The sequence below is a fragment of the Nelumbo nucifera genome, chromosome 2, assembly GCF_055504915.1.
Source record: "Nelumbo nucifera cultivar China Antique chromosome 2, China Antique-T2T, whole genome shotgun sequence".
Classification (NCBI taxonomy): domain Eukaryota; kingdom Viridiplantae; phylum Streptophyta; class Magnoliopsida; order Proteales; family Nelumbonaceae; genus Nelumbo; species Nelumbo nucifera.
The window spans coordinates 38,345,655-38,634,012 of record NC_142650.1 but is presented as its reverse complement, the minus strand read 5'-3'; the positions used below and the strand labels follow the sequence as shown (position 1 = coordinate 38,634,012).

Below are 288,358 nucleotides of genomic sequence, written 5' to 3'. Positions count from 1 at the left end.
TTGAATGGCCACCCGTCAGTGAGTTGGGAACAGCCACCCCTCAGGATTCCAAACAACAAAGTATTGCCTCTTCCAAGCCGACACCTTGTTCGGGCTACCGAGTAGAATCTTGTACCCGGGGCGAGGTGAGATGTAGTAATTGTGTTGGGTGTCACCAAGGAGGCAGGGGGAATTATTCTTAATAGAACAAATAGAACTAAAGACATCGAGAGAGAGATCGGTCGTACGCGTGGAAGAGCGAGATGGTACAAACAATGGTACGGATAGAGTTCGGGTAAAGCTGATTGATGGTGATGTTAAAAACCTTAATAATTTCTACGATAAAAGGGTGGAGGGGGAAGCGCATCCCGGCCACAAGCTGCTCCTTGAAAATTGCGACCTCATGATGATCGTGATCCCAAGGATACCGGCCTGGGGGAATACTAAAGTCAAGGTCATCGGGAAGCCGGTAGCGAGCTATTAAAGAAAGAAGTCTATCCGAAGTCATCGTGGAAAGACCGAAGTTGTCTGGGTCCCAACCTCTGTAAGAGGTAGAGACCCCCTCCCCGGAGGTTTGCCGCTCCTCCTGAGGTTCGAGCTCCTCAAATCGAGCTGGCACCTCTTTGGGTAAGGGCATTCCCTTAGAATGGTTTTACAAAAGAACTTTCCGACGAGGAGCTGGCCTCGCCAATGGGTGCTAAGGTTCGTACCTCGGCACCCACAGACTTGCTAGACCCACTAAGGAGCCCATCTAAATTAAGGCTAGACATGCTGGGAAAAGAAAAAGAGGACAACAAAGCAAGGGAAGACAAACTCACTAAAGAAGGAGGGACGACCTCGAACACAAAGGAAGAAAACACCGAGGTGAAAGACTTGAACGTGATCTCAAAGGGCTCAATCACTTGGTTTATGGCGAGGAAAATGGGTCCTTCAGCCCCTATTTATAAGCCACTGCATTCGACGATCAATAGTTGTGATCCACGCAATCTAACGGCTCCCATGAAAAATGGATGCATGCTACCCGATGATGAAATCGATTGAGCGTGTTTTTTGACATCCGCGGAGTTTATAAACAGCGTGACGTCTACGCGTAACCATAACGCGATCTGAGTCGTTTCTTGGTCGAGCCGAGCGGTCCTGCAGAATGAACCGAAGTACCGCCCTCCGTACCATTTGGTCATTGTGCCAAATCCACCTGGGCTTGTCGTGAACTCCCTGCACCGGGTCGAGACCCCTGGCACGGGGAGGGGGCAATTGATGAAGGGTGATTTGGCCCGACCTAATAAGGAAGTAACACGTGGATGCGACCTGCCAACAGGATGACAACTCAGCAAGGAGAGCCTTGTTAGCAGATCGAGAGCTCGGGTGGTCATTCAGCTCGGAACCGAGAGCCACTTCGTCACCCATGTACCAGGGTGACACGTGTTCGATTCTAGACGCTTCCCAATAGAGTCTGAACCCCTCGGGATCATGCCGCAAAATCGAAGGCCTTATCCTCATCCCACCCGGAAGGTAGTGATAGACTTCATTGACTAGTACGTTACCTCCCTTCCAGGGCAGACGGATCCTAACCACACGAGCCAAGGATCCCGGAGTTGTTTCATGAGTCCCACGACAGCTCAGCTATATAAGGACTTCAAACCCCAAGATCAAGGTACACGCAATTATTTACTCACTAGTACACTTATCATTCAACTTTCAGCTCACAATACTAACTTAAGCATTAGAGCAAGCTCAGTGGGTTAGCCACCCCAGGCTCTCTGAGCTTCACTGTTTTGCAAACCGAACCAACTCACCACGCAGCTAAATTCCAGATCATCCTCCAACTAAAAACATCCAGATCGTGCTCCATCAATAATATTGCTCACTACTTACGTGACAGAAGCATTTTTTATGAAAAACGGGTTTTAAAAGCATAGAAATTTTTTCTTAAAAATCAGTCCCAAAAAGCGCCCACGCTTCCGAACACCATGTAGTTTAATATAATTTCAACACTTTGCCTTGGTTATCTTTCAAAGTGTGAGTAGGGTGTAGGGTGCATGAATAAATACTTGTCACATGCTAAATCTCATATCTACCAATTTATATAAAGGCTTCACAGATCTATCAAATTAGAAGGTACAATTATATGAAAACTGAGGAATTTCACTTAAACACCCTTAAAAAAAAGTTCAATATTCTTTGAAAGAAAAAATAAAAGAATATTTACTATGTATTCTTCGTGGTTCTTGGGAGTTGAAATATTTTGCCAACAAAACAGCGTTCCGGCCCTCTACCGACTTCATCTAACGCCACATATCTCACCACAAGACGGGAGATGTGCGGTGTAAGATGATGTTGGTAGAGCTGTCTCATTTGGCCTGGTGGAGACAAAATCATGCACACGGCATTGGGAAATCAATCATGCAGTGATGTGGAAGTTGCTACCAACAAAATGCTCCCAAAACCATCCCAACAATCCAATGCAGTCGTGCATTGGTTCAAACGGTTGGGACAGTGTTGGGAGCAGAAGGTTCTATTGCAAATTGATTGGCAATTGTTCTGGTAATTTACCTTACCTATAAGAACCGAAGTTTTTTAAAACTATGGAAACTAATATGCCTGGAAAATTAGGGAAAAAAATTCATTTTAATTAAGACCCAATGACCAGATTCTAAAATTGAATTCAGTTAAGAAATTAAACCTAAGAAGTCTGATTAATTTTCTTAATTACCTGTCCAAACTTTGTATTTGGAAGCTTAGCTCTGAGAGATGCTTCAAGTTCCTTCCCCATGGGTGCTCCGCCTGTAATCACCAACCGGATCGACGACAGATTGAAATTATCGAAATCTGGGCTCTTGATGAGCTGCAAAATGATCGGAGGCACTAACGATGCAACCGACACTTTATATTTCTGAACCAGTTCCATGAATGCCACAACCTCAAATTTTTGCATGATCAGAACTGCAGCGCCGACTCGTAGTCCAGCGAGCAACACCGAGACGAGCGAGAAGATGTGAAACATAGGCAACACACATAACGTAACGTCGTCCCCTCTGTGGTAATACGAGTGAGGATTCTCTCCGTCAACCTGTTGAGCAATGCATGTGGTGATGCTTCTGTGAGTCAGCATCACTCCTTTGGGCAACCCGGTTGTTCCCGACGAGTAGAGCAGTGCCACCACATCATCCGGGCAGACTTCTGTAACTGGTAAAGCAGACTCGTCGGACTCAGTCAACTGGGTGAAATGCAGACAACCATCATGCGGCGAGTCGATTGTCATGATCTTAATGTCGTTCTCCGGGGCGAAGGTCCTCACTTTGTCAACGTAACAAGCTTGTGTAATTATAAGCCTTGTTTTGGAGTCTCTAGCTTGCTTTAAGATCTCCGCCGGTGTATAAAAAGGGTTGGCGGTGGTGGTGGTAGCGCCGCGATGTACGGCGCCGAGGAAGGCAAAAACGAACTCCGGCGAGTTGCGCAGGAGGACCATGATTACTTGACCTTGTTGAATACCGAGTCTGTGAAGACCAGCTGCAACTTTTCTTGAAATGAGCTCGACTTCTGCGTAACTGTAAATTTCGCCGGTGGTGCCGTTTATCAGACATGGCAGCGAGCTGAATTCCGATATGTTCTGGAAGCAATAGGTGAGTAGAGGGAGATGGTTGTGGATGTGAATGTCAGGAAGCTTTGATCTGTAAATGAAATCTTGTTGCACTGTTCCCATATCTGAGAGTGAGAATGAAAGATAGAATGAATGAATATTGATTTTTATTTTGAGGCACCTATTGCCAATATATATCATGTTGTTTGGCAGAAGGAAGCTCTCCACCTACCCCCGAATGCGATTGACAACACTTAGCATTTTTCACCAAGAAAGGCTAAATGCCTTAATAATGTCTTAAGCAATTAATAATTGATGCTGCTGGCACGCACTCTGTAGGTGTAGGTACTGGATGATCTGCATATCCCTAAAAAGAGACATGAAAGGAATCTACTTACAACCATAATCATGTCAAAAAGTTAAAGAGAGATGATTGTAATTAGAGGAGATTTCAGACTTTCAGCAATCTACCACAAAACATGTCCAAAAAAAAGTCAACGGTAACATGAAGGCAATTTCAATTTCTATAAATGGAAACGTAGAAATTAAATAAACAATAAGTATTACAAGATATATTATAAATCAGCCAATGGGGTTGCTTTTCTAAGGGATTATGCCCCTACTTTATAACTTTATTTTAGTCCAACTGTTTGCCTTAGGGCTTTAAGAAAAGAAAAATGGCAAATTAATTTATATATTCACATTTGACAGATTATAAAAGAAGTAATTGAAAAGGAAAAAAAAAAAAATTAAGTGAATGAAATGAAATACATATTGATTGAAATGACAATGTGCCAGCTGGCTCAGTTGGTAAAGTGCAACCAATATGCCATTGAAATGACAGCCTGACCGTGACGTTATTATCATCAGTTGGCAATTGAGGGTCCTACAAACGCCCCATATGAACATTTCACCCTGCAACCATTGCATTGGGAATATCTCCGAGAGATGTTTTCGATATACGGGTCACAGGAGGCGGTGTGGTAGGTGAGCGTTTTTTCGTAAAGGGTATAATATAAAAACCTTTCTTTTAGTTTAATTTTAGTAAAATTTTTCCTTCTATTTTCTAAAAAATCGACAAAAACCTTTCTTCCAACGTTAAATCGATGATATTTTTTTAAAATGTCTATTTTACCCCTCCGGTGCGACGCATGGCACATCTACGAGTTCTCTCACTGCGGCAGTGATCCTTTCGTTTCTAGTTCCAGTCGGTTCAATCATTTCTCCGGCAAAATCCCGGCATCACTTGAGAGAATGCCGGTGACTGTAAACTTCGATCGAGGCATAACAACCTCACCAGAGAAATCTCTCAGACTGCAACTTTTGCAAATCAAGGCCCGACCGCATTCCTCGACAATCCCTCCTGTGGATTTCCTCGACAAATCAACGCCACCACTGGTTTTCTGTTGCAACTGCGTCGGCGCTAGAGGCTGTGTTGGTCTTCGGAAGCCACTGGGACTTCCATGATCTGATCTCTTGTCGTCGGAGACAATCCGATTCTAGTATTCGCCAACAACAACTGTAGAATTATTGTAGACAGTTGATGGAATTGTTGTAGCAGTAATAGTCGTCGGAAGAGGAGGGGGAGACGACAAAGCAGCAAAGCCCTCATCTTGCTTCTGCATATTGATGGTCATTTGTGAGAAATGATCCTCTAATCCAACCTTCTGGTCCTGGAATGGAGCCCCATAATCCTCCACATATACCCGAATTGGAGGCAAATTTAACACAGAAGGAGAAGAGGACATCGACCCAAAAGACGAATTCGTCTCTAACATCGGTGAATCAGGAACGGATTGAACACCTTGCCCAGGTTTAACCTGTTTGTTACCACCCAATGCTTATATTGGAGCCTCCACATCAACAGAAGAATCGACATGAGCACCATCCAGACCGAGCAAGCAATTAACCGAAGTAGAATCGGATGAAAGTCCGATCGGAAGAATCCCAGCACCATTGAGGGCTTCGATGAACCAGTTCTCCGAATTAGAGTCATTGAGTAGTGACCCAATCGATGAAGCCGAATCGGGCTTCGAAGGGAAAAGAAACAACGCAGGCGAGAGGGCTCCAGGGATGAAGCTGAAGTGAGATCGTACTCTTCGATCATATTCTCGACATCTTCATCGGTAGTGACGGAGATGAGGGAGTCGAGGTCCTCGTTGGGGAGTTGTACTTGAGGGTGAAGGAGCAGCCATTGAGGAGACTGCGAGAGAGGCTAGCAGAGAAGTCGGCGAGAGAAGAGTGGCGGTCCACGACGACAATACGGGTATCTCCACCGAGGTAGCAAAGAGACTTGTCGTGAGGGCGTGGAACAATGTGACCACCGTTGCTGCACATGAGGCGCAGTTTAGCATTGGGAACCTGTGGGATAGGCTCATCCCAGCTGTCTGCGTTGCTGGAACGAGGAGAGGAGTCGACAGAGTCAGAGTAACTGATGGTGCCGAGGAAATCCACGCAAGGAGGAATATCTCCAAAGAGGCGGTTGTTTGAAAGGTTGAAACGATTAAGCTTCAAGTTCTGCAATTCAAGTGGGATTTCAGCAGAGAAAAGATTACCCCCGGTGATGTCCCAAGTTCCTCTAGAATTTCACCGGCTAGTCTATTGGAGAGGTTCAGTTCATTGAGCTTCTTCATTGACCGGATTCCTAATGGAAGCTGACCTGAGAACTGGTTATTGTAAAGATCAAGTGTGGTGAGTTCAGTAAGATGCATCAGTGTTGCAGGTAGCGGACTGTTCAGCTGGTTATCACTAGAACTCAATGAGATTATTCAACGATCCAACTTCTTCTGGATTATTGACGGAAGAGAGGTTTTTGTCCATTATTTTGAAAATAGAAGGGAGGATCTTGCTAAAGTTAAACTATAGGGGAGGTTTTTACTATTATTAGAAACTTCAAGAAAGGTTTTTATATTTTGCCCTTTCATAAAAAAAGGTAGATAGAATACAAGTAGAAAAAAAGAAAAAAGTATATTACAGTTCATCGTAGAATTCTTAATTATATTGTAGACCTACAAAAATTTAGAATGTCAAATACTTTCACCTTATACACTAATGCCCGCCCATGAATTGGTATCAATTCTGAGCTGGTACCTACCCCAACTATACATTGGACCTAAAAAATCTGATGCGGGACTGACCTATCATTATCCAAAAAAAAAACAGACAATTTTGAGGAAGCATTTGGAAAAAGAAGGGAATGTATTCGAAGGGGCTCAAACTGATTCCATTTCGATTGTGTTTGGTTTGAAGGAAAAAGTAGAGAAAGGAAGGGAAATGCAGAAAAACCTATACAAGATTTGTAAAGGTTCTCCTTTTTCTTTCAAACTAATCATAGCCGTGTAGGATGGAATTGCCACCTAAGTTATAACATAGTAAATCTGACATTTTTCAAGTAATTCGTAGGTTAATAGGGGACATAGATTGTTTGTGGATTCGGGGATTAAGGTAAGATTAAGGATTAAAATATTGAAATGGTCATCACATGAGTATCGATGTATTCAGATACATTGGAATACATTGATTTGTTTAGAAGGTTTAAACCATCTCATCGTCTTTTCCAACCCCATGATCATTATAATATAAAAAATTAAAAAAAATGAATTGAGTATCCACTATTGATATACACCAATATCCTTGTGTTTGGTATCAAGTGTATCAATATTTTAATCCTTATGTAAGATATGTGAAAGGATTAGGCACCTCATACCCTAAAAATAGCAATCTAACATGCCCCTACTGAACTACGACTCGCCTTACCTTAGATATGTTTTTTTTTTTCAATTCTTTTCTTTTTTGTTCTGTTCTTTTACTTTTGAATAAGTTTGGAGTGGGTTTAGGGGAAACCTAAAACTTTGGTGACAAGGAACAGGCCCCAAACCCACCCCAATAGATAATATCTTATGGTATGTGTATAATATAATATTTTATATATTTTTTTTAATTTTATATATAAATATTATAATATGACACTTATAAGACATATTATATATAACATTTTATACTATATAATGTATAAAATATATTTTATTCACATTATATAACATATTATAATGTGTATAATATGTTTTTTTCTTTTTTTTTAAAGGTTTTTAAGTAGGATGGGCCTGGCAGGGCGGAGCAAATTCAAGGATCCTTGTTCCCCATGGGGATTGGGATGGGGCTAAGATTTTTAGCCCTATTGCGGTACAGGGAAGGGATGGGGGTGGTATGTGTTAAGGGTCAAGGACGGGAATGAAGAGTGACCTAGGTGAAGTACAAAACATGCTTATCACGAGCAGGGGTATAATTTAGTCAAATCGGGCTAAGTATCAAGCTGATCGAGCTCAAACTTGACTCAAAAACGCAAAGCTCAAAACTCAATTGTAGCTCAATCGAGTTTCATGTATTTGGCTTGAACTTGATTCGAGTTGATACTCATGAACTATTTGAGTTCAACTTAAGCCTAAATAAATATTAAAAATTATAATTAAATTAATATATTTAAAATAAAAATATAAAAAAAATTAAAGACAAATTATTAAATTAAATATTATAAATACTATAAATAATAATATATTTATGAAAATCAGTATTTAATAAATTTATTTATATTAGAAATAAGTTTATGTAAAATTAATATTTAATTATACTATAAATACAAAACGTATTTAAAAATATTATATTAATATGAACTCGATTAAGTATTGCAAAGTTCAAATTCGGTTCAACCAACTATTCAATTCGAATCAAACTCAACTCAAACTTTGAGCAAGTTTAAGTATTCAGTGAGCCAAGCCCAAATAACTTATGAATAGGTTCGGCTTGCTTACACCCTAGGTTCACGAATATAAATAAGAGACACTTGCATGTTTGGGGGCACTCGAAATCTTCTACCCGCATCCATACTTGGGAATCACCATCGCCATGTATTGGGAACATCTCCCATGAATGATAAAAGGAAGATATTCCCATCCGAGCCCGTTTGGGGGAGTGAGACAGAACTATGACCTATTTAAACATATTAAAAGATGTACATGACGATTGAAGAATGTTGAAAACTGGGTCTGATTAAAATACCATATAACTGATTCACTGAACTAACCACTCATATCATCCATCATATGACTAGGCAATGAAAAGAGAGAAATAAATATGCGAATTAATGTATCAAATGTTTACTCTATTTGATTACAAATGAGAAGGCCAAGATAAAGGATGACGTTGGAGAAAGAAAACAATGATGCCATAGAAAAAGAAAAAAGTCGGGATCTATTTAACTAACAAAGGGCCTGCCACTTATATATAAAAGGATCTACCACACTCCCATGAAGTGTGGCTCTCTTTTATAAAATAAAAGGGTAAAATGCAAAAACATTATGTTGATGCATCAGTTTTTTTCAAATACTCATTCTTCTCTTTTATAAATTATTTTACACAAAATTATTGAAATAACATTATTTTAATTTGATAAAAACATTCTTTAACAGTCATTTTCTGACATTTTTGTAGAGTTAAAATAGGGTTATTTCGGTACTTTTATACATAAAATAATTCGTAAAAGGGTAGAATGGGTATTTGGAAAAAACTAATGTATCAGTCTAACTTTTTTCCTCTTGAAAGGTGATGGAATGGGAGATTTTTGTAGAGTTTCCCAAAAGTTTAAGGTGGGTATTTGTTAAAATTAAACTATAGGAGAGGTTTTTATGATTGTCAAAAACTTCAGGAGAGGTTTTTGTATTTTATCCAATAAAAAAAGAATAAAGAAGACTCGGGATCTACTACCCACAAATTGTACCCACATTCATATTTACAGAGCACCACCACTATGTATTGGTAACATCTAACCATGAATGACAAGGGAGATATTCACAATGCACCGTTGTCATGTCTAGTGGGTAGAGATGTGTGAACAACTCGTTGGTAGCAGATTTGAGCTCAAAAAAGAAGCGTGGCTCTCTAATTAAGTAGGTGTTTGGAATTGGTGCTACTTTATCATAAAATGGTGCAGGGCATGTCTATTGTAAGCACCTATTTTTTGTTTGGAAGTGGTGTTGCCACATAGGCTGTCAGTACTGTATAACCATTTTCAGCAATGGTCATATTATTCCAAGATAAATGCCACGTTATTGATAGAATGGGCTGTTTTTCGAGAAAATATTGAATTTGGTGTTTCTTCATATCACACTTTTGATTTCAAAAATATGGTCTGAAGCAACAATTTTTTTTTTTTTTTTTTTGATAATGATACCAAATAAAAGGTTGTTTTCTAAAGCACTGCTTTTTTTATATGATGCTTAGATGGCACCATTTTTTAAGAAAGTGGGATAGATGCCAAACACCGCCTAAATATGCAAGTAAAGAAAAAGGCATTATGACTGTTAAAAGACCAATCCCACTTATTAAACAAAGCACAAATTAATCTAAGAAATGTATTTAACAAACTACTAAGAAATGAAAGTGCAATCAAGAGATTGATATCAATAAACGAGTTTCTTTGAAAATTTTACTTTTTTGAGATTAGAAAATAAAGCTGCTGACGTTGTATCTCAGTTTTGCACATTTCTGGACTTCAAAGCCTTGTGCACGATCGTCAAGGGACTCTCGGACCTCTCTCTGAACGTTTTGTGTATGGGAAACTATGAATGGCCGAATGGGACCTTTGTGTATGGGAATGGGACCTCTGCGTGGCTGAGTGTCTGAAATCAATGGTTGGGCACGATAGATGTTTTCGAGGGAGATTTCGTGTGGGATGTGTTGGGAATCCAACCAGGCAACAATACAAGAGGATTTGCCAAATAAAACCTACCTAAATTCTTTTTTTTTTTTTTTTTTTCTTAAGTATGCTTGATTGTTTAGTTGATCACTTGATTGGGACGCGTGCCAACCGCGTTACAAAGTCCTTGGGTGCCTAAATTTGGATTTAAGGAATGTTATTAGTGGGAACCGTGTGATGTAGGGATTTTGTTAAATCAAGAATGAAATAATTATGAATTATAAACAAATTAAAAAAATCAAAAGAATGGTTTTAATTTATAAAATAAATATAATAAGAATGGTCAAAACAAAGTCAATTGCATAGTTTATAGAAATAATGTAGTTTATTGATGTTCACATAAAAGATAAAGTCAATTAAGCTCAAAATTATTAAGATAGTGTTAATCATTATAACTGTCTTATCACTGTTGTGAGCCTATAAGAAAAAATATTGTAATCACTATTTTAAAAATATAAATTAAAATAATTAATTAATTAATTTATAAATATAAATTAAAATATTATGTACATAGATATAATTAAAATCTAGTGACCATGATCGAAGATCATATTCTTGTGTAATGAAAGGATTGGAAACAACTTTATGTTCTTAATAGAAATAGCAATAAATTGCTTTTTTATTGTTGTTGTTATTGGACCCGTGCTATATATGGGTTGGGTCAGTTGGACTCCTCTCTTCACATTCAGGCGTGCCAAAATGGGTAGCCATTGACCTGTTTTGATCGTCCTCTTCGCCCTCATAGGGGTCCTACACTGACTTGATTACTTACTAGGTCATTTTTTATGTTTTACTTATGTCTTTAATTCCAATTTTTTTCAATAATTTATGCATCTCTTCACAATAAAAGAAGAGGTTTGACCTCCTACTTCGAAAGCTAGATGAAAATCTGAACCGCTGAAACATTTGCAACTAGAGGAGTTGAAACGTCTGCTCAACCCAAAAAGAGTTTGGGAGAAAGCCTGTTTAAAAAAACTAAAAAGTGAGATGAGAAGAGAATGCAAGGAAGCTGTGTAAAATTTGAGATGGTTTAATGATTTCAAACCTACAATGGCTGAGACAATTCAACCTGCACATGGTGTGCAGTGGTGTCTTCGATCTCCTGAAGGTGTGAAAATTGAGAGGGTGTGACAGATGGATTTTGGACGTTTGAATGAAAGAATGAATATGAAATTCGGTTAGATAATGCAAAGGCTTGAGAGGAGAGACATTTGGTTTCCCAATGGTGTTTTGGGAACCAAAACGTCATTAAGTGTGATGTTTAATTACATATTTGGAAAAAAATAAGAAAAAAATTATCAAAATTCCCAGAACACAACACAGATAAATGCGTTCTCAAACAAAGAAGTCATAGCAATGTGCCAGCATAGATAAAGATAGGGGCTTGAAGGGTTTTATCATGTGGGGCTCATATTTGGGTTTTTGATGCAAAAGGTTCACCTACATTTAGTTGCCTAAATTGGATTAGAGAGATTTGAAGCTTAGAAAGTTTCAATTTTGGTATCACTAGTCATGACCCGTGTGATGTACGGGTTTTATTTGTAATTACTGAGGCAATTTCGCCCTCTAGACTCTAGTAATAGCATGCCATGTGACAAGTCCAAACCATTTTCTAACACCATACATGGCTGGACTTCGTTCGATTAGGCCGGCCTAAACCAGCCTTTATGAATCGGACCTCGACTAAGGACAGGCTTATAGAATGCTCAACAGCAACCCAAAGCATGCCACCTTGAAGGTTTAAGTTGATGACTCAAGCAACCGACTTGGGCAATTAACGACCTGCGTAGTTATCCAACCTCCAGGGTACTGACCTACGTGGCACATTCAACCTCATCCGCTCAATTCGCGCCTATCGGTTTCAAACCACACGGCGACACATCACCTACCTAGCAGTGATGAGCCTGGTTTCGTTTACTTTGGGAGGAATCATATGAGGATCATCACAATGCTGGTACAACGTGCCCCGAAGATAACAGGTATGTAAGGCTTTCCATTCCCAGATATCTTGGACATGCCACTCAAGCCCTAATGTCTATATAAAGGGATCTCCAAACCCTTACAAGATAGGCGTGATCTCATGTAAAAAACTCGCTCTCATTCTCTTTCTCTACTTTCTGCTCTTTTAGCAACATCCCTTAGCTCGGCTAACTTAAGCATCAGAGTGCCCAACCCAGGTCAACCACCCTAGGTACTTTGATTGTTTATTGTTTTGCAGATTTGGTTTGTCAACCTCAACATCCTCTCTTCCAAGCTGCCTTCCAACAGTCTTCTGAGCCACAAAATTGAGAATGGAGCTCTATCAAAGTTCAAAGTATTGGAAATGCTAAGTGAATTAGAAAGACAATTTTAAGAGATGTTTCGGGATGCACCTTGGATACATGCAAGTGTATTGGAGAAAAACTAAGATACGCATATATACGTTTGAAAATACTATAAATACTTTAATAAATCGTAAAAATACATAAACAACACTAAGTATAAGACCTCAATGAGGTGTAAATATATTCAATTAATATATTTTAATGGTTTTATGAAGAAATATATTGTAGTTAATTATAATTTTATTAAAAATCCTATGCTTAACTATAATTTAAAAATTATAATTCTTAAGTTTTAATGTTTAATGGGATGGGAAAACCCAACCCTCCTATCCAATCACAAAATATGCATTGGCACAACTTCTATGTGAAAATATAATTAATAATTATTTATCATTCAAATAATTATTATTTATTATTTATTTCCAAAAATTATAAAAAATAAATAAACATTATATAATATATTCAAAAAATAGTTATTAAAGAAGAAATTTCAATTGCTTTGTGGATAATGATAGATCATCCGTAGAATTATAATATATTCAATCATTGTGTTCAAGTGATAAAATATAATTATTTATTTATTTATTCTAAATATAAAAATAAAAAATAATTATTAAAGAAGAAATTTCAATTGCTCTATGGATATGATAGATAAATCCATACATCTAAAACATATTTAGTCTTTATAGGTAGAGAAAAAAATTACATTTTCAAATTTTTTGTTAATTTATATTTTCCCCAAATATCTTCATTAAATTTCCATAAATCTACTGATAACACAAAAAAAAATGTATTTTGAATGTAAGAAATGTAGATCAACATAAATTTAAACATTCAAGAAAAAAAATAAATCACAAAATATTATAAAAATTTGAAAAAAAAATACCTATTTTTACCATATTTTTCAAATTTTGAAAAATCTTAAAAAAATTAACGATACACACTTGTTTCTTGCAAACTTTTGCAAATATAACACTCTAGGAAAGAAATTTGGAGTTTCAGAGTTTTAGAGTCAAGTTTAGCGCCTTCCCGCGAACTTGATTCTAAGCCTTCTTCAAGATTCAAGATAAATGATGTAGAAAAAAAAGGCTTAGTCAAAATGTTTTGTAGTTAATCAGATAATTGATTCATATAATCAACTTTATTGCCAAATAATAAGTTATAACATCAAACAAGTAAACAATTTAATCACAATAGCTACAGGGGTTAGTAGTTAAACATGAGATGGAACAATGAGCACAAGTAACTATTAGAAAGTAAATAGTAGCTAAAAGTAATTGGAACAATCAAATATAAAAACTATTGTAAGTATTAGTGGAGTTGTAGTTAAGGTAAAGAATAAACAATAAATTCAAATAATTGTAGAAATGTAAAGGTGGTTGAAAATAAATGAACTTAAAAAGTAAATGGCAGTTGCACAAGATGCGCGTGCTGATTTTGCGACTAGAGATTTAGGTCTAACTAGTTGTGAATAGTATCAACTACTAGAGCATAATCAACTTGATGTTCAAGCACTTGAAGAATTGCTACTAGAATCTCATCAACAATTTAACTATTAAAAATAAATAGTACAATTGAATAATAAATAAAGCAATAAATGTAAATGACTACAAAGCAATTAAGTGTTAGAAGATAGTAAAAAAGAAGTTAGTAAGAAATGAAGTTAAATGTAATGCTATTGCAGTTAGTAGGGTTAGTAAAGTTAGTAGCACAATAACTTCACTCAAATATCTTTATGTTGCAATTTGAAAGAAAATGAACAAATAAAGTGAAATAACAACAAGATCTTTAGAAATTCAAGTTTAAGTAGTTAGTTGAAAAATTAATGAATGTCAAAAGCAAAACAATTGTAAAAACAAGAAAAGCACAAAAAGAGGCACACAAGATTTTTATAGAGATTTAACAAAAACCCCTATTCACATCCTATACCTCAAACACCTCTTGAGGATTTCCACTAACCAAACTAGCTGGACCTTTTGGGTGCCAACAAAGCTTTAAAACCATAGGTTTCTTAAGGCTCTTATAACCTTGGATAGACTTTTGAATGCTACCCAAACTCATCAGAACTTCATGGATACCAGCCAAACCTAACCTAGTAGATCTTTAAGGTCTCCACTAAACCCTAAATGGCCTTTAAGGTCCCAACCAAGCCCTTAATGGTGTTCAACCTAGAAGACCTCTTGCACTCAAAAAATATCACAAATGAAATATAGTTATAATGGGACTCAAGGTCTCTCAATAAGTAGATACAACATAATACAACACAAAACTACTCAGTTGCAAGATTAAAACTTGATATGCTCAACTCAAAGAAGAGACTCTCAATAGATGGGTGAGATTTTATGAGCTCAATGGTTTCTCATCATTACTCACCTCTAAAAGCTATTAAAGTTTAGAAATCTCTTTAAAGAAGACAAAGACAAAAACAACTAAAGATTATGTATGTTAATATCTCAACTTGTTTCTTTATCTTTGCTTGGTTGCTTTGAATCAAGCTATGGATTCTATTTATGAGCAAGTGATAGTTTTTTAGACATCGATGGTCTCTTACTATACATGGTAATAATTAAAAACATCTCCAGAAGGCTTACCCAAAGATGGTAATAGTCATTTAAACCTTCAAACAATCAAATTTTATCAAAGTAGTCAACTACGATATTTTGGTAATTGTCTATTAGATGAATGGGGGAATGTTTTTCCTCTCTTGGTCGATTGAGTGTTCTTATTCAGTTGATTGATACTTATTCTAACTCATCATGTCAGAGTTAGTTGACTATGATTTTTTGGATAGTCGATTACTTCATTTAGTTTGGGCATTTCTATGCCTCGACTGCCACAAGTAGTCAACCACTATTAGCCTCAACTGTCACAAATAGTCAACTATGAATTTTGCCATACACTACTAGAATTCCTGCATTTAAAGGCACCTAGCTAGAGGCAATAAAAAAAAGCTGCCTTTATACCATATTAAAGAAGGCAAAGTTGTTTGGTTAATATAGAGGCACTTTTTAATGCCCCCATAATTATAATTTTTCCCTTCTATGTATTTGGCAAACCAAAAACTTATATTTTCTAGATTTGCTTCACTTTTTTGCATTTGGTCAAAGCTAGATCATCAAATAAAACTAGAGAAGGCTCCCAAAAGCAAGTAAATCGGATCCTAGGTGTAATGGAATAGGAAAAGAATTTTTCAAACCCATCATTTATGCAAAAGGGTCCACACATTAATCTTTTTTATGGTTATGACCACCCTAACTCTTATTGTAGTTTTCTTAATTATACTTATCCTTGTATCTTTTATTATGCATTTTCAAAATTAATTATGTTTTCTTATCTAGTAATTAAGTTGGAGAGAAATATATTTATTTTCTTATGTTACTTTGATGGCTTAGATTTAATTAAAAAAAAATTGATTGTAGGATATGATTAAAGCTTTTTTGAAGAGTTTAAGGAAGCAATAAATTGTGGCCAAAGAGGTTGTTGTAAACAAAGACCCATGCGAAAAAAAAGTAGGAGATTCTAATTTGGGTCAATATTTTTTGGAGGTATATGTTGAGGTACCGATAATGCATGAAGACCTTTAATAAGATCCCATGGATGTTATTAGACAATTGGTACATCTATTGGGATACGATCGCATGGCTTTCATTTTTGGTAGTATTACAGACTTACATATAATTATATTTCATTTCATACTTGTCGCTAAATAGATAGCCAAAAGCTATTAATTTACAAAAATTATACCTATTTAGTTTGTTTTTTCTTTTTGTTATGTTACTTTTCCTTACAGGTTGTAGAGGAAGAGATGACTATATGAAGACTACAAAGAGCACTTTTTTCTTTAATTTACTTTGAACTCTATATTTAATTTGTAGGCTGTCAAAAAAGAAGTCATCTATTAAAAAGGAAGAAGGAAAATAATGAGGGTTGATTATAGTGTCTTTTGTTTTTCTTTTCTTTTGGTTCTTAAAATGATGATGGAAGTCAATTGGAATTTTTATAGAACAATATTCACAACTTTTGTTAAGGTGTTTCTTTCTAGATGAAGTATATATATTATTTCATACAAGTTTTATACCTCAATGTTATATACAGGTGTAAAAGGCTCGACGTAAATAGCAACACGGATCCATGACCACGACAAGACCATCTAAGCCCGAGTCAATTGGGGTCATTAAATATAAGTGTTGAGTATTTCAGTACAATTAATGAATATTCTAGACCCTAAATGAGCATTTTTTAATAAGAAATAAACATGGGAACATTCTAAAAATAGATCAAAGAAATAAACATGTGACAAAAGGGTAAAACTAGAAATAACAATTAATATTGTACCATTTCCGTCCATCACCATCACTTGGATAACAACCCATTCCCATTTTCTCATTCATCCCTCCATTTCAACCATCCACCACTTCCTTCCTTTTCTCACCGGAATTCCAATGTTGGCGAGTTACAATGGCCTGATCCCTCGCCGGAGAGTATGTAGGCAACTCCTTTGGAATCAATTCCTTAGACCTCGGAGTAAAGACCATTTCACATCCACAACCTTACAATAGAATCTTTGGTTCTGCTCCCATTTCTAAGGAAGTGGCTCAGAACATGCAAGATCAAATTTCGCGGTGTATATTAGAAGTTATTGTGGTTTTCAACTCAATCGCAGCGATCTCTAACTCAATCATTGTAATCACTAACTCAGTTGCCAAGATTCCCAACTCGGTCACTATGATCTCCAACACAATCCATGCTTTACTTGGCTTGGCTTTTGCAATCTCCATTACCCTCTTTTCCCAAACAATGTGGGACAAGTTGTCTCCACAGCCAAAATGAAGACAAAATATAAAAGAAAAAGCCAAATACGTACACAATGACAAGAACCCAGTAAAGAGAGGGAGTTTAAACCTTTTAAATTCTTAAACTCTCCCTCCAAAATACATGAACCTTCCTCTAAAATAGCCTCAAAATTATTAAAATAATATTCTTCTAGAACCCTTTTACAACTCACCCCATCACACCTTTTTCACAACCAAGAATAATCTCAACCCTTCCATAGCAAACTTACAAACTTACACTATAAAGAGATTTGATTCCTGTAATAATAATAACAACAACAATAATAATAATCTATATATATATATATTAAAATAAAACGGTCAAGAAATTTTCTCCTTTTTTTGAATTTTTTATTTTTTTATTCCATGTCATTTTTGAAACAACCAATGAAATGCACTTTCCCATCACCTAAATAATCTCTTCTCCTAAAATTTCTACTAAACTACCTCCTCAACTTTCTCCAAAATTATCTCTAATTCCTATTTATATTCTAAATTATATCTAATTTCTGTTTATCTCTAAAATTATCTCTAATTTAGTAAAGAGTTTCTCTCATAAATTATCTCTAATTCCTATTTATACTCTCCCTTACATTTTATCTATATCTATCGAAAGAAATTTTAGATTAAAAAGTTTAAGAACTATTTAAATATTCCAACAAAATTATATAATAACTTTAAAATATTTATTAAAAACACAAAAAATAATTTTATATATTTACAAAATATATCACGAAATTATGTACTAACAATTTAAATTATGTTTATCTAGATTATCAATTTAAATCTTTTTCAAATATTTAATAATATGTAATAGCTTTAAATAAATAAAACTCAAATAACAAAAAGTTTAGATATTTTATAGATTATTTAAATATTTAAATATATCACAAACGAAATTAACTAATCAATAATTTTATAATCTTATAAAATATATCACAAAATTATGTACTAACAATTTAAATTACGTTTTTCTAGATAATAAATTTAAATGTTTTTTGAGCATTTAATAATATGTAATAGCTTTAAATAAATAAAATTAAAATAACAAAAAATTTTAAATATTTTATAGATTATTTTTATATTTAAGTAACTAGATATTTATCATAACTAGATTTTAAATCGTTAAAATAACGAAATAATGTAATAAATTTAAAATTTTCTTCAAAGGAGAGAAATAATTATAACATAATATTGAAAACAACAATAATTTAATATATTACAAAATTAATAACGAAAATATGTAATAATAGTATAAATTATGATTTTATGGATAATTAAATTCCATAAATAACTAATGTTTTAAAATTTAAATATTTTGCATATTATTTAAGTATTTAAATAAATGGGTATTTTAAATAACAAAATATTTAACATAACTAGATTTTAAATAGTTAAAGTAAAGAAAATATGTAATAAATTTAAATTTTTTTTATAAAGTAGAAAAATAATTACAACACAATATTGAAATTAATAATAATTTAATATTTTTACATAATATTGTAAATAACTAATTTCACTTTTATCAAGTAATAATTCGAGAAAATAACTTTCAAAAAAATTAATACTTATTAATAATAATTTTAAACTCTTAATTTATATTTATCATATAATTATATATACTAAAATTAATATTTACTGTATTTTAGTAATTATTTATTGGTTTTGTGATAAATGTATTTTCAATGATTATGTATAAATGTATTTTCAATAATTATTGGAGATTAAATTAAATTTAATTTGTTGTACTTATTGTATTTATTGTGTTTTTTTATAAGTTAGTAATTAATATTTATTAGAGATTAAACTATTATTTGAAATTATACTATTTATTGACTAAGTTAATATATTTTTAGTAATTATTGTATTTTTTTAATTATTGTATTTATTGTATTTTTGTTATAACTTATTGTTTAATATTTATTAGAGATTAAACTATTATTTGAAATTATACTATTTACTGACTAAGTTAATATATGTTTAGTACTTATTGTATTTTTGTAATTATTGTATTTTTCATTATGAATATATTTTTAATAATTGTGTATTTTTGCTATAAATTTTTAATAATTATTGGAGACTAAACTATTATTATTTATCAGAGATGAGGCTATTAATTTAGTTGCAATTATGAGTGTTCATGAGTTGGTTCGGCTCAGTCATAGGCTATTTGGCCAACCAAATTGGCATGGTCAGGTTGGGGGATTGGTTAGCTGAAATCGACTAACATTTTTGTGAAAACCGACCCACTCAGGTTGTATCTGTTTGGGTCGATTTTTTGGTTTGATCAATCAATTCAAAAGATTTAAACTTAAAAATTAATTTTAATTTTAAAAATTATAGTGCAATTATTAAAAAAATAAATTTAAAAATTAGATTTATGATATAAAATATTTTAGACTAAGAAATATGGGAAATTTCCCACTTTTTCATATCAAAATTTATATGTAAAATATAAAATGTTAATATATATCCATGGTTTACAAATGGTCAAAGTGAAATTGATCCAACTTGGTGAATTGGGAAATTTTTGAACCATAGCTAACCTAAAATACTAGAAAACCGACCAACTTGGGATCAGGTTGGGCAGTTTCATCAATTTGATGAATAAACCTAATTGAAATTATTTATTGTTATTTTTGTATTATAGAAAATTATTAAAAGTAGTATATAAAATATGAATAATTATTAATTTTTATTTAAAAAGTTAAAAATATAAAACAATTGTATACACTTATGTGCTTCTATTAGGGTCATTTACTAGAACACATCTTATAGTTTTACATATTTACTTAAACATACCTTATAGTTTTTATTTTATTAAAACATCCCATATATTTTACAACTTATTTACTTAATCAACCTTTCATTAAGGAGTGTTTGTTTTGCCATTAGGCCCATATTTTTTAGTCCAAAAATACCTTAACATGTTTTTTTTTGTACAGAAAACAAAATTAACCAAATATAGCCAATAGAATTGTTGCTCATGTCTTATAAAGGGAAAAAATGGTGTTTTTTTTTTATTTTTATTTTCTTTTGATTAAATTTATTTAAATGAACATTAGGGTCAACACTGTCATTTTTCACTGTCATCTAATGGAAGATTGATTAAATCCATTGCAAATTATAAGTGATGTTTTAGTAAAATTTTAACTATATGGTAGATTTTAGTAAATCCATGAAACTATAAGGGGTATTTTAGTAAATGACCATTTCTATTATTTAGCTTTCGCTTAATAAATCTCGTGCATCACATGGGTTCCCGCTAGTAATAATAATAATAATAATAATGCAAACTTTACGGTAGACAAATAAGTTTAAACTAAGTCAAAATCTGGGTAGCTGAACTCTTTAGGCACCTTATGCGTAACTGTTTTTTTTTATTTCAATAAGCTTGTTTAATTATTTTAAAACCTTCTGTATTGACTGATAAAAAATGAAAATGACTGACTGGATCCAACCAAAAGCAAAGTCGATTGGAAGAATGACGGTTCAACGCAGAGTCAGAATTTTTAGGCCCAAAGTACATTTAGGGTAAGTGCCAGTTAGAAATTGAATATGTATAGATCTGCAATGGAAATCAGAAATATGCAATGGGCCTATCCGTACTTTTCTATAAAAATAAACAAAAGAAAAATTCAAAAATCAAATATCATCATGGCCGAATGAAGTTTCAGACAAATTGAATATTTTGTGGGAAAGAGATCCGGAGTCCAGTTAATGTGTTATGTGTTCAGCTTACTTCGTTGAACACGGATAATTAGGATAATTGTTAAAGTTGAGATTGCTAATCTGACACAAAAGTTTCTCTTTACCATTATTAAATAAATAATTAAATAAGCTGAAAAACAATAAATAATTATTTTGCATCTCTTACCATAATAAAGCAGGATTCCTCTTCCGCAAGCAAACTAGTAAAAAATTAAAGTATCCGTTTACCTCTTCTTTCAAGTTCCTTGTTATTTATGTTCAATGTAGTCTTCAGCATTCTCTTGAGGCTGCATAACCGATTCTTTGGTTGGTTTAGATGTTTTTCACTTCATTAAAATAATTCCTTGTTACATAGGTTATAGGTTTGTTTTCAGCTTTACTTCTCGAAAGCCAATTTAACATTTGACCAAAACTCTTCCTTTAGAAAATGTTTTAGACCAAAAAAAAAAAAAAACTAAAGTTTTCTGGATTCAAATCAATCTATCCCCCACTGGTAATTGGTTTAATTGTTAATGGCCCTTGTTGTGGGTTGAGAACCCACGTTGTCTCCTTGGAGACTGAGGTTTGTTGCTGCGTGTCCAAGATCGGTTGAAGCTAGCTTGTTCTTGCCTTCTTGGTGTAGATTATGAAAAAACCCTTGGGTGTAAGTATGGAACACCCCGTCAACCCAGTCAAGGGTCTGGTTTTGTTGGGTTGAACGGTTTGATTGTTCGAATTAAATGTTCGGCCTGTTCTGACAAAAAAATAAAAAACGGTCAAAACTGTTCGAACGGTTAACCACCCGGGTCAACAGTTTATTGACCAAAATCAATGGTTTTTGAAGAAAATTTGGTTTTGGGGAAAACCAAAACCAGTCACCTGACCGGTTCCTAGTTTTTCCAGTCTGACCATCCGGTTCGATCTGGTTTTGAAAACCATGATTGTCTTGTGTCAGTCAAACTGATGATGCAAAACAAATCTAGTGGTTGGGAGTAATACAAAATGGGTCAGTCTTCTTTAGTTGCCACGAATTAGAGAGTCAAGATTGTCATTGAAGCTCATGGTTTTCAAAATTGGATCAGACTGGACGGTCGGACCAGAAAAACTGGGAACCAGTCAGGGGATTGGTTCCGGTTTTCTCCAAAACCGAATTTTTGCCAAAAAAATATTAATTTGATCAGCAAACCATTGACCCAGGTGATTAAACTGTTCGAACTATTCGAATTATTTAATGGTTTTGACTTTATCAAAAGGGGCTGTCCAGTCGATTTGAATGATCGGACCATTCAACCCAGGGACCAGACCCTAACCGGTTCGGGTTGGTTTTAAAAACCTTGTTGAAGCATGAAGGGACTGGTCAGAGTTATGAAGTACTCTTCCAATTTAAATATGCTTGAGTTGTGCCTATTCGCGTATAAGCATATATGCTCAAACGAGTCACTACTCTACTGGGTGGGTCAAGGGCCAATTCATCACATTTGAGTTAGTGTTAGATCTGCTTTGTGAAAGCTCTGGACCTTTCGGCTCAATTTGGAAGGAGTAGAACTTAATACAAATATGTACAGTAGAAATACAGGTCTTAAAAATATAAAATACAAAACTTTGCACCGTAGATATTTGTATTTGCACTCTTTTCAAGTTGAGCCTGAATTGCATGCCTCCTGTCATTTGGGCACTGAAGCAAAATTTCAGCTGCTACTCACTGGGCTTGGTCAACCCAAAGCCTAGGTGTTTCGAACCTAACAGCTGAAGATTTAATTAGATAAGGACCAGCCTGGGCCTGATTTTAGCAGCTCAAATGCTCAACACAACTATGGAGGATAATGGGCCAACTATGGTGAATTCTGTCAGGCAAATATGTGGCACTCATATGTCTTGAGCTGACATGTTGCACAATGAATGGGCCCAGAATTACAAACCTGTGTCCATTTGGGAATTGGGAGGGCCTTCTCATGGTTGGTTTAGGGTTTGCGAGATGGGCCTAAATTGTAGCCTATAAACACTCTTTGTGAAAAACACGGAAAACACAAATTAGCTGCCCATCAGCCAAAAAATGTCTTTCCATTGAAGTTTCTTTCAGGACCTTTTTCAAAGCATCTCGGTGAAAGTTGCTCAATCAAAACTTCAACCCTCGCAAAAGGGCGTAGCTCAGTTAAGATTTATCCAAAGCTCAGTTTTGATTTTTTTTTTTTTTTTATTTCATATCATTTTTACAAACAACCAACTGATACTCCAATTTCCCTATACTCTTTAATAAGATTTGGTTTAGCAGCTAACACGAGGGTCAACCCAACTAATTAATACAATTATTTATAATTCTATACATTATTTCTACTTTTGATTAACATTTACTTGTTTAAAGACAAATAAGGGTCAAACCAATCACCCGTACAAATGACCTTTTTGACTATTTTCAAAGTATTAAACTAGTTTGTTAATTAATGATAACATAATTAAGTCACTAATTACATAATTCTTCAATTAGTTAACTTCAAAAATAAATAAGTTTTAACTTAATATACTTCACTGAATTTCTTCAAATTATTACCTTAATGAATTAACTTCGTTACCTTAATTAAGTTAAATTAATTAACTAAGATTAATTAAATAATTATAACTTATCTACTAAATATTATTTAATTAATTAACTAATTAAGTGAACAACACAATAAAAAATACAGATAAAAATAATATGAATTAATAAAAGTCATTTTAATATTTTTTATTAATACATGTTTTCAATTAAAAATAAAGTTAATAAAATTAATATATGTTTATTAATAACACAACAAAAAAAGTAAGAAAGTTTTAGTTTCAAAAGTAAATCTTACAATTTGATATCCATTAAAATTTCATTTGAAAATATAATAATACTATAAATGTGTTGATAAAATTAAAAGATTAACAAAATTATTAGTTTTGAACTTAATTATTATTAGTTTAAAACCCTCTAATCCAATTGAAAATAACAAAAAATAATACTAAATAAAAATATAGTAAAGGTTAAAATAATTTAATAAAATGATAATAACCAATATACAATTAAGAATGTCACAATGCTCCTTTTTGTGGTGCAACTCGGGTGGATTGGGTTAGGTTAAGGATCAACTCAAGCCCAACCCTACGTCCCAAGTCTGAAATTTAGGATTGGCCCAACTCTAGATTAAGCTTGAATTAACCAACCCAGGCCCAACATGAGCTTAACCTAACATCGGGTTGGGCATGGGCTTAAGCGTGCCGCACATCTAGCCCAATTTCTAGATAAAATAAATTGATAATATATAGATATTTATACCATAAAAGGTTGGGTGGGATTATATTTGATCAGGTTGGGCTTGGGCTACCAGAGGGCTCAACCCAAACTAAACCTGATTTTAATTTAAGCTTGAATTTTTTGGCCCAAGCTTAACTTGAAGTTCGAAAACTCAAGCCCAACTTGTTTAAATGTTTCCGTTGAGCCGGATTAGGCTTGGGTTGTGAAGTTCTGACGGGCTAGATTTGAGTAGAGTTATGCACTTGGTCAAGTGACTCAAGTCTATATATCTCAAATTTGAAGGATTTTAAGGATTCGGATACCAACTTCAACTTCTTCTTCTTCTTTTTGTTCACCAATATTTTAAGAATTCAGATACCAACAAACCAGACATAAATTATTAACATTTTAAATTTCTAAATTTAAATTTTATTATGAATTAAAAAATTAGAATTACAGCTAAGAATGGCATGAACCATGAACTCTACATACAAACTGCTTTTGCCACGCCTGCGCAAACAAACAAAGAACTTTGAACCCATCATTCATTGCCTGCACTTGCGCGACATAACTAATTAATGTTGTTAAAGAACATATTGTAACTAGAAGTTTCGGAGTATAAGTAATTCCTAACCAATTATGTCCTGCCATGTAGATTTTGATGCATTATTATAAGTAAAGGTTTTAATTATCACGTCAGAAAATTCTAATACATTGATATATACTTTCTTTCCATAGATATTACAAATGGTTTGACTCTGCTCAGCAAAGTAAGGGGTGGGTCAACTCAGAGGGAATGAAAATGACTCGGGAGTCCTGTTACAATTTATATACAATTTTATAAATCAAAATACTTATTCGATATTGCATCTACATTCATTGTACGTTTTACATTACAGTCTTATAATCACATAAATTTATAATATAGGTTTTAATATCAAGATTCTTTAAGCTGTATTTGGGAACGATGCAAATAAGTGTGAATGCAAATATGTAGAGTGTAAAATGGTTCATATCAATAGTAAAGTTGGATTAATTTTGCATTGAGAAATTTACCTTCTTATCAAACAGACTTTTAGTTATAATGGATGCAAATACGAATTCCAATAAAGCATGTCTTTTTTTATTAAAAGCCCAATTGAATGCAAAATTACTTCTTTTTTATTGATATACTTTTACATCTTATTATCAATATAAATATACATTGAAAAATGTATTTTTTGTTATTTGTCAATGCATAAATGTAATGTTACCAAACACAAACAAAAATTAACTGAAGTACAAATTTACTCTGAACCAAGATCTACCCTCCATTAATTTGCATCATTTCCAACCGCAGCGTTAAGTACAAAATATACCAATTTTTGCATTATTTTCATTTGAAACATTCAGGAATTAATCAAGTGCATAACTCGGCAGGAATCAATGGAACCAGTACTTAATAAAACTATCATTTGCTAGGATGACTGATACTTATAAAATCGCCAGTACTATGACTCGGCTCCCCATTCTTGGGAGTGGAGTTAACTCGTCATGTCTAGAGTCAGGAAGCAAATTGGCAGAAGAAATAAGCCAAATCCCACATCCAAAGATGGGACCAGACTGGTTTGGCTGCTGGACACAAACCTGCACTAAATACCCACTGGTCCTGTGGTTCTCATCAGCAGCTGCCCTTAAAAAGACACCACAAAAAACACAGTTGTTGTTTCATCCGCACATTCCCACAAAGACAGGATAAAAGTCTCCCAATCCCAAAATGTTTCACATGCTGGAACTTCATTGCCACAACTTGGACCTTTCATAATCCAGTCAATTGATAACATGTTTGTGATCAATCACCAGAGAGAGACCCCACAACTTCAAGAGTGAGAACACCTTGACAGATAGATAGATAGAGAGAGAGAAAGAACTCACAACTTCAAGAGTGAAAACACCTTGAGAGAGAAAGAGAGAGAGCCCACAACTTTAAGAGTGGTGGGAACACCTTGATAGAGAGAGAGAGACAATGAATTCAAAGGTGAGTGGGGAACAGAGGGAGGGAGAGCCCACAACTTGAAAAGTGAGTGGGTAGTGGGAACACCTCAGCTTCCAATATGGCCAACGTGTCTACTTCTAAAGGTCAACTTGTGTTGCCTCTCTTGTCTGCCACTGATCATTATATCCATCTATCATTTTCCCATGTAAGAGACCTCCCACCAGTTATTTGTTTCCACAATAACCCCATCCTTCCCAGTTCAAAGAGCAGAAAATCTCGGCTCTCAGAAGTCAGAAGTCACACACACACACATGAGCATGAGCATGAGCAGAACACTAACTAATAAACAGATGGTCCAGACTTATCTGGTCCTACGTTTAATTTTCTCAGTAACAGCCAAAATGTACAGCATGTTTGAAAAGGAACTTACAGGTCCACCACACCTGAAAGCAAGAGATATCTTGATTGGGTTTTATTTAAGAGTAATAGTTAGATTTAAAGTTGGAACTAATTATGTTTCAACTTACAAAGGAATAAAGTCGGTGATAGCAAGTTCAGAATAGACTTGACGCGGTTTAAGCTTAACATTTAGTTTTGATTTGGGGTCCCATTTGATTAGATTTGTGTAGATGCATGTGATTGACAGTCCAACTGACATTTATTGTAATATCAAGACATAGCCACCTACTTTTGTAGACCATATTTACAAATTAATTGGCTAATCCATTTATGTCCAAATATACCACATTATGGTATAAATTCACTTGGACATGGTTTGTTAAAATGAATGAAACTGAAATTACTGAATTAAAGCAACTGATCCCAGCCACAGTTGATAAGAGGAAAATTAAGAGTCCCACCAGCTTTTAATTTGAGATATAGGAAGGGTTAGAGCAGGAATGCTGCTGCAAGCAGAATAGACCGTGTTTGGAAGAAGTTCACATCTCCGCCCCACAGTTCATTCCTGTTGTGTATTAGGAACATTTTCTGATGATAGTATTAGTTTTGGAACATCTTCTGATGATAATATCAGTTTTGATAATGTCATTATCAGAAGATATTCCTAATACACGGCAGGGATGTATTGTGGGGCATTGTGGGGCGGAGATGTAATCTCATTTGGAAGTGCTACTTCAATGGGCTTAACCAGCATCTTTTTACATCTTAAAAGTCCTATATATATAAACCATCCGATTGCATAATAATAATAATAATAATAATAATACATTTTGTTAACTGCTAGTTTTTTGCATAGAGCTTTTCCTTTTCAAAACCCTTAGACTAGAGAGCTTCTTAATTTTCAAACAAGTAGCATTCTATATTTCAAGAAAAAATTTCTAAAATTAGATTATTCCCACTCTCAAACAAAGTCTACCCACTTTCAAATTAAAGTTTCTTTTTTCTCTAGATATGTGTCTAACCCATGAGAGTAGTTAATTTTATTTTCAAAAGTAAAACAAAAAAGTGTTAACTTCTTAAAGCATGTATCTACTTATTAAAAAAAACCTTAAATGTATGTAAGCACCATTCTTCTAGATGAAATAGGTTGTCAATTACGAAAATTAAATCTGATTTATTTTTTTAAATAAAGAACTTAAATTAAATATAATATAAAAAAAGTAAAACTCGAACTCAAGATGATATATAGGTGTAGTTGCCCCGTACTTCTTAAGGGCTCATTATCTAGCTTAGATGGAAATTAAAAGTCTCTCAAACTAATAGCAATCTACCACATCATTTTTTTTAAAAAAAAAAAGAACACTTTAATTTTAATTTTGAAATGAGGAAAACACTGGTCCCAATGGGGCATATAACACTTTGTTTTCCAATTAATCACAACTAAACCACTTAACATGAACACTGACTAACCCGCACAACTACCACAACTGGTCTTGTTTTTCTTTCTTTGGATGAGATTCGAATTCAAAAGTGTAAATAAGTATGTAGATGTAGTGTGTGTAAGTTTACCAATTTTTGTAAGGGATAAGGTATAAAAGTTTATTTATACTCAATTATATATCCTAAACAAAATTTTAATTCAGGTGAATATATTAACATCTACCTGAGGTAATTTCTGGAATTAGATATATGATATAAATGTTAACGCTTATCTTATTCGAATACATTTACTAATTAAATGCCCGTTTAGTGTGTTTTTTTGGGAAGATCTTTTGATAGCTCTGACAGTTAAAACACGCATTGAACTTTTGCATGAAGATCTGAGCAGCTTGAAGCACTTTTGATAAATGCACGTCTTTTTGCGCGAGACTAAAACACGAAAGATGCAAAAAACTTTATTTGGAACTTCCCAAAAGTAGCCTAAAATGGACTTTTCGCGTCTTTTCGGTGTTCCATCTTTTGATGGCTAGATCTTCGGTATACCAAATAGAAATAGACCGGAAATCAGTCTTCCCGACTTGTAAATAGCCAAAAGACCGCGCAAAAAGATACAAGAAACGGGCCCTAAGTTTGTCAGAGAGTACTTAAAAGTTAAAACGAACATGAAAATCTTTTACATCACCTAAAAATGGTCTTTTCTTTTTCTTTCTTTTCTCATTTTTAATTCCACCTAAAAACGTACAGTCTATTCATTGGGAAAATTTCAGCATAGAAACCTCCCCCTATAACGGGCAAATTTCATCCACTCTGAAAGCTCCATGATGATCCACGTCAGCCCTATATCCCACGGTGCACTTCAATAATTTTCTTCATATATAGAGACATTTTTTGTTAAACTTCCCACCTTTTCTATCTTTAAAAGAAAGCTATAAAGGAGCATTGTTTGGACAAGTTGCAGGGTCTCTTCAGCTTAAAGTTTACCTTATGATCAGTAACAGGTGGAGAGAAGAATAAATAGAAACCATTTTCCGCCCTAAAACATGTTTCCACATGGAAGATTCCTCTCTGCTGGTTTAGACATTTAATTCCAAACGACCCAAAAACAGACTCAACCCCTATCCTCAAAGTTGATAGTCCAATCATCTTGAATGCTTGGTTATGGGCTTTGGCTCAAAATAATAGCTAGATATATGCATATATGGCAATAGTGAGATGTGCTATATTACCCATTTTTCTCTGGTGACATGACAGAAACCCAGATTGGAAACCCTTGGAAATTAAGAGGGTGACGAATCAGAAACACTTTGTATGAAGAGGCGGCCAACCACTGAATGTTCCCCATTTTAAGAATACTTGTATGACAAGTCAACAACATGGTTCGGTTTTGTACATATGGAGGAATTAAACATTAAATCTTTTGAACCACTTTACTAGTGATTTGATTCATCTAACACTGTAGTCAAGTTTGTTGACGTTAGCAATCATAAAACTTGTGGAGGTTGACCTCAGTACTTGATCGATCCATGTCCATGATGCTTAATTAATGGGACCCATTCCTGAAGATAATTAATTGAACTCCCATTATTTTCAATGACCCAGGGATAGTGCAGAGAGCTTTGTAAAACGATTTGATTGGAATCTTTATCTCAAAAGCAAAAATGAAATCTAGTTGTGATATAATAAACAATGGCTTGAATGGCTTTTAAAAGGATCAATCCGCATGATATGAGAATCAATTTATTTGGGTTTTGCACAGGATCCATTTCATCATCACTTCCTTTCTACTATGTTGGGAGGTTCTAGTTGGAAACTTAAAAGAGTCAATCGACTTATGAATAATTGACTAGTGTTATTGATGTTGAGTGATATGATCGCATTGAGAATGCCACTACTGCTTGAGGCCACACGTTAATGAGTTCTTGGCTTAATGAACTAATTAAGCTAGCTAGATAACACAAAAAGCAGATATGCTTTTGTTTTCTTTCTATGCCAATGGATTAATTGCAACTTGGGTTTGGGTTGAAAATTGGGTTGTTAGGATTAGAATTGGAAAAGATCAAAGCCGATATAGACTCAGATTGGGTTAGTCTTGATTCCCTAGACAACTTCACCTAACCCAATCCGAAACTAATGCATTACACTTGTAATTATATATTTGATTTTGTACATTACTTAGTGTGGAGAGGGGATTAGAGAAGATCTCGGTGAAGGACAGTTAATATGATGATATATTTGTTTCATTTTCGTATGTAATATGAATGGTTGAATCCAATTCAACCAACCCAATCTCATAGATGGGAGAGGTTAGGTTTCAAAAACAAAAAATTTCTGAGGCTGTGTTTGGAAATAATATAAATAAGTGTGAATGTAAATATGTAGAATGTAAAACTGTTTATATAAATTGTAAAGTTGGGTTAGCTATGTATTGACAAATTTACCTTCCTACCAAATAGAATTTTAGATGCAACAACGAATTCCAACAAAGCATGTCTTTTTTTTATCAAAAGCCCACTTCTATAAAAATTTACTTCTTTTTTATTGATATATTTTTATTTGTCAATATATAAATGTAATGTTGTCAAATACAGACAAAAATAAATTAGAGTATAAATTTACCCTGAACCGGGATTTATACTCCATTTGCATTGTTTCCAAACACAGCCTAAAGGGAAGATTGGGCCGGGGAATAATTTCCTAGGAGGCTCCCATCTGACACCTTCCAAATACAGATGTTTTCAAGAGTTTTCACCCTTTCCATACAATGTATGATGAACAAGAGACTCGCATCTCCACACTTATCTGCTGTTCAAGTGTTACTGGATCCTCAATAAGAGCACTCCTTTAGTGGATACATGCAAATTGCAAAGCATGGGAAGTGTTAAGATGCTGCAAAATCAGACAATCCATGGTCTCCCTGTGTCCCACACCGCTACAGAAGATTAATTAAGGATCGAATTAGGTCCTGTTTGGCATGTTTTTCTGTAAGGTCTGTCAGCTGTTTAGAAGCTCGGCAGTCCGTATTTTCATCTTTTCTCATTTAGTTGGGATAGCCGCTAAAAAATGTTGTTCCAAAAAGACATGTAAAGTCTGTTTTGGACTATTTTCGGGAAGCTTCAAATGGTGTTTTTGATTTTTTTCTTTATTACGTCTTTGTGCGGAAGGACATATAAGAAGATACACCTTAACCAAATAATCTTCAGATTACCATGAGCTTAATGCAAAAACTCACATCATCTTTTGACTATCAAATTTATCAGAAAATCTTTTAGAAATATCTTAATCTTTACAAATGGAATATAAGAAATAGTTAACAAAGAATGTATGACCCAAAGTTCTTCCAACTTTTTTAAGTCATCTTTTGTATGAAAATATGACTAGTTCCAAATCTTGTGCTTCAATACTCAGATATATATAGTGGAATCAGAAACCTGGAGAATTGAGGATAGTGAATTAATTCCATGTTCAACTCAAATTCCATTGACCCAAGAGTAGCTTGATATTTCCCACTTGTTCTCGCAACAATAGTTATGGTGCATTACTCATTTCATGTTTCCTTTTTTGGAAATATCTGTTACTGAAAAATGAAATGTGTGCCCAAACAAATAGTAATTTTAGTAGAAAATCAATTTCCTAATTGTGGATAAAACGACTAACCGTTGTGTTAAAGAAATTAATCAATATGGGTGCGTTGGATTTTAAAATTCACGTGGAAATTCAGATGCGTATGAATTATAAATTAAAGAAACTTCTGTACACATTAGAATTTTTTTAGTTGGATGGCATATGGAAAATGGTTCGCGTGGTCAAGAATAGTCCAAACTATTTATTAAACTATTTCAGCTGATCAATATTGATTCTTCATGCTTCTTAATAAAATAATTTTTGTAGAAAATAATTTCAGCTGTCGTTTTTCTTTCATATTTTAATTTGATTATATAGTGCAAAAAATAATCTTGTTAGTTAATAAAGTTTTCAAATGTTCTTTGTTGTTTTAACTTTTCCTGTACTTTCTGTTATGTTAATATTGTTTCATTTATATATATATATATGCTGTTTATTATTATTATTATTATTATTTAATAATATTAGGTTCTACTATTGGAAAAATTCCGATGATCATAGAAATTGCAAAAAGCACTCCTAGTGTGAAGATTCAAATTCCCATAAAACTTGTGATTGGAATTCGAATATATGGATATTTTAATTGAAAATCCAGTTCAAGAATTTGGGCACATCCAAATGCCCAAAATTGGAATTCCAACCTATAGTTCTAAATCTTACCCCTAAATGAAGCCTTGTGGAATTGGAGGAAGCCAATTCTATATCTAGCCCTAAATCTAACCATAGTCTTAAGTCTTATTTATGCAATGTTTTTGACATGTCTCATTTCATATTTCCAATAATAGGAAATTGCATCTTTCCCAAAAATTAGACGTGTTTCATAAGAACCAGTAACTGGGGTGGAAAATTAGCTTCCTGCTTACAAACTATGAACTATTGAATGGTATATAATTTTTTCATGGAGAAATCAACTTCATGGGTTGCTTAATTTTGAGGTGAAAAGTAAATAGCTTATGAAGTTGCCTTGATATATATATATATATATTTAGCACCATGAAAAAAAAATACATGAAATGATAAGAAAATAGGTTCTCTCTTTTTGCTTTTTTTGGGTCATTTACTAAAATATGCCCTATAATTTCATGAATTTAGTAAAACCTACCTATAATTTATGTTTTACTAAAACATCCCCTACACTTTGCAAGCAATTTACTTAATCAACCTTCTATTAGATGAAAGTGGAAAAATGACAGTTTTAATACTAATATTCATTCAACTAAATTTAATCAAAAGAAACTAAAAATAAGAATGCCATTTTTGCCCCTAGTAAAACATGGACAACCACTCTATTTTTCTCTAGTTGGTCAATTTTGTTTTCTATTCAAAACGGTATTAGGGGGGGTACTTTTGGAATAAAAAAACGTGGATCTATACCCTTGAACAATTTCCACTCAGTTTAGGGGTAGTTTTGGAGTAAACAACCATGGGTCCATGCCCTTAAATATTTTCCACTTAGTTTAGGTGATCATGTTACTATTTTTATATGACAAAACAAATAGTTCCCAATGAAAGTTCAATTAAGTAAATGGGTTGCAAATTATAAAGGATGTTTTAGTAAAATATGAACTATAGGATAGGTTTAAGTAAATCTGTGAAACAAGGGGTGTTCTAGTGTTCTAGTAAATGACTCTTTTTTGGGGAGGGGGCGGGGGTTGTAGAAAATCTAACTGGACAGATGAAGAAAGCATTGGAACACCATGGTTAAACTTGGCTCGCCTTATATAATTGTTGTTTTGTTCTATCAACCCTGCACAATGTTCAAATATGCAATTATAAGGCATGCATCCAAGGATAAATTTCAAGGCTTTAGTGAAAGGAAGCATATAATATACAAAGGGAAAAACATAGAACAAATTGAGTAAATCTTATTTAAATTAATTCCTACTAAACACTTATATTATTTCTCTTTCATCACTTTCATAACACAGTTTTCTGTTTTCCTAAATCTGGATAAGTGAAAATGAGATTTTGGACAGTGAAGCCTTGATAATTAAATACTTTAACCTTTCCTTTTCTATAGTTTATGCATATTTCATTTATGCAAATTCATTGGAAATATAGATGCTTCTTTTTGGCCTTAATCCGTTACATCTGAAGAGAAAGCTTGAAATGTGTAGAAGAATATAAGCTAATTTTGAAGCCCAAAATCATTGATCACCAATAATATATAACTTCATTGGTCAAAACATTGATCATCAAGAGATCACTCAAAGGTTAAAGTTCAACTTTGTAAACGGAAAGTAGTGAAGTGGCATTTTAAGAAATTAGAAATGTAATGTCGGATTACTTAATTTATACCAGTCAGCATCATTATATCTTTCGGTAGAACTAGTCAGCGTCATAGACAAATAATAATAATTTCAATTTCTGTCTTTCTGCAATGAAGGAGATAGAACTATTTAGCTTGATTAAATCCCAATTGCAGATTGGGCATGCCTTCCGCACGAAATTTGGAAGGCTTCAATTTACAATTTACCTTCAGCGAGCGTCAAAAGACAATGATCCAAATCGATTAGAGAGACAAATATTTAGTTAATGAAAACGTTAATTTAAAATTTTACTTTGTTGTAGTACATTATTGTAACAACTTAACATTTTATCCTCAGAGTTTTCCTTTTTCTATTGGTTAATTAATTACAATTAGTGGGGGATGAAGGCTAACTACAACACGCAAACAACTGCGACCCATTCTTTCCATTTGAAAGTTTTGGGCAGGTATTTAAAAGATTTCTGATCTCCTGGTCATTTAGTCAGCACTCATAGTTTTTTTTTTTTTTTTGGTAGAAGAAGTAATTAAACCGGCAAACAATCACCTAAGCCAGTACGTAATAGTAATTAAAAGTGGAAATATGTCAATTTCACATTGTACAAATCTAAAGCGTCCTACATTTTTTCCCCTTATAGAGGATCCAGATTTCAATGGTGTGACAGGATAATTGTAGAGCAAGAATTCTTCTCTCTAGAATTACTTTTTCTCCAAAATAAAAATTATAAATTGCCTTTCAAAGGAAAAAAAAAGACTACTACTATATTTTTGAATATGTGATTCTATTATTTGGCAAAGAATGCCCTTATCTCCGATCAAATTGATGTATATTAAATTTTATGTATTAATAAAATCAGTTCATTATTGTTTGACAAAGAATGCCCTTAAACTATGAAACTTATGTTAGTTTAAAAGGTTCTCAGCCATTGATGTACTACCAAAATGATGGAGTAGCTTATCTCAGTTGTTGGGACTAAACCCTAAGTAAAGTCAGTGGGTATTTTGAAAAAACACTAAATATAAATCAATTTTCAATTATGCTCTAGACCTCAGAGATAGATGGACAAAACTAGAAAATTAAATTTAACCATGGACTTGATAATGATACTACACTAGGTCTTGGACTGAATTACTTTTAATATGCCAACAAGTGAGATCCTCATAGGGTCAATATCTGGTTATGTTGGAACAATTCAAAATATTGCTAAGTGAGTGATCATTGCGATAAGATCAACCCTTTTGTTAGACAAAGAGAATATCAAAATTTACACTCTCTAATGGAAACTTAAAACTGTTGGCAATAGATTTCAAATGTTTATGAAATATATTTATATTTATGATATATTATTTTATAAAAAAATTTTGCAAAATGTTTTTAATCCCGGGATCCATCTAAGCAGAGAAAGTGACACTGCAGTTAGCAATCAAGGAAGAGATCCTTCCCTTTATGCAATGTTTGATCATTTAGCGTTGAGAGGTTAAGATCAAAAGACCATTATAGGGCTGAAACTTGATGAGCTTCACCTTATACCAATCCATAATCCTCGGGCTTTATAAGGTGATTGAAACCAATGATCACTTAGACTTGAGTGTTGGGCCCAGACTGAGCCTAGTTCGATTGACTCAAGGGTTCATTAACTTTGTTCAATGAATTCAGCCCATGTGTTTCTTGACATGGGCTAAACCCATATCGATTGATATTAGACCTTTGTGGGTCGCATTCCATACATTATTCAAGCCCAATAGACCTTAGCCCATTAACTAGTAAGATTAGTTAGACTAGTCACATGACAACTTTGTCATGCACTTTAGATCGAATATGGGTATGGATATGGGTAGGTTCTACCTGAAATTGGATGGAACTGACCTCGAACCGGCCTTGAATTAACCCCACCCAAACCATATGGGTATGGGTAGGTTCTTGGAACCGACTCTCACCCAAGTCAATTCTAGGGTCTAGGAGTTTACCCTAGCTAAACCAACCCGATGAACTGGCCCTAGTGGAACCAGCCTTGTTACCAAACTTGCCTTGAAATAAACCCTAATATATTTTTAAGGATGTGATGATTTGAACCGAAACACTCATGATTGCAAAAACCATGGTCTCACTTGACCATTGAGTTACTTAAGTGATTTGATCATTTGTTTTCATTTTAATATTTGAATGTGTATAATAAATAATGTAAAAGGGAATATTTACAAAATTTAAATTATAATGACAAATTTTAAAGTATAGATTAGTACATTGTGATAATCTACATATTAAATTACTCAACATAATTAATAAATACAAATAATGTAAGTTTTAAACTATATATTATCATTATTGAAATTCAAGTTTTTAAAGTACTTGTTTCAGTTTTTTGAAGGGAGAGAGTAGAGAAAGAACATGTTCCACAAATAGATCCTAGAACCAACCCTGGAATTGCCAAGGCCAGAATTAACCCTAGAACCAACCTTCACGGGGTAGGTTTCAATTCCAAAAACCTAGAATTGACCCCTTACAAGGTAGGTTATTCTAGGTTCTACCATGAAACCGAACTAAACCGACCCATGCTCACCCCTAAATATGGGTATAGATCTCCATATTAAATAATGTAATTAGACACCTACCCAAATCTAGTTTGGATAAATCCTAACTACACAAGGATTGAAGTTTATTTAAAAAGACAAGAGGGAAAGCTCGACCACTACTAGCCTAGCAACTCTCTTGCACTCTTTCTCTTCTCTCTTGCTTCCCATAAACCCTAATTTTGAACTAGTCTAGAGAGTTGTTCTCTCATTGTTTCTTCTATGATTTTTAGTGCAGCACATTAGATTTGATGTAGTTTCATAGTTGCACATATCCAAGGTTGTTAGACCAATTTGGTTGAAGAGTTGTTGTAGAATGGACCTCCAACATCAACAATGCCATCTTTAATTGCAAAGATGATTTGTGTTTGAGTTTTCTGTGTCAACCACCACTATGAGAGCTTCAATCTGTAAACTCTATATTAGGTACTTTCAGTTTACTTTTGGAATTTAAATCTAGTTCAATCCCATCCTAGATCGATCATAGGAGAATATAGTTCTCCAAATTCAGAGAATCTAGTTCTCGGGTTCAGACTGGAAATTTTTGAAACTTTGCCATAAACCCTGGTTCTAGCACTGGAGTGGAATATATTTGAATCTTGAGTCAAATCAGCCAAAACTAGTCTAGTCAATTTGACCTAGAATTACTTGTACTAAGAATTTGGTTCTCAGATTTGTGCCAATGAACCAAATATTTTATCTTTCTATTTTCTACCATTATTTAGTATATTTTCATGGTGGAATATTGGATTTTTTGGCTAGAGTGTGGTGGAGAATGAAATCTTTATTATTTGCAATATTTATTCATATCATATGCTTTCAACTATTATATGTAATTTGTATTTAATTTTTATTTTCTTAGACAATACGTATTAAGTTTTTTCAAGGTATGCACTAGAAAAATTAGGGCTTTTCTTTTCACTTACACAATGGAGAAAAAAAAATCTAGAGATCACAAAATTTGAAGGTGTTCAAGAATAATGTGCAAATAGCAAATTTGATGGCCATTTGCAATTTTCTCATATCGGATTCTGCTGTTTGGATTCTAAACTGATAATATTCAGATCATAAACCCTAATGTGGGTGCACGTTTTGGAACACCAAATCCTAGGCCGAATTGACCTAGGATTGGTCTAAATCATTAGGTCGATCCTATGTTTGTTTGGGGACTATTAACAGCCCTCAAAGATCTATGTTAAATGACCAATTTCTGATCTAGGTCAAGGATTTGATGGTCCATTACATGGACCAATTTGGCCCATGCTTGAAAAACCCAGATTTGATTAGATTAAATCAAGACAAGCCCATATGGTTTTGGACTAGTATATGGGATGTTTTTTTTTTTTTTTTTTTTTGTAGTTGATCCCATATACCAAGTCATATTTTCTTAATAAACACATTTAACAAATGGTTGATAATGTGTTAATCTAAATGGGCTTAGGTTTTACAAGTTTTGATTGAAATTATTTGAATATATGAGATGTTTTCTACTATGTGAATGTAATTCCGTGCATGGGTCATATGGCATGGCCCATGTTAAGATTTTAGTGGATTTTTATGCCCATCATGATTGAATGCACATCATTATCATGATTATTTATAGATCATTGAATGATCCCCTTAATTATGGGTCCATCCCTTGTTTCCTCTCCAAAGAGGGGAACAACGTAATAACCCTAGCCCATGGGGTGCATATGAATTTTGACTTTATGAAAGTCAATGGGAGCCATTCTGGTGAGATCTAAAATGAACTAGGGACTGTTGTTTTTGTTCCCTCGTGAACAACATAAGTGCATGTTGAAAAGGATTAACATCAGATGACATCTTTAAAGGCCTTTCGTTATTAGTGTCAAAATAGGCTGAAGCGATGAGCATAATGGATTCGAATGGACTAAGGTATGGAAAGTGTTAAGCACCCCTTTGTCCAAGATGTTATGGTATCTCAATATGAGAGTTGTTTAGGCTTAAACTTTAAGAAACATCTTTAAGCAATAAAGAGTAAAGCATCAAAACCTTAGGAGAAGATTCCAAACTTCCTTTAGACTTGTATTAAGTTGATGTTCTTAGGAGTTGGGTACTAGTTTCCCCAAATCACTCACCATTCTACCTCATTCTTCAGGCCTAACCGAAATATATGACTTTTTGGTGTCTCAGGTTGGGATAAATGAAGGGGCAATTTAATTTGTAGCATCGGAATGAAATCTTTCTAGGTTAATGATCAAACGAGTGAACTTGGTCACAAAATTTAATGTATTGGGAATTTTTTGGGTCTCTAAACATGGTGGTGATGTCTAATTGGTCAAATTTCTTTCAAAGATTCCCTCATTTAATTCACTATCCATACCTCATGTTGGTGATGTCTAACTGGGATTTTTTGGGATTTAATGTACTGGGATTTTTGTGGGTCTCTAAACATGTAACCAATGAGATTTGTTAAAATATATTGTTGGCTTGATAGTGAATTAAATGAGGGAATCTTGGAAAGAAATTTGGTGGATAGGCATTTTTAAATGTCATGAATCAAATGGAAGAGAAAGATCATTGATCAGAGTGTGGATTCAAAGAATTGAATCAAATCAAGATTTTAGCTTATGAATCATTGGTGAGAATGCTTGAAGTGCAATTTTATTTATTTAATGATCAAATAAAGGAATGGGCAAATTTCTCAAAGTACCCCTATGGTTTAGGAAATTGACTAACTCTACCCTTACTATTTACATATTGTCTTAAAGTACCCTTAAGTTTTCTGACAATTGTCTAAAACCCCCTTACTATTAACTTTCCGTCACATTCCATTCACATGTGACCACTATATTTTTAAATATTTCTAAAATACGCTAGTTTTCGTTTGATTCAGTGTGGACAAGGGTTTCATCTGATTCCACAGGATGCAAGGAGCTTGTCTTTGTATTTGCAAATGAACGGGAAGAAATCAAGTGCAATGAACTCCAGCGTATAGCTCACATGCTATGTTCATAACCGTTAGTACTCTTCATACAGCTCCAGCGCTATGAACTCCAATATCTCCAACACCGAGTGTGCTATGTGGCTCCTTCCCACTATTATCAACAACCCAAAATCCTCTATCTTCACCTGCTCAATGTTCTCATTGATGAAGACATTGCTATCAGGTGCAATGAACTCCAGCGTATAGCTCACACGCTATGTTCATAACCATTGGTACTCTTCGTACAACTCCAACGCTATGAACTCCGATGTCCCCAACACCGAGTGTGCTACGTGGCTCCTTCCCACTATTGTCAACAACCCCAGATCCCCTATCTTCACCTGCCCAATGTTCTCATTGATGAAGATATTGCTGCAATTAAGATCTCTATGAATGATACAGGGGTCATGAGTGTGGAGATATTCCAAGCCCTTAAGGATTTGTTTCAACCATTTCTTCAAGGCCTTGATGCTTTTGTTCTTCAATGTCCAGTGCAACCTAACCTCGAAGAAGAGATGATTGATGACTGACTCATCCTTGATGATGTTCCTCAGTTGGACTTGGTTCCACGAACCTCTATCCCCTCCTCCTAATTGAACTCGCAATACACCATCTTCATTGCACCTACACCAAGAAAATTGTTGTACCAGCCATAATGTCCCCTCATATCCACCCCACAAATGGCTCAGCATCCTTATCGAATAGCTCTGAACTTGCATAGGGCATCTTCAGATGTTGTTGATAATCCTGAAAATTCTAATTCAAGACAAGGGTTTCATCTGATTCCACAGGATGCAAAGGAAGCATTACATGGGCCACTCAAACCCCCATTGTGTGCATGGTATTAAGGGTGTCCGGTCGCCAAATCTCATCGGTCTTTTATGAAAGATCGGGCACAGAGAGCTAAGATGAGAGAGAGAGAGTTCTAGACTGGAAAGTATATGAATGACTTTTAAGGAAGACATCTCTTTTTTGCAGGCGGGGAATTGATGACCAGACTCTACACTCTTCCCTCTTATCATCTTCTCTTCTAAAGGAAAAGAAAAGTTGAAAGCAGAACCAAGGAAAAATAAAATACAGCCTTCACCGCCGACTGTGTTGTTGCTACTAGTGGTGGATCTGCCTCCCCGACTATCTCAATGTAAAGTTTTTTCTTGTTTTTTATCATCTTAGAAAACTTCGTCACTCTTAGAGAAAGCCAAGAGTAAATTCTAGCAAATTTAGGAGGCTTATTTGGGTGGGTTACTCATTTTCTTTAATGTAAATTATCTTTAATAAATTCTTCCCTGCCGCTATCTATTTATGAGAGTGCAGTGTTATCATATTAGGGAAAGAGAACATTGTATGATTCCAATCTGTATGCCCATTTGCCCTGTTGCCTACTATTCTAGTCCCAACATTTCATGAAAGACAAAATTGACCATTTAATCATCTCATAGATTTTGGATTTGTGGATCTTGTATGTGGAAGATCTTTAACAGGAAACCTTCCAAATTCTTCTCAATTCCAACTTCAACCGGATTTGCAACCACAATCACTATTCTATCAACTCCGCCCTTGAAGTATCCCGTATAAAACCCCAAAGAATGAACTAGAGGAAGATCGATAAAAACACTTTCCCTATTCTTCTAGGAATTTCCACGTCTCCTCTGCCCGGAAAATGAGTTAGTCATTAGTTGGGTTTTATTTTGAAAATTTGAGAAATAATGAAAGATAAATTTGACATTTTGGTTTTTTCCATCAATATTTAATGATGATGATAATTGTTAGAAAACTTGGGGCTACTTTAAGACAATATATAAATAGTAAGGGTAGAGTTAGTCAATTTCCTAAACCATATGGGTACTTTAAGAAATTTGCCCTAAAGGAATCGGGTTAAATTTGACATACTAGGGTTTTTGGGTATTTTAATATGGTGGTGAGGTTTGATTGGTCGGATGAGGTTTATATGTTGGAGATCTATGACTGATAAACTCTAATCAATGTAATTTATTGAAATAGAATCTTGTCTTAATAGTAGGTCAAATAAGGGAATCATGGGATAAAATTTAGTGGGTAGGAATTTTTAAAGGTTCTAAATCTAATGAAGGTGGGGATCTCTGATTGGTGATGTGGATTGACAGGTTTGGTTTAGGTCAAGTTTTTAGCTTATGGCTTATTAACCAACGAAAAGGCTTAAAATGGAATCTTAATTATTTTGAAACGTAATAAAGGAATTTAAGACTTAATGAGATGAAATTTAGTTACTTGGGTAAAAATTTCTTATGTGATTTAATCATAAACATCAAATTAGAATTTTTGTTGATCAGACGGTAAAACAAGGGAATTTTAAGCTAAAATTTGGCATATCAGCATGGATTAAGATGAGGAGTCAAGTGAAATGTTCAAATCTGAGGAAGAGTTTGGTTGCCTAGCTTTATTCATCTAAGGCTGTTGAAATGGAATCTTGGCATTTTTATGGTTGATCATTGTAGATTCGAGATGGGATTTTGGAGTTAATTGTATCTTAGTATCCTTCTTTTTAAACCCAAACTTTACTCCCAATGGAGGAGTGGCCACCATAAAATTTTATTAATGTTTTCCAAACAAATAATAGCCTAAGAGGGGGAAGTAAAAATCTTTACCCCTCGAGAAAAGCTATATACAAAGAGATCATCAAAACAATAAACATTAATTACAAATGAATCCAAATGATCTCTAAAATAAGCAAACAAAAATCTAACCAAATCGCAAAGAAGGAATACCAAGACCATCATTCTTTAGCAGATTGAGCTTTACATGGAAGATCAACCAAGGAGTTATAGATTAAGCTGTTAAGAGAATCACTACCTGGCCCTCTTCGATAGCCTATCAAAAACATTATTCCCTTCTCTCTAGATCTGAACAATGTGCAAGTGCATAACCACCTTAAAGTTCTCAATAAGGGCCATAGGGGTATTACATTTTCCCATCACTATGTCATGAAGGGTTTTAGAGTTTGTCTCAACCAATAACTTCATAATTCCCATTTCTTGAGCAAATTCATTTCCTTCAGTCAAAGCTAATGCTTCTGCATGCTAATTGTTTATCATTCTATCAACTATATATGAAATGTAATCAAAAAGAGTTGTTACCACCATCATGAATTATTCCCCCTTCCCCATTCAGACCCGGATCTCCTCTAGAAGAGCCATCAACATTCAATTTGTAGAAACCATCTGAGATAGACGAGAGGTGTATCACTTTGAGCTTAGCACCCCTAGCTAATTGGTCGTATTTTAATTCACACTAATTAGAAAGAAATATATTTTGAGTGGGGGATAATATTGGTAGTCTCCTTACTCAAGCTGACTATTTCCTAGATCCACTTCTCTATTCTAAAAATCTCATGTTGGGAGCAATGGAAATATCCTTCCATATATCCTTATCCAACACTGTTCTTTCAAATCTCCAAAGGGATAAAACAGGCTAAGGCCTTTGCAGTTCTAGCCATTGATTTTGAGAATTCTCATCCACCAATAACCATTTGTTTGAATAACCACCATCATGGGTTCATGATAATAAAATTCTATCCCCAAAAATAAACTGAAGTGAGACCAAATTTTCCTTGCCAAGCTATTGTACTAAAACAAGTGATCTGTGTCTTCGAATTTAGAATCCTTACAACAGCAACATTTCGACACTAGAGGGATTCCTATGGATTGATAACCCGAGTCCACCCCAACTCTACTTCTTAAGAACCACAGGGTGAAAAAGCTGACTTTCGTAGGGATCACTTGGTTCAAAACAACTTATTGCCACCATCTTACTTCCTCCTATATAGTGACTTCTCACCTAATTCCAAGCCAATTTGGTAGTAAACATACCATCACTGCTAGCCATCCATATCACTTCATCATGTTGGTCAGGTAGACTAATCTTCGAGCTGAGAATTTTGTTAACTATATCATCATTCAACCTGAGATGCAAATGCCATTCTCCTCTTTCATCTACAACATCTTGAACTCTAAGTTGAATATCAATCCCTTCCATATTGTTGATCATGTCTAGTAACAGGCCTGAGTCCAACCAGAAATTTACCATGCCTATTCCTCTAAGCCATTTTGAGGCCTTCACCAAGTCTTTTATGAGGCTAAAATTTATCATCTAGGTTCGTGTTGTCTTCGTGTTTGGTTGAAGTGTAAATTTATTTGCACTAGTACAAATGCATGGGAGTGTAAATGAAAAAAAATACAAATTCTCATTTAATTTTGTTTTGGGTTTCACTTTATTCTACTCCATGTCTTAATTTACTTCATTTATACTGCAATCAAACAAAATAAATTAAGATTTGAAACAAAAATAGGTCAGAATTTACACTGCCATAGTTTTGCAGCAGTGCAAATTTATTTGCATTGCAACCAAACACAGTCCAACAGCCAAGAAGAGATGCAAAAAATGTTGGTGCTTCAAATATTTGGCTTTAAAGTAGGAGGCTCAAAGTGATTTCTAACATAAGGTTCTCCAAAGTGCTTTTATCATAAGAGAATATCCGCAGCTTAATTTAATCCCCCCCTTCTCTGAATAGAAAAGACATTTTTTCCACGCTATCCAAGCATGCCACTTATTTTGTTTCCCATCCTACCAAAGAAAGTCTGAAAAGATCTTCTCTACTTATTTGAGAATTCCCACTTATTTTGTTTCCCTCATGTGATTATCAAACCTTGTATAAGCTAGGTTCTCTGCCTTTCCCTATCTTTTCCTTCAAACCAAACATAGCCTTAATGAAATTGTTCTAAAGACGCCAACTTAGTAAAACTTCTGGCAATTATCTTGTAACGGAAGTTCCTAATACTGACGGTACGAAAATCTAAAAACTTTTCAGGAGATGATCATTTGGGAATTAAAGAACGAAACAAAAGAGAAAGTATAGCTTATCGGCAGGTTCCCCCCATCGAAGAAAAACTAGACTGCATGGATGATGTCTAGACCAATAATATCCTAATGCTATGCATGGTTTTCGGGATTTACTAGAAATAATATCCTAACAGCTTTTGTGGATCTAATTAATGAGGCTGTAAGAGCGTTGACCCAAGTAGCAACGCAGATCGATGATCACAACAAGACTAAGACCGGATCAATTGGGTTCATTATATTAAATACAAGTTTGAGTATTTCGGCACAATTAATGAATATTCTAGAAACTTATAGAGCGTTCTTGTATAAGAAGTAAACATGGGAACTTTGTAGAAATAAATCAAAGTAAATAAACATATAACAAAAAGGGAAAATTGGAAATAACAATTCAAAAGATAATTTAGAAAGACAATTAATACCATGTTTTAAATGTGTAAATAGAGCATTCTAGAATGTAAGGGTAAAATGGAAAAAAACACAAATCTAAGAAACTTCTGCACTGTCCACCCAAAAACAATAAATAGGGGCCTTGGAATCATTCTTGCCCCATCATCACTTTGATATCAGATATCAATCCACCCTTTCTCTCTCATTTCAAGTATCTACCATTTCCTCCTTTTCTTGTCGGAATTCTAATACCAACAAACTACAGTTAGGGATGGTAATAAGTCGAGTTTTTCACGAGTTGTTCGAGTTTGGCTTATGAAAAGTTCAATTCGTTCAGTTTCAGCCGAGTTCGAGCCCAATTCAGTAGCTCGATTATTAAACGAGCCAAGCTCGAGCCCAACTCAGTAGCTCGATTATTAAACGAGCCAAGCTCGAGCCTATTAGAGCTTGGCCTGCGAGCCGGCTCGAATATATATATACAATAAAATTATAGAAAATAATATATATAATAAAAATATATTTTTTTTATTTTTATAAAATATTTTTTATAATAAAATATAAAACGAGCCAAAACAAGCCAAGCTCGAGCTTATGAACTCTTGACTCGAGCCAAACTCAAGCTCAAGGTTCTGACTCAAACCGAGCTCGAGCCTAGTACTATTCAGCTCGGCTCGGCTCGAATCCACCCCTAACTACAGTGGCTTGATCCCTCACCGGAGGGTATGTAGGCAGCCCCTTATTCGGGGTCTAGCCATTTGTTAATTTCCCATTTCTTTCCATTTTTGGTCCATCCAATTCCTCAGACCTTGGAGTAAAGACCACTTCACATCCCTGGCCTAAGATCCTCATCTGTAGTAACTGGCTCCTCAGTCAACATTTTTAAAGTACTCTTCCATCTGTTGTTTCAACAAATTTTCCTCTTCCATTCAGCATCATTCTTTGATTTAGCCCGACAGATTTTATTCTGGCATCTTTGCATTTTTAAGTGTAGTGTTAAAAAATTTTGTGTTTCTATACCCTTCAGCTAGCCATCTGATGTGAGACTTTTCCACCAGAAAATTTCTTCCACTTTGAGGATTTAATGAAGCTCTTTTCTCTTATCTGCCAATTCACCTTTAGTGAAGTGAAAGTTCTTTATATTCAATTGTAAATGCTTGAACTCCACATCTTGGATTGCATCCTCTGCCTCCCTCACTTTATGAATATTTCAAACACCTCAGCATTCCACCATTTGAGAGTAGCCTGTACTCTATACATTTCCAATAAAAGAATCATCAAAGGGTCAGCCGCAAATAGCTCCTTCCAATGTTATGACATATCCACATCTGCTGAAATCTAGAAGGCCTAGAACCTATACTGCTAGCCTCTTCTATAGTATAAACCAGTGAGCTATGATCAAAGCAAGTTTTGTTCAAATGTGCAACATGTTTGGATAGAAATACCTGGATCCATTTACTATTGACAAGAATATGATCTAGACCATTGCAGTTATTACACCAAGTGTAGTTATTTCCAGTAAATCCAATATCAAAATATCCAGCCTCATTTATTAGATCCACAAAACCATGCATAGCATCAAGATTCAGACCCCTGCCTCCTAACTTATTTCCAGTAAACCCAATATCAAATAATGCAGACTTCAAGATGAAGTCTCATGAGAGCATCACTAACATGTTCACAAAATTCACAAACATTGTGAATGAACTCAAATACATCAGGCAATCCTATCCTAAAGAAGAGAAAATGAGAAATATTTTTAAGATCCCTTCCAATGGAATGGAAAATTAAGGTAATAACCATCCAAGAGTCTAGTAGTTTAAAGTCAATGAAAATGGATGAGCTGATAAGGTCTCTTCTCACCCATTTGATAAGACTAAAGGAGAAAGAAGAAAAAACAAGCTACAAGGGCAAGAATTTGTCCCCAATTCTGCAGTAGAAGAGAAGGAAGAAACAAAGGAATGTAGTGAAAATGATGAAGGTATGGCACTAATTGCTATGAATGCAAGGGGCATTTTATAACACTTTTCAAATGTATGAGGTCTTAAAATTTTGCTTTCCAAACTGCATGGCCATTTGGGTTTGGGTCTGATTAGAGGATTTGAAACAGAAATTCAGATCTGAAATGGTAAGACCCGGTTTCATGTCTTTCCAAAATCAGATGCATTTCAAACATGATAAAATGACATTAATGCACCACTACTATCACCCATTTAATAATAATAAGAAGAACAACAACAACAACAATAATAATAATAATAATAATAATAATAATAATAATAATAATAATAATAATAATAATAACAACAACAATAACAATAACAATAATAATAAATATCGCATGTTCAATATTTATTCTTATTTAAATAATAATATAAAATATTATTTCATAATATCAACAATATTATTCAACAATAATCATATGTACTGGTATGAAATACTTATTATTATTTAATTGAATAATAAATAATCTAATTCTTAAATATTATTTCATAGTCAAAAATATAATATATCATAATAATAAATATTTATCATTATTTAAATGATAAATAACATTGTTTTTTATTTGCATAAATGTTAACATTTATTAATAATAATATTATTATTGTTATTATCAATATGAAATAATTTTATTCAGTAAAAAATAATCATATTATTTAATAATGTAAATATTAGTATAAAATATTAATCATTAATTAATTAATAATATTATTTTTATTTGAATAAAAAATAATAGTTAGCAACAATATTGAATTATGAATAAAATTAGTATTATTACTGTTATTATTATTATTATTATTATTATTACTATTAGTATTAGTATTAAATAATAATATGTTTATTAACAATGACAGTAATGATAATTTATATTATATGATTTAATAATAATAATAAAATTAATATTGTTATAAATATTTATTATTCATTAATATATATTATTGTTTCTTTATTTAAATAACTAAGTAATCATATTTAGTATTAATATTTTTTTTTTACAGCAAGGTTTAAGCCATCTAGTAAGGCCATAGCCTTTGAAACTAATTTAGTTACAAAGGCTATGGCCTTGTTGGATGGCTTACACCTTGTTGTTGCTCTTGACCTAAATAAGATTATGGTGGATTCAGACTCCAAAATTTTGATTGATATCCTTAACGGTGATTGTACAGTCTTGTGAAAGCTTTGGTTTTGGTTGTGTCAAATACAAGAGCTTAGAATAGATTGGATTTCTTTTATATTCATATTTACCGAGAAGCTAACCAACCGGCGGAAGCTCTTGCAAAGCTTGGTTGCTTAACCTCTCAGAAAACTATTTACGATTGCACAAAAACTCTTCCTTCACACGTACAAAACTTGGTTACAGCAGATGGTCTAGGTCTTCTTTTTTTGCGAATTCGTTGATTTTAGGTTTCTGAGACACTTGTAGTTTATATCAGTCGGGTCTCCTCTATATAGCTCGAGGGATAAGGCCTCACGTCCCCCCCTCTAAGGCTTTTTGCATATGAATAAAGCTACAGTGGCCACCCCTCCACTGGGAGTAAATTTTGGGGCTAAAAAAAGTATTAATATTTATATAGTAATAATCTATTTATTAATAATAACTAAAATGTTTATTATTAATTAAGTAATAAAAAGTTACTTATTTGAATAATCATAATATTTGTTTATTAATAGAATCTCCTATTTTATTGAATATTCTTTTTAAAATTTATTATATCATCAAATAGTCTATTGCTAACAATAAAATAGGAAACTTTTAGTTTTAAATGTTGGAGAACTTCTCCAACTCAAATGATCATATCTTTTTAGAGCCTTTAAAATGCAGAAAATCATTTCTACTTCTTTTTAGAGCCTTTAATATGTAGTATTAGCCCAATTAGGAATAGCTTGATTATAGGAATTATTCTTTCCTTGATTTTCTTCCTATTTAGTATCTACAAGGCTGTATGATTTTCTTCCTTTTTTGTATCTACAAGGCTGTATGATTTTCTTCCTTTTTTGTATCTACAAGGCTGTATGATTTTCTTCCTTTTCAGAATCTACAAGGTTGTATATATATGTACTACTTTCTCAATAGAAAGACATCAATTTCTTCTAATTCTTGTTCTATCACATGGTATCAGAGCTGGAGACACCAATTCCAGTCTGAAACTAATTTCTGGTTTTCTTCCCTCTGCTGCCCAAGTGAGCAGCTTTGAATTTTTTACGTTGCCCAAGTGAGCAGCAGCTGCGATCTCTAGGTCACCCATTCCGAGTGACATCTGCATCTCACCGCCCATACCAGTGGAAGTGGAATCCCAGATCGGCCTACCCACCTTCACCCATCTCTTCTTCACTTCAATCGGGAGAGGACTTTCAAGTCTGCAACAGGTCAGAGAGTAGCATAGCAGCTTCGGTGTTACTCCTGTGGTGTTTGTTTGCCCATCAGGAAAGTCTTTCTTCTCTGTTCTTTTTTATACAGTTGATATTTCGGTGCTGCCAATTGTGGTTTCTTGCTATTTGGGTGTTGCAACTGCTGCTGATTCTGTTTTATTGGCTTTGCTGGTTGTTAAAAGTTTATTTCCTGTGTTTATGATGGTGGTTGAACAAAAGAACTTGGCTATGCCTCGTGTTATCCCCATTTTGTCTAAGATCACTGAACAAAAACTAAACGGAACTAATTATTTAGACTGGAGTAAGACTGTTCATTTGTATTTACGAAGTATCTCTAAGGACAACCATCTGACTAAGGACCCTCCTACTGATGAGACCCGCACTGAATGGCTAAGGATTGACGCTCAATTGTTTTTGCAAATCCACAATTCTATTGAGAATGAGTACGTCAATCATGTCTCTCACTGTGAGTTTGTAAAAGAACTAATGGAATATTTGGCTTTTCTGTTCTCTGGTAAAGAAAATATTTCCCGTATTTTTTATGTTTGCAAGACATTTTATCGGGCTGAACAACAGGATCAGTCTCTTCAGACCTATTTCATGAATTTCAAGCGCACTTATGAAGAATTGAACGCCTTGTTACCTTTCAGTACTGATATCAAAGTTCAGCAGACTCAACGTGAACAGATGGCTATTATGAGTTTTCTGGCTGGCCTTAATCCTCAATTTGATGGTGCTAAGTCACAGATTTTGTCTAATCCTGAGATTACCTCTTTAAAAGAGGTCTTTACTAGGGTCCTTCGTACAGATACTGGTTCCCATACCTCACCTGTACAACAACCTAGTGCACTTGTCAGTCAGAATAATGGATCAACTGACCGGTCTCGTTCTCAGAATAGTAGCAGAGGTGGCAGTAATAGTGGTTGGAATGCTGGAACTCAGACCACAGGGGGAGTAGTTTGCTACTATTGTCATGAACCAGGGCACACTAAAAGGACTTGCCAAAAATTGTTAAAGAAAAACCAGAAGTCTTCTAGGTCTCAGTCAGCTCCTGTTGTAACTACGAGTGATGCTCCTCATCCATCGTCAAATCAGACCATTACAATTTCTGGTATGCGAAATTTACCCAGTATCAAGAGGCATTAAAGAACTCCTCTCAGTCCATCACTGCCCTTGCTGAGTCAGGTAAAACCAATACATGTCTTTTTTCTTCTTCCTCTCAGTGGGTCATTGATTCTGGTGCAACAGATCATATGACAGGTAATCCTAGTCTCTTTTCCACTTTCCAATCACACACTTTTCCTTCTTCAGTCACCTTAGTAGATGGTTCTATTTCTTCTGTCCTTGGTTCTGGCACTATCAATCCCACACCAACACTTTCTTTGTCATCTGTATTAAGTTTACCAAAATTTTCTTTTAATTTGGTATCTGTTAGCAAACTCACTCGTACTCTTAACTATTGTATCTCATTCTTTCCTGATCATTGTCTGTTTCAAGATCTTATAACGAAGAGGATTATTGGTAAAGGACGAGAATCAGGAGGTCTGTACATTTTGGATACCCATAAACCTCAGACCATTGTCTGTTCCAGTACTTTATCTCCTTTTGAAGCTCATTGTCGGTTGGGGCATCCATCTTTACCTTTGTTAAAGAAGTTATCTCCTAAGTTTCATGATGTATCCTCTTTAGATTGTGAGTGTTGTCAGTTTGCAAAACATCATCATCTATCGTTTGTTTCTCGAGTTAATAAAAGGGCTAGCCATGCTTTTGAGTTAGTACATTCAGATGTTTGGAGACCTTGTCCTATTATGTCTAAGACTGGATTTCGATATTTTGTTACCTTTGTGGATGATTTTTCTCGTATGACTTGGTTTTATTTAATGAAATCTCATTTTGAGTTGCTTTCACTTTTTAAAACCTTTTGTGCTGAAATAAAAACCCAGTTTGATGTGTCTGTACAAACATTGCGAAGTGATAATGCTAAAGAATATTTCTCTGATTCCTTCTAGACTTACATGACTCAGAATGGAATTCTCCATCAATCATCTTGTGTTGATACTCCATCTCAAAATGGAGTGGCTGAGAGAAAAAATAGACATCTTCTTGAAACTGTCAGGGCTCTTTTATTTCAAACACATGTTCCTAAACAGTTTAGGGCTGATGTTGTTTCTACAGCGTGTTTTTTGATTAATCGCATGCCTTCCACTGTTCTAAATGATCAGATCCCTTATAAGATTCTATTTCCTAATAAAACTGTGTTGTTGAACCTCGTATCTTTGGATGTTCTTGTTTTGTTCGTGATGTTCGTCCGCAGGTTTCCAAATTGGACCCCAAGTCATTAAAATGTGTCTTCCTGGGATACTCTCGTCTCCAAAAAGTGTATAGGTGTTTTTCTACTCTCTTTAACAGGTACCTTGTGTCAACTGATGTTACATTCCATGAACATCTTCCTTTCTTTACTGCTCCATCTACACCTGTGTGTCCACAAGAGGATGATGATCTACTAGTGTATCATGTCACCAGTCCAGACGCTAGTGTTGTTCCAATACCCCCACCACCACCTTCTCAACCAAATTTACCTATTACTCAAGTCTATTCTCGACGACCTAATCCTCCTGTGACAAGTCCGGCACCGGTCTCTTCTTCATCATCAGATCCAATGCCCAGTGATATTGATCTACCTATTGCTCTTCGGAAAGGTAAACGCCAATGTACTTATCCAATTTCCTCTTATGTTACCTATGATCGTTTGTCCTCTACTTCTTGTTCGTTTGTTGCCTCTCTTGATTTTGTAGGGATTCCCAAAACTGTTCACCAGGCTTTATCCCATCCTGGGTGGCATGATGCCATGCTTGAGGAAATGAATGCCTTGACTGAGAATGGTACTTGGGATCTGGTCGATTTACCTGCTGGTAAGAAAGCGATTGGATGCAAGTGGGTCTTTGCAGTCAAATTTAATTCTGATGGATCAGTGGCTCGTCTAAAGGCTTGCCTGGTGGCCAAAGGCTATGCATAGACATATGGAGTGGACTGTTCTGATACTTTCTCCCCTGTGGCAAAATTGACTTCAGTTCGATTATTTATTTCTCTGGCAGCTACATATGATTGGCCACTTTACCAGCTTGATATTAAAAATGCTTTCCTGCATGGAGTTCTTCAAGAGGAGGTTTATATGGAGCAACCACCTAGGTTTGTTGCTCAGGGGGAGTCTGGAAAATTTTGTCGTCTTCAAAAATCGTTGTATGGACTAAAACAGAGTCCTCGAGCTTGGTTTGGAAAATTTAGTCAGGCAGTAGAGAGGTTTGGGATGAGGAAGTGCAAATCTGACCATACTACTTTCTATAAGCAGTCCACATTTGGCATCATTCTACTTGTTGTATATGTAGACGATATTGTTATCACTGGGAGTGACACCAAGGGAATCTCATCCTTGAAATCCTTCTTGCAGAACCAGTTCAATACTAAAGATTTGGGGCACCTAAAATACTTCTTGGGGATTGAGGTGGCAAGGAGTAAAAGAGGCATTTTCCTGTCTCAGAGGAAGTATGTTTTAGACCTGTTAATAGAAACTGGGAAACTGGGAGTCAAACCATACAGTACTCCAATGCTTCCTAACCAGCAACTTACAAAGGATGGAGATGCTTTTGATGATCTTGAATGATATAGAAGATTAGTTGGAAAGCTGAACTATCTCACAATGACTCGTCCAGACATTGCTTACTCAGTTAGTATTGTAAGTCAATTTATGTCCTCTCCTACAGTGCACCATTGGGCAACCTTAGAACAAATTTTGTGTTACTTGAAAGGAGCTCCTAGACGGGGGATACTGTATCGGAATCATGGTCAGAGTAACATTGAGTGTTTTTCTGATGCAGACTGGGCAAGTTCCAAGATTGATCAAAGGTCCACTACTGGCTATTGAGTTTTCGTTGGTGGTAATCTGGTTTCGTGGAAGAGTAAGAAGCAAAATGTGGTGCCGCGATCTAGTGCAGAATCTGAGTATAGAGCAATGGCACAAGCTTCGTGTGAGGTTATGTGGGTTTCTCAACTCTTAACTGAGGTCGGTCTTAAAGTCTTAGTTCCAACGAAGCTATGGTGCGATAATCAAGCTGCGATTCATATTGCTTCGAATCCAGTTTTTCATGAACGAACTAAACATATCGAGATAGACTGTCATTTTGTTCGTGAGAAAATTCAACAAAACTTGATCTCTACAGCATATGTGAAGACTGGAGAGCAGTTAGGAGATATCTTTACAAAAGCTCTTAATGGAGCTCGGATTTCTTATATTTGTAACAAGCTGGGCATGATTGACATCTATGCTCCATCTTGAGGGGGAGTGTTACGAAATTATAGGCTGTAAATATGTAGTATTAGCCCAATTAGGAATAGCTTGATTATAGGAATTATTCTTTCTTTGATTTTCTTCCTATTTAGTATCTACAAGGCTGTATGATTTTCTTCCTTTTTTGTATCTGCAACGCTGTATGATTTTCTTCCTTTTTAGTATCTACAAGGCTGTATATATATGTACTACTTTCTCAATAGAAAAACATCAATTTCTTCTAATTCTTGTTCTATCACAATAATAATAATAATAATAATAATAATAATAATAATAATAATAATAATAATAATAATAATAATAATAATAATAATAATAATAATAATAACAATAACAACAACAACAACAACAATAACAATAGTAATAATAATGGCAATGATAGTAACAATAATAAAGTAATATTTTGAAATTATTATTATTTTATTAATTATCCATGTATTATCTAATTACCAATTTAATTAGTTATTATATAGTAATCTTTATTTTATTATTCATTAAATTATTTGATAATTTATTATTTTAATTAAGTAAAAATTAATTAATTAATTTTGAAATACATAATTGTTAATTATTACTGAATTAATTATTAATTAATTTATGTAATTATTCATTTTAAATATTTATTAATTAATTAATAAATGCTCAATTTAAAATATCTAATTACTTATGATTTCTATTAATTCCATTATTGATAATTTTTTATATTCATTTTATTTAATTGTTAATTAGTTTGTTAAATAATTAAATAAAATTTCTCATATCCAAGGTTAAAATGATCAATTATCATTTTTTTAGAACTCAACATTCAGATTTTGGAACAACATTCTCTACAATCAAACTTTAGGGCCAAGAAAAGTTCACCAACTCCAATACACCTCTATAAAAGTAATTAGGGAAATTTTCTTAAAGTACCCCTATGGTTTGGAAATTGACTAACTTCACCCCTACTATTTACATATTGTCTTAAATTATCCCTAAGTTTTCTGACATTTCTCTAAAACTCCCTCACCATTAGCTCTCCATCACACATCATTCATATAGGACATCACGTGACTGATATATTTTTCTGAAATTCCCTTTGGTGATAAAAAAAAAGGCCATTTCTTGTTTGGGCTCACTGAGGATTGGACTATTTCTTGCAAGGACGTGGGTTGGTTCTGCTTTTGATAGCCATCGGCATCAACACGATAGGTTAGTGAACCTCAGCTATTGTTGGTAATCACCAACATCAACGTAGGTGACCAATCGCAAAGATCAGTCACCTAAGATGACATAGGTGAATGAGGAAGGAGAAGGTCAAAGAGCTTAGTTAATCGGTCATTACTACAGTTATCTCACATAAACGTTAAGGAGGAAGGAGGAGGTCGGAGAACTCTATCAATCGACTATTACTGTGGACATTTAGCCTAGCTGAAGAGGTATCACTAGAACAATAGTGCATCCTCCCCAATTTCGAACAGATTTAGACATTGACTGGCATCTGTTTGATGAAATATCTCATAATCCCCAAGCCCCCAATCCACCCAGTTCCTTGCATGCATAGACCCCAACCTAACCACGCACTCGCATGCACAGCCCCACCCCCACAACCTACCCAACCCCCTACTACATGCACAACCCATCCAACCCCCTCGCATGACCTACCCCCAGCCCACCACCAACATAACCCCTCCCCCTCCCCCTCACATACCTAGCCCACTGCATAGTCCCAACATGCCCACCTCCTTCGTACCTTCTCCATATGACCTTGCCCTCATGCCCATTATGAACACATCCTATATATGATTATATTCGACGAAATGTTCTAATGAACATATTTCTCTTTGATTTTAGGGATCAGTTGACTTTACTTTATTTGTCACCATGAATGTTTATGCCCATGCAATCGCGGAGGGCGTGTCATTGTTGTAGCTAAGCATGGAAAGGCAAAGTGTTGGCCATGAGTTTTATGGGTGTCACTATTATGTAAGTTATATGTTATATACAAGTTTGTTGTTCATTAACATCAGGAGAAAAATTACTAACCGACATATGTTTATTGTAGTTTGTCCCTGACAGAAGATGCAACTTCTTCTTGTGGAAGGATGAGGCAAGGATGTGTCCATGTTGTATTGGGGCTTGTAGAGTCTTCACATGCAAATGGCTTAGCACACAAGGGAAATGATTTTGGATTTCTGCAAAGACTCAAGTAAGAACAACTTGTTAATTGACTTGGGTCAATCATCAAATCTGAATCCCACTTTATTTTTATAGGATGCAGGTGGGTGTAAATTCTTCTCATGGATACCTTTAGTGGAGAATGTCTAGAAAAGCATGGGGAACCATGAAAGGAGATGGGTCAGGGCCTTTTGGAAGCATAGAAAGGTCATCTAAGGATGCAATAGATGAAGATGAAGCAATAGTCTAGACAAAGAAGGAGAATTTAGATAAAATGTCCAAAAAGTTGTATTTGTTGAAAATGCATGTTCAAGCTGAGTGATTGAACAGCAACTCAACTGGCCATCCACTCAAGCCAATGATGGTAACTTACTGGTGATATAGGCTAGTCTCCATAATTTCATTTTAAAACCACTAGAACATACTCCTCGTTGGACAATAAATTGACAAAGGTCTCAGTTGACTTATAAGGTAACACATCTCCTCCATCTAAGTTGCAGAAGGTTCAAAAACCAACACAAGTACTAATAAAAAATCAACAAGTATTGATGATGTTTTGAATGCAGCTACAGTAACCCGAACCAGGAGAGAAGGAAGAAGAAGATGAAGAAGAAGAAAAGAGAAAGAGAGAACAGGAGGGTTTAGTCGAAACTGATTAATCTTCCATTCATTCGACCCCCTAAGGTTTATTAGGTTCTAATTACCTTTACAAAAACTAAACTGCCCTTACTTAAGTGTGGGGCAGAGTATCTCTAATAAAACTGCCACATAAGCAAGGTACTTAACAAACATGAGATGACTAAACTACCCCTATTCAGCTCACTTTAACACTCCCCCTCAAGCTGCAAAGTATATATCATATAATCCCAGCTTGTTACATAGATAGTTCACTCTCCCTGAGCTTAGAGCTTTTGTAAGCAAATCTACCCATTGATCATTCGAGCTCACATGTTCTGTGTTTATCTCTTCAGCAAGGACCTTCTCCCTCACAAAGTGGCAATCAACCTCTATGTGCTTTGTTCTCTCATGAAATACAGGATTGGATGAAATATGGAGTGCAGTTTGGTTGTCACAATACAGTCTCATAGGTTTATCCATGTGAAACCCAATTTCTTGTAGAAGATTCCTCAATCACACTAACTCACAAGTAGTATGTGCCATGGCCCTATACTCAGCTTCAGCACTACTTCTAGCCACAACTGTCTACTTTTTACTCTTCCACGTCACAAGATTTCCTCCAAGGAATGTGCAATAGCCTGTAGTAGATTTTTTATCATTCACTGAGCCTGCCCAATCTGCATTTGTATACCCCACTACTTCAAGTTTCCTCCTTATAATTCTAAGAACTGCAACCCAGTGAGGTATACGAGGGTTCTGCATGAATTGGCTCACCACACTGACTGCAAAGGATATGTCAGGTCTCGTGATAGTCAGATAGTTCAACTTCCCCACTAGTCGTCTATACCTTCCAAGATCTTCAAATACTTCTCCTGTATCACTGCTCAACTTAACATTTGGTTCCATAGGGGTCTCAGCCGGTTTTGCACCTAACAGTCATGTTTCTTCCAATAGATCAAGCACATATTTTCTTTGGCACAGATTTACACCTTGTTTTGACTTGGCAACTTTAATGTTCCAATATCTTTTGTTTGGAAATGATTTTGCAGAAATACCTTTAGTTTGCCAATCCCCAATTTATCACTACCAGTAATGACAATATCATCCACATAGACCACTAATAGGATCTTCCCAGCTTCTGAGTCATAGCTGAACACTGAGTGATCAACCTGGCATTGCTTCATTCCAAAACTCTTCACCACTTCACTGAACTTCCCGAACCAAGCACGCGGCGATTGCTTCAACATAAATTGCCTTCTTCAATTTGTATACCTTATCATCCTCCCCCTGAGCAACAAACCCAGGTGGTTGCTCCATATATACCTCCTCCACAAGATCACCATGGAGAAAGGCATTCTTTATATCAAGCTGAAACAGAGGCCAATCATACATAACTGCCAGGGAAATTAGTGCACGAACAGAACCAATCTTAGCCACCGGAGAGAATGTCTCAATGTAGTCCACTCCATACAATTGTGAGTAACCTATAGCAACAAGTCTGGCCTTCAGACGCTCCACACTACCATCTGGCAAGTATTTCACAGTATACACTCATTTACAGCCCACAGCATGCTTACCAGGTGGGAGAGTAGTAAGTTCCCACGTTTAAGTATGTTGAAGAGCAGAAAGTTCCTCCTCCATTGCCTGCCGCCACCCAGGTGAACTAAGAGCTTCTTGAACATTGTTAGGTATGGAAATAGAGGACAAAAGTGAAACAAACTGGCGATGTGAAGTAGAAAGATGAGATAATGAAACAAAATTAGAAATGGGATGGAGGGTAGAACTGCGTTTACCTTTCCGTAAGGCAATGGGTAGCTCAAGGTCTGAAGGTTCAACAATAGGAGCCATGAGAGGATCCGTAGATGAGGTAGAAGCTAGAGGAGGGGCCGGTGTCGTTCGACGTGTATACACTTGCCGGATTGGTGGTCGTTCGGTGGTGACCTGCACTGGATGAGATGATGAGTCAACCCCAACAACAGCATCTGGAACAGGATCACTGAGAGGAAGAGGAAGTATGGGTGGAGACGAAGGCACTTCAAGACATGAGAAGAAGGGGACAGATTCAAAAAAGGTGACATCAGGGCAGACATAGAACTTTCGGGTAATGGGATTATAACACTTGTACCCTTTTTGAGTCTGTGAGTAGCCAAGGAAGACACATTTAATTGAGCGTGCATCTAGCTTATCTATTCCATGACTCAGATTGTGGACAAAGCACACACAACCAAAGACACAAGGAGTTAATGGGAATGGATATAAAGTGGGAAACAAGATAGAGAAGGGGACCAACCATGAAGAATGAAAGAGGGCATCCGATTAATGAGAAAACATGCAATGAGTACAGCATCACTCCAAAACCGTTTAGGAACATTCATGTGATGAAGAATAGACCGAGCAGTTTTAAGAAGCTGACGGTTCTTCCATTCAGCTACCTCATTTTGTTGAGGAGTGAATGCACATGAGGTCTGATGAATAATACCATGTTGTTCTAAATACTGTTGAAATGAAGTAAGAAAGTATTCACGACCATTATCCGAACGGAGAATTTTGATTAGAACACCAAATTGTATGCGTATTTCAGCATGAAACTTTTAAAAAATGGAAAACAATTCACTTCTTTCTTTCATTAAGTAAATCCATGTCATTCTTGAACAATCATCAATAAAGGAGACAAAATACTTGTACCCATTATAAGACTCTATTTTGATTGGACCTCAAACATCTGAATGAACCAAAGAAAAATGACTCAACATACGACTCTCAACTCTTAGACTAAAGGACAAACGACAATGTTTCCCAAACTGATATGACTCACATTACAAAATTGACAAATAACCCAATGACGGGACCAAAATCTAGAGAGCCTTGAGAGATGGATGTCCCAATCGGCAATGCTATTGTAGAGGAGTAAGTGAAGTCTGGAGAGCAATTGAAGATCCACCACCGTCAAGATAATACAATCCACCAGCTTCATGCCCCCCACAAATCTTCTTCCCTGTCTTGAGATCCTGAAAAACACAAGTGGAAGGAAAGAAGGTAACAGAACAATTAAGAGCTTTGGTTATTTTACTAACAGACATAAGATTGAATGGAAACTTAGGTACATATAAAACAGATGATAAGGGCACAGAAGCCATGTCAACATTACCAACATCACAGATGGGAGATGAGGACCCATTAGCAAGTGTAATGGTTTGTGATGTGGAGGTTTCAAAAAGATAAGAGAACACACCTGGAGTCCCGGCCATATGATCTGAGGCTCCAGAGTCAATAATCCAGGGAGAGGTTTTAGATGACATGCAAGCAATACCTGAGTGGGCAAGTGTGGCAGTGGTATGTTGTGAAGAAGTTTGAAGGAACCGTTCATACTCATCATGCGGTACACTCACCATCTCCCTTCCAAAAGTAGATGTAGATGGGAGAGAAGTACGGTCTACCTGTTTACTATCACTGATGTCAATCTCACCTGCTACAGCATGATTAGCCCATTTGGAGGGAGGGCCATGTAGGTCATAACAGAAATTCACAGTGTGCCCTTCCCTACCACAATGAGTACACTTCCTTGCAGAGTTATTCTTTCCTCTGCCACGGCCTCCCCCTGAGTCACGACCACCCCGACCAATCATGGAACTACCACGGCCTCCTCGGGGAGCATGACCTCCCCCTCTTGTACTATGTCCACCCCCTCTAGCTGTCACAAGTGTTGATCTATCAGACTGTGTGGAGTTCTCTGTCTGTCCCAAAGAAATTCTACGAAGCCTTGAGAGTACTTCCTCAAGTGTAGGAAGAGAAGAGCCCCCTAATATTTGGGCTCTAACTGGTTCATACTCTGACTTCAGCCCCACTAAAAATCTTGTAATATCTAGTTGTCCCCTTTGCTGTTGCTGAACTTTAATATCTGGAGTGAGGGGATGATAGACATTGAGTTCATTCATTATATTCTTCATGTAGGCATAGTACTCTTCCAGTGTTTTGGTTCCTTGTTGTAAATCAAAGTACTCCTAATAAAACTGATATACTCTTGTTGTGTTATCTTGTCCAGAATATAGCTTCTTAGCATGCTCCCATATATCCTTAGTCGTATCAAGGAACATGAAGTTGGCACTAATTTTGGGCTCCATACTATTCCACAACCAAGTCATGATTTGAGCATTTTCTTGTTCCCAATCATCAAACCCTGGAGAGTCAGCCGGTGGCTTCTCATCTTTTACATGCTTCACTTTTCTCTTTTCCTTGAGAAAAACTTCCACAGATTTAGCCCATGGAACGTAGTTTTCCCCATTCAGTTTAATTGAGATCATCTGTACCCCTAGGTAGTCGGGGGAAACCACCACACTATTTCTGATCATTGTACCCATCTCCTTTTGCTGCCATTGTACTCTTTCACAGTTGCCTCTAACCTGACTTCTCAGCTACAAGCTAACTGATGTTATTCACAGTTTGATATTTCAGCACCTATTGCAGCCCCTAAACACAACCGTGAAAGCCCACACCTTATTCACACTACTGCTGACTTCACAAACCCACGAACCACATAAGCATCAATTTAGTACTCACTAATCACATGTAGGCCCTCTTACAACCACTCAATAGAAGTTGTGCACCACAAGCACCATAACACAGTCAAATCTGCTACACCTAGTTCAGACTTGTTTAACACATTTAAGAGGGCATTACACAACCACAAAGAACTCGGCTAGGTCACTGCATTACACCTTACACCACTCAACCACCTGCAGCAGCCCTAACCCACTCAACCACTTACAGTAGCCCCTACACCATTCGGCTACTGTACACAACCCATTCTAGGGCAACAATGAACCTAGTTCCCTAGGTTCTAATCAGTACTAACTAATTCTTGAAGGGTTTCTACCCATAAATACCAGCAGCACAAAAGGACTAGATAACCAACCTTCCTTTGAGAGTATCTACCAACCATCCACTGCAGAAATCACTTTCACTGTGCGTAGCAGAGAGAAACGAGCTGTGATGTCACAGACCTAGGGCGAACCAGCTCCATTAACTAACCAGAAACGAAGAAGAAGGTGTCACGAACACAGCTGAGATGCTTTACCAACTGAAGCAGGTCAGGAGCCTTGCTCTGATACCATGCTTTGAATGCAGCTACAGTAACCCGAACCAGGAGAGAAGGAAGAAGAAGAAGATGAAGAAGAAGAAAAGAGAAAGAGAGAACAGGAAGGTTTAGTCGAAACTGATTAATCTTCCATTCATTCGACCCCCTAATGTTTATTAGGTTCTAATTACCTTTACAAAGACTAAACTGCCCTTACTTAAGTGTGGGGCTGAGTATCTCTAATAAAACTGCCACATAGGCAAGGTACTTAACAAACATGAGATGACTAAACTACCCTTATTCGACTCACTTTAACAGATGACAAATTAAAGTACTGATGAAAAACCACTAGCATTGATCACACAAGTACACAAAAGCTGTAAAACTAGTTTCCACTAAAAGATGGCATTCATGTGGTCCAAAAGTTCCCTCCACAAAATGTCCAACCCATTAGATTATCATTCTATACAAAAAAAGGGTATGTGGTGTGGATCATTAGTCATGCACCCATATTAAATAGGGTTGCATTGTCAACCCATGGCACTACTCACTTCACAAACACTAGATTTGGGTTATGTTGCAATGCTGCATTCAAACAAACAAAATAAGGAATTAAAAGGCCTATGATTCTGTGTCCATGGGAGTATCTAAAATAGGGATCAACTATACAAAAAATTGAAAATGTTTGCCACTCAAAAAGACTAATGTCATTCAGTTAGGTATCAAGGCTGGGAGTATCTGATTTCTTGGTTTCTCTCTTCTTCAGCCTATACACATCAATTAAAAAATGAAATGTCATTAACATAACATATATCACATCAAGTTGGTCGTGAGATGAATGTGAGTATCCCCACCTGTCTACCTGGTGGAGCAATGTGTGGATGTTGCAACAGTCCTCTACTACCCCTCTTGGGATGTTAAGATTGCAAATAGCATGGGTAAGGTTAGCCAATTTCGTAGAGTTGACACAACACCCCTATTGGGTTGTTCAGCCTAAAAGCTACAACTAGAGCTGCCATTTAACATAATCTAAAAGTAAATTGGCAAACCTGTCTAACTGATGGAGAAGCATGTATGTTTGGTTGCTTCACACTCCCTCTGCCACCCCTACCTAGATTGACAGCCCTTCCTCTTATAGTAGTAGACCTACTATGTCTAACGACTACTCCTGATGAATAACCAACTTCATATGTTGATGGAATAGGAGTGGCCAAGGATGAAGAACCCATAGCATGGGTAATTGCACCCTCTTCTTATAGATAAAACTTTCCTTCTAACTATGTGATCAGGTTCAGGTTAGTCAAGGCCATGCCCTCGCATCTGCATTGTGCATTTAAACATTAGTAGTTAGGGGATAATGTCAATGTAAGAAAATGTTCATATGGATTTCTGCTTAGATATGATTACCTTTGTAGTTGTAGTGTTGGTAATGGGGACGGGAACGAAAATTCCTTCTATTGTGCCCAAATACACCACAAATGGAACACCGAACTATCTTACATTTCAGTGGGTCACAGGATGATGGACCTGCCTCATCTTCTTCCCTTCTTCTATTGACTAGAGGTTGACCTAGCCTTCTCCTCACTGTTAGAGGGTTTAATTGGATGGTGATCTACATGTGGCCAATATTTTTGTCCTAGTTGTATACCCTTGCATAGGTAGCCATATAAAAGGCTCTATCACACAACTCCTCCACTCTACCCCTTGTGTAAGTCAGCGCTACGAGTACATGAGAACAAGGGGTGCCACTAATTTCCCATACTCTACAAGTGCATGTCTTTGCATCCATCTTTTCGATATTATCATCAACCAAGTCAGCCCCTAATGTCTGGTACTCATACTACCGAAAGTAGAAGACCCTAACAAATCATATGTAGTGAACCATTCAAGAGAAAAAAAAAAAACAAAACAAAAGGAATTAATATGTATGCTAATTAGACAATACATGGATTCTCTCCTCCTATCAATGATCGACTACATCTTTGGCGATAGCTTAGAACCAGGTGCATTGGTAGTCCTATGTCCTTCATAGATCTTCCACATCCATCGTTTTCATATGTCTTCTAACATTTCAACAATTGGCATTGTTCTAGCCTCCCTAATCTATAAACTAAGTGACTTAATCTATTTATTTGTTATACCATCCAACTTAACTATAAGGTCAAACCCATGTCTAGACCATGTGTCTAAGAAATCCAATCATATGCATCTTTGGAGCAGCTATTGATAACTTCTATATAATAAATAAAATCAGACTATGTGTATGATTTTCTGACAACCCATACAACATCCTTTAATGCCTTCCCCTTGAATGTCTTTTAGAAGAAACAATGGTTTGCAACAGGCATTAAAACTAATACTCCCTCAACCATGCCCTACACATAACCATTGGAGTTTTTTAGTGTTAAATGTACATACAACCAAAGAAAACAATAAGGTCAAGCCCTAAATACAATCAAATGTAAACTATATGCATACGTTATGTATGTCTAACATAAAGATCCATCTATGTGGGTCATTAATATCCAAAGCATCTATGAAGTCATTCAAAAACCACAACTAGCTATCCTTGTTTTCATCATCCATAATAGAATATGCAATAGGAAATATCCCATTATTCCCATCAAGGCCTACAAATGAGAGTATTACACCTCCTATTACACTAGTCTTGGTATGCCAACCATTTAGTCCAATATTTATTTTGTATCCTTCCAAGAAATCATTCTTTGGTCTTGCAAGGTAGATGAACATTCTCTCAAAGATGCCAAATGTTTCATGTTTTGTGTAATACTAAGGCAACCTTGCATATGATTCAGCCAATGATCCTATGGTCCTATCAATACACCTACTCTCTCTTCTAATTCTCATTCTGGCATCTTGTAGTTAATGGTCACCATACTCCAAGGAGGTACCTCACCCAATCTGCAGAAGTCATTCAAAATATATAATGTAATATATCCAATCACTATCAACATTATCCACAAATCCCACTTTACGTTGACATATGACAACTTTTCATTTGTGGTCTTCCTTTGACCACCATAATTGATAATGAACATATATCTACCTCCATCCATTACCTACATGATGAAAACACACAAATTCAGCCACTGTCAAAAGAGAAATAGGAAGAAATGTCAAAACTGAAGATTACATTTTAAACAGTCTAATTGTCAAGACAACTTAAATACACAACTAATGCTGGAGCCCAGGTTTATAGGAATTAGATAACTCAAATACACAACTTAAACAGTTCACTTGTCCCTTCCATGTTAGCATGCAATTACCTAATCTTGTATGGGTTTTGGCCATCATAAGAGCCTACCATGCAAAAATAAAATAAAATAAAAAATAAATGCCTACATGCATTGATGATGTTAGAAAGTACAACCACTAGGAAATTTTACACCCAAAAGTCGGTCTGTGTCGTATGAATGGAAGACTGGGAAATTTTACTTGGAGGTAACTCAATGTTACACCCATTAAGAACCACTAGGAAATTTTACTTGGAAATAACTCAACAAGCATATGAATTCATTAGTTATAGTACCAATGTATACTAATGAGTCAATCAAATTACTTGTTTAGATGAATTCTGAGATCTACCAATTTAGATGTATGAGCATTAGGTAATCTATTTTCTTGGGTTTGGACAACTTTTGGCTTCATGATCTTACTCCGGGCTTGTATTTATTCTTATATATTGACATAAAATTTCATACTTGTTACCAAAAAAATATTGGAATTAGATTACCAAAATATTAAAAAATTGAGGGTGTTAAGATATTTCATCTAGAGCTATTTGGCATTTTTGGGATACATAAATAAGGTAGAATAGATGTTTAGGGTTTGAGAAAGCAATAATATTTAATACAATGAAAATGCAACTGGTTCATAGTCATAAAAACTAGGACAACATGAATAACTTGGAAACTAATGGATTTCTTGGGGTGTAGGTTACCGCCTCTAACTAGAGCTTGATGGATCTTAGGATTGACCTAAATGTCATTCAGACATCCAGCTCTTGTTTGACCCACTCTCTAAAGATAACTGTAACCAAACATATAGCACAAAACAATGGAGACTCAATTTGAAGTTATTTTAGATGATCATCTTAGGTAATTGTCTTCCGTATAATTTCTTACATGAATGAATAGGGATATTGTTGGGTCACGTTAAGTGGTAAACCTATATGAGTTTATTGATCACAAAGGCCAATTGTACACACTAGACGGTTTGGGCATTAAGTCGAACCTCTGGTGCTAGGTAAACCAATAGGTCACTACTCTTAACAACATTTTCCATGTACAACTGAGTTACTCATGTGTGGATCCTATGTGTGCATCGTAGCAAACACAGGTCCCAAGCACACCACATAACCCTTTAAGACACCATTGAAATGGTCTCCATGACCCTAACCATTTTAACCCAACCAAGAGGGGTTGTGAACCATTAAGCGGCAATCACAGCCACGAATCTCTATGACTAGCCCCCCACAAGCAATAGGAGCACAAACAATTCATAAAAAGGTAAACCATTAAGCATACTCTGTACATACCTTAGTGATGGAAGAATTTGAGCAAAGCAAAGCAAAGCAATAAACAACTATTATTTCGGCAGACCTCACTTCAAAGCACATAAAAAATTGTAGGTAAGACAAAACATAAAAAGACAATCGGGTTGACATTAAAAAGGCTAAGCCTCGTTTTCTTTCACCGCACCTCCACATGAAACATTCTTCTTCACCGCCGGTCGGAAATTGCAGCAGTGACCGTTTGCACTAGGTAATGGAGTGCCTTATCTACTCAAACAACGACGGGTTTTCTTTCTTGACAAATGAATATTTCGGGGTCGTCTATGTGTTAAACCACCGAAGGTCAATAACATAATTTCTTCTAACATGCGACTACTGACAATATTTAATAGAAAGGCAAAAGTGACATTTCAACATTATTATTACAATTTAACGACGATGATAATTGTCAAAAAAAAAAAAAACTTAAAAGATAATTTAAGACAATATATAACAATAGGGATAGAATTAATCAATTTTCTAAACTAAATTTATCTAAATAATTATGAAGCGTTTGAATTCAAAATTTAGTAAAAAGGAAAAGGCTAAGTGATGAAAAGCTGATCATGATAGGATGATTACAAAAAAGTAAAATTGGGTTTTCAAAATTTTAAAACAGGCACACAATGTCACATGGGAACGAAAAATGTGGACCATTAAAGGAGTAGTATTTGTCTTATTAGGTCACTCTATAACGATGCTTAAGTCATTTAAAAAATCAGGGGGATATTTTAAGTATATGTCAAGAAACCACAGGGGATAGTTAAATATTTAACCCAAAATAAAATAAAGAAAGAATACTATTTGGAGATGAGGGGGAGGGAATGGAGGTGAGGTGGATGCAAAAGAAATAAGCAGGAAAGGTGTATCGAGGATATATAAAAGCACAACACATGTCATTATCCACGTGTAGACCAAAAAGAGAACCAATACTCGTCTCTCTGAAACTAGTACCTCCAAATACACTCAGTAAATGTTTATAAAATCCGACAAACTCCAAACATGTTCATGCTCCATTCTCCACATCAGAGCATTTTCTATTTCTTCTCCTTCTTCACCTTCGCAAATCCCAATAAAAAAAATCTGATCAAACTGTAAACATCTATCCCTCCCAAATTGGGAAAACCAGAGGCTCCCTCGTCATTGCTCTCTTCCTGATTAGCTACATCTGGTATTCCCATGTAAGTTCTCTCTTCTCTGCTGTGCTTATCCGTATTCCCGTTCTCTTGTTTCCTCTCTCTCTCTCTCTTGTTTTCCTCTAGCAATTATTCCCTTCTCAACTATAAAGAAATGAAAAAACAATTTTGAATTTGAATGGTCAAAGAAAAGCATCCCATTTGAGTTGTTTGTTAAATGGTTTATTAAAGATTAATTAGCTTCGTTTCGTGTTTGCCTTAGAATCTCATGACCAACTATAATGCAAATGCAACAGTCTTAACTTTTTCTGTCTCGTGTTTCTGGTTGGAGAGACAAGACTCTCAGCAATAATGGCCGACCTACAAGGTTAAGATATCACATTTATCCTACTGCTGTCGAATAAGAGAACACCGCTCCTTGTACAGATTGATTCTTCTTTTTTTTCCCGTCTTTCTTGAATTTAATAAATTACCAATCAGTATATGCTTTCTTTCAAGGCTGTGGTAAACTTTCACTGCATTTTTTTTTTGGGGTAACAACTTTCACTGCATTGAGGAGAGAGATGGGTTTGATATGATCATACATACAAGGGTGTGGACCCACCTTTGGTTTATTCACTAGTGAAGCCTTCTGATCTATGGATTCCTCTTTTTTATTTTTATTTGTTTATTTGATTCACTGATAGATGGGATGGTCATGAAATTATGATCATTAATTCTATGCATGGGATGGATTTTCTGCTTGTAGGTTCATCATGGTTTCTGTTATTGAATGTTATTGTTTAGATCTGTTACTTGAAGGCACTGTTCATCTATCCTCTTTATGTGAAGGTTATGTGCAGGAGAATTGAGGGTGTTGGTCCCCTCAAATCCATAATGTATATGTGACGTAAACTTCTTAATGTAGATTGTTTAGTGAGTGAAATACCTGGACTATATATCTTCTCTTGGTTCTTGTTTGGTGTTGTTAATGTCTTGTAGTAGAAAGAAAAAAGGCCCCCAAAGAAGGTACCTTGATGTTCTTTTCATTATTTTAATGCCTAGTTTTGTAAAATACTAGGCTTTTTTCTTTTCAAAATTTATTAATATTCCATAACCTCATTCCTTCATCTCCAAATACAATAACAATAATAATAATAATAATAACGAATTGATGATGTCCCAAACAAACCCTTAAAAGCATCTGATTCTTGAGGTATACGGCTATCCTTAGAGAGTTTGGACATGGGGAGGGAATGAAGCACCATTTATTTGTTCCTTTTTTTCTTAGAACAAAGCCACCCACAAAGTACAAAATACTTTTCCCATGTACAATTGTCTGATATCAGCCCAATTTATTGCCGGGTTCTATCTTGACAAACATAGCCTATACGTTTTTGATAAGGCTTAGTTTGGAAAGAGTACAAATACAAATATATAGAGTACAAATTCTTGTATTTTGTATTATTTTGAATGTATTTATACTGTACGTTTTCGTATTTGTACTCCTTCCAAACTGAGCCTAAAAGGAGATGAAAACTAGAAGGAACTACAGTCGAAGCAAAAAGAAAAGGAAAAAAACAGATAGTTTATAGAGATAATTTACAGGGATCTACTACCTCACCATCGAGGTAACATGTACAATATTAGTGGAAAGCAACCCAAATCCCCTTTTGAATAGAGATACCTCGTGACCACCTAACCTCCACTAACAGATCATCATTGGCACCTTACCTCTAAGGTTGTGTTTGGTTTAATAGAAAATAAAATAAAATAAAGAATTAGAGAGTTGAGGAATTTTGTAAAGTTCCATAAGAATTTAGTCGATTTACCCTCATTTCTATCAGCTTAGATCGACCAGTTATGCTGGGCCGGTGTTCGTCAAAGGATATAAGTTCGATCTGTTATCATGTTTGCAGTTTGCGCGTTCAGTATCGTCAAACAGTGGCTTTTTTTATCAGTACCCAAACAAAGAAATCCATCCTCAATGAAAAATCTTTGTAGATTTCTAGTGGAAAGAAGAAGACGAAACCCAAACCAGGTTTGATTGGACGGATTAAGTACATAGGTAAAGTAGATAGATAGATAGATGAAGAGATAGGGAAAGATGGGTGGATGGAAAATGGACTAGAATAGACTAGAAGAGATAGAAGGTAATTAAGAAGGGGTTGAGAAATGGAAAAAAAAAAAAAAAAAAAAAAAAAAAAAGATAAAAACCTTGTTTGGATTTGGCCAAATTACGGAATCTCCATGGAATTTTTTTCTATGGACCGACAATGGGTTCAAATGGTGCCATAAATGGAGACGACAACACTTCATTCCCCAATGGTTTTTGCAGGTTTCTGTCCTCCTCTTCCCCCTTTTTTTTCTATCTTTCTTTCTCTATTTTATCTCTATCCTCTCTCACTCACCCACAAGGCCATCACTTTGTATCACTCTTCTTTCCGTTTGTGGTTGCAGGAACAGTAGACCGTTGCATCTCATATAACGCAAGACAACACCTCTCTTATCTCCTCCATCAAACTGACCCCATCTCATCTTTTCTTGTCAATTGTATCCTCTTCTTTGATTTATTTCTTTCTACTATTGCACCCAAACCGCCATCCACCCACCCACTCAATCATCTCTCTCTTTTCCCATCTTTTATTTCTTTTTCATTGATTAGTAGACCTATTGCCCATATCAAGATTTCTCCTCCATTTATACTTCTACACTTCTCTCTCTCTCTCTCTCTCTCTCTCTCTCTCAAACCATCCCTTCCCTCCACTTGAGCTATAACCATGGAAATAGAGCCCAACTCTTCAATAGATCTCACCTTGTCAAACCAAGATCTCAACCTGGAGCTCGTCCTCGAACCATCCTCTTCATCTTCATCATCATCCCTTGGTCCCAACGAGCCTCGAGTTTTCTCCTGCAACTATTGCCAGAGAAAATTCTACAGCTCACAAGCTTTGGGTGGTCACCAAAATGCTCACAAATTGGAGCGCAGCCTAGCCAAGAGAAGCCGGGAGTTGAGTTCAGCTGTACGACCACATGCCGCTTTGAGCCATCGATCAGGGGCTGATAGTCGACGCAGTCAGCCGCCCTTTGCCGACTTGGAGCACCAACGCCATGTAGAAAGGTTCAGTGGTGAAGTTGGTTATGAGAGGAGAGAAATGGGTTACATCTCTGCCGGAATGGAAGGCCCTTGGTCCAGCATCCAGAGGCCTGAGAACGTCCAGATAGAAGAATTCAACCACCTAGACCTGTCTCTTAGGCTTTGAAGTTTGAATTACTTCTTCTAAGTTTTTCTTCCTTTTGCTAGATTATATTTTTTGTTTTCAACTTTCTTGGTTGATGATTTCATGTGAAATAGATGAGGGAAGAGAAGCATATCAGAGAAATGATTTTACGAGTGCTTGGGGTTGTGATCAATACCTTCTGTTGATATTGACAGTGTGATCAACTGATCATGGAAGTTAAATATAGGACTGTTGTTAATGAATAATCTGAGAAACAAGTGGCGAGGATATATTCTGGTCATTTAATAAAGACCAATAATTGATATTTTCATTACATTTCTCTCTTTTGTAATATTAAAATCTCTTCTCTTGCTTCAATTAGACATGGAGAGCCGGTGACACCGCCTCTTGTTCTCTGCAAATGCCACTGTGGATGTTTAGACCTTCAAACTCGAAATCTTGGATTTTCTGGAAACAAGTAGCGTGGGAGTTCAGATCCTTTTTCAGCTTAGCAGGTGTGAGAACACTGGCAATTGTATGTGTTTTGGAAATAATAATGCTTATATAGCCATGTGTATTTATCAGAAAACACTTGTCAGAGTGTGTTTATCTCCTCCTGATTGGTGTGGTTGAAATATCTCACATGGAGAATCTGAATCAGTATTTTGACAGTAGAGCAACTTCATATTGAAGCGACAGTATTGGGGAGAGATGAATAAGATTAGAAAAATTGAAAAAGAAAACTTGTGATAATTAACTAAGAATTATCAAGAAGAAACATGAAAACAAATCTAATCCAAACCGAGGGGAATTATATTGCACTACTTTCAGCTACGTCTACAGGCGAAGTTGAGAGAACCAATCAGTTTCACTTGCACCTTGTTAATTATTTTTCGAATATTCAGGATTATTTTGGCTCAAATTCTACGTGCAGAGCTTATAATCAGAAAATGGCAAAGAATACATATTCTGAAACTCATCCCATGAATTTTTTTTCTAAATAATTTGGATTTTGGTAATCTGTCAAAATCCATTTCCCAAAACCCAAAGTCGGTTTGCAGGTAGATTCTACAATGGGGCCTGGTTGTAAAGTTGATTATAGGATCTGTATGCTGAATCCAGAACAAATGCCTTTGATTCTTACTAGAATCAGATTTTGAACAATAAATTCTCTAGATTCTAGAATCCAAAATTAATAGGGCTAGTTAATCATTTTCAAATCCCTCGATAATGGCGATCTGAAACATATACCACATCAGGTTATTCATTTTGAAATCTCTATTTCCTTTGGGAGTTGGGACCTGGATGAATTATATGAATATAATAATTAATTCACTTCTGTTTCCATTGCCTAATCCAAACAATCAGGTACCCTACTTCAAAGGATTTGACCCAGATTTGATTCATCCCAACCCCTCAACAGGACTTGATCATGATGAATTATTAACTCATAAATGAAGAAGAGCCACCCATTTTACTTTTTTGCTTTTCATTGGTGGGTGAATAAGCCACTCATTTTACTTTAGATTCATATATAGGTGAAGTCCCTAGTCTTAATGATGAAAATGGTCCTACAATCACGCCATTGAATTTCTCCCAAAGTGGTATTGCTTGCTGGATTCAAACGGAGGTATCTCTTGGATAGGATAAAGAAGCTAATCTAATAAAATCAAATCAGATGACTGAGATAGATCACAGTGTATGACTAGCCAAACAAGTACATAAATGGTCACTTTTCTTTTGTGGCCTGGACCTTGGCTCCAGCAAAAGCAAAAGAATTAAGGAATTTTTCTTGTCATTGTGGAACACTACCCATCTAAGGATATGGACTTAAGATGCAGCAAAATCTGAAGAATATGCTCTTATAGACGGTGATGTGGCACCTAAAAAATACAGCTTAAAATAAAAAATAAAACTTTTTGAAATTAATGAAACCAACCAATTTCTCACAGTCCAACAGCGTGGTTCCAAGGTGCTGTCCACTGTTCAGAACAGGTGAATTTGATGGCTGAACTAGTTTTCGCATTTCCAAGAGGTGAAGCTAAATTTAATTAAGCATAGCATAAGCATTGTTTTTAAAATTTAAACCATAGTTGACCCGGGTTATCAAACTGGTTATTTGGTGAGCCGGTTACATTAACCCTGGTTTAATTGGACCAACAGAAAAGACCCATTGACTCATTCAATGACCCGTATGAACCATTGACCGAGGTGATCCTTTCAATGGGTTACCAAGGTTTCATTATTATATCGTTTTAGTTTGGAAATATCTGTATCAATGACATCACAGGTTGACCCATTGATATTGATATGAATGGAAATACGGTTAAGCCAGCGGTCCATATTGTAAAACCCTTGATCTGATTCATGACCTAGAGCAGTCCATCTTAAGAATTTGCTTCGGAGCTCCACAGAGTGCAACCCATGGGTGCTGCACAGCCCATCCCAATCATGTATTGAGAACATCTCCCAATAATAAAATATAAATACGGGAGATATTCTCAATACATGCTGAAATGTGCATGTAGCTGGAACTGGGACTGCTCTTAACATAACGATATTCACACCAAGCTCACAATCACATCCCACCTTGTATTGGAAACATCTCCCATGAATAATAATATATAAGTATAGGATGGAGATGTTTCGAATGTGCGGCTCAAATATATTATGCCTATGACATCGGTGTGAGGAGCAGATTCGGACTCCATGCTCTGTGGGGTGTCAATGTAAACCATGGTTTTAAAAAACGACCCAGAAACGGAACCATTCTGGCCACCGGTTTTCGGGTCGATGGTCTCACTATCCTGTTCGAATGGAGTGGCCCATTCTGACAAAAAAATTAAAAATTAAAAAAAAAACAGTCAAAAACCATTGAACGAGTCGATGGATCGACCTCTCGGATCAATGGTCATTGACTTTTTCAATGATTTTTTGCTAGAGGCCGAGTTTGAGGTACAACAGAACCAATTGCCTGGACGATTCCTGGGCCAAATAATCCAACCATCCGAATCAACGGCGGTTCAATAACCAAGATGTGAACTCCCATCTTAGCACCTTCGTTTGTGAAACTCTTGACCGGTGAAAAGTCCTGTTCCATGTCAATCGGCCTATACACGCTGCTATAGCTTGTATGCGTGGACTATTTCCCAATAGTTTCATGTACTGGAAAAGTGTTTATTTTTGGCCGTGTGATGTTCTATTGGACTGAAACTTGCCACCTCACAGAAGGACTATGTGGCCGACACATGGAACCCATTGTGCTGTCTTGTTCCTTGTGTGAGTTCCAAACTCCTTTGTTGCACTTATCGTGTTCGTGTAGCATCTCCCCATTTAAGTGATTAAATCATAAAAAATCCCCATTGCATCATAAGCTTGAGCAGAGAGAGAGAGTCATGGAAGAAATAATTGAAGTATCCATTTTTGGAAAATCATTGACTCAAGTTGCTTCAGATAATGTCTCTCTTCTCCCACACCAGACTTGACTTCTTTCTTTGTGGTGCTTAAAAACAATGTGACAGATCATAACCTACAAGAAAAAGACACTTTAATTAAGCAATCCCACTTTCGCACCTTTTAACCAAAAAGATTAAATAAATAACCAATCCCACACGAAAACTAGGCTGATGGACCCAATTGGGTGGCAATTTTGTGTCTGATCAGCCAATTGTTTTTTGGATTATAGCATTAAACATATCTTCTTACTGTATTTAAGCCAATCCATAGTTGAAAGTTGTGTTTAACTTTGATTCTGGTTAAATTTTGAAAAGGGAGTTCCAACGTATGCGCATAGTGTGCCAATTGTTAGACTTTATTAATTAACATTAATTGTATCTCACATCAAGCTAAGAAATTATGGCTATGTTTAGGGCTACAAATGGATCAAATCGAATAGGATATAACTAGTTCCAAATTCGACTCAAATCTTATGTATAGGATTCCAGTCTGATGGAGGGTGATTTGACCTAACCAGGTGACACGTGGACATGATTCGACGTAAGTGACAGTTCAGCAGGACAGTTTGGCCATAACTCGGCGTAATGAGTTCGCTGAAACCCCAGCATAATAGATCGCCACAAGACAGCTCGCTACAAAACAGCTTGCTGCAAGGCAGTTCGCTACAAAGGAGCTCACTATTGAGCAACCCGAAGTTTTCGGAAAGCTTCTTATCCGACAAGACTGTGCCTGTCAGACTGTTGCCACGTCTCTTGTCAGGCGGCACAGCACCTGCCAGTCCAAAGGACTGCGCCCACGTCTCTCGTCAGGCGGTGTCGTGCACGCCAGCTCTGCATAACGTCTCTCAGCTGACAGGACCGTACTCTACGACAGTTACCTGCACTAATCGAATCAGCCTGACGAATAACAGCTATAGCAGAGGATCAAAGGCGGTTACACCTGATTTGACAGAGCATCAGTATATAAAGGCCCCGATTGTCAAGGGGCAAGGTAACTTCTACGAATTGCGCATCTCCACTCTTAGCTCATTTTCCTTTACTACTCTCTAAGCTTCCCATCGAGTTCTAACTTAAGCATCGAAGTGTTCCCACCGGGCGAACTCCCCGGGAATCCCTCATCTTCTTCTCCTTCTCAGGTGTTGTCCGTTACCAGCTAGGAGCAAGGCCCTTGCCAGGTAGGAGTGACTAGATCGCGCTACACCACAGTCAATTTCAGATTGTAATAGATATCAAATTGCATAAACAAAATAAATTAAAAACGATGATCGAAATATTATATATATTATTAATAAAATTAACTAAAAGTATTCTGATGTTGTGTTTCATGAACAAAATGATTTGAAATTTTCATGTATGAAACTGGAACCTATGACAATTTGGCAGTGAAAACATGATATTAACCCAACTTTACTAATTGATACAATATAACTTTTTTAAGTATATATGTCAAATCCAATCAGATTTAGATAAAGTGAATCCAATTATATTAAATTATATTCCAATTGGAACTCAGACAATCAGATGTAGTTTGCATCTGAGTCATGTTAGACTTAACCAATGGGTTAGCGAATACAATTGGATTATAATATCATATAGGGGTTGATGATATTAATCGGACAGGGGTGAATCCATAATTAATCCAATTATAGACAAAAGGAATTTGAATCACCCTTAGGCCTTATTCACTTTTTGATAAATTAGGGGGTGTTCTTTTTTTGGATTTTGAGAGGGGGAAAGTTGGTCACTAGGACTTTGGTTCCCATTGACTAAGAATCTCATGTTCATTTTTCAGATTAATGTGGGGAGTAGGGAAAGTTTATTTTTCTAGGTATCACTTAATACCCAGGTAACTGATACACATCTCCTAGGTGGGTAAATAATTTTCCCACCTAGGAGGAAAGTTGTTAACACTTGAATGGGACAAAAATGCCCTTTTTAATAATGGATTTTTATGACTAGAATGGCCATTACCTTATTTACCTGAGAAATAAAAGAACATGGGTAAGTAACTTTCCGAAAAGCGAATGGGGCCTTATTGGTAAGTACTTTTATCCATGTTCTTTTATTTCTCAGATAAATAAGATAATGATCGTTTTAGTCATAAAAAGTCATTATTAAAAGGGGCAATTTTGTCCCATCCAAGTGTTTGCAACATTTCCCCTAGGTACAAAAGTTATTTACCCACTTAGGAGATAGGTATCACTTAACCAACTTTGCCCCTCTCAAAATCCAAAAAAAAATAAACAACCGGCCCTTACTAGATCAATTCATAAGGATACTTTCAACATCATCCGCCTTTCATCTATCCATATATAATTCTTTTTGCAAAGGGACTGTAATGTGCATGCGAAGTATGTAGAAAGGTAGCTTTCTAGATGAAAAGGGGCCGGGTCATGTGGAGTCTTAAGCCGGGTTCAAATCCTGTCCAATGATCAGGTGGAAAAGCCAACCCTAGCCAGAGGATTTCTCAGAGTTTGAGAAACAACCTATTTAGGTAATGTGACCAGAATCAAGAAAATATACAAAAGAAACATAATAGAGAATACACAAGATCAGGTCAGTGATTTCTGCATTAGGGCCCTAACGCAGGAAGCCAGGAAGCCAGTAGTTTTATATGAATGAATTAGGTTTCAACAATGCTTGCATGATCTGAGAGCCCTATTTTGCTTATGGCAATTCCCCTGGAATGCAAATCATTTAATTGCCAGTTCGTGTTTGGCAGGTGAGAAAGAAACAGCCTACACTCTCTAAGCTCTAGCTATCCTTCTTTATTGGTTCTACAGTTTGTAAGCTAAAACTATTAGAGAAATAGAATTAATTGTTAGGCCAGAATTCTTAGGCTGTGTTTGGTTTCATGGGCGTTATTGCATATGAAGCAAAATGAAACAAGTGTTTGATTTCACTGTTGATCAAATAAATGATAGAAAACTGAAACGCTTTGATTTTTGTACATGGGGCATTTGGGGAAACGTCAAATTCTTATTTCCTCCAATGCCCCAACATTTCTTGAAACCAAATACTAGCGTGGCACACTTTAATAATTATTAATCTGAGGTAGAAAATAAAAAACATTTAAAGTAAAATCCAACCAAACGAAAAAAAAAAAAAAAAAAACAAAAGGTTTAAAGTGAAAAAACTACAAATAAACAATCTATCCATAAATACTCATGGAACCAAACTTGTGTGACCCCCCCCCCCCCAATTAGGAGGGTTTGTGTCATGATGCTTTCATTGGATTGTAAATTTTTGTTCGTTGGAGTTGTACATGCAGCATCCTAGGAAAAGTTTACATGGTCCATCGTTGCGACATCATTGTTTGAGAACACAGTTATCAATATTTTTTAGACACGTTTACGCTATTGGATACATCTAATTTTAATTTAGCCCTTTCATTTTTAAAGTAATTGGAAAGATGGACCAATGTAGAGCAGAACTCAGAATAAGGAACACCAATTGCAAGAAGACATAATTAACAGGTAAGCATGCTACCAATAATTACGGCGTCAATGGACTAAGTTCGGGTTGGACCCCATCCAGTACAAATGTCTTTTGAACGGACTGGACGGTCCAAAAGACTATATGGACTCAGACCGGTTGAAAATTGAAATATAAATGGTTTGTGCACATAGTGGACCGAATTTGGATAAAACCGATTGGTCTAATAGTTTAAAGTCATTAAATTTGTGAATCACAGTGAAAGTGGCTTGGTCAAGTTTAGTAAAACAACATTTTTTAAACTACTTTTATAAAAACACTCCAAAGTATTTTAAGTATTTTTATAAAATCACTTTTATAAAATAACTCTTATGAAAATATTTTTATAAAATCATTTTCGCAGAAGCATTTTTATGAAAGCACTTTTACAAAATTATTTTGATAAAACCATTTTTATGGAAGTGCTTTTATGAAAGTATTTTTATAAAAGTACTTCCACAAAAGTACCCTTATGAAATTACTTTTATAAAGACACTTTTATGAAAACATTTCTACAAAAGTATTTTTTAAAAGTAATTTCATGAAAAGAACCTTTATGAAAGCACATTTATGAAAGTACATTTACGAAATCACTTTTATAAAAGTACTTTTACATGAAAGCACATTTATGAAAGCAGTTTTACAAAAACACTTTTATAAAAATATTTTTACAAAATCACTTTTATGAAAGTACTTTTACGAAATCACTTCTATGAAAGTACTTTTACAAACACACTTTTATGAAAGTATTTTTATGAAAGTGCTTTTACAAAAACACTTATGAAAGTACTTTTACATGAAAGCACTTTTATAAAAGCACTTTATGAAAGCACTTTGGTGAAAGTACTTTTACAAAAGCACTTAGAAAAAGTAGTTTTATAAAAGCACTTCTATGAAATTACTTTTATAAAAACACTTACGAAAGTACTTTTACGAAATTTTACAAAAGCCCTTGTACAAAAGCACTTTTATCAAAGTACTTTTATTCGTTAATTTCGGATTGTATTTGTACCCAATCCGGTCCATTTGCATTTTAATTGGACTGGATTTGACCCGATCTAGTCCATTTGCATTTTAATTGGACTTGATTAGATTGCAGTAGGTGTTGAAGTTTTTTAGGGTAAATTACAAAGACCCCCTATACTGTTTTGTGACAAAGACCCCCCTGTACTATGGTCGTGAGACAAAGACCCCCTTCCTCATTATCTCAACTAACGAAAGGGGTCATTTGATGAAAATACCCTCTACACAATCAAATTAACATTTTCAAAATGATGAAAATAGACACCCCACCACTTATTCATTGTTTTCGAATAGATTTTCACTTTTGGCCAAAACGTTGCCTGAAACCAAGCCAAGAACCCTCATGTAATTCATTCCAACTCCTCCCAGTCTGATCTCCGTCAGAGTTCGCACAAATATCCGACTAAATGTAGAAGAAAGAAAACGAAATATCACATTGTTGTTGGGGAAGAAAACTATATCACTGTCATCGAATATCACTTTCTGCCATCGCCAAAGAAGTAGACCTCTTTTCGCCGTCACAGGGGAAGAATGCTTATTTTTTTGTCGTCATTGGTCAACATAATGTATCTAATATGCTTCAAAACAGTAATTGAATCATTCAAGTAGCAATACAATTGAATGCTTATGCCAACACTACAAAAGTAAAACAATGCAAGTAATTGAAACAGTTCGTTTCCTACATCTTTGTTTCTGGTCTCCACCGAAACTCATTTATGAGGAGACCTATTCTTTATTTCTAGGTTTGCACTTAAGAAGATGAGAAGGCTGACCTAAAAAGATGTTATGGAACTATTATTCTCAACCAACCTGCCCACTCTTCCCCTTCCTCCTCAATAGGAATTGGCTTTTTTATTTGTAGATAGATGGTGTTAACTCCCAATGGATGATGAGTTAATGAATTGGGATGAGTTTGGTTGGTGGGACTGATTGAGTCCCAATTCAAATATCTACATCTACCATGCAATCTCTATTGGGCTTCAAGCGCTTCAATTAGATTGATATATAGATATATTGTATGTTTCTGTGAAATTACCTCTTAAGCTAGACACTTATGAGGCTCGTGTTACTTTAGAATGTTCACAACTGTTTGATAGACTTTAGGAGTTTATTCTATCAAGGCTAACACAGATGTGTTGCCAAAGAATTTGGGGCAGTTTGTCTCAACTGCTAGAATTAGACCCAAAGCACATGTAATGTGTGTTTGGATGAAACACTGAACACGGACAATTTTCCAATTAAGCCCTAAACCTTGGAGATCGATGGGCAAAATTGAAAAGTTAGACATAACCCCTAGACTTGATTATGGTACTGCACTAGGTGTTACATTAGGTTGTCTTTGATATGTCAATCAGTGAAACCTATCAAGGGTCAAAACCTAGGTATGTTGGGGCAGTCTGAGAATTCACTTGAGTGGGTGATCATAATGATAATTCTCGGGATCCATTCGAACAAAGAGTGTGATACTATACCTTGCAGCCATGAAAGAGGTTATTCCCTATCAGGCAATATTGTAATCATTATGGGCCGAGAGGTTAAGTGTAAGAGACCATTACAGGGTTGATTACCTAATGGGTTTTATTTTACTTAAGTTCATTATCCTTGGGTCTTCATAGAATAGCTAAATTCAATGATCATTTAGTGCAAATGTTGGGCCCATATTGAGCCCATTGTGATGTGCTCAAGGGTTCACTGTGTTTAGCAATAAATTTGGCTAAATCTTTTTGTGGAGAATGGGCTAAATCCATGTGGACTTATGTGAGGTCATTGTGGAGTCACATGCCATGCAAATCAGGCTTAAATTGGCCATGCAACGTCTTGGGTTGTGAGCCTTAAAAGGAAATGGGCATAAGGCTCACAATTAATAAGATTAATTAAGTTGTCATGTGCTCTAGGTCAAATCTAGGTTTGAAAATGGCTATGGAGCATCCATCCTCTTAAGAGGATAAGGTTTATATCTTAATAAAGTCCAAATTTAAATTAGATTTAGACAATCTCCTAATTTGATTAAGAGGGTGCTTCATAAGGAGATAAAAGAATAAGAGAGTGAACCAAACTAGAAGATCACTCTCTCTTGTTCTCTCTTCTTCTCTTTTTTCTTCCAAAAACCCTATCACGATGTAGGCTTTCAAGGATTGATAAAGATCCATTTTTTTCTGATTTTTGCAAGAAAAAATTAGAGGAATTTCAAGCTCACCTTCCCTAGTTCAATCTAAGCAGTTGGGCTACAATTTTGCTAAAAATTGTGTTGTTGAATCAGCTTCACCTATACATTGTGCCATCTTTAGTGGATGTTGGTTTTAGGACTGATTTGGGCGTGAACTTCCACTTTGGAATCTGTGTTTATGGTATCTGTATCAGATATAAATCTTCCTCTTTGTTTGGTTTCAAATCTGGTTCGATTCAGTGCAAGGCTAATCCGGAAAAATGTAATTTTTCAAAATATGAAGAATTCGATTCTTAGAATAATAAGGAAATTTTTGAAATTTTGCCTATCCATCCATATGATGGATCCTAACCCTTCCAACAATAGTATTAGAGCACTAGCTTCAATCCTTAAATCAAATTTAAGCCAAAATTCAAATCGGCAAGAACTAATCTAGTCGATTTGAGCAGTTAGCAAAAATCTCTAAGAATTCAGTTCTCATAATGGGCCAATTATTTGATATTATATATATATATATATATAATAGATAGTCCATGTCAGCATGTCTCTCCTTTGAGAGAAGCTATTTATCTATTTTCTCCAATTTTTACATTTTTTCATATTTTCTTTTATTGTAAAAATATAAAAAAGTAATCATTGCTTATCTTGATTACATTAATAAACTTGCACGCTATTAGAAAGAGAGACCTTTGAGTTTTCCAATGCCTCTTATTTTAATGCATGTTATTATTACATTTAAAAAAGACATTTAAAATAGAGAGAGAGAAAGAGAGAGAGTATGTGTTTGTGTGTGAGGGAGGGAGGGAGTAGTAAAAATAATTACTGTATTTTACAATTTATAGTATTAATAATAACTACAAGATTTTTAATAATTAACAATATTAATTGTATTTATTAAAAATAATGTATTCATTAATTAACAGTATTTTTAAATAATTATCAACATTTATTCAAAAATAGTATTAAATAATGTATTTATTAATTAATATAATATATTTATTAAATAATTAAAGTATTTTATTATTTAATAGTATTAACTATACTTTTAATTAGTATAATTTTTTAATAATTAAAGTATTATTAAATAATAAAAAGTACTGAATTTATTAATTACAATATTTTTAATTAATATAGTAATTTTAATAATTACAACAATTTTAACAATTACAATATTATTGATTAAAAATAATGTATTTTTTTATTAACAATATTTTTAATAATTAGAATATTAATAATTAACCATATTTTTATTAATGTATTAATTAACATTTTTTATAATTGTTAATTATATTTCAAATTGTAAGCAATATAATTAAATTTTTAAATAATAATTGAAAGTAATTATATTTAAATATAATTTAAACTATAAATAGCAGAAAATTACATTTAATGAACAAAAATTATCAAAGAAAATAACCAAAAATGATTAATATGATTTCCAATAAATATGCTAAATTGCCAAAAATCTATATATCTATATATATAATAAAATTGGATGGTTCATGTTAGCATGTCTCTCCTTTAAGAGAAGTTATTTATCTATTTTCTCCATTTTTTGCATTTTTTTCCTATTTATCTATTTTCTCATGTACCTTCCAACCTTCAACTAGCAAAGGTATTCAAAAAAACCTATGACTAGAGCCAAACATACCCTTTTCGTGAGCAAATTAATGATAGTGTCTCTACATCAGTTTGAAAGGAAGTGTAGAAATAGGAGAAATGAGGGTTAAAGTAGTAATTTTACTTCTTGTGGTACACATTCCTTCATTCTTTTATTTTGTATTGTACTTCTTGTATCTTAGGGACTTGTTTGTCCTTTTACCTCTCATCAATATTAATACAATTCTCTTGGTGTGGTCAGGGAGTTAGACACACCACAAATTTGTTCAGCTTTCCTGATTCAAACTACACTAATCATTCGAACATGGAGGACACACCTACTATAATGCCCCCCCAAACCCAAAGAAACCAAAACACTGAATGAAAAAGGGGGGAAATGATGAGACCTCTCAAATAACAATCTACAATGGAAAAGCGACAGAAATCTTAAAGTTTTTCACCTTAGATTGTCATCAATATGAAGCAACGGTGTCAAGTTCCTTGGTTTTGTAAACAGTAGCACATGAAGATGAAAAACACAGGGAAAATGGTGAGAACTCTCAAATAACAAGAAATAATGGAAAGAACCAAAAATCAAGTGTTTTTTCACCTTAGATGGTCATCGATTTGAAGCAGCAGTGTCAAGTTCCTCAGTCTTGTGAATAGCGATCAAGAAGATGAAAACCAAATAGGATTTCATTCGATCTTTTGAAGGGGAAATGTACGTCATTTTAAAAAGTACTGGGAATATTTTTTACATTAGCCAGCCTCTTAAATGCATCTAATCGTGTCAAGAAGTTGGCCCAAGGTTGTTTTTTTCTCAAACAAAATTTATGTACAGTGCAAATACATACAAAATAATACAAAATATATATAAGGTTTTACACTATACATATTTGCATTTGTACTCCTTCCAAACTGGGCCTTATAGACGTTGTGGTTAGACATGAAGGCAAATGGTCCTAACCTCAAAACAAGTTTTTCAAAGATTAGAGGCTAAAAAAAGTGTTTTTTTATCAAAATAGTCCAAAATTAACATGACTCGCTCTAAATTTGAAGTTGACTTTAAAATAGGAACTAACTTCTTTAAAAACTTGGAGAAAAGGATGACCAAACAACAGTGCCACTGGTGAGGCATTAGAAATGAATGAAGACCTTTCTACGAACCACTATCACCATCCAAATAGTACAAACATCCAACTTTACATTTGCCACCAATCATTTTCCCATCTTGAGATCCAAAACGACACGATAAGAAGGATAAAAGTGAAAGACAATCATCTAAAAGACATATTGTGCAAAAATTCTAGCAATTAGAGAGGTGAAATCAAAAATCTTATAGAAACTAATGTTGAAATCACACAAGAGAGAAAACTGGCTTTTCCTCCTTGGATCGTTCAGGTTCTTGAATCAAGATTGAGTGTAATACCTAATTATGATGTCCACAGGTGTAAAGATTGAAAGATTGAAGTGGTGTTTACACCTAAGCTTGAATCTTCTTGAATCACTACAACCAGTTGAAGATGGTGCAATTATGTATTTGCAATTAGAGGTGTAAATCGGGTTGTGTTGGACCAGCACGGCACAACCCACGGGTGGCTTGTGCTTTTAGCAGGCCAAGTTGGGTCGGGCCGTTCTTACTACCTTTGGGATACTTCAAAGTCTGGATCGCACCATGTCGTGCCGTGCCGTGGGCTGGGCTGATCTGCAAGCCAAGCCAAGCCGATCCATAAGAGGTATTTTTTAATTTTTGAAAAAAAAAATAATGAAATTTTTAAAATAAATTAACAAAATAGACAAAAAATGAAAAAAAATTATTGTATATGAACTTTGTTGTATACAATTGTTGATATATGAAATAATAAAATGAAATTAAAAAATTACAATTGGAATGAAATAGTACAATAAAATTGAAAATTTCCTTAACTGGTAAAACCACTGTTGGGCAATTTGGAAGAGGCTTTTCAATTTCCTTCAATGCTTGCCCATTCACACTTTTTCATTTCCCAATCCCCCTTCCCCATGCGTCCCCCCTGCCAATAAGTCGTCACCTTCGAACACTTCTTCCACAATGACGCTTCAGTTTTTGTCAATAGCCAAATCTTCAACCATAAACCATCTAAAAGCAAGTTCATGGTTCAAAGAACATTGCCTAGCTTCATCCCCATTACTTGCAGATTTATTGCATGCAAATCACTAAAGTTCCACTTGATAAGAACTCCATCCAAGGTCTTGACAATTATATCCATCGTAACTTCACTCCAAAGTAGAAGGAAGCCCTAATAATTTCAGTGTAAAGCTTCCATGAGCATTCAACTAGTTATAGACTTATAGGACATGTGCCAACATTCAATCACAGCCATGCCCTCCATAGTCCCCACCATCTCAAGAGTCGAAATAGCCCTTCTTCTCCCACATCCAGGATTGCTTTCCTATCATCAAAAGGCATGATAGAAGCAGGTGACTTAAAAGTTCAATATTTTCATTATGCACTCCAGCATCTTTCCCCAATTTGTAACGTCTCAATGGTTAACAAAACCTACTTCTAGCTCCAAGCTCCTTTCACCTCAATCATCACAGCTTTTGTCTTTTGTTCGAGTTAAGCAAATGAAACTTCAGATTCAGGCTCTCCAACCTTTCTTCCTTCAACTCCTCCCTATTTGACCGAGAGCATAGTTTTCAAGACACCAAGGCAAGGCTAGGCGACAGGGGGCGCCTAGTCGCCTAGGTGTCACCTAGGTGATGGATTTTTTTAAGTAAAAACATGTATCCTAGGGTAGTTCCCTAGGTTTCATAATCATATTTCCTTAATAAATATCCATAATTTTCATAAGAAAAGTATAAACTTCATGTTAAAGTATAGAAAATCAACATATTCCAACATATTCATGAGAAGAAAAAGAAGAAAGAAAATTCAAAAAATATAGGGGCTAAACCCTATTTCTGTTATAGAAAAAGAAGAAAAGAAAAGGTGGAAGAAGAAGAAGAAGAAGAAGAAGAAGAAATTAGTATATAAAAACACAAAATTAGTAAAGAAAAAGAAGAAAGCATGTTGACTGGACAACATTTTATGTTCTTTCTTGCTTATTGGTTCTGGTTTTGAAGTCTTTGAGGGTTCAATACAGCATTTAGCAATGTTTGTGTTGATTAAAACTAACAAAAAGAAATTAGTATATAAATACACAAAATGAATATTTTAGTTTAAAAATGTCTATTTTATAATTATAACCTCAAAATATTAAGAATATAAATGTTTGTTATAAACGCTATAGAAAACTGCTTGGCGATTAGGCAAGGCGAGACTCCAAGGGCGCCTTGTCACCTAGGCGTCACCTTGACAACTATGACCGAGAGTCGGTCATCTCTCTCTCTCTCTCTCTCTCTCTCTTATTTCCAAAGCATTCCCTTGTTCCCTTCCATAGACCTTCTTCCATTTCAATCAAAAACTCCTTTATTTTATCTGCAAAAGCCTTCCAACCCCTTCTCCCCCTACCCTCGGGAACACAAACCAACTGTCTTTTATCACCAAAACATTCTGCTATAGCCTATAGCTACAAAACAGCCCCATCAACAAAATCTTCGAGCCAGCTAATAGCTTCTCTACCTAAGAAAATTGTAGATCTTTTATCTTCTCTGATCATAAATATTGCTGCTACTCCACTAATCCTTCCTTCCTCGAACAAAAACCTTTTTGTTTCAATATATAGCCCCATTTTACATCTCATTGCCAACTGAAACCTTCCATCTCCCCTGTGTGTGTTGTCCATCTCTATCCCATCACCAGCAATAGTTGCAAAACAATGATTAACAAGATGGATTCAAAAAACTCTTTGAAGTTTCTGTGGAGAAGGTGTTGCGAGTATCTACAAATTATCCCTCCCTACTCTCCACCCCCTAACCAATTCCTCCCTATCAGGTCTAGAGATCAACCTACTAAGTACATCTGCTACTAGGGTAAAAAGGAAAGGAGACAATGGATCTCCTTGTCTAAGCCCTTTATAGGCAGGAAAGAAATCCCTAACCACTCCATTGACCAAGACTAAATAATGATGAGTTTGAAGGTACCCATAAATCCATTTACACCATTTTTCCCTAAAACCACAATTCCCCATTACTTAAATCAAAAAGGACAAATGCAATAAATCATAGACTTTCTCTACACCAAGTTTACAAATTACAAATTATTCCTGTACCTCCAATCCTTTTCTTATCATCCATGCATCCATTCACAATTAAGATTTGATCCACAATTTCATCCTTTTCTTCTTTCCAACAACTCCATAAAAACCCCATCCAAGGTAGGCCAATTTAGACCATTTAGCTCCGACCTATCCACCTCAGGTCCCTCACAAATTGATTTGAAGTGCTCCACAAAAATGCTTGCAACCTCCTATTCACCATCCTTTATTAAGGTGGAGACGAAATTCTTTTTCATTCTCCCATCAGCTATAACATGAAAGAAATTTGTATTTCCATCACCTTTATCCAATTATGTTGCAACTTTTGTCTCCAACAAAGCTCTCTAAATAGTATGTCCTCCAACTCCCTTTTCAATTTCCATATTTGCTCCTCCCCCTCACTTAAAGAACCTTAGGCTTCCTTACTATCTAACTGTTCAATTTGGGTGGCTATATTTTCTCTCTTCTCCTAACCAAGGTTTAAAATGTCGATGTCGGTGGAAATGTTGGTTATCCAAATATAAGAAACATGTAGAAAATGTCGTATGGAAATATTGTAACAATTATAGACATGGTGGAAACATTGTAAAATATGCAAAATGGAGAATGATATTTTATGAAATGACAAAAGAAGCATAGGCATGCCCTTTTAAATTATTTTCTTGTTCCAAGTTATTAAACAAAACTAACTAGGATTATAGACAAAAGAATATGTTCTGAAGTTGCCTTGTAAACCTTAAGCTTTAGAACTTCATGATAGAATTAGTTAAAGCAAAATTTAAACTCATAGAAAGTGTAAATTGTTGTAACAGATCAACCAAATAATCTACTACAGGAACAAAATCTATTATTCAAGTTCATGTTTGAAATGAATATTGAGCTAGCTCAAAGTTGTAATCATGTAAGTTAGGTAGAAAATAACTTGTTACTTCACATATCTACAATATTGTCACCAACTTATCTTATAATACTATCTCTTGTACTCCACATAGTACTGGCAGTGTTCAAAAGGAATATGTCAATTCTAGTAAAATTACATGTTGCTACCCATGGAAGTGAAAATGGAAATATGTCATGGAAACTCTCTTGTACTCCACATAGGTTTGGTAGTGTTCGTTGGGGAAATGTTGATTCCAGTAAAATTTAGTGTCGCTACCCAAGGAAATGGAAATATGTCGTGGAAATAATAGGGAAATTAGGGACATTTTAAACCATAGTCCTAACCTTCCAAAAGGGTCCCCATTCCACTCTTTTGTTCCAGCTTTCAACCTTTGTAGTCTCTTATGAAATTGAACTCCTTTCCATTTGAAACCCATTATTTCTTCCTTCCACATCTCTTCAACATTCTATAGGAACACAAGATGGGTTAACCACATCTTATCAAACCTGAAAGGGGATTCCCAATCAAGGAAGAAGAGAAATCTATCCAATGTTGACCAAGTTGGGTAGGTTTGGTAATTGGACCACATAAAGCTAGCCTAAAGCAAAGATAGCTCCCTCAACTCACAAAAGTCTACGAGGAAATTAATGTTCCTCAAACTAGTAGTGATCCACTGGTGAGGTTTACTTTTATAAGATAATCTGGTCACATAGAAATCACCACCCAAACACCAAGGGTCATGCCAAAGACCTCTAATTGCACATACTCCTTTCGCAATTCATTTCTCTCCTCGTATGAAACATTTCTTAGGACCCAAGTGTAGTGATCTTCCACATCTCTAAGCTCAAATGACAATGAAAACCTCCCAATGAATTCTTCTACACATTCCACTACATTTTTCCACAAGGTAATTATATTGCTCAAAGCTCCCCCCCTCCCCCCACGCTGGTGTCAAAGACCTACTAACACCCCCAAATCTCTAAAAACTTCTAGTTCGTCTTCTATCTATGTTTGCCAACTTTGGTTCTTCTAAAATTACAATATCCAGTTTCTCCTTCGTTAAAAGATCTCTAATTACCCTTTGCTTCCTCACACTCCCCAATCCTCTCACATTCTGGTTGACAATCTTCATCTATCTTAACTGAAATCTCTTCCCACTCCTACCTAATACCTACTTGGCCCCTTTTCTTCTTCCCCCTTCCCCCCCAATACTAAATTCTAAATGGCTCTGAACATTTAATTTTAATCTTTCAACCTCAGACATCTTGTTTTTCCTTCTTGTTCCTTTCTCCAAACTTTTCCTTTAATAAACCTCGACTTCTTTGTGCCCTTTGCTTCAAGACCCATCTTCCATGCCAAACCCACTAGTGGCTCTTCTTCTTTTTCACTTTCTAATTCTCCTTACCCTCATTTCCTCTTACCCCCTTTTCAGAATCACCTTCCTCCTTTTTGTTTCTTGCTTCTTCTTCATCTACCTCTTTCTGTTTTAATTCTTCAAAGAACTCACAGATCATCTGCCAGATTTTTTTCTCCACAATCCCTATCCATCTATTCTCCTGCATCTACTTGGACTTTCATGCCAACCCCTACTTCCCCTCCTTTCTCATTACGATCCAAGATACTAAAGTAACAGCTAGGACTCTGGTGCATCTGTTACAAATACTAAACTAACATACCTTGGGCAGGTACTCAACAGTGAGACACAAATTGTCTGGAACAGAACCAACACCACAATCAAATCTGACAGGATTTTGCTCAGAAGGTTTATCAACTTGAACATTTTTACATCGAATAATATTCAGATTACTCTGTTCTACCCTTTCTATCTAGCCCATTCTCTTTTAGCTTCTGGCTTGACTCTTGTACTGTGGACCATAAAGCAATCAATTGCTCCTCATTTGGTGACGCCCCTTCATCTAAAGGGAAATAAGATTGGTTCTTCACTCGACATTCTTGTAGCAAGTTTGAAGGCTTCGTGCAAGAGAATATCTCAGTCTTGCTGCCCATCTGTTAACTTTTCTCACCAATAAAATCCTCTTCATTTGGGAAAATCAATTCTGTGTTAAAGCTCTCCAGTTATAGGGCCCTATACTTTTCACTATCCTCCATGTTGCCTATACTTGAGCTTTCAAGAATCAGAGTCACTATCATCAGAAAAGTTCTCCTAATCCTGATATGAAACTTCTTCACCCTTCTTTACTTCTTTTTGCTGATTAAATCTGGGGTTAGATTTATCAGGGGAGTCAGGATTAGCAATCGCCTTGTGTGGAACCCATTCACAGACTTCAATTAAACTCTTATTCGAGTGAAAAGAAGCGACCTTGTTCACTTCAGCCTCTGCCTTCAAAATCCAATCAGTTTGACTTCCAGCAAACCTCTCCCTAAAGAACTCCACCTGTTCATCTTTCAATTCCTTAAATAGTGGCATACGCACCCCTATCTCATGAGCAGCAGGTAAAATCTCCCAAGGTCATTTTGCCCTGTCAAGATCTCTTTTCTCATCGCAAAGTGAAAGTTGTGTTTTAGGCCAGTTACAGTGTTCAAAACCTCAACAGAAAAAATGGCATGAAAGCTAACAACTTCCAATAGAAATGCAAGAATATATACTACCCCAACTGAATACATACTTCCCAGTATCTATTAGAATGTAACATTTTCCAGAGGACTTCAGATAGCAAATAAGAATACTTGTATTAAATCTTCTGTTCTTTTTACCTGGTTCAACTGCTTTTGAGCAAACCTGTAAAAGCCAATGAGAGACAACAATTGAAGTATAGTAGCATCAAAGAAATTAATGTTGCAGAAAGTTGCCAATCTGGACTACTTTCACCTTTTAACAAGAAAACTTGGCTAAAATGAAATCTTCAAAAATCATACCAGACATGCCTTCAGTGGATGGTGAGGCAGCTTCTGCATGGGATACCTTCAATAGTCCTGTGCCCAAAAATATGACTCCAGAGGGCTCTATGAATAATTGCATCGCAGAATTGCTGTTGGAAGAGTCTGTTGTGCTTTGTGAAGTCACTATCTCACAGAAAACTGTAAATAGCTTCATATGACTAATTACTATGAGGAAGTGAAGCTGATCAACATAATCAATCAATTTGTTTATGAGAATGACTATCAGTACTTCAGATCTAGCTTTAATAGAAGAGAACTCACTTGAAGAAGAAAGAACAAAATAGGGTTTGGAGGTTACACAAGAACAGATCAATCTAGTAAAGGCCATTACCGAATGTTGGTCCCAGCTATATAACTAATTAGGAGCAGGTGTAGTACTTTTATATTGGAGCAGAATAAAAAAAAAAAAAAAAAAAAAGAAGAGAAAAAGACCAATCCAATGAATTAGATTTAGAACACAACAATAAGTTCTGAAATTTTGGTGCAAACCGTGGTCAACATGAATGTATCAGTTGCAAAACCATAGTCTACATGAATCTTACTACAGCATCAAACTTATCCAATCCCATATTGCAGAAATCTATAACTTCTTACCATAAGGCTATGTTTGCTTTGATGGAAAATAAGAGAGAAACAGAAAGTCAAGGGAAAAGTCCTAAGTTCTGTTTCTCTCTTAGTTTAAAGCAAACCAGACACAACCTAGATAAAAAAATGAAGAAAAATTAAATGAGCATGAAAATTGGCTAAGAGGAACAACAGCCACTGAAGAAACTGATAAGAAATGTTATGTTCTTAATTTTACAAGTGGTTTTAAGTATACTGAATGGTCAAAGTAATCCTTAAATGATCTTCACACTCAAATCCATATACAACTTATCACCATATGCAATCAACAGACTTAGAAAAAAAATCAAACAAATAAACATGGTGGTGGTGAAAGAAAATAGTCCAAAATGGAGAGGACAAAATAGAAAAAGAATAACAAGTGAAGAATTATAGATTGTTGGATTCGAGAGAGCATCCCCATAACTTACCAATTGGAGGCAAGCTTGGAAAATCCGTTTAAATAGAGAGAACCTGTGTCAAAAATGAGATTGCAGAGTTACAGAGAGAAGCTTTGTGTTTGAAACAGCAAATGAGCATAAGGAACTTGGAGAGGGGCAAACTACACCCAGAAGAACAATAACAATTGAGTAATAGAATCAAAAGTTTGTTGCACGCAGAGGAAATTCACAAGTGAACAATACAGGCCTCCCTGATGGTAATGGAGCAGGTGACATTCCACTGTGGTCCTTCAAAGGCTAAGATTCTTGATCATCGTTTTCAGATCCTTGAATGGCTCCAAGCTTGATTCCATCCACTCAGATGAGCTTCCTCAGGTAAAGGTCTCCTCTACAGAAAAATCTAGGAGTCTGGTTTGTTTATAGCCAATCAATTACTTTAGTGGGGCTCGCATGCATTGCTTTCCAATATATTACTAGTCAGTCATATCAGTGGATAAAAATAAATATCCAGTATTTGTAAAGCACATTATGCTGGTTGGATGAAGTTCCTTATGAATATAGAAAAAAAATGCCACCTAATAAGACATGTTTCTTAAATATGCCAATTGCGCCTTTGTCAAACATAAAATTGTAACAAGAAGTAAGTTACAATTCCCCATGGGCCACCAAATATTAATAAAAAAAAAAAGACTCTCAAGAAGATATCAGCAAGAAAAAAATTTCAACTAGTCAATTAGCAAGAATGTCAATCTAGTGACTACCATTCTACATTTTAAAAGATATTGTTATATGGTTCAGATGGTTTAGGAAATGTTTCACTTTTTGAGTCTCTCTTCTACCCAAAAATGAAAAGCACGGAGAAGTTAAATCAGCAAATGCTTGAAGCATGCTCATACAGGGTCATTCTGAACAATTATATATTATAATAATCTGATTCAATTACAACAGTGGGTCTGGATGTTGTTTCAGTGGGTCCAAACGCTGCCATCTTCTCTGACAAATTTGAAAGGGCTTGGTGCCTGTTAGCCAATTCCATGAGCACTTTGATCCTCCTAAAGGAAACATTGCTTGGCTTCTGTCCCTTTGCAACCATCTGCAAGAAGCATTTCTCAGCTTCTTCCAACTTCCCCATATCACAAAGCAAACCAAACAATACATCTGACACCAAAGTATATGACCCAAAGCCCTTCTCCACCATGTCATTCCACAGCTCAAGAGCCATATCCACCTTCTCCTGCCTTCGAAACAATTTGATTAGAAACATACATGACTGTGTGTTTGGAAAGCATCCACTCTCCATCATTCTCTGATACAAATTCCATGAGCTTCTTAAGTCATTTGACCAATAATAACATCGAAAGAACAAGTTGTAAGTTGTTGCATTCGGATTCAATCCTTTACCAACCATTTCATCCATCAGCTTGTAGGCATCCCCAAGCCTCTTTGCAATGCAGAAGTTCCTTATAGCAGCATTATATGCTGCAACATCAGGGTAACAACCATACTCCTTCATCTCCTTCAAAATATACGTAGCTTTATCAGGATGACCAACTAATCCCAACCCCCCAATTAAACTCGTATATGTGATGACATCTGGGGAAATGTTTTCGTCCCTCATCTTATCAACCACTCTATATGCTTTCTCCATTTGTCTATCCTTACAGTAAACATCAACCAAACAGTTATACGAGACAAGATCAGGCCTAACACCCATTTGCTTCATCTCCTCAAAGAAACTTTCAGCTTCTTCTGATGATTTCCACCCTGAAAGGAGTATATTAAATGTCTGCAAGTTTGGCCGGAAATCGTGTTTGAGACTGTGATACACGTTTCGTGCATCCGTCATGCTCTTCTCTTGACACAATGTCCTCAACAACGCATTAAAACAATTGGTATCAAATTCAGGAACAAGCTTTTTGAACTTCTTAAAGCTCTCAACGGTCTGGCGAACCGAACAAACCTTAGCAATTCGGGCCAGAACTATCTGAACAGTACGAGATGTTATCAAAGAACGATCTTTCCGACGCATTTCGACTAAAACCTCCCATATTTTATCGAATTCCCGGCTTCTCCCCAAGATATAAAGCATAGTATCGTATGAAAATGCAGTGTGGTAGAACCCACTTCTTTTTGCAGTATAATTGAAGAATTCCAAAGCTTGCAAGGGATTTCCATGGCTGAATCTGATCCTTTTCAGGACCTTATCAATCAAACCACTGGACAGAAAGATCCCAGTCGCTTTCAGAGACTCCTTCAAGTTCTGACTTGAAGAAGCGTTATTGACAATACCGAACACTCTGTCCACGTCTTCACCGTCGGCCGAGGTTTCAGAGCAGAAGGACCGAGAGATGAATGAAGAAAAGTTTGATGAACTGGAACTGAGATAAGAACTTAAGATTGAAAGAACGTACCTTGGTGGGCATTGAAAGGAAGAGTGTCTGGGAATCATTCTCCTTTGAATGCATTCGTTGTTGCTTTGCAGTTTGGTAATCGACCGACCGATTTAGCAATGAAATCTTACGGAATTAACTGATACCCATTAAACTTAGAAGTCCTTTTCCTGTAAACTAATAGGGTTCGCTCCCATTAGAGTTTGTTTGGAATGAAAAAGGAGCATCCAAGCCCCAAGGCAAAAGAACCGAGTTTCATAAGCTCGCAGTCGCAGCACTCCCTTCGACTATTGAAATTGCCTAGTACCTGTACACAACAACGGTAAATTACAAAATCCCCCTGTTATATGGGGTGAGTGACAAAGATCCCTTTACTTTAAGTTGCGATAAGGGCCCTATAAACTTTATCCGTTAGACAAAGACCCTCGTTCGTTAGTATTCCGTTAATTAACTTCGAAAAAGATTTTTATTTAACTGTTTAAATTTTTTTAAATGCCCAAATTACCTTTATCTTTAATTTATGAAGATGAGGTCTCAACTTCAGAATAGAGCAACCGTGGAGACTTTCCTTGCGATGCTCTTTGCTAGCAATTCGTCTGTGAAAGTTGCTTATGCCCAGCTCCAAATTGCTCAGTCTCCTTATGATGCTAATGGTATTCAAACTGCTGATGCGGTAGTAGTGTTTGAGCTGAAGCATCTCTCCGAACTAAAACAATTTTAATTAAAGAAGCAGATTGATCCTCTGAGATTACACCATTGTTGGCTGAAATTCAAGAGCGAAAAAAATCTCTTGAGACTTCTGAGATTACGTTTCTGAGAGATAAATTAGAAGAGTCTTTGGGCTTGAATCCAAACCATTTTATTACGGTACTGCGACATGCCATTAAGTCGATTTGGAACTTTGTCAATCTTATGGTCGACCAGATGGTTACAGCAGTGTGGCATATTGATGAGGCAGTCAGATCAATTGAACTGGGTGTCGCCTACAACAAGCCCAAGGACGGGAGTTGTGCTTTTGAATATTGTTGTTGAGACTTGAGAGATGTTTGATGGTTTCTATTTGTTGGGTTTTTCTCTTATGTGGAGGATGGCCCAAGAAGCTCATGTGGTATTTTTGAGCTCATGGATGAGGGTATTCTTGTTCAAATGAAAATAGGAAAATGAGTGGATTCTTTAAATTTTAGTCTGCGCAGTTTTTCATCTTGTGCTCTGATCGAAGGTCATTTGTGGTCCGATTGAGCTGAAACTTTGCAGGCATGTTCATGACTTAAGGTTCTTCAATCTGAACGGTGGAGATCTGGTTTGGCTCACTAGTTTGTGAGATATGAATCCGCGAACAGTACCTCCGTTTTGGGTGAGATTTCTCCATCATCTTGAGATATTTGTTAGTTTCCAATAAATGTATTTTCTTGATGATTTGCTGATTGTATGCCTCTAGTTTTATCTAGAGAGAACCCTTGTACAATCACTTTCTTGATAGTGAAAGTTTTTGGGTGACTGTGGTTTTTTTCTTTCCCACACCGAGAAGGTTTTTCCACGTAAATTTGGTTGTGTTCTTGTGTGCTTGTTCTTTGGTTTAAGCTCTACTTAATTGTTTCCTAACAGATTCACACAAAGAGGGAGAAAAATATTTTTTCCGCTGTTTTTTGAAACTTGATTATAATCTTCTTGATTTCGTGATTCTCCCAACGAGTGGTATCAGAGCCAAGTTATTGTTACTGAATATCTTGTGCTGAATATGGAAGCTAATTTGAGTAGAATGATTACTTTGAATTGTGCAAATTACCATACTTGGAAAGGAAAAATGGAAGATCTCCTTTATGTTAAACAATTTCATTTACCGGTGTTTGCCACTGAGAAGCTAGAAAATATGTCTGAGGAACAATGGACCTTGTTACATCGACAGGTTTGTGGCTATATAAGGCAATGAATAGATGATAATGTTTTGAATCATATTAGTGGAGAAACACATGCACGGACACTTTGGAATAAACTTGAAGAGTTGTATGCTCGGAAAACGGGAAATAATAAAATGATTCTCATCAAGCAGTTGATGGCTTTAAGGTATCGAGATGGAACTCCGTTGACAAATCACTTGAATACGTTCCAATGTATAATTAATCAACTAGCTGGAATGGGTATCAAGTTTGATGATAAGATTCAGGGGTTGTGTCTACTAGGTACATTGTCAGACTCTTGGGAGACATTCAAAATGTCATTGAGTAACTTAGCTCCAAATAGTATAATCAATATGGATCTGGCTAAGAGCAATATTTTAAATGAAGAAACGAGAAGAAAGTCACATGGGTCTTCTCAGCAGTTAGAGATTTTGGTTACAGAAAGAAGAGGGTGGAGTAAGAGCAAAGATTCCAAGAACAAAGATAAAGGAAGAAGTAAGTTCAACAGGTTTGCTAATGTTGAGTGTCATCACTGCGGCATGAAAGGACACATCAAGAAATATTGTAGACAGTTGAAACGGGAGAACAATAAAAAATGCAAAGAACAAGAGAGTGGTGATAGCAAGGAAAATGATAGAGTTGTTACCACTTCTACTCAAGACTTTATTGTTGTTTATGATAGTGATATTGTCAACATTGCATGTCATGAGACCAGTTGGGTTATTGATAGTGGAGCTTCCATTCATGCTACATCTCGAAATGACTTCTTTACATCCTACACGGCAGGTGACTTTGGTACAGTAAAGATGGGCAATGATGGCTTGGCCAAAGTCGTTGGTATTGGAGATGTGTGCTTGGAGATGAACAATGGTACGAAGCTACTTCTTAGAGGAGTAAAGCATATTCCTGATATTCGTCTGAATTTGATCTCTGCAGGTAAACTTGATGATGAAGGATATTGCAACACCTTCAGTAATGGTCAGTGGAAGCTTATTAATGGTGCTATGATTGTTGCTCATGAAAACAAGCATTCTAGCTTGTATATACTGCAAACAGGACTCTCACAAGGCGCTATCAATGCTGTGAAAGATAAGCTTACATCAGAGTTGTGGCATAAAAGACTTGCTCAATAAGCGAGAAAGGCTTGATAGTATTGGCTAAGAAGAATCTTCTTCCTGGCATGAATGATCCACATTTGGAAAAGTATATTCATTGCTCGGAAGGGAAGCAGAATAGAGTTTCTTTCAGCAATTCCCCTTCTTCAAGAAAACACGGTATACTTGATCTAGTACATTCAGATGTGTGTGGTCCTATGAAGACAAGAACTTTGGGTGGTATTGGTTATTTTGTGACCTTCATAGATGATTATTCAAGAAAGTTATGGGTGTACACTTTAAAGAGCAAAGATCAAGTGTTAGACGTGTTTAAGCAGTTTCAGGCTCTAGTTGAGCGACAGACTGGAAAGAAATTGCAATGCATCAGAACAGATAATGGGGGAGAGTATTTAGGTCCTTTTGATGGGTACTGCAAGCATCAAGGCATTCGACATCAAAAGACACCTCCCAAGACTCCTCAGTTGAATGGTTTGGCTAAGAGAATGAACAAGACTCTAGTTGAAAGAGTAAGATGTCTTCTTTTGCAAGCTCAGTTGCCAAGATCTTTCTGGGGTGAGGCTTTGAATACAGTTGTACATGTTCTTAATCTCACACCATGTGTTCCTCTTCGGTTTGATGTTCCAAACAGAGTTTGGACTGGCAAAGATATTTCTTATGATCATCTGCGTGTTTTTGGTTGCAAGGCATTTGTGCACATTCCAAAAGATGAAAGGTCTAAGCTTAATGTGAAGACACGACAATGCATCTTTGTTGGTTATGGTCTAGATGAATTTGGGTACAGATTATATGATCCCGTTGAGAAGAAGCTAGTTAGGAGTCCTGATGTTGTGTTTATAGAAGATCAGACTATACAAGATGTTGAGAAGACAGAAAAAGCAGTCCATCAATACAGTGATGATTTGATTGACTTGGATCCGATTCCTTTATCAGCACAGGCGGAAAATACCCAGGATGATCAACAGGGTACTGATGATGTAAATGCTCCTACCCAGGTCGAGATAGATCATCAGACTATTGATCAGTTGCCATAACAAAAAATTCCACTCAGAAGGTCTACCAGAGATCGATGTCCTTCCACACGGTATAATGCAAATGAGTATGTATTATTGACAGATAAGGGAGAGAGCCTCAATGTTATGCAGAAGCCATGGAAGATAAAAACATGGCACATTGGGTTGGTGCTATGGAAGATGAGATGCAATATTTGTATGACAATCACACGTTTGAATTGGTAAAGTTTCCTAAGGGTAAGAGAGCTCTGAAAAACAAGTGGGTTTACAGGGTGAAGCAAGAAGAACATACTTCACAACCACGATACAAAGCCAGATTGGTTGTCAAGGGCTTCAGTCAGAGAAAAGGTATTGATTTTGATGAAATTTTCTCTTCTATTGTGAAAATGTCTTCCATACATATTGTTTTAGGCTTAGCAGCTAGCTTGGATTTAGAGATTGAGCAGATGGATGTGAAAACTGTCTTTCTTCATGGTGAATTAGAGGAAGAAATCTATATGGAGCAACCAGAGGGTTCCGAGGTAAAAGGAAAAGAGGGTTATGTTTGCCGGTTGAAGAAAAGCATTTACGGTTTGAAACAAGCACCTAGACAATGGTATAAGAAGTTTGAGTCAGTTATGGGGGAGCATGGCTATAAGAAGACTACTTCTGATCATTGTGTTTTTGTGCAAAAATTCTCTGATGATGATTTTATTATCTTATTACTTTACGTTGATGACATGTTGATTGTTGGCAGAAATTCTTCAAGGATTGAGAATTTAAAGAAGCAGTTAAGTAAGTCATTTGCCATGAAGGACTTGGGACCAGCAAAACAAATTCTTGGCATTTGAATTTGTCGAGACAGGAAAAAGAAAAAGTTGTACATGTTACAGGAACGGTACATTAACAAGGTACTTGAAAAGTTCCATATGGATAAAGCTAAAGTGGTTTCTTCTCCTTTATCTAAGCACTTTAAGTTAAGATCAAATCAAGGCCCTTCAATAGATAAAGAGAAGGAAGATATGGAAAAGGTTTCATATGCGTTAGCAATAGGAAGTTTGATGTATGCAATGGTATGTACAAGGCCAGACATAGCTCATGTAGTTGGAATTGTTAGTCGTTTCCTTTTGAACTCAGGAATAAAGCATTGGGATGCAGTAAAGTGAATAATGAGATATCTTCGAGGTACTTCCAATTTAACACTTAGTTTCGGCAGTGGTAAACCAGTGTTAGTTGGATACATTGATTCAGATATGGTAGGAGATGAGGATTCTCGTAAGTCTACTTCAGGTTATCTGATTACTTTCTCTGGTGGAGCTGTTTCATGGCGGTCAAGGTTGCAGAAGTGTATTGCTCTTTCTACAGTAGAGGCAGAGTTTATTGCAGCAACAGAAGCTTGTAAAGAATTGTTATGGATGAAGCAGTTCGTCAGAGAGCTTGGTTTCAAGCAATAGAAGTATGTTCTGTTCTGTGATAATCAGAATACTATTCACTTGGCTAAGAACTCAGCATTTCATGCAAGGTCAAAGCATATTGATGTGAGGTATCATTGGATAAGAGATACTCTAAACAACAAATTACTTGAACTTGAAAAAATTCACACAGATGATAATGGTTCTGATATGTTAACAAAATCATTACCAAGAGAAAAACTTGAGGTTTGTCGCTTGGTCGCCGGGTTGGCGAATCCCTCCACCTAGTCGGGAAAGGGGGAGATTTGTTGGGTTTCCCTCTTATGTGGAGGATGGCCCAAGAAGCCCATGTGGTATTTTTGAGCCCATGGATGAGGGTATTTTTGTTCAAATGAAAATAGAAAAAGGAAAGAACCTTTTAGTGGTGTTGGTTGCCAAAAAGATTGGGAGAATAGGAGAAGAAAAAGGAAGAGAATCCCGTGCAAAAATGGAGAGAGAAAATGAGCGGATTCTTTAAATTCTAATCTGCGCAGTTTTTCATCTTGTGCTCCGATCGAAGGTCGTTTGTGGTCCGATTGAGCTGATTGCAGGCATGTTCGCGACTTAAGGTTCTTCAATATGAACGGTGGAGATCTGGTTTGGCTCACTGGTTTGTGAGATCTGAGTCCGCGAACAGTACTTCTATTTTGGGTGAGATTTCTCCATTATCTTGAGATATTTGTTAGTTTCCGAAAAACGTATTTTCTTGATGATTTGCTGATTGTATGCCTCTATTTTTATCTAGAGAGAATCCTTGTACAATCACTTTCTTGATAGTAAAAGTTTTTGGGTGACTGTGGTTTTTTTCTTTCCCACACCGGGAAGGTTTTTCCACATAAATTTGGTTGTGTTCTTGTGTGCTTGTTCTTTGGTTTAAGCTCTACTAAATTATTTCCTAACAGATTCACACAAAGAGGGAGAAAAATATTTTTTCCGTTGTTTTTTGAAACTTGATTATAATCTTCTTGATTTTGTGATTCTCCCAACACTATCAACCAAATTTCCTTCTTCCTGTTCAGCCATTGCCCAAAAAGAAACAAGGCAATGTCATTTCTTTGACAAGTTCATAGAAATGAAGTCTATAAGAGTAGAGTAAAGGAGTTTTTGTCACGGAATCCCAATTTGACATTTGGGAAATTCTAGAAGACAAATACTTGCGCCTTGTACATCCAAAGGTGGAAATTTAATGCCTGACGAAAGGTATTTTTAGGCCATATAGGTTTTAAGAAAATTGGGCAAAAAATAAGATAGAGAAAGTTTAATGGGATAGTTTAGTAATTAAATACATTTTATCATCTGGCTTAACGGTCGAGGGGTATTTATCACAAGTTCACAACATAAAAGTTCATGGAGTATTTGTTGCAAATTAAGGTACAAGGCAGTTTTTGTCCCTGACCCCATAGTACGGCCATAATTATGTCATGGCCATAATTATCGTCTCTATCCAGCCACGTCAATGCCACGCATGACATATAACACAACCAAGGAGTGTCTTACATGGATCAGGAACTTAGTTCCACTAGGGAATAGGAATTATTTCAAAGACCTCAGCGGAGGATCTCATCCCGACAATCCTAGAAGCTTCATCCAACTAAAACACAGACATCTAGTTATAAATAGATAATCCCTGCTCACATCAAAAAATAAAATCAGTAAAATGAGAACTAACGGTTCTTGGGTTCACCAAAATCAATAAAATGAACTAAGAAATCTAATAGTATCAAAAAAGGGAATACCTAATGCTAGAAAAGTCGTCGGAGGGAGGTGGACTATTGCTCACCAATCTTTTGACTTAGTGTTGAACGATGCTCACCCTATAATATATAATATGCAAGGTTCAAAGTTTCAATATGATACGCCCCATATCAGGTGTATCTATTGTATTGTTGGGGTTTTGATATTTTCGGTTGTTTTAGGAACCCCCCTTCTTTTTAATAAAGATTATAATAAAAAATAAGCCCAAAAACCAAATTTTGAAAAAAAAAACAAAAAAAAAGCCAAAGAAATGTGTGATTTAAGTATCGATATGCCTCTACCAATACATAGGGGCGTATCAATATTTTGAACCTTGGTAATATGTGGCAGTGGAAGGAATTGAAGAAAGACATTGCCACATTGGAACCCCATTGGAGAAGAGATCGAATAGGGCTTGAGTTTATTTGAGCAAAATCTCTGATTTAACCCTATTCGCACTTGAGAACCACACACACATGTAAGCAACTAAATGTAAGACGTGGAAACCGCGTGTTCTTCTCATGTTGCTGTTTTAGAGTGTCAATTTGTTACTCCCAAAAAACAAGTTCTTTGGGTGTTATTCTCACTCGGTCACTCGGGAATGGCTCATTTCTCTTTCTCTCTCTCTCTTTTTTTTTTTGCCACAGGAACGCCGGGAACAAGAAGAATGCTCTCGCATAACGTTGCCAAACGGGGCCTAAATAACTTACCAAAAAAGTGAACCGGGCCTTTAACTGGATTAAAGCAGCCAACCCGAGATTTTACCATTACAAGTAATGGCATCTCGTGAACCAATTAACTTGCCTGACTCGTTGGTTTGACCCTAGCTACAGAGATCACCAAATTTTCACAAACACTGTAATGGCCAGTAACCCACCTAAAATTATAGTTGCAGACAACGAACTCTCATAAATAAAGCTGTTTGGAGGATCGATGCAACAGCTTCAAAGATACAGTAAGAAACAAGAAAGCAGGCTGGAAATTAACAACTGTGACAATTCTCGTCTGAATTTCGTCAGCCTTTGAGGGCGAAGAATTGTTTCGGGGAGTAGTGTCTAAACAAATTGAAGGCTGAAATCGACGAAACAATGCTCATCAGGAGCGCTGCGACGAGGCCACAGAAAAGAGACCCTCCGATCTGAATGCAGAACCTAGTGTATATGTTGCACACCTTCATCCATTGGAAATCACTTGCTCCAGTTACTGATAATGCTGAGGCCTGAGCTGCAGCTATGGTTGCTCCAAAGTAAATGTAGGTCACCGTCTGTAATGCAATGAGGACAAGATGTTAGTTAGTTCCCTAGTTACTTCATGCTGTGGGCGCTACATATGCTCCTTGTCAAGTATATATATATACACGAAGATCAATGTTCTTCGATGCATGTTTATTGCGAAAAGGTGTCACATCCTGATTGGTTCTGCAGGGATCCAGGAGGGTAGTTAAGGGCCCAAATTCTAAGATCCACTTTTCATTCAGTTGGAGACGAACCATACAAGTTTTTCCAAACTTTAATATTTGGTTTGTTTGGATTCATAACCAGGTTGAATATAGGGAGGACAACAGAGGGGGTTTTGTAATTTTTACATCCTATCATCCTTCATCCTCTCTAAACCTCCCAACCCATATCGTACTTAAAACCTGTAGTGGGTTTGAATTTCAGAATTTAAACCCTCTTTACACAAGAAAATGTAAAGCATTCCCCAATTCTACTTTTTTTGCATTTGAGGGCGGGGCGGGTTGGGTCGAAAATCTTTGGTTTCCTATTATTCCCTGTTATATATAAACAATAAACAAGTAAAATAACGTGAAGAAAAATCAAAGTTTCCAATTATTTAATTAAAACATGTAAAACATAGATAAACTATCAATTATTCTTTATAAAAAGTTCAAAATATCATTAAATTCAATACCTAATATATAAGGCTTTGTTTGGTTTGAAGGAAAAGGTAGGAAAATTTTCAAAATATCAATTATTCTTTTCCTAACTTTTATTTCAAACCAAACATAGCTTAAGTTTATATACCTTCCAACTAGACCTATTCATGGGTTGGGTAGCCCGACAGCGCGGCCCGGCCCAGCCCGCACCCCGATCAGGCTTGGACATGTAATTAGACAAGCGGGCCTGACCTCAAGCCTAAAACACCAAGCCCAATTGTGTGTCGGGCCGGGCTCGATATTTTCCAAAAAAGCCTTGTCCAAGCCCGGCCCGACTTATTTATATAATATTTATTATATAATATATATACATTAATAATTTAATATATACATTTTTTTTCTTTATAATCTCTCTCTCTCTCTCTATTCAGCCGCTTCAACAATGGCATGAGCTATATACTTTGGGCTCGGGCCTAGGCCCAAGCTTCGGGCTTTTTATGAGGGTTGGACTCGGGCTCGGGCCTTAAAAAATTTGTTAATGCAAAGTGAAAGCCTAACTCGAGCCCGACCCATGAACATGTCTACTTCCAACAAAACAATATGCAAGTCGGTTTAGCCTAATTAGGGATGCAAACAGATCAGATCGGATTTGAATCAGGGTATATTCAAATCCGATCTGACACTGTTCATGTCAGATCCGATTTGATTTGATAGGATTCGAATTCAAATCGAATTCTATCGGTAAGTCGGATCTTCGGATATGATCCAATCCAAATTGTCTTCTTTAAAAATTAATAAATTACTAAAAGAAAAATAAAATATAGTAATTTAAATAAAGTAAAAACAAAAATACAAGTAATTTTTACTTATTTTCATCATATATATATACATTTTTTATAAAAAAATAAATAATATAAAAAATTTATAAAAATATATATTTATAAATAAATAAATAAAACATATATATATATATATATGTTTATAAATATATCAGATCGGATCTTCTCGAATTGGATAGGAGGTGATCCGAATCCGATCCGATCTGAAGATCCAAACAAGGGAGATCCAAATTTAACCAAATAGGATTGGATCTCGAATCGAGCCATATCATGTTCCGATCCATTTACACCTGTAAGCCTAATACCATATCCTACCCATTCCCAAGTTGTAAAATCCCAAAACCTGTTCCCACCACAAAATTCAATTTTCAAGTTAAGAAAAAAAATGAAAATTGATGGGTTTTAGTGGTAAACTCGCATTGACCTGACCCTATGAGGTTAGGGTTGGGCCCTAAGTGCATAGGTGAACGCTTTTATTTTTTTTTATTTTCTTTTGAATAAAAATAATTAGATAGAGAAGGGGCTGCCCAAGGGCCAAGACACACCTGCACAGCACAGCACGGCATGGCACATGCGTGTAATAGCCCAGCCCAACCCGGCCCAGCCAAGCCTGTGTATGTATGTATAACCTTGGTTGAGCATAGGTGCATTATATGTGGGACGGATAGGATTTGATATTTAATCTCTGTTTAGTGAGGTCAGGTTTCGATTGGAATTATTTCAGATCAGGTTTGGTTTGATACTAAACCCAACCCATGGACATCTTCGGGTTAGGGCCCCCTCAAGCATGGTTTGAAGTGCATTTATTTTGAGAAAATTTAGAAGGTTCCTTGAAAATTTGGGAATTGGAATTTGGACATAATTATCTGAAATTTCATATTATTGTAAAATATTTATAAAATAATTAAAATATAAAATATTATAATAATTCCATATTTCAAAGCTTTTTATACTTTTATTTCAAAATGGACAAAATTTCCGAAATTTAAAACCTTACTCCCAATAGTAGTTGGAGACATTAATAGCTGAAGGTTGTTGCACTTGAACCAATTTGATGCTTTTAGCAAGTGGGATCGTCATCAATGATCAGTTAATCAGTTAATAGCTGAAGGTTCTTCCTTTAGTCTGTATATAGACACTTGCCATCAAAGTAGATCTCAGAGTTAATTAGTTAATCATCCATTCCAAGAAAATAAGCTCAATAAGCATTCTTGACTAGTGCCTCGAATAAGATTCATTTAAGAGTCTTTACTCGAAGTGGGCTCAAGTTTTAAAAGATGAAGATCAACCAAGGATGGAAGAAGTATGGGCTCACATCATTTCTGATTGTCAATAGAAATGAGGATATAATAACCTTTTCTACTACTCTTGGGCTACATCTCATTTAAAAGGTAGTCCATTGATTGGTAAGGAGTGTTAACAAGGCCCACTTATTGGGCCAAGACAGGAGGGGGATTATTATTTATTATCCAAGTCCAAAGGGAGACCTCTCTTTCTCTCTCTCGTATGGAGATTATAATTGTCAAAAGGGCAGAAGCATATATGCTATCATTTTTCATTAAGGGTGATATTAGTGCCTTAAAAAAAACGTTATCGCACTCCATAGAAAAAATGCTTTTCAAAAGGGCAATCCAAATCCAATTATAAGCAATTTAGGGAGTGTTCTACAACATGAATGTTTTTGTATTCTTTTATTTTTAAAATATGCAAATCAGAAAAAAAAAGACATGTTTTCTTGTTTTAACAAGCAAAAACAAGTTGGTTTTGCTTCAAAATAAAATCCCATATTTTTTTTTGAACCATCAATATTTTGATGGTTTATAAAATGAAAAAAATGGGGTACCAGAAATTCAATAGATGAAAACATGTTCTTTGGCTACAAATCAATAGATACAACTCTATGGTTCAACCACATGTTGAAAATTTTGATAGAAAATATAAGAACATTTGAAGTTAGGTCTTTGAGTTGAACTACAATATATACACTGTCAATGAACGTGCACTTTTACTAGTATATATATATATATATATATACTTTATCTTAGTGATGGTGATTGAGATTTATAGCATTGGTCATTGTTTCAATCATTTACGAGTATTCTATCAAAGGGATCTCAATTTTCTATTTCAAACCAGACCCAATTAATACTAGTCTTTCAGCTATGAGTTTGCCTAGCTCTAACTTATAGGTTTCATGTCAATAGTTTGCACATTTTCATTAAGCACTACTTGGTCCAAGCAAATCTAATTCCAAAGCTTGTATATTGCTTTATCATATCCCAATCATTAATTTCCAGTCTATCACAAGAATCTTAGATGTAGACATTCTTCAATTTTTCCATGGAAATTAACCTACAACTAGCTTCCTGGCTTCAATGTTTGTTTTCCTATATGCATGCTCTGTCAGATTTCAAATTGGCTACTTAATTTCAAGGAAACTGCACCCATCTGTCTACAGCTACATACGATAAGTCCCAATGTTCAGAAATCTTCTATGGTGCAGTAGAGACTGACAGCAAACAGGGCAGCTGCCTTGCGCGCGCACACACACAGAACACACAGAGAGAGATGAATGTGGTATATATGCATCGAAGTCAAATGAGATTATGAAAGTAGTGTAGGATTTACCTGGTCTAAGAAGAAAAAAACCCATGCCTGGGTTGAATAAGGCAGAGCTTTGTTTTCCTTGAACCGAGGAAAGAAGAAGCATTTTCCAAGTTGAAGAAGATGATAGAAAGCAACAACAGTTTCCACGATCATCAATATCCTGGGGAGAGAGAAAGACAGGAAACAGAAAGAAAAACAGGAACATCATATTTCAGACCAATATTTGATTAGATTAACAAGAAAATATCCATGATACTTAGAATACCCAATAACAGAGAGAGAGAGAGAGAGAGTACACGAGAGCGTCCAAGTCCTTGACAGTGGCCTTCCTCTCAACGGAGAAGAAGACAGTCTTAGTTTGTTTATCAGTTCCGACTAGGCAAGCTGTTAGAACTAAGAGTCCCACGGTGAAGAGCCTTAGAAGAGCCTCTATCTTCAACATCCCAGTCTCCATCATCTCTCTCTCTCTGATTACAAGAAGGTGGAATTGGAGATGGCACTGGCCAAGTCCTTTTATAGGAACGCGAATATGCGAGACACGTAGAACAGCCAAAGTGAAAGAAAAACCTGTTAAGAGTAAATTGCTGAACCCACAGAAATGAATATCGGCTTTGTAAAGTCAAAATAATGACAGTGAAAGGTTAATTGTGTTCTTTTACTATAATATTTATTAGGGTAAATTGCTGAAAACACTCTGAAGTTTTTCACCCTTGCTGAAACCTCCCCTCAAGTTTGGTAATTGTACAATCATCTCTAAATTTTCTGACACATTTGTAAGTATACTCTTTTTGTTAGTTAAAATCCTTTCTAATAAGAGGGAAGAAGATATCCAAAATACCCATGCAACTATTATTGAGGCTGATTTTTGTGGTAAGATTTTATGAACAACAAAGAAAAAACAGAATTTAAATTTTAGCAATTGATATGAAGGGTAATTTTGGAAAAATAAATCAATTTGTGAAAAGAGATTGGGAAGGTTTGGGATAAAAATATTGGAAAATAAATATTTTGATCGAATAAAGTAAATGCATGGATATTTTGGACACTTTTATAATTCTTATTGGAGGATTTTAACATAGGGTTGGGGTTCTATTTGCAACTGTTCCAAAAAGTTTACCAAAGTTTAGGAAAGATTTGAAGTTTACCAAAGGAGGTTTTATCTATTTACCCTAATTATTATTTGTTTGGCTGGTTCAATGATTTGACTACCGTTTTGATCAAACACTGGATCGTTGATAATGGTCTGCACATTGAACCGAAGTTGGTAACTGCAGTAATTAATAATGGTTTAGAAAAAGAAATTTTATTTTTTATTTTATTTATGAGTCCTGCTAATGTATAGGAAATTAAGGTATGGTATCTAACAAACTCACTAGTCTCTCAATGTTTAAGTATTTTCATTCAAATTTTTCGTATACCATTGATTTTGCCTTATTTACAATTTTTATGGGCAATACATTCGTCTCAAATATTGTTTCAGACAATCAGATATGAATATAAATACATTTTGAAATGCATAGATATGAATAAAAATATGGAAATTCTTATATATGTTAAGAAAATGTAAAAAAAATCATAAATACATTAGTAGCATTAAATTCAAGGCTAAATAGTCATAAATAATATTTAAATACATAGAAAGTGTATATTTTATTGATGCATGTTAAATAATATATTACAATTTATATAGCGGGATGCATAGATATCATACAATTTTATTGATAATACATCAATCAAGAGTCCAAAACACAAAACATATGTGCCTATTATATTTTACTTATTATATCATTTATTTTCTATTTTACTATTTTTACTTTTTTACATTAATAAAAATGTCAACCAAATATTAAATTCTCAAATGTAAAGTGAAATATCAATTAATGTCAACTTATAATATATCAAATTTATTAAAATTTCTAATATACATATCATATGCAAATTAATCAACTTTAAATGATAAAATTGTCCTTCCATTATTAATACTTTTATTTATATAGTTTTTTTCTGAAATTAAAAATTATTTTTGGATATAAATGTAGATTATAGATTTGATATATTCAATTTAATATTATATTCTCGAATGCTTTGTAAACAATTATTTCTGTAAATAAAAAACATGTTGTTATTTAATGTAAATTAAAATGTTAATTAATAATTTAAAAATATATAAAAATTTTAAGATACATACCATTTGCAAATTTATAAATTTTAAGTATTAAAATAGTTATTCTATTATTAATATTTATTTGTATAAACTTTTTGAGGTTGCAGTCATTTTTTTTATTTTAATGTGGCCTTGAAAAAATATTTATTCCATTAATTTATAAAATATTATTTTTGAATATTATTCTTTTTAATTTTTAGTTAGAATTGTCAAACATAAATATGTAATTTATTTGTATTGCATGTGGATATTAAATTTAATAAAAGTTATTTTATTTCACTTATTATCACAATAAGTAGGATAACTAAATGGTTTTTTAAGGTTGTATTTGGGATTTGAGTGCTAGGGAGTAGGGCTTGAGTGCTGGTTACGTTCTTGTAACTTCTGGTCAAACAAGCTACTTGGTGAATTATGGAATTGGCGAGGATTGAACATTTGACCACTTGGTCAAATAGGCTTCAGTACCATCTCGTAAAAAAAAAAAGTTCAACCTAAGGCTGCATTTGATTGCACTGCAAATGAATTTTCACTTATGCAAAATTATGGTAGTGCAATTTTTGATATATTTTTATTACAAAATTTACCTTATTTTGTTTGATGGCAGTACAAATGAAGTAAAATAAAACCTGAAGCCAAATAAAGTAAAATCCAAAATAAAATTAAACTGAAATTTACATTATTTTTATTTGCACTCCTATGCATTTGTAGTAGCACAAATAAATTACACTGCAACTAAACACAGGATAAAAAGTTTAAGTTGTTAGATGAGATCCCTAAATACGTATTTATTCTCTAACTTCAAAGCAGGATACAAAGGGTCAGATCAATGTGGATTTTTAACTTAACCCACCCATTGACATCATTGGTCTTTAAGATATAGAGTTGATGAAAGGGGAGATCAGAAATCTCTAGATGAAAGGAACTCATTCATATCTGAACATCCCATCAATAATTTCAAAGAAACAAAAAAGCATGTATCAATAATGTTAAAGATGAGGTATGAGTGTTAGGTAGATAGAAATTCACCTCCTCATGTGATTGCAATTCGTTGTGGGACTTTTTCAGTGGTAGTTTGGGTCCTTTATGGCAAAATTCTAGGACTTACATACAAAGAAGAACAAATCACAGTTCTTAAGAGTTAAGACGTACTCTACTTTTTCTTCTCCTTCAGTCCTTCCATGCCTACTCTTTTTCGTGAAATGGTTAATTGGCATCTCCCATCATGTACGCAGTACACAGAGATCAAAGGCCAAAAGAAAGCGGCTTTTTAAAGCAAAAAGAGATATGAGAAAACGCAGATACTGCATGATCAAGCCTCACATACATCCGCTTGGCTTGCCTATAACCAGAATTAGATGGAAATAAATTTTGGTTGTTTTGCTTTTTTTTCTTTGGATTGGCTTTGAGTCGGTGATGGCAATGTTTTAAAATCCGACCTGGAGGTTGAATAGTTTTTGCCTTTGAGTTGTGGGTCACCGGTTCGACCAGTCGGGTCGAACAGTTCAGATCATGCCATGTCATCATAGATATGTATTAAGTATATATATATAGAGAGAGAGAGAGAGAGAGAGGATCCGCTTGGCTTGCCTACAACAAGAATTAGATGGAAATAAATTTTGGTTGTTTTGCTTTTTCTTCTTTGGATTGGCTTTGAGTAGGTGATGGCAATGTTTTAAAATCTGACTTGAAGGTTGAACCGTTTTTGCCTTCGAGTCGTGGGTCATTGGTTCGACCAATCAGGTCGAACGATTCAGACCATGCCATGTCATCATATATATGTATTAAGTGTGTGTATGTATATTATATATATAATATGTTTTGGATATGTTATATGTATTTTTATATTTAAATTATATTTTTTAGCTCAATTCTTAATTTTTTAATTATAAAATATTAAAAATTGCAATTTAAGGAAAAAGGTTTTTTTTTTGCGAAAATAGCAGGGCAAGGTGCCTATGGTGCCTTGGGACAAATAGATCTCAAAAAGTTACCAAAAAAAATCACCCAAATCGGACATTGGAGTGCAAAGTTATGGCCTCCGAAAATTTACATTAAGTGTGCAACCCGCGACCTGGTGACCGGGTCGAACTGGTCAACGGTTGAATCAGTTGGGTCAAGTGGTTCTTGACCAAGTCAGCGATTTTTTATTGTTTGACGGGTCTTGATTGAACCAGACCCAGAATCTTGGTTGGGTGATGGTTCAAACGGTTCAGCCAGCCAAGTCAACAATGGGTTGAAAACATAGAGTGAAGGAGAGCTTTGTAAGGTTGGAATCCAGGGCAAGGTGGGCTAAGTCCAACAAGACAAATTGAATTGGACCACATTCAAACCAAAATCAATTTGGAGAGATTGGACAAACCAACAAGACAAATTGATTTGGACCACATTCAAACCAAAATCAATTTGGACAGATTAGACAGACCAACAAGACAAATTGAATTGGACCAGTCCATACTTAATGGTCCAAAATAATTATTTGATTGGATTGGACCTGGTCCATCCATAATAAATTTATATTAGATTGAATTGGATTGAACCAATATATCTGGTCCATTGATTGAAGATAAGAAAATAGGTGTCAATAGACCATGTTTCGGTTGGAACCAACCCAAATTAAAACATAGTCTAACATTAAATTGAGCCAATCCAAAATGGTCAAAAATATTCATTGGGTTGGATTGGACCTGATCCATTTGTAATGGACTCACATTGCTGGATTGAGCTTGATTAAACTAAATCCAATCCAATTGACATCCCTACGGTACAGCAACCCTATTTTGCTTTCAATAGGTCCATTCTAATGCAAATTAAACACCCTTATCACTAACACGATGGCTCATTAGTATGAATGTTGAGTGTACTATAGGAAAATTCACTTTTAGTAGCAATCAAAACTAATGCTAAGAGTTCTCAAAACTGTTGGTAAAAATTTTATTGGTAGTCGCCAAATTGTGGCTAAAAATTCTAGCAGCATTTTAGCAGCAATTCTTGACTATAGATAAAGAATGATTTTTAAGCGGTAGTTATATCTTTAGCAACAGTTGTGGTTGTCGCTAAAGGGGTGTAATGAATGTAGCTATAGGTTTGGCGCCTTTTTTTTGTGCATTTTATTTTGACACAATTTTTTAGCAACAATAAATGTTGCCTTTAGCGGCAGTCACGACTACCGCTAAAAATATTTAATCTTGTATCAGAAAAAAGCATATAGCAGCAATTGTGACCACCTCTAAATATCTCTTCTCGAGGTCTACCTGAACAACATTCTAATTTTTTTCTCACCTATCAAAATGATTTGGAATTTTGTCAAAAATCCAAATAACCTGTAATTGTTTTCAATTATTAAATAAAGTTGTAATTTGTTTCAAAAAACTTATTTTCTCTTCAATCATCAAAATTGAAATTAAATACAAAAAAAAAACCAAAACATCATAAACACATCTTAGTTTCAAATTAATAAACTCCTTAATTAATACCAATTTCATCATCCATTTTCCATTCAAAATATTTGTCATAAACACATATTAGTTTCAAATTAATAAACTCCTTAATACAAATTTCATCGTCTATTCTTAGAAACATGTAGTTTTATTCAAAACATCGGCTTATAAAATCTTCTTCTACTTCTTCTCCCAAAATTCAACGAAGATTAATTCCTGCACAAAGGGTGAAAATAATCATAAACAGACCTAAATTAGAACTATAAAGAAAGATATATCAATTATGCAAACAAAATAGAGAAGTGCTAAATTTCAAGAAATTCAAAGAGTGATGTTAATCAAGTGGTTTTCTTTAAGAACATGTGAAAGTTCTCAATACTAAGTTTCCGTTCTAAGTTGTATGGATAATACTTAATTCCATAACATCTAATTTGAAACATAAGGAAGATTGATAACCGAGAAAAAACATCCTATTCTTATCACCTATGATCAATAACACCAACAATTTCAATCTCTCTCTCTCTCATCCTCCTCCTCCTCTTTTGTTTACATTCCCCTTTCTTGAAATGTATATCAGGAAATAATGTGAAAGTGAAAGAGTAATAAAAATAACATCAATAAATAGTAAGTTTTGATAAAAGTATTATATGGAAACCTACAAGAAGAATCAAAGCAATTTGGTGGTCATAACTGAATGGTATTATTCAAATTCAGATAAATGAAGATAAATTTCATAATCTTTTTGCTCAACAACATAATAACGAATTGTAAAGGCATCCCCATCTCCCAACAGCCCTAAGAGCAATATGCACAAAGATGACAAACAGCCCAAGGCTTGTATACCCACTCAAAAATATTATAAGTTAACTGTTATATATTGGCATCCAACTAGATCTGGCAAAAAAGTTGATTCAACCCACCCGCGAACCCGCCCTGCCCGACCTGACCCAAAAACAGGGTTAAGGTCTCATATTCAGCTACCTAAATGTGAGAATGACCCGACCCGACCTGACCCTAATTGGTATTGGTGAAATTTTCTTTCCTATGAACTCTGGATGAGAGAATGTTGTTATGAATTATGATTTTTGAAAAGTATCAAATATCCATTTTGACCCATATATGAGAGTTTCTGTTTGCCTTTTTGGGGGTATCATTAGAAAACAAAAAGTTGTATGATTGCACTTTAAGAGACACGAGATAAGAGGAAACGAACAACCAATTTTCTCTTACAAGTTAAAAGATTCCTCTTAAGAGATAAGAGTTAAGAGGAAACAAACAGGCCCTAATTGGGACTATTTATGCATTGTTAGAAGTTTCCACTCTTTAATTTTTTCTATTTAGTCTTTACTCTTTAAATTGTTAAATGTTCAATTTTTTTATTCATATTTGGATTTTTAAAGTTAATTCTTTTAATTTTGGCATTTTTCATGTAGTTTTTCTTTACTTTTTTAAAATTTCAGTTATTTTTTTTAGGATGACCCGAATTGACCAATGGGTCAACCCTAACCCGAACATTTAGAGTTAGGTTATAGCATTTGATAATCCAACCTGAAAGTCAACCCGATTCAAACCTAACCCATGGGTCAATTAGGGTTAGGTTATAGCATTCGATAACCCAACCCGAAAGTTAACCCGCAACGTGTTGACCCGACCCGAACACGACACACCCAACCCAATTGCCAGGTCTACATCCAACCGTGGTAAACTGCCAATCTAAATTATGCTTATTGGCCTTCATTCTATTTAAGCTCTCAGCTTGACTATGGCGGTCTTGGGAATCCATCTGAATGAGCAATTCAAATTGGATGATGAGTTTTGAGTTTCTTTTTACTCTTTTTAATTCTTAAGAAATACTTAACAGACACCTCAGAAAAAAAATATTCCTAAATTATTGAACATTATAATTTAGGATAATCTTTAGATTCTTCAGAAGGTGCATCTAGGGACCTTATGGGAGAGGTGGTTGCAGGTTTGCATCATAATCTAGTCCATTTTATCAATGTTTTAAAAACCGACCTAGAATCGGAACCATAGTAGTTCAAACATTCGGCTTGAACGGATAGCCCGTTCCAAATTAAAAAATAAAATTATAAAAATAATAAAATAAAAATGATCAAAACCATTGTCTGGGTCAAACGGGTTTAATAGTTCGATAGCCCAAACAATAAGTCACAAGGTCAACAATTTTTAGCTAAAGAATGGATTAAGGGTGAAATAGAATCGGTTGTCTGAATGGTACCTGAGCCGAACAGCCCGACCATTCAGATACGAAAACACTGCATCATATAGGAGAAATTTCATCCTTGTTGCAAGGTCTACAGATTGATTACTCCTTGGGCCTAAAGAATGGAGGTTGAAGGAGACTCATCCATTGTTATGGGATGGTTGAAAAACATCAGTAGGTCCTTGGGGCTCATTCATTGAAGCTGTTAAGTGTTGAGAAATGATATATATCATTAAAAAATATATATGAAATGTGCATGCCTAACTCTGCTTTTGCTTTCAAGGCTTCTACAGGTTTGAACTACTAGCAGCCTGATCCACTTGTCATCAGATGGCAAATCAACCAATGAAATCTACCTAATACCCATTCAAAGAGTTCAGCTTTAAACATATGGTTAAGAAAGAAAATGAAGCAAAAATCATATACCATGCAATCTGGAAGAAGATCACAACTATTATATCAATAAACGGTCTTCATTGTCCACATAAAGTACATTGGTATTTCAAACGCAAATACCTTTGTCTCAATGGTCAGGGATGCCAATGGATCAAGTTCGGTGTGGGTTTAGCCCAATCCAAATCTGACCCAAAGTCATTCATTCTCAACCCTCTAGCTTGAGCTCTTTAACCATGCTTAAATTAACAAAGAATCAGATCAGATTTTAAACTTTTAATCTTTTAATATAATTAAGAAGGCGATTATATATTTATACTATTCATTATAATAATTCTAAGATTAATTAGTAATTTAATATATATGTATATATATATATATTACAAATTTATATGTATTATACATAAATATATTATATTTTTAGTTATCTATTTATAATATATAATATATTTATAATAAATTATATATATTTGTAGTATTTAAAATATAATATACATATTTATAATATATTATAATATCTATTTAACACTTATATTATATATTTATTTATAATATATATTGTAAATATAAAAACCAAAGAATCAAATTGGTAAATCAAACCGGTGGACTAGTTAATCGATTCATTTTGATTCACAATTTTTTAAAAACCGGTCAATTTCAAAAAAAAAAAAAAAGAGAGAGCCTGAATTTGATTGAGGCATTAAGACAAAACCTAGGCTGAAGCCTAAATTTTTTGGGCCGGACTGAAATGATCACCCCTGGTTACGATGCCTAACACAAGTTAAACCAACTGAGGGATGGCTAAGTGTTAACCAATTTGTTATAGTAAAAGAGATCAGGGGATAAAGTTATTAGAGCAAAGTTTGACAAAACGCAATAGCTGTAAAATCGATGGTTTTTAAAATCGACTCAGAGACCAAAGCGGTCAGGGGTCCGGTTACATTCGAACGGTTGGACCGTTATGACAAAAAAATAAAAAATAATTAAAAAATGAAAACCGGTCAAAATCGTTCAAACAGTTCGAACGATTCGAATAATTAACCACCCGAAATCAATGATTTTTATGGAAACTGTGGTTTTAGGGAAGCCCGAAACCGGTCACCTAACTGATTCCCGGTTTTTCTGGTCCGACCGTCGGATCCGATCCGATTTTAAAAACCATGGTAAAATGAACGATGAGGTTTTACGCTAATAATAAATTCATGGCCCATGCGTTTAGCTAATCCAAATTCAAGTTATTAATGGTGCATAGCACCGAACACCTAACAAAAAAGATGCCAAACACAAGTTACACAACTCACTAACCGGTTATACGACGCACAATCGTGTGCACACGGAGGGATTTTCCTTTCAGTCCAAAACCAGACTAACGGACCTCATCGCTCTACTTCTGAGATCGATTTGCTCCTTACTAATCGCGCCTTACACCAACCTTACAGCGTATCGCATATCGAAGCCGTGCATTGAGAACATCTCGTACTTGATGTTTCATTCATAATAAGATGTTTTCAATCCACGGTTGAGATGCGTTGTGAGGTTGATGTGAGTCGTGATTTGTTGAGAGCAAATCCGAATTCTCTACGCATACTCGCAACCTTACCGGTCCCCGCCCTCCCCCCCCCCAAAAAAAATTCCCGCCTTGGGTTTCTTTCTTCTCCGCACTCCACAGTCTATAAACCTCTTCAGTCGCCTTTCTCCTCAATCCCTCCCTGTAGAAAGCTTCGAAGCTATTGAGTCATGGAAACCGACGAGGGGCAAGGGATAATACCTTTTCAGCTTCAGTTCGACAAACCAATCGCCTCTCAGGTTCTTCACATGCTTCAGTTCAGATTCCATTATTTTTCTTTTTCATTTTTTGCACCTTAATTTTGTCCATTAACCTCGTCCTCTTTTAGATCAAAATCGCAGAGTGGAATCCAGAGAAGGATTTATTGGCTATGGTCACAGGAGATTCCAAGATCCTTCTTCATCGTTTCAACTGGCAGAGATTATGGACGATTTCTCCTGGTGATGACCTACTTTATTCTTTCACCATTTCTAGGACTGTTTCTTTATGTTCGAACTATTTTACTGAATTGATGGACTTTCTCTGGTATTTTAGCTCTTAATGCAAAGGATAGATTCAAATGAGATGCCATTGCTTTCCTTGCAGTGTAATTAGTTAATGGCGTAACCGATAAAAAATATTAGTGAATGGTGTAGGCTACATTTCAAAGATTGCTATTATGTTTGGGTTGGATGAATTGAGTTGGGCTTACAAGACCAAAGTTGAAACGAGCCTATTATTGCCATTTGATGTTTTTGGGTGTCCTATATATTTACTTGATACTTAAGAATTACAACTTGACCTTACTTGATGCCTTGATTGTATTTTAATAAGTGATTTATAGCTGAAGAATTACGGCTTCTTCTCACCCTTTTATTGTTTTGGGTGTTCCATCTATTCACTTGATTGATGTTATGCTGATAGGTGGATTTATAGTTGCTATCTCTCTCTCTCTCTATATATATAATGTACTTTGGATGTACTAATTTGTTCTAATTGTTGTGTAGGAAGATGCGTAACAGCTCTTTGCTGGCGTCCTGATGGTAAAGCGATAGCTGTAGGTCTTGATGATGGGACCATTTCGTTGCATGATGTTGAAGTAAGTAACACTAACTAAATCATTGAAAATATAACTCAAGTCAATTCTAGCTGTTTGGAATTGTTTACTTATGGCATGTAATGTAGTTTCTATAATGGTATTTATAATCAAGGTTTTAGAAGGCTAAGGCAGAGGCGAGGTGCAAGCCTCAATGTATTTTGAGGTAGAAGCCTCAAAGTGTGCCTTTGTACCTGTGTTAGTACATATATGTATATATGTACATATAATTTTTTAATTTTAATTTTTGTGTGTCTAAATATAATATACAATATACATATATGTATATATATTTATTATAATTGTTGTTAATTTATATGATTTGCTTTTATTATATATGTGTTCTTTTTAATATGAACCTTATGTTTTGAAAATTTTATTTTGTATTTTGTTTTATGCGTATAAGCTCGTCTACCAAAATTAAATGATCTTTGTGCACCTCTCTCTCTCTATATATATATAGATAGAGAGAGAGAGAGAGAGATGATAGGTAAATGGGAAATTTTATTAAAACTCAACATTCATGAAGCAGTACGAGCAACCCAAAGAGAGGTGCAAGGTGCACCTCCCAAATAAGAGCATAGTTAAATTGCAATTGTGCCCAATACAAGAATTCCCTATTAACCCCTTGCTTAGTAAGAGAGTATGGCATCTTGTTCGCTGTTCTAACCCATGGTATCATCAATGTCGTAGTGCTGGTTTGCCATTTAAGCTTATTCATTTCCTCCCTAAAAGCCCAAACAACACTCTCTGGATTTTCTAACCATTCTACTACCACCTTTGAGTCACCGTCAATGACTAATTTCTCCAAATTCTTTTCTCTTGCAAGCTCAACTCTCTGGAATTTATTGCTTCTATTCTTTCATTGAATCATGATTGGGATTTTGGGTTCTGAAGATGGTTGAGGGATGCCGAAATTGTATAGTTGAATGAGGGTTACCTTTCTTGTTCTTCTTTCTTCAAGTTTCTTTGTTTGTCTTCTCCTTTTTATCCTTTCCCTACTAAGGTAAGGAAGTGTGGTGTTGGCTTATTCCTACCAAAATAGGAGCTTTTTGTTGGGAATGTACCATGAGAAGATCAACACTCTGGACATGCTACAAAAAAGAAGACCCTTCTTGTGCTTATCCTCAAACTGGTGCACTCTATGTAAATCCAATGAAGAGAATTGTTACCACTTACTAATATCCTGTCCTTTTGCTCTAGATATATGGGAATGGTTTTTCTCTTTGTTTGGATGCAGGTGGTCCTTGCCAATGGAGGTATGTAAGCTTTTTGATCCTTCTACCTTTGTCTAGCCTAAAAGGAGGGGAAGGATTATTTGGAAAAGTGCTAGAGCAGTGATAATATGGACTCAGTGGGAAGAAAGAAACAATAGAGGCCCCATTTGGTTCATGGGAATAGGGGTCTGGAATTGGAATCGGAATGGGCTATTCTGATTCCAACTGTTTGGTTGGGCAAAATCAGAATCCCATTCCCATTCCTGGTTGAATGGCATTCCCCCATTTGAGGGAATGACCATTCCCTCCTCCTCCCTTGGGAATTAAATCCCATTCCTGTCTGAACCAAACAGACTGTTGGAATAGACCACTCCGATTCCGATTCCAACTGTGAAGTACCAAACGGACCCAGAATCTTTTTAGGAAAGGATAGAAAGTAAAGAAGCGGTAAGAGACTGCATAATGGTGAGGGTGATACACTGGGTTAGGGTATGAAGCATTGTCCCTTTCGTAAGTTATTGTACATGCAAGCATCAATTGGAAAATCCCTATGATTATTTATATTGGTCCTTTCTTCATTGAGTTTTTGAAGAATCATGGTTTGTTGATGGATAAAGTTGATTAACAATTATTTTTTTGATAATTCATATCTCAGTCCTTGTAAAAATCTCAAAATTTCTTCTTGGATGGAAGGGTCTTAATGCTAATCCTCTTCCTGTCTTTCTCTTTCTCCTAGTGGGTAATGTTTTTTTTTTTTGATCAATAACACTTTCATTAATTCATCAGTAGAAAATTTACAAGTGGAAGACAAACACACTTATCTTCCAAGAGTCACAAAGAACTTCAAGAAAGGAAAGAAGAAAATACAAAGATACAAGGACACTAACATTACAACTTAGCCCAAAACAAGGAATCCCTTTCTGCCCCTTGTTTTGCTAAACCGTCAGCTAAGGAATTAGCTGATCTCTTAATCCAACATGTCTTAACTTCCATCTCCCGCACCAACATCTCCTAGTGGGTAATGTTCTCAATAGGATTTATGTTGGGGAAGGAAGCATAAGGTTCTTCTTGACAGTATGGCCAGCCAGAAATAAGAGGAAGAGAAGAGAAGAGAGAGCAGAAGAGAAGGGATTTGCAATGTAACAGTGCTGGTGGTGCCAGCCTTTATTTTAATAAATATATAGGGCGGCAGAAATAACAAGGGAAAAGACCCTTGTGCCCCTGAGTACAATAACAGACATAACAGAAGTGAAAAAACGAAAAAAACACTTTAACTAGCCAAACAGACCCTAACACCAACAACTAAATTATTTTAACAGTTCTCACCTTTGATTTGTTGATATTGTCTTTTGTGATGTGGGGACCCTTCATACTCTTGTTAAATATTTCAAGTTATCTTCGTGCTAAATATCAGTTTGGCCAAGAGCAGTTTGGTGGGGTTTAACATTGATGAGGACACTGTCCTTGAATATGGAAGGACGATGGGGTTTGGGACATTGAATTGGCCCTTAAAATACCTTGATCTTCCTTTAGGAATGGGCGTCTAAACCCACAGTTTTGTAATCCTGTAATTGGCAGGTTTTATATCCCTAGTTTACTTCAGGTAGTCCATTCCTGTGTTTAATACTATTTTATTGAATCGTTATCTTATTATTTCAGGTTTGCTTTCTTATTGTTTTTTCCTTTTACATTTTTGAATTATTTCCTCAGTTCATCTCTCTTCTTACTTTCCCATCATTGTCCTTTCTTTTCCTTTATGTTCTTTTTTACTACCAAATTGCTGCAATGGTCCAATATATGCATAAGCCTTTAGTCCATTATTTGGAGGCAGTAGGGCGTATCTTAGCATACTTGAAGAAGAATTCTGATAAGGTGTATTCTATAGATGGCATGGTCATCTTTGAGTAGAGGCTTATATTATGTACTAATTGATTCATGTCTCTAAAATAACATACATCTCTCAATACATGCTTTTCATTTTGATGGTTCAGCACTGCAATTTGTTTCATTGTTATTATACATGACCTTGGTATGTTATTGGAGAATGATAATGTTTTATTTGCATAACAGAATGGAAAGCTGTTGAGAAGTATGAAGTCCCATAGCGTGGCTATTCTATGTCTTAATTGGGAGGAGGATGCACAACCATTGGAGGTATACTGTTGACTAGGTTTCCCTCCATTATCTTCTAACAAGCCATGTAACTATAATTATTGTGCTGAATGAGTAATGGCTCTTTATTGCTTAAGATTTGATGCATGCTTTCTGTTTAATCACATGAGAGAGAACCAATGAAGAAAGGAAAGAAAAGGAAGATTAAGTCTAGTATGAACAGAGGAGAGAACAAGATGTTATCTTCTATTCTTTTGATTTCTTTTGAAGGGCTACACAACGGGGGGTAGCCCATCCCTCAACCCATAACCCCCCGAACCCAGGTCAGGTGGGATTGGATCCCAAGTATCCGCTACAACCAGCAGGAGACCTTACCAACCCGCTGTGTTTTTATCTTATAAAAACTAAAAATCATAGACAGGTGCCTTTGTGCAAAATAATTGCAGATCAGTCCCTACGCTAACCTATGTATAACATGGAGTATATATCATATAGTCCCATCTTGCCAATGATAAGATCAATTTGAGGTTGAGCAAGAGCCTTGATAATTAAGTCAATCAACCAAAAACTTGATTTGATGTAGGGAGCATTTATGTTTAGACTGGACATTTTTTCAGTAACATATTGATTATCAACTTCAATATTTTTATTTCTTTCATTGGGAATTAGATTTGAAGCAATATTTATGATGGTTTGATCATCACAATAGAGATTCATAGGTTGATTTGTTGAGAAACCCATATCACATAGAAGTGTCTTCAACCAAATTAATTCACATGTAGTATGAGATACAATCCCTATTTCTGCTTCTGCACTATAGGCCACAACACTTTGCCTTCTGAGTGATATTGAGTTTCCTCTTTATTCTCTCTCCTCTCTCTCTTTGTATATATATATTATCTTTAATTTGCAAGCAGCTGTTATAGCCATCAACAGCATAAGTACTTTATCAAAAGGCATTTCATTCAGCATTTTCAAAGAACTGGATTGATCTGGATGAGTTATTCCTTTTTTATTTTCATCTATCCTGAAAATTTTCCATTCTAGCCATTTTTATTGCATCTCCATCTCCTTTTGCTTCCATATTTGGACACTCCCATGAATCCATAACCTTTTGTCCTTCCAAATATCATCTTGAAATTCCACCCAGAACCTTGCATTCCATAAGCTTCTAATTTTCTTTAAAGCCTAGAATTTTTGTTCTTTTGTGCAAGACATACATTGAACCTAACCAAAATTAGTTTCTCTCTATAACTATCCATTCTAACCCTACCTATAAAGTTTCATTGAAAAGTTCCTATCCTATACCTATTTCCTTGTTTTGAAGCTTTCCACTATCTTTGGACAAATATGCAACTCATGCAGTTTGGGTGCAAGACCTTTCCAAACCAAACCAATCTTTGCTTTTAGTCTAATATACCCCTAAACCTGTCTTAACCCTCTTAGACTCATCCTTGTTTCATTCAAGTCCTACATCACCCGCTTTATAGAATTACTGCTTACCAAAAAACAAGGAAAAAAAGAAAAAAAAAAGAGAATCAGGTTACTGCTCTCTTCTTGCACTATCGGTTTGGAGACGGATGCTATTTGATGTAGGATGGGGTAGGGGTCCTACTGATTTAAGATTTTATGGTGGGCTTTATAGGGCGAAAGAGGGGCTTTTAGTGAATAAAGATGAATAATATGGATGGAAAAGCAAGTAAACAGGTTGTTGTCCATCAAAGAATGAGTTAGGAATCAAAAGAACTCTTGCTTGTTATAGACTTATAGTAAACAGAAAGGATATAGATAACTTATTAAACCAAGCTTTATTTCATCAAATCAACTCTTCTTTTATTTAAATTACAATGACTATAGATTCAAGTATGAACTCAGATGTCACTTTACAGACTTCAATTGGACTTGGAAAGTGAACTATGTCACTTCTATTTGCTTTAAAATTGAGACAATCCATAGGGGACACTCAAATAAGGATTTTTAACTTGTAAATTACTCTAATAACACATTCCTAATCCTGCTAAAACTACATTAATCTAAAGACACCGGAAATTACTAAAATAATAAGCCAGGAGTTTACTATAAATAACATTTATGTGAATTACTATAAATAGTAAGCCCAAAAATTATTATAAACAATAATTTGGAAATAAAGTAAATTCCTAGAAACCTTAAACCCCATTCTTTACTAGAACTAGAAAATAAATAAAAAAATCTCGAACCTTTCCCATCACCTCAAAATCCTGAAACTAGTGTAGGGGTGGAAAAGCTGATTTCTTTCTCCATATATTCTTTTCTTGCTTCAGCATCTGCATTATAATTGCTATTGTTATTGTTAATCTGATAGCCAAGTGCAAATGGTTGGGAAAAAAATGAAAAAGAAGAAAGAGAATAAAATGTATCAGACGTTAACCTTTCATTTAGTGCTTGTATGGCTATAAAGCTTGCATAGCTTGTGCATGGGTTCATAGATGTCCATCTTTGTACATTATGAAATCAGAGGACTACAGTTATTTTATGAAAAGCCTCTGATGGAAAGGGTTGGTCTTTGAGAAGAATGGCCTTGCTCTTCCTTGTTATTCTGATTCTGCTAAGGTTGCTTGTGTTCTTCAAGGATGGTATATTGAGTTCTTAACCACCTAGATTTTTTTATTGATCTTTTGTAATATATATTGGCTTTATTTGGAGGAAGAGACTTGTGGTTGAAAAAGGAGTTTTTTGGTAGAGGAATGTAAGGAGGGAGAAGTTTTGATGCTTGAAGAGGAAGGGAGGGCCACGATCTTCCTGTCCCTAGTCATTGCAGGTTGGATTAAAGGATTTGTCAAGGGAGCAATCCATACAGTGACCAGACCAGGCTGGAGGAGTGAGTTGAGAAGGGAACGAAAACACTTCTCAGTCGAGAAAAAAGTCAATAACAAAGGATATTTTTTGAGGATAGACGAAGAGTTGGAAGATGGCATGAGACACACTATTTGTTTGCTAGAAGGATGAAATAGACAGGGATGGGTTGCAGTTGCTGAGGTGCTGCAGGAGTATGAAGAAAGGTGTTGGCTGAAAAAAGAAAAGTTAAAGGGTTTGGGGGTAGAGAAGAAGTTTCAGGATACAGAGGAACATAAAGGGATTCAGGAGGTGATGATTGAAGGAGCTGGTGTTGCTCCAAAGTTTGCTTTGGGAGGAGGTAAGGAAGATTGGAGCAAAATGTTGATGGTGACAGAAAAGAAGGTTAGTGATTGGAAGAGGATTCCTAACAATGTTATGATTAGAATTCCAAATGCGGATTTGGATGTGATTATTCCTTTTGATGACAGTAAAACAGTTCTGGACATTGGAAAATTGAAGGCAGAGTTCATGAATGTTGAAACATTGGAAGGTTTGGTGACGGTGGTGAACTGGACACCTTCTTGCAATGAAATTTCAATACCTAGAGGGTGTGTGATGTTGAAGATTTTTAGTCTGTCATTCAACTTGTGGATGGAAGCGTCCCTGGAGTGTTGGAAAATGTTTACACTGCTAATCTTCACGCATTGAAGATAACAGTTGCAGGTGTTAAACAGGATAGGATTCCCTGCACGAGCAACTTCTTCACTGAAGGGATATGGTGGAAACTTTGGGTGACATTGGAAGCGGAAGCGTCCCTGTGGTATGGGAGACGAGAGGTTGAAGATGAGGCAGGCAGGGTTTGGGGGAATGAAAAAGGAGAAGAGGAAGATAAACAGGTGTTTAGAGAGAAAGATGAGCAATGACAAAGGGTTGGGCCAGTTTTAGTGGATCAACACGTGATTCTTGGGAGCACGTGGACATAAAAAAAGGTGACGATCTGGGTTGGAAACAATTGGATCTTAAACAGAATTATAATAGTGGACACAGGAGGGGTAAACCCTTTAGATTGGAGTTGAAGGGTAGGTCAAGTTATGAAGGAGGTTCGGCCCAAGAGTTTTTTGGGGGCGAGCAGTTTAAAGAAAACAATCTTGAGCCAAATAGTTTGAGTCTGAAGAAAGAAATAACGGAGGAAGCCAAGAGACTGGTAGATGGATTAGGGGCCCCAAAGGATGAAGAGGCGATAGGGAAGGTGGTAATAGAAGAGGCTGATTCCAATGCCGAAGGATTTGTTTGGAGAATGCAGTATTTTTTCCTAAAAATAAGATTGCAATGGCGATGGCTGTATTTGGTTCTGTGGGCATTTATTGAAAAAACACCACCACATCAGCGCCACATAGGCGTTGGCGTTTATTGCAGATGAGCAAAATGAAACAACTGTTTGGTTTCACTGTTTATCAAATAAATGGTAGAAAACTGAAATGCTTTGATTTTTGTGCATGGGGCATTTGGGGAAACGTCAAATTCTAGTTTCCCCAACACTCCAGTGTTTCTTGAAACCAAATGCTGATGTGGCACACTTTAATGGGTATTAATCTAAGGTGGAGAGTAAAAAATGTTTAAAGTGAAGCTCAACCAAACAACAAAAACAGGAAACATTTAAAGTGAAAAAGTATAAATAAACGTTTAAAGTGAAAAAGTACAAATAAATGGCCTGCCTATCCATAAACGCCCACGGAACCAAATACATACGATATAGGAGGATGACAGGGGTGCAAAAAGGAGTGCGGAAGAAAAGGGGGAGATGTAGGTGGATTGTGAAGACAATCATATGCAACAAGAAAAAGGGGAGGACAGTGAAGACATATTGGATGTCACTGATGATGAGGGAGGAGTTCTGGAAAGATTTGAAGGGGATGATTGGGGAGAGAAAAGGACGGCAGTAGAAGAAAAGAATGGCAGAAGGACGATTGAGGTTTTATTGAGAAGGGATGCAAATAGAGCTGAAGAAGTGGGAAAATCAGTCAAGGAGGTGAGGTGATTGGGACTATAGAAGTAAAGGAAATGAGAGATGGGAAGAGTTAGTGGGGTGGGGAGAAGGAGAAGTGGAAAAAAGATCTAATAGAGAAGAAAGGAGGGGAGCAAGAATTAGAGATTTGGGAAAGGGGAAGAGAGGTGGAAGGAGATAAGATTGGAGATGGGGTTTGAATATACAAAAGGAAGAAATTCAGGGGAGGCTAATGAAGAAGAGCCGATGATGGATGAGGTTCATGAAGTAGAGAAGACATGTGATTTAGAGAAAGTGGCAAATAAGGATGCGGGAGTCAGCAAAATTCTGGGGTTGTTTTTCTTAGGAGGGGAGGAATTTGCGAAAGAAGCATTTGGATTGTTGGACGAAAAAAATGGGGAAAAAGAGAGTAGTGCCACTATAGTGCTTGATGGAAATTCTGGCAATTCTTTAAGAAAAACAACCCCACTCTAGTGGGGATGTATTCAAGAAGCAGGAGGAAGTTTTTGAGGGGATTGTGGGTTCAGATAGGGGTAAGAAGTCGGTGGGGAGTATGGAAGAAGCCATGGAAACATTTAATACAGTTAGAAGATTCAGAGCTCAAAAGATCAGAAAAAGTCAGCAGCAGGTTCCAGTTTCAAATGTCTTTGCACGGATAAAAGGAGGCTTATTTTGCATTGGGGCTAATAAGTTCGTCAAAAAATGCAAGATCAGATAGAAGGGGACTAGAAGAACGTTCTCAAAAAGCTGATAAGAAGAGTTTTTGAGTGGGAGTCCTGGTGGGATTGGGTGATAGGTGTGGGTTTTCTGCGGGTGTTGATATTAGTTTGTAGGGTCTAGGTTTTGCCTTTGTTGCAGTTTGGTTTATTCTTGTTTTTGCTCGTTTGCAAGGATTATACTGTTGTTGAGTTGGTCTTTTTGGGGCTTGGGGTTTCTTTGCTTGGTATTTCTGGGTTTGTTTGATTCCTCTCTGGTGATTGCTTATCACCTTCCTTGTAACTGCTTTTTGTTTTAATAAAATCTTTTATTTTATCTTTGAAAAAAAACCCTCCACTATTTTTTTTGATAAAAAAAATCCTCCACTATTTGATTATGACTGAATTTATGGAGTATCTAGTATCTACATTTTTCTATATCCCCCTTCTGATAAACAAGGCAAAAATCTACTTTTGATATGCTTGTGTAGCGGTGTACTTAGTATGTTCATATGTTGCGTACATTTTAATTTTGAAAGTAATTTTGTCATCCCTCCTTCATATACATTGGCACCTGCAGGCTAAACTACTGATTTTATTATTTTTCTTTTTTTGCCCTCCATACTAATGTTACTTTTTGTTGTATCCACTGAACTGTGAAAGCAATTATATATATATATATTTATTTATTGGGTATTCTCTCTAATAGAGTTTCAGATTTTTTTTTTTTTTAATTTAAAATGTTCATTCAGGATGACAGTGGTAGCTTCTTAACTTATGAAGACCGTACCTCCCGTTTCTTCCCTGCTCCTCCAAGAGTTCCTCGGGTGCCTGGATTGGTGTCTGGGGATACTGGGTTCATGGATGACAATGAAGACTCATTTAGAGAACTATCAAATTCTTCACATCAACGTTTTAACATCTTATGCAGTGGCGACAAAGATGGTTCTATCTGCTTTAGTATATTTGGGATTTTCCCAATAGGAAAGATTGTAAGTTTGTGCTTTGGTTGGAAGTATCTTCTTAGACTTGTTCTATCAACATATGTGGTTTAAAATATATATGGTTGCTACATTTGTTAATAAAATTGTTCCCTTGGATATTTTTTTGTTGGTACATATCTCTATCTAAATACACATGAACAGACAAATTTCTTGCCTTTGTTAACATTCTATCTGGTTAGTTGATGCCTGATATTGCTGGCCTTGTACAATTTTGTAAGTATAAAGTATAAGCTGTGTATCACAAGAACTAAATTATGATTTATGTTTTTTCCCTGTACTGTTTGTATCTGTATGAAATGAGCATATGACAATGCCTGATAGTCAGAAAATGGATTGCCATTTTACTGTGTATTTTATTAACATAATCTTGGCTAGTTTGTCTCCTGTTGTTTAAGCTGGGCTTTGAAAATCATAGTCATGGTTCAAGTTCCATAAATCTGCCACGTGGAAACCACCTAGCCAACTCAGCTTCGTCTTCCCCCTTGGAGCATCCCTCCCGCAACCACACTTCAGCTCTGGTTGCTAACCAGATTTTCTGCCATCACCCTTCTATTGACAGGTCACAGGATCTGGGGATGTACTCCAGTTTCACTCCAACCATCTTGATGTTCACTGCAAACAAATCAATGAAACTGTAATTTTCCAGGGTTCCCTCTAATTCTGTTACTACTTTGGCCATTATCTCTTCCTTCCAAAGCTTAAATGGCAACCCCACCATTTTTCACAATAGTATGCATCTCCTCTATCTCTTTCTTGTTACAGCACAATTTCCACCTTTCAAACAGTACAAACCCTTCCTCTGTTTTCACCGTTGAGACATCCATCACCTCATTGCCTTTGGCAACAATGGCTCTGTTATCATAGAAAGGTAGTGTTGTAGCTTTGTTCTTAATCTGAAACTTTTCCACCACGTATCCAGAACTGATCTCCAATCTGTTTTCACCTTTGCAGTAATTATATATCTCTTCTCCCAATCCCCTTTTTCCAATCTCCACCTCCATTGACAGCTTCAGTGTTCTATATGAGCTAGCAATAATTACATTACCCTGCTCCTTATATTGATCGTCTATGGAGCAGGAATCGCCCTTAATAGATACTGGGTTCTTCTCCACCCCTTTAAGGCAGCCATTGTCTACAGCCCATAGTTGTCAAGGCGACGCCTAGGCGACAAGGCGCCCTTGGAGGCTTGCCTCACCCAGTTGCCAAGCAGTTTTGCATACTGTGTAATAAAATACTTTTAAATTGTTATTTTTTTGAGATTATAATTATAAAATAGACATTATTAAAGAAAAATATTCATTTTTTGTGTTTATAAACTAATTTCTTTTTATTATTTTCTTATTTGTTAGGATTTAATCAACACAAACATTGCTAACTGCTGTATTGAACCCTCAATGACTTCAAAATCTGAACCAATAAGGGAAGAACTTAAAATTTTGTCTAATCAACACATTTCTTCTTCCACCTTTTCTTTTCTTCTTTTCCTATAACAAAAATAGGGGTTCAGCCCCTATATTTTTTGAATTTTCTTTCCTTTCTTCTTTTTCTTCTCATAAATATGTTGATTTTCTAGACTTAAACATGAAGTTTATAATTTTCTTATGAAAATTATGGATAGTTATTAAAGAAAGTTGGTTATGGAACCTAGGGAACTACCCTAGGATATGTGATTTTTACTTAAAAAAGTCCATCGCCTAGGCGACAAGGCGCCCCCTATCGCCTAGCCTTGCCTTGGTGTCTTGAAAACTATTCTACAGCCACTTCATCAACTTCCTTCTCTAAACCTTCCTTTTCAGCATGAGCAAGGTACTATTGCATTTTTCAGAAACTAATTTCCATCCTTCATATTCCTTACCCTCTGGTAGACATATCATTTGCTTTTTGTTTCCATTGAAGAACTCTGCCACCGTTATAAACCACCCCTTCCTATTCCATCGAAGCACAGTCTTGTACCTTTTCCCTGATGAGCGCATGGAGCTCTTCTACCCTTGTGCACTAACGGAAAAAAATGACACCATCAATAAAGCCCTTCAGCCACAGTACAACATCTCTGACCAGAAAAAATGGTAGCTTTCATCTTCTCCCTATCTTCAGAGAGCATTGTACCTGACTTCTGCTTTCTTTAAGTAGTAATCTCTTAGCTTCAATCTGTACCTCCTTTCTCCACTTCTCTGCATCCACAAACTTCCCTCTTCTCGTCTCCATTGGGGGGAGAATCACATTATCAAGAGTGTTTTATCTAATTTCCTAGTATATTATGTATCATTGCTCAAAGTACCATCACCACTGGCAGATTCAATTGAGAAGATGCAGAGGGAATTCTTATGGAGTGTTAAAGGGGTTGAAAAATGTTCCATTTAGTGAAGTGGGATTGGGTGTGCAGGGATAAGAGAGGTGGTGGTTTAGGGATAAGAAGGAAGGGTTTTTAATAGGGTGCTATTGGGGAGGAGATTTGGTGTGTAAAGAAATGCTCTATGGAGAAAAGTGGTGGTTTGTAAGTATGGTGTATTGGATTTTGGGTGGGACTAAAAGGAGTTGAAATTGTCATACGAGGGAATAATGTTTTCAATCAACATTCTTGTACCATGTCTCGTAATCTCGTAAAAGGTTGGGGATGGAGCAAACTTATGTTTTGGGAAGATGATTGGTTGGGCATTGGCAGTTTTTTGTGCTTTGTGTCCAAGACTTTATAGGTTGGGCAGGAAGAGGAAAGAGTGGTGTGGAGTCCAAAATTCAGAAGACCACTCCTTGATTGGCAGGTTAAGGAGTTTCTGGAACTATAAGCAAAATTACAGTCAGTGGTGGAACTGCAAGTAGAGAGAAGTGATGGAAAGAGAGTAATGAATGGCATATTTTCTGTAAGGCTCTTTTTATAGAGCCTGGGCAAGGAATCAGGTGGAGAAATTGGAGGTGAAAGGAGTTTAGGTGAAACTGCATTCCCCCTGGAGTGGAGGCTTTTGCTTGGTTAGTTGCATTGGATAGTATTATTACCCAGGATCACATCAAAAGCAGGGCAATTCTGCTGGTGGCGAGATGCTACTTATGTTTTGCTGAAGAGGAGAAATTGATGCATTTATGTTTTGAATGCTGTTACTTGAAGTGTCTTGACAGTGTGGCCAGCCAGAAATAAGAGGAAGAGAAGAGAAGAGAAGGGAGAAGAGAAGAGAAGGGATTGGCAATGTAACAGTACTGGCGGCGCCAGCTTTTATTATAATATATATAGGGTGGCAGAAATAACAAGGGAAAAGACCCTTGTGCCCCCGCTATAAATGAGTACAATAACAGACATAACAGAAGTAAAAAAATAGAAATAAAAAATGCTTTAACTAGCCAAACAGACCCTAACACCAACAACTAAATTATTTCAACACTCCCCCTCAAGTTGGAGCATAGATGTCAATCATGCCCAACTTGTCACACAAATCTTTGTGCCGCACATGATGAAGACCTTTGGTGAAGATATCTGCAAGTTGTTCTCACATGATGAAGACCTTTGGTGAAGATATCTGCAAGTTGTTCTTCTGAGCTGACATATGGAGTACACACTTCTCCATTTACAAGTTTCTCTCTAATAAAATGCTTGTCCACTTCAATGTGTTTCGTCCTATCATGCAGGACTGGATTAGCAGCAATATTGATGGCAACTTTATTGTCACAGTAGAGTGACATAGGATTGCTCACTGCAAAACCCAATTCACCTAACAGATTTCTTATCCACATGATTTCAGCAACCCCATGAGACATCGCTCTATACTCTGCTTCAGCACTAGATCTAGCCACCACACTTTGTTTTTTATTTCTCCATGTGACCAGGTTTCCTCCTACAAAGGCACAATACCCACTGGTAGACTTTTGGTCATTGACTGCTCCCGCCCAATCTGCATCAGTATATACTTCCACCTTTAAGTGACCATGTTTTTGGAACAACAAACCAACTCCGGGAAACTTCTTGAGGTATCTCAGGATCCTCTCTGCAACTTCAAAGTGAGTTGTCCTAGGATTGTGCATGAACTGACTAAGGACACCGACTACAAAAACAATATCAGGCCTGGTCATAGACAAATACAAAAGTCTCCCTACGAGTCTCTAAAACTTCTTCACATCTTTCAAAAACTCTCCCTGACTGTCTCCCAGATGATGATTAGATTCAATTGGTGAGTCAATTGGTTTTATCCCCAACTTGCCTGTATCTTCTAGTAGATCTAGTACATATTTCCGTTGGGAAATAAAGATGCCTTTGTGAGAGCGGGCAACTTCAATTCCAAGGAAATAACGTAAGGGGCCTAGATCTTTCACCTCAAATTGAGTGGCTAAGAATTTTTTTAGTCTCCGTATTTCAGCTTCCCAATCTCCTGTGATCACTATGTCATCCACATACACAATAAGAGCTGCAATTTTCCCTTCACCTCTTTTCACAAATAGAGTGTGATATGACTGGCATTGTTTGAACCCCATCTGTTGAATTGCTAAATGGAACTTACTAAACCAAGCCCGAGGTGATTGTTTCAGCCCATACAAATATTTTTTTAACCTGCACACCTTTTGTTCACTGCCTTTGGCACAGAATCCTGGAGGTTGGGTCATGTACACTTCCTCTTCCAAGTCACCATTCAAGAAAGCATTTTTGATGTCCAATTGGTGAAGTTCCCAGTCAAGATTTGCTGCCAATGAAAGAAGGATCCTGATAAAGTTCATCTTGGCTACTGGAGCAAAAGTCTCTGCATAGTCCACTCCATATACCTGTGTAAAGCCTCTTGCTACCAGTCTAGCCTTGTACCTTTCAACAGTTCCATCAGCCTTGTGTTTCACTGTGAACACCCACTTGCAACCCACTGGTTCCTTCCCTTCAGGAAGGTCCACCAACTCCCAAGTGTGCCATTTTTGTGTAAAGCATCAATTTCTTCCTGCATTGCATCTGTCCATTCAGGTTTAGACAAAGCTTCTGCCACATTCTTAGGAATGGGGACACTGTCCACAAAAGAGAGGAATGCACGGAATGAATGTGAAACATAATCATAGGACACAAAATTAGAGATAGGATGATTAGTGTTACAAGACCCAACACCCTTTCTCTTAGCAATAGGAATATCAAGATCATTGATGACAGGTGAATCAACATTTAAAGGAATAGACATATCAATAGGAGCAAGTGTACCTGGCTGATGAGACGGATCTGTCTTTGGTGAATCCGATGATGTTGGTTGCATGGTGTCAGGTTCCACGGCTCTTGAACTCTGTTGGCTTTTATGGTGACGATGAAAAATCCGGAATGAAGGAGGATCGGGTAAAGGAGGTAGTTGAGTTTGAGTCGCCTGTTTTTCCTCAACCCTACTCTCCCCCTGAGGAGAAACTGAGAAAAATGGTTGAGTCTCAAAGAAAGATACATCAATGGAGACATAGTACTTGCGAGAGGTAGGATCATAGCAGCGATACCCCTTTCTAGATAAAGGGTAACCAAGAAAAACACAGGGAATAGCCCGAGGATCAAGCTTACCTTGAGTAGGGGACAGGTTATGGACAAAGCAACGACACCCAAAAACACGCATCAGAATGGTGGACAACGGAGCTGTAGGAAACAAAAGCTGATGTGGGGCCTTATACTTTAGTAACTGAGAGGGCATGCAGTTGATGATGTATGTAGCACACAAGACTGCATCCATCCAAAAACGTTTTGGCACATTCATATGAATTAATAAGCCACAAGCTACTTCGAGAAGGTGACGGTTCTTTCGTTCAACAACACCATTTTGTTGTGGTGTCCTGGCACAAGAGCTTCGCTGAAGTGACCCACTCGAAGCAAAAAACTCCGTGAGATCACTATGGAAGTATTCCTTCGCATTGTCCGACTGGAAGATATGGATTTTCGTTTGGAACTGAGTGAACACCATGCGTTGAAAGTCTTTCACAATTTTTGGCACTTCATCTCGAGATTGCATACGGTAAACCCAGGTGTATCTAGAATAATCATCAATCCAGGTAATGAAGTACTTATATCCAGCCTCAGTGGGTAGAGTAACATGGCTCCAAACATCAGAATAAACAATATGAAATGGAAATTCAGATCTTTTATTTCGTAAAGGTAAAGAACTTCTACAATGTTTACTCAATTGACATGTCTGACACTGTAACTGACTCACTGACAAGGACTCAAACAACTTTGGAAACATAACTTTTAATGACTCAAAAGAAAGATGACCTAGACGAGTATGCCATAAATAGGCTTGACTCTCACTTGACAAACTCATGGACTCTGTAGCCACAAGACCAACATTATTCTCCAACACATAGAGACCATCCACCATGCTTTCTCTACCAATCGTCTTCCCCGAGGCCAACTCCTGAAACACACATGAAGACGGAAAAAAAGTGACTGAACAGTTCAAGGAGTGAGTTAGACTATTAATGGACAGCAAATTAATAGGTAATTTCAGAACATGCAGTACATTAGGAAGGGTAAGGCCAAGTGGGAGAGGTATGGTACCTCGGCCAGCTATGGTAGAAAAAGAACCATCAGCTAGTCTCACTTTATCTCTCCCAGAGAGAAGGTTATATGTCTGAAATAAATTTGACTTACCGGTCATGTGGTTTGAGGCTCCGGAGTCAATAACCCAAGGAGAATCAATGGTATGAGATGACACATGGAAGGCAGTGGCAGCATTACCTGATGTAGATGCAAAAGAGGTAGAGGGAGTAGGACCAGAATCTATCTGACGAAGAGTCCTACCATACAATTCCAAATGTTCACGAAAGGAGTTGATAATTTCTTCCTTGGGGTCAGAACTGGGATGCCTCTCCTGAGTTACCAAAGGACTAGTCTCTGTCGACGCCATATTAGTTGAGTTATACCTTTTTTGATTTTGCTGGCCTGATTTCTTGCCCTGATAAGGTGTTGACTTCTTACCCAAATCCTGTGCCCATTTAGGTTTTCCATGGATATCCCAACATGTATCTCTCGTGTGTCGTGTCTTCTGGCAGTGAGTGCACCAAAGTTTGCTCTTATCATTTGTTTTTTTTTTGAGTCACCTTTTTTAAAACCACCTCCGACATTTGTATCTGAATTTCCCCGGACAGGTACGGCAACTGACTCCCCTTCTACACCATTCATCACACTTCTTCTACTCTCTTCTGACTGCACCAAGGCATACACCTCCTGAACTGATGGCAAGCCTTTACTACCCAAGATCTGCACCCTGATGGACTCATACGAAGGATTCAGCCCTAGGAGGAAGGCAAAAACTCGTTGCTGAGATACAAGTGACTTATATGCCTTTGCATCTTTATCACACTTCCAATTCACATTCTGATAGTGATCAAGTTCTTTCCATATCGATGTCAAATCAGAATAGTACATCGAGAGACTCCTCTCCCCCTGCTTGCAAGTAGAGGATTCAGCTCGCAGTTGATATATCTTGGCATAGTGTCTCTGCTCTGAGTAGGTGGACTTCACTTGTTCCCATATCTCACAAGCAGTTTCAGCCCACATAAAAGTCTTCCTTACTTGTGGCAGCATGGAAACCAAGAGCCAAGACATCACCATACTATTCTCTTGGTTCCACCTATCATATTCAACACTTCCATACTTCGGTTCCTTCACTCTCCCATTGATGTATCCTATTTTCCCCCTAGCAGTGATGTAGAGTTTTATTCCCCTAGACCGCTCAAGGTAGTTCAGACCATCAAAGGGAATAACAGCCATGGGGAAACTCATATCCATTCCCCCACTTACTCCATTGTGGCTCCCTGAAATCTTTGAAGTAGCAGAATTCTCAGACGACATGGTCAAAACAGACAATCAGCCCAAACACTGGACTTAGGACCCCTCCTTACTCCACAAAAAAATGCTTCACTCAGTCCACACCCACACACTTGGGTTTGAAATCAGTCTGAGCACAAACAGTACCAATTTCAGGACAAAAAGGGCAATATTCGGCAGATTGCCCTTTACGGTTTAACAGTCCCAACCTACCAGCCTTCCAGAATGTCTAAGAACATTAATCAGCAGGAGAGATCCTTAACACTTATAATCAAGCCAAATAATTGAGATAACAGGTCATCCTTGACCTACAGTCACCTTAACACAGGAACAGGATCACACGATCCCAAAAAAAACAGAGATATAACGATCTGATAGCATTCAGCAGCCCAGATTCATTTGTTTTTTTCACTTGGTACGCGACCAAGGAGGGTAAGGAAGAGAAAAAAAGAAGGACTGTACTAGTTGTAGATCTGTTTTCCTCAGTCCAGATTCAGATCTCTGTTCTGCCCAGATTCAGCAAGTTGGAAGAGTGAAGTCTGTTCGATCTGTTCGATCAGTGAAGTTTGTTTGATCTGTTCTCTCAGTCAGTATTCCTGCTCTGATACCATCTTGATAGTGTGGCCGGCCAGAAATAAGAGGAAGAGAAGAGAAGAGAAGAAGAAGAGAGAAGGGAGAAGAGAAGAAGAAGAGAGAAGGGAGAAGAGAAGAGAAGGGATTGGCAATGTAACAGTACTGGCGGTGCCAGCTTTTATTATAATATATATAGGGCGGCAGAAATAACAAGGGAAAAGACCTTTGTGCCCCCGCTACAAGTGAGTACAATAACAAACATAACAGAAGTAAAAAAATAGAAATAAAAAACGATTTAACTAGCCAAACAGACCCTAACACCGACAACTAAATTATTTCAACAAAGTGCATTTAGGTACTTCTTCATCATTTTTAATCTTGATATTTGGGATCTAAGATCTCCAAAAGAAATATTTTCTTGTTGGCCTATTCTTGAAAAGGAATAGGAACAAAAAATTGCATGGAACTATGTTCCTTTTGCTATTTGTTCGGAAATATTGAAGGAGAGAAACAGAAGAATCTTTGAAGACTATTTGAAGCATTGGGATCAAATTGTTTTGTCCAGTGGAAAGAGAATTTTGGAATTGATTTTAATTTTACCTGAATTTGAGGGGGTGTCAAAGGAATCTCTTGAGAATGGTCTTTGGTCATTATTAGAGTTGGAATCTTTGGAATGATTTCGTATATTCATGTCTTTGATATTCTGTTTTTATCTTATGTTTTTGTTGTTAGTGACCTCTCATCAGCTCCTGGATGTACTTTTATCAATCAATGAATTTTCTTTTTTTTTGTTTATTATAAAAAAATTATGAAGTTTTTAATTTCAAATTCTTTTCCTACATAATGAAATGGGTATGACTTGCTTGACTCTATTTGTACACTATTCTCTTCATAGTACCATTGGACTTTTTAAACCAAGTTCTAGGAGGCTGCTTTAACCAATAAAAGGTCTTTTTCAATTTAGAAACTGTTGAGTGGGCCGACTTGTGTTTAGTTTATTTCCTTTTAAATTAAGATGTTGTTGGGCCTTAGGCCCATTAGTTTTTATTTTTTAAAGAGCTGTAATTACTTAGGTTGAGTTTCCGCCCTACTAAGGGCATCTTTGTAATATCTCATACTTAAGTTAATTTTAAATAGAATGAGGGGCTGGCGGCTAGGGTTAAGTAAATCTATCCTAGTCGACCTTCTTCTCTTTTCTTCCCTTTCCTCTATCTCTTGCTGAAATCCCCAACTTTCTACTCTTCCTTCACAAGAAGCTTGGCAGAAATCAGCACATAAGGTTTTCTACTTGGTATCAGAGCAGGTTGAAGGCTCTTGAAGAGATTCGTTCCTGCAGCCCTAGATCGGCCGATTGCATGGAGATTTAAGAGGCTGATCGAAGCTTTCAGGCGAGCTCTGTTTTTGGATTTTCTTGGTGGATCTGTATGCCCTGTACCTGGTCTAGGGTTTCTCATCAGAATCAGGAAAAACTGGAAAAAGGGGAAGAGTCCTAATTTTGTTGGACTCTTCAATTTTGACCTAGGTAGTGGCGCCCTATTTTTTTAGGGTTCCTCTGGGTTTTTTGTAAGGGGCGATTCAAGTTCCATGTGGTTTGGAGGCCTCTAGAGAGGGCGGTTGCTTCTTCTCTCTCTTCTCTTCATTCCACCGAAAAGGAATCTTTCGTGGGAAGAAAGTCCAGGACACCAAAGGAGTGTCGTTGGTTCCAGAAGGCCAGCCAATGTGGATTTAATAAGAGTTGTCCTACCTCTCAAGGAGATGTAGTTTCTCTTCCATCCCGCTAATTTCCTTTCAAATTTCAATGGCCACCCACTTGAATTACACCCTAACACCCTAGCACCCTAGCCCAAATTTCAGTCTCAGATTGACTCATATCGACTCCAGCAACTAAACTCTTGCTAAGGTTTACCTTTAAATTTGTCACTCTCTCAAAAAGGTTCACCAACAATATTAGATTCCTTGCATCATGCTCTTCCCCATTTTCACAAAAGTGCAATGAGTACAATCATCAACAAAAGTCACGAAATAGTGATTACTAAATATGGAGGTAGTAGGTATAGGTTCCTAAAGATTAGAAGGAACTATATCAAGGGGAATAAAACTTCTATTACCGAACGGATATGATGTTCGATAGTGTATAGAAAATTTACAAACTTCACATTGATATTTTATAGCACCAACATCAAATAATTTAAGAAATAACTGTTTATATATGGAAAAGACACATGACCAAAAGGCCAAATAGTTTTCATTCTCACTAGTAATAGTACCAAACCCTATGGACTAATGAAATGATGGTGATGTGGATCTAGAATAAAGAATATAAAGGCCACCAGATTTACAACCACTCCCAATCACTCTCTTCAAACTCAAATCCTGCAAAGCACAAGAATAAGGAAAATGTGGCACTTAAGGCGTGGCAGTTGTCCACGGGATCCTACGATTACTTAAGACAAAAGCTTGATTCACAGTGGCACGAATACGGAATACTTGAGTGGGCATATGCTGAAGAAGAGTTGTTGCTTGGAGGAGTAGGAACTGTAGTAGTAGATTCTAAGTGGTTGATGATGGGTCATACTTCTCTTACTCTGCTTTGGGCTGTAGCTATTCCCCCATAGACTTCTTATCACTGGATCCTTTCTCAAACTTAGAAGTGGCTACATTAGTATTGCTACCTTTCCTACCCCTGTTCTTCTTACCAATATTATTGTTATTGAATCTAGGAGGTAAAAGCTCTAGATGTGGCTTCCAACAGGTGTTCTTCGTGTGCTTGGGCTTCTTATAGTATTCACTCACATCTTTCTTTTTAGTGGTACACATTGGCTTCATTCCGGTAGATTAGTGATCAGCTTGGGCTTTTGCAATCTAGACCTATCTCCTACTCTCCTCACTACTGACCATAGCATAAGCTTGAGATAGGGTCACTTTTAGTTACTTGCCATAGGTGCATTCTCTGCAAAGTTGACGTGGAGACTGGATATTGCCTTTTAGTTACTTGCCATTTTGCTAGAACAATTTGGGAATGGGTCTTCTCCCTTTTGGGTGTAGCTGGAATCCCCCATTGAAAGTGCAAAATTTATTTTCTTCCTCTTTTTTCAGGTAGCATTTGAAAAGTGGTAGGATCATGTGGAGATGCTTAAGGGCTACTGTGTGTTGGTCTTTGTGGGAAGAAAGAAACTCAAGAATCTTCTCAGAAAGGGAGAGGAGTGTTGAAAATGTAATAGAACTAACCCACTTAAGGGCGACACAATGGTTAAAGTCTTCAGCTTTATTCACTGATTTCACTCTAGATGACTTGTTGAGAAAGGGGGAAGAGATTGCTAGCTCTGCCCAGGTTTGGGGGTGTTTTTAGGGATGAGAATGGGGTTGTTTCTGCTTTGTTCTCAGGCCCAATTGGGGTGGGTGACTCTCTCAGAGATGAGATCTATGCAGTTATAGGAGTCCAGAAAGCTAGGGAGATGAATATCAGAAAATTCATAATTGAAGGGGACTCAGAGGAGGTGGTAGGGTGGCTGAATAAACACAACAGTGGCCTATGGAATTACAGCAATGTGAGGAGAAAATTTAAGTGGCTGGTGTGAGAAATGGAAGTTAAGATTAGTTGGGTTAAAAACCTATAAAAAAAAAAAACAGATTAGTTGGGTTAAAAGATCAACTAATTCTTTTGCTGATGGATTAGCTAAAGAAGGGGTGGAGAGGGAATCAATGTTTTGCGCTCAGATGTAATTTTATTGTTTCTCTCTTTTTCTTTTTCTTTTCTTTTCTTGGGGGCTTATATTGTAATTGGAAGATAAGAGAGTTTGTCTTCCTCTTTGTAATTATTCTTATGCTGAATTAATGAATTTGTTATTGATAAAAAAAAGAGAACCCCTTTTGGTTATATAAAGCTGAACTTTGATGGCAGTAGTAGAGGGAACACTGGGCAATCTGGCATTGGGGGAGTATTCAGGGATGAGAATGGGATTGTTTCATTCATGTTCTCAGGCCCAATTGGTATAGGTGATTCCCTTAGGTCTGAGATTCTTTCGGTATTGGAAGGAGTCTGAAGGGCAAAAGAATTGAATATAAGGATGCTTGTAGTTGAGGGTGACTTGGAGGTGGTAGTAGGGTGGCTGAAAGAAGATAAGATTGGGTAGTGGAGCTACAACAATGAAAAGAAAAATTTGAAGTGGTTGGCTGAGGATATGGAAGTAAAGTACAATTGGGTGAAGAGGTAAACTATTTGAAGTGGTTGGCCAAGCAAGGGGTGATTCGGGAATCTATGTTATGGATTTGCTTGTATCTGTTTTAATTTTTTGGGGGCTCTTTGCTTTGCTCGGGGAGTTAAGATAGTTTACCTCCCACCCTCTTTGTAATTAATATTTATATCTGTTTAATGAAAGCTTTTTGTTATTGATAAAAAAAAGATAGGGTCACTTCATCCTTTTCTAGAATGTTTTGTCTAACAATATCATATTCGGGGTTGTGTCCAGTAAGGAACTTAAAGACATGATTCCTCTTCAATAACTTCCTTTGAGTCTTAGCATCGTTTGGGCAACCCTCACAACAATCTCCATCAGATCAATTTCCTTCCAAAGGGATTTCAGCATTAAGAAGTATGTGGTTAAGGGCTTCTCCCCCTATCTTTAGATTATTTACATCATTCTTTAATTTGTTGGCTCTAACAACATTCAATTTTTTGGGAATAGGTCTTTGTAACACCATTCCACTTCTCTTTTTTAGTATCCATCCACAAGTAGTGTTGATTGATGTGAGGTTGGATGGAATATACTAGAATATACTTTTTTTATTGGAAATGGTAACTTCATTAATGCAACTAAAGTATAACTTTCCAGAGTTAAGTACAACTGTCAACCCCTAAACAAGTGTTGAGCCCCTAGTAATCTTTCTTACAAAACTGCCCAGAACATTCTCTCCCTCAGATACCCTTGTTTAGCCAACGTGTCAGCTAAACCATTATCTGATCTCCTTGTCCATTTGAAGCATACACCGATCTCCTTTGTTGTGTTAAGGATTTCCCTTATGGGCTGTCTATAAATCCAGACTCCCAATTACCTCAATCAACAATTTAGAGTCTCCCTTTATCACATTTTGGTGTAACCCCAACTGTTTGGCATATCTTACACTTTGAAGTAAGGCCATCACCTCTGCTCTCAGTGAGTCCCCCACTCCTATTGGTCTTGAGAACATAGCCACAATTCTGCCATTTTCATCTTTGAATACTCCTCCTTTACCTAAAGGGCTTGGGTTACCTCTAGAATTCCCGTCAAAGATCAGTATCACTCTTTGTTGTGTTGGTGGGAACCACAATTCCTGCAAAGTAAGTTTTATGGAAGTAGTAGATGCCACCACTTCCCAATTCCCATAAATGTCTTCCACTCCTTTAAAGATCCTACTGTTCCTTTCTTCCCAAATTGACCATAAGATAGTTGCTCTTGTGGCTTTCCACATTAATCTTCCACGTCTCTTCGGTTGCTTGAAAAAGCTTGGGTCAAAAAGGTTTGCCACATCCACGGGAGGTGTCCATCTGCAACCATATATAGATGAGAACCAGGCCCAAATAAAGCACACAAATGGACAAGAAATTAATAGGTGCGTGGTCGTCTCACCAGAGCCTAAATTTGGCCCTTTTCTTTGCAACATATCTAAAGTATTGATTTTTTGGAGAACTACCTCCCAATAAAAAGCCCGATTTTTTGGTACATTATTTGTCTCCCAAGCACAAAAGCCCCTTGATTTGGAGAAATCATCAGGGGAAGTACATATTTTATTCTTAGGGTTAAAACCTTGGAAATGATTCTGTACATGCTTCCTATCAGACTTATGTGCCTAAAGTCCTTCAACTGGATTGCATCCACCTTCTTTGGTATCAAAGCGATGAAAGTTGCATTTGCGTCTTAGTTAAATTTGCCCCTCTCATAGAACTCATAAAAAACCTCCATCAAGTCACCCCCAATTATCTCCTAACAATCTTGATAGAAAGCCATCGTAAAACCATCAGGTCCTTGGGCTTTAAATCTCTCCATCGAGAAGACTGCATTTTTCACTTCCTAAACCTCAAATTTCTTTTCCAAGGAATCCAATGACTCTTTGTTTCCAACCCTCCAATCTAGGCCCTCTAAATCTTCTCTTGAACTCCTTAGGACCTCATAGAGTGTTTTGAAATGATTCATAAAGGCTTGGACTATGTTCTCATCTCTTGTCAATACTTGCCCATTCCATTCCAATTTCAACATTGAGTTTTTCCTCTTTCTCCCATTTGCCAACATATGGAAAAAACTGGTATTGCCATCTCCTTCCCTGAGCCATTGACATCTAGATTTTTGTCTCCAAGTAACCTCCTCTCCTCTTTGAATGTCTTCCAAATCTTTTTCAACCCCCATGTCTCTTTCCTCTCTTTTGAACTCAAACTTCTCTTAGCTTCCTCACCATCCAGCTCCTCTATTCTATTGAGAATTTCCTGTTTTCTTTCTTTAATTTTTCCAAAAATCTCTTTATTCGGCACCTTAATTCTTGCTTTCAGCATATACTAGAATATACTAATCAGCCTAGACAACTATGTAGTTTCCTGCATCCAACTTTCATAGGCAGGATTATCCTCCTTGGGTTGCTTCTTACTCTACTGATGTGTCCCCATTTCCCTCTACTGTGCGCATGGATCTTAATTGACTGGGATCATGCTAGATAATTGGTTCCATTTAACTTCATTGTGGTTACTGCTCCTAACAGAGTCTCCATTGACCCTCCTTGGCTAAACCCAGAGTTTGTAGGTTGGTTTGTCTCCCCTCTAGTTTCCTCTATAGATTAAACGTAAACAAACAAAAATAACAATAGGGTACTACTAATCAAGAATCACTGCCCTAAAGCTAAAACTACTCTTCCATCATCCAAAACTCAGGTTTCACAGAACCCGACAACTCAGGAGGAAGAGTGAAGTCTAGCCGCTCTTACCTGGAACTCCAGAATCCTTCCCAACCTAGATTGATCTCAATATTTATCTAGAAACTTCTCATCTAGCCCCAAGTGCCAGCTTCAACTTGTCTCTAGATCCCTTAATTCAATTCTCTAGTTAGCTAGGTTTTTTGTGAAACTCTCCAAGAACCTGTCTTGGGCCTCCAACAAAGACTGTATTCTTCTCCAAAAACCTCCCCCAACTAGGCTGTATAAGCTGTTAATCAATCAGCCAATCAATTCTCCATGCACACTGTGTATGGCCTAAAAGAGAAATCAAAAGAAGGTATGGACTTGCTTTGGTACCAGTTTCATTTTGAATTTCTACAAAATATGCTTGTGGATTTTATTCCACTTTTGAATCTCCTACTTATGTTACATTATATATGCATTTTTAACTTGTTTGTCAGTATTACTATAAACAATATATGTCCATATAGTTATCCTGTCAATTTATTTCGATATTGTTAACAATGATTTTTTTGTGAACAGTTTGTTAAGTTTGACAAGTTATTGTAATTGCTTCATTTTATGCTGATTCTGTTGTGTATACGAGGGTCATGCACCAGAATATACATGAGTTCTCCATACTTTCTCCGCTTTTGGACAAAAAAGCTTCTTGTCAATTTCTCAATGCTTCTATATACAAGGTTTGTCTTGGTACTCCATATTCAACCTTTTAGAGCTTACATATTCTCTTTTTCATATATAAATTACAATTTATAAGTATTGCTAATCTACCTTTACTCTTTTCAGTCAGTATTGTTTCTTATATTCTAGTTTATTTATCTGGGTAAATTTCTGTACAGAAGCATCTCTTTCATTTTTGTATCATGAATCTTCATTTATTAGAAAATGGGCACCATTGGTAATCTATGTGTAGCTCCTAACAATGATAAAGTAAAGGTTTAAATTGTTTGGTTATGTTCAAACAAAACCCATTTTAACAGTATCATTGAATAAAGAAAGAAAAAAATCACTGAGGGGTCTAGTAGGAACAAAAGTCTTGGTCAATAGTCTTCTTTGGGTCAGACAGACAGACAGAATCTCATCTTGTGATTATGTGGTTCTTCCCAGTTGAAAATGTGATGCGGCCTCTATATTGAATTGTTAATCCTCCACTTCTTCTTAATTATTGACACAACTCTGAATGCAAATCAGTCTTTCTTCAATTTCAGTACTTAAACTGCATAAGCTGATATTAAATTAGAAGAAACAGTGCTATCTAAGTATTAACTAATTATTGATTAGTTGATGACTAGTCAGTTGAGGGCTATAGTGAGCCAATTATCCTAACATAGCACAAAGTTATTTTAATATCTTATTTGCTTGTCTTTATCTATAGGCATTTAAAATAATAACACATATGCCTTTATTTTGTTATATGCACACCAGGTGCTCTATGTATTTGTCATGCTGCATGGTTGGGTGATGGTACATAAAATAGAAACAAGGCATAAGATAAAAGAAAACAATTGGTGTTCTTTTAAGTTTTCTTCTAATCAGTGGTGTGCTGATTTGGAATTGCCACAAACATGGAACTACATCCAATAGTTGAAGTTGTAGCTTTTCTTAGAAAATAAGGATTGCCACTCCCTATCACTGCCTGTGGCCTTTGTTTGAAGGTTTTCAAATCCAAGACTCTGAAGCAAATGTTCCATATAGTTCTTTTATTGCATATTTGCAGTCTGTATTGAGTAATATCAATATCTTACTTTTAGAATGTACCTTTTTCGTAGGTGACTAGTCAAAACCAATGCACCAACCAGCCACCACATCAATTTGAGAGGCTAAAAGGACTAGTCATCACCTCAGTGCATAGTTAGTATTGAGAACAACCACCGTCATCTACAACCATTTCACATAATGTTCCTCCCACAGTATGTGTTTAGAAAACATTGGGCTATAATCATCTGTGGGTGCATTAACTGAAAAACCATTTTAGGTTTTTAATTTGGTCCCTAATGTATATCTAATAATCTAATGGTACAATGCACATAAGTGAAACTCTTAGCGTTAAGTTCTGGGATTTGGAAACTGCATGGGATGTTCTGAAGGTAGGTTAATTGTCCTTGGGAATGAAATCTCTCTCTCTCTCTCTCTCTCTCCCACCCCTCCAGTATCAATTTCGAGAATTAAATGGAAGCAAGAAGCAAGGGATGGAGTAATAAAATAACTTTCAACAAACAAGGATTTCAAGAAGAAATTTCTAGCAAGAATTTCCATCAAGTCAAGAAAGATTCAATAATAATTGACAAGATAGAGATATGCAATGAATATAGAACAGAACCAAGAAGTAATTGTAGAGAACACTGATGTGGGCCCCACAGCTACGGTCCCACTGTGTTCGTAGGGTAGAAGATGTTCTAGTCTGCCTAGGGTTAGCTATTGGTTATTTAGTTTTTTTAGTTGTTATTTATTTCAGTCTTATTTTTTGCTCTATTTGTTATGTAAAGACTAAGGGCAGATCTGTCCTTTCCATGTAATGAGCATAACCTATAAATATTAATTAAAGTGGCGGCGGCAGAATATGAAGCTTCTGCTCCTCCTTTCAACTCTTGTGTTCTACTGCTTCTCCTCCCTCTTCCTCTTCTTTCCTCTTACCTTTCTTCTTTTCGATCCTGAAATCCATTAGGGTTCAAGACTGATAACAGTCCTGAACTTATACTGTAATCAAGCTTGATTAAGAAGTACAGGATTCAAGAAAGAATGCCAAAGATAACCAAGAATGTTTATATCAAATCCAAGGAGAGGATACGAGATAAAAAATTTGCAAACTCTCCAAGAACATCAGTTATTTAATTTGAAGATTTGATCTTTATTGCATAAATCAATCACTATTTGCTGATGGCCTCACAAAGACGTTTTTTTAGTGAGGGTTAGTTACCATAAAGGGCAATTTTCTACTTCTATTACAACTCCAGTAAAATAAAAACACCAAATTTGCATCAGCAGCTATCACCTTACCAACAAAATGATTATAACTCTCTGAAAACATGCCAAGCTTTCAATATCTTGGTCTTATTCGATTAGATTAATTGATTACCTATCTGATGACATGAAAGGCATGCAAATTGAACAAGTTTTGGCCACTGCAAAATGGGCTGGAAGGGAAGTGATAAACTTACAGCTTCAGCAAAAGAACTTAATCTTACACTGGATCTACATACTAAGACAATGTAAAAAACTCTTATAAAAAATTCTCTAATCTATTGACACTCCAAGAATCTAAAAGAAATACCTAAATCTAGAGAAACTGATCCCATTAATAAATGACTTGGCTAGCGTGGCAGCCACCTTAATATTCACATATAATGGTCCAATAGGATTGTTAGTCTCGGTGTTTTTTTTCGATAAGTTATTCTTAGTTTTGGTGTTGAGAATAGAGGCTACTGAAACAGATATTCTATTTTTGTTGACAATCCACCTGGTCATTATTGTGCTTTATTTCTTATTGTCGTTTTATTGTTAATGGTCTGTAATGTGTGTTTAGGCCAACACTCTTTTTTAATCTCTATTGCTGTTGCCCTTGAAGTGTACAAATGCAATTTGACTCGTGATTAAGAAGTTAATATAAAATCTAGTAGGAAGAACCACCCCCCACAATCTGGTTTTTCTTTTCTCTCATTCTCCTATCTTGTTTCTTCTTTCCTCTTTCTCTACTATTTTTAGACACCCTGATGCTCTGCATATTTCATGTTAGTTTTATTGATTAGTAAAACAAGCACAAATTATGAAGTTATCACAGAAACTAAAAGAAAGGAGATTTCAAATATATGTTACACGAGTGATACTTTTTATCTATTGATTGCATCACCTAACATGTCCAGGCATGTTCTAGGGGGCAACTGAGGTTGATAGCCCCATCAGATATCATGGGAGTCATGGCTTTTGTCAAAATTTCTTCTGGAAACCTCCTGTAAGATGGGGATGTGGCCAGAAGAATTTTTCAGGTTCTGTTTTCTTTATTTTCAGATCTGTTAGCAGTGTTTAAGACTTGACTAGTGCTGCAATTGAGTCAAGCTCTAATCAAACAGTTTGATCTTGAGTTCGAAACAAGTTCAAATCTCAAGGCAAGCTTGATTAGTTATTTGAACTCGAGCTCGACTAATAAAAAGTTTGGCTTGAAAGTTCGCAACCTGGCTCGATTAACATACACATACATGTATACATACATTTATAGAATATAAAAATATATTTTATAATTAATTTTATGAAAATATATTTTTATATTCTATATAATATAAAAATATAGTATATATTATAATATATATATATATTTATAGAACATAAAAATATATTCATTTTTGAGCATTCAAGCTGAACTCGATTGAATATTTAATCAAAGCAAGCTCAAACCAGGAAATAGAGTTTGAATCGAACTCAAATTCGAATTCTAGCTTAACAGTATTTTAGTCAAACTTAGCCAATACATACAAAAGTTCGACTTGGCTCGGCTTGATTGCACCCCTAACTTGGAGTGGGCACAAAACCAGATTGCTTTCTGGGTTACAAGTCAAATGGTTTGACTGCTGGGTCAAACAGTTAGATTGCAACCCGGCTGGTTTTCAATGGTTCCGCTGGGTTTTGATCAATTTGATTGGTTTTTTCTAAATCTGAAAACTGGGGTATTAAAAGACCGGAATAACTTCCAGTTCCTGGGTTTTATGGTCCGAATGCCCATTCCAGTGCGAGTCTTACAGCACTGTGTGTTAGCTTATTTATGGGATTCTCAAACTGATCTAAGGAAGCACATTCTGCTTCATCAGTATCATAGTTGTCAAGGCGACGCCTAGACGACAAGGCGCCCTCCTTTGAGGCTCGCCTTGCCTAATCGCCAAATAGTTTTGTACTATGTATTATAAAATACTTTTTTATTCTTTATTTTTTGACATTATAATTATAAAATAGGCACTATTAAACTAAAATATTCATTTTATGTGTTTATATACTAATTTCTTTTTATTATTTTCTTATTTGTTAGGGTTTAATCAATATAAACATTGCTAAATGCTGTATTGAACCCCCAAAGACTTTAAAACCTGAACCAATAAGTAAGGGAGAACTTAAAATTTTGTCTAATCAACACATTTTCTACTACTACACATTTTCTTTTCTTCTTTTCCTATAACAAAAATAAGGGTTCAGCCCCTATATTTTTTGAATTTTCTTTTCCTTCTTTTTCTTCTCATGAATATGTTGATTTTCTTTACTTTAACATGAACTCTATACTTTTCTTATGAAAATTATGAATAATTCTTAAGGAAATATGGTTATGGTACCTAGGGAACTACCCTAGAATCTATGTTTTCTACATAAAAGAATCCATCGCCTAGGCGACAAGGCCCCCCCTTGTTGCCTAGCCTCGCCTTGGTGCCTTGAAAACTATGATCAGTATCTAGGTGGTATGCCCTGTTTGCATAGCAGTCATAGTCTGTAATCTTGTGTTGATGGGCTTCAATTGGATATCCATAATTGATGATTGAATGGAACTGCTTAAACCAGTTGTATAATTTGTTTTACCTGTAGCAATAGATGTCTCTTCTGTAAAACTTTCCCAAAGAAACTTTGGAAGTAAAGTCTGTCCACTTATATGTTTCCTTTAGAACAAAGTAAGGCTGAAAAGTCCAAATGAAACCCTCTTTCCTTTAAATGTATACTATATGAGACGTAGTGCAAATATTATAAGAAAACTATTAAGAAACAAGACAAGGTAGATCAGATTGCACAGCCACAAGCACAGAGTTGAAAGAAGTAGTCTAACCAAACAAAATTTGATTTTTATGACAAAAACACCGAAAAATGATCACTTGAATCTAAAAATAGTTGTATAGTACATGATAAAACACCTAAAACCACAATTTATCAGGGAATACAGTTTCTTTTTAACAATTGACTATTAATGTTTTGATACACCCATGTATCTGATGATTTTGGTTAGCTTGCCGGTCAATCAGATTAGGTGGAATGTGACCTCTATATCTATAAACTGTCCTTTGAATCCTGATTTAACAATGTAGAGTTGTAAAACCTGTAATAGAAGTAGAAGAATAAAAAAGAGCAATATGGGATAAATGAGGAATAATTAGAATATTAGATTCATGGCTGGCACTGTTTTCTGACTATTATTAGTAGTAAGACAGTACACCCAAGGACAAAAGTTTCTCCAGTACAATGTATATCACTAGTATGACTCATAATTGCTATTTAAGACAGAAATAGAGTAGATTTTTTTTACCTGATCTGACAACATAGAGAAATATAAGAATATAACTAAGGGTGTGTCAATGGACTGGGTTTGGATTGGACAGTCTGAATCAAAATCAATTTGAATGGATTGGATGGACTAATAAGACATATTAAATTGGACCCGTCCAGACTTTATGGTCCATTTCCATTTGTAATGGATTTATATTGGACTGGGTCGGATTGAACCAATATCCAGTCCACTGACATGATAAGAGTACAGGGGTCAATGAACCAGGTTTGACTTGGACCCAATCTAAAATAAAATCAATTTGAACAGTCCAAACATTGAATTGGACCAGTCGAGAACAGTCCAAAGTATTCAACAGATTGGATTGGCCTGGTCCATTTGTAATGGACTCATACTGGACCAGATCGAATTGGACCAATACCTGGTCCATTGACAGCGGTATATATAACCTTGTTCTTGCTTTTTTAACCATTTTCTATTCACTACATTCTATTTCTACTTATATGTATCCTTCCACTACAAATTTGTGGTAATATTTTCTCTCAATATTTTTTCTTTACGTTTTTCTTGTCTGTGCCCAGTTTGGAGGTTGAACTTTTGGGTTCATCTGTTTTTCTCGTAAAATAATTATAGTCTTTTCTTAATGTATATTAACAGCATTCCTTCACTACTTGAGTATCCCTTTTGAATGACTGCTTTTTGTGTAAGCTAACGTTATCAATAAATGAATTTTCTTGTCAGGTTGCTTTGTCCAAAGATCTTTGTCATTTGATTGTCATGATCCATGGGGAACTAGTAGAAGATAAGACAGAACTAAAGGAGCGACAAATACCTAGACATGACTTAGTTGGCTTGCATTGTTTACTTCTTGATACTTCTATTTTCCGGAAGAGGCATGCTATCAAATATCTCACATAAGATTGGATTACTATTTTATGTCTTTTAATATCTTTACTCCCCTCAGTTTCATAATCTTGAAATTACATAAGTGAGTGGACTTCAACTCTGGTCCTGTCAAATTGTTCTGGCATCATGTGAGAAATCACAGAAATACCTGTTGAAGAAATTATTCTTGATGGCTTGATTGCATAATGACCCACCTAGTGTTCAAATATAAGTTTATAGCTCTCTAAATATGTGGCAAGTCTACATGGAAGACTATCCCTAGCCAGAGTGATTATGATTGTTGGTTAAAAAATTTGATTACATTTTCATACAACACAATTAACTTCATTAAATAATTTAGCTTTTATTATTTGGTAAGGCCCATCTGGTTTATAATACAGATGGCCCCCTTAATTAAAGAGAATACTATTTGATTTAATGCGAAGAAACAAATAAAAAAAACGTAGAATGCACTTCAATACTGCAGTCTTTTACTGAAAATTATGATTTCATCTCTTTCTAAATATCTCCCAAAATTTCACTTGTAGATATGACAATCAGTCCCAAATATTTAATGGCCATAATCAGTTAAGTTAAATGTCAAGTACCACCTAAAATAACATCAGGAATAGGGATATGAACATTGATATGTGTTGAGTGGGCCGACTTGTGTTTAGTTTATTTCCTTTTAAATTAAGATGTTGTTGGGCCTTAGGCCCATTAGTTTTTATTTTTTAAAGAGCTGTAATTACTTAGGTTGAGTTGCCGCCCTACTAAGGGCATCTTTATAATATCTCATACTTAAGTTAATTTTAAATAGAATGAGGGGCTGGCGGCTAGGGTTAAGTAAATCTATCCTAGTCGACCTTCGTTCCTGCAGCCCTAGATCGGCCGATTGCATGGAGATTTAAGAGGCTGATCGAAGCTTTCAGGCGAGCTCTGTTTTTGGATTTTCTTGGTGGATCTGTATGCCCTGTACCTGGTCTAGGGTTTCTCATCAGAATCAGGAAAAACTGGAAAAAGGGGAAGAGTCCTAATTTTGTTGGACTCTTCAATTTTGACCTAGGTAGTGGCGCCCTATTTTTTTAGGGTTCCTCTGGGTTTTTTGTAAGGGGCGATTCAAGTTCCATGTGGTTTGGAGGCCTCTAGAGAGGGCGGTTGCTTCTTCTCTCTCTTCTCTTCATTCCACCAAAAAGGAATCTTTCGTGGGAAGAAAGTCCAGGACACCAAAGGAGTGTCGTTGGTTCCAGAAGGTATTTTGTTTATTCTTGTTGCATTTTTTTGCTGTTTTCTGTACCTCTTTGAGACACATGGAGGGACACAGAGTTGAATATAAGCCCGGGAATGAAATAGGACCAGTGGGAGGTGCTGGAGACCCCTTCGGAGCCGGAACCATTACTGCAGTTAGGTTGGATGGTAAAAATTACTTGGAATGGTCCCAATCTGCAAAGATGGCCATTGGGGCTCGTGGAAAATTGGGGTATATTACTGGTGAAGAGGTAAAACCCGAAACTGGCAACTCCCGGTGGGTGTAAGAAAATTATATGGTAATGACATGGTTGTGCAATTCTATGTTGCCACATACAAGTAAAAACTTGTTATGGGCAAACACTACTAAGGAGATATGGGATGGGGTGGCAGAGACCTATTCACAGAAGGAGAATGTTGCTAGGCAGGGAGATAGATCTGTTGCAGGGACACTAAGAAATTAGATTAGTGCTACTAGGCAGGGAGATAGATCTGTTGCAGCTTATTTTTCAGTCCTTAAGACCCTGTGGCAGGAGATTGATCATCTAGAGACCTTTGCTTGGGAAACCACCAAGGATGCAACTACCTATCAAAGACACTTAGAGAAGTATAGGGTGTTCGAATTCCTTGCTAGCCTTAACCCTGAGTATGACATTGCACGACAACATCTTCTTTTCAGGGGCAGTGTCACTCTCTCCCAAGCATATGCATTCATGTCAAGAGAGGAGTGCAGGAGGGATGTAATGATGAAGAATCTCATGACTGATCAGTCTGCTATGGTAAGTGCTGTGAAACCTAAACAGAATGGCAATGAGAACAAGAAGGAAGACAAAAGGGACTTAGTCTGTGACTATTGTAAGAAACTGAAGCATACAAGAGATACTTGCTGGAAGCTTCACCCACATCTTGTGCCGACCAGATTGAAGAATAAGAAAGGAAATGCACATATGGCAGTTACTGGTGACACTCCGGCCCCCCCTACTACAGCTGCCTTGGAGTCTGTTGCAGTTGCTGCAGTAAGGGCCGAGCTTGAGAGGTTTGGGTTACTTCTGAATCAGAGGGATACAACTAGTTCCAATTCAGCCGCAACCGGACAACAAGGTACAGGTAGCACAGGTGGGACTCACTCTACCTCCCTTGCCCACACAGGTAGTCCACATGTCACTGCAAACTATGTTTCTGCTTCAGGTAAGGAGAGATCTCCTTCGATTATAGACTCTGGAGCCTCAGAGCACATGACCCATTGCTCCACCATTTTCTCCTCTTACCAGCTCAGTTCTGGCAAAGATAGGGTCTCCACAACTGATGGATCCCATGTTCCTATTGCTGGGAAGGGATCTGTCAAGATTAATGATTCCATTTGTTTACCCTCTGTCCTCCATGTTCCTAGATTGAGCACCAACTTGTTATCTGTTAGTAGTTTGACTAAGAATCTGAACTGCTCAGTAATTTTTTCTCCTGGACATTGTATTTTGCAGGATCTGGATTCAAAGAGGACGATTGGGAGTGGTCGTGAAGTGAATGGAATCTACCTCCTGGATACTCTTCCAATTCACCAAAGTCATCATGTTTGCAAGGACAGTGAGTCAAAACTTGTGGATCAGATTATACTTTCGCATTATCGTCTGGGCCATTTGTCTTTTCTTCTTTAAGTTCTTTGTTTCCAAAACTGTTTGAGTCTGTGAGTCTGTCAAGGTTGAAGTGTGAAGGTTGTGAACTTGGAAAGCATTGTAGACACTCTTTTAAACCGAGTAATAAAAGATGTTCTTCTCTTTTTGATGTTATTCATTCGGATGTGTGGGGCCCTTATCTTGTTCCCTTTATGGGCGGCTATCGCTATTTTCTCCTATTTGTGGATGATTTCTCTCGATATTCCTGGATTTATTTGATGAAATCACGTGATGAGGTACCATCCTTGGTGAGACAATTCCATCAGATGGTATTAACACAGTTTGGAACTAGAATCAAAATGTTCAGATCTGACAATGCTAGGGAATATTTTGAGAGACATCTTGCCTCATATCTGTTGGAGTATGGTGTTGTCCATCAGAGTAGCTGCTCCTACTGTCCACAACAGAATGGTGTTGCAGAGAGAAAGAACAGACACATTGTTGAGACGACAAGAAGCATGATGATCACAGCGACAGTTCCGGTTCGTTTTTGGGGTGATGCTGTTCTCACGACAGTATATCTTCTCGTATACTTGGATTCAGCACTCCATTCAACTTTCTTTTTCCTTAGGGGGAAATGTTTCATATTCCTCTAAGGGTGTTTGGGTGTGTCTGCTTTGCGCATATTCTTGGTCCTTACCGTTCGAAGCTTGATCCCTAGGCAAAGAAATGTGTCTTCCTTGGATATGCAGAGAATCAGAAAGGGTACTGCTGCTATGATCCAATCTCTGGGGACCGGTTTGTTACTATGGACATCGTCTTTTTCGAATCTACATACTTCTTCTCCAGGAATCCTTCTCAGGGGGAGTGTTTTGGGGAAGTAAGTCAGCAGTCTATCCCTCTCCCAGTTCCAGTTCCTGTGCCTACTACTGTGTGCTTGACAACCATCCGATGTCACCTACCTTGCCCCCCCCTTTGCGTTCCGTCTCACAGTATTACTCACGGCAGAGACTTCATAAGGAGGTTGATTCCACTACAACAGAACTCACACCACTTTCTGTCGATCCCTTGGAGACTCCAGATTCGGCTGATACAGATCCAGGTATTCCTCTTGATCCCTCTACTATTTCAGTTCCCATTGGTCCCACTAACACTGTTACAGATAACCTTGATCTCCCTATTGCTCTTAGAAAAGGGAAGATGAAGTGCACTGCTCATTGCATATCACAATACTTATCCTACAATGGACTTTCTCCTTCCTACCGTGCTTTTTTCTCTTCTCTTGATTCCGTGTCTATACCCAAGGGTGTTAGTGAGGCTCTCTCCAAACCTGAGTGGAAGGCAGCTATGCAAGAAGAGATGGAGGCTTTGATTAAGAATCAGACATGGGAGATTGCGGACCTACCAGAAGGCAAGGAGATAGTTGGATGCAGATGGGTTTACACAGTAAAGTATAAGGCAGATGGAAGCATAGAGAGGTACAAGGCAAGACTTGTTGCAAAAGGATACACACAGACCTATGGCATTGATTATCTAGAGACCTTTGCACCAGTTGCAAAGATGACCTCTATTCGGATACTCCTTTCTCTTGCTGCCTCATACTCTTGGCCCTTGTTTCAACTGGATGTGAAGAATGCTTTCCTAAATGGGGATCTGCAAGAAGAGGTGTATATGGATCTTCCACCTGGTTTTTATGATAATGCTAAAGAGGGAAAGGTATGCAAGCTGAAGAAGTCACTATATGGCTTGAAACAATCCCCTAGAGCATGGTTCGACAGATTCAGAAAGGCCCTGATTGTTTTTGGCTACACTCAAACTCAATCTGATCACACCTTGTTTGTGAAGCGCAGGGGATCCTTGGTGTCAATCCTAATTGTTTGTGTGGATGATATTGTTGTCACTGGGAATGATCTGAGTGAGATTGATAGTCTGAAGAGGAACCTGCATAAGGAATTTGAGATTAAGGACCTTGGAGAACTGAGATACTTCTTAGGCATTGAAGTTGCAAGATCGAAACATGGAATTTTTATCTCTCAAAGGAAGTATGTCTTGGACCTTCTCCAAGAAACAGGGAAACTTGGAACAAAGGCAGCTAGCACCCCCATTGATCAGAACCATAGAATCAGTGCATCAGAAGATGAACCAGTAAAGGACCTTGGGAGGTACCAAAGACTTGTGGGTCAGCTACTATACTTGTGCATGACAAGACCGGACATCTCCTATGCAGTAAGTGTAGTGAGCCAATACATGCATGCTCCACGAGACCAGCACTGGAAGGCAGTTGACAGGATCCTTGCTTATCTGAAGGGACATCCAGGCAGAGGCATGTTGTTTATTGATCATGGACAGCTCAAGCTAGAGACCTATACAGATGCGGACTGGGCAGGATGCCTCGATGACAGAAGATCAACTTCAGGAGTGTGCATCCTAGTTGGGGGCAACCTAGTCTCATGGAAGAGTAAAAAACAAACAGTTGTGGCAAGATCAAGTGCAGAAGTCGAATATAGGGCCATGGCACATGGAGTTTCAGAACTTCTCTGGATCCGTTCTCTATTGGAAGAAATCGGTGTTCAGGCAGAAGAACCTATGATGCTATACTGCGATAACCAGGCATCAATTAATATTGCTCATAATCCAGTCCAGCATGACCGAACTAAGCACATTGAAGTATATAGACATTTTATCAGAGAAAGGGTAACTTCTGGAGAAGTTTGTCTTCCATACATTTCTTCTGATCTGCAGCTTGCTGATGTCCTCACAAAAGGCGTTGCAAAGAATAAGCTGGAGCATGATCTATGCAAGTTGGAGATGTATGACATCTACTCCCAACTTGAGGGGGAGTGTTGAGTGGGCCGACTTGTGTTTAGTTTATTCCTTTTAAATTAAGATGTTGTTGGGCCTTGGGCCCATTAGTTTTTATTTTTTAAAGAGCTGTAATTACTTAGGTTGAGTTGCTGCCCTACTAAGGGCATCTTTGTAATATCTCATACTTAAGTTAATTACAAATAGAATGAGGGGCTGGCGGCTAGGGTGAAGTTAATCTATCCTAGTCGACCTTCTTCTCTTTTCTTCCCTTTCCTCAGTCTTTTGCTGAAATCCCCAACTTTCTACTCTTCCTTCACAAGAAGCTTGGCCGAAATCAGCACATAAGGTTTTCTACTATATGCACTAAAGGCTTGAGAGTGAAAAGAAAAATACATCTTTGGGTACAAAAGTTTCTCTACATGCTTGCTAAATTGACACACTTCAGATTGAAAACTCAAAGGAGAAATGCATACAAATAGTTTAGGATAAAAAACTAAAGAAATGAAAATGTAATGAGGAAGCCTAGAATGCCATAAACAGATTCTGGCTTTACTAACACTTAAGGTTTGACTACTGAGATTAATAGTAGATTGCACGGTATGTGTCTAAAACAATTAGTTCAGAATATAAAGTCCATTAACTTTATAACTACCACCAATCATCCTCCTCATAATGAAATCCTAAAAGATGAATGATCCTGAAGAAAGCTCAGTTTACAATTTCAGGTTTTTGTGAGGCTAGTGATGGAAAACAAATTTGTGGATAACTGGGGGGCATGAAAAATAAAAGGTAGATTTAGATGAACAGAAAATATAATGTTTCCTTATCTCTTTGATTTCAAAGGTGTGCCTTAGGTTTTCTTAGGCACATAGGTGAGACACATTTCCAGGTATGTGCCTCGTCTAGGCCAAGGCATGTTCCTCATCCCAATCATGCACCTTTTTAAGCATAATGGCATTGGGTTTTCCTCAAGGGGCTTGGTAGAGAGGGAGAGGGCCACTCTTGTAATAATAGGAATGCAAGATGCTTAACATCATTTTGGCTATGAAATAATGCAATCGAGAGAGATATAAGCAGATTTAAAGTTTAAAATGGTTGAATTGTGGAGTTCTTGAATATGTTTTATATAGTATATTTGATTATATTTCTATATTTTCATTTTGAAGATGTTTTATATGTTATGTTTATGTATTTTAGTTTGAGCCAATGGACTTTTTAAATGATTTAATTTCTTTTTAAATTAAAGTTTGCATTTTTGAATTAACATTATTTTTAATTCTTTTTAGATTTGCACCTTTCTTGCCTTGCCTTGTGCCCTGCTCCTTGGGCACAGAAGCGCCTTGCTCTTTTACAACACTGCATAATATTGTTGACGACAGTGCTGGTGTTCAGGACGTGAGACATGAAGGTGATTATTTTTTCTTTGAAGAGGTGAAGGTTGGAAGATTAGGAGTCGACCTTGGTTGAAGGAGCAAGGTTAAAGAGGAGTCAGATATTGGAGTGATAAGTAAGAAACCACGTTGCTCAATAAACCCTAATGTTGTGCATGTGACGGAGATTTTTTCTAGATTGAAGTTTGGTCTGGCTGGATCAGGACCTAGAAAAGACCTGGATTGGTTTTTAAGGGGGAAACGTTGCAGGCTAATCTTTTAGACTCTCATTCGGGAAAGGAGCAATAAGACAACAGGGTGAGTGCTGATGGTCTTGATTCTAGTCCGAGCATGTCGAAGGAAAGTAACGATAATAAGGTTGGTGTTTCGGGATGTGTGGCTATCCAGAATTTAGTGGAAAGAGAAATCACCGTTGGTAAAAGTCTGGATTTAATTTTTTGGGGATGTGAGGAGTTTTTTAGAAGGACCTTTGAAGAGTTTGAAAGAAGACAGGAATAGAAATCGAACAAAAAAGGTCATGAGCTAGGAGGTGAGGCTTGGAACAAGGATGTTTCAGATCAGGAGGATGCGATTGTGGATGAAGACTGAGGCTTCAGTTTGATGAAAATTGTGATTGCGTTTTTGATTGGCTTTTTCATGCTTTTGGTCATCGCTTTAGTCTTGTTTTGATGTGCCTTTTTGTCTGTAAGTTGCGGAGTTTCTGGTTCTGTATGGGGCTCTTGAGGTCTGTTGTTGGGTTGTTTGGTTGTGTTTTTCTTGGGTGATATACCTATAACCTTCCTGCTGTATTTTTTTTTCCGTTTTAATGACATTTTATCTTTATCCTTCATAAAATGATATAGTTGAAATAAGCTATGAGAAATTTTGACCTTGTCTCTGCCAAAAAAAATATAATACATTGAAAATTAAGTTGGACCAATTGAACTTGCACATGATTTGTGGAAACATGGTTGCTTGAATGTAAATAGGGTTTAATTGTATGAAAAAATAGAATGTAAAAAGGGTTTAAAAATTCTGTTTATTACTATGAGGAATTTATATAACTAGTTGAATATGTTGACGATATTGTGGTGGGCTGGTGGCTGGAAATTGTCCTATAGATATTCAGAACTTTAGAACTTTCCTAGCTTTGGAGTAAAAGAAAAAGACGTTGGAGATCTTAAATATTTTCTTTGCATTTAGGTATCCATATCAACGAAAGGTATCTTTTTTTGCTGAGAGTGTATATTCTGCATCTACTTAAGGATATAAGAAAACTGTTTAAGCAACTAATGTGCCTAAAATCCGAATCAAAGGCTCTCATGAAGGAGATTTCTTAGCATATAGTGGTTTTCTTGCTATTATATTGATGCTAATTTGATTTAGTTGGTTGAATTTTTCATTGAATCATGTTACTTATTACCGGTGGAACTCTCAAATTTTGTCGTTTCTTTTTGCCTTTTCTGTTTGGTTGATATTCTAAATTTCTAATATTCTGTTGCCTTTCATTGCTTCTAGTCTTTGTTTGATTTTGTTATCTATTTTTGATTGCCTATCCCTTTTAACTTTGGTGAATGTTTCTCTTCTTCTGGTATTTCCTCTGCTTTTTCATTTTGGTGATTCATACTTGGGTGATTCCTATGTTCTATTCTACCAAAAAAAAAAAAACAAAAAAATTCCTATGTTCTGTTATGCTATTGAGCATTCTCTGATGTTAGTCAATTGAGTTTGTCCTCAGTTACTGTCTTACTGAGGCGTTGATAAGTAATAAATTTGCACTCAACCACTTGTTTTCTTCAGCTTTAGCTCCTGTTCTCAATTTTTAGCTTGCCTGGACATTTGAGTTATCATCTTCTTTTGTTAATGTAGTGATCATTTAGTTTTTTGTTTGGACTACTGATTTTCTGCTCTTCATTTTTCTGTTTCCGCAGGAAAAATGAACTCCATCAAGTAGCTCAACAAGCCTCAAACATTGATGACTTAATTGAAGTTATACGTGCTTCACTTTCAGTTATTCATAAGCAATGGGTCGATGCCATACATACGTTTCATGAGAAGTTTGATCCTCTATCAACTTTGATTATTGACCATGGTAAGTTAGATACTTAACTAATGGGGCAGGTTTTGTCAGGTCATTTAATGAGCTCCCCAAATGATTCAGGAACCTTATTAATGCCAACTTTTTTTGGGGCTTAAGAGGAGTTGCTCATATTCTAATCCTCAAATGGCCCAGGTTTGCTTTTCAGGATAGCCTAAAAATGGAAGTTTTAGAGTTTTGAAAAGGAGTACTGTGACCTACATATTATCGAGGGAGGCATGAAATAAGGAGAGATGAATATACCTCTAAAAGTTCTTGATTGTTATGTTTTAAGGGGATTCCCTATTGTCGAGGGAGGAGATAAAATGTATGCTTTGAAGAAGGTGGATCTTCTTGGTTTTGATGGAAGTCAAACAAATACCTTATGTTTTTTTTTGATAATTGTTTGTTGCTGTTTTGTTGATCATTGGAACTAGATGCAAGCCAAGTGTTATGGAACTGGTGGGTTCCATTGGATGGTTTTACACTTGTATTGGAAGATGATACCTAGGAATGAGGACAGCTACTTGTTGAATCAGAGTGTTTAGGTTACTACATTTCTATAGCTGAATGACGATAAGGGCTTTAGGCAATGTATGTGGGGGATTTTATAAAGTTAGGTGACTGAAGCAAGGAGGGCTATGAATGGCTTACACTAGATGTTAGAGAGACAAATTTGGCAGCAATCAACATAGTTTCTGGATGCATTTTGTATGTCATGTGACCTGGTCAGAGTTTCTACTAGGTGTGTCCTTGGTGCTAGAGGCTTTGGAGGGGCTATAACTAGTGAAGGAGCAGATATTGTTGGTAATTGTAGACAGTGGAAATAGGGAGGACAGGGTATTGTTTACCTTCCATAGAAAACCTAGAGCAACAGATGGGGGTGTTGGGAGATAATAGGTTTCTCTCTTAGGAGAAATTTGGGGGGGGGGAGTGGTATATAGGATGTAAGAGAAAGGTTTAGGGGGAACAAAAAGGAGGATGAGGGGGGTAATCGGTCAAGCAACAGTGGAGTAGGAGCTGCCACTGATGACAGAGATGGCTTTGTTTGACAACTTGAGAATGGGGTTGTGGTGGAATCAAGTGACCAGAGATCTTCTTTTGATGTGATGGGACACTTCTTAACCATTTGATGAAAGCTGAGTGGGGGAGTCTTCCTCCCATTCAAGCTGCCCACATAGAAGAGGGGGCTTCGGGATAGTAAGAGATGGGGTAAAAGCAAATTCAAATTTCAAAATGATCAAATGTGTGGTGATACTATGGAGATACAGGGGGAAGGGTTGGAGGCCATTATCTAGATAGTAGTAAAGTGAGCTCTTGGCTCATGGGCTTGACCTGAAAGGAGACCAAATGGGAAGCAAGGGAACCCAACTCAAAAAAAAAAAAAAATCTATGGGTGGAACAGTGAAGAACAAGGGGTTGGTTAAGCCAAGGTAGAAGGTGGGCTACAAGTCTATTCTAGAAGGAACGGTGATACTTCAAAGGGAATCACTAATAGGGCTTCAGATAAGTTAGAAGGTGACAAAGTGTGGAGGTTGGTGTTGAAGGTAGGGGTTGACAAGGTGCTAGGGGGATGGAGGGTGCAGATCCATTAGTGCCGAGATTGTGTCGTGGCCATGATTGCCTTGGTGGGATTAGTGGGTGGGGGTAAGGGTGCATCTTGGACAGGCTCATGTAGTCATGTTGAAAATTTTAATTTTGAATGGGTCTGGCCTGAAAGTCTGGACCTAATGTTTAATTTCCTTAAACAAAGTATCCAACTTACATCCCTAAGAGGGGAAGTTCACATAATTTGGAGAATTGTGATTGGAGTGGAGAAACATTTCTAGGTGAGTCTCTTATGAAATACAATAGGAATGGTGACTGGCAAGGGGGCGGAAAAGGGGATTAACTAGTTATGCTCTACTTCCCATCTAGATGGACAATTAGTTTTTAGCTGCCTAGTTGAATTGATTTGCTTAACTGAGGTGATGGGGGTAAACCCCTAGCTATGCGGGTAAGTGATGAGACGATAACACCCTTACCCAAGGGGCATATGGTGAGGCAATGACAATTCAAAAGTTATCTTGGGAAGATGAAGTTGATGCACAAGATTGGGAGCTTCACCAAAGGGCAACAAGTATATTAGATTGGGTAGGGGCAAGCATTATGAGTATCAGTTAATTTTTTCTTTGCACTCTTCTCAAGGTGTCTAACAGCCAAATGAAGGCTGCTTTACAGCTAGTTTGATGCTTGAACAATCAACAACTGATCGTGCTTACTAGTAGGTTATTTTCCTAACAATAAGTTTTGCTAATACTAACCATTGGTTGGGGAAAATGGTCAGAGCAATAGGGATTAACGTCTCAGCCTTAATTTTCCTTTTATTTGTGCTTCAAAAAACCCTAGAACAATCCCAATTGTATTGCGAAAACACATGCACTATGTTTCCTGACCAAATTGTCCTACTAGTTAGCTAGGATAAGTTCTATTGTAACTATAACTTTGACTCTCAACAAACCAGACTGAAGAATCCTTCTCCAACTCATCAGTAATTGCTCCAATATATCCAGGTATTAACCCTAGAAGGATCTTGTTGATAGGCATTTCAAAAAGTAGACATTATAAAAAATCTGACATAGCACCACTATCAAGTCTGGGGATTGTATGCAACAATCCAGATATTCCACTAATTACAAAGTGAAGGATCTGCTAGAAGTGACCCAGTTGAGCATTTCATAACTGCCTGTACTGATGCTTTGGGTCTAACCCTAGCAATTTAGACAAAATGCTCCTTCACATAAGGCAACTTGAGTGTGCCATCCTTAACAAGATGAACTACCTAGGCTGATCCACCAGTTGGGAACATTTAGATAACATATCTATTATGAGAATCCCAGATAAAGGATCATAATCCTATAATATAGATCAAGATTATTACACAGAAACACACACATTGACACATACAAATATATAAGAAACTGATTATATTCAAAAATAAATGCAGTATACATGAATATTGGACTTGAGGGCATATACCCGAATAATTCTGAGTATCAATTATTTCCAGGGGGTCTCCTTGGAGTGCCATGAAAAGGAGGTTATGGTGCTTGTTTCTAGCCATTAAGTGAAGGAATGTGGGTGGAGGAGAGGAATTAAATGTGCTCTTGAAGAGGAGGCTAAAGATGAGTAGGGAACAATATAGATTGGCGTGGACTTTTAATGAATGGGGTGGGTAATAGAAGGGGTTGGTTGAGTAGAGAAGGGGGAGACGTGTGGAAGAGAGGAAGAAATCCATCTCGATAAACCATGAATATACTATCCTAGAATGTAAGGCATCTGAAAGCCCCTAATAAAGGAAGGGAGATTTGGGAAGGGAAATGATGTAAATAGCCCCTTAATAGGACATACAAAAATAGATGGCACAGTAACACTATTTTTTGTACAATTTTGTGGCATTTGTCCCTCCCTACTAACAAGTATATACTTGCACTTATAAAAAGAAAGTTTACTAAAAGATTACATATCGATCTAATTGGACTGTGGGATTGGTGATATTGCCGATCTAGTGGGTCCTGAGTCTGATAGATGGTCTGAATTGCCTTCATGGTTCTTCATACCTGTTGGAAATATTGCAACCGTGTTTGGAAGCTCTGACGTCATAGGAAACCGGTTTTTTCATACTAGTGTAAGAGCATGTGATATACACGTGTGCAAGTAACCATATATGATATATGGCATTTGGATTTAATTATTATGTCTTGCATGGAACCCAAGGCAAATATCTGCTTTATATAATATTGACATTATATTTGGTTATTCTAAGTCACTGTTTTCTTCCATATAGGATTGGACTCTTGCCCTCAAGAGGAATTCTTAAGTCTTCTGGGTGGTGCTCGAACAAGTCCACCAGTTCATCAATTTTTGGTCAATTCTCTCTGTGAAGTGGTATAACCAACTTTCTTGTTGTACATATAATTACGTTAATGTATTATTCTACATTAAACATGTCTGATTAACTGAAATTCTAAATAAATTAGGGTCTCAAGCGTGCATCAAAGGCTATTCATAATGCTGGAAAAGAACTGCATCTTATCATCCAAGAGCACCTGCAGGTGAGTAGTTATTTTTATATACATTTGTACGTATATATGTAGGTAATTGGTCTTAGAAGGGCTAATTGAAAGAAATCAGTCCTTTATGTTTTCCAAAATGCTAAAATCAGTTTCAATGTGGAATATACAGTCAAAAAAGCCTATAAGGATGGGAACTTAGTTCTGGCTTATTTAAACACAATATAAATTAATATATCTTTAGAGGGAATGACCCAAAATAATAAACATTAATTGCAGCATAAATGAATTTAATTGGCAAATAAGAGATAGGGAAGTGAAAGTTGGTGGGTGAATTTGTGGCCATGGAAATGGAAAAACGATTTTGTTTCTCTTCCTTATTTCTTTTGAATGGCGGTGAATGCATATTAATAAATGGGTCGTCATTTCAACAACTTTGTCAATTCCCATGAAAATATTGGCTAATATGGTATTTAATTTAAAAGGAACTTATTCATACATACTTTAGTAATTTATTTTTCATAGATTGAGGTAACATACATATGTGCGTATATATTATATTATTATAAATAGTTCTTTACTTATGAAATATTAATTATAGAGGGGTCTACTAACTTGGGGCCAGTGAAAGCTTGTCTTACACTGCCAGTTCCAAGCCCGGATGAAGGAGGGTTTACATCATGTTGGCTACAAGCACTAAAATTTTTTGCCCCACTCTTACGCTCATGAATGTTGTAGCTTGACCCCATATAGTTGGACAAGGCTTGGATGATGGTGGCGATGATCAATTATGGGGACTCTATTCTCTATAAACACATATATAACCTCTATTAATTGGTGTAGAGAGATTGGGCCAAGTGGGCCTAATTTTTATTTCTTTATTCATTAGTTTTGTTTCAGCTGTAGTGGGCCTTCTTTACGGGCCTTAGTACTTGTGATTTCTTATGTTTTTGAGTCAGCTGCCTTAATAGGGGCACTCATGTAATTTTCATCTTTTTAATCTTCAGCATATATCATTCAATTGAGGGATAAGGGGGGAGAGAGAGAGATGATCAACTCTCTTCCTCTTCCCCTTTTCTTCCATTCTCTTGTTCGTCTTTCTTTTCTTTTGGTTTAATTTTAGATTTGTTGTTGGTGTGATTTGAACTTGGTATCAGAGCAGGTCCCCATCTTCAGTTTCTTCCTTTAGGCCCATACACAATGTGTATGGAGAATTGACTGAATGACAAATTCATTTCTTCTTTTGCACGAATGATGGTGGCACCTACAGCGGATCTGCCCCTTTCCGTTGCCTCAGTGATTCGATCCTCTTCTACTTTCACTCTTCTCATCCCTGAGGTTTTAGATCTGGAAATCAATTCCCTACTTTGAAATGTGGTGAACCAGTGATCCTGTTCTCTGAGGAAGAGATCCAACATTCAACAATCCCCTTGTAGCTTTCCCTAGTAGCCAAATGCTCATATGACTGACCTCCATTGATGGAGTTAAAGAACTTTCTGATAGGGACCTTCAAATTGAAATGAAATCTGGTAATCACATTAATAGACTCACGACAAATGCTGTTTCGGTTTGAAGATGAGTTTTTATGAGTTTGGTTGAGGGAAGCTTTCTACATGGGAGGCTATTTGTTCAGGGTTTTCAAATAGTCGCTGGACTTTGAGATGGGTAATGAACCTTTGATTGTTCCGATATGGGTTTCCTTTCCACGACTGCCTCTGAATTTCTACAATGAAAAATATATTTGATCCATAGCACAGGTTGCAGAAACGGTGCTAAAAGTTGATCAAGCAACATTCTCTCTAACCTAAACCAATGTGAAAAGGGTGTGGATTGGATCAAGGAGAGATGGATTTTAGCAACCTATAGTTTTTGAAGATCTGCCTAAATATTGTGGCTTCAGTTGCGAACAAGGACACCAAGAAGACAACTACAGACAATAAGAAATCAGAAAAACCTGAATCCACGGTTGTGGTTCAAGCCAAAGTAAATGAGGAGTTGGTGAATGAGTTACAAGGCCTGCATGAGTTTCTTTTATTTTCTGACAGTGAATAAATAGTAGGAAACCTATCACTAAGGGGAATCTCTCCAATCCAAACATCTTCCCAAAACAACACTTTGTTTCTTATACATGCATCAAATTTGAAGGAAGGATGGAAGGAGAAATACCATGAATAGCTTTCCAGGGAGAACATCGAGAAGCCCTAGGGTTTACTCCCACATCCCAACCATTGTTTGCCAATCCATGTATGTTGCCAATCACTCTATGCCATAGTCTATCCTGTTCCAATGGCCACCTCCATAACCATTTCCCCAATAATGTTGTGTTTCTCATCCTAACATTTCCCATCCCTAGGATAGGTTATGGGGACTCAATACAGGCTGAATTTCTAGCCCTACTTCAGGGTCTAAAAATGGCTGAGCAGATAGGAACAACAGGCTTAGAAATTGAAGGAGACTCACTATCGGTCATCTCTTGGGCCAAAAACATCACATTAGTACCTCGGAAGCTCAAGTTTATTTTCAGAGAAATTGACACACTTGCAAGGAAGTTCAACTCTTAGTTTGGTTGGGTCAAAAGGGATGCAAATGGGATGGCGGATACCCTAGCAAAACAAGGGGCAAATAGATCTTCATTGTATTGGGTAGAATTGTAACTGATTGCTGGAGATTGCAATTTATTCCTCTGCAATCTTTATCTATTGTATCTTAATTTCTCTGTTATTAATGAAAGATTTTTACTGATAAAAAAAAAACATTTCCTATCCCTAGGCCTTCATCTCTACTTCTAGAAACTACCTCCCACTTCACTAGGTGATCCTTCATAGTCTCCTGGTTCCCAAAGGAAGTCCCTCATGATCTTCTCTTAACTGCTTTGCCACTTTCATTGGTATCCTAAAGGTAGATAGGAAATACACAAGTTAGCCAATGTTGATTTAATTAGAGTTACCCTACCTCCCAAGGAAATGTAGTTCCTTCCTATTCACAAGTTACTTTGTAAACCACTCAATCATTGGATTCTAGAAGCTCTCTATTTTTGGATTTCTTCCCTTCCAACTCTCCAACCTTTAATCATGTTATTAGCATCTACCCTTACAATCATTTCACTTAGGACATCAGCTACCAAGGGAGGACATTCATTATTCTTAGGGCCAACACCTTAGATAAGATTTTATACCTGCTTCCCACCATACTTATTGGCCTAAAATCCTTCGGTTGAATTGTATCCACTTTCTTTGGTATCAAAGCAATGAAAGAATTCATCAAAAACCTCCATCAGATCATCCCCAATTATCTCCCAATAGTCTTGATAGAATGCCACTCACCATTTCTTCCTATCCTTCCTTGCAACACTTCCTTTATCATAATCCACCTCACACTTTAGCTTTTCCACCTCACTTAACTTTTTCTTTCTCTTCTCTAACACACCATCTCCCCTCTTCCTAGGCTTCTCTAATTTCTCCTTCCCCTTTTTCTTCTTATTTGAACCTTTTTTTTTTCTTTTTTCCCCTTTCCTGTTTTTAACCCAGCTCTTGTCCCCTCATCACCTTTGACTTCACAATCCAACCTAGGACTTGGAGTGTCACCCTCCTCATCCCTTTTTTCTGCTCCTCATCTCTTCCTCTACCCAAATTCTGAATGGTTCCATAATAAGCTCCCATACTGTATCTCCTATCTCCCTGTCTTCATTATCCAGCAGTAGATCACCAATCACCTCTTTTTCTTGCACCTGATCACCCTGATTGGCAGATAGCAAGGATGGATTAGTCTCCCCTATGGGCACAATTCACAAGACTAGATGGAGGGTAACAAACGTTGGGGACAAGGAAGAAAGTTGAAACAGGAAGGGTCTACCAGAGGATTTGACAAAGCTTGAACTCCAACAGTTGAGTTTAAATCGGAGGTGTTACCTTTACAACCAACCTCTAGACAGTTATCCTTGGTGTGTAAGGCTTATTTAATTGTTACTGTATAGTTGCTGTTAGTAAGCCGACTTCTTAAGATACTGTCAGTTAGGTACTTGTCTTTTTTTTTATTAGTTTGGTTCTAGGGTGTGCCGCCAGGGGCATACTTGTAATTTCTATTCTTTCTATTAAGTTAATATAAATAGAGAACTTGCGGCAGCCAGCAGTATCTTCCTTCCTTCTTAATCGTATCTCCCTCTTCTCTTCCTCTCTCTCTCTCTCTCTCTCTCTCGTCTCCCACTCTCCATGAAAGATTACATGGTATCAGAGCAGATTTTCTGGGCTGTAAAAGACCTACGATCCCTCTTGTTTTGAGCAAGGTTTCCTTCTTTAAATTCTTGGACGTGGAAGACAGAGAAACCCTAGTAGGTTTTTTGGCGTTGTTATGATTCGGCCTGCCTTGGAGTTCTATTTGTCTGAGATCAGTCACGTCTCCCCCTTCTCTACTCAACCAACCCCTTGGAGTTCCTTGAGGGTTGGTTTTTTGTTTGTGGCTGTTGTGTAGTTGTGTGGTGTTTGGACTGGTTTTCAGCAGTATCCTATGGCGAGTTATGAAACAACCTCATCGGGGGTTACATCAACCTACAACACAGCTGGTATGGGAGGTGAAAACATGATTTTTCCCATGCCAATTACCCCTTTAAATGGTCTGAACTACCTGGAGTGGGCTAAAAGCGTAAAACTCTATGTAACGACAAGGGGTAAAGCTGGTTACAATAATGGAAGGGTGAAAGAACTCAAGGGTGAGACAGTTGAACATGATAGGTGGGACCAAGAAAATAGTATGATGATGTCTTGGCTCCTCGCAGCCGTGGAACCTGATGTGAAGAAGAACTTTATGTGGGCAGACACTGCTAGTGAGATTTGGGAACAGGCCAAAGCTACCTATTCTGGGCAAAGGCATTATGCCAAGGTTTACCAGTTACAAGCTGAATCTTCAACCTGTAAACAGGGAAACCATAGTTTGTCTTCATATTATTCAGCCCTTACCTCCATATGGAAAGAATTGGATCATTATCAGGCCATAGAGTGGAAACATTATGATGATGCTAAGGCCTACAAGAAGCCGGTCTCTCAGTAACGTGTGCTTGCCTTCAGTAGAAGATCAAGACTGTAATTAGTCTTGAATCCTAATAGGTTTTAGGTTTGCAAAATAGAAGAAAAGTGAGAGAAAGGAGAGAGAATAGAAGAGAAACAAGAGAACACAAGTTGTTGAAAGGAGGGACAGATTCTAAACTGATCTGCCGCCGCCACTCTCTTAATATTTATAGGTTATGTTTAGTACATAATGGAAAGGACACATCTGCCCTTAGTACTTACATAATAAATAAAGTAAATAAAAGCTGAAATAAATAACAACTGAATTAACAAACTGACTCAAACTGACACTACTATAACTGAAACAAATAACTACACTGCTGTCCTACGAACACAGTGGGGACCACTGCAGTGGGGCCCACATCAGTGTTCTCTACACTCCCCCTCAAGTTGGGAGTAGATATCTGTCATTCCCAACTTGGATAGGTCTGTCTCTAACTTCTTCCTTGGTACAGCCTTGGTGAGGATATCCCGAGCTGCATATTAGATGTGATGTACGGAAGACACACTTCTTGTGATGTGACCCTTTCTCGCACAAAATGTCGATCAACTTCGATATGTTTAGTTCTGTCATGCTGCACTAGGTTGTGGGCTATATTAATAGCTGCCTGATTATCACAATACAACATTAAGGGCTTTTCATAGTTAATACCCAACTCTTCAAGTAGTGACCTCAGCCATAAGATTTCAGCCACTCCATTAGCCATTGACCTGTATTCCGCTTCAGCACTGGAGCGGGAAACAACACTCTGCTTCTTACTCCTCCAAGAGACAAGGTTACCTCCCACCAGGGCACAATATCCAGAGGTAGACCTTCTGTCATTAACACTTCCAGCCCAATCGGCATCTGTATAGACTTCCACCCTCATGTGATTATTGTTCTTGAGCAATATACCTCTACCCGGGCATCTCTTCAAGTATGCTAATATTCTCTCTGCCGCAAGAAGATGAGAAGTTCTAGGGGAGTGCATGTATTGGCTAACAACACTAACTACATAGCTGATATCCGGCCGAGTGAGGCAGAGATATAGAAGCTTTCCAACCAACTGTTGGAACATAACTTTGTCTTCAAGAGGCTCCCCACCCTTTGCACTAATCTTGTGATTTTGTTCGATGGGTGTATCAGCCGGCTTAACACCCAACTTTCTAGTTTCCGCCAATAGATCTAGAACATATTTTCTCTGAGAGATAAAAATCCCCTGCTTGGATCTAGCAACCTCAATACCCAAAAAGTACCGTAGTGCACCAAGGTCTTTCACCTCAAACTCTTGATGAAGGAGCTGTTTGAGGGACTCAATCTCATGACTGTCATTTCCTGTCACCACAATATCATCAACATATACTGCTAGTAGTGTCAGAGAGGACTCCACCCTCTTAATGAATAGTGTATGATCTGACTGGGCCTGTACATAACCAAACTTTCCAAGGGCTAATCTAAACCTATCAAACCAGACTCTAGGTGACTGCTTCAAACCATACAATGCCTTGTTCAGTCGGCAAACCTTCTTACCTGTCTCTGTATCATAGAATCCAAGAGGCAACTGCATGTAAACCTCTTCTTGTAAGTCTCCATTCAGAAAGGCATTTTTAACATCCATCTGAAACAGGGGCCAATAATGATTTGCTGCAAGGGATAACAGAACTCGGATGGTGGTCATCTTGGCTACTGGGGCAAAGGTCTCCAAGTAGTCTATACCATAAGTCTGAGTGAACCCCTTTGCAACCAGCCGGGCTTTGTACCTTTCAATAGAGCCATCAGCATTATGCTTCACAGTGAACACCCATCTGCATCCCACCGGTTTCTTTCCTTTTGGTGGGTCAACCAGTGCCCAAGTATTATTCTTCAACAGGGCATCCATTTCGACTTGCATTGCATCTTTCCATTCTGGAACTGATAAGGCTTCTTGCACTGTTCTTGGAATTGGGACATCGGCAATGGAAGTGAGATAGGACCGGTAAGATGGTGACAGACGATCATAGGATAAGAACTGTGAGATGCTGTGAGCTGTAGAAGTGGTGCAATGTCGTTTCCCTTTGCGAATGGCAATAGGGAGATCAAGGTCATCCACAGGAGGGGAAGTGGCAACAGTGAGAGGTATCTCAGTAGGCTCTGGATCTGGAGCCGCAGAAGGAACTGGAGCTGGCCGGGACTGCCGAAGACTAGGATCAACCTGCCTGCATCGCCTGCGATAGACTCTCAACTCCGGCTCCCTCTGACCACCCTCACCACTACAACCTTCATTACCCAGTGGAATAGGTAAAGGAACAGCCCCACTTCCACTCTCATTGCTCTCCCCCTGAGGAAAGAAACTCAAAACAACCCCACTCTCACTACTCTCCCCCTGAGGAGAAACCCTAGGATAATAGGGTGTCTCCTCAAAGAAGGTGACATCCATGGAGACAAAACGTTTCCCTGAAACCGGATCATAGCAGCAATAACCCTTTTGAGTTTGTGCATAACCAAGGAAAATGCATTTGGAGGCCTTAGGTTCAAACTTGGAATGATGAGGCCCGAGAAGTTGAACGAAACAGGTACAACCAAAGGTTTTAAGGGGAACAATGAACAACTCCTCGTCTGGGTATAGAAGTGAAAAGGGGGTTCTCATATTAAGGACCCGGGAAGGAACTCGGTTAATGAGATAAACTGTCGTGAGGATAGCATCACCCCAGAAGCGAATAGGTACATTGGAGGTAAACATAATGCTTCTAGCCACCTCCAAGATATGCCTATTCTTCCTTTCGGCAACGCCGTTCTGTTGTGGTGTATAAGGGCAAGTGCTCTGGTGAATAACTCCATGGCTAAGAAGGTAGGAGGTCAATGGCTGAGCAAAGTATTCCTTTGCATTATCAGATCTAAGGACTTTGATTTTGGTCCCAAACTGAGTGAGAACCATCTGATGGAAGTTTTGGGTCAGAGCAGGAACCTCATCCCGGGAACGCATAAGATAGACCCAAGAAAAACGGGTATGGTCATCAACAAACAGTAGAAAATATCTGTACCCACCCATAGAAGAGATATGATATGGCCCCCAAACATCAGTATGCACAATATCAAAAGAGGAATTACTCCTTTTATTACTTAAAGAATAAGAGTTCTACAATGTTTGGCAAACTCACAACTCTCACACCTCAACTTTGATAACTCAACAGACTCAAATAAAGCAGGAAACAGACTCTTCAAAGACTTAAAAGACAAATGACCTAATCGGTTATGCCAAAGCATAACCGAACTCACAGACTGGGAAACAAAAGACTTCTTATCCACTGACTCCTCCCGACGAGAACTCTCTCCAAGCAGATAGATCCCGTTCGTCTCACGGCCAGTCCCAATCACCTTCCTTGTCTCCAAATCCTGAAAAACACATCGGTCAGGGAAAAAGGTTACTGAACAGTTCATGTGTTTGGTAATACTACTAACTGAAAGCAGGTTAGTATCAAGCTTAGGAACATGCAAGACAGAAGATAAAGAGATAGTATCCGATAGCTTGATGTCCCCCTTGCCCGAAATGGGAACAAGAGAGCCATCAGCAATGGATACTCTATCTCGGCCAGAGAACAAGTGATAAGAAGTGAACAAAGATGGCAAGCTAGTCATATGGTCAGATGCACCTGAATCTATTACCCAACAGTGATCAGTATTACCTGGAGCTGAAGCATGGTAAGCTGAGGCTCGAGTACCTGAATGTGCAAATGCAGATGTGGCAGGAGCTGATGGTGACTGAGATGGCTGAGCTGAACTCCCAACTTCCTTTTCCAACTGTATGAGGGCAGCCCGAACAGCAGCTAAAGTGTCTAGGGATGTGCCTGATGAGGATGTTGAATCGGTGTTCACTGCCATATGAGCATTACCCTTCTTATTTCTTAGTTTTGCTGGGACCAAGTGAGGATGTAGCTTCCAACAAGTATCTTTTGTGTGTTAGGGTTTCTTGCAATGTTCACATACCAGATCCCGTTTATCTTCCTTCTTCTGGTCCCTTTCTGAGTCACCCCCTGGCTTAGGTTTAATAGCTGTCAAGGCTGGGAAAGAGGGCTGAGGCTGCATCATGACTTTCCTCCTGGTCTCTTCACTATGCATCAGGGAGTATGCTTGAGAAAGGGTCACACTATCTCTTGTCAATATCTGTTGTCGCACAATGTCATATTTTGAATTCAAACCAGCCAGAAACTCAAATATCCTATTCGTCTCGACTTGCTTTCTGTGAGTCTGTGCATCTTTGGGACTCTCCCACTCAAGGGTCTCTGGATGGTCAATCTCATGCCACAAGGATTTCAAGGTAGAGAAGTAGACAGAAACTGGCTTCTCTCCTTGTTTAAGGCTATTCACCTCACACTTCAGTTCATAGGCTCTGGCAACATTAAGGGGTTGGGAATAGGTTTCTTTCACAACATCCCATATCTCTTTGGCTGTCTTTGCCCACAAGTAATTTCGACTGATATGTGGCTGCATAGAATTACACAACCATGCCATAACCAAATAGTTCTCTTGAACCCACTTGGTGTATGTTGGGTCCTCCTTGGAAGGTTCTTTCACATCTCCCAAGAGGTAACCCAGTTTTCCCCTTCCTCCAATAGCCATCATGGCTGATTGAGCCCACTCCAAATAATTTGACCTATCAAATCTCATAGTTGTAATCTGAAACCCGGTTTCAGATACACTACCATAACTGTGGTTTCCAAAACTATTTTCTCCTTGACCCTTAAACTCCATCTTTGATCAAGATTCAGTGGCTACAAACTGTTAGAGCCACTATACCAGAAAACAGAGTCAAACAAGCAAGTTTGGAATCTGATCCGAAACCAACACAAATCTGATCTGAAACCAATCCAAATCTGATCTGAAATCAATCGCCTATCACAGTATATGCAAGAAATCAACTCAAATCTGATCTGAAATTAATCGGCATGCACAGTACCAGGCAGCCTAACAATCTGAGATGCTATTTTCTGAAATCACTACTGTGGGGCCCTCTGCTGCGAGAGCAAAATTAGGGTTTCAACTGTAGGTCTGAAGTAAGTGCTCAACTGCACTCTCCAAGCAGTCTGCACAAGTGGGACTTGTCGTAGGGCAATATGAAACCCTAAAAATTAATCACCTTTAAAGAGGGGGGTTCGGCCCAACAGTCAAACCCTAGAAACAAACTTAAACACAGTTCGGCAAGCCAAACCCTAGAAACAAACTTAAACACAGTTCGGCAAGCCAAACCCTAGAAACAAACTTGAACACAGTTCGGCCCCTCTTTCTAGATAGGTCCAACCTATCTTGACTGATTGCAGTCTCTGAAACTCAGTAAAAAAAAACTTACTTATGTACTTCGGTTTACTATCTTCTAGGGTTACCTGAACCCTAACCTTCGTTGCCTCTTCCTGATTACCAACTCTCTGCAAGCCGCGGCAAGTCTTCAACTGCTGCGAACCTCTTCTGGTAATCTCAAGATTCAACCACCGAAAACTTCTTCAAAGCTTCCAGCCCTAGCTAGTCCTCATGTGGTCGGCTGGACTAGACACACATGAGAAGCCCTAGATAGGCTCTGATACCAAGTAGAAGATCAAGACTGTAATCAGTCTTGAATCCTAATAGGTTTTAGGTTTGCAAAACAGAAGAAAAGTGAGAGAAAGGAGAGAGAATAGAAGAGAAACAAGAGAACACAAGTTGTTGAAAGGAGGGACAGATTCTAAACTGATCTGCCGCCGCCACTCTCTTAATATTTATAGGTTATGTTTAGTACATAATGGAAAGGACACATCTGCCCTTAGTACTTACATAATAAATAAAGTAAATAAAAGCTGAAATAAATAACAACTGAATTAACAAACTGACTCAAATTGACACTACTATAACTGAAACAAATAACTACACTGCTGTCCTACGAACACAGTGGGGACCACTGTAGTGGGGCCCACATCAGTGTTCTCTACACCTTGTTGGGACTGAACCCTGCATATGAACCGTTGAAGGTTTAGATCCTAGGAAGCAAAGAGTTGCCTACGGTTCACGAGGTATACTCCCTTGTTCAATCGGAAGAAAGCGGGCGGAGTGTGATGGTTACTACTGAGGGGGAGCAACAAGTTGCTTTGGCTGCAATGAATAATAACTCCACGGGGAAAAAAAGTGACACTAAGAAGACTGATGGTAAAGATAAGTTGTTCTGTACCCATTGTCGGCGTTCACGGCATACACGTGACACTTGTTGGGACATCCACGTGAAACTCAAGTGGGCAGTGAAGAATCAAGAATAGGGTAAAAGTCAAGGTCAGAAGAAAATGAACACATCACAGAATGCAGCACATGTGGCAACCCAAGAAACTCAGGTTGCCGGTAGTACCTGGGACCACCCTAATAAGTCTGACCCCAAGGAAGAGATAATGAATTCCTTCACAGAGCACTTGGGAATCTTATGGTAGGGCTTTGCGACAAATGGACAGCTTAGTCACTGATACTCCCTCTACTTCATTTGCATCTACTTCAGGTAATACGGCTTCTGCATTCCATGTCACTCCCACGGATTCCTCTTGGATCATTGACTCAGGGGCCTCCAACCACATGACCGGTAAGCCGAACTTGTTTCAGACTTATAGCCTTTTGTTAGGAAGGGATAGAGTGAGACTTGCAGATGGTTCTTTTTCCTCCATTGCAGGCCAAGGATCAATATCTCTTCCACATGGCCTTAACCTGAGTTGTGCATTGCATGTCCCTCAACTTCCTATAAATTTGCTTTCGGAAAAGGAGAAGCAGGTTCAAGTATCTCTTCCTTCTATTTCGGACCTTGCTCCCTTTCGTGTCTTCCAACGTACACGTCGTAGAGATCAGCGATGTGGAGCAACCAAACACTGAGCAACCGACACCGTTAGACTCCCAGGAGGTAAGTCCACTCCCTAACCCTACTCCTACTGTGGATGACCTTGACATTCCTATTGCTCAACGAAAGGGAGTCAGGTCATGCACTACCAAACACCCCATTACCCATTTTGTCTCCTATGATCACATTTCCCCCTCATACTGAGCCTTCCTATCTGCAGTTGATTGCATCCCTGTTCCCAGAAATGTTGCAGAAGCCTTAAAATACCCTGAATGGATAGATGCCATGAAGGAGGAGATTAATGCTCTTCACAAAAATCAAACTTGGGAATTAGTGGATCTTCCAAAGGGGAAAGACCTCGTGGGGTGTAAATAGGTGTTCACGGTTAAGCACAAGGCAGACAGAACAGTTGAAAGGTACAAAGCAAGATTAGTAGCTAAAGGGTACACACAAGTATACGGGGTTGACTATGATGAGACTTTTGCTCCAGTAGCTAAGATGAACTCAATTAGGGTTATCCTGTCCTTAGCTGCTAATTTTGACTGGAAATTGCATCAACTGGACATAAAGAATGCTTTTCTGAATGGTGACTTAGAGGAGGAAGTATACATGGTTCAACCCCCTGGATTCTGTGCCAAGGGAAGTGAAAATAAGGTGTGCAAGCTGCGAAAGTCTCTTTATGGCTTAAAACAGTCTCCCAGAGCCTGGTTCAATAAGTTTCACATGGCGGTTCAACAGATGGGCTTCAAACAGTGTCAGTCTGATCATACACTCTTTGTGAAGAGATGTCAGGAACATGTTGTTGTATTGATAGTGTATGTGGATGATATCATCATTACAGGAAGTTGGAGCTTAGAGATACAAAAATTGAAACAATTCCTTGCATCTAAATTTGAAGTGAAAGATCTAGGTCCCCAGAAGTATTTCCTTGGGATTGAAGTTGCCCGCTCAGAAAAGGGTATCTTTATCTCTCAAAGGAAATACACTCTTGATCTATTACAAGATACAAGCAAATTAGGTGCAAGGCCGACAGATACTCCCATGGATGTTGACCACAAGTTAGGTGACTGTGTTGGTGAACCTCTGAAAGATGTGAAACAGTTCCAAATGTTAGTGTTAAAGCTGATTTATTTGTCCATGACCCGTCTAGACATTGCCTATTCCGTTGGGGTCCTAAGTCAGTTCATGCACTCTCCTAAGAAACCACACATGGAGGCAGCGGAGAGAGTTCTTAGATACTTGAAGAAATATCCTGGAACAGGTCTACTATTCAGTAAACACAATCACCTAAAGGTGGAAGTCTTTATAGATGCTGATTGGGCAGGAGCTTTGGATGACAGAAAGTCCACAAGTGGGTATTGCACATTTGTGGGAGGAAATCTAGTGACCTGGAAGAGCAACAAACAAAGTGTGGTAGCGAGGTCAAGCGCTGAAGCTGAATATAGAGCTATGGCACATGGGGTGGCTGAATTCCTTTGGCTAAAGAATCTTCTAGGGGAGCTTGGAGTTGTTATTCATAGTCCTATGTCTCTTTACTGTGACAACAAGGCTGCAATAAACATCGCCAGCAACCCTGTCCTACATGAGAGGACCAAGCACGAGGTGGACAAACACTTCATAAGGGAAAAATTGGAAAAAAAGGGAAATTTGCATCCCTTATGTCAATTCCAAGGAACAACTTGCTGATGTCCTCACAAAGGGGCTTCTATACTCGCGGCACAATGAGTTATGTGACAAGCTGGGCATGATAGACATATTCAGCCCAACTTGTGGGGGAGTGTTGTAAGGCTTATTTAATTGTTACTGTATAGTTGCTGCTAGTAGGCTGACTTCTTAAGATACTGTCAGTTAGATACTTGTCTTTTTTTTTTATTAGTTTGGTTCTAGGGTGTGCTGCCAGGGGCATACTTGTAATTTCTATTCTTTCTATTAAGTTAATATAAATAGAGAACTGGCGGCAGCCAGCAGTATCTTCCTTCCTTCTCAATCGTATCTCCCTCTTCTTCTCTTCCTCTCTCTCTCTCTCTCGTCTCCCACTCTCCATGAAAGATTACACTTGGGAAAAGGGCAGCTTGTTGTTCTACCAGATCGTTCTGGGTTGACTTCACAATCCCTTGTAGCACCTTGTACTTGGACTTGCTTTGAACACAGTTCCCCTCTGTTCTCTGTTTTGGATATCTCTTCCTTCAAAGTGGATCCTGATCTTCCTTCATCTTTCTTAGACTGGACTGATAGCCTTGGTTGTGTGGTAGAGAGTTCTTCATTGAACAGTTCTCAATCGCTCTTCTACTTCTTCAAGTCGTGATTGACACTTTCTTTGAATACTGTCGTAACTAGAAACTTCAGTGCTCTCCTCTCCTGTATTCTCCTCCAAACTTACCCAACTTGAATCCAACATGTCGTCCCTATCTTTCTCTCGATTGTACCCTGGATTGGGCTTCTCTGGACTGGTAGAGTAGAAAACCAGTCTCAACATCCAAGCAAGCCTCAACATTGTACAGGTGTATCATTGTCCCAAGTTTGCCACTGTACCCTTGTATTGGGACAATGATACACCTGTACAATGGTCCCCTAAGGTCCTCTTCTTTCACTAGTCATGCGATCACTTTGGCTTCACCTTTAATTTGTTTGTCTTCGGGTGTGAAGCTAATGGGCCAAGCCTTTCGGGCCCAATAATACCCCCACAATTTCCTGAGTCATGTGTTCACTTAAAGCGCTTAGTGACTAGGCCAAGCCATTTGAAGGCCCACCAAGTTTTTCCTCACATTTGTCCCCACCCCAAGCCAATTGTTCAATTTTGAATCTGTCACACCTTTCTCTTTTGAACACTTTACTGCCTTGCAAAAGTCTTAAAGATAGCCGTTGATCCTTTTCCTTGTTGCTCCGACTTGCCAAACTCAAAAGTAACTTGGACTTCCTTTCCAATTCTCAGCCTTTTCAATTTCCTTATTTGTTAAAATTTCCAACTTCCTCTGTTCTCTTCTTTCTTCAAGGTTGCCTCGATACCAGCTCTTGGTCATGTCAACTTCATCTTCCTCAGCCCTTCCTTCCACCACCATGCTTCCACAGAGGTTGCAATCTAAGTTTTGAACATCAGACCATAAGAACACTTCTATAGATCTTGGGATTAGTTCTGGCTTTGCTCCATTCACCTTGATAAGTGTTGTTCGAAGGTCTGAAGCATCCACTGACAAGAGTTCCCTTCCACACAACTTTGCTACTCTGTTGAAAGTCTCATCCGACCATAGATGAAAAGGCAACCCCTGAATCCTCATCTCAACACAACTCGTTGATTCTACAACTTCCTAATTGCAACTCGGGGACCATCTTCCTGCCACCACCAGACCTTATTTTCTTATTGCCAACACAGCTTCAAAATTGAGCCAGGGGTTTCGAAGAGATACCATAGCCTTCTGTTCATCAATAGGGATGATCTACATCAGTTCTGAGACCTTTAAAGCTTGTCGAATTTCTTCTCCCGGACTTTTCCTATCTGCAACTTATTCCTCAAAATCACTAATTTGTTCTCCCAACCTTTCTTGGTTCTATTGATCCACAGCATCATTGGCCCTAACTGTGCACCAATCTGAATCTCTTTACCTGTACTAGTATTCGTTTCCTTAGTTTCTTCCTCCTCTTCAGACCCTTTTTGACTCTCCTCCTTTTTGATTAAAGAACTCTCTCTCTTTCATTCACTAACTCCAGGAACTCCTACATTGCTTGTGTTATTTTATCCCAACCCGAACCCTCTCTTCCTTCAGGGAAACAAGTGAACTGCTTTAGACCCTCTCCATAATACATAGACACCAATGAATCTTCCTTTCCTATTTTCTTTTCTTTCAGCAGAGTGTCTTCTTCCCTCTTCCACAAGATTTCATTTCCATTCTCTTGTTTGTATTGTTCTCTAGCTCCCTATAGGAATCTCTGAAACCAGGAAATTGCTCTCCCTATGAGAACCTACGAGGCTTTTCACAATTCCACTATCTTTAGGGCAGTTCCCCTTCTTGTGCAAGCTTCTTCTAAGACAAATGTTTTTGCCTCAATCTTTAGAACTCTTCTCCATCTCCTTGTTGGTCTGAGCTCCATCTTCAGAACTCTTCTGGTCCGAATGTCTTCACAATGTATCAAGATTTTAGTTTACCAATTGTCACTTTATAAGTGCACAATATGTCCATGATGGAAGAATTCAAGAGTCTATGTAACACTCAACCTGTCCTCTAACAGATGGCATCCAAAGTGATGATAGAAGATAAAGAGTTAAGTTGTTCTAAGCTAATCATTGTCGAATTTTTAACTACGGAAAAAATGAGGAGCAGCAGAAAGGCCAATATACCTACTTCAACTAATGGAAAGACATCCCAAATTTAAATTGCCTACAACCAGTGTTTTTTCTTCTCTTACCATGTTTCAACATCTTTCTAGTTGGTATCATCTTAAGTTTCTGAAGCTCTAGCCTATTTTCTACTTCAATTCTAATGCCCTTCTCTCCTTTATGTTGATATAGGATTGACTAACCGTATGTTCTGAAAGTGCTTTTCTAGTTGGATCCATCTCCACGAACCCTTTCTTTGTCCTCCAACAAATTAAAAGCAATGCTCTATTACCATATTAATTGGTGTATGTTGTGTGTGAATATTGTAAGAAGCCCAAACACACCAAGGATACCTATTGGAAGCTACTTCTAGAGTTCATGCTTGCTAGGTTCAAGAATGGGAATAATGACAAAAAGAATGGGAGTGGGAAAGGTGGCTATGCAATTGTAGCCACCTCCTCAAAGAGTGAAAAGGAACCGAGTGATGAGAAATTTGTGGGGGAACAGATTGTAGCTGCTAGGTATCAATATGAAAAGTATGGCTGAATATCAGTCACATAGAGTCAAGATTTAATAGAATAGAGTCAATTAGATATGCCTAACTAACAATGTCAGTTAGTCGTATTATGTTAAGTAGAAGTTCAGGACTGTTATCAGTCTTGAACCCTAAGGGATTTCAGGTTCGACAGTAAGAAGAAAGGTAAGAGAAAAGAGGAAGAGGGAGAAGCAGTAGACACAAGAGTAGAAAAGGAGGAGCAGAAGCTTGATGATCTGTCGCCGCCACTTTAATTAATATTTATAGGTTATGCTCATTACATGGAAAGGACAGATCTGCCCTTAGTCTTTACATAACAAACAGAGCAAAAATAAGACTGAAATAAATAACTGAAACAACTAAATGACCAATAGCTAACCCTAGGAAGACTAGAACACCTTCTACCCTATGAACACAGTGGGACTGTAGCTGTGGGGCCCACATCAGTGTTCTCTACACTCCCCCTGAAGTTGGGAATAAATGTTTATCATTCCCAACTTGGATAGATCCGCCTCTAGCTTCTTCCGTGGTACAGCTTTGGTGAGGATATCTGCTAGCTGCATGTTGGAGGTGATGTATGGGAGACACACTTGTTGTGATGAGACCCTCTCTCGTACAAAGTGTCGATCAACTTCAATATGTTTAGTTCTGTCATGCTGCACCGGGTTGTGTGCTATATTAATAGCCGCTTGATTATCACAATACAACATCAGGGGCTTCTCATACTCAATACCCAACTCCTCAAGTAGTGATCTCAGCCAAAGAATTTCAGCCACTCCGTTAGCCATTGACCTGTACTCAGCTTCAGCACTAGATCGGGAGACAACACTCTGTTTCTTACTCCTCCAAGAGACCAGGTTACCTCCCACAAGAGCACAATATCCAGAGGTAGACCTTCTGTCATCAACACTCCCAGCCCAATCGGCATCCGTATAGACTTCTACCTTCATGTGGTCATTGTTCTTTAACAGTATACTTCTACCCGGGCATCTCTTCAAGTATGCTAATATTCTTTCTGCTGCTAGAAGGTGCGTGGTTCTAGGAGAATGCATGTATTGACTGACAACACTAACTGCATAACTGATATCTGGCCGAGTGAGGCATAGATATAGGAGCTTTCCCACTAACCGTTGGAACATAATTTTGTCTTCAAGCAGCTCCCCACTCTCTGCACTAATCCTGCGGTTCTGTTCAATGGGTGTATCTGCAGGTTTGACACCTAGCTTTCTAGTTTCAGCCAACAGATCTAGAACATATTTCCTCTGAGAGACAAAGATCCCCTATTTAGATCTAGCAACCTCAATACCCAAAAAATACCGTAGTGTACCCAGATCTTTCACCTCAAACTCTTGATGAAGGAGCTGTTTGAGGGACTCAATCTCATGGTTGTCATTTCCTGTCACCACAATATCATCAACATATACTGCAAGTAGTGTCAGTGAGGACTCCACCCTCTTGATGAACAGTGTATGATCTGACTGGGCCTGTACATAACCGAACTTCCCAAGGGCTAGTTTGAATCTATCGAACCAAGCTCTAGGTGACTGCTTCAAACCATACAATGCCTTATTGAGCCGGCAAACCTTCTTACCTGCCTCTGTATCATAGAATCTAGGAGGCAATTGCATGTAAACCTCTTCCTGCAAGTCCCCATTCAAGAAGGCATTTTTAACATCCATTTGGTACAAAGGCCAAGTGTAGCTTGCTGCAAGAGATAATAGAACTCGAATGGTGGTCATCTTGGCTACCGGGGCAAATGTCTCCAAGTAATCTATACCATAAGTCTGAGTGAACCCTTTTGCAACTAGCCGAGCTTTGTACCTCTCAATTGAACCATCCGCATTGTGCTTCACAGTAAATACCCATCTGCATCCAACTAGTTTCTTTTCTTTGGGCAAGTCAACTATCTCCCATGTATTATTTTTCAACAGGGCATCCATTTCAACTTGCATTGCACCTCTCCACTCCAGGGCTGATAGGGCTTCTTGCACTGTTCTTGGAATAGGGACATTAGCAACGGAAGTGAGATAGGACCTGTAGGAGGGAGATAGGCGATCATAGGACAAGAACTGGGAGATGCAGTGGGCTGTAGATGTGGTACAATGCCGTTTTCCTTTACGGATGGCAATGGGAAGGTCAAGGTCATTTGTAGGGGGTGAGGTAGCAACAATGGAAGGAGTCTCTGTGGGCCCTGGGACTGTAATATCAGGACTTGGAGCCGCATAAGAGGTTGGAGCTGGCCGAGACTATTGATGACTGGGATCAACCTGCCTGCATCGCTTGTGATAGACTCTCAACTCCCGATCCCCCTGACCACCCTCGCTACTGCAGCCCTCATCATCCACTGGAATAGGTAAGGGAACAGCCCCAAGAGTATTAACCCTGCCCTCATTGCACTCCCCCTGAAGAAAAGGACCCAAATCTCCACGCTCACTACTCTCCCCCTGAGGAGAGACCCGAGAATAGTAGGGTGTCTCCTCAAAGAAAGTGACATCCATGGATACAAACTTTTTCCCTGAAACAAGATCATAGCAGCATTAACCCTTTTGAGTTTGTGCATAACCAAGAAAGATGCATTTGGAGGCCTTGGGTTCAAACTTGGAGTGATGGGGACCGAGAAGCTGAACAAAACAGGTACAACCAAATGTTTTGAGGGGAATAGTAAACAACTCCTCATTGGGGTATAGAAGGGAAAAAGAAGGTTTCATATCAAGAACCCGGGAAGGAATCCGATTAATAAGATATACTACCGTAAGGATAGCATCACCCCAGAAGCGAATAGGGACATTGGAGGTAAACATAATACTTCTAGCCACCTCCAAGATGTGCCTATTCTTCCTTTTTGCAACCCCATTCTGCTGAGGTGTATGAGGGCAAGTGCTCTGGTGGATAACCCCATGATTAAGGAGGTACGATGCCAATGGCTTAGCAAAGTATTCCTTTGCATTATCAGATCTAAGAACTTTGATCCTGGCATCAAACTGGGTTAGGATCATTTGGTGGAAGTTTTGGGTCAGGGCAGACAACTCATCTCGTGAACGCATAAGATAAACCCAAGAAAACCGGGTGTGGTCATCAACAAATAACAAAAAACATCTGTACCCACCCATAGAAGGAATGTGATATGGCCCCCAAACATCAGTATGCACAATATCAAAAGAACTATTACTCCTTTTATTACTCAATGAATAAGATTTTCTACAATGTTTGGCAAACTCACAACTTTCACATTTCAACTGAGATGACTCAACAGACTCAAACAAAGTAGGAAACAGACTCTTTAAGGACCGAAAAGACAAATGACCCAATCGGTTATGCCAAAGCATAACCGGACTCACAACTTGAGAAACAAGTAACTTCTTATCCACTGACTCTTCCCGACGAGAACTCTCCCCGAGAAGATAGATCCCATTCGTCTCACGGCCAGTCCCAATCACCTTCTTCGTCTCCAGGTCCTGAAAAACACATCGGTCAGGGAAGAAAGTTACTGAGCAGTTCATATGTTTGGTAATACTACTAACGGAAAGGAGGTTAGTATCAAGTTTAGGAACATGCAAGACAGAAGACAAGGAGATAGTACCCGATAGTTTGATGTCACCCTTGCCAGAAATAGGGACAAGAGAGCCATCAACTATAGATACTTTATCCCTACCAGAAGATAAGTGATAAGTAGTAAACAAAGAGGGCAAGCTAGTCATATGGTCGGATGCACCTGAATCTATTACCCAATAGGGTTCAGTAGTACCTGGAGCGGAGGCATGGTAGGCTGAGTTTCGAGTACCTGAGTGTGCAAAGGCCGATGTGGCAGGGGCTGATGATGACTGCAGTGAATGAGCCGAACTGCCAACTTCCTTTTCCAACTGTATTAGAGCAGCCCGAACTGCAGCTAATGTCTCTAATGGTGTGCCTCTTGTGCCAGATGAGGATGCTGAATCAGTAGTCATAGCCACATGAGCATTTCCCTTTTTATTTCTCAACTTTGCCGGGACCAAATGTGGATGCAGCTTCCAACATGTTTCTTTTGTGTGTTTAGGTTTCTTGCAATGCTCACACACCACATCCCTTTTATCTTCCTTCTTTCTGTCTCTCTCTGAATCACCCCCTGTTTTGGGTTTGACAGCTACCAAGGCTGGTGTAAGTGGTTGAGGTTGCATCATGACTTTCCTCCTGGTCTCTTCACTGTGCACTAAGGAGTATGCCTGAGAGAGGGTCACACTATTTTTGGTCAAAATTTGTTGCCTCACAATATCATATTCTGAATTCAGTCCTGCTAGAAACTCAAACACTCCGTTTGTCTCGATGTACTTTCTATGAGTCTGAGCATCTTTGGGACTCTCCCACTCAAGAGTCTCTAAATGATCAATTTCATGCCATAGGGACTTCAAGGTAGAGAAGTAGACAGACACCGGTTTCTCTCCTTGTTTAAGGGTATTCACCTCACATTTCAATTCATATGCTTTGGCAACATTAAGGGATTGGGAGTAAGTTTCTTTCATCACATCTCATATCTCCTTGGCTGTCTTTGCCCATAAGTAATTTCTGCTGATATGAGGCTGCATAGAATTACACAGCCATGTCATAACCAAGTAGTTTTCTTGGACCCACTTGGTATACATAGGGTCTCCCTTGGAAGGTTCTGCCACATCTCCCAAGAGATACCCTACTTTGCCCCTTCCCCCAATAGCCATCATGGCTGATTGGGCCCATTCCAAATAGTTTGATCCATCAAACCTTACGGTTGTAATCTGAAAACCTGTCTCAGAACCACCACCATAACTGCTGTTCCTAAAACTGCCTTCTGGCTGATTCTTAAACTCCATTTTGGTCAAGAACCAGAAGTCTCAAAATTAGGGTTACTACAGTCACAAACAGCACTGGGACTATCAACCACAATCACGAAATCAGTATAGAACCAATCTGTACTCACAGTAGATGTACATGAAACATGTATAAAACTGATATGAAATCAATAACCACACACAACAGCAACAGTCTGAACTGTTTTCACCCCCTTAGAAGAGTTCGAAACCCCAAAAGAAAACTGAAAAAACAGTTTGAAGAGCAATCTGATATGCTGAAGCCGAATTGGGGGTCTTAATCAGTCCTAAAAGCAGATTCTCAGCCGTACGCCCCAGACAGTACTGTACGGATAAGGCTTATAGTAGGGTTAATTTGAAACCCTAAAACTGATCAGTGTTGAGGAGAGAACTGTTAGGGTTTGCCGCAGTATTAGACCACAAGGTTCAGTCCAGTACTAGGGTTTGCCGCAGGATTAAGACAAAACCCTAGAGATAGAGTGGTTCGGCCGCCCTTGCTAGATAGGTCCAACCTATCTTCTCTGATAGTACTCTCAGAAAATAAAAAACTTACAATAGGATGTTGTTCGCTGCCTTCCAAGGTTACCCGAACCCTAGCCTTCTCTGATTCCTCCTGATCACCAACTCGCTGCAACTGTGGCAATTCTTCAAACAGCTGCTAATCCTCTGGAGATCTCCAAGAACCAGTCAACGAACTCTCTTTCTCAGCTTCCAGCCTTAGATGGTTCTCATGTGGTCAGCTAGACTAGACTCACATGAGAAACCCTAGCTCTGATACCAAGTAGAAGTTTAGGACTGTTATCAGTCTTGAACCCTAAGGGATTTCAGGTTCGACAATAAGAAGAAAGGTAAGAGAAAAGAGGAGGAAGAGGGAGGAGAAGCAGTAGGCACAAGAGTTGAAAAGGAGCAGAAGCTTGATGATCTGCCGCTGCCACTTTAATTAATAATTATAGGTTATGCTCATTACATGGAAAGGATAGGTCTGCCCTTAGTCTTTACATAACAAACAGAGCAAAAATAAGACTGAAATAAATAACAACTGAAACAACTAAATGACCAATAGCTAACCCTAGGAAGACTAGAACACCTTCTACCCTACGAACACAGTGGGACTGTAGCTGTGGGGCCCACATCAGTGTTCTCTACATGTTATGCCATTTTTGGTTAGGTCATCTGTCATTTTCTTCATTAGGTTTATTGTTTCCAACATTGTTTAAAGGAGTAAGTTTGTTGAGTCTATGTTGTGTCTTGCTTGTTCTTAAGCGTTGTAAAAACTCTTATTCCATAAGATCTACTATTCCCTTTAATATTGTTTGGGGCCCTATCATTTGCCCTGTATGGGTGGCTATAAAAAATTCCGTTATGTTTTCTGATGATTTTCACGATATACCTGGCTTGTATGGGTGCCTAAGCTTGTGAAACAATTCCATTGATATGTACTCACCTAGTTTGATACCTGCATCAAAAATTTTTCGATCAGACATTGCTAAGAAATATTTTGAGAAAGATCTTGCCTTCTATTTTGAAAATTTTGGGGTTGTTCATTAGAGCTCTTGTGCTTGTACTCTACAACAAGACGAAGTAGTAGAGAGGAATTACTGACACGTTGTGGAAGTTGCTGGGAGAGGAGCATTCTTTTTGCTACCCTTATCCCTATGATATTCTGGGGTGATGCCATCATAACAACCACCTATTATATTAACCATATGCCTTCTCGGGCCTTGCGGTTTAAGTCTCCTTTTAGTGTCCTCTTTCCAAATGTTGATATCTTCTCTATTCCTCTATGTTTCTTTGGTTTCAGCTGTTATGTACATATTCCTAGTTCCTAGATACACAAGTTTGAACCCAAGGCTCAAAAGTGTATCTTCCTTGGTTATTCATCCACATAGAAGGTTTGTGTTGTTTTGATTCATCAGTTGCACTAGGTTTGTTTCTATGGATGTCACCTTTGTAGAGTCCATTCTTTTTTATAGTCATTCTTCTAAGGGGGAGTGCTTTCTTGAGATGTTTACTTCACCCCTTTGCTTGCTAGCACCTGTTGAACCTTTTGTTGAGCCCTCTACAATTCTTTCTATTCTCGTGATGGAGTCTTATTCTCCTCTCAACTCTCTCATTTCTATTCCTCCTACTAGCACTTTTGTTTATCATTCATCCTATTGTTTAGAGGTGGTGCCAATGGCAAAGACAAAGGCATGCACAGGTTGTTCCTTCACCTCTAGTTGAGCCTCAAGTGCTTCCAGTCACTAAAGAGAGGACATTTCCTACACCACCATTTCTACTACTTTCCTCCCAGACCTTGACCTACCCATTTTTGTGAGGTTAGGTAAGAGGAAATGTATAGCTCATTGCATTTAACACTTTTCGTACATATTGTTGTTCCTTTCCTACTATTCTTTCCTAGCCTCTATTTTCTCTCAACCCATTCCCAAGTTTGTAACTCAAACCTTGGCCAAACCAGAGTGGAGAGATGCTATGAGAATTCAAATATAAGCATTCATAAGAACAATACATAGGACATTGTCAACTTGCCTACTGGGAGGAGCCTATTGGTTATAAGTGGGTTGACACCCTCAAGTACCATGCTGATGAGATTGAGAGATGTAAGGCATGACTTGTTGCCAAGAGTTATACTTAGGTGTATGTAATAGATTATACGGAGACCTTCTCTTTAGTGGATGAATGACTTTTGTGAGGGTTCTATTGTTTTTGGCAGTGAGTTGTGATTGACCCCTTTATCAGTTTGACATGAAGAATGTGTTCTTGAATGATGATCTAATTGAAGAAGTGTCTATGTCCCTTCCCCTTGGTATGTATGGTAAGGAGATGCAAGGTAAGGTATGCAAGCTAAAGAAGTCATTTTATGGATTGAAACAATCTCCACGTGCTTGGTTTGATAGGTTCAATGCTGCCCTTGTTTAGTTTAGTTACACTTAGACTCAATCAAATCTTGCCCTTTTTGTTAAGAGGAGAGATACTTGGGTCACCTTCCTCATTGTTTATGTTGATGATATTGTTGTTACTGGCAGTGTGATCCATAGGAAGTTGATGATCTCAAGAGGTTCCTTAATTTTGATTTTGAGATCAAAGACTTGGGGGAGTTGCAATATTTCTTGGGAATTATAGTTGCTAGATCCAAAGAAGGCATCTTCATCTCCTAGTGGAAGTATGTGTTGGATCATCCCACTAAGGCTAGGAAGCTTGGTAAAAAACTTGCTTCTACTCCTATTGATTTGAATTATAAGCTCTCAACTAATGTTGGTGAACTCTTAACTGATAGGGGAGCATTTCAGAGATTATTGGGGAATCTCCTAGACCTTTGTATGACATGACTAGACATTTCATATGTTGTGATTGTGATTAGCCAATTTATGCATGCCCCTAGAGACACATATGGGTGCTGCTTAAAGGGTGCTATATTATCTTAAGGGAACTCTTGGAAAGGGTATATTCTTTGCCAAGCATGGACATATAAAGTTAGAGGCCTATTTGACTTCGTGGCACCTATACAGATATTGATTGTTCAGATAGTATAGATGGCAGCTGATCCACATCAGATTGTTGTGCTATGGTAGCTGGAAATATTGTTTCCTAGAGGAGTAAGAAGTAGTTTGTGGTAGCATCAATCTTCAACTGATGCAGTGTATAGGGTTATTGCCCATGGGGTTTCATAGTTGTTATGGCTTAGATCTCTCCTAGAGGAGATGGGTATTACTTTTGATAGGCCCTTGATGTTGTATTGTGATAATAGATTGCTATTAATATTGCTTATAATTTGGTTCAGCATGACAAAGCTAAGCACATTGAGGTAGACAAACACTTCATACGAGAGAGTAACTTTAGGGGAAGTGTATCTTCTTTTCATTTGCTTAGAAGAGCAGCTAGCGGATATTTTGACCAAGGGAGTTCCTAAGGTGAAGTTACAACACTACGTAAACAAGATGGGCATGATTGACATCTAAACTCAGCATGAGGAGAAGTGTGGAGAGATTGGGTCAAGTGGGCCTTAGTTTTCTTTCTTTATTCATCAGTTTTATTTCAGCTGTAGTGGGCCTTCTTTATGGGCCTTAATACTTGTTATTTCTTTTGTTTTTTGGTCAGCCGTCTTGTTAGGGGCACTGATTTAATTTATATCTTTTCGATATTCAGCATATATAATTCAATTGAGGGACAAAGAGAGAGAGACACGATTAGCTCTCTTCCTCTTCCCTTTTCTTCCATTCTCTTCTTCCTCCTTTTGAATCTCTTTTTCCTCTTTTTTCATTTCTTTTGGCTTAATTTCAGATTTATTGCCGGTGTGATTGCAACTATTGGATAATAACCATAACAATATAAATATGTATACACAAATGTTAGAATATTTTCTCTTAGCACACATACAAGGACCAAAATTTCGATATGATATGCCCTGTATTGGGCGTATCTTATCGTATCTTTTGGTTTTCGATACACCTGTTTAAAACTAAAATTTAAAGAAAACTAAAAAAATGGGGGGGGGGACTATCAATTCAAAGTGCCGATACACAGAGGTGTATCGATACTTTGAACCATGCACTCATATGCATCTGAACTCAGAGTTATTCATGTAGAAATTATGTAATCATTTAAGTTCCATTTAGCACATTTCTGTCTTTAAGTACTTAGCCCAAATTTTCTTTTATCTTCCTTTCTCTTTTGGAGAATTCTATTTGCAGTAATCTATTCTTCTTCTAGAATCGTTTAACTTTATATATGTTAAAGTTTATTGATATTGTCTTGTTTAGATCCTTGCAACAAGGGTGTGTGTGAAAATTGATATTTTCAATTATTCATTTTCTAGCCTGCTGCAGAATTTATTGCATTTAGAATTGGAGAATTGAGAGGCCTTTCAAGATGGCGCACACGATACCAGGGTATTGGGTTAGATGAAATGCTTATAGATGTTGCTACTGAAAAAGCTGGTATTTTTCTTGTACATGTTGAACGATTTATGAGGGTATTGACTACTGTGATTTACCAGGTATCTTTTAGATTCTGTCTGCTTTAAATAGGAATTAAATATAAAAACTAGAAAGCAGTAGTTTAGCCTTTGTTTAATGAAAATTTTCATTTCTTATTACTTGTACCAATAAAGATTGCAACTTAGCATAAGATATAGTTACACATTTTGCTTGAGATTATTATGGTAAGGTTTATCCATTCATGCTTTTAACTTGTTTGTATGCAGGACTTGGAGGAACTTACATTGTACTATGCAGACTTTGTGATAGTTTGTGCTAATGTTAGGCAAAAATTCATGTATTTTTTTTTCTCTTTTTTTTTGTAATATGTCTATTTTTTTGTTCTTTGCTGGCTTATTGATGCAGTCAAGTTGTGGCATCTGTCCAGTGTGAGAATTGGCTCACTCGGGTTGGGATAAACACCAAAGGGGGGTCTTTCTGACAAAAACAATTGTTTTTGGAACAAGATAGGGATTGATACCTAGGTTATGTTTGCATTGTGGAATCTGCCATCCATGTAGGGAGTCTAACCTGATTAAGGACCCCTAGGTTCTCTATAATCAAGGATCCCTTAAGACTGTTTGGTTTGAAGGAAAAAGTTAGGAAAGGTAGTGAAATCTTTACGAAACTTGTATAGGTTTTCCTAATTTTCCCTTCCTTCAACTACCTTTTCCTTCAAACCAAACATAGAAAGGGAACCAGATGGATGCTCTGTGGTGTTCTTGTCTACTTTTTATTTTCTGTCTAGGTACAAGTAACTTGAGAGTTGAAGTGTGTTGACAAGCTTATTTAGGATGCTGTTGTGTTAAAGGTATAATTCTCGTAATATTCTCATGTGAAGGATCCTGGATTTATATTCTGTATGGAGATTTCCAAGTATGCTATTGTTAGGGAAATGGCTCTTCTGTTGGATATGTGATTTACCTCTCAAGCTATGGCTATTTCAGTAGTAGTCCTACCCCTGTTGGGGGGATGATATGTAGTGAAAGAGGGAGGTGACTTCTGATGTATGGAATAAGGCGCTTAAGCTGGGCAAGTAATACGTTAATGTTTATAATTTTGGCTTGATTCTTGGCTGTGGTGGAGGTTTTGGTTGGCTTATGCAAATGAGGATATGGGCATGGACGTGCTAAACATATGGATACAACCATCTTTTTCTTGAAATCTTGGATACATACGGATACAGTAATTATCTCTTAAGATTTGATTATACTTCTAATATCTACAAAATTTTTGTAATTTGTGATGTATATATATTACACAAAGTGGAAGCCTTTGCATGGTTGGCAGGTATTAGGAAGATCTTCATGGTGGATAAGCTTAAACAACATGGTTTTATATCAGTAAATCAATGAGTTCTATGCAGATAAGGGGTTGAATATTACTCATGTATTTATATAATGTTTCATTGACATCTTGGACTTCTTTGCCCATCTAGTACCAACTACCCACTTCACCTCTTCAGATAACTTGTCAGTCATTGAGAGTAGCTTTGGGAAAGGCTGACTTTATGGAAGATTAACTATTTGAATGTTATTTAAGGGTGGTGCTTGTTATTTTTCCATATTCTCTTATGGGTTTAATCTTTTCTTCAAAGGGAGTTTGTGCAATTATGATTGTTATTTTGTCATAAGTGCTGTTTCTATTATAATTAGTGTGAGATCATTCTTTTTCTTTTAAAACGAAGGTTATTTGTTCTTTCAGTTTCAAAATTTTTTTACCTGGCTCTCAAAATGTATAAAGCTGCTAATGTCTGAACCGAGTGATCAGCTTCCACCATTTAATAGGTTAGATGTGAGATGTTCCTTTTATACTCCATATACTTGTAAGTTTATTTTGCTTGTGCCTTTATTATGATACACATTAATTATATTTTTAATTTTGGCTACCAGCGAACTTGTAGTTATATTCTTGAAGTTTCTTTATGATCAAGATCCTGTCAAGCAACTGCTGGAAGTCTCTGAAGTAGATCAGAGTATTGAAGTTGATTGGTAAACCCATTACCTTTATTATTATTGTTATTACTTTCATCATCATAATTGTTATTATTATTATTATTATTATTTTCTCATTGCTATTGTTGTTGTCATCATCATCATTAAATGCCCAGGGAGGTTGTAGCAAGTTTTCAATAGGTAAATCCTCACATCTGTCATTTCTACAAGTTGCCTTTGTACTGAGCCACTTGAGGCAAGCCCAAAAAAGTCCATGTTAGGGTCTAAAATAAAGAACTATAATTAGAATTACAAAACTAATCTTTTATGTAGAAAATAAGAATTTAAGACTCTAACATAGACTTCTTTCAGCTTGCCTCAAGGGGGTTGGTCAGGGGTCTGGGGTTAGAGCTTCCGGCCCAGCTTCCATCCTTAAAAAGAACAAAAATGTACAAATTTTAACTAAGGTACACAACTGTGCTGAAGCGCAAAGCACACCAGGTGCACTACTTAAGTGTTGTGCCTGGGACAGGCACAAGCCTTAAAATGTGCATCGTCAATGTGCCTAGGTGCACCTTTTAAATCACTAGGAAGCACTACTAAAAATGAACCTTTCTATCACATAGGTGCTATCTGATTTGACTTTCACATCATTTGAGTGAGTATCCCTTTTAATATGTGCATAACCAAACTTCTGTAGCAGATGTTTTAATCATAGATACCTGTTCCGAGATTTTTCATAATACCGTGCCAAGATACATTCAATCATTATTGATTGTGGGCTAGCTTATATGCAGCAGATTTTGAGGACGTAACAATAAATAGAAAGAAATTTGAGATGAATTAAAGTAAAAAGTGAAATACAGCTAGCTGTACTATATGATTGCATTTATGAAGAGGGATTTTGGCAATAAGAAATTGTTAGAAACCAAAAGCAAGCTCAGTGTTAGAAGACTTTGCAGAGTCATTCTTCTGTTCATTCTCTCATTAGAGGTAAAGGCATTGGATGTTCCTAACATGGCTGAAAGTTATTTATCTCTAGCTGGCCTCATCTTGAAAGGTGTGATCCCATGGGTCAGTCGATTCTACCTGCTAGAGGCAATGGTTAATGGTGTTAAGGGTGGGCTTCTTTTACATGTCCAATCTAAGGGAACATTCAAAGAAATTGGTAATGCACTAAGAGGTTACATTGATGTCAAAAAAGATAACATAGAGTGGGGGGTATTAGTTTTTCTCTGTCTTCTAATGTGGGGGAGATCTTTATCTGGAATTCCTAAGTTGTTGGATTTAGTGATAAATGGTTTTGCTATAGTGCTACAAGTGGTGGTGGAAGGAGTACACAGACGTTTAGGTTAGTATTGAATCCTAGTCTGGGAATGGGGTTGTACAACTAACTGAGTGGGGTAGAGAAGGGAAGATCCTGTGGCTGAAGGCTTTTAATCACTCCTTGGTATGGTTGATTTGTGGAAGGAATGTTGTGGACCTTTTGAGAGTTTACAATAGGTGAACGCAATAGATGGATTGTCAATCTGTGGAGGGAAGGGGCCCTTGAGAAGGTGAAAGAGAGATCAAGTTTGTCTCAAGGTGCTAAGGCTGTGGCTCACGTAGTGGCGACCATCAATGGTGCACAAGTATCCACTGTTGATGGTCCATCTGTTGGTGCTGCAGTAGTGGTCCTTAGATGAGTTGGTGAATCAATGGGAATTTGCTTTCTCAAAGAGAATTCAAAATGTGTATCTATGAGGGTGTAAAGTCTGGCTTTGGCTGATGTGTCAACTAGGGTGGGCCTGGTGGATAATTGCCTTTTATGTAGGCTGTGTATGGGCTTGGGTGCTGGACCTTGCCTCCTCTTGGTCCACCAAATGTGGTGTCAATTGGCTTTAAGCTGAAGATGCAAGGGGGGAGAGAACAACATGGTACCCTATGGGTAGCAAATAATTCAGTGAATGATGGCAAAATGTATGTAACAAGGAGCTCATGGAAACTACTGTTGCGAAATATAGAGGGAGAGAAGAGGAAAATTTTCTTTGTTGATCATAAAACATATTGAGCATACAACTTAAATAAGAAAAGATAGGAAAGACAAACCCCTAGAATCTCTCTCACTCAGGGATTGACTAAATCTTTCCCTTAATCCTAGGATATGACTTTCCTAAATTTATTCAAATCTAATCTTTCCTAAATTTATTCAAATCTCTTAATCAATCAAATCATATCTTTCTTAATTTGCCGACACTCCCCCTCAAGTTGGTGCAAAGATATCTATCATGCCCAACTTGCTAACTTGAAGTTCAAATGGCTGTTTCAACAAGCCCTTAGTCAAAATATCTGCAACTTGTTGCGTGGTTGGTACAAATGGAGTGCAGATTATTCCTTCTTCAAGCTTCTCCTTTATAAAGTGTCTGTCAATCTCAACATGTTTAGTCCTGTCATGTAGAACCGGATTATGAGCAATGCTGATAGCTACCTTGTTATCACAATACAGTTTCATAGGAAAACTCACTGGTCTCTTAAGATCTGCTAGCACCCTCTTTAGCCAAAGAACCTCACACACTCCTTGAGCCATTGATCTAAGTTTAGCCTCAGCACTACTTCTAGCAACTACACTTTGCTTCTTGCTTCTCCAAGTAACTAAATTGCCCCAAAGAAATGTGCAGTACCCCGAAGTTGACCTTCTATCTGTGATCGAGCCTGCTCAGTCCACATCCGTATACACCTCAACCCCTCTCTTCTCATTTTTCTTGAAGAAGAGTCCTTTTCCTGGTGTGCCTTTTAGATACTTAAGAATTCGATACACAACTTCAAGATGTTCTTTGTACGGGGAGTGCATAAATTGACTCACCATGCTCACAGCGAAGGCAATATCAGGACGTGTATGTGATAATAAATCAATCTTCCTACCAGCCTTTGGTATATACTCGTATCTACTGGAACCCCATCTTTAACTTCTCCAAGTTTAGCATTAACTTCTATCGGAGTGTCTGAAGGTTTGCATCCACTCATTCCAGTTTCTTTCAAGAGATCTAGAATATATTTTTGTTGCGAAACCACAATGCCCTTCTTTGATCTTGCCACTTCCATTTCAAGAAAGTACCTTAGCTGGCCTAAGTCTTTAATCTCGAATTCCTTGGCTAAGTTCTGCTTTAGTCTGCTCATCTCTTCAATATCATCTCCAGTCAAGATTATATCATCAACATAGACAATCAAAACCGAAACCTTGTCTTTGGTGGATCTTTTTGTGAAAAGAGTAATGATCAGATTGTCCTTGACTATATCCTTGACTTTTGATGAACCTTGTGAATTTTTACTAGTCGATCAAGACTATAGTCAGTCTTGAATTCCAACAGATTTCGGATTGAGAAAAGTAGAGAAAAGTAGAAGAAAGAGGGAGAAGAAAGGAGAAGAAGCAGAAGTACACAAGGGTTTTGAAAGGAGGGACAGATCGAATGAATCTGCCGCCGCCACTCTCTCAATATTTATAATTTATGTTCACTAAATGTAGGAAAGGACAGAATTGCCCTTAATGCTTACATGGCAAATAAAACAAATAAATAATTGAGATAACAAGCTGTCTAAGATAATTACCAACTAACACTGACAAACTAATCAAAGATTACATGTGATGTCATACGAACACAGTGGGGACCACAACCGTGGGGCCCACATTTGTGTTCTCTACACTCCCCCTCAAGTTGGGAATAGATATTTGTCATTTCCAACTTGAATAGGTCTGCCTCTAACTTCTTCCTTGGAATGGCCTTGGTGAGAAGATCTGCGAGCTGCATGTTGGAGGTAATCTACGGGAGACACACTTCTTGTGATGAAACCCTTTCTCTGACAAAGTGTTGATCAACTTCGATATGTTTAGTTCTGTCATGCTGCACCGGATTGTGAGCTATATTAATAGTCGCCTGATTATCACAATACAACATCAAGGGTTTTTCATAATCAATACCCAACTCTTCAAGTAGTGACTTCAGCCACTCTGTTAGCCATTGACCTGTATTCAGCTTCGGCACTAGAGCAGGAAACAACACTTTGTTTCTTACTCCTCCAAGAGACAAGGTTACCTCCTACAAGGGCATAATATCCAGAGGTAGACCTCCTGCCATCAGCACTCCTAGCCCAATCAGCATTTGTATAGACCTCCTCCTTCATGTGATTATTGTTCTTGAACAATATACCTCTACCTGGGCATCTCTTCAAGTATGCTAATATTCTCTCAACTGCAAGAAGATGTGTAGTTCTAGGGGAATGCATGTACTAGCTAACAACACTGACTGCATAACTGATGTCTAGCTGTGTGAGGCAGAGATATAGGAGCTTTCCAACCAACCGTTGGAACATAACTTTGTCTTCGAGAGGCTCTCCACCCTCTGCACTAATCTTGTGATTCTGTTCAATGGGTGTATCGGCAGGCTTGACACCTAACTTTCTAGTTTCCACCAACAGATCTAGAACATACTTCCTTTGAGAAATAAAGACCCCCTGTTTAGATCTAGCAGCCTCAATACCCAAAAAATATCGCAGTGCACCAAGATCTTTCACCTCAAACTCTTGACGAAGGAACTGTTCGAGGGACTCAATCTCACTATTATTATTCCCTGTCACTACAATTTCATCCACATATACAACAAGCAAGGTCAAAGAAGAGTTCACTCTTTTAACGAACAGTGTATGATCTGACTGGGCCTGTACATAGCTGAATTTTCCAAGGGCTAGTCTGAATCTATCAAGCCAAGCTCTAGGGGATTGCTTTAATCCATACAATGCCTTATTCAGTCGGCAAACCTTCTTACATGTCTCTGTATCATAGAATCCAGGGGGCAACTGCATGTAGACCTCTTCTTGTAAGTCTCCATTCAGAAAGGTATTTTTTAACGTCCATCTGGAACAAGGGCCACGAGTAACTTGCTGCAAGGGCTAATAGAACTCGAATAGTGGTCATCTTTGCTACTGGAGCAAAAGTCTCCAAGTAGTCTATACCATAAGTCTGAGTAAACCCTTTTGCAACCAACCGGGCTTTGTACCTTTCAATGGAGCCATCAACATTATGTTTCACAGTAAATGCCCATCTACATCCAACTGGTTTCTTTCCTCTGGGTAGGTCAACTAGCTCCCAAGTATTATTTTTCAAAAGGGCATCCATCTAAACTTTCATTGCATCTTTCCACTCTGGAACTGATAAGGCTTCTTGCACTGTTCTGGGGATAGGGATATCGACAATGGAAGTGAGATAGGACCTGTAAGAGGGAGACAGGCGATCATAGGATAGAAACTGGGAAATGCAGTGAGTTGTGGATGTGGTGCAACGCCGTTTCTCTTTACGGATCGCAATAGGGAGGTCAAGGTCATCTGAAGAAGGGGGGGAAGTAGCAATAGTGGAAGGTATCTTAGTGGGCCCTGGGACTGTAGTACCTGGATCTGGATCTGCAGAAGGAACTGGAGTTGGCCTAGACTGCCGATGATCGAGATCAACCTGCCTGCATCACTTGTGATAAACTTTCAACTCCTGATCCCTCTGACAACCCTCACCATTACAGCCTTCATCACTCAATGGAATGGGTAAAGGAACAACCTTAGGTGAGTTAACCCCACTCTCATTGCGCTCTCCCTGAGAAAAAAGACCCAAATTCTCACTACTCTCCCCCTGAGGAGAAACCCTAGGATAATAGGGTGCCTCCTCAAAGAAGGTGACATCCGTCGAGACAAATCTCCTCCCTGAAATAGGATCATAGCAGCAATAACCCTTTTGAGTTTGAGCATAACCGAGAAAAATGCATTTGGAGGCCTTAGGGTCAAATTTGGAATGATGAGGTCCAAGAAGCTGAACAAAACAGGTACAACCAAAGGTTTTAAGAGGAACAATAAATAACTCCTCGTCTGGGTATAGAAGGGTTAACGGAGGCTTCATATCAAGGACCCGGGAAGGAACCCAATTAATGAGATACACTGCCGTGAGGATAGCATCACCCCAGAAACGGATAGGCACATTGGAGGTAAACATGATGCTTCTAGCTACCTCCAAAATGTGCCTATTCTTCCTCTCGACAACCCCGTTCTGCTGTGGTGTATGAGGACAAGTGCTTTGGTGAATAACCCCATGATCAAGTAGATAAGAGGCCAGTGGCTTAGCAAAGTATTCTTTTGCATTATTAGATCTAAGGACTTTGATTTTGACCCCAAACTGGGTTAAAATCATCTGATGAAAGTTTTGGGTCAGAGCGGGAACCTCATCTTGAGAACGCATAAGGTAGACCCAAGAAAAATGGGTATGGTCATCAACAAACAACAGAAAATATCTGTACCCACCCATAGAAGGGATGTGATATGGCCCCCAAACATCGGTATGCATAATATCAAAAGAATTATTACTTCTTTTATTACTCAAGGAATAAGATCTTCTACAATGTTTGGCAAGCTCACAATTCTCACATCTCAAATTTGACATCTCAACAGACTCAAATAAATTTGGAAACAAACTCTTCAAAGACCGAAAAGATAAATGACCTAATCGATTATACCAAAGCATAATCGGACTCACAAACTGAGAAACAAAAGGCGTCTTATCCACTGGCTCTTTCCAATGAGAACTCTCTCCAAGCAGATAGATCCCATTCGTCTCACGGCCAGTCCCAATCACCTTCCTCGTCTCCAAGTCCTGAAAAACACATCGGTCAAGGAAAAAGGTTACTGAACAGTTCTGATGTTTGGTAATACTACTAACTGAAAGCAAATTAGTATCAAGTTTAGGAACATGCAAGACTGAGGATAAAGAGATAGTATCAGATAACTTGATGTCACCCTTGCCAGAAATGGGAACAAGAGAGCCATCAGCAATGGATACTTTCTCTACCAGAAGATAAGTGATAAGTAGTGAACAATGATGGCAAGCTAGTCATATGGTCAGATGCACCTGAGTCTATTACCCAACAGTGTTCAGTGTTACCTGGAGCTGAAGCATGGTAGGCTGAGGGCCCGAGTACCTGAATGAGCAAATGCAGATGTGGCAAGGGCTGATGGTGACTGAGCTGATTGAGCTGAATTCCCAACCTCCTTTTCCAACTGTATTAGGGCAGCCCGAACAGCAGCTAAGGTATCTAGGGGCATGCCTTTTGTGCCTGACGAGGATGCAAAATCAGTATTCACAGCCATATGAGCATTACCCCTTTTATTCCTCAGTTTTGTTGGGACTAAATGAGGGTGGAGCTTCCAACATGTATCTTTCGTATGCTTGGGTTTCTTGCAATGTTCACATACCAGATCCTGTTTATCTTCCTTCTTCATGTCCCTTTCTATATCACCCTCAGACTTAGGTTTAACTACTGCCAGGGCTGGGGGAAAGGGCTGATGTTGCATTATAACTTTCCTCCCGGTCTCTTCACTATGCACCAGGGAGTATGCTTGAGAGAGGGTCACACTGTCTCTTGTCAGTATCTGCTGTCTCACAATGTCATAATCTGAATTCAAGCCAGCCAGAAATTCAAACACCCTATTGGTCTCGACTTGCATTCTATGGGTCTGTGCATCTTTTGGACTTTCCCACTCAAGAGTCTCCAGATGGTCAATTTCATGCCACTGGGATTTCAAGGTAGAGAAATAAACAGAGACTGGTTTCTCTCCTTGCTTAAGATTATTCACCTCACACTTCAGTTCATAGGCTCTAGCAACATTAAGGGGTTGGGAGTAGGTCTCTTTCATGACATCCCATATCTCCTTGGCTGTCTTTGCCCACAAGTAGTTTCGGCTGATATGTGGCTGCATAGAGTTGCACAGCCATGTCATAACCAAGTAGTTCTCCTGGTTGGGCCATATCTCCTTGGCTGTCTCCCAATAGGTAGCTAAGTTTTCCCCTTCCCTCAATAGCCATCATGGCTGATTGGGCCCATTCCAAGTAATTGGATCCGTCAAATCTCACAGTTGTAATCTGAAACGCAGTCTCAGACATACTACCAGAACTGCTGTTCCCAAAAACACCTTCTCCCTGATTTTTGAACTCCATTCTTGGTCAAGAATCAATAGTTAAGAACTATTAGGGTTACTACAATAGAAAACAACACTTAAACAATCAATCACAATCAGAAATCTGTATGAAATCAGTTCAGATCTGATTTGAAACCAATCGGCAATCAGAATATATGCAGTCCGATAACAGTTCTCACCCCCAAAACAGGCTCGGAAGCCAAAAACAGGTCTGAAACCCTCTTAGAAAGCAATCTGTAATGCTGAAGCAGAATTAGGGTTTTAATCGTAGGGTTAGGAAGACCTTTGTGAGAACATAAACAGTGCTCAGCCGCACTTTCCAAAAGAATTCACAGTCAAGTCTAGCCGTAGGGTTAATGACAAACCCTAAAAGAAAACTGATCACCTCTGAGAGAAAATAGGAGAGTTCGGCCGCTCCTCCTAGATAGGTCCAACCTATCTTGACTGACAGCAATCTCAAGGGAAAAATAAAGACTTACCCAGAGAACTCTGATCGCTACCTTCAATTGTGGCTTGAACCCTAACCTTCTCTGATTCTTCCTAATTACCAAAACACTCTGCAAGCCTCGACAAGTCTTCGAACAACTGCTAAACTTTTCTGGTAACCTCCAAGAATCAACCGACAAAAAGTCCTTTGTAAGCTTCCAGCCCTAGACAGTTCTCATGTGGTCGGCTGGACTAGACTCACATGAGAAACCCTAGATAGGCTCTGATACCAAGTAGTCGATCAAGACTACAATCAATCTTGAATTCCAACAGATTTCAGATTGAGAAAAGTAGAGAAAAGTAGAAGAAAGAGGGAGAAGAAAGGAGAAGCAGAAGTACACAAGGGTTTTGAAAGGAGGGACAGATCGAATGAATCTGCTGCCGCCACTCTCAATATCTATAGTTTATGTTCACTAAATGTAGGAAAGGACAAAATTTCCCTTAATGCTACATGGCAAATAAAACAAATAAATAATTGAGATAACAAGCTGTCTAAGATAACTACCAACTAACACTGACAAACTAATCAAAGATTACATGTGCTGTCTTACGAACACAGTGGGGACCACAGCCGTGGGGTGGGGCCCACATCAGTGTTCTCTACATCTTTCAAACCAAGCTCCGGGAGACTGTTTAGGTCCATATAGAGACTTTTTTAGCTTGCATACCTTAGTTCCAAACTTCTCAGTGAAACCAGGTGGAGGCTCCATATATACTTCTTCTTCCAAGTCTCCATTCAAAAAGGCATTATTCACATCCAGCTGATTCAGTGGCCAGTCAAGATTAGCTGCAACAGATAAGAGTACTTGAACTGTATTTAGCTTTGCCACTGGAGAAAAGGTCTCAGAGTAGTCCACTCCATATGTCTGAGTAAAGCCTTTAGCTACTAGGCGAGCCTCGTATCTCTCCAAGGATCCATCTGAGTTGTACTTCAGAGTGAACACCCATTTACAACCAACAACTGTCTTTTCATCCGGCAGATCCACTTTCTCCCAAGTAGCATTCTTTTCCAAAGCTCATCTCCTCAAAAACTACTTCTTTCCACTCAGGAACATTTAAAGCCTCCTGGATACTGTTAGGAATGGATACACTAGACACTTGTGAAATAAAGGCACAATATGAAGGTGAAATATTTTGTAAGATTCAAAATTTGAAAAAGGATGTTTTGTACAAGACCTAACACCTTTCCTAAGAGCAATGGGAAGATCAAGCTGACTGGAAGAATTAGAATTACCTAGAGGAATATTTTCAGGAATTTTTGGAGAATTATCATGAATTTCATGATCCAACCTCAAATCAGATTCTTGTTGATGTTGCGGAATAGTGCCTCTCCTTTTTTGTGCTAGATATTCCCTTGAATATACAAGGCCTTTATACTGTTTCGTACGCATCTTTGTTGTTTCAGCTTTTTCATTTTGGGATGGCATCACCAAAGGTTGTTCATTTTCAATATTTAATTCATTTGTTTCCACTAATTTTGTATTTTCTGCCTCACTTAATTTCGGTGACCAGTTGTGAGGAACATCATTATGGACAAATTCAAACATTAAATCAGAACCATCTAAAAAACCATCTTCACTAGTGTTGCTCTCCCCCTGAAGATGGGAGTTGCTGTAGTACGAGGTTCCTTCAAAGAATGTGACATCCATAGTCACAAACATCCTTTTCAAAACTGGATCAAAGCATTTGTAACCTCTCTGATTAGTGGGATAGCCTACAAAAATACATTTATGTGCTTTTGGATCAAGTTTTGAATGTTTAGGATCATGGTTATGAACAAAGGCCACACTTCCAAAAATTTTTAAGGGAATGTTTGTCACTAGCTGAGAGTTTGGAAAATAGTCAATGAAAACCTGTATGGGTGTTTTAAAATCCAAAATTCGTGTAGGCAGTCTGTTAATCAAATAAGTGGCTGTTAAAATGGCTTCTCCCCAAAGATACTTAGGAACCTTAGTTTTAAAACTTAGAGCTCTAGCAACTTCAAGGAGATGTTTGTTTTTCCTTTCAGCCACCCCATTTTGTTGAGGTGTATTATTACACGAACTTTGGTGTACAATTCCTTTCTCAGCAAAAAAATTCCCTAACACATTGTTAAAAAATTCCTTTCCATTATCATTTTGAAAAATTTTAATTTGAGTCTGAAATTGTGTTTGAACCATGTTATAAAAATTTTTGAACACAGTTTCAGCATTCAGATTTCTCTTTCAAAAGGAAAACCCAAGTGACCCTAGTATGATCATCAATAAAAGTACTGAACCAACGTTTTCCAGAAAGAGTTGTTACTCTTGAAAAACAACACGATGATGTTTTGCTAATTCACAAGATTCACACTTGAAAACTGAATGATTTTATTCATGAATAACTTGGGAAATAGATGCTTTAAATATTGAAAGCTAGGATGTCCTAATCGATAATGCCATAACAAAACTTCAATGTCACTAGAAACAGAGATAGAAATGAAACAAGTTTGTCGGTCTTGCCTTTCAAAGGTCGATCATTTATTAAAGAGGTAGAGACCACCATCCTGTTTAGCACCCCCAATCATCTTCCCCAAGGTTAAATCCTGAAATTCACAACCAGAAGACCAAAAATTAACTCGACAATTATGATCAAGGGTTAGTTTGCTGACAGATAAGAGATTGTATGATAGATTAGGAACATGCAGAACATCTTTGAGGTTTAGAGAAGGAGAAATAGATATAGTTCCTTTCCCAACAACAGTAGCAAAGAAACCATCTACAATCTTAACCTTTTGATTCCCTGCATAGGGTGTATATGAAGAAAAGAATTGCGAAGTGCCAGTCATATGATCGGTGGCACCTGAATCTAATATCCATGAGCCATTAGATTTGGTACAGCGATGCGCAGTGAAAAAATTACCTGACTGAGCTAGAGAACAGGATGGGTTAGAATTTCTTAACGATTGAGATTGAAACATTTTATATAAGTGCTCTATTTGTTCCTTTGTGAAAGGAAGAGACTCTGAGGATGATTGCTGCCCTGGAATTCGAGTTGCTTACTTGAAGTGCGCGGACATCTCCCCCTGACTTGTTGTCACTGCCTGATTTTTTCTTCCAACCCGCCAGTTTCCCGTGCAGCTTCCAGCAGGTTTCCCTAGTATGCCATGGCTTTCTACAATGATCAAACCAAGGCCTCTGCTTTCCTCCTCGTTTATCTCCGTCTAAGTCTGCACCTCGGCCCACAAGAGCAGACCCTTCATTCTCTGTTTTTGTTTCACTAACACTCTTCAACATCACTTGTTGTTGTGCTTCTTCTCTACGCACTTTTGAAAAAACCTCTCTTATAGTAGGCAAGGGCTTTCGCCCTAAGATACATCCCCGAACCTCATCGAGTTCTTTGTTCAAACCAGCCAAGAAGACAAAAACCCGGCCTCTTTCTATCTTCTTTTTGTACTGAGCACTGTCACTCGGACTTTCCCATTCTTCTTCTTCAAATAAATCCAACTCCTGCCAAACAGCCATCATCTCATTATAATAAGTTGTTACTTCACGTTCACCTTGCTGCATCTTCCACATTCGGTTATTCAGTTCGAACAGTTGTGAATGATTGTCCAAATCTGAATAGGTTTCCCTAACAGCTTCCCACACATCGCGAGCCGTCGGCAAGAACATGAATGGTTTTCCAACCACCGGATCCATAGAGTTGATCAACCAGACGATAACCATCGAATTTTCAAAACGCCATTGCCTGTACTTTGGATCATCAGTGGCTGGCGGTTTCACTTCACCGTTCAAATAGCCGAGTTTCCCTTTGTCGTTGATCACCAACCGCACGGACTGAGACCACTCAAAATAATTTTTTCCATTCAATTTGTGCATGGTAATTTGAAGAGAATTCTCAGAAAGAGAAATAGCCGCTGACTGAATACCTCCCTCCGAAGACGTCACACCACTGGTAGCATCCGAAGATGCTGAATCAGAGCCAACCATGGCGGCCTTAAAATTCATGATCGAACCCTAGAGCTCTGATACCATGTTGCGAAATATAGAGGGAGAAAAGAGGAAAATTTTCTTTGTTGATCATAAAACATATTGAGCATACAACTTAAATAGAAAAAAAGATAGGAAAGACAAACCCCTTGAATCTCTCACTCAGGGATTGACTAAATCTTTCCCTTAATCCTAGGATGACTTTCCTAAATTTATTCAAATCTAATCTTTCCTAAATTTATTCAAATCTCTTAATCAATCAAATAATATCTTTCTTAATTTGCCGCAAATCCTATCTTTCTTAATTTGCCGACAACTACCTTACAGGGGCCCTTTATAGGTTTTACCTAGGGCTCGTTTGGTTTTTGAAAGAATTATGCTATTATAATCCTGGAAGGTGCATGCTCCACTGCTGTCAGGGATGTACGTGGTAGTTCCATTCAACTAGAAAAAATGTTTGGATCTATAATTAGACATAGATACTCAACTTCTTGAAATGGAGGTCTAATATTTTGACTTTTTGGTGAGAAGCAATATAGGAGATAAAGTTATCCTTTCCTTCACCTTTCCAATTCTGGGAAAGGTTATGCATAGGTCCACTGTAATTCTTGTTTGTAGTCTGAGGATGCAAGCCAGCAAAGGGCATATCAATAATGGATTCAATATGAACTGTGTAGAGTAGCTTCTCTGACTTAATATACTGCAAAGATCGCGATTCTTTGAATCTCCATATTTTCATGTCTCTTCTTTATTTCATTTTTTGTTTAATTTCGTTTTGCTTTTTTCCATTCATAATTAATAGGTAATAATCATATTAATATATGCTACTCTCTTGAATTGTCCTTTATTATCATCTTTCTGGTTGTGGATGTGCTTTGTATGAGTATATCTACTCCTGTTAATTGAAACAATACTTATGCTATGTTACAGGGAAACAATGCAAAGAGTCAATGAGTTAGTTAAGTTTGGTGGGTTTTCAGATACTAGATACTTGCAGAGAACTTTAGCTAAGGAATTTGAGCAGATGGAGCAAAGGTAACTCTTTTCTTTGGATCCTTCTCTTCTGTATTATGACACAGTATTTTTTTTTTTTTGATAATTGACAAAAATGTCATGTGATTTAACAAGTATTCTTGAATAAGTTCATTTTCTTTTGTTGTTCCTAGGTGGGGTAGGGGGGTATTTAGTGGCAATAATTTAAATGGCATTTGAGGTGTACATCTAGAGGCACACTCAAAATGCCCTAAGGTGTAAGCTGGAGGCACGGAAGACTTTGAGGCATGCGCTTTAGATGCATGAGCTATACACCTCAAATCTATATCCATACTACCATTAGATGTACTAATGACAGTGTGAAACTTTTGTTTGATTGGGATATCCCTATTTTGAAATTTGGTCCATCTCTAATTGTGAGGGTAGAAAATGTAATTTGAAACACTACTTTTCACTTGATTTGATTTCCTCTCATTAAACCTTATATTTAAGGTATTCATTTAAATTATTTTTTATTGAAAACTATTCTTGACTAAATTACCTCTATTTTTGAATTTGGTCACTCTTTAATTGTGAGGGAAAAATTTATTCACCTCATTCAATTCCTCCATTAAGTTTTATATTAAAGGTACTAACTTCCATTCTCTCTCATTGGGACACTTGTAACAGTTCTCATATTTTCTTAATAAAATTCCTCTTCAATTATCGGAAATAAAAAAACTTCCATTCTCTCTCATTGAATCCTATATTTAACCCATGCTTTTCAAAAACTGACCTAAAAAGGGAGCATTTCTTCCATCCTAGTGACAAATAAGCAATTCAACCATCTAGGTCAAAATGGTCAACCCATGATGTCATGGTTTTAAACAATAAAACTTTTAAAATAGAAATAAATACAAAAATTACAAAAAAATGAAGAAATTGGGCACATATCTAACATTTTTATATTAATCATATTAAGGAAAAATAAGTGTCATAAATAATAATTGTTTTTTTTTTATGTTGGAAATGAAATATAAAATTTTAAGCTGACCCAAAAATGAAATTATTTTCTTATTTGGCAGCAGGTCAACTATTTGATCCTTTGAATAGGGGCTTCAAATTCAATTATCAAACCAAAAACCGAACCAAACCAAACCGAATAAGCCAATTTGGTTTGGTTATTTTGGTTTTCAGTTCAGTTCGGTTTTATGATTTTAGAAATATTGATTTTTGGTTTTTGTCAAATATCTAATATTTTACAAAAGAATGACAAAGAATACATAAATTTTATAAAAAACATTGTCAAATGTCTAATATTTTATATTAATTATATGAAAGAAAAATAAGTCTGTTAGGGAAGTATTATTTTTATTGATGATGAAAATGGAATTGTTTTCTTGTTTGGTGGCAGGTCAACAATTCAACCTTTCAGGTCAAATGTGTCAACCCTTGATGTTTACTCTTATGAACAACTCAATCATCAGGAACAACTAAAGTAGAACGAATAGGAGAATGTGTCAACCCTCCGTTTGCTTTGAACTATGATAGATCAACATTGGCAGTTACTATCAATCAATGAGAGTATACCTATAACTTCTCATTTGGCACTCTAGTGGTAGCAGTAACATATACGAGAATAACAATGATTGGAGGAGACAAAATAGACTCCATAACTACTCCTAAAAGTAGGCAAATGAGAATAAATGGGGTGGACTCAAAGAAAATGACATTTTAGTAATCAAATGTCTTGTAACATGATCAGAACAATTGTCACCCTTTTGGATGGAGGAAGATCTTAGATAATTCCTTTTACAACATTGGTATTCGATTTAAACCAATCAAGTCTTTGATCATGCATAAAACATACACAACCAAACATTCACAATGGAAGAAAAAAGCGGAGATGGATCAGGAAGCAAGAGATGATGGAGGCTGTTTTCTTCATCGCATCACACTAAAATCTAAGAGGCAGATTAGATCTCTGAAGATTAATGCCCTTATAACTTCTATTACATTGCAATTATTCCTCTTAAGTACCCAATTTGGTTGAGGGGTATGCACTCTAATAGATTGTCCTTTTCCTCTCTAAAAGAAGAGAGAGACTACTCTTCAAATGCTTTATAGCATTATTAGAATGGAAGACTAATTTTCTCTTTCAAATTGGGTTTCTAGTAATGAATTTGAAATAAAAGATGTAGATCTTCTTAAACACTTCCTCGGGATAGTTTCAATGTCATATGAAGGATATTGATTTTTGAGTGTATGTACTAGATCTTCTTAAGGAGATCGAAAACTTGGTTCAAAAGCTCTTATAGAATACCATCTTATTTTATTTAGTCCAATGAAAGAAGTTTGTATTACTTTCGTTCTATAAAAGAAAGTATAATTTATAATATCCTTTAATCTAAAAAACCAAATCAGCAATGCAATCCTGACCAAAGGATCATGTGTAGCATCCGTAATCTATGTAAAAAGATGAGAGAGGCCACACTTCTGTCCACATGGTTGTCTTCAGCCAGGAAATATGTCAATAAATATATCATTTCAGCTACCAATAAAGCACATGTTGTAAATTCTGAACTGCCACTAAACCTTATATAATAAATTCCTGTTATCCTGTTTCCCTAGTTGAAATTGTTATGATAAATAACCTTCTACTAGAAAAACATTTCCTTGTATTATATATCCTTGGAGGTGTTCTGACTGTCATTTCTTTACTTTTCAACTTCAGTTTCAAGGAGGCTTTCCTTATGCCTTTTACTACAATTTCTAAAAAAATACATTGCAAAAACATCCTGCCCCTGTTTCCAGTTTCATCTTCAGCAGCGTCTTCTTTGTTACAGATACCTACATCAATATCATATTATAAGGTATTGTTATTTTACATGCATTTCTTAATTCTTAACTTGTGCTTTCTGTGTGAAGATTTGATTTCTAGTTTTAGTCTTCTTTGAACATTCTTATCATTTGTCTTCTGTGAAAAATTAATTTTTGTGTTGTGCATGAGTTTGAGTGTCTATAGGGGGTTCATAATGTTTCTGTAAAGTTGGATTGCCACCCATGGAGTAATGTTATATTTCTCCCTAGGTGTGATGCCATCTTCTCTCTAGGTGTGATGTTTATAAAATGTTACGTTTCTGTCACAGTCAGATCGTGAGACTAAGAAAAGAAGACAGCAAATGTTGAGGTGTGTCTAAAGTGACAGTTGACACCCAGGAAATAGAATTTATATTATAATAGTGAAAGGATCATCCTGTCCTCAATATACAAATAGTGTGCAAAAGAATAAGAAAGAATCTAATGTACAAAGTATAAAAAGACAAAAAATAACCCTCTATCTCTCTTCATCTCTACACTCCCCCTCAAACTAAAGCCTGGGAATTGGCATCAAGTTGTCCATAAGAAATGTGTCAGGCTCGAGTCATATAGCCTTCATCAAAAAGTTGGCAAGTTGGAGTTCAGAAGACACATGTAGAAGAGAGATAATGCTAGCAAGGAGGAGGTTATTAATGAAGACTACCAAGTCAACAGCTTGGGAAACTAGTTATGTAAAATGCTGCTTTTATGGACTGGGTTGCAAGCCAACTGTCTTTTCAGATTTGAGTCTTACAACACAGATTACTTTAATTTTCCTTTTTCTGAAATACATTTTCTTTTATGCATTATAGTCTTAGATACCTATAAATTTGGTTGGACCCAATGAACACGCCTCCCTCCCTATACTCCTGAAGTCGCATTAAATTTTCCCTACAAGTGGTTCAAAATATTTACCTTTGCACTATGGGTACCGTGTAGCATTAACCTGTTGTGTGTATATCTTGTATCATGGCCCCTTGTTGGGCAGGGTAGAATGAAATATGAAGTTGCTGCCTTTCCTACATCCAACAGGTTTTGAATTGTTGGTTCATGAGTGGCATTTCTTCTGTAGATGATTCATAACTCTTTTTGTTCCCTTTTGATAGCCTATGGGAAAACAGTTTATTAAAGATAAGTGGAACATGGATTATAATGACCTTAAGGAATAACCAGAACATAGAGCAAATAGTGACAATCCAAAACAACCACCTGGCAAGCACCCTATATAAGAAGGGCTAAAGAGACTTACCACTTAGGAAATTTGGGTTAAAGAGACTCATCACGTTTTGACCAGAATCACCTTCCTAAACAGATAAGACATGATGAAAGGTCTCTTTCGTCTTCCCCAAATACTAAAACCTCCTATCCTCCATTAGATTGTTCTTGGAAGTGCTCTTGCCTGCTGCTCATTGGGCAGCTTCATGGACTCTAAATCAAATAGTCAGCCTACTTGGAAGTAGTCTCATACAACTCAAACTTCTTCCTTGTTTCACTTTGATAAGGTCCTTGTTTTACAATCACACCTTGCTATATTGGTAAGATTTGGTGAAATCTCCCCATTTTACCAAAGGGTGATAAAAATATTCCAAGAATCTTTCTTTTCCCTCATTTTTCCAATATATTAGTTAAATTTTGAATTTCACAAATAAATTACACATCTTAGACTTAAAGTTTTAGAATATCATCAAAACTTTCTGATATTTTGTTAAATCATCAATAGCTTTCTCTAAAACATAGATCAAAGTATTGAACTATTGATATGATGCATCCCTTATCGGTTGTATCGTATCTTTTGGTCCCCCATACAGTAAATACAGGCAATCAGGGCATCTGGCCAGTTTTAGAGGTTAATTCCCCTCCTAGAGATGTCCTGACTCAATTCTATAGGGATTTTATGGTTGGACGATCAGCTTACTGTTTTGAATATGATTCAGATACTAACTCACCATAGTTTGACAAAATAAAAAACTACAAAAGAGAAAGTTCTCAATATGATTGAAACATATAGCAACAAAAAAGGCAAGCCAAATGATAATTGAATGACATACATATAGAAGTGAAACTAAAGGTGGTGAGATACTCATTTAGGTCTCTTAAGCTTGTCTTAAACTACAAGTGAAGTCTTAAATGTAAAATTATACTTTTTTTAACAATTTATGAAGTTTTATGAGAAATTTTTGTATTTCTTTTGTAAATTTCCCTGATTTCTTTAGATTTCTCAAATATCTTAGTGAAATTAGCAAAATATCCCTGAACTTCCCCCAACTCTGCATAGCAATATCCATCAATCTTGAAATTGCAAGCCAGGTTCACTTGTAATCATAACACAGCGTTTACAATTGCACTCGCTACTCATACACTTGTTTTTTAGCTTTAATTTCTTCTGTCATTCTAGATTATGACTGAGTCATTGTTGTGGACTACAAATTCTGATAGTTTTGTTTTTTTGCCAGGACATCTGCACTGCTGGTTCATCTTGTCAGACATTGCAACAAAGATTGATGGACTATATTTGTTTTAGAATACCTGATGAATCTTTCTCAAACATGCATAATTGTATAGGCATAGCAAGAGGTTTTATGCATGGCTCAACTGATTCTGGGAAGAGTTGTACTTCTTTGGAGGCAGTACTGTTATGTGTTCCTGATGAATATGAATGTGTTGATCTATCGCTTTATAAAGTAATGATCTCCATATCTCATATATGTTTTGTATACTTTCTCTATATGTCATCCCTTATAGTTTCTATGCATTGGAACAGGAAAGTCAAATTGTTCTGTTATTAAATGAAAGAATTAGCACATCTGATAGCCCTGAAAATGCTCGAATGATGATTGTACAAGCATGTGACCTTCCATTTCTGTCTGTTTCAAGACCAAGTAATTCACACAAGTGGGCACTGCACGAATTGAAGGTACTTCCTCCTCCACTGTTTTGTTCTCCTTCAGTGCATTAGGTTTTTTGAATTATTTTTACTTTGAACAATACTTTTGTTAGGCTTTTTGTACTTCTAATTCCTCATATGTTTGTATAGATAAGATGTTCATAAACTGCTATTGTAGTTCTGTACTGTTTAAAATCTAAGATATGACCAGCCCTTTGCCTTGTTTGAACTTGCCTAAATAAACATATGAGATAACAGGAGGGAGGAACAGAAAACAAAAAATTGCCACCTACAACTATTCTTAGGATTTTCACTTATTCATTAAGGTGGCGTTTGGCTAGGGATGGCAAGGAGCCGAGCTTTTCACGAGCTACTCGAGCTCAGCTCGGTTTCAACCGAGCTCGAGCCCAATACAGTGGCTCGATTATTAAATGAGTCGAGCTCGAGCCTATTAGAGCTCAACTCGTGAGGCTCGTGAGCCGACTCGAATATATATATATATATATATATATATATATATAAATAATAAAAATATTATAATTATCAATTATTATAATTCTTAATATTTTAAATATAAAATAAAAAAATTATATATGATTTTTATTTTTATAAAATATAAAACGAGCGGAGCCGAGCCGAGCTCGAGCTTATGAACTTTTGACTCGAGCCGAGCTCAAGCTCAAGCTCAAGCTCGAGCCTGGCACTATTCGGCTTGGCTCAGCTCGAATCCACCCCTATGTTTAGCAAATCTTTCTATGTGGTCTTCTGGGCTTCGGCAAGCTCGAAAGACTGAAAATCGGTAACCAAAAGCTGGAAAGATGAGAAGACGTGTGCGTGGAAAGACCCAAAAAGACCAAAAATGCCGAATTTTGGGAAGCTTCAAATGAAGCTTTCTTGTGATATATAGCCTCTAAATGCATTTTTAAAAGCCTGGTAGACCGAACCGCTTACCAAACCGTCTTTGTCTTTAAAGACAAGACCCCAAAAGCTCAAGATGTATTTTGGCCATCTGGGTTGCTAGAAGATCTTTCTAAAAAGACTTGCCAAACAGCACTTAAGATATCTAAACAGTCAGGGTTATGACAAAGAGAAAGAGAAGAACCGAGGAGGCAAAATAGGGGAGAGATGAAGACTAAGATATAAGATAGATAACTGATCTCACTTGGTCTAAACAGTTTGGGAAAGTTTTCCTGCCATTTGACCTGATTTGATCAATGGTGTTCCAAAGTTTATTCTGGATTGTAAATTAAGCAAGTTGGTTATGTTAAATAACTATGCTCATCTTGAGGAGTGTTGATAAATATATGTATATATTGAGGTGTAAGGGGTATTATGTCCTTTTCCTCGAAAGTTTGGAATAATTAAATAACAGAAACAAGCTGCAGACCTCATTATCCTTTCTCCTTTCAGATTTCTTTCTCTCTTTCTCTAACTGTTCTCTATGCCCTCTTGTTTCTACGTACTTTCTCCTTCCATGTTTTCTTCCTCTAAGGCATTAGCTTCAATGGTTTCAGTTGGTTGTCCTTCTCAACATGGCCAATGTCATCTTGCTGCTCATCAATAACTTCGTCAACCAACTGCGTTAGCCTTTCAGTCATTCACTTAGGACATTCATTGGAACGATGTCCCAACTCAATACCACAAACATCTAATATTAGGCTGTCCTTGGTTGCTCTTTGTTTGGTTAATTACACAGCGCTTACTGGCCCCAACACTTCAACCTATCAATGAAGATGTACCCTGGATAGAACTTAGTTTCGGCCCTGGGCTCTGACTCACTTGAGCTTCAACCTTCAAAGCTATAACTAATATGCATTCTTTACCTTATACGAGCAATGTAGGCTGATTTGATCTTATATTGGCAACCTCAAACCATTTATATATGTACTAACTTTTTGCTATTCAGTTTTCATCATAGATTTCAAACCATTTATATATGCGCACAGATCATTGCTAATACGATTTTGTTACTTCTAGGATTATGTTGTGAACTTTCTTATGGAGAATGGAAAAATCCGATATATCCCTCACTTTGTAACTGTTCCATTAGCTGTTAGTGGTAAGTTTCTAAACTTTTTTTTCATAGTATCATTATTTTTCCTTTTACATTGGGTGATAATTTTGATTTGAGGTTGGGAAGGGGGCTGTTGTAGTGAACCTTTTACATTTGAGTCATTGTACCTGTTTATTTGTTAATAGGGGTGGCAACTAGACTTTTTTTTTCTTCTATTCTTTTTTTTTTTTTGATCAATAACACTTTCATTAACTCATCAAAAGATGATTTACAATAGGAAGACAAACACACTTATCTTCCAAGAGCAACAAAGAACCTCAAGAAAAGAAAAAAATAAAGAAAACACACTATAGTTACAGCTTAGTCCAAAAAAGTGAATCCCTTTCTGCCCCTTGTTTAGCTAAACCGTCCGCTAGGGAATTAGCCGATCTTTTAACCCAAAGTATCTTAACTTCCATCTCCCGCACCAGCCACTTGAATTTCCTCCTCTCATTATTGTACTTTCATAAGCCATTGTGATCTTTAATCAGCCACCCTATCACCACCTCTGAATCCCCTTCAATTAAGAGTTTCTTGATGTTCAACTCCTTAGCTTTCTGTACTTCTTCCATAATTGCAAAGATCTCAGCTCTAAGGGAGTCACCCACTCCAATTTGTCTTCTTCCTTTCTTCATGTTTCTAATTTTCTACCATTCTTACTTCAGTTTATCATTCTTTTATTAATTTTTTGGTTTTCTAGAAAACAAGTTTTAATGTGGTCACGCAATGACTAATCATTGGTCTCTCTACATGATGCAATCAAATAACAAAAAAAAGACATCATAAATGCAAGACATTGATTCAAGGTCATATACAACTTAATATATGCTACAAATATGCAATAAAAGAATGATATTAGAACATTTTAGTTTATAATCTTTGCTTAGAAATAAAGAATGATATGCGAACATTTGGTTCCCCCTTTATCTATGGTAACTCCATACAAGTGTACACTGATTGGAAGAAGAAAGAATTCCTCTATCATTTTCTTTTTTTCATACGTTTTACTTCTATTTATATAGCATACAACCAATGATATCTAATAACAAATGCTTAAAGCAACTATAATAATTGAATAAATGTACAAAATAAAGCATATATGGTACTGTTCTAAATAATTACATATAAACTTAAAAACATGAAATTTTAAAATAACTATATGCTTGACACTATTGATTGCTCGCTAGTTAACTAGTCAACCTTGTGAATGCATTATTGTCGAGTGACTGCATCATGAGTCTCGACTAACTCGATGGTGAAGCAGTCAGTATGACCCTAATTAACTAGTCGATTTGACTGGTTGACACTTCGATAACATTGTTTTGTTTAAATGCACTTTCATTTTTCTTTCTCCTTTTATAATTTAGAGTATATATTTTTACAGCTTCTCGAGGAGTTGCTTGTGTTTTTGCTGCAAGGAAGCGTGCCCTTGTCTATATTCTTGAAGAAAATGAAGATGAAGTTTCAGATGTGGAATGACACCAAATATTGTAGGCACCTGGTAAATTTTGTAACATTCCTGCAATGACACTGTTTCATGTGCAAGAATTATACCTTGAAACCGATTCCAGTCAAGTTTGTACATATTCTTAGTGTGTGGTAGAGTGGGGATTCCATTTCCATATATTCTTAAGGAATAACAATTTAATATCCTATTATTCAATACTGTTAAAATTGTTGTAAAAGATGAATGCTCATCTAGATCTCCTAGAGATCCTCCTAGACCTTTATTCCTTTCTTAGATTATTATTGTTTTATTACTTTAATACACCAATTACTATGGACATTGAAGAAAAGTCGTCAACATTGAAATTAGGTGGGCTGACTGTAATTTTCTTAGAGGAAGTAATCATAAAGTCGTTTTAAGTTCTTTGGTTTGATTTGATTGGGAAGTATGTTTATGGCCAAACAAGACTTCAGGATGTGATATTCGTTTCATCTAAGAAAAATGTGCTACTGACATCCCTTGATCCTAGAAGTATTCTTGTTCGTCCAAAGCGGATGCAGAGTTCGTTAGTATGAGAGGGGTCTATAATTAAGGACTATTTATCTCGTTTGTTCAAATGGTCTTTCGACTTTAATTACTTTTGGTAGCCATCAATTGTCCCTATCTGGATCAATTTTGCTAGACTTTTAATGAAATTGTATAATGACAAGTTACATCGAATCTATGGTACAAGCTGTCAAAAAAGTTTATAAACCGTTAAGAGGTAAATTATTCCTTAATATTTCTTTACGATTGGGTTGTCTTCGAAAGTGTTAATAATCCACAATTAATTCATACTGAAAAAGTTAATCAAATTATACAAATACAAGATTGTTTTGTTTTTATTTTTTTTAGTATTGTATAAATACAAGATTGACCTCTTAGTAAATGTCAAATTGATGGTGGATGCAACGGAAATTTCTAATAAGAATATACTTCGGTTGGGTTGGTTCGGTTTTGTTTGGTTTGGAAATAGAAGCTAACCGGCATTTCAGTTAGGTCATTTTAATGAACTGAACCGAACCGAATTTAAATCGGTTTGGTTCAGTTTTAATTTGGTTAAGTCATTTAGTTAAAATATAACTGTAGTTTATAATCAAGTCATAGGAATTAGTATGGTTTTCCCAAAAGGAATGAAGAATAAACATGGGCTTTCAATTGTCACAGACTAATCTAAACAAGGTAAAAGATTCACAAAATGTAGAATAATAGGATCTAGATGAGCATTCATCTTTTACAACAATTTTAACAGTATTGAATAACAATTTCATGGGAATGCATTACAAGGTTCAAAGTATCGACATGTATTGGCCCATATCGACCAATATGTATTGTTCTGGGACCCCTCCGATATGTCTCTATAGTGGGTGTATCAGGGGTCTGATCAGTTCAGGGGGTGGAGGATCCTTAAACCGGCCCCCCTGAACCAGTTGCAAAAAAAAAAAAAGGCACAAAATGCAGTATTGATTCGCCCGATGTACCCCTACTGACGTATCAGGCATATTGATATTTTGAAACTTGGTGCATTAACCATGCAAGTTTCTCAATAGTTCTTATGGTTTACACCCTCTGCCTCTCAAGCTTAACGGGGGAGTACAGTGAGCTTGGATTGGAGAAGGCTGAATTAAGGATAGGAGAAATATTTAGTATTAGATGTCTACAAGCTAAGCATCAGAAAAGATGTATTGCACGTCAAAGGCTTTAGAAGAAATCTTCTCTTACAAAATGAATATCTAACTCAATGTGTTTGGTACAAGAGTGAATAGTTGGATTAATGGATAGAAATTAAGCCCCTATGTTGTCACATCAAATGACTGGAGTAGAACTGGTTGAAACACCAAGCTCTCCAAGCACATTGCCAGCCATAAAACCTAAAAGCTAAGCTACTACATTCAAATTCGATGCTCGATTGAGAAATTATAGACTGTTTATGAGAACTCCAAGAAATTAAGTTAGAGACTAAAAATAGCCACTTTGAGAGTAGCGGTTGACAGGACAACTAGCTTAGAATTTGAGTATGCAAAAACAGTGAAATCACGAGAGGGCTCAAGGAGAAGTCCAAAATCAATAGTATCTTTAGGATACCTCAACACTCTTCTAGTTGCAGTCTAATGAACTATTGTGGGGGCCTTGAGAAATGGATAGATCTTATTCACAGAGAAAGAGATCTCTAGTTTTGTTAAAGTGATATACTATAATCCCCCCACAATACTATGATAGAAGGTAGGATCAACTAGTACCTCACCCTAGAAGAGTCAAGTCGAGAAGACGATGCCTTAGGTGTGGAAATGGGCTTGGCCTCATGCATATGAGACTAATGAAATATGTCATGTATATATTTGTGTTGAAAGAGATGTATACCATGGCTATCTGTTTCATCTCTATTCCAAGGAAACAATGGACTAGGCCCAAATCTCTTAAAGAAAATTGCGATGCAAGCTGTTGTAGAAGATGAGAGATGGTAGCTCCAAATATACTAGAAGGATGTCACCTCCATAGCAAGAAATAAAAAGAGATGCATCAACACAAGATTCATGAAACTCCAATATTAAGAGATGATCACATAGCCCATCAAACCAAGCTTGAGGAACTTGTTTGAGGGCATAGAGGGAGCGATTTAGGCAACAAACATGATGAAAAAAAATGTGGGCAAATGGGTCCTACAAATTAGTGCATATATACCTCCTAAAGTAAGTCATGTAAAAATGCATTATTGACATCCAATTGATGTATCTCCCAATTTTTAGAAACCACAAGAGACAAGATTATATGCATGGTGGTGGGTTTCACAATTGGGCTGAAGGTCTCATCATAATCTAGCCTAGTTTCTTGTATTTTACTTTTGGACACTAAATGAGCTTCTCAAACCTAAGAAAACCAATGATATTTTTACTAGAAAGAGGTGGAACTAAGGTCCATGTATCATTTTGCAACAAGGCCTAGTACTCAGCCATTGCAAGACCCACCGAGGATTCTTCTATACTTGAGTGTAGCAACTAGGTTCAATCTCCGAGAGAGAGCTTGATTGGGGAGTATGTTTCGGGTTGTAGAGGGCACATAAGCTTAAAAGTAATGAAGCTAATAGTGCACTAGCAACAGGGAGTGAACTAGTGGTGAGATAGTCTTTTTAGTACAAAGGTGAAGGACCCAACAGGTGAATGAATAGGCAATGAGGTGGAGTCTTGTGCCACTGTTAGTGTGATACATGCATGATGGAACAAGTGAGAAAAGTGCATGGGGCACAAAATAGGATTAACTCGTTTGTCATGAGCAAAAGGAAAATAGTGCTCACTGGAAAAAAACATTCCTAGAAATGAAGATTCTTCTAAAATCATGGTGAAGACGAGCATAGACCTTATGACAATTCATATAGAACAAGAATACATAATTGAGAGATCATGGTTGTATCTTGTTAATATTATAGAATCATAGATGAGGAAAGCATTCACAACTGAATGCTTTAAGAGAAGTGTAGTTTGGTGGTCTCCCATAGACTTGTTAAAATGGTGAGCAATTGTTAAGTACAGTTGATAAAAGCCTCTTAATAAGATATACTATAGTGAAGAAATTAAGCATCGTACCAATTTTTTGATGGAATAGAGACAGGAGTCATGAGCATAAGCCCTGTTTCATAAGGATTGACAAATAGGGAAGACAAAGAGTCAAGAGTTTGGAGAATGCCTTTAAGGGGATTCGCATATGAGAAGTTAGGTAAAGGTCGGTTGCTACCCCTTCTCGAATTGTTGCTTCCATAAAGAGGACTAAAGAGAGTTTTACTCTATCCTCCTTTCTTTTTTGAATTGTACACAATTTCTTTCCTCCCTAAATGATATCTTTTTTCACCACCTCCATCACATAGAAAGTCATGTTAGATCCTTTCAATCTTATCTCTCACCTTAGCTGGGAACTTTAAAAATCGAAAGGTTTTAGGTGGAAAGATTTGACAAGGTTTCCTTGCTAATTGTTAAGCTACCGCCTTTGGAGATATAGTTTCTCTTCAAAGTTTTTCATCTCTTTTTACATTTTTTCAATAACTTATTATACCAAAAACCAACAACTTAAGTGTTACTTCTAACAGGGAGACCGCAGTAATCAATTGGCTAAAAATCAATTTTACAACCCAAAGCTTCTTAAAGCTCATCCATTATGTGAGAAAGGAGTAGATTTTGATAATTCTATTCTTATCCAAGTCTTCATCACAATTACCATTTCAACATCGTCTTGTGGTTAAGGAAGTATTGTTTCTTGTCTTCTATGAAGAAGATGGTGTCATTTTTATAATAAAAGTGAGAAATAAGAATATTCTCTTGTCCAACCTTGAAGCTATGAATGAGATCCAAATTAGCATCTTTTACATGATGCATCTAAAATGTTTGCCGCTAAGGTTAAAGGGAGGGGGTGTAGCCTTGTCTCAACCATCAAAAAGCCTTAAAATACTTTAAAAAAAAAAGTCTTTAAGAGACTCATTGATAAGGATGGAAAACTAGGCTATTTAAATACATCCTTTCTTCCTTCCTATCCATTTGTAGCAAACCCTTTAACTCCCAATATCTTCGACGCGAAATTCTAATCAACTCTATCATAAGTATTTTCCAAATCAATTTTACAGAAAAAAAAAAAAAAAAAAAAAAAAAAAAAAAACATTACCAAGATATTATCCACTTGTTGGATGGGTTAGAAATCAGATTAGACAAGGTTGAAACAGATCTAGTGGTTGGGCAAATCTAAAAATTTTTTCTAACCCAAATCAAGAACCAATTTCCTGGTGACTTTGAAATCTGAAATTTTGGGGTCAATCTTGTATTGAATCAGACCAAATTTAAAACTCATTAATTTCTGATTATACCTGATACGGAGTTCACAAATACAATTCTCAAAGTGGTAATTCACGCCCAATGTCAGACCCAAAATGGCCTCTTATTGAAGATGGCGCAACAATGAACTGAAGCCAATTCAATAACACAGTTTTTGCACTTTAGACCTCCAATCTTCTTGGGATTGATGCAGCAATGTGAGCCTTCTTAGAACTGATGTTTTTCTCCAAAAACACAATTAGGATTTGAAAGAAAATAATCCTTACTAGGTCTGGAATGAACTAAGGTTTCATTGGAACAAGGGAGGTGAGAGAGAGAGAGAGAGAGCTTAGGATTGAATGGTTTGCCCATCCCTCTCTTCCCTTATATAGAGCACTTTCCTAGTCCTACTAGGAGTTGGATTTAAATCAGATTTGGATTAGGATTTATCTTTATGGATAAACGCTATCTTATTAGAAGAATGGGAATTCCATACCCATATCCATAGCCCATATTAGCCTCATGTCAAATTGTTGTATGCCTACTTAACAAATCATATTAGTAATGGGCCTTAGGCCCATTTTTTTTAATGGCTCACTTTCCTATGTATTATAAGGCCATGTAGGCTTGAACATTATATAGCATGGGATCCACAATGGTTTTACACAAGTTCATAAGGGTTTTGCCCCACCTTTGGAAGAGGTTATGCCGAATTCATTGCCTAAGGGCAATGAACCACCCTTGATCCAATCAGTTTGGGTTCAATTGGTCATAATATTAATATAAATGATCATTGGATTTAATCATCCTATGAAGACCTAAGGAAAATGAACTTATGTAAGATGAACCCCATTAGGTAATCAGCCCTGTAATGGTCTCTTATACCTAATCTCTCGGTCCATAATTATCAAAACATTGCTAACAAGGAATGACCTCTTCCCGACTACAAAATGCAGCGTTACACTCTCTACTCAGATGGATCCCGGGATTAAAACCTTTTTCCATAAAATAACAATTGAAATCTACTGCCGATAGTTTTAGGTTTCCACCAAAGAGAGTGTAAAACATGATATTCACTTTCACTGACAAAAGGACTGATCCTATCATTATGATCACCTACTTAGGTAATTTCCTAAGTTGCCCTAACATGCCCAGATATTTGACCCTTAATGAATCTCATTAGTTGGCACATAAAAAAACAGTTTAATCCAAAACCTAGTGTAGTATCATAATTAAGTTTGTGGTTAAATGCAACTTTACATTTTTACCCATCTATCGCCAAGGTTTAGGTTACAACTAGAAATTGGTCCGGATTAAGTGCTTCTTCCAAACACCCACTAGTGCTTAGGGTCCAAACCTAGTTGTTGAGACAAGTTGCTCCACCAATTTAACTTCACACTAGTGCCGGTCTTGTCAAGATAAACTCCTCAAGTCTATCCAATGGCTAAGAACATATTAAATTAACACAAGTCTCATTAATGTCTAGTTTAAGAAATAATTCACAAAAACATACCAAATGTGATCATGAAACAAAAAAAAAATTGTACTTATATTACTTATAAATGTTTGTATACATCAATGTGATTAGAGCTAAGGGCATACATTATCTAACACCATCATCTCCCTCTCATGGATGAATGCACTTTGAGTTGAGCTTACTACTTCATTCAAAACTCTTTTTAAGCCTATTCCTAAAAAACTTTTTGTAGTTATCTTATAGAAGCTATTAAGGAGGCATATTGGGCGAAAGTCTTTGACCTTAGAGGCCTGTTTTTTGGGGGATGGGTGTAACAAAGATAGAATTGGTGTCATTATTAATCTTAGATGGCATGTAAAGTCCTTAAACACTTCAAGGTGGTATTCTTAATTATTTTACAATATTCATGATAAAATGTCGAGGAAAGTCATCAAAACCAAGAGTTTTATCTTCATCAATTGAGAAAACTACGTCTTTAATTTATTCATTGAACTCTCTCTCTCTCTCCATCTAACATTTACCATCTTGAGAAAAAACTGTGCCCTCCTAATTAATCATTTTAGGCCTTAGCACTCTATACGAGGTATACAAGTCTTTGAAGAAGTTTACTTCTCATTCTTGATTTGAACAAGGTCTATGATTTCTTAACCCCTCACTTGAATCTTTGGGATAATATTGTTCCTATTCCTTCCATTTGCATACTTTTGGAAGAAGTAGGTATTTCTATTCCCCTTTTTAATTAATTGCATTATGAATTTCTATTTCCAATACAATTATATATGAATCACATTCTACCAATCAAGTTACACTCTATTTCTTCTTTCTAAGCTTAACATTATCAAGTTGACCATGAGTTTCTTTGCTATCCAACAAAGTTTCTCCTTTTAATTTTTTCTTATTGTCAGTTGAAAATGAATTAAAGATTTCCCTACTCCATCTTTATCTCTTTTTTCATTTTTATTTTAATTCAAAGCCATCCCACCCTCAAGTTCATAATCTTCCCACCATCTTACTTCTAATTTGAAGTTATGATGAAGGATCCAAAACTTTCAAATCTGAAAGGTGGCTTAAACTTCTTAATTCTCTCATTTAGGATGCCAATGATCTTAGATGCTTTGAGATCTTGTTTCTTTAAAGGACCTTGGAAAGTGTTCCTCCCTATCATAGGAAATAAGGAATCCCTACAACAAAACTCTAATCCTAGATTGGAGAATTCACCTCTATCCACTTCCATCCCTAAAACAAAATTCTCATCCTAAATTGGAGAACTCACCTCTATCCACTTCCATCCCTAAAACAAAACTATCATGCTAGATTATGATAGGGCCATCGGATGCCCCATTCAATCTGTCCATGCCATTTTTTTTTTGTTCCCGAACTCTTATATAGCCCTTATTAGCCTTCTATTAATAACCTCCTTTTTAGTTTCTTGAAGAACAATGAAATTTGGGTTTTTTCTCTTAAGGGTCTTTCACCCCAGATTCTATTTTTGTTCACCCACAACGCTCTAGCATCCCACGTGAGGATAGTCTTTAGGCACCATTTGTTTTCCTGAGGGAGCAAACTACTTTCAATAAGAATTCCACCTTTTTCCATTTTTTTCTTTATTATCCACTGCTAAAATTCTGAGCTTCAGAAATAGGATTAGTTGAATGCTTTAACTGTTCAGTAGAGTAGGCTATGAAAACAATAATAACACTCCAGACCAGTAATAAAATACATGGTGCCACAACCATTCAACCTCTCAGTGTAGGCCCCATGGCCTTATCATTGGTGTGGAACGTTTTCATTGGTTCCACAGCCTGCTACATAGATAAAGCGTTCAGCTAATCCAAGTTCCCTTTGATTTTCATTTAAAGTGGGTAGTAGTGGACATCACTTCTACCTATAACAAAAGGGGAGACGCAAAGAGGATTTGAAAGGAGAGAAGCAGAGAAAAGAAACAAAGGGCAGATTAGGGTACCTGGCCATTGTGGTTGCAAGAGGCATGGATTGGTAGCTTGGGTTATAGTTAGGAATGGAAATGGGTAGGGTACTTGTGAAAATTGTCCTATCCATTCCCAAACCCACCTATGTACCCTTGATCCCAAATTCGTCTAATTTTTCTTCTCAAATTTTCAAACCAGTCTTGTCACAAACCTGTTAAACCTGTCCCAACTTGTCCCACCCGATTATCTTATGATCAAGTTAAACGTTTCAAGTTCAATATTAAGTATATTATAAGACCATTAGAAGCAACTACAACTAGACTCCTCTGGACATTGTTGGCGATTTCATTGGCCATTGGTAGAATAATAAGTTGGGGAGTACGGGAAGTATTATTAGAAAGCTGTAACATGTATTATGCATGATGTGGGGATTTGGGATGAACACAAGAGGAAAGAAGTTCGTCGATAGAAAGCCTCTAAAACAAAGTATTCAATTTGATCAACTCTTGGATGTTAACCACCAAGACCTTTGCCGGAATAAGCTTGGGAGACCTACAAGGAAGCTGGTTGGAAGTTATGTATATTTCTCCAGCAGTTCCTCTGACCTGCCCCAGCCCCTCTACCCAAGCCAAAAATAGATTTCATTCTCTATTTTGATAGAAGTTTCAAAAGAGACCGAGGAGACCTCACTATAGTTGAGATTGGGGTATCTATTAATCCATTGAGGACCTAGTTTAGGTCTATAGTGGTCCTACTACTGTTACCGATGCAGCTTGTGTTGAAACTTGAAACCCAAGCTCTCTTAGTGGGTCTTTGGATAGCTAAGCAGCAGTAGATTAGGGGGTAATTTGGCAAGTCTTTTTTGAAAGGTCTTTTAGAAGTTTTGACAGTTAAAAGATGATGTGAGTTTTTGCATCAAGATCTTAATAGCTTAAAGACTGTTTGGTTAAGACATGTCAATAAGTTGAAAAAAAAAAAAAAAGTGAAAAACTCCATTTGGAGCTTTCCAAAAATAGCCCAAAATGGGCTTCCCACGTCTTTTCGGGGCTTTGGATTTGGACAATTAAATATTTTCCCAACCAAACAGGAAAATACCAAAATGTGGGCTGCCTAACTTCTAAAAAACCAATAGCCCAGACGAAAAAACGTGCCAAACTAGGCCTAAATTTTTAATAATATGAGACTCCAAAAATGGATCAAAGATCAGGAAACTGGTCCTTTAAAGCTCTCCCATCCATCTACTTGAAATCCATGATTTATCCTCTATGTTTGGGCTCATGGACCATTTCTCATACATCTTTTCCTATTTTTCATACTATGAATACAAGTTACCTATTCTCTCAAAATATATGCATAGATGTAAATGTAAATTTGGTCAAAAAGTAGTTAAGTACGAATGCAAACTTCAAACGCGTTTCATTCTTGCATTGATAATTTTTTATTGTGATGGGTATGAATATGAATTTCAAGAATAGAATGTAGGAAAAAAAATGCAAAAGCAAAACAAGTACTCCCTCCTGTCTTTGAACAAGTTTCTACTAGATCTCCTCATTCTCATGTTTCTCTCCTCCTCCCCACGTGTTTACTAAGCAACCAAGATGGGAAGACGAAGATCACACTTTCTATAAAAAGGCCTTATATCTTTTACAATTTTTTTTATTACTATCGGTTTGTATATATACCTAGACAATATATACAGTTGCACATGATATAGCAATTAAAGCTAGGATGACAAAGGGACATATAGAATTCCAAGATATGGATGGCATCAAGCTGGTTGAGAGATTTTTTGTGCACTCACCCAGTCCGAGCAAATTTGTACTGTTTTCAAAGCTTGACTTGCTAGTGAAGTTTTTTTGTGTGCAAAAAAACAAAAAAGAAAAAAAAAATCTTAATATTCTTCTCCAACGAAACCCCATATAGATCTTTCTTTGTTCACCCATCACATCAGAAATTGCTCCAAACATGTATAATGAAACTCCATATTAGATTCTGGTCTGTTTGGGATTTGGTAAATAGGGATCCTATTGAAGATTGGACTAAATTTATGTGGAAAAAAGGGCTTCCTAAAAAGATCTCTATGTTTATGTGGAGGTTCATGCACGGAGCGCTCCTAACTGATGATCTTGTTTTGCATAAGGGTGTTTCACCACCACCACTAGCACCAGGGGTTATGGCAGGCAAATTTTGGAGGTACTTTTCAAACCTTTTTAACATTTCTCTTATTTCATCTCAACATGTGATTGATGGTGTTAAAGGCTGCAGTTGGAGTTTTAATAAAAAGGACTCCCAAGTACTACGGTTTTATGGAAGGAGAGATGTAAAAGAGTTTTTTGAGAGTTCAGACTCCTCTTCACAAGTTCTAATATCTGAAGTAAGGAGATGGCTGGAAGAAATTAGCTCCACTATGGGAGGCCCTAAGTTTATAGATCATAATCATTACGTTCTTCAAGATCTTTACATTCCAATTAAGGCCACTAAAAGGATAAGAGTAAGATGGGTAGCTTGGAATTTTCCTTCTAATCATCAGTTTAGATTGAAGGTAGATGGTGCAAGTAGAAGAAACCCGGGTGTTAGTGGTGGTGGTGGAATTGTTAGATATGCAAATTATCTCCCCCTCTTGGCCTTCTACCAAATTCCTATGGTGTAGGCGTGTAGCTACTTCCATGGAAGGAGAATTCTTGGCCCTCAATGGAATTCAAATTTGTTTTAACAATGGCATGGCATACATATTATTGAGGTGAAAAGTAATAATGAGGTTCTAATTAATATATCGTAAGGTATGGCTCCTCGTCATTGTAAGTTTTTCTCATAATTAAATAATGCAACCAGTGTGCTGGTTTTTTGGCGAAGGCTTTGATGAAGAATTATTATTTCCAATGTTTTAAAAAACTGACCCGGAACCAGAACCAGAACCTCTTTGGCCACTGGTTTCTTGGTCAGTGATTCAACCATCCAGTTCACGAGAATGGTCCATTCTGATTTAAAAAATAACTAAAATAAAAAATGACCAAAAAATAATTAAAATAGAAAAAGACAGTTTGACCACCCGGATTGTCCCAAACCCAATTACAAAAATCTATGCCTAAGTTCGGGACTGATGAAGAATTTTCCCAAAAAAAGAGTGGCCTCCCAGGTGCTAAAACACACGATTCTGGTCTACCTCATCCTTAAAGTCCACATTAACAATGTTCCATTTTTCTTTACTTTTTATAATTTTAATTTAACTTGTGTTGCCATGAATTGACTAATTTAACGGACAGTTGAACCGCCATCCTATCTCCTCAAAAACAAAATTCAATAGCATGATGGCCATGCACAATACAAAGCTTCAATTACCTCCTATGAATAAACATATAGAGAAACAAAATTCCATAGCCATGCACAATCTAGCAGCTGACCGTAAAGGCCCCCATGTTCGCTCAAAAACTCAAACACTAGAAATGGAAAACTAGGTGAGAGCATAGATTCAATGCCTAAAGCGGTGATTTAGGAATCAAGAGTTTGCAACCATTGGCTCAGGCGTATTGGCATCTCGACTTCCATCAATCCCGGAAGCCTCTAGCTCAGGCAGTCTAACATCTTTGTTTCCTTCCTGAATCTTTGCACACTCTTTCTCAGCCACTTTGGCATCTGCTTCTCTTAACTCTATCTGCTTCTGTTTTCCAGAAGAAGTGTAATTCTTTCTTCTAGCTTCCCTTCGTGCTACCCTCTCAGCCAATTTTAAGTCCTTGAAACCCTGCTCAAACTTGGCCTCATCTTCTGGTGAGAAGAAAACTACATCCATCTCTCCAAGCTCTTCATACATCTTCTCAATTTTCGCTTTCCAGAACAAACCCATTTCTGTGTCCATCTTATGGTAGGGGGTCTTAAGCAGGTACTCGTCAATTCCACCTGCCTTGTCTATGCACCTAAGAGCATGAGTAGTAACCTTAACGCGAATATGTCGATCAAGGATGTAGCTGAAAAGCCGTTTCTCCTGTACATTGGGCTTCCAAGTGCGCCTTGTCCTGTCATCAATAGGGCAAGCAAAACCTTAAGCTCCTTTTTCTAATCAGTAAACATGCATAACCTCGAAAAGAAAACAAGCAAAGAATGATTTCACTTGTAATAATCCAAGGGAACCCAATACAAACCACATTCAAAACACAAGAGAGAGAGAGAGAAATGGCTAAAAGACCATTCTTGGTGTGATGGTAAAATCCGAGGCCTGTTTTTTGGTAGAAAAGGGAGATAATATCATTAAATAAATCAGGATAACAACATCCAAGTGAAGATGCCACCCAATGCTACTTTAAAAAAATCCAATGAAAACCAGCTTTAACAACGCATGGAGTTTAAAAGATGCATGAGCCAGTGCATTAGCTAGCCTAATAATATGGCAAAAATGGATGTTTAAAAAAAAAACAGAGATGCAAACTATCTTTTAGAATGAAAAAAGAGCCAATATCTCCAGCAGAAACCTTGATAGACAATAAATTAGGGGCAGACAGTCGCTCTCTAAGGGGATCCATACTACTCTCAATTTGCACTTTGCAGGCCAATCAAAATTCTTCAAGAATTGCCAAGGCTTTAGCTTGTTGAGCTGACAAAGCTTGACAGGAACCAAATTTCACAGCTACACCAGCACCATCTGTAATTCTGATCTACACCCGAACCAACCAACTGAATGGACATGAAGGCTGTCTGTGCTAACTATAAACCAGGAATTCAGGTTGGAGTCTGAGAGTGGCCACTTTGTGCAAAAATGCCAAAGGTTAGGTCCACAACCAGTCCACCCATCCCAAGACACCCCAGATAGCTAGGACCAATTTATGGCCATTTTAGAAGAAGGATGTAAATCTCTATAGAATATATATATATAAAACCTTTGGCCTTGGCCAGTAGGCTCTGTTAACTATGCTTCCAAAATCTAAATCTTTAACCTATCTGATCATCCCAGTCAGAAAACTATTATAAACCAAAATTTTCATTCAAAGACTTAATATTGCCACTTAAAATTGATTTTTTTATGAGTAACTGATGAGTATATAATTCAATTAATGAAAGAATGAGATATGTACAATATGTGCCTAGAACCCCTATTTATATGAAAGATAGCAAGGAGTTATAGAAAATATCAATGCTAAATTTGCTATATCATGTTAAGTAAGGTTTATCACTATTGTCAGATGGGAAACTTAGGTGGCATTCAGTAGCGCTGAATCGACCACCAAGCACTGCTTTTTCAGCGCTCAGTGGTTGTTCGGCTGCACCTCCGAATGGAGCCGCCAAACACTTAAGTTCCTCCAAATTTTTAAGACTTTGAGCTACCTCCAAGTGTGCTCGGAGGTAGCACATAAAATACTCATTCCAGCGGTGCTCCTTTGAGAAATCGAAAAACCCAAAACTACCCCCACATCTTAAATCATCCCAACCCCAAACCTAAAACCTGTTTTAATAATATTTTAATCATATTTTTTATCAATAAAAGAAAATATCCCAACTCCCCACATACCCAAAACACAAAAGCAATTAGTTACAAGTTACAACTGAGCCCCAAAAAACAGAACTCCTATTCACTCCTTGCCTAGCTAAGCCATCTACAAATGAATTTGCACTTTCTTTTCCCATGTGCACCGAACTTCAATGTCTTTGGTCAGCCATTTAAATTTCCTCTTTTCATTGCTGTAGTTCCAAAGCCTAGTGTTGTCTTCAGTTAGCCAGCTCACTATAGTCTCAAAGTCACCTTCTAATTTCTATGATCAGCTTGTTTATATGCAAGTCTGTGGCCCTTTGAACCCCTTCCAGAGCGACTAATATTTCTGCTCTCAGCAAGTCTCCCACTCCAAATGGACTAGAGAACATGGCTATGAGGCTATCACATTCCTTTTTTTCATCCCTTATAACTCCCCCTATTCCAGAAGGCCCTGGATTACCCATGCTGCTGCCATCAAAATTCAGTTTGGTAAAACCAAGAGGTGGGGTGTTCCAGTAGGAGCTTGAGACCTTCCTGGCTGAAGCTGAATTTGTAATTTCCTTCAATTTCTAATCAGATCATCTTATGAGAATTCTGCAAATAGATCCAAGGTTTCCAGCCAATGAATTACCCTTATATGAGTCACTTCTACCATTGCTTCCACACTTCTCTCATTTTCTGAGAAAATCCTTGAGGCCCTGTTTGGTTCACAGGAATAGGAGTATGGAATCGGAATCGGAATCGGAATGGGCTATTCCGATTTCAACTGTATGGTTGGCGGAATCGGAATCCTATTCCCATTCCTGCTGGAATGGCATTCCCCCATTTGAGGGAACGGGAATTCCCTGCCCCTCCCTTGGGAATGAAATCCCATTCCTGTTGATTCCAATTCCCATTCCCATTCCTGTCAGAACCAAACAGACTATGGGAATGGACCATTCCAGTTCCGATTACAACTGCGAACCAAACGAACCCTGAATTTCTTTCTTCCCAAATAGTTCAACACACTGCTGCCCTAACACATCTCCACATAATCTTTGCTCTTTTTGATGGCCAATTGGAAGGAGAAGAGGTAAACAAGCTTTGCACTAGGGAGTTCCACCTGCACCCAAACAAAGAAGTAAACCATTCCCAAATAAATTTTGCAAATTGACAGGAAATTAGTAAACGATTCCTAGACTCACCAGTCCTTGCAAAGGGCACACCATTGAGGAGACAAACATCTATTGGGTCTTTTTCTTTGAAGCAAATCTCCTGTGTTAACTCTTTCTAGAAAGGCCTCCCACCTTTAGAGGAATAGGTTAGATTGACACCACACCTCTTTATCAGGGAAAGACATTCCAATAGAAACAGTCGGTTGTATTAGGGCTTTGAAGAAAGAAGAACAAGTAAAGGAACCTAAGGGAGAAAGGGTCCAAATTCTACTATCTACCTTTGTTGGCTCCAGGAAAACCCCATCAAGGATGGATAATAAGGCTACGGTACTGTCCAATTATGTTTCCCTGATGTCTCTTCTCAAACCCAAGTTCCATCCAAACCCAGAGGATGAGTTAGATGGTACAAGGAAAGAAGAAACTAGTTTATTCTTAAAGGTAGAGATAGAAAATAGAGCCAGAAATTGGTTAGGGCTTTAAAGAAAGAAGCACAAGTAAAGGAACTTGAGGGAAAGAGGGTCCAAATCCTACTATCTACCTTTGTTGGCTCCAGGAAAACCCCATCAAGGATGGATAATAAGGCTACGGTACTGTCCAATTATGTGTCCCTGATGTCTCTTCTCAAACCCAAGTTCCATCCAAACCCAGAGGACGAGTTAGATGGTACAAGGAAAGAAGAAACTAGTTTATTCTTAAAGGTAGAGATAGAAAAAAGAGCCGCAAAATGGTCATTTAAAGGGTAATCCCCAACCCAAACTTGTTCCCAAAAGTTAATGTGGCCTAAGTGCAAATCATACCTGATCTAGGGAGAAAACAGTGGCAAAATAGCTTTGATTGCTTTCCACGGAGATGCTCTTGTAGTCCTTGACAAAATGCCAGAGTCTCATCCATTCTTTGCAAGCCCATGAATACTACCCACTATCTTAGCCCACAACTTTTCTTTTTCTAGTGAAAATCTCCACAACCATTTTCCTAGCAATGTTAAATTTCTCTTCCTTATGTTTCCAATGCAAAGGCCTCCATCCTTCTTACTCCTATACACCACCTCCCACACAACCCTATGGTCCTTTTTCTCCTCCCTTGGTTCACAAAGGAAATCTCTCATTAATTTTTCCAGCTTACTAGTCACCCCATCCAGGATTTTAAACACCAACAAAAAGAAAACAGGCAAGTTAGCTAAGGCAGACCTAATTAGGGTGATTCTCCCTCCGAGAGAGATAATTTTTCTTCCACGAGGCAAGTTTCTTCTTAATCCTCTCCACAACTAGGGTCCAAAACCCCCTTCTTTGTGGATTATCTCCCAAAGGCAAACCAAGGTAATTTAGTGGCCTATTAGACACTGCACACTCCATTAACTCCCCTTCCCCTAGATTTACTCCTACACAACTTTTCTAAAAATTTATTCTAAGATTTGACAATTGCTCAAAAAGTTGTATAGTGAGTTTCAAGTTCCTAATCCAATTGAGATCCCCTCCTTCACAGAAAAATATTGTATCATCTGCAAACTACAAGTGAGTAAGTGGTATGTTCTCCCTCCCAACTCTCCACCCCCTGATTAAGTTCCTGGAGTCTGCTCTAGAGATTAGTCTCCCCAATAGTTTTACAACCAAGGTAAATAGAAAAGAAGAAAGGGGGTATCCTTGACTGATTCCTCTCAATGTCGGAAAGAAATCCACCACTGTCCCATTCACCAAAATAGAATAGCAACAAGTCCTAATGCATCCCATCACCCACCTGCACCATTTGTCTCCAATTCCAAAGTTGATCATCACCTCCAGCAGGAAGGACCAACCTACTAAATCATAGGCCTTTTCTAAATACAATTTGCAACCCACCCCTTTTTCTTTGATCTCTTGAAATCCTCAACGCTCTCATTTGATACAAGTATTTAACATTCTAATCATATTACTAAAAGTAATTTAAATATCTATACTTTTCCTTATTATTATTATCATTTATATTTATATTCATATTTTATGATTTTTTAATAATATTATATGGTATTTTCTATATTTTTTAAATTTTTATTACTATTATTTTATAAATCTCTTTATTACACTTTGTATTCACTTTATATTATTTTTAATAATATTATATGATTTGTTTTATATTTTTAAATTTTTTTATTACCATAACTTTTTTCTTTTTAATATTTTTATTATATTTATAACAATTTTTTATTAATTTGTATTTTTTATATTAATTATTTTGTATTATTTTTACTATTTATGACAACTTTTATTATTATGTTTATAATTTTTTACTATTTTATCATTTTTAACATTATATTTTAATTTGTATTTGTATTTTTTTTTGATAATTTTTATTTGTATTATTTAATGATTTTTATCATATTTTATATTTTTATTATTTTTGTAATATTTTTATAATATCGTATTACTTTAATCATTTTCATTTACCTTTTTTTTATATCTTCTTAAGGGTAACACAACGGAGGATAAGCCCATCCCCCAACCCAAGTGCAAGCAGATTCAATCCCAAGTCTCCGCTACGACCAACAAGAAACCTTACCAACCAATTGGTTGGCACCTTGCATTTTCATTTACTTTTATTTAAAACTTGGGGAGTGGATTTGTAAAATGCAAACTTTTCAGACATCGGAACATTCAAATTACCGAACAACTCCACTATATTCAAATGTCTACAAAAGTATAAAAGCAAATTTTCCACTGAATACTTTCAGAGGTTTTTTTGCTTTTCAGACATCAGAGTTCAAATTTACCGAATGCCACTTTAATGAGAATTTTCACATGTGAACCCCTTGTGCAATAGGCTGACCTTTATGAAAGCCATCTTATATAACACAGAGAGTGAGAAACGAAAACAAACATTAACATCAGTAGAGCCAAACTAAGTGCAAGCCATATGTCTACATTTTGTGTTCGACCATGTAAATCCTTTTATGAGAGCTAAAAGACAATTTATTGAAAAGAAAATGGTTTTACAAAACTTCCATTCCCCCAATCATGTCACCAAACCAAGATTAATCAAGGCATAAAGTTATGATCAATACACAATCTTTCTACTTCCTTCTTTTTCCTTTAGAAGATTCATATTGACGACCACCCATGTCCCATGATTATCTGGACACTCCAAGAGCTAAAAATTCTTTCATTTCCAATATTCAGAATCTCAGCCCCGACAACCATATTCATTCTTTAAACTTAGATTCCAAAACTAATAAACTATCAATTTTGTTTCCCTTCCCAGTTTTCAATTTCAACTAATGATTTTCCCCCTTCTGAAGTGATCCTAAAGCTCATGACAATCCCACAAGAGCATTCTCATCTGGGAACCAAATCATCTTCCCAGTTCTCCCTTGACTTCACTTCTCTCCAATCAGCCCCCCCCCCCGCGCCAACTCCACACTTCCTACCCAATCCTCCACTTTTCTTACGTCTCCAACTTCCCATCCATCAATCCCTCTATCAACTAGCTTGTGAATTAATGTCTATGAATACAACCATTGTATTCTCTAATACTTCATTATGTAAGGTGTAGCCATATAGACAGTGAAAAAAAAAGGTGTAGCCATATAGACACTGATAAAAAAAAAGGTGTAGCCATGTAGAGAAGGCAAAGAATTGTGTTGATCTCATTACCTCGACAGAATTTATATTAGAATAACTAAATAGCCCTGACACTAATGACATTACCCATATTATTTCAACAATATACAAAGATAGATGTCATTGTTGTTCCATCTGAAAGCAACCTGTAGTAGTTTTTAGTCATAAAGATAAGATAACAATAATTCACAAGCTCATTTATCCATTAAATGCAAATGAAAATTTTGTTTTACACATTTGACAAATAAAATAAGATGAAGATGGGAAAGGTGTTACGAACAAATGGTATTCCAATAGAGGTGTGGAAAGGTATGGGAGAGGTAGGCTTATTATGACTAGCTAAGCTATTTATAAAATAATGAAAGAAAAGAAGATGCTTGATGAATGGAGAAAGAGCAATATGAAACTTTGAGAGAAGTCAAATACATGGTTGTAATAACTATGGGGGATTAAACACATGAGCCACACTATGAAACTTTGAGAGAGAATAATTGAGCAAAGGTTATGACATGAAATAAGTATATCAGAGAACGAATTTGGATTTATGGCAGGAAGATCAACTATGGAAGTTATCATTCTTTTTAGACGATTGGTAGAAAAGTTTAGAGAGAAGAAGAGAGAGCTCCATACAGTGTTCATTGATCTAGAGAAAGCATATGATAGAGTCCCCAAAGAGATAATATGGCAGGTTTAGAAAAGAAAGGAGTCCCCAATAAGTATATAGATCTAATTAAGGATATGTATGAGGATGCAATAACCAATACTAGAACACCTTTGGGAGAAACATTAGATTTTGCAGTTACAATGAGTCTTTACCAAAGCTCTTATTTATTTGCATTAATCATAGATGAATTGACTAAATATATTCCAGAGCTCCCATGGTGCATGTTGTTTGCTAAGCATATTGTTTTAATTGATGAAACTAATGAAGGATTAACATTAAAATTAAGTGTATGAACAATTACCCTAGAAACAAACGGTTTTAAAATAAATAGGACCAAAATAGAATATAAGATCTATAATTTAATAATGCTAATAGGAGTGCGAATGAGGATACACTTAGGACTGGAGATCAAGAGATAATGCAATGTGACCTTTCTTGATACCTTGATTAGATAATTCATAACAAGGGAGAGATTGAGGAGGATGTTGCCCATAGAATTAGAGCAGGATGGGCAAAATGGAGAGGTGCATCCAAAGTCTTATATGATAGACAAACACCACTTAGATTGAAAGGAAAGTTTATAAAACAGTTGTAAGGACCTAGGAGCAGAATGTTGGGCAGTCAAGAAACATGTCCAAAAAATGAATGCTGTAGAAATGCATATGCCAAGATGGATGAGTAGAAAAAAACTAGAAAGGACCTAGGAGTAGCTCCAATAGGTAATAAAATGAAAGAAAGTAGACTAAGATGGATTGTTGGCGTGAAGGTGCAGAAGGGCTAGGGATAGACCAAAAAGGACATGAGCCAAAGTAGCTAAAATAATTTAGGTGCCCATAATTTAATAATGGATATGGCATTAAATAGAATGGAATGGCAAAAGAGGATCCATGTTGCCAACCCCATATAGTTGGGATAAGGCTTGGATGATGATGATGATGACACATTTGGCATGCCAAACCATCATAAGTTTTTAATAACATAATATAATTAATTAACAAGAATACTTCAAGCTCAAATTAAGGGCCAATGTTGATCCCAACCATTCAATGTCTGGAAGGGGGTGGGTTGGATCTGTACCTAACCTGGGATGTTATACAAAAGTGATGGTTCTCAAACTCAAACCCATCTTCTCATGTCATCAGCCAAAGACACATTGCACAAAGAAATGGCTTCTACTTAAACCCCGAGCTACACATGTAAACTCCCTTACTTTTTATATTATCTTTGTTTTCTCATTTATAAGGACAAAGGGTTTTTCCTATGAAAACATAAAAAAAAAGGGTTCATAGGTTCCTAAAAAAGTGTTATGAGGAGCAACTTAGAACTAGCAACATGTTAATGTGTTATAAGGAGCAACTATTTGAGCTAAAGCTCTGCCAAGTTACTTATGTAATCTTCTAGGCCACCATCTCATTATTTAAGGCACCTAAAAGGTACATGCTATTCCAAGAAGGTATGCAATGCATTCTACAGTAACACCTAAAAGTGAGGCATGGATTCCCACCATATAACTCAGAAATAAACCACTGTCAAACTACTTTTAGATGATATCATGAAAAAAGAGAAAAATAAACAAAACTGAAACTTTCAACAATTAAAGCTCCAAAATCAGCTCAAATCCCCAAATTTGTTAAATGAATTGACAAGGCAAAAAAATGAAAATAATGTGTATCAGAAGAATAACTGACTTGTTGCCACCATCTTCGCTGACCTGGTTACCAAACTGGATGTGACGACCAGCATAGATTCCTCTCTTCGCTCTACTCATCACCACCTTACTGTCTGGGAGACATTTCTTCAGTGATTCCTTCACACCTGGGACCAGGTTCTCTTCCCCAACCTTCCTAATTATCTTCTTGAACATCTCCTTTGATCTGAATGCCATTTTCTTCTCCTTTTCGCTATTATTACTTTTGTTTTGCAGATAAGATGTGATCTACCTGCAACAACAGGAGAGATAAAATCTTCTTTTCCTGTTTTTTTATAAATAAACAAAATAATACTATTAACTACCAACATGGGTCAGCCATCCCCATAGCAATTCCAGGCCAGTGTTTTAAAAGCGCAAGGGCCAATTTGCGCCTGAGGCGCAAGGCGCAAGGCAAGGCGCGCGCCTTTTAAGAAAGGTGCAAAATTAAAAAAAAAAAGCTAAAAAATAAAAAAAAAGTCAGAAAATTCAAAAAAAAATGCCAAAAGTTCAAAAAATACTAAACATAATGTTAATAAAAAATATAAACTTAAATTTTAAAATAAATGTTTTAAAAAACCTATTATCTATAATTAAAATACATAAACATAACATGTAAAGCGTATTCAAATGAAAATTTAAAAATAAAAACAAACATATAAAGCATTTTCAAGCATGTAAAACCCACAATCTCTTTTTCTCCTTAATTGCATTGCTTGATTCTATGAGTCGCCTTTGTACCACACCCCTCGAGGCAAGCCCGAACAAGTCTATGTTAGGGTCTGAAATTCTTATTTCTCACATAAAAAAATAATGATTTTATAAAAGATTGAAGGAGAACAGTGAAAAAGGAGGAACACGCAAAGAACCTAGAAGGAAATGGCGACCATATTCTGTTATCTGAACAGGAATGATCCAAAAACATAGTATTTAGAAGGGAGAGAAAAGATCATCTACCAAACCCAATTCAGACTTCCTTAAACCTCTCCTCAACCCAAAGCCCCATGAATTTTCAAATCCATACAGAAGAAATTAATCTTTCTTTATTGAGTGAAAAGGAGTAGATAGAGGAGAAATCTGTTTTTAAAAGGAGTGTCCCCTAACCAAACATCTTCCCAGTAATGTACCTTATTGCCTTGTGTTACTTGTTAACAAATCAAAGGGGATGAAGGCTTTTCAAATATTCAGTGTTATGAATGCAAAGAACTTAGACATGTTGCCTCTCACCCCAAAAAGAAAAACTTTTGCACATATTATCAACAGGAAGGGCATATCATTACAAAATGCCCTACCTGTCCTCCAACAAAGATCAACATAAGGCTTTCTAGACTGTTGCAGAATCATCGGATAGTACTTCATCCTTAACTTCAGCTTCAAAAGAGGAATCTTCTAGCACTTTAACTGAGGATAATATATGGCATTTTGTAATGATATAAACCTATCTAGTTAGTCTCCTCACATCTGTTTCTCAGCTAGCAACTAGCCATATGTGGATTATTGATTCAGGTGTCTCAAATCATATGACTAGGGCATCATTTGGTCAGTCTCCCAAACCTTACTCTTTTAATAACCAAATAGTCACTGCCAATGTTTTAAAAACCGACCCGGAGGCTGAACCGTTTTTGCCTCTGGATCACAGGTGAATGGTTTATCATCTGGGTTAAACGGGACAACCCATGACATCATAATTAAAATAATTAAAAATAAAATGTAATATATATAATACCTGTATAATTAGCCAAAAATGTCTGAAATTTATTACAATATATGTAGCCAAAAAATGAATAAAAATGCAAAAAAAAAAATCATAAAATTGCAAAGCATCTAACATTCACTAATCAAAACATAAATATATTTTCATACCTTAACATTTAAGAGATTCAGATTTAATGGAAATAAAAAACATGTCATTATAAAAATAAAAAATATCAATAATCATAATATTCATAACAGAAATATGAAAGCAATTGTCATTTGTCAATTGGTGGAAAAGAAAAAAAAAAAATACTAAGATTCATAATCGAATTTCAGAAATAAGAAAATTACATGAAAATAAAAATAAAATATTACCTCTTCAAAAGGGTTGACAAGTTGTAGCCATTTAAAAAATTAGAAAATATATTAAAATGAATGAAAAGAAAATATATTAGAAGATATATTAGAAATTTAGAATGAATGCCAGAATATCGTTCTAGAAAAGTCTACCCAAAAATCCAAAACGAAAATTAAAGTTTTCTATTTACAGAGTTTCAGATGTATGAATCGTTTGATATTTTGATTTCTAGAAAGTGAGAAATTAAAAGGAAAACTCAAAACTAAATGAGAAACTTACGGACTGTTTGAATCACCCAATGCTTAGTTGCTTACAGCCGCCGACGTTAATGTGAAAAACTCAGAAACGGATTACAGTCGCCAGCGTTAATCACTGGACTGGAGTCACCGGCATTAAATCTCTGTTTTAAACTTGAATTCTTCTTCTCAAATCTCAAGCGCAAGAAGCATTGAACCCTGTTTCTCTTTCGTTGTTTCTCTGAAAGTTTGAAAACTTGAAACCCTAAGCGAAACAAAACGTAAAAAAGAAAGAGGGATCGGGCTTAAGCAGGGAGTTTGGACACGATGGTCATTTTCGAATTATTAAACATTTGTAATGTAAAAAAACCGTCACCCGCTAACCAGGTCGTCCGGTTCGACGGTTCAACCATCTGGGTCGACGGTTTGTTGACTCAATCAATGGTTTTTTTGCAAAACAACGGGGTTTTGATGAAACCGGACCCAGAAAGGTGACCAGGTGATGGTTTGGACGGTTTGACCGTCCGGGTCAATAATTGTTAGTGGTGTTAATTTATTTTTGGGCAAATTTTTTAAATTACTCCTAAGGTTTAGTAAATTAACTAAATCTACCTTTATTGTTTACATATTATCTTAAAGTACCCCCAAATTTTTTGACAATTATCATTATCATTAAGGCTGATAAAAAAAACGAAATGTCAATTTTACCCATCCATCAAATCCTATTTCAAAAGGAAAGGAGAAACTCCATTACCTACAATCATCGTTTTAAAAAACGACTTAGAAATGGAATCGTTCTGGCCACCGGTTTCTAGGTTGACGGTCTGACCATCCAGTTCGAATGGATGGCCCGTTCTGACAAACAAACTAAAAAATAAAAAGGTCAAAAACTGTTGAACGGGTTGATGGTTTGACCGTCCAAATCAACGGTTTGTTGACTTTTCAATGATTTTTTACCAAAATTGAGTTTTAGGTAAAACGGAATCAGTTGCCTGCATGGTTCCCGGGCCAAATGGTCCGACCATCTGGGTCAACGGCAGTTTGAAAACCTTGCCTACAATGGTTGCCACTACAACCTCTGACCAATAGTGCGATGGTGAAGAAGATTGTTTCATGCATAAGCGTGTATGGAAAAAGATTAATGCTTATAGCAAATCTAGTATATATAAAACTGTGAAGTCTCGGCAATTGTTTTATGACCCGCTAAAACTTCTAACCCTACAATGGATGCCACTACTATCTTTTATTACTTGAAAGATAAGTGTTCTTACAATGCTTTGAGAATTCACAAGACTCACAATGAAGACTCAATAGCTTAATTCCTTTAAATAACTCTGGAAATAACCGACTCAATGAAGAAAAAGACAAATGACCCAAAAGACTATGACACAACATAATATGACTAGTGGACTCTAAAACAAATGCAGTTCTCTTAGGTTGTACTTGGGTCTGCTCAGGCATGTCTAACAGATAGATCTCATTCGCCTCATGGCCACTCCTAATCACCTTCTAAGATTCTCTGTCCTAAAAAACATAATATGAAGGAAAAAAAGTCACACTACAAATCAAAGATTTAGTCAAATTACTAATTGAAAGCAAATTGATATTAAGTTTAGGTACATTAGAGGTCTTGATGTCTCCCTTTCCCGTGATAGGGGCAAGAGTGCCATCAGTAAGGGATATCTTATCCCGGCCAGAAAGAAGTTGGTAAGAGGTGAATAACTGTGAAACACTAGTTATATGGTCAGAAGCATCAGAATCAATTATCTAAGTGGTTTTATGAGTACCTAAGATAAAAGCATGATGTGTAGTGGCACGAATACCTAAGTGAGCATATGCAGAGGAAGGAATAGTCTCTAAAGGAACTATTGTAGTGGACTCCAAGTGACTAATGATTCGGCCATACTTCTCATATTCAGCCTTGGCGGATGCAAACTGTTGACTTCTCTCCACCTTGTCCTTGTTCACCTTGTGAAGAGGTGGCTACATTTGCATTTCCACCTTTTCCAGTTTTAATCATTTTTCCACCATTTTCTTTATTGAGGAATTAGCTCTGGATGCAGCTTTCAACATGTCTTTAGTGTGCTTAGGCTTCTTGCAGTATTCATAAATAACATCTTTCTTCCTAATGTTAACCTTCGGCTTCATCCCAACATTAGCATAGTGATCAACCTGCGGCTCAACAAACAAAACCTGTCTTCTGTTCTCCTCACTGCTCACCATAGCATAGGCCTGAGACAAAGTCATTTCATCCTTTGCTAAAACATTCTACCTAACAATATCATACTCCGAGTTGAGTTCAATGAGGAACTCAAAGACCCGATTTCCCTCCCCAACCTCCTATATATTTCTACATCCTTTGTGCAACCCCAAACAACAGTCTCCATCAAATCAATCTCTTACCAAGGAGATGTCATCATAAAGAAGTAGACTACTAAGGGCTTCTCCCCCTGTCTAAGATTATTCACATCATGCTTCAATTTCCAGGCCCGAGCAACATTAAGCTTTTGAGAATAGGTCTCCAGGACACTATCCCATACTTTTGTTTGTAGTTTCCATCCATAGGTAATGTTGACTAATGTATGGTTGCATAGAATTCACTAACCAACCCACTATTGTGTTGTTTTCCTGCACCCACCTTTCATAGGCAGGATCATCCTCCCCTAGTTTCTTCTTGCTCCCGGTAATGTAACCCCATTTTCCTCTACTACACACATGTATCTTAATAGATTGAGACCAGGCTAAATAATTGGTCACATCTAACTTCACAATAGTTACAACCCCAAAAAGATTCTCCATTGACCCCCCATGGCCAAACCCAGAAACTGTGGAATATTTGGTCTCTCCTCTAGCTTGCTCCATTGAGTAAATGAATGCAAACAAAAATCAAATTAGGGCTTTACTAGGCTAGATTTACTGTTCTAAGCAAAGAACAACCTTTCAACCCCCCAAAATTAGGGTTTCACAAGATCCGACGGGATGAAGAGAAAGAAAGAAACTTCAATCGTCCCTTCCAAAGGTTCCAGAACATAATCCAACCAAAACCACCCCTAATAGAAATCAAAAGGCTTACCTATGATCCCCAAGCACCTGGTTTAAAACATCTCTACAACTTATAACAAGACTTTTCCAATTATTTAGGGTTTTCAGGAAAAATCTCTAAGAACATGCCTTAGGCATCAACTAAGGACAAAAAACCTCCACAAAACTCTCCAAAAACATTTCTAACTGGACTGCATAAGTAGTTGATTGATCAACCAATCAGTTCTGTATACACACTATGTATGGGCAAAGAAAGGAGAAAAAAGCCGAAAATGAGAACCCGCTCTAATACCAAGTTGAAAATTACACATGCAGTAATTCAAATAATGCAAGAAAAGAAGGAAGAGATGAAGAAGGAAGAAGTTTCAGCAATAGGTTGTGGAAGAAGAAAAGAAGGGAAGAGAGAAAAGAAGAATTTGAATATCCCTCTAGCCCCCTTTCATCACTTTTATTAACTTAATTCTAAGACTAAGTACATTACTTGGATGCCCTTAATGGGGCGCCAACACTAAAGAAATAATTAAAGAAAACAAAAGAAGGCTCATATCTAAGGCCCATAACTAACAAACATAACTTTTAAACACTAGTTAAAAGAAATAAAGAACAGTAAGGCCCATTCTCACTACAAAAATCAACTTAGAAATGAAACCATTTTAGCCACCAATTTCCAAGCTCACTGTTCAACCATCCAGTCCAAACATATCAACTTGTGACATTTTAAAAAATAAAAATTAAAAAATTAAAATAAAAAGTGACCAGAAAATCATCTATTGGGTTGACCGGTTTAGTGGTTTAACTATTTGATTCAGTGATTTTTTGGGCCAAGCATAAAATGAAACCAAACAATTGACCAATTCCTAGGTTAACAACAGTTTTAATCATGGTCTGAGCTGAATATGTTATGTTATTGGGGTTTTCTCATATTTGTATCTCATTGTAGGTGCTATGTTATTCAGTGTCATGTTATTCGGTTACAATATTCTTTATGATGACAAAATACAAGCATAATGCAATTATGTTGTATAAAGAGCATGAAAATTATATTTTATATCATGTCATACTATACACCAATTTTCATGTATATCGATTAAAATCCTAGTCAAACAAATTCAAAGAGACTGGATGTGAAAGAGTTCAAGTGTCTTATCCTCAATTCCTTGGGCACAAATTGGTTGTAGTGCAATTCCATTTGCATTAGCATAAATGCATGGGAGTGCAAATGGGTTGAGGGTGCATGGTTTAAATTATTGCAATGTGTATCCTATTGTAGAATACATATTGGTTTTGAATTGATCGATGTGTTAATTGTTAAATGCTAAGAAGTAGGGACATCTGTCAAGTTTAAGCAATGGCAATAGGTACGAAACAATGGTAAATTGATAGGCGATCACTAGAAACCTTCTAAGAAAGAGGTAATATAGTGAAAGGCTGGGAGGCTTCATAGTTAAAGCCACATAGGAGTTTTAGAGCTAGGAACCAACCAACTTAGAGAGTGCCATCGTTATTTGTAAAAGAAGGTAGATCATTTGATAAGGTTATAGAGATACATGAATGGATTTCGAAGGGTGAATGCCAAGTGGTGGAAGGTAAATTGGGAAGCTACATCTAACGAAGGCGAAGGGAGAAAATTGTATTTGTGCAGATGCCTGGTAGGAAAGTTTGAAATAGACCATTCTCTACTAGGGAGGTTCAAGTGAAGCTACAAAGAATATGGAAGATAGGAGCTCCTTTGACAGTCAGGAGGCAATCTATGAGAGCAATCCTCTTTTGCTTCCCTTTTGACTAGGAAGAATGGAAGATGTTGAGGGAGTGGTACCAGGGTGTTATGGTGGAAAGTTTTAAGCTGTGAATAGGGAGTTGGTACTAGGGCATGAACTGTATAATGGAGGGAAAATAGAATACAAAGACCTACTAGGTGAGAGTGTTTAGACTTCCATTGCAACTCTAGAGGTTAGTAGTAATTCAAACGATTGGGGATTTTTGCGGAGGTTCTATAAGGAGAGGTGCGAGTGGGTAAGAATGGAAGTGGAGTGGGGAGGTTATATTCCTACATGTTCCATATGTGGAAATTGTTACCAAGAACTTGAGGGAACTTTCTCTTATTCTAAAGGTGGAAATAAGTAAGATGGTAAGGAAGGAGTGGTAGTGCTACCAATAGGGGCGGAGGCAAGATTTTTTCTTTGGGGTAGGGGTGCTCATAAAAATCGAAAAACCGAAAAATCAAATCAAACTGTTCGATTCGATATTTCTGAAAAACTGAAGGACTGATTTGATTTTTGGTTAACCTAGAAAAAACCAACAGTTAACTGAACTGACTATATATATATATATATATAAAATATATCTCACATATTATCTATTTATTATATATAAATATATACATATATTATTTATCTATTTAAAATATATAATATATTGTATATATTTATAGTATTTATAATATATCATATGTCATTTATTATTTATAATTTAATATTTTATATTTATTTATAATATATGTTATAAATATAAAAAACAAAAAAACCGAAAAACTAAACCAGCCAAAAACTAAAACAGGTCAACCGGTTAACCAGTGGTATTGGTTTGGGGATATGGAAAAACTAGTAAGACCGATTCGGTTTCAAAAAAACCCATGGTTTAATTAACCGAATCGTGAGCACCCCTACTTGGGGGGGGGGGCAAAAGGCTAATATGATTCTCTAAATACCAAAATTCTAAAGATAATATACAAGATTTTTTTTATTGTACTTCCAAGTTCACACATTATCTCTTAAATCAAATTTCTATAATTTTGTTGCTTATTGGATTAGATCAATAGTTCTATTTGAATCTTATAACTAATTCTAATTTTTTCTTATGTTTATTCATTTATTTTCTTTAGATATTTTTTGTTCTATTGATTTTAGATGATCTTTTGAAAATAATAAAATTGTTTCACTCACCAAAATGTTAAGTAATAAGTGATCTTATAGTTTTGATCTAGTGTTTTCTATTGGTATTGACTACTTGATTAAGAAAAGATAGTTACTGAGTGCTTTTCTATTGTTTTTCAATTGTTATTTAATGTTTTGTGTGTTTGTATATATATATATATTTAAATTGAAAAATAATATGTGGAAATTGTTATAAAATCAATATATATATTTAAATAAGTGATTTTACTAGTTATAAAATCAATATATATATATATATATATTTAAATTGGACTTCCTTGTTTTTTGCCTTGTAAATTACAAGGGGGTAGCTAGGCCAAGGTGGGTGGGTTGGACAGTAGGCAAGTCCAAGTAGGTGAGCTAGGTATCGGCAAGGGGTGCAAGCACAATCGTGGCATGCACCTATGCAAAGGTCCCGTTCATTGCTAATGCTTGTCTATTTCAAAATTGATCCCTCATTATCATTATTGATTTTTAGATTATTTATAGAGGAAAATAATAAAAAATACACCAATAAATAAAACAAAAAGAGAAAACATAAAAAAATCCAAAGAGTTTATAAGTTGTATATCAAATCTATAATGTAAAATCTTTTCTTTTTGGTATTCAAACTTGCAACGTATTGAATGAAAGAATTCTAGTTTGTACAGAGCTACAAACAAAAAAATTTAGGAATAAAAAAACAAAATCAGTCTTAGACCCATCTAATAAATTAGTTACATGATAAAAATAATTTAAAAAATGGAAGAGATTCAAAAACAAAATCTTTTACAATTTACTTACTGTGCACTTGTGTAGTCTACCAGTCTTTGTATTCAATTCAATACTTTAAAAAGTGAAAATCTATGATGCCAAAAACCAATCAAAGCCCCATGAAATGAAATCCACCTGATTGATCTCAGTTGATTGGTTACCACTTTTTGGTATCATGTCTTTCCGGCATCATAGTTGAACCCCTTAAAAAAATAAAAAATATTAAACAATTTGTCAGTTCAAATAAATGAATAATCAAATTCATTCAATTCAAAATATTAAACAATTTGTCAATTCTAAACCTTTTGGAATCTGATTCTTCTATACATTGTTGGTTGTTGGGCAGTGTTCAGTCTTCCAAGAAAAAATTTGAACAGTGAACAAGAACAAAGAAAAATTTTGGTTCTTCAAACTTGTGACTTGTGCAAGTCCCTGGTTCTACAGCTCTAGGTTTTCTTCTAACCAATATTCAAACTAATTCCAAGTGGTTCTAAGCACCAAGTACTGGGTTCTTGGATTGAATCTTGGTTTAATTATGTTTTTTATTTTCTTTCCATTTTTCTTTTGTTTTGCAAACAATAAGTAATAGTAATGCAAGTTAAAGGTGGGTCCATTGTTAATCGTATGTTTGGTCAAACCATGGGGGGACCAAAGCCCAACTGGCCCCCTTTTCTCCTTAATCACCATAGCATACACTAAAGCTTTTGTCAAACCATAGGGAGGCCAAGGCCCCCTCCGGGGGGGGGGGGCAAGAAATCAGTTATAGATTGAACACAAAGGCAGAGGGAGAGCTCAGTCCTTCCAAGGCGTTAGACCTAGGAAGATTGCTAGAAAAGGTGGTGGAACAAGGTGGAGGTGTTGTTTTTATGAGGCGGCCAGGGAAGGAGGTAATGGTGGCAAGTTCACCAAAGTTTGCAGTAGCTAGTAACCCACCCAAAGGCCCGACCCATTGAACACAAGGGGTGGGCCCCTTGTTTGAGGCATTGGTCTATGAGCAAAACTAAAGGAAAGGCGGGGGGTACAAACATGGTGGAGGATGAGGGGCTGGGAAAGGTATTTGGAGAAGCAGTGAAAGGAGGGGGAGGGGGGCATAAGAAGTCAAAGGTTTCAAACTTCCAGGGGCAACAAAAAGTTGGTTTGGAGTATAGGCACTGAGAGACTTCAACCTACACCAGAAAGGGTTCAAGTTTTAGTCCTAGTTTCGATCCAGGAAGGGGACAATGAGCGGTCAAGAGATATGGATGGGATCTTGTTTCACTCCTGAAAATATTGAATCATGGAAATTGTGGAACTAAAAGATGGGGAAAACGTTCCAATATAACGGGTGATGAAGATGATGCAGAGATTGAAGGCTTATGATCTCACCTCTCTTGGGTGAAAGAAGTCGAACAAATGCAAGAAGGTGACATTAGAGGCCAGGTGAGCATCTCAGTGTAGGCTCGAAACATCATCATGGATATTAGTTGTTTCCTTTGGGTGTCTTTCCAAGGGAGGAAGAAAGAAGTAATGACACACTTTATGGTCATTAATAAAAGGACTGCGGAAGCCTGAGAGGTGGAGAAGAGAGCTCAATGCTCTACTTAGAAATAACCCAAAGTTGTCCAAATAATAGCATCAAATGGAATGGACTCTAAACAAAGAGTAGAGGAACCCCGTGAAGGTAGGGGCGTAGACCAAATTAGGCTTTTAGAGGAGGTAGAGGGACTAGATGGGCCTAAAGGAGGATTATTGCCTTCACGAGCTAGATGATGAAAATTTTATCGTGGAATGTAAAGGGTTTGGGGGTCTTAGAAAAGCAGAGCAAGTAAAATCAATGACATTGAGAATAAATCCCAACATAGTAATCTTACAAGAGGCTAATAAGGAAAAAATTATCTAAATCCTTATTAAGAGAGGTTTAGGGAGTCAAATGGCTACAATGGATGGAGAGACCATTTGTTGGGCATATGGAGGTGTAGTGATCTTATGAAGATTAAACTTTTTGGAGATGGTGGGTAGCAAGGTGGAAGCATACTCTATTAGAGTAAAATGTAAATGTTTGTCTAATGACTTCAATTGGATGCTAACAGGGGTATATGGCCTGGTGGAAAACAACAACAAGGGAGATTTTTTGTTTGAATTATAGGAGGTCTATGGAGACTATCATCGGTGTTAGTTAGGAGTACAAGTTGTTGATTATAGTTTTAGATGAATGCCTTGTGAAGAAAAGAGAAGAAGTTGAAAGGTTTCAGTAGTAGAGAAGAAGAGAGGAGAAGAAAAGAGAAGAAGTTGAAAGGTTTCAGTAGTAGAGAAGAAGAGAGGAGAAGAAAAGAGAGTGGGATGTTGCCAAAATTGAATAAATCTGGCCGCCAACCCCTCTTTGAATTATATACTTAAAATAAAATAAAGAAATATTACAAGAATGCCCTTAGTAGGGCGGCTACTTTAAGTAGTTGAACATTCACAACTTAAAACATAAACTAATGGGCCTAAAGCCCAATAACTTCCTAACTTAACAACTTAAAAATAAAAAATAAATGATTGGGCCCAATAACTTGAAATCGGCCCAACTCAACATTCCCTTCAAGTTGGGAGTAAATGTTACACATTCCCAACTTGTATAGATCATGCTCCAGCTTGTTCCTTGTAACACCTTTTGTGAAAACATCAGCAAGTTGCAAATCAGAAGCAATGTATGAAAAACAAACTTCCTCTGAAGTCACTCTTTTTCTTATGAAATGTCTATTCACTTCAATGTTCTTTGTCCTGTCATGCTGAACTGGGTTGTGGGCAATGTTAATTGCTACCTAATTATCTCAGTACAACATCATAGGTTCTTTTGCCTTAACACCAATCTCTCCTAACAATGAGCGGATCCAGAGAAGCTCTGAAACTCCATGTGCCATGGCTCTGTATTCAACTTCTGCACTTGATCTTGCCACAACTGTCTGTTTCTTACTTTTTCATGAGACTAGATTACCCCCAACAAGAGTGCAAACTCCTGATATAGATCTCTTGTCATCAAGGCATCTTGCCCAATCAGCGTCTGTATAAATCTCTAGCTTCAACTGCCCATGATCAACAAATAGTATGCCTCTGCCTGGGTGTCCCTTCAGATAAGCAAGAATCATGTCAACAGCCTCCAAATGCTAGACTTGTGGGACATGCATGTATTGACTCATCACACTCACTATATAGGAAATATCTGGTCTTGTCATACATAAATATAGCAGTCACCCCACAAGTCTCCGATCTCTCCCAATGTCCTTTACCAGGTCACCTTCTAATGCATTAATTCTGTGATTTTGATCAATAGGAGTACTGGCAGCCTTTGTTCCAAGCTTCCCTGTTTCTTGTAAAAGGTCTAGAACATACTTCCTCTGAGAAATAAAAATTCCATGTTTTGATCTTGCAACCTCAATGCCCAAGAAGTACTTCAGCTCCCTAAGATCCTTAATTTCAAATTCTCTGTGTAGATTCTTCTTCAAACTGTCAATCTCACTTAGGTCATTTCCTGTGACAACAATATCATCCACATAAGCAATCAGGATTGACACCAATGACCCCCTCCGCTTCACAAACAAAGTATGGTCTGATTGAGTCTGAGTGTAGCCAAAAGCAATCAAGGCCTTCCTGAACCTGTCAAACCATGCTCTGAGAAACTATTTTAAACCATAAAGTGACTTCTTTAGTCTGCATACCTTCCCCTTTTCAGCATCACTATAGAAACTAGCAGGAAGATACATATACACTTCTTCTTGCAAATCTCTATTCAGAAAAGCATTTTTTACATCAAATTGAAATAGGGGCTGAGAGTATGTGGCAACAAGAGAGAGAAGGATCCGAATAGAAGTCATCTTTGCAATTGGTGCAAAGGACTCTAAGTAATCAATGACATAGATTTGGGTGTACCCTTTGGTAACCAGTCTGACCTTATACCTTTCTATGCTTCCATCTGCCTTGTATTTAACTGTATAAACCCATCTGCGTCCAACAGTCTCCTTGCCCTCTGGTAGATCCACAATTTCCCATGTCTAATTCTTAATTAAGGCTTCTATCTCTTCCTACTCTGATACGAAATAGAAGTTGATTACAGTTTTAGATGAATGCCTTGTGAAGAAAAGATAAGAAATTGAAAGGTTTCAGCAATAGAGAATAAGAGAGGAGAAGAAAAGAGAGTGGGGTGTCACTAGAATTGAATAGATCTGGCCGCCAACCCCTCTTTGAATTATATACTTAAAATAAAATAATGAAAGATTACAAGAATGCCCTTAGTAGGTGGCTACTTTAAGTAGTTGAACAATCACAACTTAAAAACATAAACTAATGGGCCTAAAGCTCAATAACTTCCTAACTTAACATCTTAAAAATAAAAAATAAATGATTAGGCCCAATAACTTGAAATCGGCCCAACTCAACACTAGGGATTTTAATGTAGTAAGGTTCACTTATGGAAGGAGTGGGAGTCTTGATTGTCACACAATATGGTGGATTTATGAGATTTTGTAGACAAAATGCAGTTAATTGACTTGCCTTCCCAATTCACTTGGAGCAATAGTAGAACTTAACCCTCACTATCAAAATTAGCTAGATTTTTTTTTTTTTATTAATGGTGAATGAGAGGCAACTTTCCTAGATTTAGTGCAACAAGTTTTGCTGTGACCAACCTCAAATCACATGCCTATACTACTATAGGTAGGGGGATTGTCCAAGGGTCCAAGCCCATTTAATTTAGAAATGAAGTTGTTTAAGGAGCCTTGATTCTTAGACAAATGGAAATCCTGGTGGGCTGAAGGGCCAAGTAATGATTCCCCATGCAAATTCTTTGGAGGTAAAGTTGGTTTTCTTAAACAAAAGATTAAGGTTTGGAGCCAATAGGAAGTGGGTAGCATCTTTGCTCGAAAGGAGATGATGTTGATTACAATTAGTGAATTAGACAAAAAAGAAGCATTCCAGGCTATCAAAAGAGGAGACTAGAAGAAGAATAGTGGCAAAGGATGACTATGCGAGATTATCTCATATGGAAAAAACTTATTGGAGACTACAATCCTATATCCTTTGGCTCAATGATGGAGATAAGAATTCTAGATTCTTTCATTAGGTAGCTAATGTCCGAAGAAGATGTAACACAATCTTGAGCTTGTCTTTAGAAGGGTTAGGTGTGGTGGAGGGGGAGGCCTTGGTGAAAAGGCATGGTAGATTATTATAATAAAATATTTAACCATCCGGAGGTGTATAGATCATCTCTAGAAGTAGAGCTGTTCACAAAAGACAAAAGTTGATGGGACACTAACTTGTTTAAACAATTTTTTTTAACGTTTAAAAATAGCCTCAAGTCTCTCTCTCAAAAAAATAGCCTTAAGTTTAGTGTTTAAAAGTAAACCACTTACGTATAAAAGTAAACCAGGTTAATGTTTAAAAAGTTGTAGAATGCAGTTTCTACGATTAGGGATGGTAATTTCTCCTGTAAAATCGAGCCCCCGCCCCGCCCTGTCCCAAATGGGGCGGATTTTCCTCGATCCTAAATAAAGAGGGGTGGGGATGGGGAAAATAATTTTTTCTTGAACCGGGTACAGAGCGGGGATGGGTTTTGTATATAATTCCCCGAACCCACCCCGAACCTGAAGGTAAATTAGTAAAATATCTCTAGGTTTAATATTGATATTTAAAATATTTCTAAGTTTTCTCTAAATTTTTAAAATCCTAGGATCCCATAATTTTATTTTTGAATTACCCTTAAAGTATTATAATTCAATTCTAAAATACCCCCAAATTCCTATATCTTATGTATAAATTGTCCATAAAATAGATAATTTTTAAGTAATTGCCTTGGAGCGGGGAATGGGAAATGGATGCCCTGCCCCGCCACTAGGGACGGGGCAAGGTATCGTGACTTCGGGGCGGGGACGGGGAGGGGGTGCCTTGCCCCAAACCCGCCCCATTGCCATTCCTATCTTCAGTTAATCGATTAAACTAACCGAAAGGGAAACAATTTTTTTATGTCAGTTTTCCTTTCCTTTTAGTCGGTTTCAGTTGGTCTATTGGTCAATTTGAGAGTATCAATTTGGTTGGTGTAAATAAGTAAAACCGAATTGACCCGACCCGCGAACAACCCTATCTAGAGGGTGTAGAATTTGACTAATTGCTAGATCTAGACAAGGACTAGCTTCAAAAACCATTTGTAGTTGAAGTGGAGAAGCTCTAAAGGAACTAAATAGGAATAAAGCCCTTGGTTCGAATGAATTCCCATTAGAATTCTCTAGTAAATGTTGGTATTTCTTTAAAGAAGATTTCATGGATATTATGAAGGACTCCTAATATGCTTTTGTTGATGTTGAAGGGATGAGAGATCCATCATATGGATGGCCAAACCCTGCTGGAAGGTTGGGCGAAATTTCAAAAATTTCTCTCTCTCTCCCATGTGGGAATCACATTCCCTATTTTAGAAAACTACATTTTCAATGATCAATCTTGAACCTAAACCAGACCAGATCTGAAACCAAAAGGGAGTGGAGGGATATACCTGATACGAAGTAGTAATAACCTCCAATGAAGGTGTTCACGCCCAAGGAAAGATTCAAAGACTGCTTCCACCAAAGATAACACAGTGCAGGATGAAGTAAAATCATTAGGATGGTTCTTTAGCAAGAACCGAATTCTTCAGCAAGAATCTGATGGAGGGCTAGTGAGCACAACTTCAGATTACCTTTTCTGCCAAAAGGTAATATCAAGAACTCTTTTTGATCGTTCCCACAGGTGGAGATCGAACTGATAGGGGTGGCAAGAGCAGGAAAGAGGGAGACAATGCAGTCAAACTGTGTTGTCTCTCTCTGGAAATCAACAGTCACTCGGATGATTTCTGTTATGTACTGAGGGTTTGCCCTGCTCTCCTATTTATAGCCTTAAATAGAGGTTCTCCTAATCTCATTAGGAGTTTCCTAATCCAAATCTTGTATTTGGATCTGGACTCTCTTTAAGAGATAAGGATAATCCCTTATCTTATCGTCAGATAAAGATCAGCCATCCTAATCTAATTAGAAGTTTCTTGATCCAAATCTTTATTTGGATATGGACTCTCTGAGTGGATAGGGATAATCCCTTATCCTATATGCTGATCTAAATCCTAGAACCGCCTCCTTTTAATTAATCTCATTAAGCCAGTTCAAATTGGACTTTAGGCCCATTAAGTCCATCTGCTCACTTAGCCTCCTAACTACTGCCCAGTTGGTTATCCTTATATAGCGTGGGACCCAAATATTGATCTACACATCAGCCACATGGGTTCAGCCCAGCCTCTGTTACAAGGCATGGCCGAATTCACTATAGGGGACAGTGAATCCCTGAGTCCATCACCATGGGCTCTTAATAGGCCCAACATTTACACTAAATGGTCCCTGGGTCAAGCCACCTTATAAAAACCCAAGGACTGTGGGCAGATGCAAGATTAGCCCATCAGGTGTTATCCTTAATGGTCTTACACTTAACCTCTCAGCCCATAATGATCAAACACTGCCCGACAAGAGAGGACCTCTCCCTCGGTTGCAAGGTACAGTGCTGCACTCTCTACTCACATGGATCCCGGGAATTAAAACTTTTTGCAAAAAACAAATTTCAACGGTTGAAATCAACTACCGGCAGTTTAGGCTTCAATCAGAGAGAGTGCATCCCCGATCATTCACTTTGTTCGACAAAGGGGCTAATCCTGTCACTATGATCACCCACTCAGATGAATTCTCGGACTGTCCCAACATACCCAGGTTTTGACCCCCTCTAAGGATCTCACTGATTGGCATATCAAAGACCGCCCAATCCGACACCTAGAGCAATATCATAATCGAGTCTAGGGGTCAGGTGTAACATTCCAGTTTTGCCCATCTATCTCCAAGGTCCAGGGTAATACTGGAATTCTGGTCCGGTTCAGAGTTTCAAGAAAACCCACACTGCATGTACCTCAGGTCTCACCCTGATGGCTGAGACAGGCCACCCCAACCAACTTGGCGGCACATCAGTGTCAACCTTGACAGGATAAATCTCCCTAGATCTATCCAACGGTTGTGAAGATTCTAAACTAACACGAGTCTCATATGTGTCCAGTTTAAAGATATTACACAGAAACGCACCATAATAACATGAATCAAATATGTACTTTATTCATTTACATTAAATGTCATAATGTACATCATTCTGATTGAAACTAAGGGCATACACTATCTAACAGTTGCCAACACATTCTGGATAGTCCTTTCATTGCAAATGAGTGCATTGACTCAAGGTTAAGGCAAGACATTGCGGGAGTGATTTGTGAGATTGATTTTTGACAAAGCTTATGACCATGTTATTCGGGACTTTGTAGACTACATTTTATGGCACATGGGGTTTGGAGTTGCTTGGAGGAAGTGGGTAGCAGAATGCGTTACTTATCCTTCGTACCCTATCATCATTAATGGCTTTCCAAGGGATTTCTTTCCTAGAAAGAGAGGGTTGAGGCAAGGAGACCCCCTTTCAACTTTTCTTTCTGTGTTGGTGGTGGAACCGTTTGTAAGACTTATCTATGAAGCAGTTCAGGGAGGTCATTTGGAGAGTTTCAAGGCAGTTCCACAGGCTTCGGCTACTTTAGTTTGTGGATGATCCTGTTATTTTTTCTAGAGCCATAGATATATTTTCTTCCTTAGGTGCTTGCTAATCTGTTTTGAAGAATCCTTGGGATTGAAGATGAACCTCTAGAAGAACGAAGTTATCCCTGTGGGGGAGGTTCCCCAAATATTAGAGTTGGAATGACACTGGACTGCCGAGTAGGGTCTCTTCCTACAAAGTAATTAGGTATGACTTTGGGTGCCCCTTATAGATCACAAGCCATTAGGGATCCCATGATAGAGAGGTTTAGAAGGAAGTTGGCAAGGTGGAAGAGATCTGTTTTATCAAAAGGGGGAAAACTTACACTTATTCAAAGCACTCTATCCAACTTACTGTTCTATTTTATGTCGTTGTTCACCATGCCGGTTTCAATAGCCAAGACCCTTGATAAATTGCAAAGGGACTTTCTTTGGGATGGGTTTGATGATAAGATGAAAGTTCACTAGGTATCCAAGTGGTAGGTTTGTGAACCTTAGCATTTGGATGGGGAAAGTGTAAGGCATCTTAATTAGGTGAACAAAGCTCTTCTTTGCAAATGGTTATGATAGTTTAGGGAAGAAGATAGTACATGTGTTGGCAAGTGATTGCTGGTAAGTTTGGCTTAGCAAACAATGATTGGGAGACTAGTTAACCCCTCGACTTTTATGGGACAGAGGTCTAGAAGGGCATAATGAAACATAAGGATCTTTTTGCTGGCAAGGTGAAGTTAAATCTAGAAGAGGTGACAAAACTTTCTTTTGGAAGGAAAACCGGTGCTTTAATTAGCCTTTACTTGAGGTATACCCTTCTTTCTTCTCCATTGTAGCTAACAAGAAGGCTTGGGTTTCAGATTTCTATGAATCTTAGGTCTCAAGGGGTGCCTGCATTTAGAAACTTGAATGATTGTGAGGGGGAGGGAATTGGTTCTTTGTTTTAAGGTTGAATGAGTTTCGTCTGGTCCTTGCGGATAGTGACAGAAGAGTTTAGGTGATTAATAGCTCCGGTTGTTTTTCTTCCAAATCAGGCTATATGATACTTTCATAGTGAATTGAGGGTATTCATTAGGTTTGGATTTGGAAAACCTAGGCACCAGGCCACCACCTAAAGTAACTTTCCTTTTATGGATTGCTGATAGAGATAAGGCTTCACCATGGACCATCTTCGGAAGAGAGGATTACTTTTTGAGGATGCATGTAGGCTGTGGAACTCAAGCACCAAATTTGGTCCCAACCTTTTCATCCAATGCACTTTCACTCACTCAATTTGGGTTCATTTCCTCAAACTTTTCAACACAAACTAGGAGACACCACCTGATCCGGTATCTTTGCCCGCCCAGGTTTTCTACCAAGGGAATAATTCTTTGGAAGTTGCTCCCTTTGGCCCTTTGTTGGGGGGGGGGGGGGGGGTGTGGAAGGAGAGAAATAGTATAATTTTTTAAAACAAGGCTGCAACTATTGAAGCAGTAATCAACAAAACTGAATGGTTATTCGGTGAGTGAGGATTTTAAAAGCTTTTGAGGATATACCTATTACAACCTTTTTCAATAGCTGGAGTTCTTAGTTTTTAATTCTGATTCACAAAATGTAGTGGGCTTCATTGATATACTTGTAAAGTTTTTTGTACATGCTTTGGGGGGGCAGCTTGCCCTCCTTTTTTGAATGAATGTAGCATTTCATTTGCTTATCAAACCAAAAAAAAAAAAAAAAAACTTGAAAAGTCAGTATTAAGTGTATCTACATTGAACCATTGCTGAGTGTAAATTCCAGTTTACTTCTGCATAAGGTTTTACTTTATCATATTTGTTTGTGAGAAATAAAATGATGTGATCCCCACCTTATATGCAAGAGAATGCAGGTAGGAGGAGGTTTATTTGTTAATGAGATAGGAAGCTAGATGTGGTTGTGGTCCCCACTTTATATGAGATAGAATTGAGGTACAAGGAAGGTGGTGCAAATTTTGCATCAGTTTTCTATATGCAAAATTTGCACTGTCAATAAATGCAAATGAGACAAAAAGTACAAACTTTTTATCAGATAAGAGTGCAAATCATAATTACAAACAAATGGATACAAAACTGAATCGGATGCAAAATTTGTACCCATTTCAGATTTGCATCGCAAAGATGCAAACAAACAGAACCTTGTTCATTTAAATTTGATCAAAACAACAGTTGAGTGGAATATATCCTAAAATTACAGACTATGGAACACTTGAAATGTTAGACGTGGATTTGAGTTGCCCCAATCAATCACTGCTGAATCACAATATTTGTTTTCTTTCCTTGAAACCCAGGTCACAAATGTTAATATCCAAAAAAATGTAGTCAGCTTCAATAATGTTGTTTACGAGGGTTAATTGTGTACTTGCATCAGGAGTGGCAGATCTGATTGTATAAGCTCTGTATTGAGAAAGGTCATACGAAATTGTCCTCAGGATGCACTATTTCTGGAACTGCAAATTAGACTCGTGGGATGCTCTATTTCTGGAACTGCAAATTAAAAGTGATTATCTCAAAAAATCTGACAGAGTTAAGTCCAAGATAAAAACAGAACAGAGCACATCCCATCCAGTAGACCTTTATTAAGATATCTTCAAGTGGAACCATCAAACATATTTCCTCATTCCTGTGTATTTGTAATTTAAAATTTGTGTGCAAGGAAGTGTTTGTGTGAGCAAAAGTAGTTGTCTGAAGTTTCTTCAAATCTCAGAGAAACTAAGAAGTTTAGTCTAGTTCCCCAACACTTTTAGTTTACTTTGATGAAAACCTACCTGATTTTCCCAGGTTGGGTTCGACTATGATGATGGAAAGACATGATACCAGAAAAGCATACCACCAATCAACCAACATCAGAAATGTGGTAACCAATCAGGTGGGTTTGCAACAGAATTCAAGGGGCTTTTGATTGGTCAAAAGCCTTTCTGTTATCATGTCTTTCCGACATGGTAGATTTTCCCAGGTTATAAACAATTTTTTGAAAAGTTATAGATATATACTGCCCTACCAGAAACCCAACCTTCTAGAAGTAGAATTCTCAAGATGACAAGTAACAAACTAACAAACTGTTAATGATCATACTAAAAATTTTCTACAAATTTCAGCAAAGAAGATAATCTGCAAAATAAACCAACTTGATAACAATTTTTACTTTGTCAAATATGTTGTTTCCATTTTCCTCACAAGTTAAAGGAATACTTTGAGCAGATACCTAAATAAAAATTCAGCTTTACCAATGACTACAAAGTGGCGGTCCACAGTTTAGTCATATATCACAAGATTTTGGTTTCATTTGGGTGGAAGAAATTGAAACCTTATAATTTTACATAAAAAACTTGTGAAATTTTTAAAAATCCTAGAGATTTTTTTTTCTAAAATCAATAAAATAATAGAAAAGAAATATATATAAATAGGATTGTTTTTTCATATTTTCTAGAATATTTTGAAGTTTGTTTGAAGAACAGGTCAAGCATGAATTTGAGTTGCAATAAGATGCAATACAGTAGAAATACAATTAAATAATATGTTAGTATTTTACAGACCAATACTAAACTAATGTCCGAACATTTCATTGGTTCATCCAAATTTTAGATAATTTCATTTCATTGAGGTGGAATGAAATGCCAAATTTCAGGCAATTTGATTTGGGTTGAAGTGCTCTGTTCCATAGGTTACCTAGATGCTGAAGAATTATCTTGAAGTATATAACATGTATTCTCCTAAATAATTGAAAACTGGAGTAGGTACTACTGATAAAGGAGAGAGAATAACACTTTACCAATTTAAAATAATGTAAACTAATTATAGTAAATTTCCTGGTTTAATTGATCATCTTGTTCCTAAGAACAAGTAAATATGTAGCAAGGATGTTACATGAAATAAAAGTACATTACCAAAAGAGGCTCTAAAAGAGAAAGCGTAAGACCAAGAGAATATGATGTGAATTAGAAAGAAATAATTTAAGGACTTGAAATTTCACAGAAAACGTCTCATGATAGAACACAATGGTTGAACGGGATTTTTGTAGCTGACCCCCAAAAGTTCAGATCAACACTAAGTCAAGTTAAGGCTCTATTTACAAGTTATGCAAGAAGATAAATTGTAAACCCATACTTTCTAGTTTTTTTTTTTCTTTTTTTATTTCTCCTTTACATACAAGAAATCCCCACCTATCCTTCCTAGTAGCTCCCTTCTACTCTGATACTTGCACTTGTCGCTTCCACAGCAAAGCAATGTCTTTCACCAATGTCCACAAAAAAGACTTAGTAGTTCAGAAAAGGGATGTGTATTTAGATATTGTTGTTATGGCCAATAGATAATGTGATGCTTCGGCACAATAATTGATAAGGATTCCTCCCAACATGGTCCCTTCTTCAAATCATGAAATAATTTAACAAAGCTCTTATCCCAAAGGTGGTCAATCCAAACAGAATTATTGAATGTACCTCACAGATAAGCGTTTGAAACATGGCATATTAAGTCATCCAATGCCTTTTGTGTTCATCTTATTTCATACACTAAGTTTCTTTTCTTCCATTTTGGATGCCTCCTCCATGACAATGTCCTTTTACTTGATATGTTCATCATTTCCATAGGGAGACCATGATTCAGTTTCTTAGGAGAGAGAAATGCAACTAAAGTGCAAGGGGTTCCTAGAGCCTGAGACGCAAGCCACAAAGAGAGACAGACAATTGAGAAAAAAGAGGTACAACTTTTGAAAAAAAAACAAAAGAAAAACTTGATTAACGAAAATTATGAATTTAATCTAATCCTCCTCAAGTTTCATCAATCAATGCCACGTTCTCACTGAAAAACATACACCATGAACCTGTTGAATATCCTTAGTCAATTCACCCAATGATTAGCATAAAAGAAAATAGGTGCCAAGTGTTGCATCTTGGTGAAGTCCCATTGTGACTAGAAATTTATATATATTTCCCCCCTATCGTGGAGGTGAGGTAATTATATAACCATGTATATGATTTTTTTTTACTTTTGTGTATATGTTGTTGTTAATGCATTATTTTTCTATTTTTATTGTTAGACTATGAGGTAGGGGTATTGATGTAATTTCACTCTTCTTTTTATTGCCAAGCTGTCACGTACCTGTAAATAAGAAAAGGGGCACCACCAGCCCAAATTCCTTTGGCTCCCCAAGCATTCTCCTCTCTCTCCCTCTTTCTTGACTTCTCATTTTCCCCTTCTCTTTTACAGATTTTACGTGAAAACATGGTATCAGAGCAGTGATCTGGGCAGCAGAAGACTGTACGTCGAGTTTTCCTCTTGGAACCTTTTTCTTTTGGACTTTGAGAGAAAACCTTAATCGGACTGACTACATTCCTGTGCTCTCGTTTTTTCCTTTTTTCCTTGGTCGTAGTACCAAGTTCAGTGGATCTCTGTGACAGCCGATGCTGTGAGGAAGGTTTTCCTTGAGGTGTGTGCCTGGTTATGTGCACTTGTGGATCGTAGCGTACTATTTCAGCCAGTATTTTCTGTACCTCTTTACCACATGAGCTTTGTTGCTTGGTAGTGATTAAAGACTGTTGTGTTGGGGCTGTGTAGTTAGTGTATTCAAAGTTACAACAGTTCTCTGGGATCGACTGGGTTTCAAACTTCAATTCTTGATCGGGTGTTGGTAGAACAATCAGGTCTGTGTTTTTTCCTCTGTGTTTGTTAGTACAGGTGATCACTGTAATGAGAACTGATGATTCAGCTTCATCCAGAGTTAGTTCTTCTCAAGGAACTTCTAGTATGGGGATTGACAGCATGGGTTTCCTATGCCTATCACTCATTTGAATGAACTGAACTATCTGGAATGGTCTAAGGGTGTAAAACTCTATGTTACAGCCAGGGGGAAAGCTGGTTACATCAATGGTAAAGTGAAAGAATCCAAGTTAGGGGCTGCTAAACATGATAGATGGGACCATGAGAATAGTATGGTTGTGTACTGTCTCCTTGTTGCTATGGAACTAGAGGTGAGGAAGTCATGTGGGCTGATACAACAAGTGAGACTTGGGAGAGGCAAAATCAACCTATTTAGAGCAAAGACATTATGCTAAGATTTATGACTTACAAGCTGAATCCTCCACCTATAAGCAGGGTGGTTGTAGCTTGTCTGCTTACTATTCAGCCCTCACCTTGGTGTGGAAGGAGTTGGACCACTACCAAACTATTGAATGGAAGAATGATGATGATGCAAAGGCATACATAAAGTTAGTTTCCCAATAACGAATTTTTACTTTCTTGCTAGGCTTAAATCCTGTGTATGAGCCTTTTCATATTCAAATTTTGTGTAGTAGTGGCCTTCCTTTAGTCCAAGAAGTATATGCGTTTATGCAATTTGAGGAAAGTAGACGAAGTGTGATGGTTACAATTGAGGGGGAGCAATAGATTGTTTTAGTAGCAAGGGGTAATAACAATGGTATAAAGAAAGGTGGTTATAAGAAGAATGAGGATAGGGACAAACTGTGGTGTACCCATTGCCGTTGCCCCAAACACATGCGGGAAACTTGTTGGGTTCTTGTTGGAAAGCCCAAGTGGGCAAGCAAGAACCAGGAACTGAATAAGTGGCAAGGATAGAAGAAGTACAATGCAACAAATTTGGATGCTAATGATTGTTAGTCTGGGAGTGTAACTACTAGTACCACTCTAGAATTTTATTGTAGGGCATTGCATTAAATGGATAGTACTCCCTCTACTCCATTTGTGTTTATAGTAGGTAATGCAACCACTACTTTCCATCTATCCACTCATGCTCCTGACTCTCCCTGGATTATTGACTTAGGGGCCTCCAATCGCATGATTGGTAAGTCAAATTTATTTCAGTCTTATAGCCTCTTGTTTGGGAGAGATAAAGTGAGACTTACAGATGGTTCATTTTGTTCCATTGCAAGTCAGGGATCAATATCCCTTCCCCATGGCCTAGACCTTTCTGATGTGTTACATGTTCCTAAAATTCCTCTTAACTTGCTTTCCATTAGCAATATAACTCACTCTTTAAATTGTAGTGTAACTTTCTTCCCTCATTCTTGTGTCATTTAGGACCTAACCTCTAGGAAGACGATTGGTAGAGGAAGCATGGTGGATGGTCATTATATTCTTGAAAATAAAGCCGCTATCTCGACATTTGCATCGAGTTTAAGTAGTTAGTTGAGTCAAGTGTTTTGTGGCATAATTGCTTAGGTCATGTCTCTTCTAAGTTGCTAAAGCATTTTTTCCTAGTTTGTTTAAGTCTTGTTCAGTGTCCAACTTTCAATGTCAAACAAGTCAATTTAGTAAACATTGTAAAAATTCATTTTCTTCAAATAATAAAAGATTAGATTTTCCCTTCCATAATGTATATTCAAATGTTTGGGGACCTACTACTATACCCTTTGAGGGTGGCTACAAATACTTTATTGGTTTGATTGGTGATTTTTCTTGCTTCACATTATCTATTGAAAAAATATTCCCTCTTCACATGGATATTTCCTATGCAAACTAGAGATGAGGTTCCAAAAATTGAAAAGAATTTCAATATATGGTGCTTATACAGTTTCACGTGGAGGATTAGATATTCTAGTCAAGTAATGTAAAAGAATATTTCCATGGTGACCTAAATTAATTTTTTGCATCCCATGGATCCCTTCACTGTTAGCACTTGTGCAAAGACACCACAACAATAGGGTGTTGCAGAAAGAAAGAACCAACATTTCCTTGAAGTAGCTCATGGCATGATGTTACACATTAATGTACCAAAACATTTTTGGATGGATGTTATGCTTGTTGTTGCTTATGTAATCATCCTTAATCCCTCTAGAGTGCTGAACTACAATTCTCCTCATTAACTCCTATTCCCTTAGTCTCCCTTTCTCTGCATTCCTATGAGAGTCTTTAGGTGTCAGTCATTTGTTTCAGTGGATGTTTCCTTCTTTGAGTCTGAGCCTTTTTACTTTGATTCTCCTTAGGGGGAGAGTTGTGCGGAGAAGAAACAAGTTTGGTAGGTTCATCTTCCTTCCATTGTAGATCTTGCATCTTTTTGTGTCTTACTACGTAAGCGTTGTAGAGATCAATAGAGTTCTAAGGATGTAGAGCTCCTAGATATTGTGCAGCTGACACCATTAGACTCCTAGAAGGTAATCCCTCAACCAGGTACTCTCATTACCGTTCACTCTTATGCTCCTATTTCTATTGATAATGTAGAGAGACTGGATCGAATGGGCCCTAACATTTCTTTTATGTTTAAGTAATGTTATATCTGTTTTATGTGTTAATGGGCCTGATAACCTCATTTTAAGTTCTTTTAAGTTTCTGCTTTGCTGGTTGCCCACTTAAAGGGCAGACATGTAATTAGCATGAATAATTAAGTTTAACAAAAGATTAGTGAAGGGAGAGAGAGAACCATCGAACTCTCTTCTTCTTCTCCATCTTCTATTTTGCTGTAATATTTCTTTCTTTCTCACTTTTCCTTATTTCTTTTATCAGTTTTATATCAGATTTTAAGGACAGACTCACATCTTGGTATCAGAGAAGTTCTTCCTCCACTTTTCTTTTTCTTTTTTTCCCACACACCCTTCGATTAGAAGAGTGTATGGAGAGATAAGTTGCTGATCAGTCAGAGGACTATTTGCCTAGTTGTAGAGGGCTTGGAGAGTTAGAATCTGGTTGAGAATTGCCAAGAATTGAAGCTATATTTTTTCTGCCCAAAACCCTAGCCGACTAGAGAGATTTCAAGTTAAAGGTTAAGGAGAAGGATTGGGTGTAGCACTCAGGGCTTAGGAGGTGTATTTTGATCCCTTGCCTATTATTCTTTTCTTGCCTTTGTTTCTACCCATGTGATTCCAAGGTCTGTACCAGAAGCCTTGTCCAAACCTGAATGGGGGGATGCTATGATGACTGAGTTAGATGCTTTGCATAAGAACCATACCTGAGATATTGTGGACTTGCCTGAAGGGAAGGAACTGGTGGGTTGTAAATGGGTATTCACTATCAAATATCATTCTGATGGCACTATTTAGAGGTTTAAGGCTCAATTGGTTGCTAAGGGTTACACTCAGATGTATGGTATTGATTACCTTGAGACTTTTGCTCCAGTGACTAAAATGACTTCAGTTCGAGTTTTGCTGTCTCTAGCTTCTACTTTTGATTGGCCCCTTCAGCAATTTGATGTTAAAAATGCCTTCTTGAATGGAGACCTATGTCTTTACCTCTAGGGGTGTATGGAAAGGAAATGCAAGGGAAGGTGTGTAAATTGAAGAAGTCTCTTTATGGTCTCAAACAGTCCCCTAGAGCTTGGTTTGAGAGATTCAGAGCTGCCCTTGTTTCTTTTGGTTATACGCAGACTCAATTTGACTATATTTTGTTTGTGAAGAGAAGCAACTCTTTGGTGACTTTTCTAATTGTTTATGTTGATGACATTGTGGTTACGGGTAAGTGGTTACGGGTAATGACACTTAAGAAGTGATTAAGCTCAAAAGATTTCTTAACATTGAATTTGAGATAAAAGATTTGGGGGATCTCACATACTTCTTGGGAATTGAAGTTACTAGATCTAAGGATAGTATCTTCATTTCTCAATACAAGTATGTTCTTGATCTCTTTTCAGAGATTGATAAACTTGGTGCTAAACCGACTTCTACCCCTATAGACCTAAACCATAACCTTTCTGCTACTGATGGTGAACTGTTGACTGATAGGGGAATGTTCTAGAGATTGCTCGAGAAGTTGTTATTATCTCTGCACGATTCGTCTAGATATTTCTTATGCAGTAAGTGTTACTGGTCGGTTTATGCATTCTCCCAGAGATACACATTAGCAGCTATAGAAAGAGTTTTGTGCTACTTAAAAGGCACTCCAGGGAAAGGTATTCTGTTTGCCAAGCATGGACACATGAAACTAGAGGCATACACTGGTGCTGAATAGGCCAGATGTATTGATGATAGGAGATCCACCTCAGGATATTGTGCTTTGGTGGCAAGGAACACTGTCTCATGGAGAAGTAAGAAACAATCTGTAGTTTCCAGATCCTCAGCTGAAGCAGAGCATAGGGCAATGGCACATGGAGTGTCAGAATTATTGTGGTTGAGATCACTTTTGGGAGAGTTGGGTATTGACTATGGAAAGCCAATGGTGCTCTACTGTGACAACCAGGCAGCTATCAACATTGCACATAATCCTATTCAGCATGACAAAATTAAGCACATAGAGGTTGATAGACATTTCATAAGGGAGAAAGTTGCTTTAGGGGAAGTCTGCTTGCCATTTATTGCTTCAAAAGAGCAGCTGGGTGATGTTTTGACCAAAGGTATTCCAAAAGGAAAGCTGAAACACTATATAAGCAAGTTGTGCATGATTGACATCTATGCTCAGCTTGAGAGGGAGTGTAGAGAGACTAGGCCTAATGGGCTCTAATATTTCTTTTATGTTTAAGTAATGTTATATTTGTTTTATGTGTTAATGGGCCTTTTCTTAATGGGCCTGTTAACCTCTTTTTAAGTTCTTTTAAGTTACTGCTTTGCTGGCCGCCCACTTAAAGGGCAGACTTGTAATTAACATGATTAATTAAGTTTAATAAAAGATTAGTGAAGGGAGATAGAGAACCGTCGAACTCTCTTCTTCTTTCTCTTCTTCTCCTCCATCTTCATCTTCTATTCTGCTGTAACCTTTCTTTCTCTCTCACTTTTCCTTATTTCTTTTATTAGTTTTATATCAGATTTGAAGGACAAACTCACATCTAATAATCATGTGAATGATCTTGACATCCCTATTGTTCATAGAAACGATGTTAGGTCATGCATTACTAAACACCCCATCACCCACTATGTGTCTTATGATCATGTTTCCTCCACTTGCCATGCCTTCTTGTTTGCCATTAACAATATTTCCATCCCCAAAAGTGTTACAAAGGCCTTGGGAGTTGGTGGATCTTTCAAAGGGGAAAGAACCAATAGGGTGTAAATGGTGTTCTTAGTGAAGCATAAGGCGGATGGAACAATGGAAAGGTATAAAGCAAGGTTGGTGGCAAAAGGCTACACTCAGGTATATGGCATTGATTATGTGGATACTTTTGCTTCAGTAGCAAAGATAAATTCTATTTGTGTTCTTCTATCTTTATAAATCTAGCTTTTAATTTTGACTGGGAATTACATTAGCTTAATATTAAAAATGCCTTCCTAAATGGTGACCTAGAGGAAGAAGTGTATATGGTTCAGCCACCGGGGTTCCATGCCAAAGGCAGCTAGGACAAAGTATGTAAATTGAAGAAATCTCTGTATGGATTGAAAAAATCCCATAGAGAAGTCAGGGAAAGGTGGCAGTGTTGTTAGTTTATGTAGATAACATTATCATCACTAGTGACTAGAGCTCTGAGATAAAAAATTTGAAGGAATTTTTGGCCACACCAATTTTAAGTGAAGGATTTAGGACCCCTACAATATTTCCTTAGAATCGAGGTTGCCTGTTTTCAAAAGGGTATATTCATTTCTTAAAAGAAATACATCCTAAATCTCTTTTTGGCCACAAGTAAGCTAGTTGCAAATCCAATTGATACCCCCATTGATGTGAACCATAGATTGGGTGATTGTGATGGTGAACCTTTAAAGGATGTGAAACAATTTCAGAGGTTGGTGGGAAGACTATTGTACTTGTCAATGAAACGTCCTGATATTGCCTATGCTATGAGGGTCCTCAGGTACTTAAAGAAATTTCCAAGGGCTGGATTGTTGTTTAAAAAACATGGTCACCTGAAAGTGGAAGCTTATACAGATGTAGACTAGGTAGGTGTTGTAGATGATAGAAAATCTACCAATGGGTATTACACCTTTATAGGTGGAAACCTTGTGACTTGGAGGAGCAAGATGCAGAGGTCGATTGCTGAAGAAAAATATAGGTTATGGCACATGGGAGTGTAGAAGTACTTTGGATTAAGAACTTGTTGGGGGAATTGAGGTTTGACGTTAACAACCCAATGTCTCTTTATTGCAACAACAAGGCAACCATAAATATTGCATCTAATCCTGTACTTCATGACAAGATGAAACATATTGAGGTGGATAAACATTTTATAAGGGAAAAGGTTGAAAAGGATGAGATGTGTGATCCTTATGTTAGTTTAGAGGAAGAACTAGTTGAGGTACTTACTAAGGGGCTTCAATGTTTGTGGCATAATGAACTATGTGACAAGTTGGGCATGATTGATATATACAGCCCAACTTGACGGGGACTATTGTTAGTGCATTATTTTTCTATTCTTTATTTGTTAGACTATGCCATAAGGGTGTTGATGTAATTTCTCTCTTCTTTTTATTGTCAAGCTGTCACATACCTATAAATAAGAAAGGGGGTGCCGCCAGCCCAACATCCTTTGTCTCCCCAAAAATTCCCCTCTCTCCCTCTTTCTTCTCTTCTCATTTTTCCTTTTCTTTTAGAGACTCTAAATGAAAACAAACTTATTATCATTGACATCTAAGCCTCATCCCAATTATATGGGGTTGGCTGCATGAATTGACAATTAGGATCTATGCCAACTTAACACAACCTTCCTCCTTTATCTAGGCTATATACTTATTATAATTTTGTATGCATTTTTTTCGATTAGCAAGGAATTTCATTTTTCATTAGTTAAAATTAAGGAGAGTACAACAGGGTGGAGTATTCCAACAAGATCCAAGAGGCATAATTGATTTCATTAACTTTTTTTATCAGCAACGTAGAATTGATTTCATTAATAAAAAGCAGGCATGAACAAGAGGTTGTGAAAAAAGAAAAAACACAGCTATAGAAAGCTGACTCAACCAAGATATTACAATTGAGCCCAATCTAATTGAGTTCTTTGTACCCCTTACTTAGCTAGACCATCTGCCAATCTATTGGTAGTGCTTCTCACCCACTTAACTTTGATTGCTATGTCCTTTGATAACAATTTAAATCGCCTGAAATCATTCCTCAGGTGCCATGTCACCCCCTCCCCTTTATTTATCCATTTCACAATACTTCTCGAATCACCCTCAATGACTAGCCTATCAATGTCCAACTCCTTTGCCTTCTTGACCCCGTATACTGCAGCTAACAGTTTTGCTATTGCCACATCGCCCTGTTCAACAGGCCCGAAGTATAAGGCTATAATGTTTCCTTCCTCATCCCTAATTAACCCCCTATGCCTGAGGGACCCTGAGTATAAGGCTATAATTTTTTATGTATGTTAGTACACCACATTTCTTTTTAAATCAAACTAAATGTTTTGTTTGTTATTACATATATTCTTTTTAATATGAATCCTATATTTTTGAAATTTTACTTTTTTATTTTTCATGCTTGTAACCTTCTTTACCTAAATAAAATAACCCATAAACTTAATTCAAATCCTTCCTAGTAAATTCATTTATGTACATAGTTGATTTATATATTTACTTTTTTATTACTTTTATATTTACAGATGACATTTTTTAAACTTTATGTTGTATTTTGTTTTATATTTATAAACTTTTGTACCTAGTTAAAATAATATTTTTCTTGATTTACATACATCCTAGTCTTTTCTTTTAATTATAAACTAATTTATAATTTTTAAATGAACATTTTTCATCATATTCAAACTTCTTTATTGGAACTAAATGGCTTGTATGTAAGACTGTAAGAGTGGATAAGAAAGAGTTTGAACTTTTATTTTTACTATTTTAATAAATTTCTATTTTATTTACTTTTATTTTTTTATTTAAAGAAATCATAACTATCATGGCGGGTCCAATTGTCACATGCCATTGAACATAAGAATGAAGATGCTATTCTCACATGAGGTGCATTGAAACAGAGTAGCAAATTAATATTTTTATATTTAGTTAGTAAGAGAAAAATCATAGAATTTTTTTAAGGTTAGGAGAGATACTGAGAGATTTTTTGAGTGTAACCAACTAAAAAATCAAGTCTTATTGACTGTTGGATAATATTAAAGATTATGATGTTTTCAATATTTTAGTTTATTTTTTTATTTTTTTTTTTATTTTGCCATTCATAAAAGGTGAGGTAAGGCATTTTAACTCTACTATGTCTCAATGAATACACCTCACTGCCTTTTAAAACCATGTACTAACAGTCTGACGTTGGTTGTTTAACCATCATAATTGTCCTTAATTAGATACACATACCTATTTGCTACTCAATTCTTTTCCAAAACTAACCACATTATCTTTCAAGGGATTCTATTATATGCTTTCTCTAGATTAATGGATACTTTATGAAGATCCATCTTCTCCCTTAACCTTTCAATTAGATGTCTCAGTAGTTTCCATAACAAAAAAAAAATCAGGAATTAGAACAATGCATCGATACCCAAAATTTTCTCAGATTCAACATAGAGAACTCCCTCCAAGCTCTAGTATAGAAATCAATGTCATTGATTGTGATATTGATTATGGCATGGGTGTGACACCTTATGTTAGTTGACACCCTAAGAGACATATTTTTATTAAAAGGTAAAAGGACAAATCTGCCCTTAATGTACAAAATAAAGAGAGTACAAAGAATAGTTATACAACAATGAAGAGTAAAAGTACAAAAATATCCTTGGAGCTAGATTTCACTGTCTCTACACTCCCCCTAAAACTGATGCCTAGGAATAAGCATCAGTTTGTCCATAAGAAGTAGATGCTGAGCCCGAGTCATTGCTTTAGTCAACAGGTCTGCTAGTTGGAGCCCGGAGGAGACATGAGGAAGGGATATGATACCCTTAAGAAGGCGGATGAAGTGGAAATCAACTTCTATGTGTTTGGTGCGCTCTTGGAAGACGGGGTTGGAAGCAATTTTAATTGCACTGATATTGTCTGCATAGAGAAGGACAGACGATGATGGCTCATAAAGTATTTCAAATAGAAGAGCCTGAAGCCATATGATCTCACTACACATGGAAGACATAGCCCTGTATTCAGCTTCAATGGAAGATTTGAATACAATAGCTTGTTTCTTGCACTTCCATGAGATGAGAGAGTTGCCTAAGAAAACACACTAGCCAGTAGTGGACCGTCGGGTATCAAGGCATCTAGCCCAATTAGCATTCGCATAGGCCATAAGATTAATGGAGGATGAGGAAGAGAAGAATATCCCGCGTGACAGGGTGCCTTGCACATATCTAATTGATCCGACAAACTACAGATAAATGTGGTTGTCTTGGAGAAGACATGAACTGGCTTACTATCTAAACTGCATAAGATATATCTGGCCGAGTCATGGTGAGATAGATTAAATTGCCCACTAGCTGACGATAAAGGGTAGGATCTTCAAGAAGAAAATCATCATCTTTGTTGAGTTTCAGGTTCAGTTCTAGTGGGGTGTCCACAATCTTAGAGTCACTAAGATTTTCCAATTTAACAAGATCAGTTGCATACTTTTGTTGATTAACAAAGTAACCCCGAAAGTTTCTGCTCACTTCAAGTCCTAAGAAATATGTCAAAGGCCCCAAGTCCTTCATCTTAAAGGACTCATTGAGTAATTGTTGTAGCCTAACAATTCCTTCTATGTCATCCCCTGTAATGAGTATATCATCAACATAAAGGAGTAATATCGTTACTCCCTGCTTCTGCCTTAAGATAAGTAAGGAATAATTCGAAGAACTCTAGATAAAGCCAACATCAGTGATGATGGATCTGAACTTCACAAACCAGGCTCTAGGTGCTTGCTTCGGGCCATAAAGTGACTTCTTCAGACGACAAACAAGCTGTAGGTCTATACAGTATCCCGGAGGGGGCTTCATATAGACTGTCTCTTTCAACTCCCCATGGAGAAAAGCATTCTTGACATCCATCTGATGGATTTTCCATTGTTTGACTGTAGATACAACCATTAGAAGTCGTACAATAGTCATTTTAGCTACAGGAGCAAAGGTCTCCTCATAGTCCCATATTCTTGTTTGTAGCCTTGTGCAACAAGCCTAGCTTTGTATTTGTCTAGGCTTCCACCAAATTTTAGCTTCACAGAATAGACCCATCGACTTCCTATGAGAGATGTCTCAGGTGGAGCTTTGACCAGGTCCCAAGTGTCATTCTCAAGAAGGGCTCGAATCTCAGAATCCATGGCATCTTTCTAGTGTGGTTTTGCTACAGCTTGTTGGTAAGATTTAGAAATGTCTATGGTAGATAAAACAGCGAAAAAGGAGCTATGGTTTGGTAAAAAACCATGACGGTTAGGTGGACGAGAAATTCTACAAGAACAACGTAAAGAGGGAGCAGTGGGTTCAGGAGGAAGGTCAGGTACACTTACTGAGGCAGTTGGAGTGACTAGATCAGCAACTGGAGGTGGAGCAGAGGGGGGATGGAGACTAAAGAAGGTCGTTGCTTCCTGAAGTAGGTCTAAAGTTGTTGCGGAGGTGATAATGGAATTTCTGAGGTACTTGTAGAATCAAAACTGTGCAATAAGGAAATAGAAGGAGTTGGGAATTTCACAATATGTTCAAAAAAGGACACATTTTCAAGAAAAGCTACATTATGAGAGATTCTAAGATGACAAACCAAAGGATCATAACAAAGGAACCCTTTATATTTAGAACTATACCCCATAAAAGCACACAAAGATGCTTGTGTAGTTAACTTTGTGCGTTCATGAGGTGGAAGGTGGACAAAACAAGCACAACAAAAAACCCTGAGCATGGATAGGTCTGGGGTTTGTGAAGGAGAGATTGAAAAGGAGAAGAGTTATTCAAAATAGATGACGAAAGACGATTTATGAGATACATAGCAATGCTGGTCGCCTCCACCCAAAAAGAGGGTACATGGGAATCTTGTAGAAGTGTTCTAACTACACTCAAGATATGCCCATTCTTCCATTCTGCTACCCTGTTTTGTTGTGGGATGCCTGGACAAGACTTTTGGGGTTGAATTTCATATTATTTTAAGTAATTTTGGAAATCCCCATCAATATACTCCCCCTAAATCCGATCGTAGCACACAAATTCGAGCATCAAATTGGGTAGTAACATAGGTGTGAAAGTGTTTAAATACAGTGTACACTTCGGATTTCTTTCGAAGAAAATAAGCCCAAGTGAAACGAGTGCAATCATCAATAAAGGTTACAAAGTACTTATATCCCAGCTAGGGGTGATCATTTCAGCCCAGCCCGGCCTGGGCCTGGGCCCACATCAGGCCTACAAATTTTAGGGCTGAGCTTGGGCTTAATACTTCAAGCCTAGCTCGACCCGCATATATTTAAACTTACACATTTTGTGTAAAATGTACACATATGTATACATGTTATTTTACATTATATTATATATTTTATATATAAATATTATAACATATGTATAATTTATATTATATGTAATATTTTATATTATATAATATATAAAATAAAAGTTTATATGCATGTTATGTCATTTAATATAAAATATTATAAATATGTAATGTTTTATATATGCAAGACATTGGCCCAGAATCAGGCCCGGCCCGGCCTAGGCCCGTGTAGACCTGGGCTAGGGCTTAATTTACAGGCCCGGAACCTCGGGCCAGGCCGGGCCCGGGCCTAAGCTATAGCCCTTATCATAAGTGCAAAGCCCGGCCCGGCCCATGATCACCCCTAATCCCAGCTGTGAGACAACTGGAAACGACCAGACATCACTATGTATTAAATAAAAAGGAATTGTTGCATGCTCAGAATGAGAAGGAAAGGGTAAAATATGACTCTTACACAAACCACAAGTGATGCAATCTTCATTCACATTCTTAAAAGAAACAGTAGAAATAGGTAAACTACTAGAAGCAAATTACTGATCAAGTTTCTTAGAGAATGGATGGCCAAGATGTTTATGCCACAAATGCCAATCATTATTATAATTAAGAGATCCAAAGCTAGAAGTAGTAGAAAGCAAACACGAAGTAGAAGCAGGAGTAGTTTTATTCTTCTCAAATTCCAAAGCAAATAGTCTTCCCAGTCTACGCTTCTTCCCCTTTACCTCCCTAGTTTGTCGGTCCTGTATCAAACAACCATTAGAAGTGAATGAGACATTGTTACTTTCTTCTACAAGTTAGCCAACAGAAATCAAATTGGTGGTTAGCTTAGGTACAAATAAAGTTTTGGATAAATGAAAAAGAGATGATTTAGAAGTAGATAAATACAAATCATCACAACCAAGTATGTCAAGTTTTTCACCGTTTGCAGTGATAATATGTCTATTGGGAAGATGGGGTTTGGGATACTGACCAAGAGTTGCCCCTGTCATATGGGTAGAGGCTCCTGAGTCAATATACCAGAGATGGTTCAGTGAAGGGCAATAGGTCGGAAACTAACAAGGCAGAGCAATAGCAGAGAATGCTGAAGAGATGACCGAGGACATGAGCTGTCGAATTCGTTCTTCAAACATGTTGTCGAAGGTGTCATTTTGACCAACTACAGAAGTAATAGAGGCATCTGAACTGTCTACAACAGTCTAATAGGCCTTGTAGTTTCCTTTCTTCTGATTTGGTTCACTACCTTTTTTATGCCAGGTTGCACATTCAGTGATAATGTGGCCAACCTGCCTACAATAGGTGCATGTGTTCTTCTTCTTACAATGGGAAACAATGTGCCCATACTCCTTACATTCATAACATCGTATCTTAGAGAAATCTTTCTTTCCTTTTGGTTTGGTTACCAAGAAGACAACATCAATGTTGGAATCTTTCCTTCCATCCAGTGCAGTTTGTGTAGTCAATCTGGTTTCCACTCTCAAGATCTCTCCCAGGATAGTATCTAAGTTAGGAAGTGTTCCTCGGCTTAGGATATTAGATCGAACAACTTCAAACTCAGGCCTTAGATACACTAGGAAATGCATAATTTTCCTCTTGTCAAAGTGTTCCTTCATGTACTTCATGCAATAGTTTGAAGGATCCTTTCCCAAGTGAATTAACTCATATTTTGTCCAAAGGTTGATGAATCCGACATAATATTCCTGGACTTTTCTGTCTCCCTGATAGTACGAAAAGATGTCAACCTCTATCTGATACTGTCTATAGGTGTTCGATTGCTGATAAACTTTCTCGAGATATTGATACATCTCATAGGTTGTCCTGTACCCTCTCATAGGGATAACAATATTAGTTTCGACTGAGCCTAGAATCCATGACGCAATTTTTGCATTGTAGATCTTCCACTGATTAAGTCCGTTAATGCTAGAGTCATCAGGTATAGATACGGATCCATCTAGATATCCCCAAAGACCCTTAGCTTCGACATGGAACTAAAAGTTGAACTTCCATAATGCGTAGTCCGTACCATTGAACTTAATAGGAAGAACCTCTATCCTTTCTGATGCCATTGGAAGACAAAAGGCAACAACACCCTTCCAGAAACCAAAAAGATTCGAACCAGAGAAAGGAAAGGAGAATACCTTTCAGCTGATGTCCAAAAAAGGCAACTGTATAGTTCTTCTGAACTGAAGAGTGGATCAAAACCCCTCAAAAACAAAACCGATCCAAACCAAACCAAAGGGATTCAGTAGATCTGCTTTGGGCGACACCAGATCTAAAATTTCAGGCTGATCCAATGTTTCTTCAAGGAGATCTAAGAAGAAGGTGAATCCGATGGCGCAACAGTCCAGGAAACAAATCGGTAAAGTTCAGATCTGTGGCCGATCTAGGAAGAAGATTAAAAGGCACTCAAGAACTTCTCAAATACTGATAGAGCGTTCTTGAAGCAGTAGTAGTCGAGATGTTCAATTCAACGAGATATTATGTGAAGATCAGGTCGTAACCTGCTCTGATACCATGTCAGAGTCAAGTTGAGAGTTCAGGAAGAGAGAAAGAAAGAGACAACAGATTTGGTGGGTGTGACACCTTATGTCGGTCGACACCCTAAAAGATATATTTATATTAAAAGGTAAAAGGACAAATCTGCCCTTAATGTACAAAATAAAGAGAGTACAAAGAATAGTTATACAACAAAGAAGAGTAAAAGTACAAAAATAGCCCCACGGCTAGATTTCACAGTCTCTACAAGGTTGACTTTCAAGTTGAGATATCTCATAGTTGGTGTGCTTCATATTGGGTCCCAACCCTGTAACCCCTGCAATTGTTCCATACCCTGATATTTAGCTAATAGGAATAACCAAAAAATAAAGATGAGCTAATAGTGCCACAATCAGCACTTGTTTTGTAATCTATTGCTCTTATACTCTAGATCTAGGAAAGTTTGGATTTTCAAGAATGGCTCCTTTGAGTGCTTAATCTGGATTCATACATAATCACATATTTATTATGTAGTACTTCACCTATTTTATCTACATAGTTGGCCCCACCAAGGCTACAAGAGAAAAGTTTTATTTAAAAAAGAGAAGGATAAACCAAAGAATGGGTTTTGTGGCCCAAAAGAAAAAAAAAAAGAAGAAAAAAAAATGGAAAGAAACTCATCAATCTTGTTTCACCATTCTGTTGACAAATTTTCAAAATATGTTTTCATGCTCTGAAACAGAATATCCATCACTTTCTTCTGTTCAAAATGTCTACATTCAGCCAATGTGTTCACCCTTCTGGATTTTAAATGATAACTATATTCTCCTGTTCCATCTGTTACGCAACTAGCTCAGTCAATAGTGAGCTCTATCATATAATCATTTTGGTCAATGTATTTCAATAGCTGATAGGCTATGTGTTAAACACATTATGCTAGTATATTTACGGCTTGTAAACACAAGTGCATGATTGGGAAGTTCTGCTTGAATTGGATTTTGGATCCAAAGAACTTGGATAAATTGTTGAGAGGATAAGCATCCTACATTGAAGTTGGGACACCATATCTAGGGCCTACTTTGATTTCTGAAATATGCCAGTATCTATAACTTGGTTTAAAGAAATGGGTCATGCTTGGTACTTAGGCTTAGCCAAAGTTTTGGTGGATCCCAAATTTATTGCCTAGCAGAGTAGCAAATACCAGATTGCTTTTATATCAATATAAGAGAGCTCTGACAAGATCCAATTATGATCATTGCCATTGGTTCCTTTCCCTCGTGTTCTTTTACATCTCTACTGTAGACATAAGGTTCAACATTGGAAGTGAAAAGTTAAATAAATAAAATCAATCCTATATCGAGAAATAGTAATTACAGAGGGAACTTTCACTTTCCACATTCAACAGCCCGGGCTGTTAACCTAGCAACGCATCCAGCATGGACACTATTACAAGAAGATTGTATGAACTAACATGTCATGTAGGGAAAGCCTTGTTGACAGTCCAGGCTGTTGAATTTAGACAGACAAATTTTCTCCATAATTAAAATGATGAGTCAGTGTCTCAGTGTAACATGAAAAGGGTCATGTTGGGTACAATTGCTTCGGTAAGATCTCTGAACTTGTTTTGTTTCATATTTGCATGGGTGTCCCCTCAAAAATATAACCAGTTTAAGCTTCACAAGAGTGAAGAAAATAAGTTTATTTAAGGAACTGAGAACCTAGCTAATTGGGTTCTTCATAAAGAGTTCACTGATAATTATGCTGAGCAAAGTTGACAACTCTAAGAAATACTCAAACTTGAACCCATACATTAAAGATACTTAATATAAGCCTGTAAGGTTATACTTTTTCTATATAGGAACCAGAAAGACATGAGTTTAACACCCACAGCGTTATATAAAATGGTAATGTTTTTTATTTAGCTAACACTCATATTTTACAACTAAAACGTCAGGGCTCACACATTGGCTATTAATTTCCAACAACTAGATCAGATAAAACAATATTAAATAAGTCAATGGTCAATATTATACAAGGACTGTCAATGGTACCCAATTTATCCAAGTTTGGGATTGAAATCTGATCCAATTAAACCAGATTTGGATCTCAAATACAAGAACTGTTTATTATTGGATCGAATCTGGGTCTACCCATATTAAGATCAGAGTCAATGATATTGGTAGTATGTGCATATATCTAATTAAAATTAAAATGTGTTTATTAATAACCTTTTTTTAAATATCATATTTTCATTATAGGCTATTAATAAGTTTCATAGAATTTATTTCTCATTCAATGTGTAACTAATATAATATCTAAGTCATTCCTAATTCACTTTATTAATAACATATAGTATTTTTCCATTTTTAGTTTAATTTATTAATGACATAAAAATCTGACAGAGAATATTCAATTCAGGCCCAAATATAGTAAGATTGGATTCAGATTTAGGTAGATCTAATCCAAACCTGACCTGTTTATTTCCCTATTTATAAGGAAGCAAAGGAAAACTTTTGATACATTAAGATGATTTACAACATTGTAAAATCTTCTGTAACCCATAATAAGATGAAATGATCTTAAAGTCAAAAAATGCAACCGTCCAACTTCAAACACTTTATAAGAGAATAGATGGTTAACTAATATAAACATGGGAAATTTTTTTATTGTTGTACAGACAAAACACACAAAACATCACATACTAAATTGCATGGTTCCAAAACAAAATATCTTAGATTAATGTAGGTTGTGTTTGGTACCATTGTTCTTTCTACCTGAAACGCTTTGGGTTGATCAATAGAAGTGTGTGAGTGAGAAGTATGTGTTGTCACATCACATATGAGAGAACCACTTTAACTAGAAAAATGTATGTGTAGGACTGACCATTGATCATTGACATTTCGGTATTGATCAACCAAAAACATTTCAGGTAGAAACAGCAATGGTACCAAACACAACTGTAGTATAAGCATTCTCACTTCACCAGGACTTATGTACTCCAATTGAAAATATAAAGATAAAATATTCAAAAGAAAATAAAGTTGAATGTTTTTCAAAATGGAAAAAAAAGCAACAAGCTTTTAGTACTCTATAGTCTGTATAACTGACTAAATAAAGCTAAGGCTATACCTGTTTGATTGCTGCACTAAGGTCCTCGTCTTTGGAGCTACAACTACTGGGGTGGAAAATACTGTCTGTTTCAAGGCAATCTGGACAAAGGTGCATAGACATTGCATGATCACCTAGAAGAAAGTTATCCATGTTGGGACATTGCATCTCCATTGGAGCTCCTGTCATTTTTCTTACAAATTCAATATCCTCAGCTGCATTACAAGCAGTGAAATTTCCAGCCTTACTTTGCCCTACAAAGTCAACAACATGCTTGAGATCAAGGGAATTGAAGTTAAATCCAACATGTTGACTTACTTCAGTTTTAAAAGAATATTAACTTAAATCTAATCTTACATCTTCTTGAAAAACTGAGAAAATATATGAAGAAACTATAGTCTGTGCTCCTTAATTAGAACAATGCATTATGGATTATGATGCCCACAATATGATCCGCATCATTATTTTGAATAACAGCTGCTAATTATAGTAATACATATAACAAATGGTCCAAAAAAAACAGTATATCAAGCTAAGTGGATATTAACCTAGAAAATTTTTTACATGTTGGGAATTGGGGATGCACAGGAAAACCCATCCCAAAAATGCTGCATGAAAGTCAATTTCTGAAGAAAAGCAAGGTAGATGGCAGCTTATGTCTTAACTGTTCCAACACAACTACTCAAAAATAGAAACAATTTTTTTCATATAAATAAATACCTGGAAGCAGAGTTTGAGCTTGTCCAATTGATGAATTGTGTTGAAAAAGCACACTCTGCTCAGTAGAAGCACCTGCCAGTATTGGGCATGGGGAACCAGAAACTCCAAAGAAGACACTATTAGGATGTGAATTGGAAGTGCATCCAGGTAAAGAAAGACCAATTTGATTAAGTTCATTGCAAGAACCAAAACTGGGGATCTGGGATGAAATGTCCATGTGATCATTCAACATTTTTGGCTTTGGAGAAAATGGTTTGTAGTTCAAACTACCAAAAGCAGTCAGATGATGCATGTCCATCTTCATTGAATTTGATTGGACACCTCGAAGTCCACTCATATGAATTATTTTCTGCATTTGATTCCTGGATACAGGAACGTCTGGGTACTGATGAAGAAAAGTGCCTTGCTGTTTCAGAGGGAGGGATAGGGGCTTTGGATTTACAAGGGAAGTGCTGAAGGTATCAGTATTTTGAGATCCATGACCAAACTGAATCATCCCAGAATTTATATTGCTATTGAAACCAGAATTCTCAAAGCAACTGACATTATTCTGATCTTGGCCATTGAAAGATAAAATTGTAGTATTTGATGAGTTCCCGCCAATTCCATCTGAATCCATGTTGTCGTTGCTTTTCTGGCTCACTCTAGAACTATTCTTCTTCAGAGCATTTCTGAATTTCTACCTCAAAGGCAAGAAAACGCAAGTGGGGATATCAAATTAGTTCCAGAACATAAACATGCAACTACAATATTGTTTTTGTCTGAAATAATATGAACAATCAACCATCACATGAATTGCTATTCTATAAGCATTTATTTGAGGAAAATCGCATCCTCCCTGCTTAAAATTCGTTCAGTGAACTGCCTAATTCATCTGGGCTCAGAAAGAAGAAAATTGAACATATTGGATCGTCCTATTTCTGCAGTTAACAATCTTTTCTATTTACAATTTTTCTTTGATAAGTGTTATCTGAATCCTCCAAAATAGTATTGATTTCTTTATTTAGTAAAACTCACAGGTTATGACTCATGTAAAACTCAATTTGTTACATGATCAAGACAAGACAGTGTAGTGGCTTTTACTTGTATATAATAAAGTGTTCATAATTGAATATAATGCATCACTATGACCAAAATCTCCTCTAACATACAATGTCAGAGATCATTGAAGATTGATCTAACCTGAAGATGACTGGCAACATTTTCTCGGGAAAGACCAGGTTCATTCATAACTTCAAGTATCTTCTTTGGAACTGCCTCTGATTTGGAAAAAAGAAATACCATTGTAAGAACTAAGCCATTATGAGCATAAGAAGTCATGGTTTGTCATTACTTACTTTCAACTCCTAGCCCATGGATAGCAGCAATAAATTTTTTATGGAGCTCTGGAGTCCAAATAACCCTTTGCTTCTTCTGCGACGAATAATCTTCTTCAGAGTTATTGCTGGTTGCATCTTCTTTATCCTTGCTTTGTTCCCTCTGTCTCTTTATAGGCTTTGAGTCCTGATCAGATCCTCCTTCCACAACAATTGATTCATTTGCTTGAGATAAGCTCTTCCTCAACACATGCTGCCATATGTTCTGTATCTCCTCCTTCCTAATGGGTTTCAATAGGTAATCTCGGGCACCATGCTTTATACCTTTCATAACAGTATTCTTGTCATCATTTGACGACATCACTGCAAAGTAATATTACAGTATCAAACAGCCATTCTAATCAAAGCATGATCATTTGACCAATAATCTTTTACCAAAAGAAAACATGATCAATAATCAAAAGCAACCTTTATGACATGGGTTCTGACTTACTGATTACTGGCACATCCATCTCAAGACTGATAATCTCCAACAGCCTGAACCCATCCATGTCATCCATGTGAACATCTGTAATCACTATATCAAAGCCATTTTTGTTCTCCCTTAAGAGCCTAAGAGCTTCGGAAGCTTCTGTTGTTACTGTAACTGCAAACAATTGAAACACATCACCAAAAGAGAAAATCAAATCAGAACTTATGTTGTTACTGTAACTGCAGGGAATTGAATTACAATACCAAAAAGCAAATGAAATTATTGGAACACTGAAACAGAACTACAAAATGGGGCAGTCTCCAATGGCACTTTAACCAGGGAAAAATACAGAAAAAGGATATCAACATTACACAATCAATTTATATAAAAAAAGATGATATTTAAGCTGAACAGGACAAGTTCTTCCACAAAACAACATATCAAACAAGACAGATTGAATAAAATATAACCAAACGTATAAAGGGGGTATAATCCCAATTTAAAACCAAGTAACCTTGTCTTAATGACGTACAAGCTCGATCAGATTACCATCTCAAACTTATTCCACTTTTTGATTTCTTTTTCCCTTCAAACCTTCTTTTCAAAAAAACGACAAGATAAACATCAAAATCATCGAACAACTCGCCATTTAACAATTCAAATCAGGATTTCAAGGAAGGAGAGAGAGAGAGAGAGAGAGAGAGCAAACCATTGTAGCGACACTGACGAAGAAAAGCTTCAATAACTCTTAGACAAACTCTGTCGTCATCAACGGCCAGAACTCGCATTCCTTCCGGAAAAGTCGCCTTGTCACCGTTATCCGGCGCCGGCAACTGGCCCAATTGGCCACAGTTCTCTGACGCCATATACTCGATAAAGCCCCAGAAAAACTCTAAAAAGTCTCTGTCAAGATCACTGTTGTGATTCTTTCTCCTTCGTCAAACTACAATCATTGCACTCCAAAAATCCAAACAAGCTAACACTTATGAATGGACTGACTGTATTCTTCTTACTATTTTATAATTGGAAAACAAAGAAAGAAAAGTAAATGTATTAAAGTTCTCATTTCTATATAAGCAAACTCATAGAAAGAAACTTCATGGTTTCCTTAAATGGAAAATTTGCAGACAGATTCTCTTTCTTTTTTTCTTTAAAATAGAATGACCCATGTGGAGCGGAAGTGCAAAAAAAGGGTAGGGAGTGGGACACGCTAACGATACGGAAGACGCCATTGGCAAGAGTGCAAGACTGCAGGGAGTGAGTAAAACTGTAAAGCGTGGATGGATCCGAGAGTGTTCTGTCTTTGGGTTTGGTCTGTCTGTTGTGTTTCATCCCTGCGATCTCGTTGCACGGGTGTGGAATCTTTGATTCTATAAGATTACGCGTTGAAGTTTGGGGCTTGTGGGACCCAGTTCAATTATGTAGGTTACTGGTTACGCCTTGGTTTTTCTGGATGAATCGGGTTAAGAAGAAATTGGGTTCGACCTTTTAACCAGTCAACTTGAAGTCAATCAGGTGTTATTTATCAAAATTCATGTGTGGATTTGACTGTTGGGGTCAATAGTACAGTTTTTGGGCCGCAATTCACTTATTTACGCCCATGCTTTAGTTTTTAGTAAAAATAAATTAATATGTAATTATTATCCATTCTCATGGTAAGGGAGACTAGATCTGCTCCTCACACTTGGCACCTCACACACATATCCTATAAATACCCAACTTGACTAGATCAATTGGGTTGGCCAAACACCCTGCAACCAAATCGAACCAACCTATAAATACCCATAATCTGCTGAACTCACATCTATAGCATATCCTAATTAGGGCTGTAAGTCGGGCTGGGTTAGGTCGGGTTGAGGTCAACTCTAGCCCAACCCTAACCCTAACCCAACCCGACCTTCAACTCGACCTACCCAGCCCTAACCCTAACTCTAACCCTAACCCAACCCAACCTTCTTCTCATCCCTTGTAATCTTGTAGAACTTCTTAATCTCATATCTTAACTCAACTTTCACTACATACATTAATCCTATGTTTTATTAATATTTGTTTATTGATGTTTTTATTGATTCTTTAAGTATAAAATTCAGAAAAAAAAAGTGTTTGAAATGACTATAGTTTATTATGAGTTATGACTTAATACATCTTTTATGGGCAGCAAGTTATGGGTATTAAAACAACAGAGAGGAGATAAAGAATAAAATATTCAAAAACATAAAATATGTTATTAAGGTTTTAGTATTTTGTAATTAGGATTAAGTGAAGTGATTATCTTAAAAGAAATAAATGATAGTATGTGGTGGGGGCTATACAATTATCATACACATAAACAAATCAATATATCATATATCATATATATAATATATTTATATATGATATGTACTAGAGTCGGGTTCGGGTTGGATCGGGTTTTCCGAGGGGTTAACCCTAACCCAACCCTAAATAAAATCGAATTCATAAATTTCAACCCTAACCCTAACCTGAGCATTAACCCAACCCAACTTTTTCGGGTTGGGTTTGGGCCAACATGGCCCAAGTTGTAGCCTTAATTCCAATCATGTATTGGCAATCATCTACGGCTCACATTTGTACATGTGGGATGTTATGTGATCTCTAAAAAATTTTGCCTATATCTATCCACAACACTACTTCCGTGCATTGATAATATTTTCCCGTAGATAATAATATATACTATGAATGAGATGTTCCCCACATTTGGCTGCCATGTTATATAGGTAGACTGGGTTGTGTGCAGGAGGTCTAGACTCCTCTAATCAGCTACAACTTTTGTAAAGAAATCCAAGTGGGCCGTCTAATTCTAGATAACTTGAACCTAGTTGCATGTGCAAGTGGGTGGGATATGTTATTTTATTAGTCCAGTTGTAAGATCAGCTCCTTGTGATAGGTGATTCAGAGCATGTGATTAACAAGGTCTCTTGCGGAGAAGTCAACGGAGAAGATGATCTTGTTAACGGGATCTACTTCTATTAAATTATTTAACAACCAATTAGATTGTGGTCCCACCCTTCACGATGTGTGTTATAGTACTTAGTCCTTGCCCTCTGACCCAATGTAGACCAGATTAGGAACAGAGACGATTCGGATCCAAAATCTATTAAAAGTTGGACCAAATTAATATTGAGTCATTGACATAAATTCTCAAAAGGAGAACCTGGTTGAACCCATTACTATATTGGGCTTTAAATGGATTAGGTTCTGATTTGTTGATTTGGGACACAGGATTCATAAGTGGAAATGTGGCCACTGCAGGCCCATTTTTTGGGACCTGTCTACTATGGTCCTAAGCTTCTGTCTATCCAACATGTGGCAGAAAGACTTTGACATGAAAATCCACTTAATTGGTTATAAGTTTTTCAGGTATCATGTGTTTTTTTGGTATCATATTTGAACCCTTTCATTTTACTTAATATGTATTGCAAATGATATATATACTCGTTTTATTTGAACCGATGCAAACAAAATTGCACTGCGAACAAATTAAACTCCTTTTATAGCTTAAAAAGAAAAGCACAAACACCATCCTGGCATCCTCCATTGGATCCGGACTTAGAAGTCGAACTCATAGTGGGCCAATTAGAACCGGTTTCATACCCAAATGTGCTAAAACTTAATTACCATGCTGAAATGGTTCCATATCCAACCCATTTACCGTTCAAAAAAAAGTGCTATTTTTTAACACTCAAGTGGGAATTTTGAAAACAAAATCATTCATGTTGTACAACACCCCTAAGTTAGGGAAAAAATTCAGTATTTTATTGAGAAAAATAATCAAATAGGATGAATCAACTAACTTGGAGATAAGATCATATTGGGGGAATCAATAAAACAAGGATACACTCTTCATAAATAGATTACTTTTTGCTTTGTCTCCAAGATCTCCAACATGGCTGCATTAATTGCATAGTTCAGATAGACGAATTTTACTTATTGTCCAGTTTATTTAAACTATGCATCTTCTTACCAGAACAAATATTATATAATCCTAGTAACTAGTTTATAATAGAAAGAGATTCAAAATATTTTCTTCTCTATCTCAATTGCAGAGCGAGAGGGACGTTGTAGATTATGACAAAACATCAACTTGATCAAATGACTTCTGACCATCTAACAAATAATAATTTTCTAATCTGCTCGTATTTTTCCTACTTTGCAACTCTGACCAATTTTTTGGGAATCCGGATCTTCTCCAATTAAAATCTCTGCAAACACATTTTTCGCATTATAAGAGTGTGACACGTATCTTTTCTATGTGCAAGTCACTAACGGCCAACGGGACCTTAGGCTGTCCATCCCTTAGTTTTCTGATCTCAACCCCTTCAAAACCCAAGGTTGTGTTTGGTAAAGAAAAAATAGGGAAAAGAAAGAAAAGGTAAGGAAATCTATATAAGGTTTGTAAAGATTTCATTTCCTTTCCCTACCATTTCCTTCAAACCAAACATAGCCCCCCCAAAAAAAATATTAGTCTCACCTCAAAATCAAAAAAGAATATCTTCCCTCTCCTCTTTTAGGGATGTCAATTTTTTCTGTTTCTTTGGTCCCCATAGAGACCTGCCTCAGATGGGGTGGGGATGGAGATGGAAAAATTTTCATCCCGTTTAGAGTACTCCATTGGGCCTTTGATTCCTGCCCCATGGGGATCATGGTTTATATATGTTAATATTTTTAAAAATATGGCTCAATATGTTTGAATATATTGAGATCTATTTTAATAGGATTCTAAAATATAACTATTTTATTTTAATAGGACTGTAAATAAAATAATTTTGACATCATAAAAAATCATGTGGGATAAGAATCCCCATGATCCCTGTAGATACAAGGATGGGGGTAACTTTGTCCCCGTTGGCAGGGAGGGGAACAGGGATGGGGATTGGCTCCCCATTTCTGCCCCACCCTATTTGTCATTCCTGTTCTCCTCTTGTCTCTTACCTACCTTTCTTTAGTTTTGAACCCTAACCTTTGTTCTTTGCACAACCTATATTACATCGGAGTTGGAGTCAAAAAAATACCAAAGGCCGGCTTTCTCTATGCAACATTCCACAGGTGGTTTTTGCAAAGAAAAAGTTTCTTTGCTTTTCTCTACATAGTGGTTAACACACTAGACTTGGAGTCACCGGTGTTTTTTGCACAAAAATATATACCTAGGGAAATCTATGATACCAAAAAGGCATGGTATTGAAGAGTTTTGACCAATTAAAATCCTCTCATGAATTATGATAAATACCATCTGATTGATTAACATGTTTATGATAGTGGTTAATTGGTTACAAAATTTTCAAATATCATGTCTTTCCAGTATCATATTCGAGCCCATATACAAGAGGCCATATTAATGAACGTCACAACAATGTCAAAGCATTTCATTTATTTAGGGTCCTTTTGGTTCGTAGTTTGAATTGGAATCAAAATCAAAATCGAAATCAAAATGCTTTAGAATTGGAATTGAAATGGTCTATTCCCATAGTCTGTTTGGTTTGGATAGGAATTGGAATGGGAACTAGAATCAGCCGGAACGGGATTTCATTCCCAAGGGAGGGGGAGGGAATGGCTATTCCCTCAAAATGGAGGAATGTCATTCCACTAGGAATGGGAATGAGATTCCAATTTTGCTTAACCAAATAGTTGAAATCAGAAATGGCCCATTCCGATTTCAATTCCAAAACCCTATTCTCATAAATAAAACAAGCCCTTATTTGAACATGTTATGTAGCAAAAAAAAAAGAAAATACTGAAGTCGTCATAAATTTGATTTTAATGTCTAAATTATGTAAGGATGGTTATTTTATTTTATTCAGTAATAAGATTACAGTTAAGTTGAATAACAAATTCCTTGCTTATGGAGAACTCGAGAATAGTCTTTATGTACTCCACCATTCTCTAGAAACGAATGTGACTGAAACAACCTTGGAACACATCTCCACGAAAAGAACACGAGAAACTATTAAGCATATAACGAATCACAAGATTGGTGAATGATGATTCTCTAGATTTTCTCATAATAAAAAGATCTACCAAGTTGTGAACCTTGCCTTCAAGGCAAGATAATAAAGAGGCCATTTATAGGTAAGCTTGAAAGATGTACAAGCACACTTGACCTTATACATATGGACGTGTGTGGTCCCCTGAATGTTAGAACACACAATCAACATTCTTACTTTATAACTTTTGCCGATGATTATTCTCGGTATGGTTGTATGTACCTAATGAGACATAAGTCTGAATCCTTTAAAAAATTCAAAGAATTCAAAATGAAGTCGAGAAAAAATTGGGGAGACAAATCAAAACCCTTCAATCAGATTGAGGAGGTGGATGTGTTTCCATCGAATTTAGGGACTACCTAAAGAACAATGAGATTATATCATAGTTGTCCCCTCCTGTTACACCACAATTAAATGGCATATTAGAGAGAAGAAATTAAACTTTATTAGATATAGTCTAATCATTCCTTGTCCACTTAGAGTTATATGTATCCTTTTAAGGACACGCATTAGAGATTGCGATTTATGTGCTGAATTGGGTTTCAATTAAATCAATTTATAAGATTATATATGAGTTATAGACTAGTAAGAAACCAAGTATTAGACACTTTAAGTATGAGATTGTCCAACACATGTAAAAAAGACAAGTGTGGAGGACTATATCATAAACAATCATCATCAGGAAGTTATTCTTGATGAGGAGGACTTTGAGGTAATGGGAGATAATTTGCAAGTTCCAGATATTGATACCCAACTTAGAAGATCTACTCAATTATCTAAGCTCCCTATATGTTTCGGCTATGGTCAAGAAAATTACTTGATACAAGCCATAGACTTTGAGGAAGATCCCTTGACTTATATGGAAACTATGCTAAACATTGATTCCTTGAAGTGGATAGATGCCATGAAAGCCAAGGTGAATTCAATGATTACCAACATAGTTTGGACACTTATAAACTTACCCTTGGGATAAAAGTAATCAGTTGCAAGTGAATCTATAAGAGGAATAAGGGCCCTAATGGAAATGTTGAGACCTATAAAGCTCGACTCATGGCGAAAGGTTAAATTTAGAAAGAGTGAGTCAATTATGAAGAAACATTCTTATCCATAACCATGCTTAAATCCATCAAGATACTATTTGCACACTACATTTATGAAATCTGACAAATGGATGTCAAAATTGTATTCCTAAATGAAGATCTTACTGAAGATATCTACATGCAACAACCATATGGCTTTGTTGCCAATGGTTAAGAACACATGGTGTGTAAGCTCAATAGATCCATATACAGATTAAAGCAAGCTTCTAGAAGTTAGAAGATCCATTTTGACTCAATAGTCAAATAATTTGATTTTGAGCAAAATTTGGATGAACCCTGTATTTATAGAAAGACAGTGGAAGACAATGTTGCGTTCTTGATCCTATATGTAGATGTCATTATGCTAATTGGGAATGATGTAGGAATGTTAACAATGGTGAAAGTATGACTGTCGCAACAATTTTTCATAAAAGATCTTAAAGAAGCTTCTTACATATTGGGGGCTTCAAGTCTACAGAGATATATCAAAGAAGTTAATTGGATTGTCCTAATCTACTTACATTGACAATATTGTCATAATATTCAATATGCTCTAAGAAAAGATTCATTCCTTTTAGACATTGAGTCACTCTCTCCAAAAGAATGTCACATAAGATGCTTAAGGAGATAGAGGACATGAGAAATGAGAAAAGTTCTCTATGCCTTTGTTGTAAGAAGCACCATGCATGCTATGTTGTGCACTCAACCTGAAATTGCTTAGGTCGTTAGTGCTATGAGGAGATATTAATTCAACCTAGGACAAGAACACTAGACAACTGTGAACATCATACTAAAATACTATGAATGATCAAAAATTATTGTCTTGTCTTCAATGGTAAGTCACTACAAATGATTGATTATATAGATGCCGACTTCCAATCTGATCCAGATGGTAGAAAGTCTACATCGGGATACATCTTTATGGATAAGTAACAAACAAGGGTTCACAACAGATTTCATGACTGAGGTTGAATACATTGCTGTAAGTGAGGCTACCAAGGAAACAATATGGATGAAAAATTTAATTCAGGAATTATAAGTTGTACCATCCAATACATCACCCATTCCATCGTTGTGTGACAACGCTGTAGTCATTTCTCAAGCTAAGAAGCTAAGAGCCTACTCGAAGTCAAAGCACATCGAGAGAACGTATCACATTCTATGGGAGATTATTAGTAGAGAAAATATATGGATTTAGAAACTAGCATCTATGAAAAATGTGGTAGATCCACTAACTATGCCATCGACAAAGAAAGTGTTTGAAGGACAAGTGGATAGTATAAAACTACCTGATTTGACCTAAGTGCAAGTGGGAGCTGTTAAACAGTATATGCCCTTAGCTCCAATTAGATTGATGTACATAGACAATTATCAGTAAATGAATAAAGTACAATATTGTTTCGTGTTCTTATTGATATATTTTCTATGAATTATTCCTTAAACCAAACACTTATGAGACTCATGTTAATTTAGAATGTTATTAGCCATTAGATAGACTTTGAAAGTTTATCCTAACAAATCTGACACTGGTGTGCTGTTGAACTAGTGAAATAGCTTGTCTCAACTGCTAGGGTTAGACCCCAAGGACAACTAGTCAGTGTTTATAATACTGCACTAAGTATGCCCTAAACCTTGGAGATAGATTGGCAAAACTAGAAAATTGCACTTAACCCCAACTTAGTTATAATACTGCACTAGGTATTAGACTGTACTACTTTTGATGTACAAACTAGTGAGATCCATCAAGGGTCAAATACCTAAGCATGTTGAAACAGTTTGGGACATTATTTGTGATTGTAGTGATATGATTAACCCCTTTGTCAAGCAAAGTGAATATCAAGCTTTACACTTTCTCTAGTAGAAACCTAAATTGCCAATAATGGATTTCAATCGTATTTGAATTCTAATTTGTAAAAGATAATTATATGTTATATTATTATTTTATGAAAAAAGGTTTGCAAAAGTTTCTAATCTTGAAATCCATTCGAGCATAGAGTGTGACACTGCATTTTGTAGTCATGGAAGAGGTCATTCTGTGAGTAATATTCTGATGATTATGAGCCGAGATGTTAGGTGTAAGAAACCATTACAGGGCTAATTACTTAATAGTTTTATCTTATATAAGTCCATTATCCTTGGGTCTCCATAGGGTGGATGAATCTAAAGATCATTTAGGTGTAAATGTTGGGCCCAAACTAAGCCTAAGTTGATTGGGTTAGGGATTAATTGCCTTGAGTAGTGAGTTTGGCCTAACCTCTTACAAAGGAAGGGCCAAACCCTTATGGACTTATGTGAGACCTTTGTGGGTCCCACACCATACAACATTTAGGCTCAAAGTATCCATACAACACCTTGGGACATGAATCATTAGAGAAAATGTGCCTAAGACCCATTACTAATATGATTAGTTAAGTAATCACATAACAATTGACTTGGGTTGAAAATGTGTATGGAACACCCATTATCTTAAGAACATAACGCTTATTAATTAAAGATAAACTCCTTATCCAAATTTGATTTGGATCAGTTTCTAATTGGATTAGGAGAGTGCTCTATATAAAAAAGAATTAAAAAACACGAATCGCCTCAAGAATATTTTTGGATTTTTTTAAGGACAAAATTTACCCCTATATATTTAAATTTATTGATAAAAAAATAAGGGCAAATAGGGTAATTGGTTCTTGATATTAAATGAGTTGAAAAGATGTAATTTAAAGATATTTAATTCATTCAATTCTCTCTCATTAAATCCAACATTTAAGTTATTAACTTGCATTCATGTTCATTTAATCATATATTTAAATCATTTTTGTTTCATCATTAAGTTCTGTTAATTAAATCTATAATTAATAATTTTAATAACATAAAAGCTTATACTTTTAAAATCTACCTAGCAAAAAATAGTATTTTCATCTAAGTGGTGGTAAGAAATTAACTCATTTTGGGTCAAATGGGTTAATCCATATTGTCATGACTAAATAATAAAATTAAAAAATAGATAAAAAATAAATAAAATTAAAAAAGTTGAGAACATTTTTAACATATATATTAAACAATAATAAGTATGATAAATAAAAAATCTTTTTATTAATGATGGAAATGGAATGTAAAATTTAAAACCAATTGGAAATAAAAGTATTTTTCCTATTCCCTCTCATTAAATTCTATATTTAAGATAATTTTTTCTCATCATTAAATTCTTGTAATTAAATCCATAATATTAATTTTAATAGTATAAAAATAAATATTTTGAAAAGAAATTTAAAAACAAAACCATTTTCTTCCCTCCTAGTGGTGGACAAGAAATTCAACCATTTGTGGTCAAATGGATTAATAAATAATACCATAATTAAATAATAAAAAATCAAAATAATATAACTATGCAATGTAAGAAGTATTTTTATTAATTATAAAAATGGAATGTCAAATTCAAAATCTACCTAGAAATTAAAAGTTATCATAGTCAAATAATAAAATTTTTAATAATAGAAAATACAAAGAAACACAAAAATAAAAAATTTTGGGCATATATCTAATGTTATATTTATAAAAAATAAAATATTGGGTACATCTCTAATATTGTGCATTTATTATATTAAACAAAAATAAGTGTTATACATAAGAAATAATTTTATCAATGAAGGAAATGTAATACAAAATTTAATGTCAACTTAGAAATCAAACAATTTTTATTTTTAGATAGTGGGTTAGTGGTTTGAGTCAAATGATACTATAGAGAAACAAAAATTAAGTGTGAAATGTAAAAAACTCTCTCTCTCTCTCTCTCTCTCTCTCTCTCTCTATATATATATATATATTAAAACAAAACGGTCAAGAAATTTTCTCATTTTTTGTTTTTTATTCTATGTCATTTTTTAAACAACCAATGAAATGCACTTTCCCAATAACCTAAATAATCTATTCTCCTAAAATTTATCCTAAACTACCTCCTCCACTTTCTTATAATTATCTCTAATTCTTATTTATCTTCTAAATTATCTCTAATTCCTATTTATCTCCACAATTCTCTCTAATTTAGTAGAGAGTTTCTCTTCTAAATTATCTCTAATACCTATTTATCCTCTCCCTACTTTTTATCTATATCTATCTAAGGTAAGTTTGGATTAAAAAAATTAAGAATTATTTAAATATTCTAACAAAATTATATAATAACTTTAAAATATTTATTAAAAACACAAAAAAAATTATATTTTTACAAAATATATCATGAAATTATGTACTAACAATTTAAATTATGTTTTTTCAGATTATCAATTTAAATGCTTTTCAAATATTTAATAATATGTAATAGCTTTAAATAAATATAATTCAAATAACAAAAAATTTTAAATATT

The 288,358-nt window shown here is 36.8% G+C and overlaps 7 protein-coding genes, 1 long non-coding RNA gene and 1 pseudogene across 22 annotated transcripts in view; 2 read left to right on the top strand and 7 right to left on the bottom strand.

Annotated features, from left to right (window-relative positions):
• Positions 1-2,685, bottom strand: part of LOC148802123 (uncharacterized) — a 12,674-nt gene extending 9,989 nt beyond the window's left edge. The window contains exon 1 of the long non-coding RNA XR_016082742.1: positions 1-2,685. This exon is cut by the window's left edge and continues 125 nt beyond it. This is a non-coding gene — a long non-coding RNA (uncharacterized LOC148802123).
• Positions 1-6,377, bottom strand: part of LOC104599133 (4-coumarate--CoA ligase 2-like) — a 21,035-nt gene extending 14,658 nt beyond the window's left edge. For 2 of the 3 annotated variants that reach the window (XM_088898720.1, XM_088898719.1), the window contains exon 1: positions 2,693-3,746. In XM_088898720.1, coding sequence (XP_088754846.1) covers positions 2,693-3,682 — 990 coding nt within the window. In that variant the 5' untranslated portion in view covers positions 3,683-3,746. Of the gene's footprint in view, positions 1-2,692; positions 3,747-3,791; positions 3,927-4,694 lie in introns of those variants that run through there. The other variant, XM_088898721.1, reaches the window with a different exon arrangement.
• Positions 6,378-39,849: 33,472 nt separating this feature from the next.
• Positions 39,850-40,354, bottom strand: LOC148802122 (putative serine/threonine-protein kinase WNK11 pseudogene; annotated as a pseudogene).
• Positions 40,355-67,019: 26,665 nt separating this feature from the next.
• ZFP2 (zinc finger protein 2) lies at positions 67,020-70,695 on the top strand. 2 transcript variants are annotated; one of them, XM_088897196.1, is made up of 2 exons: positions 67,020-67,206; positions 69,601-70,695. In XM_088897196.1, the coding sequence occupies exon 2, from the start codon at positions 69,921-69,923 to the stop codon at positions 70,401-70,403; it is 483 nt and encodes a 160-aa protein (XP_088753322.1). In that variant the 5' UTR covers positions 67,020-67,206; positions 69,601-69,920; the 3' UTR covers positions 70,404-70,695. The 2 variants fall into 2 exon arrangements, with proteins under 2 accessions (XP_088753322.1, XP_010259825.1); XM_010261523.3 differs by having other exon boundaries at positions 67,020-69,478.
• A 21,149-nt stretch (positions 70,696-91,844) lies between these two features.
• LOC104599131 (Pentatricopeptide repeat (PPR) superfamily protein) lies at positions 91,845-93,728 on the bottom strand. The gene has a single exon (XM_010261522.3). It carries the CDS (start codon positions 93,489-93,491, stop codon positions 91,956-91,958), a length of 1,536 nt encoding a protein of 511 aa, XP_010259824.1. The 5' UTR covers positions 93,492-93,728; the 3' UTR covers positions 91,845-91,955.
• A 7,646-nt stretch (positions 93,729-101,374) lies between these two features.
• On the bottom strand, positions 101,375-106,510 carry LOC104599363 (CASP-like protein XL3). The gene is made up of 3 exons (XM_010261874.3): positions 106,238-106,510; positions 105,963-106,101; positions 101,375-101,883 (listed from the first exon to the last, which is right to left on the bottom strand). The coding sequence occupies exons 1-3, from the start codon at positions 106,396-106,398 to the stop codon at positions 101,635-101,637; spliced, it is 549 nt and encodes a 182-aa protein (XP_010260176.3). The 5' UTR covers positions 106,399-106,510; the 3' UTR covers positions 101,375-101,634.
• A 9,270-nt stretch (positions 106,511-115,780) lies between these two features.
• APC4 (Transducin/WD40 repeat-like superfamily protein) lies at positions 115,781-213,687 on the top strand. The gene is made up of 19 exons (XM_010261521.2): positions 115,781-115,965; positions 116,055-116,166; positions 116,713-116,804; positions 120,089-120,172; positions 126,400-126,639; positions 142,495-142,575; positions 148,884-149,035; positions 157,992-158,152; positions 161,964-162,064; positions 162,157-162,231; positions 188,527-188,706; positions 190,391-190,473; positions 190,579-190,677; positions 203,970-204,074; positions 206,746-206,884; positions 209,324-209,551; positions 209,632-209,784; positions 211,732-211,813; positions 213,192-213,687. Exons 1-19 carry the CDS (start codon positions 115,897-115,899, stop codon positions 213,284-213,286), a joined length of 2,331 nt encoding a protein of 776 aa, XP_010259823.1. The 5' UTR covers positions 115,781-115,896; the 3' UTR covers positions 213,287-213,687.
• Positions 213,688-224,772: 11,085 nt separating this feature from the next.
• On the bottom strand, positions 224,773-236,666 carry LOC104599128 (Ribosomal L28 family). Of its 3 annotated transcripts, none has more exons than XM_010261519.3 (3): positions 236,377-236,666; positions 234,046-234,297; positions 224,773-225,501 (listed from the first exon to the last, which is right to left on the bottom strand). In XM_010261519.3, the coding sequence occupies exons 2-3, from the start codon at positions 234,240-234,242 to the stop codon at positions 224,988-224,990; spliced, it is 711 nt and encodes a 236-aa protein (XP_010259821.1). In that variant the 5' UTR covers positions 234,243-234,297; positions 236,377-236,666; the 3' UTR covers positions 224,773-224,987. The 3 variants fall into 3 exon arrangements, with proteins under 3 accessions (XP_010259821.1, XP_010259822.1, XP_019053634.1); XM_010261520.3 differs by having other exon boundaries at positions 234,046-234,293; positions 236,377-236,637; XM_019198089.2 differs by lacking the exon at positions 236,377-236,666 and having other exon boundaries at positions 234,069-234,209.
• A 17,272-nt stretch (positions 236,667-253,938) lies between these two features.
• LOC104599127 (uncharacterized) lies at positions 253,939-278,247 on the bottom strand. Of its 10 annotated transcripts, none has more exons than XR_016083088.1 (8): positions 277,635-278,246; positions 276,947-277,099; positions 276,475-276,816; positions 276,320-276,396; positions 275,138-275,816; positions 274,439-274,671; positions 256,094-256,307; positions 253,939-254,141 (listed from the first exon to the last, which is right to left on the bottom strand). XR_016083088.1 is itself a non-coding variant. In XM_088899324.1 (8 exons), exons 1-8 carry the CDS (start codon positions 277,789-277,791, stop codon positions 254,083-254,085), a joined length of 1,800 nt encoding a protein of 599 aa, XP_088755450.1. In that variant the 5' UTR covers positions 277,792-278,246; the 3' UTR covers positions 253,939-254,082. The 10 variants fall into 10 exon arrangements, 9 of the variants coding, with proteins under 9 accessions (XP_088755450.1, XP_088755453.1, XP_010259819.1 ...); XM_088899324.1 differs by lacking the exon at positions 256,094-256,307 and adding an exon at positions 269,478-269,577; XM_088899327.1 differs by lacking the exon at positions 256,094-256,307 and adding an exon at positions 269,560-269,577 and having other exon boundaries at positions 277,635-278,244.
• Between the last annotated feature and the right edge of the window lie 10,111 nt (positions 278,248-288,358).

Coding starts and splice junctions, on each gene's coding strand:
- ZFP2 (XM_088897196.1), top strand. CDS start 69,921: ATGGAAATAGAGCCCAACTCTTCAATAGATCTCACCTTGTCAAACCAA.
- LOC104599131 (XM_010261522.3), bottom strand. CDS start 93,491: ATGATTCCCAGACACTCTTCCTTTCAATGCCCACCAAGGTACGTTCTT.
- LOC104599363 (XM_010261874.3), bottom strand. CDS start 106,398: ATGATGGAGACTGGGATGTTGAAGATAGAGGCTCTTCTAAGGCTCTTC. Junction 106,102..106,237: donor AAGGACTTGGACGCTCTCGT/GTACTCTCTCTC, acceptor CTCTCTCCCCAG/GATATTGATGATCGTGGAAA. Junction 101,884..105,962: donor TTTTTTTCTTCTTAGACCAG/GTAAATCCTACA, acceptor ATTGCATTACAG/ACGGTGACCTACATTTACTT.
- APC4 (XM_010261521.2), top strand. CDS start 115,897: ATGGAAACCGACGAGGGGCAAGGGATAATACCTTTTCAGCTTCAGTTC. Junction 149,036..157,991: donor ACTTCTATTTTCCGGAAGAG/GCATGCTATCAA, acceptor CTGTTTCCGCAG/GAAAAATGAACTCCATCAAG. Junction 211,814..213,191: donor TGTTCCATTAGCTGTTAGTG/GTAAGTTTCTAA, acceptor ATATTTTTACAG/CTTCTCGAGGAGTTGCTTGT.
- LOC104599128 (XM_010261519.3), bottom strand. CDS start 234,242: ATGGCATTCAGATCAAAGGAGATGTTCAAGAAGATAATTAGGAAGGTT. Junction 225,502..234,045: donor AGCGAAGATGGTGGCAACAA/GTCAGTTATTCT, acceptor TATTGATGACAG/GACAAGGCGCACTTGGAAGC.
- LOC104599127 (XM_088899323.1), bottom strand. CDS start 277,791: ATGGCGTCAGAGAACTGTGGCCAATTGGGCCAGTTGCCGGCGCCGGAT. Junction 276,397..276,474: donor CCATGGGCTAGGAGTTGAAA/GTAAGTAATGAC, acceptor TTTCCAAATCAG/AGGCAGTTCCAAAGAAGATA. Junction 274,672..275,137: donor AGCTCAAACTCTGCTTCCAG/GTATTTATTTAT, acceptor TTGACTTTGTAG/GGCAAAGTAAGGCTGGAAAT.